The 288,358-nt window shown below is 35.2% G+C and overlaps 13 protein-coding genes and 2 long non-coding RNA genes across 22 annotated transcripts; 7 read left to right on the top strand and 8 right to left on the bottom strand.

Moving 5' to 3' along the window:
• Window positions 1-507: 507 nt before the first annotated feature.
• LOC100372160 (uncharacterized) lies at window positions 508-4,559 on the bottom strand. Its single transcript, XM_002733609.4, has 4 exons — window positions 4,438-4,559; window positions 2,051-2,241; window positions 1,305-1,490; window positions 508-932 (listed from the first exon to the last, which is right to left on the bottom strand). The coding sequence occupies exons 1-4, from the start codon at window positions 4,463-4,465 to the stop codon at window positions 630-632; spliced, it is 708 nt and encodes a 235-aa protein (XP_002733655.4). The 5' UTR covers window positions 4,466-4,559; the 3' UTR covers window positions 508-629.
• Window positions 4,560-9,608: 5,049 nt separating this feature from the next.
• On the bottom strand, window positions 9,609-11,962 carry LOC102804001 (uncharacterized). Its single transcript, XM_006815065.3, has 4 exons — window positions 11,854-11,962; window positions 10,732-11,035; window positions 10,464-10,622; window positions 9,609-10,160 (listed from the first exon to the last, which is right to left on the bottom strand). Exons 2-4 carry the CDS (start codon window positions 10,987-10,989, stop codon window positions 10,032-10,034), a joined length of 546 nt encoding a protein of 181 aa, XP_006815128.1. The 5' UTR covers window positions 10,990-11,035; window positions 11,854-11,962; the 3' UTR covers window positions 9,609-10,031.
• A 668-nt stretch (window positions 11,963-12,630) lies between these two features.
• Window positions 12,631-14,764, bottom strand: LOC100373959 (uncharacterized). Its single transcript, XM_002733620.4, has 4 exons — window positions 14,692-14,764; window positions 13,762-14,057; window positions 13,350-13,511; window positions 12,631-13,211 (listed from the first exon to the last, which is right to left on the bottom strand). The coding sequence occupies exons 1-4, from the start codon at window positions 14,708-14,710 to the stop codon at window positions 13,077-13,079; spliced, it is 612 nt and encodes a 203-aa protein (XP_002733666.1). The 5' UTR covers window positions 14,711-14,764; the 3' UTR covers window positions 12,631-13,076.
• Window positions 14,765-69,849: 55,085 nt separating this feature from the next.
• LOC102805887 (galanin receptor type 1-like) lies at window positions 69,850-91,806 on the top strand. The gene is made up of 4 exons (XM_006815074.3): window positions 69,850-70,250; window positions 88,744-88,867; window positions 90,757-91,143; window positions 91,329-91,806. The coding sequence occupies exons 1-4, from the start codon at window positions 69,850-69,852 to the stop codon at window positions 91,797-91,799; spliced, it is 1,383 nt and encodes a 460-aa protein (XP_006815137.2). The 3' UTR covers window positions 91,800-91,806.
• Window positions 91,807-104,655: 12,849 nt separating this feature from the next.
• On the top strand, window positions 104,656-111,129 carry LOC146738911 (uncharacterized). Its single transcript, XM_085503756.1, has 5 exons — window positions 104,656-104,693; window positions 106,945-107,615; window positions 108,491-108,635; window positions 109,518-109,656; window positions 110,364-111,129. Exons 2-5 carry the CDS (start codon window positions 107,074-107,076, stop codon window positions 110,501-110,503), a joined length of 966 nt encoding a protein of 321 aa, XP_085359882.1. The 5' UTR covers window positions 104,656-104,693; window positions 106,945-107,073; the 3' UTR covers window positions 110,504-111,129.
• A 3,893-nt stretch (window positions 111,130-115,022) lies between these two features.
• LOC144349943 (uncharacterized) lies at window positions 115,023-116,680 on the top strand. The gene is made up of 2 exons (XR_013420096.2): window positions 115,023-115,093; window positions 116,109-116,680. It is a non-coding gene; the product is annotated as an uncharacterized LOC144349943 (long non-coding RNA).
• A 1,354-nt stretch (window positions 116,681-118,034) lies between these two features.
• On the bottom strand, window positions 118,035-125,519 carry LOC100372314 (DNA excision repair protein ERCC-8-like). The gene is made up of 9 exons (XM_002733610.4): window positions 125,199-125,519; window positions 124,201-124,299; window positions 123,243-123,448; window positions 122,973-123,108; window positions 121,748-121,851; window positions 121,137-121,261; window positions 120,314-120,511; window positions 118,847-118,936; window positions 118,035-118,235 (listed from the first exon to the last, which is right to left on the bottom strand). The coding sequence occupies exons 1-9, from the start codon at window positions 125,369-125,371 to the stop codon at window positions 118,176-118,178; spliced, it is 1,191 nt and encodes a 396-aa protein (XP_002733656.1). The 5' UTR covers window positions 125,372-125,519; the 3' UTR covers window positions 118,035-118,175.
• A 66-nt stretch (window positions 125,520-125,585) lies between these two features.
• On the top strand, window positions 125,586-129,571 carry LOC100372463 (NADH dehydrogenase [ubiquinone] 1 alpha subcomplex assembly factor 2-like). Its single transcript, XM_002733611.4, has 4 exons — window positions 125,586-125,781; window positions 126,139-126,225; window positions 127,084-127,199; window positions 129,238-129,571. Exons 1-4 carry the CDS (start codon window positions 125,661-125,663, stop codon window positions 129,403-129,405), a joined length of 492 nt encoding a protein of 163 aa, XP_002733657.1. The 5' UTR covers window positions 125,586-125,660; the 3' UTR covers window positions 129,406-129,571.
• A 482-nt stretch (window positions 129,572-130,053) lies between these two features.
• On the bottom strand, window positions 130,054-130,841 carry LOC146738910 (uncharacterized). Its single transcript, XR_014930373.1, has 2 exons — window positions 130,727-130,841; window positions 130,054-130,234 (listed from the first exon to the last, which is right to left on the bottom strand). It is a non-coding gene; the product is annotated as an uncharacterized LOC146738910 (long non-coding RNA).
• Window positions 130,842-132,565: 1,724 nt separating this feature from the next.
• LOC100372612 (small integral membrane protein 15-like) lies at window positions 132,566-134,566 on the bottom strand. Its single transcript, XM_002733612.3, has 2 exons — window positions 134,436-134,566; window positions 132,566-132,986 (listed from the first exon to the last, which is right to left on the bottom strand). Exon 2 carries the CDS (start codon window positions 132,974-132,976, stop codon window positions 132,719-132,721), a length of 258 nt encoding a protein of 85 aa, XP_002733658.1. The 5' UTR covers window positions 132,977-132,986; window positions 134,436-134,566; the 3' UTR covers window positions 132,566-132,718.
• Window positions 134,567-134,807: 241 nt separating this feature from the next.
• On the top strand, window positions 134,808-156,483 carry LOC102806122 (holocytochrome c-type synthase-like). 2 transcript variants are annotated; one of them, XM_085503219.1, is made up of 5 exons: window positions 134,808-134,890; window positions 136,385-136,667; window positions 136,939-137,210; window positions 146,756-146,839; window positions 156,120-156,483. In XM_085503219.1, the coding sequence occupies exons 2-5, from the start codon at window positions 136,410-136,412 to the stop codon at window positions 156,376-156,378; spliced, it is 873 nt and encodes a 290-aa protein (XP_085359345.1). In that variant the 5' UTR covers window positions 134,808-134,890; window positions 136,385-136,409; the 3' UTR covers window positions 156,379-156,483. The 2 variants fall into 2 exon arrangements, with proteins under 2 accessions (XP_085359345.1, XP_085359344.1); XM_085503218.1 differs by having other exon boundaries at window positions 134,816-134,895.
• Window positions 156,484-167,212: 10,729 nt separating this feature from the next.
• Window positions 167,213-216,653, top strand: LOC100372763 (polypyrimidine tract-binding protein 1-like). 7 transcript variants are annotated; one of them, XM_085503212.1, is made up of 17 exons: window positions 167,213-167,348; window positions 168,264-168,300; window positions 196,271-196,390; window positions 203,992-204,141; window positions 204,588-204,734; window positions 205,031-205,238; window positions 205,533-205,591; window positions 205,824-206,061; window positions 207,047-207,139; window positions 207,799-207,929; window positions 210,191-210,224; window positions 211,245-211,337; window positions 211,554-211,651; window positions 211,794-211,912; window positions 212,362-212,436; window positions 212,910-212,973; window positions 213,356-216,653. In XM_085503212.1, the coding sequence occupies exons 1-17, from the start codon at window positions 167,338-167,340 to the stop codon at window positions 213,422-213,424; spliced, it is 1,746 nt and encodes a 581-aa protein (XP_085359338.1). In that variant the 5' UTR covers window positions 167,213-167,337; the 3' UTR covers window positions 213,425-216,653. The 7 variants fall into 7 exon arrangements, with proteins under 7 accessions (XP_085359338.1, XP_085359341.1, XP_085359339.1 ...); XM_085503215.1 differs by lacking the exon at window positions 196,271-196,390; XM_085503213.1 differs by lacking the exons at window positions 167,213-167,348; window positions 168,264-168,300 and adding an exon at window positions 188,390-188,515.
• A 10,976-nt stretch (window positions 216,654-227,629) lies between these two features.
• On the top strand, window positions 227,630-263,926 carry LOC100374114 (3-oxoacid CoA transferase 1-like). The gene is given in 13 exon segments (NM_001184843.1): window positions 227,630-227,713; window positions 230,418-230,529; window positions 230,880-230,970; window positions 231,416-231,551; window positions 231,781-231,930; window positions 232,243-232,410; window positions 233,705-233,812; window positions 255,019-255,130; window positions 256,112-256,206; window positions 257,021-257,142; window positions 261,114-261,189; window positions 261,488-261,664; window positions 262,844-263,926. Coding segments are annotated over 13 exon segments (1,578 nt in total). The 3' UTR covers window positions 262,991-263,926.
• An 863-nt stretch (window positions 263,927-264,789) lies between these two features.
• LOC102806356 (uncharacterized) lies at window positions 264,790-267,900 on the bottom strand. Its single transcript, XM_006815078.3, has 2 exons — window positions 266,756-267,900; window positions 264,790-265,293 (listed from the first exon to the last, which is right to left on the bottom strand). Exons 1-2 carry the CDS (start codon window positions 267,782-267,784, stop codon window positions 264,904-264,906), a joined length of 1,419 nt encoding a protein of 472 aa, XP_006815141.2. The 5' UTR covers window positions 267,785-267,900; the 3' UTR covers window positions 264,790-264,903.
• Window positions 267,901-273,190: 5,290 nt separating this feature from the next.
• LOC144349944 (uncharacterized) lies at window positions 273,191-275,798 on the bottom strand. Its single transcript, XM_085503755.1, has 4 exons — window positions 275,747-275,798; window positions 274,536-274,797; window positions 274,294-274,369; window positions 273,191-273,282 (listed from the first exon to the last, which is right to left on the bottom strand). The coding sequence occupies exons 2-3, from the start codon at window positions 274,793-274,795 to the stop codon at window positions 274,297-274,299; spliced, it is 333 nt and encodes a 110-aa protein (XP_085359881.1). The 5' UTR covers window positions 274,796-274,797; window positions 275,747-275,798; the 3' UTR covers window positions 273,191-273,282; window positions 274,294-274,296.
• Between the last annotated feature and the right edge of the window lie 12,560 nt (window positions 275,799-288,358).

The raw sequence follows: 288,358 nt of genomic DNA, 5'->3' as shown, positions 1-288,358 counted from the left end.
CGAATTGTCAAGAAAATCACCGAGTGCTGCCGAAGGCGTCCGTAATATGCTAATGCATATTAATCTTCTATCGCGCTAACGGGAAAATGTCCTCCTTGGTTCGTTCGGCAAATAAACTCTATGATCTATGTAAAAACAGCGGCGATCATCCTGGTATATTTGATCTAAGCTTGGCTGTGATTCAACATAGTGAAATATTACATCACCGCGTTGTGCTCGCTATAGGTCCCACGCAACGTATGCAACTCGTGTACAATACCATGCGTTTTTCTCAGCGGCTTCGGCGCTTACTAGATATGTCTACTGGTGCGTAATTCTGCGCGTATCGCCGTCCCAATCTTTGCGTCCTTAATGTCGTCGAGAATCAGCAAGAATTGTTGCGTTGTTGTTCGTCGTGAACGTATATATTACGCGTCTGACACATATAATACGTTGTAATTTAAAATGCAGTGTTTATTATTCAATTCAATAGAAAATATACATATATAATTCATCAAATATCAAAGACAAATGCAGATAACGCCATCAACATGCAAGACTGTTTTGGGTCTAGACAAACTTCGTTCTTGATTATGATTTCCCGCTTACAATGGTTTTGGTTGTTTTATATTGACCAGATCATACCTTAGTCATTTCTCATTCAATTCATTATTATTATCGCTGTTGCTTTTGTGGTTAGTATTATAATCAACCAAATCATTTTCTATGCTATCATTATGATTATGATCGCCACAGTCAGCATTCTCACGGGATTCGGAATTACTTGAGTGCTGCTCATGGTCGCAGTCATCATCCGTACTTGTCCCGTGCTTGACGATGCAAACGGTAGCAATGATGGCAAATATACCAATGCCAATAAAAGACAAGGCTATCGATATTTTGGTGTACTTGGCTGCCTTAAGTCCGTTATTTCCTCGACGATGGCCAATAGCCTGTAATAAAGTATATTGTTCATCACTGAAACAAAGTATATCTTACAAAAACCAACGTTATGCATCTATGCTATACTGTATGTTGAATGCGGACGTTGCCGAATTTATACCTTTACCACCAATATCCACCAATACGAAACATACTTACTAAGAAATATTGGTATGATTTTTGATCTTGTAAGCATAAGTTAAAATCTTCCTTTCACGTACACGAAGTAACATTGGCTTAAAAGAAGTAGTTCCATATATAGATCAAACTGATAATTGTTGTGTGTTGTGTTGTGTTGCTCGTTCGCTCGCCATATATGTACATGCAAATTAATGTCGGTCTGTGTATTGTGTTGTTTATAGTTTAGTAATTTTCAAACTCACCAGACCTGACAGAACAACTGCAGGTAGTCCTAAAGGAAGAAACAGTATTAAAGCCACAATAGATAGCAGCAGGACGCTGATATCACCACAAGTAACACCGGGGGTAGCGCTAACTTTTTTAGACGTTTTTGTCAGATGTACGGTATTGGTCTCAATAATGGTGATGTTTTCTCCTGGAGGAACACTCTGAGAAATAAAAGTCGTTACTGTTGTTAGCTGAGGTCACGATGACAGAGACCAATTCTCTCGTAGACGAGTGCATTTTTTATTATAATAAACGATATTAATAACATTCTATGACAAAAGCAATATGTATGGAACATGAGCGAATTAATTCAAAAACCAATGACGTAATCAATAAAACAAAGTAGTGCGTGTTTTTACATTTCCATGTAAATAAACAACGTTCTGGCTAAAGTGAAAATGACCAAGGAAGTGGACAAGAACATATTTTTTGCATATATAACTTGTTTTCAGTTTAGCCACAATATGTTTGGAGTCATTGCAGGTGATTGGTGGAATTTGTATAAACTTGTAATTCACTTTCAAAATAATATTCGATCAAGCAAAAGAGAAAGAACTAATCCACCCTCATAATATATTTTTATAATTGAGGAGAAAAAATTTGATTTGTTTCACGGATTTTAGATATCGTAAAACTGGCTAGGCGATTAAAAATGGTGATTCAGTACTTCATATTATTGATATATATATTGTTAAAACCGATAGTAAAACTTGTTTCTTACTGTTGGATGGTCGATGTAATTCGGTAAGGCATAAGAAGGCCCTGTTTGAGGAACTTCCACAAACGTGCCAGGTACATTCTTTTCATTTACTGTCAGTTGCTCTTCTATGACAACTGATGGAGTTATGCGTATAAAACTCGTCGGTGTGCCTGGATAGGAAGGCGGTGGACCGCGTTCATCTACAATGAACACTGTTAAGATAATTATACGTTATTAAGTTAATATGACTTTGAACATAATTTTGTGAGCAAGCAACAACAACCACCCCACCCAAGATTAATAATACAACCGCATCTTGCATTTATACATATCCAAAGTCCGCAATGAATACATAAAGCACATTGTGTTGTCATAGGAAACTTGCTCGATTGCGAACAGTTCACCCAAGGAAACAAATTATTCAACTCCAATTCGGTTGTATGGCAAGTATTGTATGGCTTTAAAGGAGTTACATATGGCTGTCCGTCGTCAAATGGGACTCTATTAAATAGCTCTTGAATTACAATCCTAGTGAAAAAAAATCACTAGATCTATAACGTCACATTAAAAGAGCGAATGATGTAAAATTCTTGAATTGTCATTGTCGGTGACTTGTTTAAGCCTGTAAAGGGGCGGGCGTGTAATGATAAATGTGCTGTACCAATATGTCGAATTTTTACGTAAGTGTGCGAACTTTGTACCCGTTCTCATTATGAAAGATTGCCACAAAATCAAATGAATTACGAGAAAATTGTCAATCTGTAGTGCCGTTTAAGACCGGAATGTCGATGAATCAGCGGAAATAACAACTATTCATCAACAACAAAACTAGTATTCCAGACATTTGTAGTGTAAATGGCCTACTAGTATGTGATTGACGTATTGCAGAAGGGGTCCAACTGAAACCGTGGTTCCGATCTTTCAACATCCGGGAACTAACGCCGGTTCGACATGCTGATTCTCAACCGAGTACACCACTGCTAACTCCAACTTAGGAATATCAACCTGGATTCTTTTTAAAGACTCATTCAGATCTGTAGCATACAACTTTCACGTATCAGCTATAGACTTAGTTATTACTTTACATTACAAAAGTCGTGCACAGAAAAGAATAATCTGGCGATGATTGCTACATCAATCGAATCGTCGGTGATTTATTGGTGTAAAATTCTGAGGGACTGAAGCAGTTTTGCAAAAAAAATATAGTGAGATCCGTTCATTTGTTGATTTTGGATTTGCGAATCAAATCAATAGGTTATCACAAAACCAGCATGTGATGATAAACAGACACATAAATCAATACTAATATAATACTATAATTTAGCTGTCCCATATAATACAGCTGTGTTGCATGTCAGCTACCAACTACCTTACTACTCAAAACGTATTTGGTTATTTTTCACATTTTGAGCAAATATTTATTCCGTCTAGAATCTACTTTGCAGTGTTGTGGCCGTAGTTTTGCCAAATACTTCGCCGCTCTTGTTGTTGTTCATAAGACGTAACTTAAAACCGACTGATCCTACCCAAGAAATGCCATTGCAATTGTAGGATTCAGAGTGTTGTCTGTTCACTATGCTTTGCTATGATAGATGTCAGGTTAAGAATATGACAGTTTATAGAAAGTCTGTATAATAAGTTGCTCGTTGGATAATTTACTATATTGCAATAGCTCTTCCGGGAATAACATTTGAAAAATTCCTTGTGGAAATTGGAAAAAAGTGTCAAATGAAACCGCGCCTTGAAACAAAATTCCAGATACTGAACAGCTCACAAATAACTTGTCGAAGTATATCATGTTATTACCGTAACGCCATATGTTACAGCGTGCCACAATTTTGCGGTATTTTACGGGGTATTTTCATCCTACCATATTAGGAAATGCAAAAACATAGAATGATTACGCGCGTAAGCGTCCTCTAATAATATACACAAACATGGCTGCCACCAGAGTTAGACCGGACTCCAAAGAATCTCGCTGATTCTGTTATAAACATTTTGGATTTCGGAATTTCCATTGCGTATCCTTGGAAAGAAAATATGCAAAGTAATAAGGCTATTATGAAAATGCCTCAAAATATTAACTTAGACAGTGCGCCGTGCGCCATATTCCAGCTGTACTGTCTTCGTGCAAACTTTGAGATATTCTCGTAATAACCTCATATTAATAAATAGACATGTTATGAAGCATAAATAAGTAACTGCAGCACATTGTGGTGTTATAATACATCTAAAATATCTACATATGTTGCACTAAATGAATCAAGTCACACTTTGGAATCTAGCCGTGTCGTGTTGTCAGCGCTCAGGCCAGCCAGTTTTAATTACCGATCATTTCACTACTCTAGTTTAAGTTCCGATAAAAATAAGCTTATAAAACAAACAATCGAATTATAACAGGCACCTACTATTATTGTCTGCTCCGCTGCCCGACATATCTGTGTCTCAAACAACGCTGTTTCGTTATATACGTTGTCGCAAGTATCACACTGCTTATAAACTTCTAAACCTTCTTTCTTAGCTAGGTGCGCAGATTAAACTATATACACAGCAACCAGTGTTTGTCCAACAATGACATGACACTGAGTTTGTACGGGATGGACCATTCACAATTTTGGGGCATATCTAAGGTACAGTAGTCAAACGTGCTGTTGCTGAAATGGGTCTAACAGCGTAGTAGTAGATAACAGTAATAAATAACAGTACTTTTTGTTTTAATATATGAAATATAACATCTAAAACTTTCTAATTGCTCCAGTTCACGGTCGCGAGTCACTAACCCTGAATAATTATCAATTGACGTCAACGACGCTTATCATAAATCATATCTAAACTCAGCTATCATCTGTATTGACTGAATGCTATGAACGAGCTTGTGTTTATTGGCCTACATACATGCCTGACCGATATACACAATATATATGTCGAAAAGGACAAACAATTATCCCTCTCCTCAATAATTCTAAACAAATTAACTGTAAATGTGGGAGATTAAACGTACACAGTAAACGCTGAACATGAACAAATGTAAGAATGTTTTTTGTAGACATTTTGCCGTGACGACAATCAATAAATACTCCATCGGGACAATGGATGTGTATGTTTACTATTCAACATTTGTGATATTTATATTTGCGATTCGTGTTAGTAATATAGCTAATGACAGATAGGCAGTTCGACCTAGAGTTATGCTATACATTTATAATTCCTCTTACCTGGGATCAATTTAATCCACTGCGCCACTATAAGTATTATCCGAATATCAGTATATATGCTTAAATAATCCAAATATTTTTTCCACGTGTAACATTAGGTTTGATTCACGTATTAAAGGCTTGGAAAGACGCAACACATCGAAAACGAATAGAATGCAGTGCGTACAATATTTATCAATGACGTTACCGTAAGTACAAGTTCAAAGACCTCCTGCACTGACAGCAGTGTGTTGTCATATTATACTGTAGTACGTAGATATGCTGTTTGCATGTAAATAGTTATTGTATCACGTTATTTCGTACATATGTTCACACTAGTAACCGCGAAGTGCATACTAACATATACTTTAATGAGAACCGACCCATGAATGCCACATCGCATATGTGAATATATTTATATAATGCAATATTTGACCGAGTTTTTTCCTTATGTTAATTGTCATGTATTTTTTCAATTAATTGTATATACACCACTGCAAGTTTTGTTTCTATGCTGCATTGTGGTTTGGTACAAGTGGCCCAAGGTATTTCGTTATAGTGGTTTCAGTTGACATAATTTAAATCAAACAATATATCGTTTTATCTGCATTTTCCCCTCATGTTATTTGTAAATCACAGACTAGTTTGTATGAGTGTAGCTGACAAAGATACAATGAAGTTATAGAGTTATATTCCCTAATTATGTTAAAGACAAATCATTTGTTGTTGATGATGGGGTTGTGATAATGTCTGTCATAGCGCGATTTGACAACGCCGGTTGCTATGGACACGTTTGGATTTAAATGCTGTCCTGGCCCAGTAATTGTCCCTGTGCGAATGCATTGAGATATAACTATTTGAACAACTTTTCACCGGTATTATATGTAATTTTGACATATGAAATTCGGAGTCTGACCTCCCGAGATTGTTATGCCATTTCGACAATTCTGGCTATGTCATTAACATGAGTGTCTATGATTGGTTAAATGTTGCGGAGAATCCGACGTGTCATTACCATGTTATTAGCAAGTGCAATGTTAGAGGGCGCCATTTAGGTCTATGTCCTGTAAAGTTTATATCATATCATAATTGAACGGCTTGAAACTTCCACAGTTCTGCTAGTTTACGAGCTGAACCGATTGAGTTGTGAGTAATTATTGAAATGAACAAGTTTTATTCCGGAGAAGGTACTTAGCGCTAACAAGATGGAGTGCTAACAACGATGCCGAGTGATCTACGTGACAACGAGCACGACATTTAATCGTCACAGTTTATCAACAGTATCACGTGCATATCGTGTGTATATATCTCCAGAGTGTGACATGGTACATGCTAGATAAGAAAGAAAGCATATAACATAGTTATTTGTTGGTTGCATAAGGTTGACGTCACATATACTGTCAAATAAACTGTTTTCATTGTGCATGTTTTAGATTGTCTGAAGCTTGTGTCTTTTATTAACTGCAAACCCAAGTTTAAAATGTTTATATTGGTAAGCTCATGTGCATACTTTTAGAATTATTATACAGTCTAAAAAAGTTCGTTCAAATCCGTGCCACGAACAAGTCTCGTTGGAAAAGTATATTGCGGAATGAAAACATGTCCTATAGAGATTTGGTGCAAACACGGAGGGTGTATTCGGAGAACCAGCAAAAGGGGAGGGGATCAACAGCAACAAGGAAATGCATTGATATACTATATTTACACCTTCTCGAGGGTTGCACTGCTTTGGAATATCCAATGGCTTGCTGCAACGTGGAATGCGACTCTCACTACTAACAGTGAAAATCATTGTGTATTGTCCCCGTTTTTTTGCGCAAAGATCACTGAGAAATAATAAATATCCACCTCTGTCTTACCCGTCTAGATATGGGCCAGTGATTTCATGATATTCGCACAACATATTTCTGAATACAGTGACAAGTTGTATTACTTGGTATTTCTATAATGAAGACAATGACCTCGAAAAGTGTAATACTTAAATATTCTCAAACAATAACATACCAAGTAATAGGAATTAGTTTTATATATTTAGGTCAAAACATATGTTTTTATATCGAGTTATTGAAAGAGCTACTAATTCTACGTTGTTAGTTTGCCATATCACACATTTGAAAGAACCTCGCAAATAAAGATTTGCCTTGAAACAAACATTTCGAATACAATTAGCAGATTTTTAGTTATAATGATAAATAATCTCAAATCCAATAAAACAATACTATGTAAAATTATAATACATACAAATATAACAGAAATAGGTAATTGAAATTGAGCGGTAATGTTTATTTTGACTATGAAACAGAAAATCAGTTCTCGAGGGTTTGGCTTAAATACAACATTTGTTTACAACAACAACTTAGTGCATAACTTGCAGTTGATTCAATTCCGAATGCTAGAATTGCAATGAAACCAGTGGACTCTTGAAATAAGAAACAAACAAACAAACAGCAGAGGGCGCCATCACTCGTTTATTGATTAACTAAGATCAGGTGATATCCAGATTAACCATTTAAACCATACGTATTTGTCTTTTTTTAAATAGGAATAGGCATTACGCCACCTTTTGGGTGAGGGCAAAACCCGTAAGATATCATAGGAGTCATGAGACTCGAGATTGGACGAAATCCACAACGGGTGTGGAACGTAAATATGTATGTGTTTTGACCAACTGTTAATCATCAACATAATTCAACCAGTAACTACTTGGTACATTTGGTGCCAACCTCTCTCGATAAAAAACATGACCTATTCACACTGATATTAAGATAATAACCATAGCAACCTGGATGTATCCGCTGGAGTTAATGATTAACGCAGCCAAGCAGAAGATCCGTTGTATTTTGTGGTTGTTAGTGCAAATATGACGTGGGTTGGTTTTGGTTGCGATTGCTGCATAAGAATTCCAGTCTTAACATATACAAAAACATATCGCGTGACAAACAGTGACGTCATGAAATGAAGAACTTGTTAAGATGTTCATATCAGCTCGCCCAGTGCGTCGGACACTTTGAGACCTGACGTGAAACGATTGTCACGATCCAATACTGCAATCATTCAAACGCGTTGTTTGTGGTTTACCTGTGTTTTTATGATAATTATAATATATAAAAAGCCAGTAACAATTCTGATATATTTGATTGCCTATGACATGTGTAATACTTAGTAACAGCTGTCTTGTTTATTCACTACTATTTCAATGACAGATAGAATAAGATGTGCTTACTTGAAATAGGCATTCTTTTGTCGCTTAGATACTGCGACACGCCGTCTTTATGCGATATTGTGATTACATAGGCTGTAACATGTTTAGCACTTCGACACAGTATTGTTGTCTTCTTCGTGATTCGATGTTGATACACTACATTTACGTTGCACTGTCAGCCTATTGATGTCATTCATGGTGAAAAACCACAGAGTTTCGTTACTGTCTGGTGCCCGAAATAGGAATCACAAAGTATGAGTAGGGAGGACACTTCATGATAGGACCAGTGACGCTACACATTATTAAAGGTTCAAATTTGAACAGTAAAACAAAGGTGTTTACCATCGAATATATATCATACATAGTAAATAAATGAATGAATGGAAAAGACAATTCTCGAATCTGTATAAATATCTGCAGTGCATGTCATTCGATGTCAACAACCAAGTTAGCGCTCTACTTATTGCTGATTGGGTAGAATTGTAGGCATACGATCGCCCGCACTATTTTAAAAATAAAGTGTACGGCTTGAAGGACGGCTTACACTCGAATCAACTTTAATAAGCAAAAACCTATTGTGGGTTCGACACGCAGTTTTAGTAATATCTGCACGTTATATATAATAGAATCGTTATATATAATAGAATACATGTGAAAAAAACTGATTAAAAATTACTAACAACAGATTGTGCTCTATCGTAAATGTAATGTAAGCCATCCCCGAAACCATACTACTCAGTTACAAAATGTTGCGACTTGCTTTTTCACCATTAATTGATTCGGTATGAGAATCGACTTTATTTACTATCCAAGTTATATTTTTGAAAGTAGACTTGTAATTACTTTTAAAATTTGTGCTAGATATTTGGAATCCGCATAAGGATCCGAGTCCGTGAAATAATGACGAAAACAAAACGAATTGTAAATGTGAAAATCCAGATAACAAAATAACACGTACGGCGCCATTTTCAGGCAACGATTGACTTGATAGCATATTTCGTGTAATTCCGGAGTCGGTGTAAGCTCGATTATTCAAGTACAATCACAAGCTGGATAGATAACATCATTTTTAGCAGCATTGTTCGCATTTCTGTTGTCAGTAAACCTCTAAGTCCATGTGTTCGACACATTCAAGACGAGCAATATTATAAACATTACAATTAAAACAATTACATAATAGAACCTCTGTAATTATCTTATATATTCTTCAGTAAATAGTCGAATCGTCAATAGAAGTAACTACAACTTATATCACCGCATTGATCCGCAAAACAATGTTATATCCTACCTAATTATAATGCATATTTAAAAATGCATTACTGTGTGCTGTAACAATTGACATAAATGGTCCTAACTGGCACGTATACTACATGTAAATGTCATACAAGAGTTCCAAAAAAATACATAATCAATCAAGTCGAACTTGCTTATCCTTCAAATCTACCTCCCACACATCCCCGTTATTTTTAAATATAGAAGCTATGACTAGATCACTCAGTTGTTTATTTGTTAATCGGTTAACCCCGAAATTGATGAATAGTAAGGGGCACGTCATGATTTTGTAAGGTATAAATATTTAAAGACTTGTAATTCATGAAAGATTGATTCAAAGAAGAATGATTAGCAAAAATACGATGAGGATAAAGCAAATGATTGCTGCTACTGAAGCGAGAGCTGCTGATACCTTGCAGTACTGGTCTGCAACTCTACCACTGCGGCCACGAGTAGATATAGCCTGCGTAGAAAACACATACATATGCATTTGTTACCAGAACTAATCGAAATCTGAAATAACACTACCCGTTTACAGAATAGATTTTGATGTTTACTCTGATACGTACCGTTTGCCAAATGAACGACTTATTTGCGATTGAAGAAGGCATTTTGTGGATTTCCTCGCCACAGGCGACTGACAATTGTGTTCAGTTGTATGTGCTGAATTCAAGCAACACAAAGAATCATTTTCATGTTACCATGGCTCGAAAAATACTTCTATTTGATCGATCACTTTTTTCAGTAAATGATTAAGTATACTTACAGCAATTGCGAAGGCTATTGCATATATGCCGAGCAAAAAGCAGAAGAAAAAGGACAATATGGCGTAAAATAGTGCACATATATCTCCAGAGTAAGAACCAGTCCCGGTGTCTTCCGTTTGAATAAGAGTGACTTGCTGCGTTACTGGGATATTTGGCAACTGAAACCAAATAAACGTTAGTTTTAAGAATGTACAACACGCTACGTTAATAGTAGTTGGGTAACATATCTTTCGTTGTAAGTATATACATACACATACGAATATTTACCTGAACATTTACACTCTGGTAGCTGTATGCAGGTGGTGCTTGTTCAGAATAGTACAGGCCTTGTGGGTACATGTCTGGTTGTGTCTGGTGGTGTACGTCAGTGCCCAGTGGTTGTTTAACACACTCGCCAGTGTGACTATTGTCGTAGACATGGTCTCCTGCATTTGTATAATGCTGATATAGTGGTGCCTGTCCTTTAGTGGTTTCACCATCGACGACATTTGATGGATGTACTGGATTGGGTGTACTGGTAGCCATGTTGATATTTTCTTTTGGTTTATTCGATAGTGAATATTTTCAATTTCTTAAAAAAATGTATAGTACACATTTTTACAAGAAGCAAAGAATGGAAATAATAGTAGAAATACAGCTGTATATATACATTTTCAGTGAATACTAACTATCACTAACATAACCTGACACAAATGCTCTAGACGCAAATGGCCGCCGAAATCTCATTAAGAGCGAGAGAGTCACGAGATCGATTGACCTCTCAAATAGTGTCCCTTTCTCTTGCGTTATCGTGTCTATTAGTCCACTGAGATACGTAACCAGCAGGGTATTTTTAAAAAAAACGTCGAGTAGCTCTCTCGCACTTGGCGAGATTTTGGCGGCCGTCTGCTTCTAAGTTATATTCCATTTCATAATGTTAATTAACTGAACTTTGGAACAGTACATAACCCCAACTCAAGTGGTCATACTTTTTTGACATATCGAATGGCTCAATGTAAACTATGGAAAACCATTTATCGTTTCCGACTGCAGCCATGTTTATTTACACATGGGTGACACATGCGTGAACGAAAAACTATTATAGTTAAAATACCAGTTGCACCAGCAGTCAATTACATTTTGGAGCTAAATAAAACAATATGTCAGGGTTACAAATGTCTACATTTCGCATTACATCTGATATATATGTCATCCAAAATATACTGCGTATTACAAATCTCATGTGTCATGTGTTCGTGTCAGAGTAAAATATTTCTGTTACATGTTTACAATCGGAACAGACGGGTAGTATAAGTGATAATGACGTGTAGAAAGTTCAGTCTGGGATGCTTAAATAGTCTGTTTTAGTGTGTGTGTTATATTGGGGGAGTTTCCTGAGCACACACTCACCTGTGGTATCACCCGTGTCACTCGTAATATAAAATAAGCAGCACTTCAATGCAGCTACTACTAATAACTAACTAAATGTACTATCATGTACAAAGGTTCCTCATTGTTTGTTGTCCTGCTAAGCGAAGTCACGACCTTGAAAACTTCCCTATGTAAATCACGTCACCGTGCTCGTCTAGGTAAATACGCAGCATTAAATTGTCAACACAATTGACGTCATTCATATTATCTCTTTCCCGTGACTTTTTCATAACTAGGTGATGTCATGTATATAATTGGTACTCGTATGTTCCTTTAACTTGGATGACTGATATTATAAGGTGTAATTCATCGTCATATCCCTTGTTCGCGCACACCCATGTAGGTATGTCCAGACAGCTTTCTGTCTATAATAAACAGTTTGATATTCTTTTTCTCAGGTACTCGCACTAGACTTGACTCACACGTGATTACCTGAGTGGCGTCAATGTGTTCAAGTTTATATGTCTCTACCCACTACATTATTGATTCTCTTTATACTGATTTACGGGTTTAGTATCGTAAATTAATGGTGAAACTTCTAGGACTAGTTTGGATGTTTCACCTGTCCATAATAATAATTATTTTTGTATATTTATATTATAAATAAAATAGATTGGCTGTTCAGAGAAGCATTCAACGCCCCTTTTGGTCATTATACTTCTTGTATAATGAATTACTAACGATTTATAAGTGTATATTCCACTGTAAGTAAATGAATATTAATTGAACAGTAGTAAGTAAATAAACATGCGATAATCATAATTTTAACTTTTATTTTATTTTAAACGTGACACTTATAATTGATACATTTCCCAAAAATCGTAGACTGACGAACCAGGATTCCAAATTCGTATCTCAAAACACATTAATCGTAAATTTCCTAGTAAAAAAAAATTACATTGTGTAACAGAATTAAAAATTATATACCGGTATTAATTCTTCAAGTTTGAATGTAAATGTCACAGTCAACCAAACAATCATAGCTTATAGCAAGACGCATCATATTTGGTTTTAAAAGTTGCACAAATAATTGGAAAAGCTTATTTCATAAAGAGCTCATCACACTTATTACCTTAGTTCAGGGAGATACAAAGGTTTAAATTTACATAAATAATTGAGGAAGTACAGTCATGTTTTTTGAATGATATTAACAAAGTTCGTATGCACGTCTAATTGGGTGCACGCAACATTGACATGTATTATTAATCTTCTACAATGACAAATACCACTAATAGAATAGATCCAATGAAAATAGCTAAAGAAGACAAAATAAGAGAGTATTTCACATATTGATCTGCTCTGTTGTCATAGCCCTGTTTGCCACGGTAGGAAAGTGCCTGTGAAAAGAATAGTGTAATAAGTAAGTGTTGATCTCTATAGCTACCCTGAAAAAAATGAGGCGTCTTGATTACCGACTCCCAGTTTGTAAGTTTTCTTACTTAAAACTGGATACATGTTTGAAGATTTGTTCTTACCATTGCAGAGTAGACAATTGCTGCGATGCCAACTGGCCAGAAGAAGCACAGACAAGCGAAGATTGAAAATATTAAGGCCCCGATATCTCTACCTGAAGTGGGTTTAGTCGTTTGTTCACTCTCTCTGATCATAGTCATATTATGTGGGTATGCTGGCATGGTCTACAAAACATTAATAACAAAAAAAGTGTACACATTATATGTTAGTATTTCAGTTATATTTGCTGGTAATTATTTATTCCGAGGCAGATGTCATCTGGCCATATGTTTATATTGCGTCCGAAAGACTCAAACATCTTTATGCTTATGTATGTCTATCATGCTGCAGTTTATATAAATTGTGTGTCAAGAAATTCAACAAATCTTCCATATTCATCTAGATGTTTTACATTTGCCATCATTTGACGCTTACCGAGTCAGTATTGTCATAAGCCCCGGGAACATACATTGCGTACTGTTGCGTTGGGTCGATGTGAACAGCTACGGGTTGCTGTGGGTACGGCGAGTCATCGGGCAAAGGAGGCTTCTCCGGATTACTGTTTGTAAATTTCTGTATGTCATAGGTGTAATTGCCTGGATCGTAGGCAGGCGGTGGACCGGTTGGCTCGACTACTGGTGCTGCGCATGCTGCTGCTTCTGTTGGAACAACTGTTCCTGTTGATGGATCCATAGCTCCCGTAACTTGCTCATCAGGGGCTTCTATATAAGCTACCAAAAATTCAAAAAAGGCTTTATTCACTGAGAGTGAGAGAACCGCAACACTTGTTTTAACTTTTAAGTAGTGTCATATTCTCTACCGCCGTCACTTGCCCTGTTTCACTGATCTATGTAAGCATGGTATTATAATTAGGAAGCATCGAGTAATCGTGTCAAGCCTAACACATGGCATCATGTAGGTATTGATCAGTGATTCGCTGAAATGAATTCAATCTGTAAATCAACGGTTACCCATCCAGAAATAACTCGGTCGACGCGGACGATCTGATGGGTCATCAGACGGAAACCATGTCTCGTTGATCATGAAACTTTATTAATAATAAACCAACAAACTGTAACCTCAATAAAAGACTTCGAGATCAGATGGTATTGCATTTAGCTGTGCGTCATTATAGTTTATATTTCCAGTTAAAATAACTATTATGTATTGCAAAAGCATTGATAATGATGGTTGGCCTCAATGGTGCGACACGCCTAGCGATGATAAGGTTGTCTCATGGATTCAATGACGTCGACCTAACGCCGTGCCATTGTTGCACAACAGCATCCATACTTTGGCGACAAGTTGTATATGTGTGTATAAAAAGTATCATTACGTGAACTAGCTCTATTTAAATTAACTTACCTTCGTTCGTTGATGCCATTTTGGACTTAAATACGAATTCAACTTTACAGAGAATAAATAAGGTGTTGACTTGATGGTATCTGTACCTCAACTGAACCTCGACCCCATAATGTTAATAATTGATCTGCTAAAGCATAGGAAGAATGTATTTTATGAATTAGTCGGTAATAACAACAAGTTTGTGTACAATGTCTAGGTTTATGCTACTAGTTATGTTATTTATAATGAATTACCATATGTCATTCGCTTATAGGAAAAAAATGTCTATCGTTTTGTACGTAATGTTACAACATATTTACAGTTGGGATAATTATAATAAATTATCGAAATATTAAACTTATTTGTCAGACCTAAGGCTGAGGCCTATCAGGCTGTTAATTAATGTCCACTAATTCATCGGCATATTTCTGTTAAATATGGTTAAGGTGAGCTGTATGTTCAGGTTGTAAAAGTAAAAAAGAAACTAATTTTGAGTTTTATAAATTTAAGTCATACAATTTGAACAATCTGAATATACTAATAATTAATTATCGAAACATTGGATGGTGTCTCATGTACATTATAAACCAATTGTATGTTATGTAGAATGGCGCCCATATAGAATATGCCTAAACACATTTCCATACTGACGAGCTACAATGATTGGCGATAAACCCAATGGAACAACCATTTGAGGGCTTGGTCACTTTGATATGGCAAATGCAAATTCTTAAGAGCTCAAATTATGCAATGAGTGAATATTCGACCAAGGTGATTTTTATGCATGCCATGTAAAATGAATACTCTACCACAACTGGGCTACAGTGAATTATGGCTTTTTAAGAAATACCAATCTCGGTAATATGCCAGTGACTTTAGTGGAATCAAATGTGCATTCGTTAACTGTGAGCAACACATCTGTGATGTAGCAGATATGTTGACTCGTTGGTGAATGACTATCAAGTTGTGTCAGTGCCGCCAGACTGGACAATGCCTCCCATTGGTGGTCTAACATGAGACTATAGGAACCACACTTTGCTTGGTCGGTGTCAAGATGACATTGTTCAATTGAAGAACACACCTGAACACTTATAGTATGCGTGTGTGGAGCTTCAGTAATTTCCTGCAAATTCTTATGAACGATCACTCTTTGATGCATTCACTCATTGTATGACTACCACCCCTCCAGAACCTGAAACATCGGTGATAACCAAAATTGTCGGTTGTTATGACAGCCCATAGACAGTTGGGGTGGTTGATGATTTTCCACAAACAAAACGCATTGTAAAATATTCTGGCAATAGAATGTTCTATTTTGGAATGCTATTGCATTCAGATGTGTTCTCTGAATTGAACTGACTCAGAGGGCCGCAAAGAATACTTGTTTCCTTGGGGATGAGACGAGTAACCCTAGCAATAACATGAGCCGCTAGAGTTTTGTATATTGTTTGTCCTTGAAATGGTTGGATAGCACAAATACTGCTTGGCAGCATTCAGAATATGAAAATATTTGGCCTGCTGCCATATCCGGTTCAATCCCCAAGTGCAGTATGACGATGACAGAGGGGACATTTCTAAATACAGTATAGAGAACCTAGTGCTCTTAAATTTTGCATCTCTAAGAAAATGTCCTGGTTGAGTGGTGGGTGGTTCTCATGCTGGCGCCACCAACCGTCCTTGGACTGATGAATATTGCCCCTCTCAATGCATCGCAGCCAAGAATACCAACACCAGATGGATGGTGGTCATGCCAAACAGGAAGACAACAAATGAACTAGATCGCAAGTAATTGGCAGCTGCTTTTGTGTAAGGAATGTGTGAATATGCAATCTGGAGATCAAGGATCACCAAATAATTTTACTATATTAGAACTACGTCAAAGTTTCCCGGGATAAATATTGTTAAATTGTCTTTGTGTATAAGCAAGTTTAATTTCACTATGTTAAGGATCACGCAAATCAGCTCTTAAATTGCCAAAGTACCAAGACGATAGGAGAGTATCGCCATAATGCTGAACAATCATATGATTGTTAGTGGTAAATGTTTTTATTTAGTATTACCATTGCCAGGCTCAATTAAGAGGACACAGAACCAGCCGGTGATCATTAAGGCAGGCTAGGTTAAAACACCAACATATGTTGATACCCATTGTGGACAGAGTGTATGTATTTGTCAGATACTGAACTTTCCAGCTGTAGTCGACACATTTGCAGTAAATGCGGGACATCGAAATTGAGACTGTGGGAAAATAACTTGCTTGAACAAGGCTACTTATAACTCGCTAGGTAATTGGACTATTACCAGTGAAGTCATTTGTTTGTTTACGCCACCATCATGGATTATAAATGTTGAGGCCAATAAAGACAGACAATCGATGCAGATGTTCCAGGGACTGAACTTACTCCAGAAATTGTCAGTTTTGTTCATGGAAAAATGTCTTCAGTCTCTCCAGTCAGAATCTTTGCCTCCAATTCTGATAGAATCACTGGCAATTTACCAGGTTGACATAAACAGCGGATTGAAAGACTCAGTGTTTTAGTATGTACAATTGATTACTGAACGACAGCGTGAGACATAGCAGGGTTGGTTTTAGCCAATAGACCATTTTCCGTTCACTGCGAGAATCACGCGTTATGCGTGAAATCGAACGTAAAAACAGGACAAACAAAGGTCATAGCGTCGTAGTCGCGTCAAACATCGCGTGGGATTCGACAAACGCGAAAGTATTTCGGGGACATTTCCATGCTTAATAATGTGCTGTCCACATTTGATGATAGGCAATTTCGATTAAGTAAGGGTATTCGGAAGCAATATTCCTCTGTCGAAGATCGGCCGGTCAATGTAAGCTACGAAATAAAGAAATTCTAGTTCAAAATCAAATCGTTTGATTTTTCCGGCAGACGTTCGACGCGCGTCTTTCATGCATCTCGCGAGATCTCGCAATTGTACGGAAAATCACCAATTGAATGCCTTGTACAATCCGCCTGTCGTGAGTGGTTAATGAACCCTTACTGGATTGGGTATTGCTGGCCTTCTAATAAATTGAAGTTGATTGAAATCAGCCCTAGTTGTTTGAAGAATGTTGTCAGCCCTAGTTAGAGCAACACTATCAGCAGTAGATTTCAAATTCACTACATAGGTGAAGACACTTTCGAATAGCACATCGGAACTTAATTTGAAGTCTGAATTCGTTGACATTGCTAGCATTCGGTTGGTTGCAACCCACGGAAACAACAAGGAAAATGAAAAATGTTACCTTGTAACAAGTCATTGAAAATGACACAGTCCCCGTTAAATTTTGAAAAGTTCTCTTTGTGCTCGTCATATTAAAGCAGAGGGGTTGTCGCGAGCCTGTCCTTGAAACTTGAGTTCCAAGTGGCGTATACAACAGATTGTTTATTTACATCAAAACACGTGTTCCGTGTAGTAGTAATATGGCCAAAAATAAAAACAGCCGTTATTCGTCCATCTTTGATCTGATTATGAAACACACTGATATGTATGACGTATGTGCCAATACAAATGAAAATGGTACATAAATTGTGAAAATATAGTAGTAAGGCCAAAAAGTCAGATGGCTGACAATCGGCCATCCTTGACCAGATTTTGAAACAAATTGTCATGGACATGCATCCTAACATGCATAAAGTACATGTATGTGCCAAATTTGAATGAAAACTGACAGAGCATGCATAAAGAGATACCGCATAAAAAAACAAGATGCCTGGCAGTTGACCATCTTTGATCCAATTGCGAAATAAATCGTCATGAACATGTATCTTAACATGTATAATCTATGTACCAAGTTTGAATGACAACTAACAAAGCATGTCCAAAATACAACATTTTCAAAAAACAAGATGGCTGCTAGTCGGCCATTTTGAATCAAATCGCTAAACCACTGCATGTGCATATGTCCCACATAAGGTACTAGGAACATGCAAAGAATGAACGGAATCGGTCCACAGGATTCTGAAATATGACTCTAGACAGAGTGACGTACGGACGGACGGACACACGGACGGACGGACTGACTCAGGAACTCACGGACGGCCGGGGACATGTATCCTAACATGTATGATCTATGTACTAAATTTGAATGAAAACTGACAAATCATGTTCAAAATACGACATTTTCAAAAAACAAGATGGCTGCCAGTCGGCCATCTTTGATCCAATTGTGAAATAAATCGTCATGGATATGTATCCTAACATGTATAATCTATGTACCAAGTTTGAAAGAAAACTGCCAAAGCATGTCCAAAATACACTATTTTCAAAAAACAAGATGGCTTCCAGTCGGCCATTTTGAATCGAATCGCTAAACCACTGCATGTGCATATGTCCCACATAAAGTACTAGGCACATGCAAAGAATGAACGGAATCGGTCAAAGGGATTCTGAGATATGACCCCGGACGGACGCACGGACGCACGGACGGAGCCCGAATTATAAGTCCCCGAACGGGGACTAATAATCAGTACTTGATACAGCATCACAACATCATCACTCCCATGCGACCATCCATGAATATTATTATGTAAAGTGAAACTGCAATCACCATACTAAATTGTAAAAGTCTCTGAGTGATGGGATACGAGACGGTCTGCAGTGGCAGAGGTAGTGTTAAAATGTCCAGACACATGCAGCAAGGTGTAGACATAATCAGCTTTGTTGGAACTTGTGTAGGACATGCTATCAATCGTCATCAGAAAGCCTAAAACAAATACTTATATCCATGGCTGATGAGATGCTTGGAATTCAAATTTTTGATATGTATGGTTTGGCGTTGAAGTTCAACGTAAGGTGAATGAAAACATAGTACACCTTGAGATATTTGCGAACTTGATTCGCAGGTCATACAATAATCAGAGCCTTGGCAGCTTTTTCCACAATTCAAATACAAGCTTTCGAGATCATAATCCAATTAGAATTATCCAACAAATGTTCTATGACAGAAAGTTCTGAAAACGTAACGCCGATTTGGACGTGCCTGAGACACTAATATGGTGAATGTATTTTAAATCAAACCAAAACAGTAACTTAAGAGGTGTTAAACTGCATAAAATGACACTCCATTAATTTAAAGATTAATTGCTTCTGCGTCCATTAATTGCTTCTGTTTGAACATTAATTAATATCCTGAAGGGCCTCATCCTTAATGATATTGGACAGGTACTGTATGGCTGTCTAAATAATGACGTCTAATATTGTAATACTTTGTGCTTACATTCTGTCATTTGAATAAAAAAAACTACATAAATATGATGCATGAATTTGAGTGTACTTAATATAACATAACTAATACAAAAGTAAACGATGATTTTATTTCAATATTTTAATTCAAATTATCATTTAACTATATGGATTAAAATCATATTCGAATTCAAAAAAATAATACAATTAAAAGACATAATGAAATTGACAAAAATATTTACATTCATTGTCATAATACATGGACACAGTTCAGTACATTACCCATCATAACATTGGCCAACACAATTACATTGACCAATATGTGAATAATTATTCATACTAAACGAAAATTGGTAATAATTGTACTATGTTCCAATAGACAATATGTAATTAGTACATACGTTATATTAATATACTTGTTCATTTCAGCTATTCACAGTATATATCAAATCCAAAGGTCGACTAATAATATTCCCATTGGATATCATGGGTTTCTATGATCTTGAACCGTTACTGTGAATAATTATTCAAAAAATGGTATGTTTGAGCGCCAAATTCAATTTCAGGTACCATCTACAAATAGTTCTTTAGTGCCTCCTTTTTTCCACATACAATGTTGCAAACATTGCAGATATGTTGATCAAAGAAACGTCACATTTTGTATGTTTGGTACAAAATTGAAATTGAATTCAGCAAAAATTACAGAAACTGTGAAAAAAATTACCCACATTTAAGTGAGAAAAATGAATATGGTTAATATTTTATTCCCACAATGTGTGGAATAAAGAACAGCCTAAATCGTGTTTATTTGTATAATACACTTGTACTATATCAGCATCCTTGAACTTTTTCGTGTTGATATGTGATATTATTATCCATCTCATAAAACCATTTCATAGTTATAAAGACGTTTCTTTACCGTAAGATACATATCTTATATCTACTTGTTTTCAAGTAGAACAAATTACACATCGTAAAATAATCAATAAAAAAAACACTGCGCGACAAACCAGACTAGCTGACAAAGCAAATAAAATGCAGAGATTGCAATGACAATTATAAACAAGCTATACAAACAATGCTAACGGCAAGTTGAAACTTTTGAAGACATCCTCAATAGTGACTTGTTTGTATGTAAGCCGGAAATTAGTTGTAAATTCAACTACAAAAGATAAAATAGAAACAGAGAAGTGTATCTTTCTTCATCTTCAATAAATCGAGCAAAGTAGCCTGTCTGGTAAAATTAAGCAAAGTACATTTAATAAATAAAAGCTACCGTGCAGCAATAAAATATTAACCACATAGAATCATCTGAAGAAAACCACTAAGTACACTATGCAATCCGAGAGAATGGTTAATAACATATGCACTGGTTACATTAAATACATTACATCTACATTGTAAAAACACAATAGTACTTCAGACAATATTGACATCAATCAACGATTATTCCAGCAGCTTTTGGAACAATGAGTTTAAGAGACATACATACAATATTTAAAAAAACAGAATCGCAACGATTTAAAACACATTTTAGAACAGAATTTAGCAACTAACAAGAGAAACAGGTCGCTATGCAAAACTCGAAAAAACTAATTTATTAGAGAATATGTACATACTACAATAAAAGTAGAAGATGAAATATATCGCTTTATAAACTATACACTGATCAAAGTTGATACAGCATAAAACATTATTGAAACGGCAAATACTAAACACCATAATGCAATTCAAAGTTGAATCACCCATTGCACGTTATATTTTAATTCTTAATGACTGATTGATTAATTGATTGATTGAGATCCCAAAACAGAAATGTAACATTATCTTTACGTTTTCGATAAAGCACTGTTATAATAGTCTATAGTATTCCATTTAAAGCAATAAATATATTTAAAAGACATCCCCAGCATTAGAGATGCAGACATTGTGCTTTCCATTTCTATACTTATAATAATTGTATCCACATTGCATTCCGTTTATTTTCTTTTAAAACAAAATGGTGTCAGTGACGGAGTAGCGACAGAAAGTCATGAGGCCGTGACGAAAAGAATCTAAACTTTGATGTGAGTGTAGCTTGAGCGCCACTCCAACAGTTTAGATTTCTGCAACTGCGTATGGTATGTGTATGTAGTCAATGAAAAGGCATGGTTTACGCCTTTGTCCGTCAGTCTTGTCGCCGTTTTAAGTTTGACAACAACGCATAGCATTGTGGGCTATTACATCATCATTCTTCTTAAAGTTTAAGACTGATATAAAAATTGACAATGTGCATTGTGCAATTGATTGCAAAAATACTATTGTTCTCATATTAACAAATACTGACAACAGAAGCTGAACGTTTTCAATCACATTTCTGTTAAAAACCTATGACATTACATTCTACATACAATCACTATTATATGTATTTGTGAATTTCGTTCAACTGCATTTTCGTACAGAGATGATATTACGGTGCGCGTGGGAGTGACACGAAACAGCGTAATCACGCGCAGAAAATCTTTTTGAAAAACCAGACGTCGAAATGTGTGTTACCATGAATCGTGAAATATCAGAGTTTGAAACATATCTACACATTTAGATATTACATTTATTTGTATACACGTGAATATAGTTTGCACAATATGTAACAATAGAGGGGTATATAGTCTGATAAATATAAATGCTGTGGCAGAGAAAGAGAACTCGTCTTAGCTCTGTTTATTGTGATACCTTCGGCCATTAATCCAGCCATGGAGATGTCGAGGTTCTGCCGTTGTGAGATAAGCGTTGTGTCTTTCCGTGTAATGCTTCGCGGAAAAGTAAATGACTACAATTCCGATAATACCTACGCATACAGTGATGACGGAGATGATAATAGACACGGTAGTCATTCGTGATGCCGATAAGTCGTTTTTGCGCCTACGATAACTCAAAGCCTGTAACACAAAATCATGTTTCATTTAGTTTTGCCTTCAATCTAATACAAATTGAAGTGCAATTGGTTGCTGTTGATAATAGATATGTATAACTGAAATCAATTATTAAAATCATAATACACTTACCACGCACGACATAATAATTGCAACCAGTCCCACGGGCCAGAAACAGAAGAGACAGGTAAACACTGCCAACACCATCGCTAGTACGTCTCTATAATTCGCACCGGATTTGTCTTGGGTTATACTCTCATCATTGTCTTCGACGTGTTCGACGTTTTCAATCTATGATAAAAAAGAAAAAATGTTCGATGATGCAGACCTAATTATGACATGCATAAAGCATTACAACTCTCTAGAACATAACTTTTTTTATTCAAGTTAGATTCGTGTGATTCCGATCATCGCGCGCGTCTGTATTAAATCTGCGTCTCGTCCATTTTCTTTTAAGCATTCTTTTTAAGGTACTGGTAAAATACTACAGTTAGAATGGGGAAATATTTGTTTTAATGTACTTGAAAGCATTAGTCAATGAATGTTGAACGTTGAACATATATCGAAAAACAAAAATTTCCAAAAAATAAATCTCGTCACCGAATTTTTTTTAATTTTTTTCCTAGGAAGGGGCAACACGTTTGTTTGGCTTTTGTTTAGACGGTTCATGATCGTTTAATTTGTCGAGTTAAATTAAAATGAATTGTATAAAATTTAAACAAGTTATAATGTTACGTATTGTTGTAATTGATTAATTTAAATAACTCACGTATACATGTCCATCATCAGTATAGTGCACTGAAGGCTGCCTAACAGCTGTTGTCAGTCGTGCATTGGATGGGAGTGTAGCAGTGTCACTCGGACCAGTCTGCGGATAATAACACTCGTCGTCAGCGATCGCCGAATACGCTGGTGGAAGTTCATTTACCGAATAGGCGGGTGCATCCGCTGTGAAAACAAACAAAAAAGTTCAACAAACTTTACTGTAATGTGAACTTAGGTGGGTCACGGCCGTAAAGATGGCGGTCAGTTATTGAATAACAGAACAGTAATCAAAATTATATAGAATTGTACAAATAAGCTTATTTTCAGTATAATCCAGTGTTAGTTAGTAGTAGTAGTGATATATCAATCAAATGGGTGAATACATGCCCCACTAGATGAAAATAATCATAATGCATAATGGGACGCATCACAGTGAGTCCGTCTGGTCTAGTTACGATGACACACGGCCGGTTATCGACAATTGCCATTATGTACAATTATAAACATCAACGATGAGCAGTTAAGCTGAATCTTATCTGCTGCATTCTATTGAACTCCACACGATGTATATTTCACGAAGAGCAGTCGTACTGCGATGGGTGTGACTGAACTGGCCTGGTCACTATGATTCGACGTTCTAAGTTAAGGTCATGCCACAGCTTCGTTTCATGCGTAACTTTAAGACAATTAACTCCAGCGACTGGCTCGCAACTAGGACAACGACAATGTTATGTGTACTCACTCCTCTCATTCGTGTCCATGGCAACTTCAGTATCAAATTAACTTTTACCATGAGATTACTGGTGCTACGTTTTGGATGTTTGAATCCCTGGCACAGTCGATTAACGGTGTGCTTGTGGGTTAGTCGGAGTTGATTCAATTTCATTAAATATTAACCCACTGAGCTCTACATATGAGTAAACCACACTACACGGACACAATTACAGGCTCTACTGTTTTTATACAGTAATCCATGCAAAAATGAATATGTATTATAATTCCGTCACATTCGTATTTTTTCCATTCTCGTGTGTATGTGTTTGTCATACAAAAAAAATGCTGAAACAAATATAGATATGTACCATCACGTTACAGTAGCCGTATTATCCGACAACATCAGTAATTAATTAATTAATTTATTTATTTATTTATTTATTTATTAGTGACGCATACTACACTGACTGAAACAAGCCGGTGGCTGGTTGGCGATCCGCTCCGTTCAAAAAAAAACTAACATGTTTATAACATCGGTTTATAACTAAAGCCGGTGCCCGAATACGAAGTTCGAAAAGTGCATTCAGTCTTCAAAAGTCACTTCACCATATTACTACTATATTGCTGCTATAATTATCATTTCCGACCATTTTGCGGTTGTATTTTATAGATTATTTGATTAAACGGAATATTGACAGTTTATTCAAAGTTCAAAGATGCGTTGGAACTTTATTTCCGATTTTACCAACCAACTACGTTGACGGTATGACCTGCCTTGCCAAATATGAAAAAAATCGACTCAGCCAAAAAAATCACAGAAGAGTTGAAAAGCCGTTACTTGTGAAAAGTTACCCCAAGTTTGAGGTCAAATTTCTCGGTAATGAAAACATATTTAAAAAAAAAAATATTGACTTGTGCCCACATTCAAGCTGAGTAGAATTAGTGTCTGAGATTTTCACTTAGATACAATTAGCGTAAAGATATTAAAAACTCATTTTTAGTTGTTGCCTTAGCAACGATGGGCCAGGATTTTCTCCAGATTTTACCACGCAACTAAGTGAAGGTGTGACATGCCTGTCAAATTTGAGCGAAATCGGCCCAGCCAAAAAAATCACAGAAAAACTGATATGCGAAGACACTGAAAATCACACGACACAAACACACAAAAGCGATTGTAGGGGAAATCCTAGCGGAGCGATTTGTCGTCAAAAATTATTTTAAGGGCAATTCTGGCGGAGCAAATCGCCAATGAAGTTTGCTTACGCGCGTGAAGTGTCAGGGGTAAAATTCTTTCTCGGGGTTCTCCACACTGTCAGGGGGGAACTCGTCTCGTCTCTATATCTCGTCCCCTTGAGGTACGGAATCGGGAAAGTCACTTATACTTTACAGTCAAATAAGACGCACACAACGAAATACGTTTCAGCTCTCGTCTTAGTCGGTCAATCGAGCACTCTATAAGACACAGCGCCCTGGGGAAAAAATCCCCAAGACTCTCGCAAGGCTGAACCAAGACTCGCCCAAGACTGGACTCCTCAAGGCTCGCCCCTGGACTCTCCAGGACTCTCCTCGACTGCCCAGGACTGCACTCGACTCTCTAGGACTGCGTCTGTCGTGGAGTACTCTTCAAGACCAACTCAAACTCTCTTTATTCATTTTCAAAACTCTGACCAATTACAAAGCAGTAAAAAGACTCTAGGGCGTAACCTTCAATCATAAAGCCAATCACACTAAGTACTGAATACGTCATATCTTTTGATTAATCGTTCACTACATTAATAACTATGAATGTCAGAATAGCGACGGTATCTGGTAATTAGTTCCAAACCACTGAGCCAAGTTCCGTCCAAAACTTCAAATAGACCTAAACGATGACAGACATAACACAGCAATTCAGCTAATAATCAGCTAATTAAGTCGACCAACAGATACGCAAAAACAAATTCATGACAGAAGCAAACATGTATGACACCGCACATGCCGAGTGAAGTGGTTGGGCGTCAGTTAACATTACGACCCGGCTTTAGTCGCAAGTGCAAAATACGAACAAAAATATGACGAAAAAAAATAGAAATTAGAAGTTCACAAATTATCAAGGATCGGTTTGTGATCATTATCACTGTTTAAAAATTAGTGTATATAATATGGCGGTTTTAATGTAATTTGATCAATTCAAGTTGTTACTTTACATAATAGTTGTGATGAAACACTCTCAAGCCATTACTTAAGCGAGTCGCATATAACGTGATTTGATCGGGAAAATTTTAGACCAATATCGATTTAGTAGAGCAGTTAAGCCGAGATGATTCAATACATGGTATACATGCCGATATACGGACATATACCTAATTCTTGAGAGTTAACACATCTAAGAACATAGAGAAAGATTATGGTTGCCTTCAATAACAATTCCTGATCGTGACGAATATCTGTTCTATAAATTGCGCTCTCTAGCGACGTCATTCGTCAATGAACAATACTCTTGTTCAGTGATTCACTTTAATCTCAATGGGAAAAGGTTTGCACAACCCAAAACAGTTATGAACTGCATAGACAGTCGATTGAGGGAGCGGTATAGGAGAATGTATTGAGTGTCCTGAAAGTAACCTTACCTCCCAGCATGATATGCTGCAATTCTCGGACGCATCTACTTCACAGGACGTTCCAGTCGAAGGGTTGGTGAAAACAGCTACAGTCGACACAAACTCAACTATGAGACATTCCTGAACATCCAATTCTATACGCTATCATGCAGGGGCGGATTTAGAGGGGGCCGAAAGGGCCGCGGCCCCCTATTTTTAACACCCCACAAGGGCATCGGCGCTCGCGAACTAGTCCTCCGGCCAACTTATCCCCCCCCCCCATCCCAGAATCCTAGATCCGCCACTGTCATGGCCCAGTCAAACAAAAGCACGGCACCTTAATCAAGGATCCCACAATGTCGCATTCGTTAGTGAATGAATTTCGGACAATAGATTTAGCCTTCCGATTAAGTCTGTGGCACACTTATCTAAGATAGGGGTCTACTTATTTTGGTGATCAACCCGAAGTAGGATTTCAACTTGGGTCTACCCACCATGCTGCAAGTGACCAATAAGAGAATTACTAATTTGCGTAATTCATTCGCCCAGATCTTACACAACAAACAGGTCACAACTGTCACATAAACAGACCATTTAAATTAAATGAAAAACGTGACATAACCATACACAGCAAATTATAGTTTTATTATTTATGTACATATAAATTATACAGTGCATTCGAAAAAAAATGCGTTTTTAAGATGACGACTATTCCGGCATTTTTCAAGAGAAATAGTCCATGGCAGTTGTCTGGTATTACTCTCATACATCGGGGTGATTAATTAAAAGACACAAGGAAATAATAACATTAGTGGTAATGCTCGTTAACAGTATTGTTTGCTGCTATTGTTATTAAATATACATTCACGTGTTCCTGTTAAATTCAACAACTTACGAGCAAAGTTTTCACAGCAAATCGCGAGATAGTGTCTATATAGTAAGTGATATTTGTTATCAAACATTCGGAAGCTAGTTGGCAACTTGTAAACATATGACGTCACATTGCGGCGATCCACAGTTTTGGCGTTTGTGGCAGCAGTCCTTGCAATCTGATTAAAATCTGATGTAGTGTACGGGCTTTAATTATTGTGGCTATAAACTTATTTTGATTTTATTTGTTATTACTTTTGTTATTAATGCCTTTTTATTTTATTATTATTTTACTTTGATTTTGATTTCGTGTTTGATTTTATGCCTATGTAACGAGATTTCAACGAGACCCACTATCGACGATTTTAGTCAACGAATCACAGACCTCCTTCTATAGCGCACATGATGACGTCACCTGGCAGAGTCAGATGGCAAACACACTCAAATAAAATGGCGGATTATACCGACGTTAGCGACCGAGAATAACACGGCTTTTCGGTAAGTTTATCATTGTCAAGTGCAACGAAAGTCATTTTTATGTTAATATTGTGGCTCGAATGGTTCGAGTTTAGATCGTTATTTTGCGTAGTTATTCTGGGAGTGACGATTTTGTTCCCATTGGTTCGACCGAACACCAGTGTCTTTTTCCAGTCGCTTGCCCTGGAGACGGGTGATGTTTTGTTGACGATCGGGCCAAAATCGTCTACGGTATTGAAGCCATAGCTGTAAATATTCATCAAATTGTATCAACATTTTGTACAATATACAATAATTCTTTATTAAAGTAATTGAGTTGATTTGGACTGGAATAAAATATTTTTTATTTGCAATACATCGCAATTGATCAGTAAATATTTTTTTGCTCCAATTTTCTGCGTCGATGCCGTGGGCCGGTGACCGTTATACAATTTAAAATCAGTTTGCATTGTTTTCTATAGCTGTTTACAGTGTTATAATCATTACGATTTACTTATTTTTTTGCTTCCATTCTAGATAATTATGCTCAGTGTTTGATGTAAAATTGGAGCGATGACTGAATGAACGAACCTTGGCTGGCGAAGATGTATCTGGAAGTGTACACATTTGTTGGAAGTGAAAAAAATATTCAATGTAATGACAAAAATTGTAAAATGCTGTGGAATTTCTTTTGTAAATAGAAATATACTAGCAATTTTCTATTAATGGTTTATTCAAGTGGGCAAAATATAATGTACAGAAAGATTGCCCGTATACACTGAAAAGTAAGCAACCGACAGCCTGTATAAAAGGGGGGGCTGTGATTGGCTGTTACTTCCGTGAGATTTGAACGGGACTTACGTAGGCGTCGGATCAGATGTAGGTAGGGCGGAATTGAAAAACAAATCACAAAATCAAAATCAAAGTAAAATAATAAAATAAAAAGGCAATAATAACAAATATAATAAAAAATAAAATTAAAATAAGTTTATAGCCAAAATAATTAAAGCCCGTACACTACATCAGATTTTAATCAGATTGCAGTCCTTGGCGAGATGCGCCCTCTGTCGACGTCGACTTATATGTGTCGTTTGCGATAGAGGGTGCAACTTTCAGTACTTCCTCGGATGGACTGAGTACACAGATTATTAAATGTGACTGTACCTCGAGAGACAAATCAGAAATACAATATCTTGTCATAAAATTTATTTAGTGTTTTGTCTAAGTTTTGACTTTGATGCAAATTGATCACCATATCCTGATGACGCAGTTAAGTTTGATGTCTACCAACGAAGACAGTGTAGAACTGAATTTATCCCTTCATCATGACAACACTTGTTGCGGCGGGTTGCTACACATCACATCCATGTCTCGAATATTTACTTTGGCACACGCAGTTCATTGGGAAACTGATTATTATTATAGATTATTGCCTTTGTATAGTTAAATATGAATATGAAATGAAATACTAATTTATTTTGAAAATGTTTCTCATAATTGGCAATACACATACACATATGATTTTATTAGAATAAAATGTACACGTTTTCTTACTAACAGGAATATGTGCAGATGAAATAATCAAGGATTAAGTATTCCAGCTCTGCGTTTTTGCCGGCGTCTTTAGGCAGACTAACTCAAAAATTGTAAATATATAGATTCACATACAATTTCGAGAACCCATTAAGTGTTACTGGATATGTGTGAGCGGTTACCATGAAAACATCTATTTCGGGAATGATTTTCATTGACAACTCAAAAAGTTTTGGATGGATTATCATGAAATTTGCAGAAGAGGTTTCCCTGATATAAGAACGAATGTATTAAAATTGAGTAGAGATGTAGTTCTGGGTGTCGTGGAAACAACAATTTCGATAATGATTTCTCGTTAATTCTCGGATTCTTGTGAAATTGTCAATAGTAATTGTCCGTTACAAAAGGGCAATCCTAATTACATTTTGGTAGCGGTGTGATTGCTATGAAAAAAAGTTTGGGAATGACTTTTCATTTATAACACAAAAAAAGATTATCGTGACATTTTCATGCGATTACTTTGACAAACAACTTTCAATCGGTAAGAGGTTAGTTAGATTTGTATCTTGATTTTTTTGAAAGAATTGACCCTAAGACATGAACTGAGTGATTAGACTTTAGTAGCAATCTACATCCAGTTACTACGGGGATAGTAAATTGGCGGATTCTTCACCATTGCCTAGTATGGTCATTTTCCAATCCATTGAATATTGAAGCTTATACGAATATTATCAACATGTCAAAAAGGTACATACATAGTGTGGAAAAGTAATTTGCATCTGTGGTGGAGGTTTGCGCTCTTGGAGAGTGATACATGTCCTAAAATGTACAATATTACACAGAATGGTTATTTGTATGACTTTACATACATTTTCAAGTTGTAAGTATACGTTAATTGATTGGATGAATTGCGTATTAGAAACAGGTAAGTATTACGATATTGTTTTATTATTTTATTATTAACAGATTAATGCAGAAAAAACAAACAATATAACCCCACAGAAAGGCCATCTCCCTTTATAATGCGCAATTGTAAATCGCTCTCCATATCCTTGAACTTGGGTTTGACGTTCTCACACCATTTTTCTGAGTTGCACATGTTAAACTGTACTGTGAATAAATAGTTATAAAGTGCAATTGTCAAGGCACAGTATGAAAACAATGACTCCTTTCTGTTTTTATTATTTAGAAATATGTTTATTGTGTTTGATATTACAGCAGGTACAGCGTTAAGAGTGAAATGTATCATACACCTTGTGTTAGTAAAAAAAGGTTTTATTATAACTGGGGTTATACACAAACTCATGGTTGAAAGGCGTTTCATTGAGAGCTACTGTTTGTTGATGACATCTACTTTGCGGAATTCATCAAAAAATTTCCATCACAGAAGAAAATAGTGCAATAGGTTGATTGCAGCACAAAATGTATGTACCCGCTTTGTTTGGAAAAAAATAGTCGGTGAATTAAAAATCTGTTCACTGTCTCTGTACACACACCATTGAATGTATTCAATATGCGTAGTATGTATACATGTGGGTATCTGAGTGGCATGTTTTCCAACGTTTTCAACTAGTAAATAAATTGTATCAGACGGAGGAATAAAACACTTGAAAGGGCACGGCGGCTGTGAAAGACCGAGGTAATGATGACGAGAAAATGTCCTTTTCATGACACTGTGAATTTCAAAATATTCACTAAATTCGTAAAACATGAGAACAATGGATATTATATATTTGAGCAAAAATATCTAGTCGAATGAATAGACACGGCAAAAAAAGTGCGATGCTGTTTTTCAAAATATGAAAATAACAACAGATGAAGTGGACGATTAACAGAGAATGAAATCTGCTTTATAGAAGACTGTTGAGATCGTTATTCGTCTAGAGACTACTCAACCTCAAAATATCATAAATCAAATGTCTTTAAAGCAAGAGCAATATTCCCTTGGCAGTTATTGGCAGTGATTTGGTGGAATAAAAGAGAGAGAACTTGAGGATTGTTAAATCAAAATTACAGGCACATATACGAAAATATAAACATGAAACCCCCGATTCGAACAGGCAACTCGGAAAATGCACCTCGGCACTGTGAGCAGGAAAACTCGGAAACGTTATCCAGACGACGACGAATTTATTATTTGTATGAGTGACTATAATATTAATTACGTAACCTTCTCAATATTATATAAAATAAAGTCGTAAAAACGGTTATTGTTGTGTGTTTCTGTTTTTCTTTTCGTAAGGGGAATCAAGTATTTCAGGCCCTTCAGCCTATACTACATATGATGTTACCCTGCAGGCCATGTTGGCATTCACCTTTTACTTTTGGTGGTTGTTTTTGTTTTGTTTTGTTGTGTATAATGCTTGTTTCGTCTTGTACATTTTTGTAAAGGGCGAGCAAACTAAACATTTTCAGTGTAAATGAAAGTAAGATTTGAGAAGCTCCGGTATAAAACTTGTTTTAATTGCATACGGGGTCGGGGGAAATGTAATCCTGCTTCGGAAAACGCATAGCGACCCTGATATTGGGAATCTGTGGAGGCAGGAATAGGGAATTTATACTATTTTTTCACATGGAACAAACAACAGCGATTATATTTCGTATATAATTAGAAGTGTCTTTAGGCAATGTAGAAACTGAAATGTCAGGTAAATGCGTTGAGTCAAAAGTGTAATTGGAAAATGTGACATTGGTTATGGGTAATCGCTATGCACCAAATCAGGGTATACAGCAAGTTAATTCCATTTATCATTTGGATTTTTTTTTCTGTATTCAAATTGTTCCCATTGGAGCCTAATTATTAGTGGTAATCTAACTACACCACTGAATTTTTTTTGTAATAATTATAGATTTTCTAGTTTAAAATGTTTGCCTCATTAATACTTATGCTCAGTCAACAATACCAATTTTCAGAAAATGGTTGATGTCTTTCACAAACATAATATATAACTTGACATTTGTGTAAAAAGACATACATATACTCTGTACATTCAAATGACCATAATAGAGTGGTTTTAAAATAATAATCACCGTTTAACAATCATCTGGTCTTAGAAGCGGTTTACATATATGTACCGTATTGATTTTCGTGTGTCGGATAAACTTTGTCGGTTGTCTTATGTATAATGGCCCTAGTCAAATTGAAATAAAAAAATTAGAAATACAAAAATGTATTACAACACGTGGACAAAATTCTTTTCACATACTGTACTGACTGAATTTGTCAAACGCTATATTTAAGATTTAGGGGTTGTGACTTCTTATATATAAGCGGTATTGGGCAGTTGTATATAATATCTGTCTGAGTTCCAACGAGATCTACATCTATTGTCTGCTTCATATTTTCTAACTCAATGTAGTAGCTACCAGCATATACATATACAGATTCCCACTAGTATGTTTTATTCAACCCATCATTTTATTTGCATTTTCGTCGATTGTGAACGCGTGACCCTGGTTTTCAGGAAGGTTGGAGAGAGACACGATCGTACCCTTATTAGCTATCCTCATCAGCTGCTAAACATCTATCATTCTATCAAAGTCTATCACTAACATCTAGATATTTTATTTGTCCGACTTACATAAAACTAATCGTATATCTTTAGTACTCACTTACACGTACAACCCGTTCAGTTATTGTCACAGTGTTCGTAATATCGGATTTTGTGAATCTTTACTTTTATGAAAATCAGATGAAACCAAACATTTATGCACGTCACTTCCTATTACGGCTTTTAGACGAGACACCACTATTTGCGATCGTATGGTAAGCACAGTTTTGCAAACGGACATGTATCATTCGAGTTGTACAAGTTTCAGCAAATATTTCGTTCATTGCGTTGCCGAGCTTGAATTGTTTGTTTCATATGCATATGTACTTTAATTGTGATTACAATAAAATTAATAACATAAAACTTCTAATACAATTATTTGTCTAAAATATTACATCAATATCAGTCGTTCTTTTAAGTAGGGTTTTCAGTGACGTCATGATTTTGATCTGAATCAGTGACAGAAATGAACCACGGTCTGGTTTTTCTTTGGTTTTATAAACAATTAACGCTGACATCTGAAAAAAGTGGTCAGAAATGTTGTTGTATATTATATCCTTAAACTGTAAAAATTGCATTCCATTATAAAGAGCCATCAAAGAAATACCCGGTTACAAATTTGAAGATCAATGGAAACTCTCGGCAGTTACTGTTTTATAAATCTTGGCCAGGCACATTGACACATGTTGTCTAAATATAGCTGCAGTTGTCAGCGGCTACTCAGTGGAGATATGGGCCGTATCAATATTTAAATTGACGAAGAATCCCCGGAGTTGTGCTAAAAACAAGATTTTAACTTGATTGTTTTCAATATTCTGAGCAACATTTTCATGATTGTCGTCCATAAACATGAGATACAATAATCATAGTTATTAAATATTGTAATATTTTGATGATATGTCCCTCCGAAGACGTGCGTGGGGACATATTTTCAAGCCGAGGTGCATGCGTCTCACTGCATTCGCGTACTTTTTGTAAAATCTGCTGGCAGCCATTGTCTAGTTTACAACGCATTGTGATTATATTTCAAATGTATCAACTATCACGATCGTTCCGATAATAATACTGCAAAATTTGTGAAATTGGTAAGCTGCTTCTATGTTTTTTTAATAGCTGTTCAAATACAATCATCACTGTGTTTATTCAGTAACTATACATTTTCTTGTTATTGTAGTATGATGGCAGATCAGTAATAACTCAAATAGATATTTATTCCGTCGTCAGACAGACTAAAAATGACAACATGTTCAATGTGAGGCAAGTTGCTGATCATCCCCGAGAATGTTATCCAGCTATCAACTAACTCTACATTATATAACAAAAGAATAAAAAGCTAAACAGTTGACAAATTCAAGAAGAAATAAATAAATTATGTTTGCAGTACATGAATTTAGCAGGTTGTTCTGTTTTTCAATGTAGTACTTTAGTCTCAAATATTTATATTAATAAAGTGGTTTCCATTGATTCAGGCATTTCAGTTTCACACAATGTTCAAATGTATAGTTCGCAATGGTATTCCAGTCGAATTTGGCCTAAGTTACTTGATAAATTCACAAAAATGACAATCAATTATTTTTCGTTGGTGTAATTTATTCATATTAATTTAATATCATATTTATATGACGACACATTAACCGGGTAACAGTTGACTGGTAAGATTCAGTAGATCTTTTTTTCTGACATCATTTGCTGAAAATGTCATGCAATTCGGTTGAGAAAAAGTGAAGTTATACAAGTTTTTGTCATACATTTAGTGTCACTGTAAAAAATAGTGTCTGAAATACTGATCATTAAGTGCTGTAACTTTTCAACAAGACCTCCGAGTTAGATCATGCAAAGTGCATTGTACCGCTCTTGCACTATTTAAGAGTACGTGACCCAGTTACATGGGAGAGACGAGGCTTCGCTTCGGTGATCGCTTAGTTGAAGGATATTAAAATCGTCTAACCAGAAGCACACCACTCTCATATTCCACCTCCTGTTGGTATTAATGATGTAAGCACCACAGGTGTGATTGTTGTTACAGAAAAGTCTGTCATCAGCCAATTCGGTTCTTTGTCTCCAACTTGCATAACATTTCATTTGCCTAGATTGATTTATTTGTGCCCCCTCCCCTGGATATCGAGTATTTTTTTTCATTTAGTTTTTTGTTACATACAAAGGAAACGATCGCTTTTCCTTTTTATCCCTCTGTCTCCCTGCTTGTCGTGTTGTGCTTATTACTCGTGATCGGGCAAATTCTGCACAAGCAGTTTACACTGAAGAAAGCTGTCATATTAAAGAATGATGATTTCACGCAATGATTTCGATATAATCATCGATGGCTTACAAACCAGTAATTACTTGTAATGAACGTGAAATTGAACTTTTGTCCCCAATTCTCAGTTTGTGATATGCCAATATTCCTACACCATATAAGAAATTGTCAACATTTTGATCCTGGCTGTATAATAGAAGACTCATATCCTTCGAGCCACCTTCCCAACCATCACATATAGGCTACCATCGCTTCAAATGTCTTCATCTATTTCAAATCTAGAGAATGAAAAAATAGTAGGAAGTCAAGTAACTCGATATCAAAGCCAATAACTCTCACATCATGGCTCCTCTTGCCACATTCACCGAGTACAATTCTTCTCGGAAATGTATTTAAACGTGTCGCTGCAGACACAATCAGACATCAAGTTTAAAATGTTTTAAATTTCATCTTTACGAGTCAACATTATTAACTACTACGTATTTAATGGGGTGAATGTAAACGAGATTCGAGACCAATTCTATAAACGAATTGTTGATCCAGTTGATTACTCGCTTATTCTCTGACACTGAAATCTCGTTACTAATTCTAATCATAAATATGTAAAAGCTGATATTGTACAAGACGATGTTTTTTTTTACTACAATGTGGATTAGAATATATAATGACATTTATAAACTAGCCCCCTTTATTTGCTATTCGTGTTGCTTGAATCGTAGATTTATTAATTGACGATTCTTGATTACTTTCGGATTGTATATACGTTTATATCATATCACGTGCGGTACAGGCTATGAGTCTTGCCATCGCACTGTATAGTTGTAGGAAGGGACTTTGCTTATGCATTGAATAGCTGATAGATGAATCAAAGTACTATTAGGCAGTAGAAGCCATACTCGGGTTTAAATATTCAGACAGAGTTCGTTTCGTAACATCGCACTGTATAGTCCTAAAAAATAACTTTGCTTGTGCGTTAATTGACTAATAGAAGAATCACAGTACTTTTAAGGAGTAAAAGACATACTCGGGTTTAAAAATTCAGACAGATTTCGTTTCGTAACATCGCACTGTATAGTCCTAAAAAAAGAACTTTGCTTGTGCGTCAATCGACTAATAGACGAATCACAGTACAATTAGGCAGGCGGAGATGTACTCTGAAAGTACAAATACATTACCCGACAGTTGAATAATATTATAATGATGGTACAGATTGAAAAAAAAGTTAATAGCTCATCGCGTGGAGGTTGGCATGCTGATGCTTAAGGACAATTCAATTGTACAAATGTAATCAGCTGAAAAACATGGCATAGAACGTATATCGTATTACGTAAGCATAGTTTGTCGTAGGTACAAGAGAAACCCATGCATACATCGTGCTTTTATATATTCAACGAATCACGCAGTCGCACTGCAAATCAGCATCAGGTCTACGTTGACAATGTAATAAACAGAGCTTTGTGTAATACCTATTTTTTTGAGGTACGAGGTACGATTGCTTTCCCTTTTTATTAATGTGTCTCCCTGCTTCTCAGATTCTGCTTATTATTCATATTCAGACAAATTCTGCGGTTATTTTGTCTAGCTAGCGCTCTTACCGAAGTTATACGTCATTTAAGATGTTTAATAATATTCAGTTCACATGTTATAATTAGTCTTCAATTATTACCTGAGACAGTTGTGGTTGATTTCATATTTGATTATCGTGCCTAATTATTTGATGGAAATGTAAACTTATATTTGTTTAGTATTCAGTACTGAGAAAAGTGAAATACAAGCAAAATTGCAGTATTTATAAACGACAATCAATTCAATACAGGCTGGTCTTTTACCCTCTAATGATACTGTGACGTCACAACGGCGTAGGTGGATGAAAGCAATGTCGTCCGAATAGACGACTCTTTTTAGTTGTATAGTAGTTCGACAATGCAAATATGGTCTAAAAACGGTATTGTATTTAAGGTTGATCACAAACAAATACAATCGACGTTACCAGTGTATCACGGGCGGATTTAATGGAACACACCTGATCAGTTACGCATCCGACTTATTTGATTTATTTTTTTCATTTCTTTCTATTCTGTTTTAGGAGTACAATAGTATTTCCGTGTAAATATATTTACTTCATATTTATGTTAACAAATAGTATGTTTAATGTAATAATCGTAAATTTTCACACAAGCACAAAATAAATAATACTATAAAAACGTGTAAAAACATATACAAATATTGTACACCCCCAAACACCCACCCACCCCCACCCCGAATTCACAGATGACAATTTAGTTTATTGCCACTTTGGTCAGATTTGTCACGTTTTGTCATGGAAATTGTGGAACAATAACGATCAATTGTGTGATTTGTCTTGGCAGGAATTGGAAGGTGTTCACTAATATCAGTAATTAATATATCACTAAGAATATTATTCATGAAAATGTTATCCATCATTATTCTAGATGGTCGACTAATGACTGAATATAAAATGAATATGAATATAACATGAGAATACGTCATATCAACAAAATCTTTGGTTAATTGATTTTTTACTAGTTATCAGAAAATTAATATTGTAGTCTCCTGGCAAATAACATAACTTATTTTCATTAATTGTATGTGATTTTTTAATTTCAAAGTGAAATCAGTAACTGACCTAGCCGGTGGTTTATACATTATACCAGCGACTGTATGTGTTTTTGTTACCCAAGTTAAGTAGTACTAGTCAGGTCTAAATCATTCTAATTATGTAATAAAGTTGATCACACTAAATAAAGCCACTCCACTTTGAGCATTGTTTTTGTGTGTAAGGCTATATCCGGCAAGTTGAAGTTGATTATCAGGATTATTTTTTGAATAGGTATCTGGCAGTTTAGACTTTATATTGTGATAAAACATTGAAAATAATTCATCCGAAGTAAATATTATATTATATTCATTATATATGTATTAATGGCGAGAAAAGTTTCATTTTCAAATCTATGAGAATTAAATCATAAGTGGTCATAATCAATCCCCATTTCCTCATTCAAAGAAGACTCGTTTAACATACCAATTTCTTTAATGAAATCATCATCACAGATATTATTAAAAAATTGATATATCACACATTGAAACCAGTAAAATATTGTGATTCAAAAATCAAATACCTCTGTGAAGTTGGGCCTCAGAATAAATTGTCTTTTATAATACAACTTAATGAATAATATCTCAAATTTCGCGTAATATTTGGTCCATTTTGTTCAAAACTTACTGACTCCTACCTCAAACTAATTTACTTAAACGTTGAATATACGCAAGACACTGTTAACTACTTCCTCATAAACTTTGTGACTACGCTTCTTGAGTGAGAGTTATAGTTTGAAGATAAACAAATAAATGTTATATATCGTAGTGGGCCAATTAAAATCTGACTTCACAGTGGTTATCAGCTTACTTCACAGTGGTCTTTGGTAGTAATATTTGTTCATATTATCTTATTATTGACAAAGCAGTATTAATAAAATAATATGTATATGTAAGCGTTATTGTAAGTCAGTATACACTTCTATTGGTGTATTTATTAAAATATAAAAATAATTTGTTACAAAATTAGTTAATTATGTATTGTAATTGTTACCAATTATGTCATTTCAACTGATGAAAAATAGCATTAGATGTGTGATTCGCCGGCTAACGCACGTTTTTATCCAGACTGCACGACCCATCGTAGTTTCAAATCGGCCGCATTTGGTATATATTCGAACTTATTCATGCTGAAAATGTGAATTTAAATTCACTACATATAATATATTGTTGTCACAAACGGGAATATTTGCTAAAGAAAGCCACAAATAGAAGAGGAGGCTACAAGGTACTCATTCAAGCACTGAAAGAAGAAGACCGCAACCAACTGAGACAGAATTCTAGAAAGTGCAGAGTTTCACGAGAACCTCTATGAGAACACAGCCCAGTCTGTCACAAAGGCAGAGGCTGAGGAAGTACCACCAATACTAAACAGCGAAATAGAACATGCGATGAAGAGCATGAAAAACAAAAAAGGCGCCAGGGGAAGATCAGATCGAGATAGAAATGTTGCAAGCGGTCGGAGAAGTTATTCAGGAAACAATCAAAGAAATATATAACAAAGTACTAGTTTCGGAAGAAGTGCCTTTGGAGTGGAAAAACGCCATCATCACGCTCATATTTAAGAAAGGTGACAAAAAAGATCTAGCAAACTACAGGCCTATTAGTCTGCTATCCCACATCTACAAGCTGTTTATGAAGATCCTGAAAAACAGATTAAACTGCACATTAGAAGAGCATCAGCCAGTGGAACAAGCTGCTTATCGAAGGGGTCATTCCACTATTGATCACCTGCATACAGTCACACAAGTACTTGAGAAAACCAGCGAGTATGGTATTTCTGTCTACATGGCTTTTGTAGATTACGAGAAAGCCTTTGACTCCATACAAGGCCGTTGCTGCCTTAAAACGACATGGCGTCCCACAGAAATACATCAACATATTGAAAGAAACATACAGAGGAGGCACAGCTCAGATACAAAATATAAAAAAAAAACTGAGCAAGAAAATCAACATCATGAAGGGCGTTCGTCGGGGAGATACGCTATCACCTGTTATGTTTACATCAGCAGTAGAAGAAATCTTCAAAAGGGTGAACATCGAGACTGGTATCAATATAAACGGAGAAATGTTAAGCAATTTATGATTTGAAGATGATATCATCCTGTTTGTGGAAAGCCATGAACAACTAGAGACCTTGCTCAGAGATTTAAACTTGAAGGAAAAAGAGACGGAATGAAGATAAGAGGAAAACTAAAATCATGTGCAATGAAGTAGCCAAAAAACAACCTAGGCGAGGAATAACACTTGACAGAGAACAGCTTGAAGAGGTAAATGAGTACAACTAGTTAGGTCGACTGCTGACCTCAGGGAACTAAATAGCAAAAGAGATTGACCAAAGACTAACAGCAGATTGGTGAAGATTTGGACAGTATAAAATAAAAGGAAAATCATGACACTGTCATCCTACCAGCAATAACATACGGAGCGGAGACATGGTCACTCACAAAGCATCAGAAAGAAAGCTAGCCGTAGCCCAAAGAAGCATAGAAAGATCAATGCTGAACATAACATGGAAAGTATGATCAAGAACAAGAGGGATGGATATCATCGAAAAGATCCAGAGCATGAAAGGGCAATGGTGATGATGATGATGATGATGATGATGATGATGATGATGATGATGATGATGATGATGATGATGTTAAAGGGAACTATCAAATTGTTGTTTGAGAAAAACTTTTCACGGCTGTCTGTCAATTGAAGCAAACATGGCTACCCTTTTTCTTGTGTGAATGTAAAACCAAATTACTTAAGCTGTACAACAAATCGCTTTAAACAATTATTTTTATAAATGGTTACCCCAAAACTAAAAGACTAAAAAACGTATTAAACTCACCAAGTCAGACAAAGTTGAAGGCTTATATGTATATAAATTATGTAAACATAATTGCATTCAATTTTCGTGATTTGATCTGAAACTGTTATTCATAAAGATTGTCAAGGCATTATTCATGAGTGACGCCAAGAAAAAAAAAATATTCTCGTGGAATTATATATAATAATCAACAATTGCTATGACGGCTAAATTATTATAAATGTATATGTTATTATAAATGATGACGTCAGTATAGACACAAGCTTACCGCAAATGTCGTGTCATTTCTCGCCTATGGCTCGGATTGATACACATCTCTAGCATAATCACTCTGGTCGGCAAGATCGAATATCGTATGACTAAGTTTAAAGTCAGTATTAAAGTGATTAAAGCAACACATCACAGCAAGGTACAAGTTATAATATACGAGATATACCGTATTCCGACACGTGTAAGTATCTTCACAGGATTAGATTACTAATATATCCAGTCACACGATGTGATATATACTGTCCACACGACGTTCACTCAGTGCATCCAAGTGCGTCTACACCCAAAACGGGTTGAAAACACAAAATAAATTTTAAATAATTTAGAAGGAATGTAAATGTGTCGGGGATATGCGAGGGTATATTATTCAAGGACCAGATTAAAGGTTCAGGTAGTAGGCATGGCGTCATTGACTCATGTGTAACATTGATGACATACAGATGCTAGTGTGTTCCACTATCTTAATATAAGGAATCAAGTGACTATACACTCAGGCAAAATGAAACCATTAGGTCGTATAGGCTCACTAATCAGACAATGATTCTGTCTGCAAATGATGGATAATCCTAAATTATTAGTTAAAAATGAAAAATAATTCCCTGTTTCAAGGACAATCTGTCCTTATATACGGGACAGTTTCACGAGAACTCATTCATACTTTTTAGAGTTGTAAATAACAAGGGATAAGTTGAAGCACGAAACAAAACCATATTTGCAAGAAAATGCACTACAATATATATTTTTACAACATGTATTTTGATTATTTGTTATGATAACAAACATGTCACATAAAATGCCATATGTAGAGCAGGATGTAATCACTCTTTTTGAAACATCTGACATCTCTTTATGTGTATTATTAGGTCATTAAATTTCTGTCTTACTGGCCAGTTGCTGTTGTTTTTTGCTTGTTTTTGTGGATTTTTTTTGTTGATTGTTGCCAGTAGTGTTATGTTATGTTTTCTTGTACTTGAATATTTCCCTATACGACTTTTGTTCACGGATATACGGTTGGGTATGTTGTTTCTACTTTTCGATTTTTTCTGATATTTTCATAAGCTTAACAATTCCTCTAAACTCACATGGTCCTCTCCTATATGCCATCATACAGAACATATGTACGTTGCTATAGTTACATGGTTAATAACTCTGATTAAAAATGGTAATTATTTTTTTTTAAATAATTAAAATATCTGTCCCTCCCGTTTTTTGAAAATCACTTTTTCTTACACCAATTTACGTCATAGAGTTCCTCGCTACTAGAGGGCGCGATTTATAGGTGCGGGTCGTTGACACATTATTATCTGAAATGCCAAGACAGTCAACTTCAATGGCGATTCACTTAAATGTATTACAGCCACTGAAATAATGTTTCATATTTATTGATTTGGAATAATGTCAAATGTCAAATGCGATGTGACCCTTGATTAAATAAAAGCTGGGAAATGGCGCCTGTTCCATTTTGTAACCGAGTGACATAATTTCATTTGGACAGAAATGTAATCGTACGTACGCTTGATTAACTCTGCGTTATATATTGTATGAACACAGGCAGCATGCAGCAGTTTCCCTCAGAGAAGAACGTTTTTCGTTCGACTTATTAGTATGCTACCCCGTAAGACAAGTAGTAATTGTGTTAATGTTCCGAGTATTCAACTCGTGGGAAAATCATTTGTGATAATGTGCAGACAATTCTAGTTAGTTGATTTGATGTAATTTCACAGAGTAGCCCGACATACTGTGTATATTTACGTTTCAATGGCATTTGGCGGAATGATTAAATGGCATGCAGAAAAATGCTGTGCCAGATTTGATGTGACAGTTTTACCTGAGTACAAGCATAGTATAAATTATTCACATCGCACGGAGAACAGCAGTAACCTATGTTTTTTCGTTTAAACATGTGATTTTTTGGGGTCGAATTATTGTAACCACAATTCAAGCATAGATAATCAGGTAAGATTATCTCTTATACATTTGCCGTGCGGTAATGTTCAGAGTTTCGTTCAACCAAAACGAGTAAATTTAACGTCCATAAAAAACGATTATACACATTGTAGTTTATAATTGTACAATATTCGATGCTGAGTTTTTTAATTTAAAATCCTAATTATGGATGTGTCGCACACCGAAATATACAATGTACGTAGAACAATCCACCCGACAATATAAGTATTATAGCGATGTTTATCATCATGTTTTCAACTTCATTTGGTAATTACATCGTGATAAAAAAAATCAAGGAATCTTTGAATAAGCAAATAATAATCAATAATACAATAAATTAAATAGTATTCTAGCATGCGACAATGCACAATATTGATGTCATTTCTGGCGGTGTATTTGATCTTTATCGAATGTTTGGGACTACGTGACAGGACTGTCTTACCATCTTCCCGTCACTATAACAGTGTAAAGCTATTATGATTCGTTATCTTGACATCAACGAAGCACGATCGAACACAAGCACCTGCAGACCTTAACCAAGGGTCCACCCAAAGTTGAAATCGTTAGTGAATGTATCTTGGCCAGTGACTTTATTTCCCACGTTCAACTTTGGTTTGTTGCTCATTGGTTCGGCGTTTCCTCTATTAGTCTAATTTATACGGTGAATTACGACTTACATTAAAATGAAGTGCGTGCAAGACATTTTGTATTACTAAAAAAATGTTTAAGCATTACATCTAACCTTGTGTAATTGAAAAAAAATATTAAAAATATGATTAAATCCGGATTTTGAAAATTGGGTCTAAAATTTATATATATTTACCCATTCTTTCAAAGACTTTATACTCAATGGAAATGAATATATACATACATAAAATGATATGGTTTATTCACTATTGACTCTTTCCAAGGAACTTGTTGATATGTGTATTAATGTAAAACCTACGTGTTCAAATTATTGGGTGAATAGAGTGCGAATATGAATATATACAAATAATAAAAGGATCTGCATGTGTGTCTATTCTAAACAAGCTACGTTGACATTTTACTTTTACTTTACTTTTCCCGCATTCAAGTGAATCTTGACGTCATTGTAGATAAATAAATGTAATTCCACGAGGGCATGATAACTATAGGGTTGTAAACAAGGCTATAGCGATAGATAAAACACTCAAAGAAGACGTGCATTTGAATCAGTTGCATTGGTCAATAATGATGATATACTTATTACAGAGGTTATTTTAAATAAGGGAAAGTCCAATTGATTAAAGCATTGCCGTTTCAAAGCTCAATGCCGTTACCGCGAGGTAATTAACTACTTGGAAGAACACAGTGCAGCGGCCTGCAGTTAAAGTGACCTTTCAAACGTTTCACGCGGACCATAAATTATCGATCAGAACAAAGCGTGTGTGTGTGCTTCACTGCTGCTTGTATGACATTTTTACAGTTTTACTTTGGTTAGAAGCCTTCATATTAAATAACCAGCATGGTGTCCGACGGTGGCAATAAATGTTTTTTACCCGGGCAGATAGATATAATGTTTGCTTTCTGTATGTCAAAGTAGCTATCGCTCAAAATATTGGCTACCACTTTGTTTTTTCTACTTTGACACGTTGTACGTCACGTGCATATATCAATTGTGCTTAATTATTTACAGCTGCGCTAAGTTACTGTTGATTTATTTGTTACAGAGCAATCGAAATGTTATATGAACGAAAGAGGTTGTAGAGTATGTTTCCTTATACGACGTATGAGGCAAACGCAGAACTGAACATGGTGTATACGAGATTTCTAATTTTTAATTTCAATTATATTATAATGAACTTGTCTCGTCCTTTATCTCGTCCATGGCATGTTATCACTTATCATAAATCACCACTATCAGAACTAGAGGTATACATTATAGGTTTACATTGTCACAGGATAATGTATATTGTAACCGGATTACTCGTAGTAGGGTCTAGGGGCGATAATTTGTTCGGCTTCGCCTCATACATGTTCTTGCTACAGACACTTCTCCTCTTCCAATATGGCGCAGTGGAGGCTTCAGTATTAAATATTCTATTATCTAGACCTTTATACCGTCAATCTGCTGTTGTTACTTAATAATGGTTTGTATAGCCCTTTATCCCGTCCATTGGCTGGTATCACTCAAAAAAGATCGTTATATCGTCCATGGGCAGTTAACACTTAATAGATCATCTATCTCATCCCTAGTAGATTATCTCGTCCATTATCTCGTAATTTTTACGTCAGTGATCAACTGGTAGATTGCCACCAAACCAGCAAATTGTCCTAATAGCATTATTTTGATGAATTAAATATAATTTAGTGGAGGCCTCCAATTGGATGATACTCACGAACATGTACATGCGGAATGCAATCTGAATAAATTGACTGTGTGACATTGTGGTGAACCTAGATCCGGGGAAGGTGTCCGTTTTTTTGCTCAGCTACGCGGTTGTGGAGGCATCTCGTACCAGATTACGTCGGGAGTCGACCATGCTAATTGCTACGCCACCAGTCTACGCCTACGTGAATAACGACGGTGAAACTTTTAAAGACTGAAAACACCCAGTAACGTGACTTTGCACACACAAACACCACCTAATATCCCAGTTCGGGGTTGGGGTTTATCGTAACAAATATTATTATTTTGGGAAAACTTTTCTTAATCTATATTGGTTACATTACGTTCTTAGTCTTTGTTTAATGTTATTTTTACGTATGCGTGCATAATAAATGTTGATATAATTTATTTGAATGTGCTCCTCGCTTCTGTCTATGAACTGTGTAACAATCCCTCTTAAATACTCATTTGTACATTGAACTCATTGAATTTATTGATGTGATGTGACGTGCTTGGCTACGCGGTGACCAAAACCCACACAAGAAGGTGCAATGACCGATTACACAGACGATCATTGCGTTTAGAAGTAAATCTGTGATGGTAAATAACATTTCTGTAATACTAAATGAATATTTATTTCAATATCAATATCAAATAGCAAGAGTGTCGCCCGAAATTTATACAGTAGATATTGAACTACCGTGCTTACACGTTTTATTTGTTCACCCATCAGTTGCTCTCCCACATCATCCGTACATAGACGCGTGGCTGCAGCGGTGAGCACACTGGAGGTTGTGTAGTGTCCATTGATTCCTGCATTTTCAAACAATCGTGGAATACGAGCAATCGTCTTTTGAATGATATAAATAACTAAAGTAATAGGAAATACTTTTCTATGACTGATACATATAAGAATATGAGTGTGATTAACCGCACAGAACAGATGTGATCGAAATCAGGTCTTAATCTATATTTCAATTACGAAAGTGCAATTTCATTACGGTATATATTTTTGTTGACTTGTATTTATCTTTGTGGTCGGTATTTTCAAAGGTTTTTGTAATTTCTTTTTCATTATTATTGAAGCTAAGTCACCACGGTTGGGTGTTTAGACATGCTTAGTGTATTCGAGATATTACCGCCCAATGGACATACGGAATTGTTTGCGTATTCGCCTCGGGCCTAAAGTTGTTGTTTTTTTAACTTTAAGCGGGATGTATACTCCGCTAAGTATCGTACTAGGGCTTAGTGGTTCAGTTTTCTTTTCTAACTAACCAACGAAACTCCCACGCAAGCGAGTCACAGCTATCAAACTCAAAATCATCGTTGTCGATCCGTGGTACATCGTGGCCATTCCAGGATGTAAACTCGTTCTTACAAATAAATAAATACAACATTAGTATATTAGGCCCATTTTATATAATATTTCAATCGTGTGCATGCGACGCAAAACTTAATATATTGCCAAATATTTTGATTTTAATTATTTCCATGAGATAGCAAATTTAGTATTTTTTGGCAAATTTTTAATTCATTATCAGTATCAGTGTGTTTAAATTTCCACGAATTAACATTTTGGCATTTTACGTCTGTCAAATAACGGCCAAATAAATACGTGGAATCATTAATTACTAAGGACCTGGCGTAGAATTGGAAATTACTCCAAATAAACAAATGTCCAATTCGGGAACAGGATAATAGTATCTTTGGTTATTATTTGGTTATTAATGAAATAATAGAGTGCCACCAGACGGTCTGGCTTAGCAAGTGCGTTGTGTTTCTCTCATGAAGTTGACGCTGATTGTACACAAAGAAAGCCGCTCATCCCGCCATTGGATGGCGGCACATCGTGTATGTGGTGTATACAAAGGACGTGCAGATGATCCGTGGTTCATCGTGACCAGTAATAAAATGATTGGTTGTCCAACTGTGGGCGTGTCTTTTATTTTTGTGCTAAATGTGCAACACCAAAGTCCCGCCATTTATTTCTCATGGTTGTTCAACCATAGTCGTCTGCACTAGTATCGCGAGTTCTAAGTTTGGTTTACTCAGTGTTCACTATGTTGGTAAAACCGCGCAAATTCATTTTACCGCCACTTTACAGCGGTTTTCACACATACACCAGTTAATTCCGTTACCCAATGGCTGAAGCAATTTCACATCGACCAGACACGCCCCAAAACAGACGACGAGATTTGACAGGATCGGCCAATGCGCACGCGTATAAAACAGCTGGTACTAATATCCTAATATCCTAATAACTTATTTTGCACTCGTACAATGCAAAATACATATTTGATTAGGTTGGTTGGCCACCAAGTACCATCCTATGGCACCCAATTCATATATCACCAATACCATAGTACAGAGTTATGTTAACAGCGAGTCAAAAATAAGACTAATATACTAAATTTGTATTTAATTAATTGTGAAAATGAGATTACATTGTGAAATGGCCACGATGTACCACGGATCGTTGTCGCTTTCCACCCTGAATGTACTTTGCATGACACATGTCCTTCAACTACTGATGTCGAAAATAACTTTTGTACGTGCTTCATACACCCAACGAAACATGAGTTGTACGTCCTTACACCAAGTGCTTTTATCGTATTGTACGTTTGATAATACACACGTATTGTGTATCCGTTCACATATTGAATACGTTCAACTCATGCATTATCATTTGCATAATGAACTACCCCGCTTTTGTGTTGTTATCAAATATTAAACCACACTTGTGATGTCACACAATTGTAGTGCGTGGTTGTTATCTGGTTGATTAACCGCCGAGGAAGGCGAGGTTGTTCAAGAAATTTGTTTTAGAACTTTTTAGTAGAATTCATCTGTACCTTTTCAATGACGAATGTGTGTGCAGCTTCCTGCTCGATTTTAAAATAGTATTTTTAGTTCTTGTTTGGCATGCCCGGGAGGAGATCACTGTTTTATTTAGATCAGCAAAATAGTAGGGTGATCATTCTACCTACTGAGCCTTGTTGGTGATTGATGAAGACATGCAATGGGTTTATCAGGTGTTCCATGCCATTTACATCGGAGCATTGTTGTTCTACTCACCACTATATTGTTACCTGCACAAAACAGTTACATAACACGCATGTGAAATAGTTTTCAAACATAGAGCAGGTGATTCCGGAACCTATCGGTAATGTGTACTTCACAATTATAGGTTCTCCAAATAAAATGGGCTAAATATCAAATGGGTGGCCTATTTTAAGGTCAGAGGTGGTTGTGGTCAGAGAATCCACTCCCACTCGAATTTTCTGAATTGGAATTTCCTCGGCGTCGGAGATTCTCTATTACATAATAGACTGTCTCGTTCTGTATCTTATCCTTGGGCTGTTTTCCATTAATAATGGACTATCTCGTCCTGTGTCTCATCCTTGGGCATCTCATAATAATGGACTGTATCGCCCTGTACCGTTTTAGTGGCCTCAGTGTTTAATAAATATTGAAATCCAACACTCTGCCACTTAGTAAAATGTCTAACTTTGTAATAGTCTATAGTTTTGACGCCAAAAAGAATAATTACTCAAACTTGTTGATATTAGACGATGCCCCGAGGAAGATTATACTGTCTTTGTTTGATAATGTTGGCACTACAAATACCAACAAACATTTACTATTGCCAACACAAGGGGTCGTCTCAAAATAATATGGTTTTAGCGAATCAAACATGTTCATATAGTAAATGTTTTCTATGTCATATTTATTTCGGATGAAGCGTTGTGATGTTTCTTTTTCACAAATTATGTAGTGTTTGATTTCAACATACGTGCACCATAACTCAGCAAGTCATTATCATGGAGTAGCAATGATCCTGGGTAATGTATGTTCAACATATATAGCAATACCAATTACAATGCTAGCGATCTGTGTGTGTGTCCCTGTACCACGCGCTCTCACTCGCTTTCTCTCTTTCATTCTCTCTGTATCTGGTATGTGTGTCCGTAAAGCATATTTACATTCTATGTGGTGATATTGTCAATATATTTAATTGTCGCGCATTCAAGTAATTGAAAAACATTATACAATATCGGTACTTGACCAGACACTTTCTGTGATTAAGTTGAGAGAAACCCTCGGACACTCGTAGGCGACACGAGAAAAATAATTACCTTGCTGACAACATGTCTTATCGTAATGAAACGTTTTATTGTAGCATTAACCACACAGAGCACAGTCGTTATACGTGGAAACACATTTGTGCCTTGTCCCATAAAATGATGTGCCGGGAAAGGGAACACGGGTAATGACGCACGAGATGCCACTAAGTATATTGCCAAGGTTAAAGGTCAAAATCTTGTATACGGCGCTTTTGGATGATTGTTAATATTATGCAGCGGCTAGACTGTTACATCAATCCCGACAACCACAATAAACTATAATTTAAACTAAAGTACTGAGACCCTGGTAAAACCGTACAGTAATTGTGTCCATCTAATACGTACGATATTTATCATCACTAAGCATCACTTTAATATAAGGATTTGTATGCGACATTTGCCACTTCTGTGTTTGTGTCGTAACACATCTACCAAATACGTCGATTCCCGGCAACCGTGAGTAAACGGTTGAGTTGATAGTGCGGCAAGACACCGTTAGTATTCTTGAGTAGTTTGATCTCGGTGAAGGAGCCTACTGACTACTGATAAAGAGAGTACGGAAGGTGGGTATATGTGGATTTTTTGTTTGAACATTTATATTCGTCAGTATTTTTCAGCGAAGATTTAATTGAGATGAAATCCACTCGGATATATTTTTTTATAGAAAAGGGTTGTATATATATACCCCTTGCGGCACAGCAAAATAAGTACACATGCATGAACGCTTACGTGTGCATATGCACCGTGTCGGAAGCCCTGCCTTTATGATCACGGAGCGCTTCGTTTACAGTTGTGCCGTCTCGTGTGCAGTATAGCTGCGAATATTATACGGCAAATTTGGTGATATTCACGCTACACTTCGTCATTTTACACGTTTTCAAATAAATCGTGCTACCGTACTGTTGCCATCACAGCGATGATTATTCACTTTATACACTGAAATTTAGTTTCAAAAGATTGTATAATATTACGTCCATCGTTGAAAACCGTCACGGGGTGCAACTGCGAATAGAATGTGCGTAAATTAGCATATGATCCATCAACGCAGCAATCGGTGGTGAACATAATACGATATCACTCGATTAACACTTTAGTAAAAAGAACAGTTATTCGTAGAGGCGGTTCAATGCTTGTAGCGATGCGTCGATGCTCGGATAATACAGCTTACGGTACGATTTGATACAACACTCTGGGCTAATCTTTCGCACCTGCTAGGATCAAACTAAAAGCAAATTTCACGGGAATATACATAAAAATATATCGCTAGGTTACGACCCGAAAACATGATTTAATTTGCGTAGGTTACGACAGCTTTATCGAGGCAGTTCCACTAAATAAATACCTGTCAGGAAATTAGGCTGATGTATAGTAGATACTAATATTTGGTAATCGTTGTTCTAAGTAACTATTCAAAGTAGCTAGACGTTTGGCTCATTATTAATAACATAGAAGTAAATGTTTAAACGTATAAGTAGAACATAAGAATGTAAGAACACGCACAACAACTAAAAAAAATTGAATCACTAAAATATTTTACAAGAGAATATGTAAACGCGCACCAGTAAAAGAGTTGAAAAGTTTGTTAGTTCCCTGTGGTTCTTTAATCCAAGGCGGAATATAGTTTCCTCCTCAACGCGCTTGAGTTGATTTTCGTTGCCATTGACAACACATACTCCAGAAATGGACATATCTGTAATGTTATGCCACCTAGAATTAAAATGAAGTGGAACCGGATACACACGATTTCCCTGTCTAGTATTTCGTAGATATCGATCTCCTAGGCTCCGCACTGTAGAATCATTGTATAGTTTGTCGCATTTATTACAATGAGGAACATTCCTGGTAATACAATTGAATTCATTATTGACAACAACATCTCACTTGGAATCAAATATACGATTAGAATCTGTAATAAAACATCAAGTATTACACCTGGCTCGATTTTACGGAACGGAACCATATTTCTCGCCCCCCCCCCTCCCCAGTATGAACCAATGGTTTCTTCACGGCACCAGGAACTACTCTCTTCGCTGTTCTGTAAAATGTTTAAACATTATATCTGTAATCTAATAACACTCAATGGAAATTATGCTAATAGTTATTTAAATATTTGTAGTTGAAACTAAAACGAATTTTAACACCAAGAAATCAACGGATGTATGTCTTGTAGAAACTATAATTCAATATTGAAACAAAAATATCATCGGGATATTAATATTAAATAAGTCAAAGATATTTAAGTGTTGCTAGATACCAAATTTAATATCAGATTTTGTAACCTACTGATTTCATTTATTGCTCTAAACATCAATTGTATGATTGTAAAGTATAATTACGCGAATATTTTGTAGCTGCATAGATCTTTTTATTTGTCGTAAATGTTAATTACATTTTTGTATTCACAAGGGTAACTTGGTTTTGAAAACATATCTAGCAAATGAATCAAGTTATGACAGTTGTTGTGTGTATATTTGGCTTCAATACGTTTTATACAATATAACTTGAAATAAAGACGGGTTCATATTTTTTAGAGATAATAAAAACAAGAAAAAAGAAAAAATGAATCAAAATGAACATCATATGTAACTTTATTACATACCGTTGCTGTTGTTATTGTTACATGTAGATTGAATATTAATTGATTTAATTAATAGAAGGAAGTTCAAATAAAATCGCAACATAACATACACGTGATCACGATCGCATGCGACTCAGAAAGAGCATTATTGTCTTGGTTATGGCCATTGGAATTGTTTTTATCGTATTCAATCATATTAAACATATACGCTAATTTGTCACCGCTTTCTATGACAGCAACAGGGGCTAACCTTAAATGACATGGGTAATAAAAAGAATTACGATTAATAACGATACATATACTTTCTTATCCTCGACATATTTATTGCATATTCAAGCTTCACGTGGCGATGATTATGTATGCGATCACCTGACCGACTATAGATTCACACTCTGGGGGTATATTGAGATTACGAACACTTATAAAATGCATCTGGCGCAAACATCAAATGGTAATATTATCATTGTAACAGACGATGGGTAAACGCTGGGAAAAAAATACCCATTTGAAAAAATAAGGGCATACATTTGCAACTGAATGGGATGGATAAAACAGATAGCTAGTATTAAATATTTTAGGTGAATGTCAGTGAGTTGTTTTTTAAACGTAGTATTGAAATACATATATAGTTATACAAGACGTTTCTGTTGCACGTGTTGATGAAAAGATTCCCTCCCCGATTTCAAGTAATCGACCCTTAATTTGTTTCAAGGGAAAATGTTGCTCACAGTTTACGACAAGGGTTCTGAATATGTTACAATACAAAATGATTGTGCCTCTTTTTATCTCCATTACGACGAAAAATAATCAATTTACGTAAACGAGCTGATGCTCTGATATGCGCGGGATTGAACGTGCAAATACCACATGGATATTTAGGTCTAACTGAACTTAACAACCAGTCAATAACAATGAATATTAATGATAAACGATCTGATTAACGGAAAAAGGAAATTGGGCGTTTTGTGAATTAATGTGTATAACACAAGTAATGAGTAATAATCTAAGTGTAAGACATACAGTCTATTGGTATCAGCGTGGTCTTAATTTATCTAATTCTATTCCCTTAAGTGTGGGTAATTCATTGTCTGACATCAAATGCTGAAATCAAATTGAAGGTAAATAGTCAGCGAGCTTAGTCTGCGAATCATCTGGCGTGATCGTGACGTAAGCACCGAGCTAGTGATGATGACGTAAATGACTGTTATTGTGACGCACGCGCTGAGTAAATTTTCGTGATGTAAGCGTAGTGACAGGTTATGGTTACCGCGACGCCAGCAGGGAGCGATTCATGGGGAAACGCTGCTTCTATAAAAGTACACCAAGATCAATACAATATAATTCATCTGCATATTTTTTATGTACTGTCGCCAGCCATTTGAGACACCGTAATGAAGTGCTGGAAATAAAATAACGAATAAGAACACGTAAAATACAACGAGATTTTGGGCAGCTTCACAAGAGGGAAGAAGAGGGAGTATTCCTATTATATCAACTTCATTCATTTTAAAGGTAATTTGAGACACGAGAATAAATTAATAACACCAGCAACCCTGTTCAATAGCAATACAACAGATCTTAAACGATCTGTTACAACCGTGATTAAATTAAATAATCCCAGGGACAGCGATTATAGATACATCGAGCTGTTGCCCAAATTCACATCCGTACTTCGGCGTTGCGAGATTTATTTGTGTTGTTTCACGTCAACGTGACATATCGTCTCAATCGGCATAAATTCAAACAAATAAAAAACGCGCCATGCATCCGCGTGAGTTTAAAAGGTTGAGAGAACATTCGAGTTCCCGAGCCAGCCAATGCAGACGGCAATCATTTTTTTTGCGTCGTTTTCGTTAGCCTGAAAACATCTTTGTTCGTGCATCTCCTTTAGACGTTAAATATCCAACGGTTACAGTGTTCTTCATTAAGCTCAATGGTCGTATCGCAAAATGTTATTTCAGGATTTACAGTGGCATGACGTCTATTTAACCACGTCTTGCATGTTTAATAATGGATTCGTGCAATTGAAATGCTGATATAATATAATACTATACGAGGACACGCAAAGCTTGATATTAAAGAACGACGTAATAATAACTGTTAAATGCGTACAGTGCTGTGTGATAAATTCTTACGTATACGGACTGGGGAGTGATATGTACAAAGTGCAGTCCATCTAATGGTGAAATTACAAAGTAATGATATAATTATCATATCGATTTGATCAGTTATTGACAACGCTTATAGCCAATTGCGTTGCTGCCATAATTTCATTATTGTATTCAACGTATCATGAGAAGAAGTCATAATGCAGTGTCTTCTGTAATTGTTTTGACTCTCTGTAAGTGATGCAATGCACAACGCCAGGTATACTGATACCTGAATAAAGAGTTAGTTTTTTTATGATGCTACTTCGCGGAAGGCACGTGTGTGCAAAGAACCCAGGTGTCTGCCATATACATCCATTGTTAGGATTGTTAATATTAGCATATACTTTGAGATCCGAAGGTCTATGATACTAGCCATGCTATTGATTTCAAATCTATTGCAACCTTTTCAATTCAAACTAAAATGGTAGGCTTGCTCATTTCGTTATACATTGTATAATCCTCATCTTACGGACTTCGGTGTGAGTTAGTTCGGTATTTATAGTATCGTAGCATTGGACTTAATTGAAATGCCAAATTTATTATTTATTTTTGTATCATAGTAAAGCTTTTAGATTTCACTTGTGCATAATTATACACTATTGACAAGTATGTATATATTTACGAGTGTTTTGTTTCAATTATTAACAATAATCAATTCGACTCGTTTATAAATAAAAGGTAATATGCATATGTTTCCACCGTCATATCTCTGTACAAAATAATGTTATTTTGTAACTTTTAAAAACATCAAATGCTAAAACCCCTAAATCAAATGTCGTTTAAAAACGACAGAATTTTGAAACATAAATAAGTGTGCATTAGATAGTATATGATTTGTAATATATGGTTAGCGTCGCAATGTTCGTTTAATGATTGTAAATACAATATTTGCAAAATAAAGCACGCACACACACACACACACACACACACACACACACACACACACACACACACACACACACACACAGAAATACATTTGATTTGGCAAAACAAAACAAATGCTGTCAGAAAACCATCTAATGTTCAATTTCAATTGAAGTATGTGGTTTTCGTATCTATAATCTGATTATTAAATTGATGAGATCACGCAGTCTCAGTCTAGTGGTCGTGTCACGTAATGTATAAAGCACTTAACATAGCACTTAATATACTAATGGTACTTACCACTAACCACTGTATGACTGGTGTAAGGTCACTCCTGGTCACGTAACTTCTGTAAGAGATATCGGGATATTGCTTATCGTAGAATATCAATTTATTTATTCGCTGCATTATGAAGTACAAATTCAACCGTATTTGACAACAGTTGTAAAAAATGTCAGTTCATGAAAATTAAATTAAATTAAAATAAAAACAATGCAAAATAAAAATATATATATACTAATAACTGTCCATGATTTTAAGGGTTAATACTTAACTCGTGCAATGTCAACTGCTGTAATTATCCAGTTAAGTTTCCACCACTACGTAACTACGTAAAGTGTTTTTATTACACTTCAATCAACAAGAGTCACGCCACATTGACCCGTTGTTCGATATTCCTTACGATCGTTACCGAACTTATTACCGTGAAGCGTGCCTGCTCGAGGAAATGCGTACTTATGAGTTTTCACACAGAAAAGCGTTAATTGTTTGAGTATACGGGTCTACTGTGCCGGAATCGTAAAATAGCAATGGGCATGTAATGTTTGGCACATGTGTAGGTTAATTTGATAAAGCAGTGAAGGCAGCCATCGGCGCTGCGCAGAATGAAGAGCGGATATAACCACTCGCACTTGTCAAACATAGTAAAGGTCAAGCATTTTTGATGTATTATAGAACTGTCTGATAGCGATACATAACGCACCATTTGATTTTGTTCTAAATGTCAGTTCTTGGTCGTGACGTAAGTGTATTCGGGTGCTATTGTTTCGCATAGCAGAGAGTCGCGGCTTGTGTACAATTATACACACAACATCGCGTGTGGAATTAACAGCGTGGTTATTAGATCTCCGTTGGCCTCGGATATTGTTAACAATCATTGTATTGGTGTACATGTATTCGTATGTTTGAAAAAGAAAGTATACACACTGCGACCTGGAGGCCGGGGATCAATGTTTCGCGCTATTTTGGATTATAAACCTACTGGAGATAACGTGAGATAGAAGCTTTAACAATTTGTAAGATGTAAAAAGAAAATAGTCACTTAATGTAATAATCCCAAACTGGTTGTTGAACAGTTCATACTCACTAACACTAAAAAAACTAGATTAACGAGACCTACAGAAATGATTTATATTATTTAGTTAACATTCGTATAATAAACAATCTTTGATAATTTATGAGAATTGTCAGCTATAGTGGCGTCTAAACAAAGTTGTCGGCGGATAATTTATTTATTTATATGCAACAATAGAGCGTACAATGTATATGACTTCAAATACGTATAATAATGCATTGAATCTAATAATTGCCACCATTACAACCCCTCTTCTGCCAATTTATATTTCGACATTGTCGACGCGTGTTATAATACTAGTCACCGCCTACGCGTTTTGTGAAAATAACAATGTACGCCTATATTTTGTGATAAACATTCCAAAAACTATGTAATAAACCTTTGACATCATATATTGTTTTCGTTGTGTTTATAATTCATTTCATATTTTTTAACACATTGGCTTTTTAGTTGTTGTAAATCAATACGATTTTTTTTATTTGGGCATGTTTATATCGATTTTTTTCTTAAAGTTACCCCAACACCATAATGTCGCTATAATTTAATTTATTTATAATATAGAATATCTTCGAGGCAACTAGTTGAGTACGTTAACTATGATATACCATGGATACGTTTAAACTAAGTAACATTGAAAAGACGGAAATTACGTGTACACTGTATTGTATTACAAACACTCGTCGATGCCAGTACAAAATGCGTATCCACTATCATAAATACAAAATTATTTGACGGCTATTACAAAGTGTGCAGATGTGTTTGTTTTTGTTGTTTTTTTACGAGAAACATCGGATATTATTCCATCACGCGTATTTTATTATTAAGAGGCACGTCAAAGGTAAATTAACGCAGTATAACTATACTTATCTATAACGATAGGTTTTATTGCTTCTCAATATGTTAATTAAAACATCATCTGCTTTTAGCGTCGATTGGTAGCTGTTTATCGTCAAAGATTTGTTGAGCACAACTATTCATATTCCATGATTAATTTTCTTCGCCCGTTTTAATCCAGTGTCAACTTTTGTATTTTGTATTTGTATGTTTACCAGGCAGGTGCAATTATGTTCAGTCAAAATTGATATTGCCAATAACGATGCAAATGTTTTGTTTGTCTTACACGGGGTTGTCCATTTCATGTTAGTGTTCGAAGTTTAATGGCTATTTTCATGGTGCGGTGCCTGTAATAGTTATTAGTGCGTATTCGATCACATATATTTATTTTGCGTTGATGAGTTTCGTTTAGTACTATTTACCTTAACTGGGAATCAGAAGGAGATTGTATCACCTGAATATGCTGATCTCTGTTAGTGGTTATTTACGGCCACCGCGCCATCTTGTTTCAATAAAGCCGCGATAAAATAGGGTTAGTAATACAGTAGTGCTGCAGTTAACAGATGCAACAATCGGCGCACATCTAGTTCGTATGTTTGACATAAATGAGGCTTGTTTACACAAATAATCGACACCATCGCTTTAATAAGGGTAGTTGTAGTCTCCCAATCGATCATGGGAGTACAAGTACAACAGAACACATGTTATAGTTACTAAAAATAGACACAGAATCACCCACGTCGTAACAATTAAATTCTGTGTAGCGTTAATCGTAAAGTATCCCTCTTCAGAACAGAAAACAAAACATGAATATAACAGAGGTCTCGAGAAAAGCGAAATACCAATGAATACACGGTGTATATTGTTGAGTTCAACTATACTACACATTGTATGTATATGTAAGTGAACGGGACTCACTCTTTCATATCTATTTGTACAAATGCAATACTTACTCTAGGACATCAAGTATCGCACTCATAGATCTGGTTATCTACTTGTTTTATCAAGGCGCTCGTTGACTAATATCATCGGAAATTCGATCAGTTTGTCATACCGAAGAAGAAATGTCATCATTATCAATTGAAATCGAAAAGGATAAACCAGTTACCGAAAATCCAAAGAATAAAATATAACAGATAACAAAATGATCAAATTGTGATGATACATGAACATCGGTGAACCACGAACTGAAGCCAGATGATTCGAAAGTATTAAAATGTACATTTTAATGAAACACGAATAGTTGCGTTAACAGTGCAGCCTAAGCACATGCTAGGATTTGACTACTTCTAGTCGACCGTATAGCGATTATAACTGGTTGCGTGTGTACACGGCTTACTGGCATGTGCCAAGAGAGCACAAAAGGTTGGCATCAGAATCATCATTATTGAAATGCACAGCATCAATCTGCCTTCATGCTTACCATTAACATTAACCAAATAGCGCTCGAATTTTATCATTTAACTATTTTTGTAATCACTATATGGGAGGTCAAATTGGACCATACCTAATCCTTAAACTTTATCGGTGCTAATCATGTTTACAACTCCTGATTGTCATTAAAAAAAGTAGAGTTGGTCATAAACATAATTATTAAGAGTAACATTTATTAAAACTGAATGAACTGAACAAATTACATTGCAATCTAGAACGTGCCTACTACTAGAGAAAAATGGCGACACTTTGAGTTGAGTATATACAATACACTAATTGCAGGGATTCGAAGTGTTACATAGTACTGATAGATAGGTGTTCGAACAGCATATTATTTGTGAAATGTTAAAACAAAACAATGCAAAGGAACAAATATTGTCCAAATGATTGCAAAAACGGGTGTCATTGGTTGATACAATACGCCGTGGAACTTTTAACGTGTTTTTCATGTTTTTCTGGGAGACTAATTACATTTCAGATTCCCAAGGCATGAATTATTTTACACACAAACAGGCGTTCAAATGACACTGCAGTTAATAATAAGACGAAGATTTGTTGGCATTTTTTGACAAAAAGGACTCTTTGTACTTAAATTAATTTATATACTAACCGCAATAAGGTGAAGCCACTGGAAGTTCTTAGTAGCTTAAATAAAAGGATCTCGTACATTGTTTATTCCCAAGCAATCTTGTTATTTTTAATTTGCACAAAGAAATCAAGGTAATGGATATTTATGATGTATTGGAGCAGTTATTAGCGCCCCCATCTTGTTCAATTATCTCTCATTGCAAACAACATGTGGAATATATGAACTACTTGGGGTTAAAGAAAACCATAAACCCTTCTGCCTATATATTCACCCTGAATTTCTAAAATCAGTGTGTACGATGCTGAAATTAGGGTGTTCGATGTCTGAAATCAGGGTGTACGATGCCGAAATCAGGGTGTTCGATGTCTGAAATCAGGGTGTTCGATGTCTGAAATCAGGGTGTTCGATATCTAAAATCAGGGTGTTCGATGTCTAAAATCAGGGTGTTCGATGTCTGAAATCAGGGTGTTCGATGTCTGAAATCAGGGTGTTCGATGTCGAATTTCCGTGTGATTAGTGTCTTAAACCAGAGTGTTTGTTGTCTGGAATCAGTGTTTTGGTGGTTGGAATCAATGTATTTGACATGAGAAATCGGTGTGTTTGATTGTCTGAAATCAGACTTCGATGTCTGACATAGTGTGTTGATTTGTGACTGTACATACACTGGTAAGGTTACGGATGTTGAATAAGTTACCAGGGGGTGTTCATATGTGTTATTTGAGAATGTATTTAATGAAAATAATAACTGTCAATATATACTTACACAAAAAGAGTTAATAACCATAGTTAAATAAATAGTTTAAATTGTTATATATCATTATCACTTAAAACTATTGGCAACAACCTAATACCGTGAAATATTTTACGCTGATAAAGACGTTCAAATTACACATCAGCTTATCGTCATTATATATAAGACCCAGATTCGTTTGAATTGTTGACATTTACCTATTTTATAATGTGAAATTATTTGAAATCATTGGGGTAAGAAATGGCCCGACACGGCGAAGTGTTTTGATACCCTCATTTATACATTTGCATTATTAATTATGTTCGTCAAACTATTTTGACAGAATATTGATTTACTGATTATACTATTATGTGTTCATTGTAATTTTAAAATGCGCAAATGCAAATTTAGTGAAAATAGATCAATTAAGTAAATTGGCATTTTAAATGGCTCAATAAAACGTATCATATCCTCTGGTTAATATACATTCCGGATTACTTGAACAGATTAGCCTGTTATTTTTCATGAAAGAATGTTATCCAATATAGGATCACAGCCTGAACCCGTATCTCAGATTGTTGGTAACCTTGGTTAACAAGAAACGATAATATGGTTAATGAACTTTCAATGCTGATCGTACAAAATAAAAAATAACACGAGTCTAATATAAGATACTTTATTCAGTCTACTGTAGTGCTGATTTCAAAAAATATTAAATTCATCTTCGACTTTTTCGGAAAACAAATAAAAAAAATAATTTCAGATTCATAAAATTCAAATATAGAGCTAACAAATGGTTAAACACAATCATCATCGGGAGTTTTACGCATAAGTCCAAGGAACGTAGATCGCACCATTAATCTCAACACATCATCAGCTTCACAGCGATAATATGATTCATGACACAATAACAGATTATATATGCAAAGGTAATAGGAGTTTCTGTAAATACATTGTTAGACTTGTTGTGTCAATACGAGTCTTAATACAAGTTTACGATAATAATTTTCTTTTATTCCAAGAGAAATGTATTCGGAGCACAGGATATTGTTACAATTTTGTTATTAACTATGATGCTTCAGGCATCGACGTTCTGTGTACTTTGCACCAAAAGCAGTATAAACTTCATTTGCATAATTACTTATATTGAGTAGAAATAATAACATTAAATACAATCATGCTCTGTATCGACAAATTGTGTTTTCAATAATTCTTAATATCTACGATTTACTGATTGCCAGAGGACACAAAAGTTCAATTAAGAACTTAATAGGAGCGTTAGCAATTTCGCGGATATTGCCAACAAAGTCGATAAAATTGCCACAAAAGGGATGTTTGTCTGCTTTTTTGCAACATTGTTGGCATGTAGTTAATGTGGGCCCTACTTTTTAACACGGCTGTTCACCGTTAGTGGCAATAGTTACTAAAATATCGTTCCACATGGCATACTAAGTATGTGAAATGTTACCATCAGTTTTTTCGATATTTTAAAACGCCCGTCATAACGCATACACATTGAATACAGGCTGGCACCTAAATGGTTATCTATTGTTACAAATCGTAGATCAAATATCCATGTGAACATTTCTTTTGATTAAACGTGGTGAAATAATCATAATGTATTCATGGGGCAACTTTTCTCCAATATATATATTCAAATATATCCAAACTGAGTAAAATGACAAAAGTTAGTAACTTATATCTAAATGAATAATTATGTAACACGTCTGAAACCAGAAATGTTCTATTTATTAGGTCAAATGCTAATTATGTTGGTTTCATCGTCGAGTATTCGTCCTATGTGAATGAAATTTATCTGTATAATGTTTGTTCAAAATTCAATGGCATAGAACTATCTTTCAGTACATAAATATAACTCCCCTCCCCCTCGATCTCCTTTATCGCCATGAATAATCAGCGAAATATAAATTTAAATATCGATTTGCTAAGATGCCATTCTTATCTCATCCATGGATATGTATTGTCTGTTCGTTTTACATTGCTCGATCGACAGAGCGAAAATTTAATTATAGCAAGTGAAATATACATCATGCTGTCAAGTGCAATTACAATAAAATATACGAACCATAATTAGTTTCTTTTGAACAGCGCGCACGGCTTTATTGTTCTTGTGATAACTGATTCTTAATATATATATATACGTACATATAATTCGTATATGTAGATGTATATGACGTCATAGCTGCTATGGCCAAAGCAATATGATGTATAATGATTATCTCAAAGCCCCACAAGAAGTATAACTTTTGAAACAATTTTTTTTTGTGAACTTGTTGATTGAATGCATAATAAGTGAAGTATGATTTTTAAGATGCGACCTTATTATGCACTGTTATTATTGGTTTCATATACAAACATGAATATTCGTTTAGGTTATGCGAGAAGTATCTGTATGCATCTTTGCATGGTTCAATTTCAGGACAAATGAACACCGTAGAAAACAATCGTTAAACCCTGAATTTAAAAAACTTAAAATTATTTTGAAAATGTTATTCACATGCAGCTAGCATACGTACACACAATTCGAAACCAATGTCAAATAGGTAACATTGGTTTAATTAAACTTAAAACCCACAATCAGCTTGGAACACGCATAAAATGTTGCCGCAAGTCCGAAATCATACAGACTGTTGCTTAAGTAGCGTTGTGACTGCGGTAATGAATCGAAAATACAAAATTCAAGTTATAGAGCACGTTTCTTATTGTAACAGCGGTTATGTAATGTTGACATTGGTGGTGTATGCGCACGGGGGAACACGCATTCAAATCTGATTCACTGACACTGCTACATAAAAACAGTTAGTTTTAATCGAAATAACTGTAAACTAGCTGTTGTTTGTTCTATGTGAAAAAAATAATATTACTTCTCTATTTCTTTTATAAATTGGTTTTAAATTTTAAAAAGTTAAACGGTTATTTGTTCTATATCTGAAGGCCATATATGTTCATAGCAAATGTTTTAAATGGGCCACATGGTTTAGTAGGGTGAAAGAATAGAAAATAATAATTTGTTTAGGATTCATATTTCTTATCAAACAACGTTATTGCTGGTTTCATGGGAATGAGTAGAGTTACGGCGTTGCTACGGGTAACCATAGTCAGAATTGTCTCAATATATTATGCGTATGGTCATGTGATCCTCCTTAGTCGCAAATACGTACGTGAGAGAGATTTCACATCAATGTTACAAGTGTTCATGTGTGTGCGCGATTTCTGCGCCCATTGCAGTGAACCGGGAAACGATTTCTTTGCAGCGAATCCAAACCGCACAAGTCAATTATTAATCATCACTACCCATCGAGAAATACTTGTACATAAATGCACACATCTTCGTCTGATTTGACAAAGTGGTTGAGTGGACAAAAACACGATCTCAGGTAAGATGAACTGATCGTAATCGACACTGACACACCTGAATGAAAATGTTAAAAGACATTATTCAAACGCACGAATATGACAAAGTGGCTTTTCACCTGCATATATAAAAATTGACAGCGACCTGTTTCACATCGCACAAGAGGTATACTGCTGCGATCATCAGCGACAGATCAACGTAATCGCTATATCAAGTTATTATTTCTTTAACAACTGCTGGCAAAATCGTTTTCTCATTTTCTCATAATTCTTCTAAACTTTCAACTGAAATCGGCGACTGTCACGCGATGACAACATAATTGATCTGTACATTTATCCCAAGTGATATCGGTCCTTTTTTTGTATTCGATATCGGGCTATTTCGGTTAAGAAACGAATTCAATTGAACAATGCCGCTATTGACAGTCGTCAATTACTTGCAGGTCCGAAAATAATTACTTTAATGATGCATATTCTGTCGGTAGTTTGTGAATACGATCTATAAAGCTTGCGAAGTACGAAGCAAGTTAGTGATTACTAATACGTCTAGGCCCACTGCTGAACTAATGTGATATAGCACAACACTGTGACGTCAAATGTTCTGCTAGGTGAGATGTGGGGTTGTGCGCAGTATTGACAGAACAGTTGCAGTTGTAATTCGGTCGCAGTTGTAGCATATTATATTGCAGGTAGTTTTGAACTGGGTATCATTTAGAGAATTATTCGTTGTATGAAGAGTTTCAATCAGCGTATCGGACCGCACATAGCACTGAAACGGCTCTTTTGCGGGTCGCTAACGATGTACTATGCAGTATTGATAATTCTAAGAATTCAGTTGCTCTCGTACTTTTGGATCTTTCAGCCGCTTTTGATACTGTGAATCACAGGATTCTCATCGATAGGTTGAGATCAAATTTTGGTTTAAATGGTCTCATCATCAAATGGTTTGAGTCGTATTTGAGTAACCGCATTCAAAAAGTGAAAATTGGAAATGTATTTTCTGATATGACGTCTATATTAGAAACCGGTGTTCCACAGGGCTCCGTCTTAGGGCCATTATTGTTCTCAATGTACATGCGTCCATTGGGCGAGTTATTGCGACGTCACGGCGTAAAATATCATTTTTACGCCGATGACACACAGATTTATTTATCGGTTTCTGAAGATGATCAAATTCGCGCCCGGGTGATACTTCAGACATGTATTCAAGACGTTAGCGATTGGATGTCTTGTAATTTCCTACTTTTGAATGTGTCGAAAACTGAATTTGTGTGCATGTCGTCTCGGAGATTCTCACAAGACTCGTGTCCTTTGTCTAGTATCGCAATTGGTGAAGAATTGGTTAGTGCTTCGTCAAGTGCTAGAAACTTAGGTGTCTTGTTTGATTCGCAGCTATCTATGGAAACACACATTTCTACTATTTGTAGATCTGGATATTCCCATCTAAGAAATATTAATCGTATTCGTAAATCATTATCCCAATCTGATACTGAAAAGTTGGTACATGCATTCATATCTTCTCGCTTAGACAGCTGTAATTCATTATTGTCTGGTCTCCCTGTAACTAAGATAAAACCTCTTATTCGTGTACAAAATGCAGCAGCCCGCCTTGTCACTCGTGCTCGAAAATATGACCACATTACAGACATTTTTATTAAACTTCATTGGTTACCAGTTGTACAAAGAATCAATTTCAAATTACTTTTACTAGTGTATAAATCTTTGTATGGTTTTGCCCCAAATTATCTATGTGAATTAATCGAATTTTATGTACCTAGTCGTAGTTTAAGATCTGAATCAAAGTTTCTTATTAAAACTCGTCAGGTGTGTAGTAAAAAGTCCAAGGTGTTATACAAAGACCGTGCTTTTGAAAATTTAGGTCCTAAACTTTTTAATGAATTACCTCTGTCTGTTCGTTCTAGTCCTTCAGTAGACATTTTTAAATCCAGACTGAAAACACACTTATTTAAATGTGCTTTTAATATTTGACTGATTGTTTATTGTATCAGCGCCTTTGATCTTCATATGTTGGAATTGTTGCGCTTAATTAAATAAAGTTATTATTATTATTATTATCATAGATTGTGATTAGTGGTTGAACGAATGGCTATAATCCAGAATTAAGGTAATTAATTTGACTTCCATTATCTGCTTCCCAAACTTAAACAATTCTATTATCAGCGGATTTTAGATCTATATATGTTTATATTTTATCGGGACTATTCAGTGCATCTATTAAATCACTAATTATGTCGTATATGGCGTAATTTCGTGTACGACAACTTATTGTCTGAGTGTCTGCCAAACGGCAATGAATCCTACCATGGCAAGTCAACGCGCATCGCAATAAATTTGACGCGATTGAAGACAAAATCACCGTCTGCGGAAACTAGTCGTTGAGTATATACGTTAATTGCTCTATAGTTCAAACGCATAGGCTGCTGCTTTGTGTGGGATTGTACACGTTGTATCATGTAGCGAGGATGTAGCCATGCGCAATTAGTCATTGAATTGATGATATTATATTTCGATCCGTGCTTGATGTGCTAAAGCAAGTAAATACGTTCGCATACGTGGCCTGCGTTCCTAATAACGAGTATAATGTCAGAAGAGTATGAGTAGTAGAAAAACAGAATGGTGGTAGGGGTACCAGTATAAAATAAGTACACATTAAAAAAAGCTAATATTCAAATTATAAATCAACACTTTTCTTAAATGAAAGCTACGCGGTGTCTATAAAGTATTTTTCGAGATACAGATATTTCATAAAGGTTGTTTTTTCCCAAATATTTCCACACATAGTCCCTCTAAACAAATGCATATCTGTGTTTATAATCTTGTATTCTAAGAAAATAATAGAAACGCAAACATAAAGCCATTAACAACATAGTGAAACAATCAGCCAAATGTTTGTATCCTAGCCGTGGGAAATATTTTAAGTAAAAGCAAGTTTTATTACAAATATCAGGTTTATAGACAATTAATGGGTGACCATCTGTTAGGTTAATGTTGAATTGTTATTGAACAAGTATATTGTTCAATCAATCATAAGTGTGCTGCCAGTGTAAGTTCTTACATTGCACATTAAGCACTTGAGTAATAAAACAAACCTTGATAGAAAACAGTGTTCTGATAATTAAGCAATTTGAGTGTGTTATTTACTATTGTTATAATATAAAACCGGATCAGCATAATTATGAAGACATCTATCGATTAATTTCAAACAAAAATTAGTATTGCTCATTCATCGTATTTATCTTTATTTCTAATTTTGAGATTTTGTATTTGATCTCTATGGTTTACTGCATACCGCCTACGATTCGTCGGCGTCTTTATCGGATTCTATCATAATACTCGCGACAGAGTAGAATGTAGCGCAACGAGCGTGGACAGTTTTGTTTTTTCACAATTTCACAAGTAAACTGACAATCAAGATGGACATTTGTGTTCAGATTTCTTTGAATATATTATTATACTGAGATTTTTTTTACTCAGCATATTAATCATGTTGAGTACGTAACCTACTGTGACTATTATGGCGACAGACGAGGTTTCAACTAATGTAATTATCCACGTGTCTTTGTGCGTCACAATTTGTCAATTAGAAGTCCAGTTGTGCTGCTGATGAAACGTTGAAATTAGCCTGCTTTGACAAGTACGTATTCTTCGTTTACTTTCACGACAAATTACCCAAATTAACCTTCGTTATCTACGTTTACTTTAGAATCAGTGTGGCTCCTTTAAAAAAACAGTTTCTATTATCACTGTTATTTGTATACTGTTTTATCCTTTTTTCAATTTGTTCTAAATTAGTTTACATGTTTTGTTTTGGTTTAAAGTCTGTTTCATAATTGTGTGTTTGTCTGTAAAAAAATAAAAATATATTGCGTTATTGTTTGACAACCAAAAATTATCAAGTACTGCGACTCGTTAATGCTTTGTGAAACGCAAACGACGATGACGTCCACTAACTGACGTATGTACGCTAAAAGACACAGACTTCTATCTCAAAACGCAATTTCGAGTAAGCATTAGCACTGTATGTACAGTATAACTTTACCAGAACTGGACACCATTATAATTATCAAAAGTGTAATATATTCCAACTACTCCAGCAACCAGTTTTAATCAAATAGAAATCATCTTGTATCGCCGACTTAGTGACTAGTCGGGACAAATGTATTTTTTCTTTTTTTTCCTCGTCATTTTCGTTACCCAGACACGCTGCAATATCAAATAACATAGCTGGCCAATACGAGGATTAAGTACGTAGAACATATTTTATTAATGTCGGGCTCTATTTGTTCTGTGTGTTGAAATAGAAAAGACACGCCACAATGCATAAATGTACGGGTGGTTTCTCAGAATCATTCACGGCGCCCGCCACACATGTGTCACATTATATTAAAACTCACGTTCCATTGATTTGATGAGTGAAACCGACGCTTTAATGTTATGTTACGGGGATAACGCTGTGTCATATTTCGCTTTTGAGAACACGGATTTACAACGTGAACGTTGCCGGGTGATTGATTATACAACGCAATGTAATTTAATAAGCGCAAACACACACATTCAAAGGATTCAAGATGTATTTAAAGGACAAATGCATCATCATATTTTTGATTCAATGTTGTAATTCGACAAATGCTGATTATTCTTGTGATTGCGGTTAATTATCATTTTATTGTATTACTTTTCATTTTATTGCAACGACACAGTGTGTTAAAGTACAGATTGTGGCTGTGCGAAATATGTATACACGCATAAATATTTAGCCCATGATCAATATAATTATGCAATTTGGTAATTAATAAATGACGTGTCTTGCAACAATTATACAAACTAAAGGATTTTCATTATCTGACCATGATCTGATTCTGATTTGTATTTTACTGCGTTGCACGGATTCTAATACGTTGAATTTATTTAACTATTTCAAAATGTGTGCTTCAAATTAAGGTGAAATGACATAGACTCAGCAGCGCATATTGTAAGCGGGGGTCGACAGTTTCAGTGACAACTGTCATGTTATCATTTGTTGTACGATTATTGAAAACATGGCTACAATTTTGTTTTTCAAAAGGGTTACGTGCATATTGATTGAAACAAGTAATATATAATTTTGGTCAAAAAATGAAAAATCATATAATAATATTTTGTTAAGTATAAGTATCTCACTCTTAAGAAAATACGATTTGGTCACCACATGTAACCGAAGGAATTTTTAATTTGTGTATATCATGATATATTTTCACCGCACTAACCACTGGTAAATAACCAGAAATTCGCCATTTTCATGTATATTTGACTCGTTCTGTGTGCGTGCGAAAAGTGGATTAATGGCAATATATTGTATATCTATGAATAGCATTACATGAAACCGTATTGTAAAAGACGGAATAACAAAATCATTTGTTTTAATGATAAACACAACGTAACCTGTATTTTTGTGAACGTACATTATTTCCAAAAGTCCTTGTAATATGTTAATTATTATATAATATGATATTGTGGATGAATGGTTCTCTGGAAAATGGGGAATAGTTGCGCATTGTTGTTCCCTGCTTGTGTGAATGAATGATCACGCGCCACCATGAGACGTGATTGTATTTTACACAAATGCGAGCTATAAATTTCCTGTACAGGTTGTTTTAATAGGTCAGTGTTTCTAGCTTTGAAATTCGGTCGTATGAATGTGGGCGTGGCACTTGGTGAACCAGTCATATCCTCGGGGCGGACATCCGGGCATTTTCTACCGCCTGGCAACCCTCGCGGTGAAAACAAAGACCAAAAACTCGCAGAAAACGGTACTTTGCGATGGTTGTTGAGAGTCCCCTGAACAGTGTAACAAGATTAGCCCTACGTGTGTAACATATATGAATTTGGTTGTTCGGGATTACTTCAAAGTTGAGTTTGTGTTGTTTTCTCGAGTTTTCACCGGCTCCACCGGCGTTCCACAGCAGCGGGCACAAAGCCCATAGAAATACGTGGTACAGTGGTGCGCGTCTTAGCAACGTAGAACGTCCGTGACGTAGCTCTGCCCCCGAGGATACAGGCAACACCTCTCAGTCAACGTAACCTTCGATGCACTTTTTACTGACGACTTTTAAGAAGACACGTGTTTTTGGTAATCAGGAGTAACCTTCTCATTCTGTGCTTCATTCTTGCAGGTGAAGCGGTCCGGGAGCAGAAAGAGCGATTGTAACGATTCATCTTATGGTTATTCACTTCGTGCTACACACAAACAAGGATTCGTGGTCACGAGCGCCACGATCAATTCAGGCAATCACAGTCAACCTCATCAATCGTTATGTCCTCCGAAATATGGAGCTATATGGATGGCAACTACACATGGAATGACACTGACTCATGGTATGGTTCATATTCACCGCCCGACCCAGCGCCTCTTGAGATTTGGCTGCCTACTGTCATAGTATATACGGTCACCTTTATAGTGGGACTCATCGGCAACATCCTCGTTCTCTTTGCTATCCAGCGATGTCGTCGTCTACGGAACGTCACTAACACTTTCCTGGCTAGCCTGGCAACAGCTGATTTGATCATTATCGTAATAGTTATACCGTTCCAGACACCGACTTATTTCCAGCCAACTTGGGAACTCGGGGAAATGATGTGCAAACTATTATCCTACTTGACTCTACTTTCAAGTTCCTGTTCTGTCTTTATGTTGACCGCTCTGAGCGTTGAAAGGTATGTCCATTCCGAATATATAGTATATATGGAGCGGTTTATACGTAATTGTCCGCGGTGGTATTCACGATTTTGCGCGATGTACATAATTGTGCTTTGTAATATAAAATCAGTGTGGTTTTTTTGTTTTGAAATACTATTGGCACCAGTCTAACCACACATCACAATCACGTAATATTGATGTGTATAAACCTCCCACGCACAATACTGACATGAAAAAATCTTTCAACTCTGTAGAAAAGATACGTTAGTGTATCTGTAACACTTTCAATTCGTGTGTGATCAAATCAATATAAATGTATATGGGGCTCTCAATTAAGGTTAAATCCCAATACTAGTACTTTATTACAATAAAATAATGCCGTTCTTTGAGTATGTTAATGATAATTAAACCCGTGGGTCGGAGTGGTGCAACATATCGTATATTTAACCACATATGCGTTGAGAAAACCTCCTGTTCTCGAAGAATATTATTAATGGAAGTTTAGATTTCGTATATTTTGTAGTTCATATCATATTTCCATAAGTTTTGTTTTGTTGTGGTGCCTAATAGCGGTAGTTGGTGTTTTATTCGTTGCAGTAACACATATATACAATGAGAAAACCACGATCTGTCCCTCTGAAAGGAATGAACTGTATTTGTATGAATATATTTTGTAACAGCATGGTTTCTGTTGATGATAATTATGTTGGGTAATATCGTAATATCGCCTGTAACCATGGGTGCTATTCAAGTCGGAAATAACAGTGTGTGGTGAATGGAAATATGGTCTGAGCACTCATTACCCTCCGTGCGTCAACGTGACAGTTGCGTTGTGTTGTTGGCTGCACTTACTCGCTCACTCACTCCACTGAATATACCGCAGATATTCGTGTTAGAACCACTAATTCCTATGATTCAATGTGTCAGCGATTCTAGAAAGGGAATCACACATGAACAAAATCGAACTAATGGGAGTTTCTAAAATATTTTGAGTATAGTGTTTTGTCATATCCTGTTTTTCAATTGGTATAGAAATATAACCCACATAATGTCAATGTAACGAAAGCTGAATGCATTTCTTAAGGTCATTTTTTGTTTTCAAAAGTGATTATAACATACCCTCGGAAAAAAACGTGTTCGTTAGACAGCGTATTTTCAAGACTGTAGATATAACCAACGACAAGTAAACTCCAATTACCTGGCATTACCTGGAACAGTTGGCAATAGACCCAGGATGAGATCTCGGTTAGATCGAGAGAACCACGTGACTTCCATTTTCTCTCGTCATCTCGTACACTGCTCCAAACACCATAACATGCATTAAAGAACGCTGATGAGAAAATAATTGATGCCGCTTAGTGAAGAAAAAATATACTTATTTTTTCTCCAATAAATTTTCGCCAGAGTATCACTCGGCATAACTGCTGATTTAGATATAAACTTCAGGAGATAAAGTTGAAGAAAAGATATCATCGAGTCATCGGAACCAGATAGCTAACTGGGATTACAATCGGGAAGTGTCGTACGTTCAGTCGTAGGTGTGAATGTGTGCGTACAATTGTGCTGCACTAAGTATTTAATTAAATGTTTATAACATTTCATTAAATCATTGCAAAATAAATAACACACTACCAAGCCGAGTTACATTACGGTGACAAAGACCCATTCTATTACATATGAAGAACCTGTAATTTCACATCAAGGGTGCTGATAACACAAAAAGAACCCATCTTCAATATGGCATCAATTTTATATCTTAATTGGAAATAATAGTATTACATTTATTGATATTAATTGTGACTTACGCTGTTGTTATGTTTTCCTCGTTAGTAGAGATGGTTTCATTCGCCGAATCAGAATCAAATTTGATGTACAATGTAATGTCTAACACGGATTGTGAGTACAATTACGGATCGCGACGTACATTCAAAACCTAGATACAGCGACGTGTTATGTACTATCTATAAGAGTAACATTATGTTTGGGTATTATCGAGTTAACAACAGGGGTAAAACGTGTCAAAAATTGATCTATGGTTCAGACATTCTTTAAATGTTACTAAACATTTCATTATAACAACCTATACAGCATCTGAAAGCCTAGATATAGGTGTATACGGTAGAGCATGTGCCGTACCTGACAGCCGCTATTGTATTTGTTTGTGTGTGTTTTACGATTGAAAACGACGTTATTCCCGACACTTCCAGTCAAGCGAATGACGTACGTGAATTGCACGCAGCGTTTGTAACGGTGTGGGCAAGACGATCGCGTTTTAGTGTTTACTTTACCTGCCTTTAACTGTTTTTAGATACGACTAATAACTATATAATGCTACTTTACACTCATATCTGTTTATTAACTTATTATTATTTGCATTAGTATTTTTTGAAATGTACGTTTGTTATGCAGTTTTCATTAATGATCAAATGACATCACAATGCTTACTGTCCTTTATCTTATAAATAATTGTTATTATATGTATATGTATATGAAATTGACACATCCAATCAAGACAGCACGGTGATTGTTGATATTGAGAAACATATTTGCCGAGATCTCGCTTAGAGCGAGATAGTCACGTGATTCATTTTGCCTCCTCGTCGTCACATACACCGCTCTCCTGATCATTTTAATGTGATTACGTGCGAGAATGCAACAATATTTCAGGAGCTAAATCAAGTCTCGTGGCTCTGTCGCTGGTAACGAGATCTCGAAACCCGTCAATAAGTTATTACACATAAGTCATTGGCAAGAAATCTATTCCTTAGAAGATTATTGATGTGTGTAGGCAATTGCGGTTCGTTGGACTGCATTGTATAGATTGATGAGTCATTGCTGCCGTCTTCAATCAAAGATTCAACTTTATAAATGTTATCTCGAAAATTGTATTCTGAAAAAAGATCATTAGCTAGCGATCTGGCTTGGAATTATATTGGACGAGTAATTGCTAGAACACAAAAAATTGGTAAGGAACAAAAACCGCACTTCGCTCGGTTTGGTTTCCTTGGTATAGTTTACTGAATTGTCTATATAGTAAAGACATCCGGAAGTATTAAAGCTTGACCTCGATATAACATAACCACAGCTGTAGGCATCTCAACGGTTATTCACGATCTCGGTGTGCGGTCCACGTGGCTATGTGGCATAGAGTTGTCTTAATTGAAATAGACATGCGGATCCCACGTTATCTCGTGCTGATACTTTAAGAGGGTTCATAACGGGTATTACGTAATGTCTTTCTACCACTGCTTTTGTATGTATATATACTATACATAATTGAGAGTATGTGTCACAGCATTTAATGCCAATACTGTTAAACTAGAATAGACAGTACATGTCAAGCGACGGGAAACTCATATAATATTCAGACAGCGCAGAATGCAGATCATATAAAACAAAATCACCTCCAGTGATACTGAAGAACAGTAGAACAAACAGATAATTATGGCCTACTTTACTAGAAATCGTTTATTACCTACGCCTGCACAAAGCACTACGCAGATAGAGCATTTATCGCCGTATGTGTGTACACAGTCTCTCTAGATGAATTGTGGTATGTATGTTGTATCTGTATGTGTACACGCAATCTCTCTAGATGAATTGTGGTATATGTGTGTTTTTATATTGTGTAACTCGATCATGATGAACAGGCGCAATCTGCGATTAGAAAATCAGATTATAGAAATATGATAATTTTACCAGCTTTTTAAAATCTTACATGTCTATATAACATATATCTTAAGCTGTCTCATGTTTCAGAACTCCTTATATGAAGTTGGGCATTCGCCTATGCTATTGTCGGCTATTTGTTTCGTGATAAGAATGTTTATAAATAACATATAATTATCGAGAAATCAAACATTTTGTACAATTGTGTGAAACCTGTTTTTTTCCTGTTTGGTGTGGATGAGTGTCAGTATGGCAGTCCACTCTCTATTCAACACGTATGACATGAAATTAATGACAATGCCTTATATGTTTTATATTATGTTTATGCAACGTACATTAACCAACTAATGTAACGCACATTTCAAAAGTTAAGGTCAACAATATATTTTAATTTTAGGAAAAATGAATGACATACTGCTTAATATGCACGCCGGTCATGCTAACAATTAAACATAAAGCAACATATGACCTTTCTTGGTTAAAGGCGGAATTCTGTATGATTACCCATTGGCTAATGCTTTTCTCATCCTTTCTATGGACCTAATGTTCATGCATTGAAAAAACGTTGCAATATAAAGGGCGGCGTACATAAAAGACTAGTTCACTATAGTTTCATGTTGAGGATTGAACTCAGAATCATGTTAGTGGACTAGATAAGATTTAAATGACAAAGCGAAATTTCATTGGTCTACCAAATACGTACCCGGTCAACCATAAACTATGAAATCATAAACCTTACCTGTTCATATTTATTTTAAGTTGAAGAAATCTGGTGGAAGTTGGTTTCTCTATGGAGTGTGTCTAGTTTTAGATTTGCTCTGCTTTCTACGCATTATTTATGTGATCTCGACAGAGTTATATCGCATTCACGCATTCACGTCCATCATGCCTTTTTACTCGGGGTCGGACATTCCGTGTCTAGTTATCACATTCTCTGAATTTTACTTCATACCATGTTTTTATACAAAAGATAAATAAACTAAATACTAAATTAAGAATGATAAAGCATGTTTCAAGCAACGTGTAGTCCCTTGAATCGAGGTGTAAAAATCGCCTGGAAATAAATAAAGAAAGACAGTTGCTCTCAAGTACGTGACTAGCGGCAGTAATCAGTGGAATATGGTCTAGTGCATTCTAAATTGTTTCACATGTACAATTGCGTCTCGTCACGTCAAAAAATTAGTCCTCAATTTTATTTGTTGTTCGTAATTTTCATACTTGGCGAATTAGAATATAACAAATGAAAATATTTTTTTAATATTGTTTCTTACAGTCAGTGTATCTTTAAACATATACAAATTTGATACTAGTAGGTGGCATGTGGTGATGAATTTCTTACAATGTACATGTTCATATCTGTAAACATCAATCAATTGACATTTTAGTGTGTTGTGAATGATGAAATGTTAAATGGTCAGGTTTGTATATTTTCGACAGTTTTTGTGTGCAAATGTATATAAATATATAGCACACTGTGTCCATTTTGTCGTACACCCGAATCTACTTGAACAGTAGCTTATGAATAAGTAATGAGTGTAGGAAGTCAAACACGATGTACGTTTAGAAGTTTAGAACTATTTTGCAAATAGATGAACCACGATCCTTTGAAGTATAAAACTATCGCAATGGACCTAGAAGTGAGTTTGCTGGTTTTGTGTGCGATACACCAGTACATGCAGTGTTGTAATCGCTACTTACAAAAACATTTTTAACCTATTACCCAATGTCGTTGGGTCTTAATATGTAAGTCTATGGTTCAACAAACGTAATGACTTCATTGTTATTCGAGATGCAACGGACAGTAATGATGTATACCTATCACTCTGAATCAATCATGAGGAAAATGCAGATACCAAGGGAATGGAATGTAAGAATGTGATTGAAACGAATAACGCCAAATGTTTTATGTACGAAATTGGTTGCACATATACTGATAAATTGTCGGCACAATGGGTCGCGTAGTGCTACCTGGCTCAAGACCGCTAACAGCATTCATATACATAGGCGACTATGCTTGGTTCGATTTCACTAAATTAGCAGTTTGGTTGAACAAAATAATTGTCGGTTACCCATTTATACATCAACAAATTTGTACACCGTACTGTTTTGATATGAATCAAAGATGGACGCAGTCAAATTGTGGCATGTGAAATGTTTTATTAGACACAGTATTGGCTTGAAAATCAATTTAATCTCTTCCAGATTACATTTATTTCAAGACAAAATATACTTTCAGAGAAAAGTACAGTATCTCATGTCACGAAACTAATTTTGAGGAAATTTAAATCCGTTCTAGTTCTTTCTAGTTCTTTGGAAGCCACCAAAGTGTACATGGATTGCACTCTGCATTCCGTTAATCAGCTGAGATCACTTATAAGTGCTATTATATGAATTCTTAACAAACGCTATTGTCGATATGCGAATGTCGACGACCTTTTTGTGTGGGAAGTAGCTTTATATATCACACTGACAATTTCTCTCAAACCCGAAGTGATCGTCAAATTGGCACCTACATTGGGTTAGCACGCGAATCATGGCCGTGTTAACATGCTCCTACTTGCGCGCATGAAACAACTTTACATCACTATGTGTCCCGCGACAAACGGTAATAACGATAATATATTTCGCCTCGGGTCACTTCACATCAGTCGTATCTTAAATGGAGATGATCTCATTTATTGTGCATGTCTGGATTGTAAAATGGAAAAACTTTGAGTGACAGAACGTTAATATTGCTAGAAATGTTAAAGCCTGGAAAAACGTACGATCGGAGAATAAATTAACACTATAGTGTTAGTTACAAGGAGTCATCTGAATTATTTATACTTTACCACTGTTTGTCTTTCAGCAACTGAAACCTCAGAATGTGCTACAAATGTGGTTTTATTATGCCATTATGCAAATGTCGTATTATTACTGCCCAGCAACCATTCGCCGACCGCTGTAATGAAATATACTTACTGAAGGCATTTACCACATAGTTCATTGTGTACGTAAATAAATAATCTGCGGCGCTGAAGTACTAACGATAATAATACCTAGTTTGAACACGCAATGACAAAATGTGAACTTTAGAACAGTGTCATGTCGAGTATGTGTCCTTTTTAACCCAATTTGTGACTGTAATTGTATATGATTAATGTGACTTTATTAGATCAATGTGACGGCAGTGTAAATATTATTCAGATCGATTAAATAGGACATATAGTGTTGCAGCAGAGGCCACCTCTGAGAGGGGGGAGTAGCACCCAAAGTGCCACATTTGTCCTCATGCATAAATTTGAAGGACAATATGTCTGGAGTATGAAACAGCCTGAGGACATCTTTGGAAATGCTGGCGAACTGAGAAATTGAGGTTCGAATTTGGTAATGTAGAACAGGCAAAACAGACGCTATCAGTAATATAAAATAGGGGTAGGGGAAACATAAATCTTCATATAATTTCATTTAATTACTTTATCTTACAAACCTATATACCATTGTGAAGCTATATTGATAGCCTTTCAGACTATGTAAGTTATATGTTCATAGGTCATAGGCAAAGGTCACCAGAGGTCAAGTGATCAGGTGACCAATGGTATCACACATATTTTCACCGTATAGTATGTTCATGGTTCACTTGAATGATATTGATCAAACTATGCTTAGTAAAATACCATTTTATTTAAATAATTACAGTTTGTGTTTGACCATAGGAGTCATGTTGATAAATCAACATGTTGATAGCAACATTATATTGTGTATCCTTCTCGAAAAGTGTGCAATAGGTTTGCACGCAATTTTCTTTTTCTCTCTAACACACACTTTATCTGGGGGGAAATTGCAATCCAAAACACAGATACAGCTAGTCTATGGTAGAAGCTTCTATGGACAATGTGCCTGAAACAGAGAATATGTACACAAAAATGTTAGCTGCTGCTAAACGAAGAAGTGATCAGACCATGTTGGCACGACTTTATGGTGTTGCAAACGGGGATCTTGTAGCTGTTGAAGCACAGTACCATAGACAAACGGGGTGCTACACGAGCACATAAGTGATAGACACTGAAAATGTGTACTAAACTGCACTGAAGGCCTTTATTGATGAATTCCGACCCGCCATCATAAACGAAAAACAAGTCTTCATCCTTTCAACACTGCGATCTCGCTTTCAAGAGCTTGCAACTGAAGCTGGTGTTGAGAACCCTGAGAAGTACAGGTCATTTCGTTTGAAACAACAACTAATGCAAGAATGCCCTGACATTACATTTGTTCCTCAACATGGCATGTACGACCTTGTATGCTCAAGTGAAATTTCAGTGGGTGATGCTCTGTGTAAATTAAGTGACTTGGTGAAAACACTAAAGGACACATCTGAAGAGATGGAGCAGCTAGATGATACAGAGTTACCTGAGGAGGGAACTGATGAAGCTGTAATTGTACATAAAGCTGTTGGTATCCTACGCCAACCAACGCTTGAGAAAATCAACAGCTCCACCACAGAATTACTTCTCTTTTGATGACATGACAATGGCCTCATTGAAAGACTTTGTATACCCTCTCCTCTACGAGGCTTTAGGGTGCCTAACAAACAAAGACCTGTTTTCCCAGGCAGCGGATAATGCTGATTATGTCCAGATCCAGTGTATGTGATATAACCACTTTGACCACTTCACAAATATCACCAAAGCATTCGGGTTGGCTATCCACCTTCATCATGAATTTGGAAGCAGGAAGCTTGTGGAACACATCTTCTCATTGGGCTACTCAGTATCCTATTCAGAACTGCATTGCTTCCTTACATCAGCAGTGCTTCAGGTCAGCGTAACACAGAAAGCATAGTATGGCTCATTCGTTCAACCCCAAGCGTTGCCCAAGGACAATGGTCATCGGTGTGGGAGATAACTGCGATGGAAAGTTCAACAGGATTTGGCTGGAATACACCTTTGAAGCGACAGAAAACAAAGCTCTAAAGGGCACAGAGGGATCATTGGCCTGACCCTGAAACGCCCAGCACTAGCCCGATGTTTCTTGCCAGACCCACAACTGGAATATATTCCTGTCGTTTCACCCATATGATCAGTCATAATCGAGAGTCTGCACAAGGAGGTCGTACAACCAATGCAGAGATCCAATGCTGGAACACAGATGTCACAGAGATGAAGAGCATGTTTGATGGAATCTTTTCAGACCCATTCAATCTGAGGGAGCCACCTCCTAACCTCATAAATTTTGCAACTGGCTGTGTTGCTTCTGCACAGGTAGAACAATGTTTGACAACAGCACTTCAAAAAGGAGTGGCCTTTGCATCCCGATTTATAAGTGAGAGATTGGTACATGCAGAAGGCCAGGATGCACTTCAAAAGAGCTTGTACGATGCATTACCCAGATCAAACATTAAGACTATGTCTGACATGAACAAGTCTGTCAGGGTTCGTTCAAAGAATGTGTCAATTTCGGGGAAAGTGATGTACCTATGGCTACTGACAGTGAATGCTGTAAAACGAATATCTCTCTAGAGAGTGATGGCTTTTGAGAACGCCTGAGTTCCATTGAGTTTATTCTCAGATGATGGTACACCTTTGTCCTGTGCAAAGTCTGATTTCTTGCACAAACTTGAAGACCTCCTGCCCGGTGATGAGAGCACTGTGGGTCATTGTGATGCCATCATTGCCGGAAATAGACAATAGAATCTGGTCAAGTAGAGATTTCCTGTCTATCCCATTGCAGTGACTATAATTACATGCAAAATTATTCAAGACAACAGATGATGTCATAGACTTTTAAGGTCTATTGTTTAGCCTAATTGAGAGTATATTGTTATGTTAAGTAGTTCACAGCTTGGGGTTGGAAACAATAGTAAGTGAGGTAATCTATTGTTTCCTTTGTTCTGTGTTCACTTGTATTTGTCAGCTGATCATATGAAGCCATGTAATAAATGGTTGTGGTTACCAGAGGACAATATACCCTTAGGTACACTCTTAAGATGGCATTGAAGACAGCCACCCGTTATATACTTAAGGATGCGGTAGAGTTATTTTCGTGAATTTTGTTTTTTTTTGTTATTACTTTTGTAAAGTTATTGGGCTCATAATTTTATCAAAATTAAAACTGAAACACATCTAGTAATTTGCATAATCCCTTCACGACAAGGAAAAACTCAAAACGCAGTTCAGAGGAAGCGAAACTTTACCTATAACAGAAATGCATTGCCGACAGTACAATGGGGTTCACACTTTGAGTATTCAAACCAAGAGGGTAAAATTTCGTCAGCAAACATGATCAATTTCCATCTTCCAAAAAGTCGGGCAGACAAGTTATGCAGGGCCGCCGTGTACAGTAACAACTTCGCTTCTTTTTGGAGGACGAATACGGACCCAAAACTTTATAGTTTTGGATTTTAATACTGCAAGGCTACTAAGTGACTCCATGTTATGTGTTTTGTTGTAAAAATCAGTCCATCTGATGCTTTAAATGTCCAAAATTAGCGCAGCGCAACGTGACAAATGTTTTGTTTTTTGGCGTTTCCAGGCAGAAGAAATCTGACGCCATGGAGGTCATTCAAGTGAGTTGTGCGTCGTCAGAAATTGACCTACTTTCATGAAATTCACACACATTGATAACGTATTGGCGCAGAATAAAACCCTTGAAGCATTTTTTGAGAACTTCTCGCAATAAAAAATAAAAGGCTTTTAAATTCCTTGTTTATGGGTGAAATAACAGGAAAAATGTAAATTGGTGTCATTGTAAACAAATATGCAATCTATGTTCTAACACTCTCGAGGCATTGACGGGGCTGATGCTGTCTTGATTTTTCAGCTTTCTTTTTTTACAGAACCCCTACGGTTTTCATACAAAACTAATTTTTATTCAAAATAACACCTCTATGTTTACTTAGTAATCACGTGACTAATTCGTGGTACATGTCACAGATGTCACAGAGCTTCAAGAAAATATATAATTTGCTACGCTTCAAAACACTTTTCCTCATGAAAACAGTTTTTACTTTTTAGAGCATGATAACTCTACCGCATCCTTAATACAAAAATATGTGGACAGACTAATCTTGTAAATATCATGGTGGAGTTTTGATGGAAACATCTATAACATATCGAAAGCTTGGAACGTCACCTGTCTATTACGAAGCACACAAAAGTGAAAAAATGAAAAATATAAACTCAAAATTAAATTTTGTTTTAATAGATGTTTATGCAATGCATTCTCTATGGCACATCCTGTGATGTTTATTTGACTGGGGAACACTGGCCAGGGCGGAAGTCGGCCATCTTGTCCACTCATTTCTGGCAATGTATCTTCTATGGACATGTCATCATTCAGATGCTTCCTCCATCTGCTACTCCGCCAAATGTCACCTTCAGGGATATTGCAGCTAACGTCATGCAATACATTATTCAGAGGAGCAACAAACATGGGAGCACTTCCATTCACATTGCATTTGACAGATATGATAAGGACAGCATCAAAAACCAGACTAAAGACAAAAGAATGGCATCAACCCAATGGCATGAATATATAAGTTTGGACTTATACCGAAAGTATGGCGTGCATTTCTCAGCAGAGGACAAAACAAAGCTCAGCTTGCCAGGTGTTATACTGACTACATGACTGATCACGCAGGTTATTTTCTTGGGAAGAACCAGGTACTGTATATCAGTGGAAGTCAGATCGATAGGGCTCTGAAAATAGATAGGCAGGAATCCCTGCCTTGTCCATCAATGGCATCACCACAGGAAGAAGCTGACACACGGATTGTGCTTCATGCTGTAGTCGCAGCCAATGAAGGTGCAGAGCAGATTGTTGTCCACAGCCCAGACACAGATGTTCTTGTTCTGCTTGTGCATCATCGGCCAGCTATTCATGCCAGAACAATATTCTTCCTCACTGGTTGTGAAAGAAAACACATCACACTAACTAGATATATCCCTGTGCATACCCTATTTGAACAGCTTATCCAAGAACAGCGCATTATTCTCCTTGCTGTATACTGCCTTACTGGGTGTGACACGGTTAGTGCATTCCATGGACGCGGAAAATGCACAGCCTTCAGAATTTTGATGCAGAAAGCGAATCTGTTCCAGCCACTTACCAATCTTGGGGAAGAATTGCAGATATCCAGACAGCAGAGGGCTGCTTGCACTGCATTCGTAGGTGCTTTGTATAACCAGGACGGATGTGTCTCGCTTGATACTTTGCGATGTAAAAAAGCAGCAAAGCAGATTGCACCTAAGAAACTTCCCCTGACTGAAAACAGCTTCCAACAGCATATTCTACGCACTGCATATCAATTGATGATATGGAGGCAAGCAGATGTCACCATCCCTGATATCCCAGAACCAACAGAGTATGGATACTTTAGGGAAGCTGACAATTCCATACAGCCATGCATGATGGATCAGGAACCAGCAGCACCGGGACTCATGAATGATTTGTTGTGTACATGCAAACATAATTCTTGCCACACAAACTGTACATCGACAACAACCAGCCATGTACAGCGACATGTTTCTGCGAAGCCCAACTTCGTTCAGAGGGCAACGATGGTGAATGCGCAAATCCTCTAACAATAGCAGCATTATATATCAATGACAGTGACACAAATACTGATGAAGATGATTAATTACACACAGAGCATATTTTGATGATTGCCTTATTCCTCTAACGTTTATTTTGAATGGTCCAGGATACTTTACATGATATATTTGTCTGTATCCAAAGATACTTCTCTCACACAAATGATTTAATACCTGGTATGCAGGGCATCATCAACCAAAGAGTTGCAATACTGCTGTAATCATGATAAGAAAACATGTTTAAAATGATATCAAATTAAATTCTTTGATGTAGCACATATCTTACACATTACATTGATCTCTGCACTGAATATTATTTCTGTTTCGTTTATATATTCTTCAAGGAAATGTCTGTTGAAGCTAAACTTTTGAATTAATTTAACGTATGTATGCATACATGTATATATATACTGGGAAACATATAAAAACCATATCATTGAAGAGTGTGTACATATACACATGACCGATTCATAAAGATAGTCAAAGGTATACTATAATACATAGCAAATTATGATCTTTTCAAATGATATTAATTATTTATAAACATATTTCTGGTGATTATCACTACCACTGCAATCATCTAAGCCTAACGTATAACTATATTCTGAACCATGATATGCCTAGCGACAATAAAACCCAATTATCAGTGCACAACCAACAGTATGTTCCTGAAAATGTACTGTAAAATGACTAATTTTCACTGGGTTTAAATTTCGCTGATTTACTATTTCAGGCATATTCAGTGGGTTTTAAATTCATGCTTTTATCATTGAGATAATGTGTTCTATGCTAAATTTTACATAATCACTGGGTTTTAATTTAGCGCATTTTCCAGTCAGCGAAATAAGCAACATTAAAACCCAGTGAATAATGAACCCCTTACAGTATTTGATACATTTGTCATGTGATCTTTTGACCTCCAGTGACCTTGGCCTTTGACCTATGAACAAAAGTCTTACAGGACCTAAACGATCATTGCAATAGCTTTAAAACGGTGTCTAGGTTTTTAAAATAGGGTAACTAGAAGAAACCTATGGGGGTTTATATTTCCCCCACCCCATTTTATAATACCGCTAGCGTCTGTTTTGGCAGTTCTATGTTACCAAATTCAAACCTCAATTTCTCAGCTCGCCAGCATTTTCCAAGATGTCCTCAAGCTGTTTCATACTCTAGACATATTGTCCTTCAAATTTATGCATGAGGACAAATGTGGCACTTTGGGTGCCACCAACTCCCAAAATAATGACCTTTTTGGGCCCTTGCTGCAGCACTAATATTTCAAGGGCGCATCCATCATAGCAATTGAAAGTGTAAGTCAGTTACGTCATTAATGCAAAACTGTACATGTGTTTTACAGTTACAGAAAATCTGATGATATGTTGTGTTTCCATCTGCTGGAAGCTTTTTCCAAGATTGAAAGAAATCAATAGAAATCCATAGAATAATAAGCCACGAAAATTAAGCAATGCATGAAGTACTCCAGATAACCTTCCCATACACTCTCACTAATTATTACATATCATCGAATGGTTGGTTTTATCGCGTATTCGTAGACTTTGAAAAGACTTTGATTCAAAATATAATATTTTTAAACTACTGAAATCTATGTATCAATGTTTATTTTCAATATTTATGTGATGTACGAGAGCGTTATTATGTTTTTTAATTGTTTTCAGTGTTTATTGGTGATCTAGGTGCGAGTTTCAAGGCCGGTGGCTGATAAGTTCCGCGTCATTATTTTTTTTTTTAATCTTAGGGTTAGATTTATTAGATTTATTCAGCTTTTTGTAATCAATAAGATAAACTAATGATTTTGTATTTCTGAATAAATTTAATGTAACGTGTAACACGTAACACGGGATTTTTTCGGATTACATTCCGTTTCATACCAGCCAATCTGTTTGTCATGATGTTTGGATATAGTACTTTCCATGATTTGAGCTGCTGAAAACAAAATTGACATTACATTAGCCGAAGCATTATTAACATCGGTATTGTTACTGTTCAAATAACTGTTCAAAAGAACGACGTTCAAAAACTCTAACAAAGCTTTTACTCTGTTGATCACGCTACGTTGCGTGATTTGCCCGGTATGCCATTTTAGTAACAGGGCACGTGGCTAATGTGGAACATCCACTACCACTATCATACCCGCCGTATGATAAATTACCGTAAGAACTAGACACGTGGTCTTGTGAGACACGGGTAATGTCATACGCTGCGACAGAAGATACATTTTCATTATCTATATAATCTAAGTTATTGAAATAGTCTCGTATAATAATAATCTTACTGAGTTGTTATTCACTCATGCTATCTACTAATTTGTTTCCTTTAAAAACAAATATTGTGTAGACAGAGTAAGGCGCCGCTCCTTCGCGAAGGACGTAGATTGTGTCCAGAATAACCCTGCAATTGTTCTTTGTATTTAATTCAACCCACATCGCAATTTATTTGAATTGCATAAAAGTGTATTAACATTAGAAAATAAATCAGTTTTGTAGAAAACTGATAAACCCACAGATGGTCTACCATAGTGACTCCTTTTCTTGTGAATACGGTTTACACAGTCATACTCGGCATAAGAAAAGATACTCTCTCGTTTCAGTAAAACGAATTCGATTGAAATTCGAGAGATATTTACAAAAATCAGGACTTTCCATTTTAATTTTCAAACGTTTCACATTCCCGCACAACAGTCGAAAATTTTCATTGTTATCATTTATAGAAAAGTTGAGATCAATGTTAAAAAGGCTGATATTTACATTATTAGTAACATTCTTTTGACCACCTTAGCGTAATCAACATCTATGTCAATTTCATGAAAGGATTTGATCAGTTTCATGGTCGTATATATGTTGCATTGTCAATTACGAGCTTGTCGTTCTTCATTTTTGCAGTTTTGCCTTCATTTCGTGGTTTGACGAAAAGAGTGATCAGTTTACGTCTGGCTTCTTTAAACCGTAGACCGGAAATCGTCAGACGAGTAACGCAACATCTTGAGTTCCTTTCAATCACTATATAAGAGCGTTCGATGAAACGTATTTGTGGGTATTCCGTCCTATTATAATAGTACTACAACTCGTCGCTACAAGACTACGCCACCTTGAAACTGTAATCATTAAATTGTGGATTTCATTGTTTGTATTACAGACAGACATACGAACATAACAACACGCAACACAAGATGCAAACTCACGCACATGGCCTAGCGCCATATGATGTATAATATTTTATAACTATAAATACAATACGGCTCATTTGATTGGTTGAATCAATGCCGTATTATCTATGTCAATCGTTCCAACAGGCAAGAATCGTTGATTTGAGTCTGAGAGTTGTTATAACTGTTTTTGAGGGGTCGATGCCCTGAATGTGTTACCACATGTATTAATCGCAAATAAAATACAATATCACTGTCATGTCATCTGACGCGCAATCTAGTTTTTTTTTTTTTTATTTGTACTTGATTCCTGAAATATATCTTTGCATGTCGTTTGCTTTTGTTTACTTAGCACTCACGCTCTAAAAATAAAATGCAGTAGTTAATAAATTAATTTGCCTGCTCAAGTGGCATCATTCAAGCTATCACAGAGTAATATAAAGGCGCCAACTTTCAAATATTGTCCAATCAGATCATGCGTTGTAGATGTTATCATACTTTTGTGTGACATGTATGCGATATAGATTCTAGTTTACATCACGAGTTTATATCATACTGAGTTAAATTACATTAAATCAGTGAGTTTTTGATTGGTGGCATGTAGTGTCTGAATTAACGCTGATTGGCAACGACATTTAACAGTAACTGCAGAACATTTTGTTCACGTCTTTGTCACAAATGCCTTGCACAAATATTATATGTTATTATATGCACTTACTTCTTATGATGTTACTTTATCTTGTACCGAACGTAATGAGAACTATTTAAAATAAGTATAACATTACTTTCATTTCAATTTAGACACTGTGGATATGATACTCATCATTCAACTAGAGCCTAACAAGCAAAAAAAAGATCGAAAGTATATTAGGTATTCAATTCCAGTCGTATCAGAACTGTTTAATACTCTTGGTGAAATGTCAGAAATAACTGCGTGATCAGTCCCCTCGCGGGGGTGGTTAAACAGTGCCATTAATATGACAAATGAACAGTAACACGGCATAAAAAACTTAATCGCCGAAGGCTATGTGTGTGTGTGGCGGTCTTTACCCGCTACGCCGGGGTCGTGTTCAAATCGAACCTGTTAGAGTTTGGATCCTGGGACGCCTACGCATTACAATAATTATCAACGTTGCCATAACTTACATTTCACAGCAATATGAATTTAAGCGTGCCGCTTTATTCTCTGACACGGGCGGTTGTCTATATATTTAGTAAACATCGTCGAAACTCGATTCAATCCAGAGTGGACAGTTCGTGATTTACAGCTTTCTTCGCATCTCTGATGAGACGATGCAGTCAACAGTCAACTTCAGTACATGTGTACGTATACTGCGACGTCACTGTTCTCAATAAAGATAAAAAAATCAATATACAATCACGCGAGTGTCTTTACTGATTCCTTGGAAAGTTTATTACGTCCTGTTATGTTATATCATATAACTGTAAATATGAATAACCGAGGATACAAGTCACCTACGGCAGCTTGTTATTTGGTGAGTGACGTTGTACGTGCAATGGATTTAAAGTACCTACTTGAAATCAAACATGAGCTGTTCGAAATTGTACATTCATCCAATCAGGCAACGACATTAAAGTAACAAAACAGTGGCATTATTTGCAAGTCAATACATTTTTTTAATAGATATGGTGGCCATTTTGGATTGATTTGAGATATACCTACATTTTAATATAGTGGGAAAGATATGTTTCTTTATTCATAACTAGGAAATTTTTTAAGTTGTTTTTAAAAAAATATTAGTTAATTTACCGACTTTTGGTGGGAATAGTTATAACGAACTTTCAAAAATATATATAAGGAAGCAAAAATGCAGTCAGGATTATAAATTTTATATGGTGGTTTACAAAATACTCGTTTAACTTTACGTTCAATTTATTTTAAATTGTTATACTAGTATATCACTATTACTCTTATATATGAGTAACAATACGACTTGTTGTTTATGAGAGACCTTGAAACAGCAATACAACGCATCCTTCCAATATATGAAGTGCATTGGCGTAAAAAAAACGTCATTCACCGCCAAAGTTGTTTTGACAAATGACAGTTTTTTAAAGATTTACTATATACCAATTAACGACCGACTACAACCAACCACGACGTACATTTATTACGCCCATTCACGTCATTGTGACGTTACAGAAACTTCTAGGCTAATGAAAACAAGTTTGATTCGTGTGATCTCAAGATTTTTATTTTGGTAATTTAAGTATTATTGTTGTCGATTATTGTTGTGTTGGGTTTTAATCAGTAGACATTTTGAAAATTTGAAACAAAACTTTAAATAATATTCAATTTATAAATAATAGTACCATACACAAACATAATGTCGTTGTCCATTTATCCAAGCTTTCAATAGAGGCAGTGATTTGATTTTGCTTTTCCGCTGTTGCTACATTTACGATTGCAATAAACGGGTCAGTTGATTGTAGTTAGCATGTTCTTATTGGGTATTACATCACGCGGAACCACGTGCAAAAGCAGCTATATACATTTTGTACCATCCAGGACATTTTGAAACGTTCGACAGCTGAGAAAGCTTCTTTTGGAATCAATTAAAATATCAAAGAACGCGACGTAACACTTAGTTACCATAGCAACGTGACAATAACTGACGTGTTGTCAATAAGTAGTCCCTTGTCAATTTCAAGAGATGTTGATAATTCTAATAAGTAGTTAAATCGGAATGGGGGTATGCAGAAATCCCAACAACCGATCGTGAACAAAAACAAATAAAGTTAAACAGTTGATATTTTTTGTAAAGTCAGTCGAAATCATAATATTTAAAATCGACTCGCAATATATATTACTAATAACAGTGTACTTCACTTTACAATGTATACTTCTAGTTGTTACTAAACGAAGGTATCTTTGAGACTTGTCTGATAAGTGGTATTAGCCTTGCAGACTCTTGTGTATATAAGTGCGGCAGTTTTGTTCATCATCAATATCACGCGATTACGTCAATTGAAATATGTCACGTTGATTGAAAGCTTCTACGTGTGCCCCTTTCTCGTGGAAATTCCTCCACATAATATACTGAGATACACATTAATCAGATACTATTTCTTCTAATTTTCATTTAGATATTTCGTTATTGTGCACCCGCTGCTGGCTAAGTCTGTTATTACCTTGGGTCGAGCACGTCGAATCATCATCTCAGTGTGGGTCTCAGCAGTTATATACAGTTTTCCGCCGTTGTATTATAAGGTGAGAGTAGTTGACGAAAGGGGCTTTGAATGCTTATTTCACTTGTCGGCTTCCATTATATAGGCTACAAAGTGGTATGTTATACACACAATACTATTTGACATACGCTGGGGCCGTGCGCCCGTTAATAGTCACTTACTATTACGCTGATGACGTCAACAAATAAGTAAGTCATTATGGTATATTCCCATGACAAGTAATGTTAAGAGACAATATACAAAACGCCAGTTTGAAAAGGTTATTGACCCCGTAACACAAAATGACAGGAATCACGAACAAGCTGTTCTGACAGATATGAATATTATATCTATAGCATGACTAGGTGTTGGAAAGTGCAGAAAAAGTGGGTTTTATTATCACTCAATTGTCATATTGTATATACAGTGCGTCATCCGTAATCAACAACAACAATCGTGAGTTTGACCTCAGTCATTCTCTTACTGCGTTATTCATCGTAATTGCGGTGGGTCGGCACTAACAAAAAAGAAACTTGAGAACATCCATACATGCATGCCTAAATAACTACTGAAACCACTCAGAATAAAATGAAATATTCCCTCCATATATAATTTTATTAGAACCAGTAACGCAAGCAAGACCACGCGGTGCACACTTTTGCGAGACAGTGCAGCGCCTCAAATAAAATCCCGAAAGTTACGGTGGATATTTTGGCCGATAATTTACTGCTCCATGACTACAGTATTACTCCACATTCAGTAGCGTAATAACGGTTATAATTACAATACATATGAGCGCCATCGACATTGTGATATAAAGGAATTTCTCTCCATTTACACGAAGTTAAGGAAACCGCAATGAGTATGTCGGCGTTATTGAAAAAAATACAACGAGCTAATTTGAATGAATTCCAACAATATTTTATTATTCTGCGGTTTATTATTGAAAACCATCGTGTAATTATTTGGTAGAAATTCTAGCTACATCTCAATCAAACTACAGATCCGTGTTATAAGGTCACCACTATGTAAACACCAAGGTATCAATTGCAATGAAAACCTTAACCCAGAAAAATATTAGTATAATCATTTATCGGCGATGTTTTTCCAGAAAATATTATTTACTAGGCAGATAAAAAAAATGACTGTAGATAGTTTCCTTACTACGATATTCAAACAATATTGTGAAGGAGTCTTCACCGGCACACGCGCGCGAATTGGTCACAACGACGACAACAACGCTCGATAAACACATAAAGGCTCATGGGTAGACGCTTGTTTGTAAACACCGACACGCTGTGGATGTTTGTCGCATGCGCAGGTGACGTCTCCCCCGCTTTAATTTAAAACCACAGAGAAAAATCACAGTACGCTTCAATTGTCTGGGTATTCAAAGCTTCAAATGTGGTGACAGAAAAACGATATACAGAAATACATCAATTGTTGACTTTTTTTATAACACACAATATCCGGCAAATCAGAAGTCACGACTGAAAAGTTATGATCCGGAATAGTCTAAAATTCGCTCAGTTTGAAATCAAAAGACGTTATCGCGGTTGAAATACTCAAAGAATAATCAGATCCAAGATGGAAGTTTAATCGATTTATTCTGAATCCTAAAGCTCTTATTGCGCATGGGCAGAATATGACGTAACTACACACGTTAATTACGTGATGCGCGTCACCTGTTTGCATAATCATCAACGTATTAACACGTGCCTTCACATGGACGAATTGTGATTTACCTTCAGTGCGCGTCTGAGTCGACGGGGCCATCACATATATTGATATATGTTCCAACCATTTCTTGCCTGTATGTTTTGAGGTTCATATATAAAACACAAAATTGGATTCCTTCGCCCTCTTTTTTACAATATAATAAATGTATATTAATTCAAATTTAATTTTATCTAATTAAATTCATTTCAATAGAAAGAAAGAACTTGGAAATTCGACAATTATGATGAATTCCAAACTTGCGTGGTCTACTGGCCAAATGACGCTTGGGCAAAGGCATTCTCTCTTTACCTTCTTCTCGGCATGTATATCATGCCCTTGCTGGTCATGACGTACTGCTACGCCAGAATCATTCACGAACTGTGGATCAGTACGAAGCGAACGCAACAGCTGCAGAACAGATACGGATGCACATTGCCGAGAAGAACTACAAGTAACGTATCTAACGGTGTAACGATGAATGGATTCCACGTGTCACATACATCCATGTCAAGAACTCGTGAATTGGGGGACGAAGAATTGAAGAAATGTAGCAACATGAATGTCAGGCCTAGAGTGGACCCTGAACAGGGGCGGAAACAGGTCAGATAAGTATATGTATTGCACGATAACCAACAGTACAGATACTGAGATAAACATTATGTTGATTAGCAGAAAAATACAACTTTATTCCTACCACTTTATTAGTTATAAAATATAAGGTCAATATTTATAATTGGTATCTAATAATATATTTATGTATATATTATTTATTATCTTCTACACAGGTCATAGTAATGCTCCTGGCTGTGGTATCGTTATTCATGATCTGCTGGGGTCCGCTCATATGTCTAGTGGTGTGCGTGCAGTTCAATTTCATATCATATAGCCCACTGAAAACCTATCTCTCCATCGCGTTCAATCTTCTCTCCTACCTGAACAGCTGTATGAACCCTATATGCTATGCGTTCGTCTCGCGCACATTCCGAGAGTGCTTCATTTGGGCAAGTCGAACTTGTTGTCGAAAAAGCGGAATGCAGAATTTTTACAGTCATCGCTCCACCAGTCTGATAAGCAAGAGCACCTCGTTGTACAGCCGCAACTCTCTGAACCGTAGCTCAAGTACACTTCGAACGTCTGCAACGACACTGTCTTCACGGCAGAGTCCTATTGTTGAGACTCTCCCTTGGAGCATGAACTTTAAAAATGGAAATGCTCACAGAGGAGATATATTCACACCTGGAGAAAGTAACGTTTAATTATAATTAATTCCGCTAAATGCTGTGCTGGAACAGAGCAATTGGATGCTTTACGAACAATTTGTTGAAGGCCGATTTTCTGAATAGCATAATATATATCACAAATACACTACACTACACTACACTACACTGCACTGCACTGCACTGCACTGCACTGCACTGCACTGCACTACACTACACTACACTACACTACACTACACTACACTACACTTCCCTGCGCTACACTACACTACACTACGCTGCGCTGTGCTGCGCTACACCACACTGCACTGCACTGCACTACACTACACTACACTACACTACACTACACTACACTACACTACACTACACTACACTACACTACACTATAATACTCTCTATATTGGATTTACGTCATAATATATGGCAAGTGTGCATGTCACACAAAGTAACCTCATTACAATACCGAATCTACATCTAGATTTAATGACGAGACAAATACGTCACTATATCATATATACGTATTGTTTCTACTTTCCACGAGAGTGTAAATAAGTAAATAGTGTACCAGTATTGTAGTGAAACAAATAATCTTTTTAAATTATTTAATTGTATTTATTTGAATTGTATGGTTGTATTAATTAATGCGAATTTTTGAATTTTATTACTAGATTCATATTAATATTGAAATCACTCAAAATCACACACTATTCTGTATACTTATAAATAATAAATTCTGTAATTAGCGTATTATATATATATATATATAATAGCTTTTACACTTGAACATATCTAGTTCGCAAATACAGGCTACACGATGCTATATCCGTAATGTGCCAGCGTGTCCAAATGACGTACTGTATTATAGTAGTATTGATTTTTTAATATGTCTTACAGAGTGCTTAAATATGGTTCTTCAGTACTTGTTTCAAATGAAAAAAAAATTCACTACTGTCTTTCAATGTAATATACGAGATATGCTCGCCTTTAATATACCTAAACAAGAATTTACATGCTTTATGGTTATAATAGCGCTGTTTATATTATTTATAGTGTTCATGCTTCATTTGTTTACATATTTATTGACCTATTTAACCTAAAAAATGTGTATTTATTGGACATCTCATTGAACAGCATTATCCTTTTATGTAATTTGAGATTGATTTTGTATTTCTTATCGATTGTTTTCTAGTTTAAAAAAAATCCTACTTGTACATCAATTTCTTGAACGTTTTTTTTTCAAGTATTAATACCAAATTCCTAATCGACTTATTTTAAAAATACCCCTATTTGCGGTAGTATCATTCAAAAGTTGTTAGACAGATATAAAAAGCTTGTGGTTAAATATGATGAAACTTTTTACAAAGATGATCTCAGATGCCATCAATGATACTGTTCTGGTCTAGTCTTTAAGAGTTTAACAGAAACCAATTGCTTGTGACTCATAATGATATACAACAGATACCAAGTGTGGAACTGGATTTGCCCACCGAAATCTGACCTCATCGCTCTATGAATGCCATAAGTTTGATATACATTTTTCTCACCGATGTGACTATATACTGGGGTGTACTTGTCAGTTTTTTGTTCTGTTTTTGGAATTCCTTTTGATGACTATAAATTTTGATATCGTTCTGGTTTGTTATTATAAACACTTTGTACATGTATGATATGTGGGGTTTAACAGTGTTCTACAGATGTATGTGACGAGGTTGCAGTATTACAGAGGATCAAATGCTAGACTGAGATGTGGAGGTCATTTTACATATTTCCTAAGGAATTGTCATGCATTACTTTACCTTGCATTAATAAATATATGTATGAAAAGAGTGTTGCTGGGCTTTGCAAGAATATGTTGTATGTGCTGGTGAACGCAATTGATTAAATGTATAAACATCTAAGCCCTGATACCCTGGTCATTTGATTTACTGTCAACAAACATGCTGCACTTCGATTGGTCTGACTGTCAGATGCTAGGATTGGGTAGCCAATCAGGGACACGCTTAAATAAATCCAAAAGAAAATAAACTTTCGGAAAACTTTAAAATGTGACTTTTGATTTTTTTCATTCTGTGCTACTACAGCGACATGTTGGTTGTATACGATTATACCTAATTATTATTTTGTTATACAAATATTCTAAGGCGGAAATGTTAATTTGTTACTGGCAAACTGTTTGTCGATTTTGGAGGATAATAAAGTATAGCCATTTTAATTGGAAAAGATTTACTCCCTCGGTGGCTGATTTAATTCCTTATTCAGAAAAAGTGGAATTTCTGTAGAAAAACCAAAAGAAATGAAGGAGTCAAATTCTTCAATTTCTCATTCAAATGATGTACTTTCCATCAATAATTCTATATTTAAAGATTATATTCCAATGATAAAGATAAATCCAGCCAAATTAGAGATAGATTAAAAAGACTACAGACAAAGCTTACTGAAGTTTAGTGCATTATTCTAAAATCAGCGATATTCGTCTAACTTATACCGACCATATACGTTCACTGTATGCAGATGATATTTTATTGCGGCCACGCACCAAAGATCTGTAGGGCATAATGAAATATTGATATTGTAAACATTACATCACGCAGTTTGACTCTTTCGCCACATCTATAAGAAAAGATTCTCCAATTCAAAAGTTCTTGCCTCGCAGCGCCGTGCTCGTGTTTCCATTTATTTAGTACTTTGTTACGGGAAACCAGAGATAAGGTTGGTATGGATATAATGTGATGACTTATGACGGTAACAAATGAAAATTTGAAAACATTCCCATGTGCCTTGAATGTAATGCTGTAAAACATATTTATAAAAAATAAATGACAGTGACATTACGAAAAAAAGCAAGATCGAATAACCAAACCTGTGGGCTATATTTAGAACAAGTAGTATTCTTACTTAGTATTCCGTGCACGTAACTGCAATATAAAGTGCAGTCGCAATTTCTGACATAATACCTGTATTCCGTCTGAATGCACAGTGTCTGTAAAATACTAATTCCACAGTAGAATCACGTCGTCTTTTCTGGTTATATCTTCTCCTCCTCACTGGGACAAAGAGTCAGACAATTATGCAATAGTGTCAATGGTTCTGCAAATATAATAACAACATGACAGTTATTAGCAGTGTAAAGTAGTGTATACTGGGGTGCGTAGATGCATTGTCCCTCGGTGCGCACTCGGCATGTAATTCTAATTAAATCACCAAATAATTATGACAGAACCTCCGAGAAACAACTTTACTGTCCAAAGATGGTCTGGCAATAATTCAACAGGTGACACGTTCTATTCAATTAAATAAGAGACAGTTTTATTCTAGACCACTCAGTTTAGCAATGATTCTTACATTAGCATAGTCCTGGAGTGTTCACTTTCTGATCGCTTACATAACACACGTGCGTAGTAATGATCGCGTAAGACAATATGTAAATGAGTATCGATTATTTCAATAAAAAGATCATACATAGATATGATCCCATAAAGAGCCCATGCTCGAAACGTCTATTTTTTTAATATATATTTAATACAAAGATTACCAAATATTATCTACTATATGTCACTATCTTTTGAAAAGCGGGTAGGCAATGATTGGTTATACTAGGCTGTATTTGTGACGTCGCAGATTCGAACTGCGCATGTCCAACAGGTAATTGTAAAAGCGCATTCACTACACATCTATCTTTGTAGGCAATGCGACGTGGCGTAGCGGTGAGCGCGTCTTCTTAAAGTGGCGAGGTGCATTTACAGAGTTGTGTGTTAAGATTTTCATGTTCGTATATGTGACTGTGATTTCGATTATTGATACCGAGGGCGCCTTAGTGAGGTTATGTCAGAGAATCACCACTGTCCCCGGTGATTTTAAGCCTGAAACACGGTGGCGACGATTATCCATAAAATACATGTTTCATATTAGTTTACCTTAGCTTTAGCATTGGATAATGTGCGAGTAAAATGTCAGTGTACAAGGAAATCACCCATGCACTGTGGAAAAACAGTAATAAAAAAATAACTTAAAAGGCCAAGATATGATGAATCCTGCAATGCTGAAAAGCGCCAAACAATTTGTACAAAAACATTGTTACAACATTGATTAGAACCATGAAAAGACGTTTTTAAAAAATGGTGATAAATCAGTCAGAGAAAATTGATGGCACAACTTATGAGTATTGGTCAATACTACAACAGCTTCGCTGTTCTAATTACAATTACATCAGGTTATAAGTAATAACATCTGGAAAACTTATTTACAGAATATATATAATAAAAATACAAAAGGAAGCAAACTTGAATATAAAATACAAAAAATCAGCTGCAGGAGATGATATTGCTAATGAAATGTTAGTTGAAATTTTGACAAAATTATTCAAGTGTATATCTGGAAATCAACGTTATTGGATCCATTAATAAAGAAGAGATAATTTAGACCCCAATAATTATCGAGATTGTCATCTTATCTTGAAAGCCATAATTTTTACAATTTGGTTTAAGAAAACAAAAGCAAGAAACTAAAACAGTATTAGATAAAGCATTGTATAGTACAAACATAATCAGAACGTCTGTGAAAATGTTTTGTGGATTTTATGAAAGAATTTGATAATGTGTTTTAACATGTTTGACCAATTATCTCACCTATTTTAATGTATAGGTCTGAAATTTGGAAATATGAATTATAAACAAGACATAATAGTTTAGAGCAAGTATGTAATCAAGTAACACTAACACGTGATATTAGAGTAGAATTGGGTAGTATTCCTATTAAACTTAAAGTATCAGTTATGCAAATTGTAATCGATGGGAAATAATTCTAAATAGATTCAAAATATTAAACAAAACTGGTGTCAAAAGTACTTTAGCTATATAGAAATATGTTATAACAAAATTATAATTGTAAGAGTAGGTTCAAATTGGTTGAAAGTTAAGAATAGGTATCATACGTATAGACTGACATGGCAACATAACTGAATATAATAATCTTTACATTTTTTACCAAATGAATTACTAGTAATTCGTTGAAGATACAATTTATCAATGAAAGTAACTTATGCATCAATTTATTAAATGGTTGCGATGTCATACGTTACCCATAGTTCCTTGCTTAAAATCAAAGCGGTGGACATATCAAACTTGCTAAAAATATGTATAAATTGAAAAATGTGTTAATTGTATCCATCAAGCTAGACTTACGCGTCTAAGTCTTCAAAAATATAATCAATGTAGTTAGAAAGTGGCATTGTTTGTATTTACAGACACTGATCTGAAGATTGTCAACGACAATATAGTCGATTATTATTATAAGCAACCTTCCCTAAATCGAACACTCTATTTAAATGTGTGTGTACTTGAACTTGGGATTTGAATTCATACAGTTTATTTGACTTGACAATCAGTGAAAATCTGTTACATCTACCGAGAGTCCAACACTTGGGTTCACGGCTACAGTGGTCCATACATGTAAGTATTCAGACGTAGGATTATATAAACGTGAACCGGTTACCCGTACCTCCAAGTTTCACTGGAGTGGTTTTTAAGGGGGTCTACCTACAACCTGGAACTACCTGTGCCTGTTGGATGTCGTGCGACGGCTGTGAAACTGATTACATCTGTGTTGTGTAAGCAAAGAAACCCGCCGCTGTATAATAATGCCTTGCTTAAATGGATACACACGGAACACCTTTGGTCAGCTTTAGTCTCACTGCCTGGTCATATAATTCAGCTAAGGTATTATTGTTTTCTTTTACGTTAATCGCGATTTTATCTTTAATTAGAGCGTATTAGTATTTTAAAGTATATATCTTTATGTTGTGTGAATCATTCAGCTGATAGTCGATTCACATTAATGGTTCAATCCAGGTTAATGAATCCTAATACTATTTGGCCTTATTAGACCTCGGCCGTTACACATGATTGACGTTGATTACTCTAAATGTGAAAGGTCCCGTTAGTCGTCGGCGCACGTTTGACGACAGATGTTGATACCATTTTATATCGGTTGTTACTTTGATAACCTTTGAAGTATCCAGTAAATCACCAAACAAAACAAGCATAGCGAGTATTCTGCTCATGTTGAACTTTCGAGCTAAACCGATATTCGCTATATGTGAGCGTTATACTTGTACCATTGTGCTTACGACATTTTAACTAAACGCTGGGGATTCTTGTCGGCCATTGGCACATTTTAAGGTTACTCTTCATGCTCTTTAGCGTGTCTACTGAACACGGTGTCCATTTCATCAAAAAATTCAATTGTTGTCATGGATCGGATTTTTATCTGGCGCAAGCTGGCATGTAATAACAATCATGGTTGATGTTTTATTTCATTTTGTCCACCACAAATAATTCGTCTTCATGGTATTCAATAAGCTCGCTTAAACCATGTGCATTTTTTTCAACTATTTTGTTCAAAATGATTCTGCTTGTTTTAGCACTTTACACAGCGTACGGTCTGATTTTTTTTTCTGTTATTTACCGTGAAGACAATGTATCATTTTCGACAATTTGATTTTCTATCCGTGGCCTCTGGGTCTGTATTTGTGTTCGTAAATAATTGAGCGTATTGATTCAGTCATGTACGAGACATGACGAATCATCCTCAATAAAATACACACACAAATATTAACTGTAATATGTAATTGAATAAAATCAACTATGCGATCTGTCCGTCAATGTTTCGTCCCGAGAATTTCGTGCATTTATAATTAACTCAGCAATATTGGTCTTACGTTGCATCATGCCATATATTATGAGCTCCTGGTGGGGTGACCATGTCGTACACGCTGCCTGGGGGTTTTCCAGAGTTTCTTGGTTATTATTAGTTATTTTTCGGTCTCTCCAAACAATTGGCTGAAATTAAAACAAAATTAGAGCAAATAACACGAAGGAGCAGAAATGTCAAAAAGCTTGCGCCCGGCTTTTGCGTAGAATAAAACACCGTTGCGTGAGCAAAATGGACACACGCATGCAGAGAGTGCAATTTTAATACAAAGACCGTATAGGAAATGTAAAATCCATTTCAGAAAACTATTACCAAAGTTGAAAATTTCTGATCAATTACCTTGCAATTGAACTAGGCAGGAGAACAAGACTAATTACACCAGCAGACAAAATCAATAGTCGAAATTACATGTAATTATTACATAATTATTATATAATTCAGTGTTCTAAATATAATACCGAGTATTATATTATTTGATGCTAAGAAGCGCAATGTAAACTTTGGAAAACTCAGTGACATTGACATATTTGCATTTTTTTTAATTAGATAACAAATGGCCTTTAATTAATTTTATAGATAATGTATTTGCTCTACCGCATATTCCATTGTATGATGTTATGGAATAAATATGAATGATATATTTGCATTCGGTATTATTCCAGCAATAGTTCAAGTTTCAACACTACACCGTCTCCGCCGTGGAAATATGTATTGTATAAATATATGTATGTCTATGCCATTATCAATTATTTGGTCACTATTTCATCTTTTGCTCCTTAATGTATATTTTTTATATTATTGCTGCATCATTATTTGACCATAATCAACATGTCACACCATTACAACAATATTTGATTTTTATTGTGTTATTATTTGACCGTGTTTAAAATATTTACAGATTATATTTTAATTTTTTACTTCGTTTCAAAATGTAACATTATTTAATCAGTTTTACGCTGTTTTAGCTTTGTAGTGTTATTATCTGATAATGTTTACGTTGTTCCAGCATTATTTGATTATGTTTACATTATTGTTCTATCATTATTATATTATTGTATAGTGATGGTTTCAGCATTGTTTTATCGTTAATGCAAGATGTCTTAATGTCTCCCGACCACAATGAGAATTATCAGATAAACATAAATATGTCCAAAGACAGAATAATGAACAAACTATGATAATATAATGAGCATGAACAGATACTTATATCATTTGGGTTGTTTGCACTAACCGCATCACATATGTCTCACATATACATCTTCGCCAGCCAGGGTTCCTTTATCTGGCCGTCGTCACATCGTCACACCTTGTCAGAATACCCACTGTAACCCTGCATTCACTGCCAAACACAGCGGTGCGTGCTCCGTTGGTTTCCAAGTGGAAGACAAATTTTTTGACGCGTTTGCATTGAAATCGAACGCGAAGTCAGGTGAGCTAAGACGTGACAGAAGAGGGCAAAATATATTGGTTTAAATTCGAAATTGAGACAAGTTGTTGTTACAGGATCGCTGATTGATTGGTCATGTTCTTTTTCGCGCTCAATTAAATCATTCAATTTAACTGAGGTCAAATGCAGGCTTTTCCTAATACGATCACGCACAAGTTTGTAGGGACGGCCATGAAAAATCGGCTTCAGCGAAACCGTGTGAATCAAACGATTTATGCATGTCACGTTGCTCTATGGCTCTATGGCGGTTATTTTGGATATAAAATTTGATAAATATGCCAGTTTCTCGGGACCGGGGGATGGAATACCAAGATACATATCATGTACCAAAACTTACTTTTGTTATTTGATTAAAAATGAAGGGGGTGGTCATTTCTTTGAAATACACTTTGTCAAATTGTCAGTTCACACATGTGCATCAAGTGTTTTAGTGATTCAATTATTTGATAATGCCATTTGCCCCCCCCCCCTCTCTCTCTCTCTGGTTTTACTTTTTTTATAATTGTCATATTATCTACTTGTCTATTATTACAACCTTTGTTTGTGTTTTTGTTTTCAAAATAAAAGATATAAATATTCATTTCATATGAAACTACCTCATATGAAAATCAGTTTTGGCGAAATATAACGTATAATGAAAAGCAATGGCTTTCAAAATAAATTATTTGTACATGGGCGCCACCAGCGGCAAACTCAGTCAATGTTTTAATGAATGCAAACTAATATGTTGGTTTCATACCCATGTAGCTACATGTTGATTGCGCAATCATTGTTGCATGCAGGTATATTTTGAAAAAAAAATGCAAATATACAGATTCAAGATTACCCTCATCAGCTGTGATGTGACCTACACATTTTGGCGTATCGTTCACAATACGTTTTTAATTCACCATATCGTTGCATCCATGTATTATATAAAGGTTAGGACACGAATGAAGTGGTTACCATGGATACCATGAGGTAGATAGAAAGGGGCGAAACTATTATTCAACATGTTTTAGTTTACAAAAGATGTCGCAATTGCAGGCTATTATTATAAAGTGCGAGATAATAGTGATTCCTTAAGGTGGGAATTATAGGGAAACATTTAAATTACCTTGAATTCTTATTGTCTCTAGCATTCTTGATTTCGTGTCTACTGTCTATTCAAAAAGACCGAATCAATTGTGTAGAGGCGTGATTGCTCCTCTTCCCACAGGGGGAAGACTAAGCAAAGAACGCGATCACTTGAAATAACAACGTAGTTTCCGCTCAAGTAATCGACCTCCTCTTTTTAGACATAGAAAGAACACGTTTTTTTTATTGTGCAATTTTCACCAAACCATCCATAATATTCCAGAATGCATATCTGAATAGTGTACTTCGCGCAAAGCTTAGTTCAGTGCGTCTCTGCGAATACTCTAAACTATTCCATAACAAAAGCGGTTTTACGTTTTACCTAGTCATTTCCTTATATTGGCATGATATATTCAAAACTAGTACATACAAATTTCTAATTATAGTGGATGCAAACAAATCTATATTGGTCGCATTTGGATAATTGTTTTCGATAATATTTAAAGCGGGGGGGTCGTCACCTGCGCACGCGCGGGAATTGAGTCCCAAGCGACGATAACAAAAAACGCTAAAAACGCAAAGGTTCATGGGTAGACGCTTGATTGTAAACAATGACATCCTATGGCCATCTGACGCATGCGCATGTGACGACTCTCCCGCTTTAAGATTCGCTGTCACAATCTGAGTGGTTTATTACATGAGCGGCATTAAGATTTAAATACTTTTTTTTTATTATTCCAAAAAGTGCGGCTTGGGAAAATTGGCTCTTTTCCGTGGGATATGAAGGCGAGCGTGATGGGGTGCACGCTCTAACATAGGCACGTACGTTGACATAATAGGGTGACTTGATCTTATGCTTTAAAACCTCTAGTATCTAATTTAGTAGAGGTCCTGAGAGTGCTGCATGTGTCATCCCTTTGGAAGCATACATTGATTATGGCTTTGAACAATGTCAAACCCAGTACTCTGTGTATTGTTGAAGCATGCCGCCATCAGACGTATGAACAATACTAACACATGAGGGCAAATCTTATAATATGTGTTTGTACGTCTGTCCAACATTGCATTTACGCATGAAATTAAAACCATATTCACTCACTTCTTCTTAAAACACTTACAGTGGGAATATATGTGAACAGAAGGTAGTCATGTGATATAGTACAATAACCCTCTGCTGCCTAGCCTCGAATTGACAATCTTCTAGTGTAGACCGGGTGCACCAGTCTTATAGACGTATGTCATATATAATTCATAAGTCTCATAAATATATTACTGTCCTGAAGAATAAGGCTCCTGCCATTACGTCAAAAAATGCATAGGCAAACCAGATTAAACGTATTCAGAAAATCAACATTTTAAGCACTAATTATCAATACCATCATAGTTAGTGAAAGTTAAAAATAGCTTAAAAAGTATATATATATATATATATCCTATCAAATATTGTTTTCGCGATCAAATATTAATATCAAAATATTAGAACCAGTTTAAAACAAATCCAGTACAGGCGCTAATCAATATTTAGTCACTGGTGTGTGTATGGCCGCTTGTGTTGAGGCAGGTACACCAGCAATCGTGTATAGACGCAAGACGCATACACGCAGATATCCTGATGAGAGATTCACCTGACTTTTTTGCCTTTCAAAGAGTGTTCCAGTCTCTCCAGCCATCGCGTTCATTGTTTTAAATTCCATGGTTACATAAATGGGCGGAACAGCAGACGCGCTGAAGGGCGATAATAGAATTGGAAAATTAATATTAAAGCCGATTTCATCTTGAAAAAATAAGTGTCTTGACATTACGTTTAGGATTTACGTTTATTTACACTTTATATTAAACTTACATTAATTTGAGTTGAATTTCATTGGACTTTAGTTATTTTTACTAGATATTAGATTGCAATTTGATTGAGTTTAATTAAATTTCACAATACAAGCGAAAGAATATCACAATGTCGAAAATGGAATCTCGTTATCGTAGTGTTGTTGCTAGATTCATCACGTTCTAATAATAATATTCGCAACTGATGTGTCTATGATTGGCGTCATATGTTTTTGCTGGGAGTTGAATACAGAGAACAGTTTTCGTTGGTTGGTTTCCGTTTTCTCTGATCGTAGGCGACATTCGAATGAACTCATTGCACTGTGTGTAGTTATTCGAATGAATGCTCCCAAAATAAATTCCAGGAGTGGAATTAATGAAGAATTCGTCCCCGAGTACCTAGGTGATGAAACGAAATAAACGAACAGGTGATCAGAACATGAAACATAAGTGCACAATTTAGACGATAGGAAATGGCAAAACGGGAGACTTCTTGATACACCGAGCGGTAGCGAATATTTAACTTCACGTGGTCATTTAATTTGTGATTTATGAGTGTTTTCTAGATAATTATCGAAACATTTGACAATATCAAAATATTGATTGCTGCAAAACATCGCACGCCCCACTGCAACGCGCTGTGAACTTTTCAAGTTGAAATACGACACTCCCATTTATATCTAGTGATATTTTATACACTATTATATCCACAAGTTGGATTGTTTTCTTAATTACAATTTTGCTGTCATGTTTAACTAGTTTCACGAATGTTACTGGGCTAGTATCAGTATTTGCTATTCATTTTTTTGTCTGAATGAGAATGCCATATGTATCGTATATCAACAATACATGCTCATGAGTTAAAGGTTGTGTTAGCCAATCACCAAGATCTATTCTGATATTGACACCTGTATAATGGTAAATAAACTTTATTTTGATATACAAAACTTGTTTACTTGATTTTGAAAATTAAAGAACCAAATATGTATTTTTACTTGCATTGCATTTATGGACTACATTTTATCCGTGAATGAACTTTGTACACACATGTATAGATCAAAAGATCACTAAGGCGTATTGACAGTTTATCATTAACCACACCTCCCGTTGAGGGCGGGCATTGTCAAAGCATGAGATACGTCCAACAGCACGATATATATGCTAGACAGTCTGTTGAACAAATTGTCGAAGATGGCAATAGTGTTAAAAAAATACGAAATAATGGCATGTGTTCAGCTGACCTCCCTTTCGTTCCCCTCATTCATTCAATGTTCGACACCTTCTGTCATGAGTGTTTATTTTGTCGAACACAAATTTACGAAATGGACGGATTGACGACTGATGGATGGGTAGATGAGTGTGCGAAGCCGGGTGCGTAGTTTAATCTAATCTATACGAGTTTTATTCTTTTTTTAATATGTGGCAGCATGTCGACAATTCAGCAACATAATTTAATTAAATTCGGGAACTGGGCGTGCATACAATGATTATGTACGATTACGTTTGAAGGCCATAATCATCATACCAACATTAATATATAATCAAAACAAACGAGACAGATGGCAATTTTTTGATGTTTTTATGCGTTTACGGGGTAACATATGACGTCACACGAATGAAAGTAGTTGGAATTAATTGATTTATTTGTTTTCACTTCAATAAAATAGTTGCTATGATACTGTGAATATTAGCTGCTTGGCTTTCTAACTGCGACTACTAACATGTTGTTTTTTTTTATATTTACAGGCTATGCTGCTAATGTCGAATGATATGTAATCATTCCGCGACAATATATTACTAAATATTCTCAACATGTATATGAACCTGCTGTTTCATTATCATGTCCCATGCCAGCTGTGGTGTGTGGGATGTAGATTACAGTGCCATGTTATCTTTAAACAGTATGTACACTTTACGCATGTATTAACTATGGGAACGCTGAACACTACAGTCTCTCGTCTCCTTGTGTCTTTACTGTTCGTCTCTACTGTGTTTTATTGTGCCATATATATCGCTGGGTTCGACAGCTTGAGGGTGAATTATAATTCATTGTATGCGGCATCTACCATCCATAATACACCACCACAGGAACTTGGTGAATCGGAGTTAACTACTGTCACAGTTCATGGTGGGATTAGTGTTGGATATATACCTAAACACAAGAACAGTACTAAAGATGTTAGCAGTGAGGCGACTGTGTTCAACGCAAGCTTGGCCCGTGTCGTACATAACATTGTAAGCTACTCGTGTTAATCTCATTTTTTTAACTGTAGGATTTCTAAAATCTGGGTTGAGAGGATATTTCTGGGTCAACGATCCACAATGAGGATCACCGACCAAATTGTTTCGCTACAGCTGTTACACACTCTGCGTGACAAAACTGGAATATCTCGGCAAGGAGCACTCAAGAACATACTTTACATTAATTTAACTAGTTCCCGCAGTTATATTTTACATAGATTTAAAGGTCTTTGCTAATACTTAGATTAGAGTAGACAAGACATGTGGTCAGTGAAGTGTACTCGCAAATTAGGAACGGCGTCCTTTAACAATGCAAATCTGTTGCTTGAAATGCACGTCTGATTATGATCACGTGGTACTGTGATATTAGATGATATTGAGTTTCTCGCCACTGTATATCTTCAAAATATGAATATATTGATGACTTTGCATTGTTCATGACACTTTGTTTACATTGTCCGCCATGTTGACTAGGTGTATTGCGCAGATCTCTTGCGCATAATAGAGGGCGACGTTTTCTTCCCGTGTCAAATACGTTGTTTTTTTCTTCAAAATTCGAACTCGCCCCTGCTTGAGGACTAAGAAAGAATAACAGTTCATTAGAGAATAAAAGACGGCGCGCTGGTCATTAATGGGTATTATCAGGACAATATTGGGCAATATGTCAACAGTCCATCTATTGACTTTTTCGGAACCACTGAACATATGGTCTAGCATTGGCGGATTTAGATGGGGGCCGAGGGGGCCGCCCCCTATTTTTAACAACCAACAGAGCTTCGCGCCATCGGCGCTCGCGAACTTGGCCTTAGGCCAACTTATCGGCCCCCTTTTCCAGAATCCTAGATCCGCCCCTGTATAGAGAGACTGTGTAAGGTCCATCTCAGTTTTTGTTGAGGTTTTTTTTTGTTTCCTCCGCTGTTTTTTCTCGTTACAACATCTTGAGAAAACCGCTGAACGGAATGGTCTGAAATGTTCTATGATGATAGACTAATGTGACTTGGTTTACCTGACTTTTCGCATTTTGATTGGTCAATTAGTTCGATAGTGGCGATTTTGAACCCATTTCGGGGGGGGGGGGTCTAGGCATTTTGATTATTATGTTGTAGCTTATTAGGATATTGGCAACATATTTCAAAAATAAATACTTCACAGGTCACGTGACTTGTTCAGAACCGTATTAACGTAAAGGTGTTTTTAGCATCTATGTGTAAAAAAACACGGTGGTCACGTAGTTTAGCCGCCATATTGGATTTCTTCTAAACAGGAAGTAGTTTTTTGCTGATTATCTTTCAACTGTAAGATTTGATCCTTACGTTGAACGATAATTTTGTTTTCAAATATTCCTGGTAATGTTCCAGGTTCTTCGTGTAACGAGGTATTAGTATGCAATAGATTTTTCCACGGAAAAGAATTCAGCCGAATTTTGTTAGCAGTTAGTTTAATCATGTTACTCCAATGGATGGTTTGGCCGTGGCAATTTGTTATTTTTATCCTGATTTGTGGAAATCTGAAAAAAAAACACTTTCTTTTCATTTTGTTTCAAGTCGTATTCAAGATGGCTGCCCCCTTGTACCAAATATCGGCAAATAAATCGAATTTATTATCACGTGCACGCCAGCTGACTGTACGTGGGGTGTTCACGATTACTACATACAAAACACGCTCATTGATAATTTTCCAGATTAAAATGACCAAGATTTCTTCAAGCGATTCGTACAAATGTGAGGAATCATTGGACATTGCTGAGTCACACAATCGTTTTCATATGTCTGTGCAGTGACTACAAACACGACTCATGTATAGTCTGATAACGTGGCGTGTCAACAACGTTCAGCTTACCGTGTTATAATTAATTATATTGTGTTATGCGTCAGCCGTACATAATTAACTGTATTCTGTTTTATTTACAAGACTACAATCAGTTACCATAGAAACGAACAGATCGTGGACCATTTACATAGAAGCCAGGCGAAAAAGAAGTATATCTTACCCATTCATCACTTTGGAAGTGGTCCCAATTTCAATTACCTGCATTTCAGAATGACTCTCCTATTTGCCTTGTACACAAACCGGACCGCGGTTGAAAGTTGGTTCTATATCCACTTCAGTCAAAAACGTTCACTGGGTTGGAAATTTTTAAATGAAACATTTGATATTGACAAGATAAGGAATTTAATTGACGTGGCGTACATAGATGAATTCAAACGTGAATGTAACAGCACCGTAGATATGGTTATTATGTGGCCTTCGGATAGGGGTGACCGAGTATTCTGGTTTAATAAATATCGGGAACTATTCCAGAAGCTGCACCAGATCTACTTACCAGTATTGACTGACGCCATTGTCACATCTGACATCAGCGAGATGTTGAGACGTATTAGAAACGTTCGCTGTGTTGCTATGTACAAACCCTTGGAATTTTCAAAGTTAACTTTTCCGCAAAAAGACGAGCTACTACGGAACATTGACGTCCATCTTGATCGGCCTATTCAAGTGCAACACCTGGCTGACTTGCTCAGTCAAACTGTCTGTGGCGATCGTCCATATTTGGCATTGCACTTCAGGACCAAGGAGGAGGAGTGGTAAGTCTGCTTAATAATAAGTCATCGAACCCATATAAAACATGACTGTTCACATCACGTACAATAATATAACATTACAATCACATATACAATGATACTTGTTCAACATTTTAAATACGCGTCTATGACGTTTGTTCTAGACAATTACGTATTTAGACCAAAGATTTGTTTATACAATTCTGGTCCGCAATCTGCTCCAGTCTGAAATATTATCATCTAAATATTATAGCATTAAGTCTTTTACTCTCAAGTCGATCTCCTTGTGGTGATGCTGGTATGTTGATCTTAGAATTTACCGAATTATTGTCTTGTCTGTACTTATGTATGCAGCGAATTAATTATTTTAATTACATTAATTAATAGTATTTACATAGGCGACAATGTTTGGTTCGATGTCACTTATATCCCAACCTTTAGTTGAGCTTAATGATTGTCGGTTAGCTTTGAAAACAAATGATCAATCAATTTCGAGGGTTATAGAATGTAACTTGGTACTGTGTCTGATTACATGTAATTTATATTACCAAACACCAGCGAACAGTTGACATTTTATTATCAATGTCAATTTTTCAGTTCAGGAAAAAAAATGTTGAGGAAAGCGAAAACGTCTGTGGCCTCATTCCATTAGTCACATTTAACCGAACTTTCGCCAAACCAAAATCCGACAACGGGATGCAAACAACACTTACTACGTAAACGCCGTGGATCCGGAGTTACTCACCAGGGGAAAATCGGCACAATCAAGTTTTACCGTTTGAAGTCGATTACTGTGCAGTTCTCCTAGTTGAATTCAAAATGTATTCACCGTAACACCGAATTGGCCATTAATTAATTAATATATAGACCTATTTATCTTTCCTATTTTAATTAATTAGGTGTAAATATAAAATAGAGAAGTGTAATCCACAGAAAGTTTTAGCCACTAACGAATCAGCTGAAAGAATCGCAGAAGATATTGTGAAGTTGATGGCAATACGAAATATACCATGCATGTATATTGCACTGCCGTCTTACGCTAAAGTAAGTATCTGCAGTAATGCAGTGTTGATGATTGGCTGCAGAAACGTCATCACAAAAGTTATCTCGTAAATGAGAGTTGAGCCTCACAAATAAGTATAAGCAATAACGTTAAAACAGATTTATTAATTCGATATAATTGTTCCCTCAGTTTTATGAATAGATACTTTGATACATTCAACCTTAGAAATTAGGTATGATATGACTATGCACTCAACAGTCTCAATATTGGTTACAAACTCTACGAGTTATTTTGGAAGACATGGATATTTTTTTACTAATAATGCTATATTCGCCACATTCAGTTATGTTGCATATGACCGTTCATCGGTGATGTCTTCAATTCCAGTGTAATATTAATATATGTTTATGTCATTAATTCAAATCTTTGGCTGGGCTGTTGTCGGCAACCTATAGCCCAGCTGTTCCATCAACCAGTGATCCATTAAATTTTCAAGAGGTCGACAGCACTAAACTGCCGCATGGCAGCCCAAGGCATTGACCGTGGTATTGTTTAGGTGAAATAAAAAATGACCACCACAGCTAAATTGCCTAGACAGGTTACAGTTCATATCACAAACATCGGCGACTTACAAATCGTTTGATATTTTGTTATAAAAAAGAATGTTAAATATATTCATGCCAAGAAAAGTAGAAGACTTTGAAAAAAATCATGTCCAATTTACGTGAACTATTTACAGGACATTAAAAACCAGAAGTTGCTCAATGGCCTCGTCCTAAAAAACATATGAATTGCTATTTACCGAATGTCACGCGTTTCATGCTGTTTTGAAGCTTCTTGGTGACGTTAATGTTGTTTGTGTGCTAAGAAGTAGAACTTCATAATGTCAAACTGAAATGGTGTTTTTTTTTATTTTCACTTAGAATTATAAACATATTTTTGAAAAGAAAATGTCCAACGTTTACACCAGAAGAGATATAATGCAGAGTAATTCGTCTTTGTTGGCGGATATCGCACGTGACAGTTATATAATGTCACTATTGGAACAAGAATTGTGCATACGTAAGCTTTTTATATATTTGCTTGTTTATTATATGGCACGCCCTCTAAAGACAATGTGCGTATGTGGATGCAAATGACTCTATTAACGTCGTTTATACTGATTTGATGTGTGGTCGTCCGTTACTAAAAAAAGATTACGTTTCAAAAGATTGTCTAAATTCTGGATGACGAACGGCTACACAAGTTGACAAAGTCTATCGGAATGACATTTCTTACGTCACTGTGTCGTCAAGGTAGTTCTTCGTCGCTAGAGGGCGCTTACTGTATACTGTACACGCGCTAGTATATTTTAACTACTGTCGAAGACTTTATTTTAGCTGGAATTAATTTTCGCTGAAAAGGCTTTTTGTGTGTTTTGTATGGAATGTATTTCCACTGATTTTTGATGAGTTGAATGTGAAATATAGGAAAAAAGTATATTCGCTGGATTTTATTTTCACTGAATCATTCCTTCACCGAAAATAATAAAGTATTCTACAGTATGTGAAGTAGAAAACTGACAAGAAGACACCATACCATACAAGGTAAAATCGATGTCTGCTACAAGAACAACGTTTAATCATCATCCATTGTTTCTATCAAATACTATATCTAACTAAATTATTTAAGATCTTCAAAAACAATCAAAGTAATTTACGGCTTCTCTTTAATTGCAATATGTATCCCACATTGTAGGAGTATAACGACATTCTTTATATGTTCTACAGGTTCCAAGCTATTTGTCGCATGGGTATTTTCATATTGGTCCCAAATGGTTGTTATGAAAAGAGAGATAATTTCAGCAGAATCGATCAACATAAAGGAACTAGCAGGCTGGGACACAGAACATTTACATTTAGTGAAATGAAAAGAAACAAATTACATCAATATCAGTTATTTGAAGAGTTCACAGTGACTTTATTTACCAACGTTTTTCGGGGTTGTCCTAGAATTCTTACTTTGAACTTGAAATGGACACCCCCGTGTTATGTTGTATCAAAAGATGTAACGCATCGATCGTTTCAAGAACGGACATCCCAGGCTTTGGTCTGTTAGCTGGAAACATAATCACAGCACTTCCTATGATCGGATATCCATGATATTACTAGTATGTCGCATAAATGATTAAAATTGACACTTGGAAGTGGGTAAAATTCGCCGTCCTGTTGATTTGGGGGAAGTTTATCAGGTGGTTTGCTTTTGCTGGACAATCTGCCACAGTTTCCACTATATTAAAACATGTTCAGTGATGACGATTCTCACTGTGTTTATGAATATTACAAGACTGTGAACACAAATATAGTATCGTCAAGAGTTGTTCGATATGCCTAAGTACACGTCCACTCAGACGCACGTGCTACATTGAGAATATAAATACATGTACATCCATGTTATAGTAAAGTAAATTACAATTTCGGAATTTAATGTGCACTGTATTGTAATAATAATTTTGTATTGCCTGGAAATAATAAACATACATTTTTAATATAATAACACTTTTTCGAATATAAATGTACAGTTCTAGAATTTAATTTAATTTTTGAAATACATGTATTTCCGTATTTTCGGTGAATATTCAACACCCGACCTGTCATAGTATATACGGGCAATTAATTGTCAATGCAAATTTGTATTTCCAATGCGACAGTCTATTATAAGGCATTCATTGGTCTACATCACGACTGGCTAACACATACATGTCTGGGTTGAGACTCAATAAATGAATCCTGTAATTATATAATTCGGGCACGTCTGGATCTAAATGAAACCCCTTCCCCCACGCGCGACCCGGGCTATATTTCTAACTGATCTTTTTTTATTCGATCAATGTTTGTAGGACCTTATTTTCTGGTTGACTGTCAATTTGCTTTCAAATTTATCACTATATCCACATCGTTACATTAATAATTGGGCGTTACTACAGTTATTTTAATGATTTATTACAAATTTTATGAATTTTATTAAGGTTAATATTTTATTAACAGAGCACACAATAATATGATTCATAATGGTGCGTATACTGAAATTCAAATGCAAGTGACTTTGGTATTCTTTGAATATATAGTCGAACACAAGCATTTCTGCACACACGCCTTCTACGGCCATAGAAGGCCGGTCGTAAGTGTTACATATGCTGGACTCTGATGACAGACGCAGGAATTATATCTCTGTCAATTTTTAACAGAATATAAGTTTCCCATTTATTTTGGCGATATTATAATTTCGCTATATTTAATGCTCGAATTAAAATTCATATCGATTGATACATTGTAATAGAAAACTGACGAAAGTATTTACTTCTGAGCATCTACATTACACACTATTACAGTACTCCCAGCATATGAAATATGCGTATGTCAGCTGCGGCATACATAATTCAGTTTTTGATAATCTCTTATTAATCTTTGGACAGTATGTACACGTTAATCATTGCGTATATTAACTATGGGAACGTTGAACGCTACCGTCTCGCATCTCCTAGTGTCTTTACTATGCGTCTCTACTGTACTGTATTGTGCCATCTATTTGGGACTTGATCGAATAAATTCCGACCATATAGAAGGCTTCGTCATCAAGAACGTAACAACGTATGAACTTGACGAAGTAGAGTTAACTACTGCCCCAGTTCGCGGAGTGACTGGCTTTGGGTATTCGCGTATTCGCAACAGCAGTGACACGACCAGTGACACACCTATGTTAATTTCAAGCACGATTACTGTCAACCATAGCTCGGTAAGGTACTTGCTCATAATGTGTAAATAAAAACAAAAACGCTACTCGCCAGAGCTTTGAATTACTGTCGTATATCTACTATATATACTAATTTTCTTCTACTTTATTTCAAAGATTACTGTCAGCTACCATCGAAACAAGCATGATATGAATCATGTACATATTAATCAAATGAAAAAGAAGTATATCTTACCCATTCATCACTTTGTAAGTGGTCCCAATTTCCACTACCTGCATTTCAGAATGGCTCTCCTATTTGCCTTGTACACAAACAGGACCGTGGTTGAAAGTTGGTTCCTTATTCATTTCAGTCAAAAAAAATCGCTGGGTTGGAGGTTTTTAAATGAAACATTTGATATTGACAGTCTGAGGAATTTACTTGACGTGGCGTACATAGATGAATTCAAACGTGAATGCAACAACACTGTAGATATGGTTATTATGTGGCCCTCAGATCGGCCTAACCTTGAGTTGAATTATAATAAATATGAACAACTTTTCGCGGATTTGCATCAAATAAACCTGCCAGTGCTGTCTAAAGCAGTTATCTCATCGAACATCAGTCATATAATGACACGTCTAAAAAATGTACACTGTGCCGCAATGTATTACCCATGGGACTTTGCAAAGTTTACATTTCCACAAAAGGATAATCTGCTTCGGAAAATTGACATTCACCTTTCACGAACTATTTCAATGCAACACATGGCTGACTTGGTTACTAAAATAATCTGTGACGGTCGTCCGTATTTGGCATTGCACTTCAGGGCGAAGGCAGAGGAATGGTAAGAATGGATTTACTTTATATATATTACAGTACGCCCCCTCCCCGCCCCGTGTAATGCACATGTGCTTTGAACACATGCATCTGATGAATCGACATTAACTTATCAATATATCGGATCTCGATCTTAAATGTAAATATTATATATATAATATAATGATTTCAATAAAAAGTAAGCTCAAGTTCAAAATGGTGACCTCGTGTGCAGGTGGTAATGTGGCCTAGTTTTTTTACTGGTGATCCATACCCAAAACTAAAACAGTTTTATTCTGTACAGTCAACGCGAGTGTTCCCATTCATCCCCATTGTGCCATGAGAATTGGTTAATCTCTGAGACATGAATATGTGTAATGTGATGTAATGTAATGTAATGTAATGTAATGTAATGTAATGTAATGTAATGTTATGTAATGTTATGTTATGTTATGTCATGTTATACTGCATTCATTTTGTATTACTTGAATACAGTTGTTCATTTTTTAAATATTGTTTTGGCCTATACCTTTTTCACTGATATGCTCGTGAATATATATGTATAAAACATCCCATTTAACTTCTTAGTTGGGTACAATGTGTTCATATATCTTGATGATTGATTTGACCATAAATACAGTTTTGTATTAAACACAATTCAAGTATCTCTTCAAATTTGAAACCATACGGACCATTCATGTTATCTTTAGTAAAAATGAATGACCGCTACGCGCACTAGCGAAAGGTTACACGTTCTGTACAAATCACAACTCGGGGAGAAAAAGGTTTAGTCATACCCAGTGGTATTGGATTATGCTAATGGGAAGGCTAAACAAACCCAATTGATGTTTAATGTTTCAAATTATCTATTTATTAGAACGGGTGCAAGCCGAAATATGGTATTCTCGAGAGCAAATATCCGGGCATTTTCACCACTTGGTGACCACAACCGGTAAAAACAACAGTCGAAAACTCTTAAAAACAGTATAACAAGAATACGCCTACTTGTGCAACATATATAAATTTGGTTCGGGATTGTCACATAGTTGAGTCTGTGCTGTTTTCACCGGCTCTTCGACCGGCGTTTCACAGCAGCTTACACAGAGCCCATAAAATAGTAGTGTGGTGCACGTCTTGGCAACATAGAACGGTCTGTGACGTATCTCCACGCGGGGAATAGATTTATTTTCATCAAGTTGCGCAAGCGCGCACAGTGCATATTTGTCAGTATACTTCCAAAATTCAGCCAATGGAGAGGCTATAAACATTCCATATGATGAATCTTCCTAATCATGATTACACGTGATGTCGGCTTCCACTATGAAAGAAAGGGACATCGTTGATGCTGACAAAACATAAAGGGAGTTCCGTACAAAAATTGTATTGTATTGACGAAATTTTTGATTGATTATTCGGACTCATTGAATATCGTATGTCAGGTGATAATAATGAAATTATTACTTTTTAATTTCTAATTAGGTGTAAGTATAATATGGTAGAGTGCGATCCGGAGAAAATTATGGGAACTGAAGAATCTGCTGAACGTGTATCAGAAGATATTGTGAACTTGATGGAGACACGGAACATATCGTGCATGTATATCGCACTTCCACCATTTGCAAGAGTAAGTGAATTAATATATGCATTATTAAATATACAGCCTAATAACAAATAGTTTACATTAATACTTCCATCATATATTTGCATTATGCAATTATATGCATTGGTTATTGGGATTTGAATCACTAACTAATTTGTTAATATTCTTCGGTTTTGTGTGACATTTCTCCAGAGATATGCATTATTTATTTATTATTTTTTCTTTTCAGAAATATAAATATGTGTTTCAAAAGCGCATTCCTAACATTTTCACACGGGAAGATGTAAGGAAAAATAGTCCATTGCTGGTCACAGATGCCATGCGTGACAACTACAATATATCACTCTTAGAACAGGAATTATGTATACGTAAGCTTTTTCTCTTTTATCTATGTGCGTGTGTTAAAATGTTTGCTATGTTATGCGATGGTAGATCATAATCTGTACATCCCTGGTTAACATCAACTGTGAGTGTACTATTCATCATAATGTTCTGGGTTTAATTAAACATAGATGAATTGGTATTCGTTATTATAATGCATTCTGACAAACAAAGTGATTCAAACGCTATATTCAAACGTTTATTCAAAAAAGACATCAAACAGGAATATTATTTACAACAGTTAACTGATAGTCAAGCAGTTCTAACAATGAGCAAATTTAGAAATAGCTGCCATCAACTGTACATAGAAGTGGGTAGACGCACAAAACCAAAAATTCAAAACAGGAAATGTGACAAATGTAACATGATTGAGGATGAAATCCATTTCATCACTGAGTGTGATCTCTATACAGAAAATAGACAAGAATTATATAGTCTATTCTCCAATCCACATTTCAAAAATTACAACAACAAAGATCAATTTATACACATTTTATGTCTACTCGGGTTATTAAATTACATACAGAAAGCTTACAAAACAAGAAAAGAAAAGGTGATAATTAATTAATGTATTGTTGTGCTATATTTTCAGTGTGATTTAGTTGTTGTTTATTTGAAGTCTATTATTGTATTGTATGTGTGGTTTAATTGTAGCTTATTTTAAAAAGCTTTAATACAGCAATTACCAAAACTGAAATGTCAGATTTCATTAAGAATGTAATAAAGCATTATTCTATTTTATTCTATTCTATAGACCAAATCATGACAATTGCGAATAACCAAGTATTTTGGGGAGCCACTAAGCTCAACCTACTTGTTGCATGACGGATATCTACTGTGACAATATTTATAATTTATGAACAATACGATATAAATACGCCTTCCCCATGAAAGACTTGAATATAATTAGAGAGTACAAAGATATCAGTGCAGACATACTGCATCACTAATGTAGTAGAATGAAGATGTCTAACGGATTTCCTTATATGTTCTGCTAAACAGGTTCCAAGTTTTTCATCTCTTGGGTTTATTCATACTGGTCGCAAATGGTTGTTATGAAAAGGGACGTCATCTCAGCAGAATCGATCAACATAAAGCAACTCCCTGGCTGGGATACAAAGCATTTACATTTAGTCAAATGAAAAATAAGGAGGTCACAGTCGATATAATACAAATAATACAACACACAAATAGGTTAATTGAAACCAAAAACAAAGAGAATCAGTCATCAGTTTTCTTCAAACGAGTATTTTCTCGTAATTCTACCAGTTACCGTACACGAGCAGAACAGATCTGTTGGCGAGTGTAACTGTGATGAGTGTGATGGAATACACAAAGACTACTCCATGGAAATATCAACTATATTGTGTTTAGTTTACCCAAAGCGTCTGGTTAATTAGTAACCATTTTATGCATATTATTTTCTTGTCCTAGCAGCTTTTAATTTTTTACTTAAATTACTGTACTTTCTGTGCCAAAAATGATCCAAATGAGTATTTGTTTTTCATATTAAATTACTAATATTTTATGGGGATGATTTGAAACAATAAATAATTGATATAATTTAATCGTAATTTCAAAGCTTCAAGCCAAATACTTGAATTTCCCGAATGATAATTTGAAATTTTACATAGTGAAATTTTACCAATATACAATGTTGAGCATTGGATAAACTCAATTGTACTAATCGTTGTAATAAGAGTTTCAGCTGCAGTTAGAAAAAATAGCACTCAGGTGTCAATAAAATCGGTTTTCTGTGGGAAGAGGAAAGTTCTACGATCATGCTAGAGAGACGGGTTGCCTGGCAGGCCCAGTGTACTAGCTTTGCTACTAACAATGACGAAAAAATCATGGTCGTGCCGGCCAATATGGCAGGACTGTTGTTATCTGCCACTCAATTTTATGATCGAGTGTCTTGTCGACCACACTATTCCTCACCCCAGCCATAATTATCTTCTTGCTGCACCAGAGCAACTGGGCAGGGCAGCTTCTCCACCAGTTGGCTTAACGTAAGGGATTGTTTTGTAATGCAAGCCAATACTAGAGATGAGTTGTCACATTAGACTAGAACCTTATTCTTTTGTACCTAATCCAGTAAGCGAGCTGGCACTCTCTTAATGGCCATCATCTCAAGAATTAAACATTGAAGTCTTATGTCCAGCAGCCACTTGATACATTATTTTGGTAAATTCATTTGCCAAGTGCCTATTACACTGCCACAAGTGTTTCATTCATTGAAAGACTATTGCAGATTATATTCTACATATGTGGAAAAAAGCTGGTTGTAGTTAGTTCAAGAAATGATGAACTTTGTTTTAAAAAAATCTTGAACTATCTGTATGAAGAACGCAAAATGCAAACCTATGAGATAAATAATATATCCACCCAAGTTAATTTCATCTAGCCATGAAGTGTTTCTGTGATGTTAAATGATTGACAGAAAGACTACTCATTTCAATATCTTTATTGCTACCGTACTGATGAACAGATGGATTCTGGATTCCCACATTTTTTTCTACTAGATGTTTATCTCCATCAGAAATATCAAAATAAGTTTGACGATATTTGAAAAAAAATATACTAAGTTATTTAGAACTCATTTTTATAGAAAAGTACAGGTGCTTTGAGGAAAATTGACATCAAATTGGAAACTGTTTCTTTCCAAAAAATACAAGTCATGATTAAATTCACTTGAAAAAGATACTCAAAATCAATTTATTTTTGAAATGGAAATTACACAAGAGTTCAAGTTGATTGCAATCAATTAACATAAAAGACACTGTAAATATACAACGAACACAAACTAATAGAGAAGGCAACACTTTTATAATCATAAATAAGTATTGTATGCACGTACAAACTTTTTTATTTGGATTTACTTTTTGGGCTTATGATTGCATAATATAGTCGAAAAATATCTCTGTATTGTTCCAATAGTGTACATGCAGCAAGTTTTGTACATTTTGTTTTCAAGATACAATTTGAAAACCATGTACTTATAAAATATCTGTATGTATATAAATATAACTTAATGTAGTTTATTGAGCTGTGTTCAATCAAACAGTCTGTCTAGTCTTCATCACTCCATGTATCTTGAACTGCATTTCCAACGGTTGAACTTGATTGCTTCTGTAAATAAAAACATGACTATTAAACAAAATACATAAACAGAAGAACTACCTAAAACACAAGTATTTTTTGAAGTGGAGATATAAAATGGTGAATACACTAATAGTTTGAATTCCAAGATTTCCAAAAATAATTAATTAATAAATAATTTTATGTTTGAAATTCCTGTAAAAGTAGCTAATGTGCATGAATGTTATGAACAGAACTTCTTTCTTATAGCTGTCTATGTCAAAATTAGAATAACAGCATAGCTATTGGTTACTAGGTTGAATCATGTGATATATTTACTTGTAACCATTAAAAAAGGAATTTGTTACACTGAGATGAAGATTACCACAGTAACAATTATTTATATTAAAGTTATACTAAAATGTTTAAAATTGCAAAAAAAAAGTGATTCTCTATAAAAGATGTATGCTTGGCTACTCAGATTACAAAATGGACACAGTACTGTTAGTCAGATGAAGAGTAGTCGCTGATTATTTTACAATGATCTTACAGCATTTGCAGTAACATCTTACAAATGTGACACAGAATACGTCTTGAAAGATAATTTTCTGTATTAAGTGTACAAGATCAGACTTGACTTTGGCGAAAATAATTAATCTTACATTGTCTTTCTTCTCAGCCACATCTGTTTTTTGTCCCAGTTCTGGTTCCCATATTAATATATTGCTATCATTACCAGCACTGTACAGCTCCTGCGAACACAGATAAATCTGAATGACTTTTCGTGTTTACACTCAAAGTAATGTATTCAAGTGAAAAAAAAAACACGAAATTATGTCAATCAGTTAGTACACTACAATATTTCAAGTTTGTAAATATTCTCCATTAACTTGCGACAAAGTAAGTCCGGAAAGTACTGAACACATTATAATGCACTTTAAAATTATCATATAACCTTCAGTTGAACCCATTGAGTGCTAAAAGTCGATTATTGTTGCCTTTCACATACTAAAACCCCCATTTTTGTCATATTTTTCCAAAACTTTGTTAAAGCGAAAGGGTCGTCACCTGTGCACGTGCGGGAATTGGGTCCCAAGCGACGATAAAAACACACGCCTAAAACGCAAAGGCTCATGGGTAGACACTTGTTTGTAAACAATGATATGCTATGGCCATCTGACGCATGCGCAGGTGACAACTCCCTCGCTTTAAGGTCTATAGAAATAGTAAATAATGGCTACTTGGGCCAAAATTATCAAAACAACTAGAAAAAAATACATAAAAATATGAAATATGCATTGTCGGGAAAGTTTACGACACTCAAAATGTTAATCAAAATATTACACTCGCTTTATGGCATATCCCATAGGCTACTATGGTTAGGATCCTGTATAAAATCACAGTACAATAAACTCCTGTATAGTGGAATGATTTAGCCGTCCACTTACGTTTGACATACACATACGCCTGCCAAAACATCATTCTGACTAAAAGCACTACAACAGACAGGTTTTTGAACACAAACTCCATCAAAACAACATCTGAAATATGTTGCCAACCTCAAGTACTGTAAATCATGTTGAAAAAGCCACATACTATTTTAACGAATTGTGGTAAAATGACGTAATAGCAAACTGTTGATTTAGCAAATCTCTCTTCTCTTTGTTGGTTTCCTATTTTTACAATAGTTGTTTGTCGCCGGCCAAAACAAATGCGCAGTTATCATCTCCATAAAAACAAAGAAAAACTGTCAAGTGTAATAAGAAAGCACTCCAGATTATGACGTTTTCTGTGTTGTTTACAAAGTGTGTGTGTGGAGAAAAAGACGTTGTTTGACCGCCATTTTGAATTTAAAATTAAGTCATTAGTGACATCTTAAATTATCGAACTAGTTCTCTCGCTAAATTCGCGAAAAAAAAGACATGTTTTACAGTATATAATATGCTAGTACTCCACAGCATAGGTTCATATACATTTATCAATTTGAACAAATGAAAAATGCTATAAAGAATGTATTTGAAATTAAATGTTTCATTCATGGAAACTTATTAAGTTTTATTAAGACATGGCTAGGTATGTGTGTTAATCTCTTTAACAAGACAAGAGAATTTAGAGATGCATATAGATACCTGGTATAAAGGATGGAATGTACAGCAATTGACGTTATTATAGTGGCCGATTAGAGTAGCAACGTACTCTCCAGTGTAGATATCAAATACAGCAATGTTACTGCCCATAGGCACAAACGCCACGTCAGGTGACCCTCCGTAAGATACTGTGAACTTTGAACCTTTACGACTGACATTGTCAACTTTCCCATAGTTTACCTATATAGTGGAAATAATGTATGCAAAATTTATGTTAATATTAGTCCTAAATAATTATTTACACTCATGTGACAGACATGATACAAAGTAGAGCAAGTTTATTTGTGCGATTCCTTCCTTTATTCTGCCCATGGCATTCAAAATGCATTTTTTGTGCAAAAATGATGATCAGTCATCTTCAATCAGATTTTGAAACAGATGCATGTGCGAATGTGTTACATGATGTAAGTGTAAAGTTTGAACATGTTCAGATCAGCCATGTTAGCAATAATATGGCTCCTAAAACAGCATTTGTTAAAATCATCAGTCAGCCATTTTGAATAGAATCTAAGAAAAAAACATGCACCAGGGACCCATTATGTTTAATGGGCATACCAAGTTTGAATGAAATATTGTCTATGCACAACCAAGATCCAGTTCCGGAATAGCAGAAATGCTAGATTTAGATGAATTTTCAGCACTAAAATGGCCGCCATGTGGCCATCTTCAATTGGATCATGAAACAAATGCATGTATGAAATGACGTGTGATGTATGTGTAAAGTTAGCATTATGCATTATGTTTGTCATTGTTTTAACCACAGAATTAACCTTCCAGAAGCAGTAAGACAGTAAGTTTGACTAACCAGTGTGTTTTTCCCAGACATCGTATCCCAAAGTCTCAGCCGGTCATCTGTGCCAAAACTTACTAGATACAGGCCATCACTTGTGAAGGAAAGTCCATTCACATGACCATTATGAGCTGTGTTCACTATGAGTAAAAAATACATGTACAATGAACTGAGGTATGGTATGGCGGTTGGAGAACACACTGGTTGGTAAGAACTAGTCGTTTGCAGGAGATGGGAAAAGAATGACATTGTCTTTTTGACATAATAACTGTTAATAAAACAACATACATTATCACAGTAGATCATAAGATAGTTCTGATCCACGCTCAACAAACATTGTCAGACATGCTCATGTTGGTCAGCAAAAATATAAATATATTATGTCATGGTAACATAAACACAAATAAATAACATACTGCAAAGCATACATGTAAAAAACAAAAACTATAACACAGATGCATATTTTTTTTTTAAATGTGCTTTTTTACTTGCTATCCTACCTTATCCATATTTGGATAGGTATATAATACTACATGACCACATCCACAATGCATAGGTGCTATAGACAGTGATTAACATAAACTAATGCATGAATATCACAATTAATCAAATAAATTAATTAATACCTGCTTCTGTTGATCCTTTTCCTTTTTCTCCATTATGTTGGTCCAGAATTGACAAGCAGCTCTTAGCTCTCCGTACGTCCCATAGCATTATTTTACTGTCTCGACTGTGTGTGAAAGACAAATATAATTTATACAAGAACTAGACCTTAGCATATAAAGTACCAGAAAGAAGAATGGTCAGCTTATATAAGGAGAGATACTGTCTGTTGGCAGATAACGTATTCATATTGCTGCAGCATGAATTATTCCCTGTTTTTATGCTATGAACACACCTCAATTTGTGAGCATTACAGCAATGTGCATTTCACAAGTAGTATGGCACCTAATATCAAACACACATGACATGGCAGTACTGCATTAAGATTAGTAACTTCTAAGAAAACATTGTCTGTTTTGCAAACAATATGTGAACTATTTATTCAATACCTTTTAACCTAAATTTCCAGACATTTTCTTTTCATGGTTATTTATATATAATTTCTTTTGATACATTTTGTGGCTTGTATTTGACTGTACATAATTTTTCAAATAAAATCACTTTTAAATGAAAAATGAGATTATTTATGGTTCATATACTGTAAAAAACTTTATTTTCGCTTGGAATTTATTTTCGCTTCATGGATGATTCTGTGAATATAAAAACCCAGCGAATATTTCTTTGTTCCTATATTTTACATTCAAAACATTAGTGAAAACAAATTCCATACAAAACATGAAAAACAATTTTTCAGCGAAAATGAATTCTAGCTAAAATAAAGTATTTCACAGTATTACTATATCACAAGACACTTGTATGAAGTTGAATGACAACATTTTCTCATTTTTTCTCCATAAAAGAAACCGGAGTTTCAATATTTCAATTACCGATACTATTAAAAAAAAATATATTTTTAATTTCACAGACTACACAGTGGATTAGTCACTGAAACATAACTGTAATAAATTATTCAGATGATAGATAGACTAGATCATACATTAGCAATATTATAATCCATAAAAGTGTATTTACATATTTTAAAGGTTTTTAAAAAGTTAAACAAAAAATTAATGAAATCGAAACTTTGTACATGATGGGCAAGATGTTTAAGTAATCAATTTAGGCCAGCTCACAAAAAACATGATTTATGACATGGACATGGAAGTCCCCTACAACCACACATACATGCATGTACATGCCAATGTTCCCTGTGCAATGTCCTCTATACTAGTAAGCAATATATTTTACCTTCCACTTGCTAGCAAGAATTCATCTCTTGGTGACCATTTTACTGAGAGTACAGACGCTTTATGTCCCCGAAGAACATGAGTTGACGATCCTGATTTGAGATCACAAAGAACAACCTGAGAATGGATGGTACCAACTGTAAATAAAAAAAAAAATAATATGACCAACCATAATACTAATTTGTTTTCTTTTATTTTCTGTGTTGCATTTGGATAAACATTTATTTTCCTAAATTCTTTTTTAAAAATAAACAAATGCATATTTAATCACCTGCTATAAGACAATGTTTTGTTGCCACGGATGACATATTATGATCATAAACTATGGTTTCAAACCGGAACACATCAGCTGGTTTCAACGCATTGGTATCCCACACTTTTAAAGTTTTATCCATGGAGCTTGAAGTGAATAGACCAGTGTCATGTGAATACCATTGCACTGTGTCTACACTGTATTTGTGAACATGACGAGAAGATCTAAAAAAAATAAAAGGATTATGAAGTTGGCTACAATACTGGCACAAGAAATTCCATGGCATAGGTAATCAAGCCTTGCTATCGGTACTTAGAGCAAAGCCCTTCCCTCTTGCTTCTCCAGGAGAAGTTAAAAAATGATACATGATGCAGTTTTAATTTATTTTTGTTGTATTAGGATTATTTAATACTACAAGTAGAAGATATATTTTCAACCTTGAGCATTTAATACATAATGCTTTCGAATACATGCATTAAAGGTTGATTATGATGACAAAAACATGCTCCAAAACAGAAAACAAACTTTTCCCCATTCTACACACTTTACACTGACATGTATGCAAAATTGCCAAAAAAACTGACGTGCAAGATGACACGAAACCTAACCCAAAGTATCCTAAACACGGGTCCTACTATTTAACGCCCGGACACGCGAGGGAGTGTCCGGGCACGCGTGGAGGCGAACAGGAGGGAATACCTAACGCGCGGGGCAGCGGCAGCAATCCTTGTACTGTATAATATTCGTTTATGCTCAAAATTTGAACCAGAGTGGCGAATTCGAGCAGCTATCCACACTTTTTATGATCGGCGCCCGGGCATTCCGGCGAGTCGAGTCCGCCATGTTGTTTACTAATTTTGGTTAATTTCATTTGAAGCAATCAGTTGGAAGTGATCCAAAATTGGAATCAAAGGTTGAAGACAGTAACTTGAGTAAAGCAATGTATGAATACGCATGATATCTGGTCTATACTTACCGTCCAATAGTGCAGACTGATGGACAGGTGTAATTTTCCTGTGGTCTACATTCTAAATCGCATATAACAATCACACCCTCAGTTCCACCAGATAATAAGCTATCAAAAAAAGTAGGATTATATATGTCAATGTAAATATGAAACTAGCCTTCTAATGATCATTTTATATAGTTTAATTTTATCATTACAACATTTTTTATTTGGAGTATATTTTTACACTGATTCTTTATGAGTTGAATGTCACATTCCCTGTTGTCTAGAGTAATCTTCCCAAGTATGTCCTGAATATTTTAAGAAAGCAACGTCGGCTTATAGCCAGCTTGGACTGTAATGTACGTCAAACCAGCTTGGGCCTATCCAAACACCAATTTAAGAATTTTACTATAAATATTATAAAAATCAGTAAAATGGGTGACCATTTGTTTACACACAGGACCGCACCATCCTGACACAGAACAACCTTTGTGTTCATGAAATTAAGGTAATTTACACCTCAAACAATGGTCATTTCTAGACTAGCCTACAGAGAGATTATCCATATTATGCGTCTTATAGTTGTTCAAAGACAAAAAAAATAGATTAGAATTGCTTGAGATTGTTCAGTCATTAGATCATAACTGAAACTGTCTAATTTGTTTTGCAAGATGATCATAAAGCATATAGGGTATAATCAGATATACATGTAGTATATTCTTAACCACGAGTTCAGGACTGTTTTGTGGCTTCTTCGTACTAACAGGGAATGTGTTCTTGTCTTGATAATTATTGACAATTTAAATTTTAGTTCAATTGAAATTGGTTGTTGTTCAATAACGTAGCCGAGGACTTGAACAACAAGTTCGGTGTGCCTGCACGGTCTTTCTCAGCCTAATACATTCAACTACGGCGAGTAAAAAAGACCGCGATTCGCACGGTGTGGACACTGTAAAGAACTGTCCCAAATAAATACTATAATCGAATTCCCATACTTAAATGTTCGTTGACATGAGCAAACTTACTATCTTCCCTCAACTGGGTCGATATCCAGTGTGTTGACTCCACTATCGTGAATTCGTTGCACATCTCTGTCTTTACTCAGTTCCAAACTGAAGATCCTCCGAGTCGCTTCAGCTCTTGACAAAGCACTCGGCCGATGAGTCCCGTTTTCTCGCGCGGAGAGAAAGCTTAGCATTCCCACACATAATCTGTGAGAAATACTTTATGAAAAGTATGATATTTAACAATCAACAATTCACAATTTTTTTGCTGACACAGGGATTTCGAGATATTACTTCCGCACACAATCCTCAAATATCGTCTTTGTCAGCCATTATCCAGTGACCCTCGACCTGCCTGACGCCGACCAATCACATTCGCTTCTTCGGTCAACCGGAAGTATTGAAATATCAGCTGGAGTGAAGTGGTTCACAGTTCTGGTACCGGGGTTGTTTATCATTCAGTGGATATTATTTTAGGCAACAATGAATTTTCTGCGGTCATTATTTGGTTCAGGTCGGGCAGCAAAATACGTAAAACAATTCGTAGGTTCAGATCACCTAGGAAATAAATATTATGAGATTCAATCAAGAACAACTGCATTTGGTGAGTATGTAATCTGAATTTAGAAACACGGTGTGCTGCCACCTATAGGGTTTTGTGAAAAAAGAAAACTGGATTTGTCGAGGGTTAGAGTAAAATAAAAATTGCACAATGGTGAATAAACAAATGGGCGAATGCAAATAAAAACAAAAATAATAACCATCATAATAGAATTCCCCACAAAAAATTTTGCAATCCAAACAAGAGAAATCAACATTTCTCTTGTTTAAATGAGATTAGTGATTACGGTATGGTGTGGTAAGTATGATAAGTATTATTTTTATTTATTTATATGTAGGCTCATGTGGAGTAGGCTAAACGCAGTGATCATGATTCTGGGTCTTTCTTTTCCTTTATTAGGTGGACAGAGAAAAGCACGAAGATTAGTAGAACTATCAACAAAATTCCATGAATACGAGCCAGATTCAATTCCGATAGAGTGGGATTGTGAGTACATGTCTATACAATAAATGTTCTTGCACTGCTGAATAATGTCACATAGAGGATTTGTTAGGTCAAGAAAAAATAATCAGAAACTTGAATATTTAATTTCTGTAGCCAGAAGTAGTTGGCGATCTCCAACTATTGATGACAGTAGCTTCAAATAACATGAACGACTGGGTTGAGCGTGATGCAAAGTTCATGTGTTAGTCACTAAAAATTCCTTTACAATATCTTCGACCTGAAAAATCTGGATAAACGAGATTTACAGAAAGTGTAATTAGATGGCATGTTTAAACATAATGAAAACAACAATAAACTGATTTTCAAATAAATTTCACCATTCTCAGTAATGTGTGTGTTACTTTATGATACTCGCGTGTACATGTAGAGATGCATCAATATAATTTTAATATTGTAAAATACTTTGTTTTCGTTAGAGGAATGATTCAGTGAAAATAAAATCCAGCGAATATACCTTTTTTCCTATACTTTATATTCAACTCGTCACAAATCAGTGAAAATTCATTCCATACAAAACACCCAAAAAGTCTTTTCAGCGAAAATTAATTCCAGCTAAAATAAGGTATTTTACAGTAGTACATTAATGAAAATGGCCGCCAAAATCTCTTGAAGCCACAAGACTTGTTTTTGAACCCCAACCACTGTTCAATTCTCTACAATGATTATGTCCACTCTTCCAAATACCAAGGTTTCCATGGTGATGGGAACAGTGGACGCAATGTCAGTAGAGAATGCAACACTATCTGGGAGACAAAAGTCACTTGACTCCATGAGATCTCGGCAGCCATTTACAAATAATGTGTATTCTGTAATAATCAGGATTATTTCATTACAACATAGCATGGATCAGGAGAAAAAGAGACAACCCACCGACAATGGAAGAGGTTTTTGGTAGAGAGAAGAACACAGAAATCAGAAAAACTCGAGCCATGGAAGTCGACCAGCGAGACAAAGAGGTATAATACACCTACGCATGAAGTCATGCCCTCAAGTGACGAAACAATTCAATGACATGAAAATGATTTTGATAGGTGAAAGCATTGTCCTTCAAAATGACAACTCTAGCAGTGAGGCATCCATCATTTACAATATATAGCAATTCTTGATAAAACGTTATTTTTTACATTAAATCATTGTGGTTAGAGATTTTCATGACATCATCCCAAAGTATATTCGTTTCTAAATTTGTTTAATTCTGATGATGATTTATAGCAACAATAATGAAACGCCAACAGTGTCATATTGGATTTGGAGAGGGATCCAGACATCACAATGTGTTCAGCGTCGCCTAACACAATACCTTGCCATGGACCCTTCTCCTTATCCAACTATGGGGGATTCATTAAAGTTTAAATAAAGGGCAACAACAGATCAATACAGATAAGGTGAACAGTGTCCATTACACCCATTTACATCATGGATGCACTTTGTCACTATAGGGCACGACTACTGGTAAAATAAGAGATATATTATTACTTTATAATGAAATACAACAAATCCTGACTTTGCTGGCCATCAACATTCACCTCACTACTATGGCAGATACTGTTCAGCCAGTGTGTGTTTTAAAGTCTGCCCTCTCTGGCAAGCTGCTGCTCTCCTAAATGATGACCAATTTTTTTCTATTTGCAATGTCTACCATTCTTTTACGTCATACTATTATTATTATTGTGCATCATCTTAGTTTTTTAGCTTTATAAGTTTCCACCAAATTCTTCAGGCCACTCTTCATGGAGTTTTCAAAGGAAGATCTCTTACTGGAACTTATGTATTTAAATTTCAGTGGGCTCAATCTTAGAAAATAGGGACATGTAACTTCTACAGAGACAAAATAAAATCCAGTTTTCTGTGTGCAATGTGGATTATAATCTCCTGTAATAGATAATCTCATTAATGCATATACCTAGTAGATTTACACATCTGAAAACAGTTGTTAGATTTTTATATGTTTGATAAGTTATGTTGTGCCATTATTCACATTTGTCACTGTATAACAGGTAGTCTAAGTTATATCGTTTTTAAATATGATGACAAATCTACTTGCTATAATGACACTAATTTTGACAGATTATTGTTTACTATTGGGCAGTTTTGTTTCTCGTAGAGAAAATTGACTCATTTTGTTTCTCTTTCCTGTTTTCATAGTGGAATAAAAACTGTTAACTTTGCAATTTTTAAGTTTCACTTGTATCAATAGACTTGGCTATTCAGTTTTGATCCAATGTAATTTTTCAGATTATATTCTAACCACAAAATTGGTTCATGTTTTGTAGCTACACCCTGGCAGCCATGTTTGGCTTATGGAATAGGAAAGAATGCAACAGTAGACTGGTATTGTGACATAGCTTTGTCAGTTCCTCTAAAAAGATTACATTAAGGTTAACTAAGGTTACATGAAAGGGATACCCACAGTTGCATGTCCCTGTTCTCCAAGGTCTATAGCTGAAATCGATAACCAATTCCGCCTGAGTCAAACAGCGCCCTCAACCACAAACTATGGTACCGTATTTGTTTTAACCAAGGCATTTTCATGGTGAGCAGGATTTAGAAGATAAGAAATTAAAATTAGTTTAGTAACCAGGGCTGTGATAGGTTGATTCTAATGAGCATTTAGTAACCAGGGCTGTGATAGGTTGATTCTAATGAGCATTTTGATTAATTTAGTTGAAAATGTTAGTTTAGTACACATGGTTTGTTTGAAATTGTCATTTGTGTAGGGGCTAGTAAAAATTAATCAAACTTAATTCTGAATCTTAATTTTTCATGAATTATAATAGAGAAATAGTTTGATTTAATTTGAGATTAGATGAAAACAACTGTATGAGTTGACACAAGTAATTTACTCTCAGTTTATATAATATTTACTAAAATTTATTTTTGTTGAACGTGGGGATAATAAACCAATATTCTGCAGTATTCAAAAAGTGAATATAGGAGTGGATATTAGTGGTGCAAGGTTCTCTATAATTTATATCTCTGTTACACCTTGCACAGCTACAACAGAAGGCACGTGAAGAGGGCTTGATAGCTGACTCGGCTCACACCATACCAAAAGGACATGCATCTGCCAAAGTCTATCAAAACATTGATAAGTCATCTGATGCTACCACAACGGGAAGCGAGTTTCAGCCAGGTGCATGGGAGCCACCAGGAAAGAAATAACTGTGCATCTATTATGACCAATGTTCAATGTATTCAGGGATACCAGCAAAGAGACTTGATTATTAAAATCAATTGTTTTGGACACATGGGTACCATTACATGCAATTTACTACATAGGATGGATGCTACAAAGAAAGTTTTGACACTACATTTTTTGTATTCTTTAAGACTTTTCAAATGATATTTTAAAAGTTGAATGGGGAACTTTTTGTATGTAGAACCTTTCAATCTAATCTAAAGTGAGTTTAACAAATTACGGGGAAATTTTGATATGACTAAAATACATTTATATAGCAAAGTTGAACTGGTTCACTACAAATAATGTTGAATTACCGCAATCTGATTAAAATCTGATGTAGTGTACGGGCTTTAATTATTTTGGCTATAAACTTATTTTATTTTTTTTTATTTTTTTTATTAATGCCCTTTTATTTTATTATTTTACTTTGATTTTGATTTTTTTTTTAATTCCGCCCTACCTACATCTGATCCTACGCCTATGTAAGTCCCGTTCAAATCTCGCGTAAGTAACAGCCAATCACAGCCCTCCTTTTATACAGGCTGTCGGTTGCTTACTTTTCAGTGTAGCGACACTCTACGGGCAATCTTTTTGTACATTATATTTTGCCCACTTGAATAAACCATTAATAGAAAATTGCTAGTATATTTTTATTTGCAAAAGAAATTCCACAGCATTTTACAATTTTTGTCATTACATTGAATATTTTTTTCACTTCCAACAAATGTGTACACTTCCAGATACATCTTCGCCAGCCAAGGTTCGTTCATTCAGTCATCGCTTCAATTTTACATCACTGAGCATAATTATCTAGAATGGAAGCAAAAAAATAAGTATATCGTAATGATTAGAACACTGTAAACAGCTATAGTAAACAATGCAAACTGATTTTAAATTGTATAACGGTCACCGGCCCACGGCATCGACGCAAAAAATTGGAGCAAAAAATATTTCCTGATCAATTGCGTTGTGTTCCAATAAAAAATATTTTATTCCAGTCCAAATCAGCTCAATTACTTTAATAAAGAGTTATTGTATAATGTACAAAATGTTGATACAATTTGATGAATATTTACAGCTCTGCTTCAATGCCGTAGACGATGTTGGCCCAATCGTCAACAAAACATCACCCGTCTCCAGGGCAGGCGACTGGAAAAAGACACTGGTGTTCGGTCGAAACGGTGGAAACAAAATCGTCACTCCCAGAATAACTATGCAAAATAACGATCTAAAGTCGAACCATTCGAGCCACAATTTTAACATAAAAATGACTTTCGTTGCATTTGACAATGATAAACGTACCGAAAAGCCGTGTTATTCTCGGTCGCTAACGTCAGTATAATCCGCCATTTTATTTGACTGTGTTTGCCACCCGACTCCGCCCGGTGACGTCATCATGTGCGCTATAGAAGGAGGTCTGTGATTCGTTGACTAAAATCGTCGATAGTGGGTCTCATTGAAATCTTGTTACATAGGCGTCGGATCAGATGTAGGTAGGGCGGAATTAAAAAAAAATCACAAAATCAAAATCAAAGTAAAATAATAAAATAAAAGGGCATTAATAACAAAAGTAATAAAAAATATAATTAAAATAAGTTTATAGCCAAAATAATTAAAGCCCGTAAACTACATCAGATTTTAATCAGATTGGAATTACCGGTACATCTGTTATGTTATACTACAAATTACTTTGTAAGTATATCTTAAATATGAGCTGGTCACAGTAGTAAAACTGCTTATTGTTGTGAATAATTGACAGTAGTCATTTTGTAACATAATTATTACTGTACAATAAATATTTGAATTTGCTACACTTTTCCGTTGCATCATTCGTATCCCTTTTCCTTTACAATCCATAGCCGACGTGTTGTACTGCATTGACAAGATTGTCAAACCCAGTCATACACAAGCAAAGGTGCTTGCCTTGAATTAGTGGTGTACATTGCCAGACAATGTAGAAGTGGTTAACATTATCATCCAAACTCTTCGAATGACGAAATTTAGTCATGACCCACAAAAGGAAACTACCACCAGTCTTAAACTCCTATACAGAGTTCTATTGCTTGATCTGATGCTTGTCGCTGATTGGTTGATGCATCACAGTGGTACTATGTTCATGAAAACACTCCCATGCGGATGCTTGATTTTCAACCTGACAAAACTGTAAGTGACGTTTGTAGATTCAGGCAGTTTTCAAAGTGAGAAGCTCATTTTTTACTTTCTATAGAACAAACCGAGTTAGCTTGTCAATACTATGACATGTTTTCACTTGTTTATATTTCTGCACCTGGCAATCGGCAGAATGGTCAGTTTGAAAAACTGAGTAACACCTTAGTAAGCGATATTCCATGATAAAATTATTTTCTTTTGTAAATTATTATTATATGTAATTATTATTTCCCCTCTTGCGTTAAAAAAAAATTAATTATTAGCTATCGATAACATATTTTAACACTTGGCTGTGTGTGGTGGCACAGATACCATAGATGTCCTAACTGTAAGGAACTCCGGGAAGGAGAAGGAGAATGAGGTCTGCATAGTGCAAGGCTTGTTGTGAAAATTGGAGTATCGTTAAAGGAATAAATATTTTACGAAATAGTGTCAAAATGCTGGCATGTATGAAACTGCACACCCCTATTATACTTTTATGACAGTATCAGTAATATTTAAAAAAAATCCTTTCCATATTTCCAATTTTCATCCTGGATTAGTTGACAAGTAATTTGTGATTCATTGATTTGTGAATTATACTTTGTTCAGATGGGAAACTCAATGACATGGCAGTGGATCCTCTAACACATTGACCATGATCACAGTGGATCCTCTAACACATTGACCATGATCACAGTGGATCCTCTAACACATTGACCATGATCACAGTGGATCCTCTAACACATTGACCATGATCACAGTGGATCCTCTAACACATTGACCATGATCACAGTGGATCCTCTAACACATTGACCATGATCACAGTGGATCCTCTAACACATTGACCATGATCACAGTGGATCCTCTAACACATTGACCATGATCACAGTGGATCCCCTAACACATTGACCATGATCACAGTGGATCCTCTAACACATTGACCATGATCACAGTGGATCCTCTAACACATTGACCATGATCACAGTGGAGTTGTCTTAAAGTTACCCTTTAATTCTTTTTTACTTTTTTTTTTTAATCAGAATTCTAAATATTAATAAATCATACAAAATAGTCTTCAGTTAAAAAGTTAACCTTGGGAGAGGCCACTGCAAACAAACATCTCTGTCAATCAAAGAACAGCAGTCAGTTATCTTTTTTTTCTTTTTCTGGTTTTCCTCGTGCTTTCCTTATATTTGCTTCCCTTTTTGCTTTCCTTTTCTTGTCCTTTTCTTTCTTCTCAATATCTTTTGCCAGGAAGTATGCCAGTATGCCACTCAGGATAAAAAATGGTGTGAGACAAAGCAGGACTGTATAGATGAACCCTCCTGGATCTTTGGCAGCCCATATTATAATGTTCTTCTCCAACCATTCTTTCCATGTGTCTGCTGGTTCCCAACCCATACTGAGAAGTCTAAAGAAAATAAATAAAATGTATTTATCAAATCTTATTTATACAGAATATTTTTTTAAATTGTAGATTTTATTACATCCCCTCTGATCTGGAATTAGGTGCCAAGTGTTTGTTTTGAGAGTGGAAGCTGATTAATCATAAGTAAAGCCATCTTGAAACTCATCTCGTGCCTGAAGAGTAAATACAAATTACAAACATGTGACTTTAAGAATTGAATGGAAGCATACATGTAGTTCTAACTACACCCCCCTTATGTTCCACAAATACAATAGTATATGCAGCGTTTCACACAATGCCAGAATCCCTTATTTCTTTCATAGTGTTTCTTCTTTAATTATTTTCTCGGGTAGGTAGAGATGTTACAAGGAAATATTCCCAAGCTAAAAAAAATGAACTCGGCACCAAAATGTATAAAAAAAAAATAACTATTTGTAGCCTAACAATATTTAGTTCAGAGCAGAGTATATTAAGGTTTTTGAACATCTTAATGTCCCGTCAATTCTTAGTTGACTGTCACGGCTGTACTCAAGTAATAAAAATAAAACTTATATTGCCTATCCCAATATAGCTTGCAGCACGTTACACGTATAAAGGATGTTTACAATAATTGTCTCCTTCCCCATTACAATTGACATGCTATGAAAATTGAGTTGACTTAGTCCTCCAGGGACTATGACTTATTAAGTTCAGTCTCAGACTACTAATATTAATATAATATAATATTATACTAATATATATAATATTCCTAAAGAAATTAACAGTGATTACCAAAACTTAAACAAAAACGAACAATTTAATCTTGTACTACAGTCACCAAATACAAATCATCTTATCACTCTCTGCAAATATTTAGTTAAATATAAACAAAACTAATTCTTTTATTTTGTCATGTTCTTTTATATTTTATACATATTCTGTGCTGCATACAGATATACTTACATATCACGGTATTTTAATATTTCTTATATTATTAATAATTGTCTGTAGTATTTTTGTCGTTCATCAATTTTGAGTTCTTTTTTAAATCATTTTTTACATTTCATGTACTTTTATTATTTACTTTATTAATCTGAAAACCTAAAAAGAAATGTTAAATCTTTCTTTACGGTATCAATAAAGCATTATTCTATTGATGGGGGTAATGGAGAGATTTTACCTCCTCAACTCCCATGTTCTATTCTGTTCTGAGGTTCAGTTGCACAATTAACAGTGAGGTCGTCTAAGGTTAGTGTCACATTCCCGGAAGATTAGATCAAGTAAGGTCAATTACGTCGAATGCAACACTGCTCAATATGACATTAAAGTTCATGTGGTGTAAGCATAGTTATACATCTATAGACGGTAGACCGCTGTTTTTACCATTGAAGGAACTAATTTGAGTCAAGGTTTGAAAAAAATGTAACAACCATTACAGAACAAAACAAGCTGGTATGTGTAACCACCACTTACCCTGCTTGAACAGTCGTCGAGTGTACAAAGAGCAGCAATGTCAAAGAAGCCAGAAATCCCTCATGTATCTCGTATACCAATGCTAAAATTCCAACAAACAAGTCGACGCTAAAAGACTATGGAGGCTGCCATTTTGACAAAAGGATTATGGGAAGCAGGAAAAGCCGAATAAAAAAGTGGGTGAAATGAAAAAAAATTATACAAGTTAAAAACGTATAAGCCAGTTAAGAATTGTCTTATGAACAAAATAATTCATAAGTCTATATTTAGTCATAGTTAAATTTAAAAATGAGCTTTATTTTTGTTTTATTTTAATATTTGCATGAATGCTACTAATTGTATGACTATTTGAGCCTCCTCTACTGAAATGGACTTGTCTGTTTGTTCTCGATTGCGCATGTGCCAACTAACATGCTGTCTGCAGTGGTTATTATTATGTTTGAGAAAGAAGCAAAGTAAGGTAATCTTTATAATTGTACATCTTGTATAGTTAGTATTTGACAGAGAATGGACTAAAAAAGAATAGAATATTTAATTTCACATGTACTTCAAAATTAAAAATGAAGCAGTGTCACTGCGATCCGATTAAAACATAAACGGTATGTGCATATGAATGTAACAGTGGCAGTACGTTATAAAGGGTACAGATCCTTGCTTTGGTCGCTTGAGCAACATTTATATTACACGGGTTATTATTTCCCGTTTCTCTGGACTACCCAAATGTATACTCTGCAGGTACTTTCAGTTTTCCTGAAGTTTGACTTGTAAAATGCTAGTGATTATGGGAATCTCTTGACCCAACGGTGATTGTTGATTAAATCAACTTTCTAACTTCTTGTATTATTTATAGAGAAGAAAGAATGAAACTCAGACATTTCTTAAACTCTCACTTACTTTTTTTTTAATTTAGTTTGGTTCTCATTTTCGTTTGAAGTATTTCTCTATTACTTTTGTGCCCAAGTTGAAATTTTTTCATTATGGTTTATTATGAGGTTATTACGAGAATACCTCAAAGTATGGACGAAGACAGTACAGCGGGAGTATCGACCGACGCGCAGCGGAGGTCGATGCGACAGCGTACTGTCTGAGTGCATACTTTGAGGTATCTTGCTAATAACCTTATTATTATACATCTTTTCCTACCAAGGATACATCATGGGAATGCCGGAATCTAAAAAGTTTAGAACAGAATAAGCGAACTTCTTTGTGTGGAGTCCGGTCAAACTCTGATGGCATCCATGTTTGTTTTTATAATTAGAGAACGTTCCTAATATGGTAGGATGAAATTATCCCATAAAATACAGCAAAATTACAGCATGCTGTAACTTATGGTGTTATGCTGAGAGATGTATAATATTAAAGATTATTGTTAATTTAGACAAGTTTATGACATCATACAAATGTTTGCCTCAACAGTGGAGGACATACAATTTTAGTGACCTGAAGAGCTCATTATTACTATAACCTTATCATCGCTATTGGGGTGAACTTTTGTTTTATTATACCGAATAAATCATAAAACAAAAATTGTAGAACTGAATGCGTGTATATGTATGCACACAAATCTATCACTTGAAAGAGTTCATCTTTTATAAGCACCACCTGGTACCACTGTGCGCTTCCCCAGGGTGTAGTTGTACTCTGAACAATGTTAACACTAAGTTGAGCTGTACATTTGTCTTATTTCAACCAGCACATTCTCTTTCAACAAATATACTGTACCTTATATTTGGATATTCTGTCAAATCACACAAACTGTCTTGGCATAGATAGACTGATTGAAGTTCACTAAACCAAAATTAAGCCACAACTATCTTATAAGCTGTATCTGACATGATGGGTTATCAGTTGGAGTTGCAACTACATTTGGTAAAGCAGCCTGATTAGATAATACTAGATCAATTATCCATCATAATTATCATAATTCTCCTTTTTTTCATTCCACAAAGGGAAATATATTCATGATTATCAGCCATGGGAGCATCCGGCTCATCTCAGCAAGCAGCACCTGTGGTGCCAGAACAACCAGTTGAAATGAATAAACCATCAGAACCGGAGCCGATCTTGAAAAGAGATCCAAATAGACTAAAAGAAGCTGCTAAGAGTATTAAGTTAGATGACATGTACACAAGTGATTGCCCAATGAGTCAGTCAGAAGGTGCTAAAAAGCCACCCAGTGGATGTCCAATGCATGCTGGGAAAGGTGATGATGAACTTGACCCAGACAATCTGGTTAGTATGCCATTATTCTATTCTTAAGCCAAATGAAAGAAATGTCTGTGTTTCCGGTAACCCTACCTACCCATTTGTTAATAAGCTCAAAATTATTTATTCATATGTATTTTTCAATTCCATGTAGTTCTTTCATATCGTAAATAAGTTGTATGAAAGGACTATATCTTGAATGTATCATAAAAACTAACTTAGCTATAGTAAAACCTGAACGTAACAAATTAATGAACTAACAAAACAACTGTCGCACTAATATTTTTATCAATTCCAGATGCCACCACCAAATCAGCGACCAGCTCCAGATCAACCATTCTTGCTTTCCACAGACAGACAAGTGTCCGGCATTCCAAAGGCTGGAGATAAGAGTGAAAAATGGGTATACCCATCCCCACAGATGTTTTGGAATGCAATGTTACGCAAAGGGTGGCGGTGGAAGGAAGATCAGCTGACTCCTGAGGATATGAATTTTATAATCAAGATACACAATGTAAATAATGAACAAGCATGGAATGAAGTGTTGAAATGGGAAGCGTTACATGCAAGGTGAGTCATGTGTGCAGATATAGGGCGCTGTATTGGATTATGTAAATAATGAACAAGCATGGAATGAAGTGTTGAAATGGGAAGCGTTACATGCAAGGTGAGTCATGTGTGCAGATATAGGGCGCTGTATTGGATTATGTAAATAATGAACAAGCATGGAATGAAGTGTTGAAATGGGAAGCGTTACATGCAAGGTGAGTCATGTGTGCAGATAGAGGGCGCTGTATTGGATTATGTAAATAATGAACAAGCATGGAATGAAGTGTTGAAATGGGAAGCGTTACATGCAAGGTGGGTCATGTGTGTAGATAGAGGGCGCTGTATTGGATTATGTGAATAATGAACAAGCATGGAATGAAGTGTTGAAATGGGAAGCGTTACATGCAAGGTGAGTCATGTGTGCAGATAGAGGGCGCTGTATTGGATTATGTAAATAATGAACAAGCATGGAATGAAGTGTTGAAATGGGAAGCGTTACATGCAAGGTGAGTCATTGTGCAGATAGAGGGCGCTGTATTGGATTATGTAAATAATGAACAAGCATGGAATGAAGTGTTGAAATGGGAAGCGTTACATGCAAGGTGAGTCATGTGTGCAGATAGAGGGCGCTGTATTGGATTATGTGAATAATGAACAAGCATGGAATGAAGTGTTGAAATGGGAAGCGTTACATGCAAGGTGAGTCATGTGTGCAGATAGAGGGCGCTGTATTGGATTATGTAAATAATGATCAAGCATGGAATGAAGTGTTAAAATGGGAAGCGTTACATGCAAGGTAAGTCATGTGTGCAGATAGAGGGCGCTGTATTGGATTATGTAAATAATGAACAAGCATGGAATGAAGTGTTGAAATGTAAAGCATTACATGCAAGGTGAGTCATGTGTGCAGATAGAGGGCGCTGTATTGGATTATGTAAATAATGAACAAGCATGGAATGAAGTGTTAAAATGGGAAGCATTACATGGAAGGTGAGTCATGTGTGCAGATAGAGGGCGCTGTATTGGCTTATGTAAATAATGAACAAGCATGGAATGAAGTGTTGAAATGGGAAGCATTACATGCAAGGTAAGTCATGTGTGCAGATAGAGGGCGCTGTATTGGATTATGTAAATAATGAACAAGCATGGAATGAAGTGTTGAAATGGGAAGCATTACATGCAAGGTGAGTCATGTGTGCAGATAGAGGGCGCTGTATTGGATTATGTAAATAATGAACAAGCATGGAATGAAGTGTTGAAATGGGAAGCGTTACATGCAAGGTGAGTCATGTGTGCAGATAGAGGGCGCTGTATTGGATTATGTGAATAATGAACAAGCATGGAATGAAGTGTTGAAATGGGAAGCGTTACATGCAAGGTGAGTCATGTGTGCAGATAGAGGGCGCTGTATTGGATTATGTAAATAATGAACAAGCATGGAATGAAGTGTTGAAATGGGAAGCGTTACATGCAAGGTAAGTCTATAATGATAGAGGGCACCAATGGTCGCGTTTACGTGTTTTATATTGGTGTGAATATTGAATAAGTGCAAAATGAAATGTTGAATTGGGAAGCGTTACATGCAACGTAGGTCAAGTAATGATAGAGGGCACCAATGGTCACGTTTACGCAAAAACATGCGTATATTACGCATCAATATTACATTGTATGCAAAAAAATAAACACAGTACGTACTATGTACGCAAAAATACAACAATTTAATTTACTCTCACTAACCCCCTGATAGTGATCATTCGCTGACGCCGTACTAAAACGGGGCCATTCCAACACCGATTAACAAACACGTTGAATGTACAAATTCAGTAACACATGTACGTGACTAACACACATTCCACTCTCACAAGGCCACTGAGAAATTGACAACTTTTTTTTTCTCTGAACTATAAATTTAAGCCAATTGGTAACGCCAAAAATCGTGTCATCCACCCGTCATTTTGACGCGATGGCTGATAACCATGCGCGAATAGAGCACATGGTAGTGACAACATGGAGAAGCCTATTTTTTCATATTTTTCAAGTTTTGTCACCACGAAAAGAGCAAGATCAACATTCTCAGCAGATGATCACAAAAACAAAAGTGACTCCGATGTTGCTGAATTACCGCCAATGCCCAAGCCTTCGACAGACTCTGGACACACGCACCCCGATGTCACGGATATTACAGAAAAGGGTGTTCTTTGCAGCAAGAAAGCCAAGTTTGTTCGTCAGAAAACGTATCAGTTAGCCTGGGAAGCAGAGTATAAATGGCTACGTCCGGAAAAAACGGGAATGCGAAGATAAAACTGTCATGTTCTGCCGACTGTGTGAGAAACGAGGAGAAAATAATGCCTTCACAAAAGAATGCAGAGATTTACAGAAATCGCCATTGAAACGACATATGGACAGTCCCGGACACAGGAAAGCTGTAATGAATGACAATAGTAGTCAAATACTTGGAGCTGCAGTTGAAGCTAATAAAATCCAGTCCGACACAACGCGGAAAGCTGTTTTTTGCACGGTGTATTTTTTATCCAAACAAGAATTACCGAATGATGTTTATGGAGGGCTTATCGACTTACAGCGTGTGAACGGCTGCCAAGCTTTTAATTCTAAAGATACTGCAATCCCAATACACCATTCGAATGTGACAGAAATGCAGGAAACTATTGCCGAGACAATAAGAGAGGAGGATGTAAAAGAAAAATTGCAGAAAGTTCCTTCATTGGAATACTTGTGGACGAAATTGTTAATGTGACAATTTATAAGAAATTAATTGTATTTTTCCGAGTGTTGAATGAGGACGGGAGAGCTGAAACTATTTTTGGTGGTAACTATACTGTTCAAAGTGGTGATGCTGAAACAATTTTTAATAAAATGCAAGAAGTAATAGATGAAAAGGGAGACAACCTGTTCAGCAAATTGGTCGGACTTGGGTCTGACGGCGCCAGTGTCATGATGGGAAGACACAGCGGTGTTGTTGTACGTTTAAAAGAGACCTTGCCATTCTGCATTCATGTACATTGTGTTGCGCACCGTATAGCCCTGGCATCGTCAAATGCTGCAAAGAAAACCGCCAAAGTCAAAGAATTTAGAGACACCGCCAATTGTATATTCCATTTTTTTCAACATTCCGCTGCCCGGTATGGCAGACTACGTGATGAAGACTTTTCAAGTCTCAAGGAGTCCTGCAGTGTACGATGGCTTTCATTGTCACGATCTGTTGCTAGTTTGGACAAAAACTGGGTGGTTTTATATCTTGAGCTTGGAGAGGAAGCAGCAAGAAATAATCCCAAAGCAGAAGGACTATTGCAAGCGATAAAATCATTTTCTTTCGTTGCCACGATGAAAATGCTTCGTGACGTACTACCAATTGTTGACAGACTAAACCTAATTTTTCAGCGAGACAATGTTAAATTGGAAACTATTCGTCCGATGGTTGAATCCACAGTTCGGGAACTTGAAAGACTCTGTGACACCGATTTTTGTGGTGATAGTGAAAATGAATTCATAACTAATTTTAATTGGGAAACATCGGAGTACAAGGGAAACAGTCTTGTCTACAGTGCTGATGTAAATATTAACGCACATAATGACAAGCGTGCACAATTCATTCGGCATTTAATAGACAATTTACACAGAAAGAGAAAGACCTGTCACTGTTAGCAAGTCTGGACACAGTGCTCAATGCAAGCAAGTATCCAAGAGATGACAGATTTATTGGTGAACATGGAAATGAAGCGTTAAATGTGCTTGCTGATTTTTTTGCCCGCAATGCAGAGGATGGTTTGATCGACGCCGCTACATTTCGCCGTTACATCCACCAAATGAAATTGACATTACGAGGACATGGTCACCCAAACTTTGCAGGTTATTAATCAAAGACTACAGTGAAATATACCCAGCATTTGCTTCACTAGCAGCAATTTGTAATTCCAGTAACAAGCGTACCATGTGAGCGTGGTTTTTCCACGCAAAATCGAATAAAATGTGCTAGACGATCTCGTGAAGTGAATGTTGACAATCTCATGGTGATTTTGATGCATGACCCATACTTTAATACTAACTGTGGCTTGAAATACTTATTTTGCAACATTGTATAAAAAACGTACTAAAACTAAACATGCGTCGTGTGTAAGTGGGTGTACGCGTTGATGATCTGTAGAAACACATTTGTTTGTGACTGCCACGTTCGATATACGCAACTTGTAGAAATCTAGCGCGATCACTGGGGCACTGTATTTGATTTTTGTGAATAATGAACTAGAATGGAATTAAGTGTTGAAATGGGAAGTATTACATTCGAGGTAAGCAGTGTGTGATGATAGAGGGCACTGTATTGGACTATTGTGAATAATGAAAACAAATGGAGTGTTGAAGTTGTTTTTTCATTGACTTTTAGGAGGTCACTACCCGGTACATATACCGATATTGGATATATTCTTCAACCGCTTCAATTTAACAGATTTTCATGAAATTTACAAAATTTTGCATGAAAGCAGTGGAAATTAAGCAGTTATTAAAGCAATTGATGCCATTATTCTGAATATAAATTGTGTATGCATCAATGAAATGCCATATAGAGTAACCAGAAATACAAGCTGGTACACATGAAGGCTGATTGGTGATTCGCTACATGGAAAAAAAAAACATATTTTTGGCTGTTGTCATGGTAGGACATGAAGATGAAGCTAACGTTGGTTTATAACTGAAACAAGGCCCCATTCATGCTTCAGCAGTTACTTCACTTTATTACTAGTGTCTTTTGCTGTCATCATTATTACCGGTATATTCATGCAAGTTGATCTTTTAACCCAGATTTTGATGACGAACCTTTTATTTCCGACCGTTTTTTAAGGTTGTATTTTCTAGATTCTTTGATTGAATGCAGCATTTAAAGTTCATTCAAAGTTCAAAGTTCAAAGAGGACTTAAATTGATACAGTGTAACAATGTAAGCCAAAATAAAAAGCATGATCATTTGAACACTGCTATTACAAGACTGGTAGGAGGTGATATATTTGACACAAAGCTATTCAAAAAAATGTTTTTTTTTTTGCTATTGCCATGGCTCGGTGGGCCAGGAATTTTTTCCCGATTTTACTACCCAACTAGAGTAACAGTATGACCTGCCTACAAAGTTTGAGCGAAATTGGCCCAGCCAAAAAATCACAGAAGAATTAATATGTGAAGAAGACACAGAAAATCACACGCACAGACACACACACACACACACACACACACACACACATACAGGTGTCCCATGAATTGTGGAGCCACCATTGAATTAACTTTTAATATAGTTGAATTAACTTTTAATATAGTTGCGATATGAACTCGATTAAAACGCGTTCCTATATAGGGTTGCGTTTTAATTGGAGTTTAATTAAACTCAATTACAATACAATACAATGGAGAATTGCACTTTAATTAAGTTTAATTAAACTAGAGTTGAATATCCCGTGACTGAACATAGAAATGTTTGCGAAGCTTAGGTTTAGTATCGGGGTAAGGTATGGTATAATTATATTAATATTAATATAACGTGAACCATACCTTCCCCGATACTAAACCTAAGCTTCGCAAACCTGACTTAAATTGGATTAAATATTAATATAAATTATGAAACATTGTGGAGCCACCAATTTGGGGCTCCACTTGTACAAAGGGCTCCACTTTGTTTGTGTATGTCTGGTCTACAGGCTCCACTTCTACGTCTACACCAACACACACACACACACACACACACACACACACACACACACACACACACACAAAAGTGATTTTAAGGGCAATCCTAGTGGAGCAGATCGCCAACAAAAGTGATTTTAAAGGCAATCCTCGCATAGCGGATCGCCAACACCAACAATACTCATCAGAGATTAACAAGTAATGAAATATGCGAATGTTTTGTTAAAACATATGTTTTTCCTAACGTGACAAATATTTTGTCAATCAAAAATTCTAGCATACAAATAAGTATTGTCTTCAGTGCAGAAATGTTTTACACAAGTCTTGGTCATGGTAGAATCTATATTATAAGTATTAATATTTAAAATGATATTCCAGGAATTTATCTCAAGCATTTAACATAAAATCGCACATAACGTATGGTACATTGCTATTCAAGTACCATCAAAGATGTCAATTTATTTATTCATTCAGTCTGAAAACCTGCATGATAAGTGAGTTTTGGAAAATCATGTACATAACTTAAAATTTAACAATGTGCTCTACTATATCCCTCTGAGTGCCAGATATATTACAACTCAAAATTCAGTGCAAGTAATCTCACATTTTGTAATATCATCTCAGATATTGCTTTCAAAAGAATTTTCAGTTGTTATCAACTTTCAATGTGGGGACTGTACAAAATAATTTTGTAAATGGTGCCAAAAGTTGACAATAACACTCAAGTTAAAATTAACAGGCAAGTAGGTCAGATCTGTTAAATCTACATTTGAATGTTAGTAAATCTGATAATTATATGACAAACAAACAAGAAAACTAATGTGTTAATAATATTTGCTCTCTTATATGAAATATTACCCATTTCCTGTATACATCATAATGTAATTTTTACTAATCCATTTTGAGATATTTAGTAAATTTTGAAGGAAAAAAAATGTTAATTTACCACCGTTAATGATTAAAAAGAGCAAAGCTTTTGAAATCATATCTGGGTCATCAGAATGTATTAAAACTACTATATCATCACATTGATCTATTAGTATTACTGATCTTGTCAAACTCTGAAAGATTTACGTCATCTTTAATTGATTACAGGTTGAAGTAATCCAGATGGATCTAATTTAAATCCAAACTAAGCTGCCGCTGGACATTGTTTATGATATCTTTTTTGGTACTCCCTGTCAAATACATACCAAGATTGTGTTTCTGGATTCCATGTTTGTGTGGATATAAAATAATGCACCTACGGCCTATATCATACATAAAAAAAATGAACACAGTCCTCAAAAAATAACAACTTTATTGACATAATTCTTTCTATAGAAGATATGCATACTAGTAGTCAAATAAAATAGAAAAGTGAAATTTCCTTTTCATTAAAAGGAGGAACCAATTTTACAACTCTACTAATATCAAAACTATTTGAGTTTTCTTGTTCTTTTTGTCTGTCTAACTCCTTCTCTCTTAACTTTATCTCAGCCAATTCTTTCTCACTCTGAGCCTTTAACTGTGCTAATGCTAACTCTTTTTTCATCTGTGATTCCATCTGAAAACGTTTCAGGTCTATATTACCAGAAATATCTAAAGCAGGATACGATTCTAAAGCTGTCCCAGGCAATTTATCATCGTCAACCAATTGCTCAAATATTACACTCTTCTAACATTTCAATGGAGGGTTTCTCAATAAAGGCTTTTGTATCTATGGTGTTAACTCACTGTCATTCACTGTCTTATGTGGTTTAACAATATAATTTGGATATACAACTTAAATTTCAAATTAATTTTGGTTTAGTTTGACTCCCGGACGAGCCCCCAACTGTTATGTCCCCGGACAAGGTCTAATTGTTGATTAAGACCAAGCCTCTTAAACTAATGTATGGTACGAGTCCCCACTTACGATAATGGAAGAATAACACAATAAAATGCTACAAAACTAGATTTATTGCACTAGTCCAATCAATGACAGTAATAACAGTGAGCATAGGCCAGGATTAATGAATATTAACATTACCAATTATATCTAGTTTAATATGACAGGTGGAAGTTTCATATAATAGTAACTACAAAAATATATTCAACTGTGAGCAGGGTTTACTGGAGTGTCATGTCAAACAAGGTCTCTATGCCAGTGCCAGTTCTCTGGGTTAATAGTTGGGTGAGAGTCTGTGGTCTTGGCGAGGTGTACTGTACTTGCAGTTTATTAAACGACGTTTTCATTGACGAGGAATAAATCTCTTCCGAATTCTTGAATTCGCTGGTCAGCCAGTTCGCTTGTAAAACTTCACAAAAAAGGGCAACACAGCCACGTTATCAGCAGCAAACTCCGAACCAGCGCACAGCAAGAGCAGCAACCACGTGCGAGACAACTCTTTTCATACTCTGCAACTCCGCCACATAGCCAAATCGGACCCCTTAGGCCGATCACGGTTCTGATACTCACACAACGTATCTACTCCCTAGCTTGTAGGTAATTTACATGTCATACGTAACAGTTCCCAACTTATAACTTTGCAGCTATTCAAAACCTGCACAATATATATACTCATGGAAGGTACTAACTAACCAAATTTCAATATACCGGTATTTTAATTAAATATTTTCATACTCAATTCACAAAACACACAAAAACAGCATATCACTATGCCCTCATGTAACCTTCTGTCCACAAGCCATAATAATTCAGTATAAACACTATGAAATCAATCTTCTCTATATATCTCATGAAAATTACAAGTACGTAACAATAATTAATTTTAAAATAACATAAAAGTAAGTAAACAAAATTAAAATAACAATTTAGTTAAAGAGCAATTGACAAGCTGGTACTAAATTACTGAATATTACAGAATCAGGTAGTTTACTATTATTAGTTAATACACACCTGTTTGCATTATAAACACACCAAGATTAATGTGGCAGTTTGTCATAATGTAAATAAATTTATCAGAATGATTCAATGAGGTAAAATTAGGATTATCGTTTTGTGAATCTATGACAAGTTTCTGTCTCATTTCATTGTGCTGTGGACAGTCCATAATGTAATGGTTCTCATCCTCAACTAAGTTTTTATCACATCTTGTACAAATTCTGTGTTCAAGTTTTGTTTTCGACCAAGTAAATCTCCCTTTTTTCAATCATAAGTTGATGGTCACTAATTCTTAATTTACAAATATATTTCCTATAATTTGAATTATTCGCATCCATCAAATAGTTTTCTATTGTAAAGTTTGTTTTAAATTTTTTGTAGGTGCAAAGTTTATTAATCTCCCCTGAATTTGATTTGTCTAAAAGTAATTGATTCCATATGTTGGAAGATTGGTCTATTGGTTATATTGGCCATTTCCCTGGGTATGCCTAAGTAATGAAGCATGTCATCATTTCTTCTTGGAATCTGTTATAAAAATATGAATAGTGGTGATGTGTATGCCATTCTCACAGTCGGAGCTACGTCACGATCCCCCAAACGTTGCCAGGACCAATCACAAACAGGAAAAGACAATGAATTTTCGGATTAACACCTCTGTTTTCCCCCACGCTAACCAAATTTCCCCCTCGCTAACGAAAACATCTTTTGTTTTCCACTGACTTCCTGTTCTGGTCTGTCTGTAAGAATCTGTTTAGACACGGTTACTTTTTTAGTAACCATGGTTTAGAGTTCGCGGTTTGTTGTATAAAAACCACAAAAAGCTATTCTATAGTTTATGATTGCTATCATAAGATTTCAAAAAGGTTTCTGAATCTAATGTATTTGTATGTGTCTGATAGAATTGCACATAAACCAAAAATATGATTTGCCTTGCCAATTGATACTGGATTATTAAAATAAAGCCTATTTTGAGCACAGTTTCCATAATTACAATGTATATATTCTACTTACAGAGAATGTGGCAATCCAAAATTAAAGAAATTTGGTGGAAAATACAAAGACTTATCACCGAGAGCAAGATTTCGCTGCTGGCTAGGGTAAGTAAACTTGTTTTTAAGTTTGTAATGTTGGGATTTCAGAGATTCTATTGTCCATGTGCATTTTGTACATCTTTCCTGTATGACATACTTCTGTTATATACCATTTATAGCATCAATATCTAGACATCTGTAAAATAAAAATAAAAAAAAAATTCTATTATGGGTTAAATAAAAAGACTACGTAAACTGAGTTGAAGATATGATCAACTTTGCTTTCATCCATCTACATCATTTTTATGTCAAAATTACATACCCTTATCACTGGTCAAATACAATTAAGGAATACTAGTGATAATGGTTTGTTATACATTGATGTAGGGTTGTCAGTTGAAGTCCTGGCTTTATCCGGGAAGGAGGGTTGGCGTTGGTATTTAATTCTTGCTGTCTTTCCCTAACCCAGATGAAAATATAAGAACCTGGTTTTGAATGTTTAGCACTAAACCCAAGTGAACATTAGCCAAAGTGTGACTTCATTAATTTTGGTTCCGTTCATCCAGACATGGTTCAACCTATTACATTCAAACACACAGACCATGTAGGACTTAATACATATGCATATCAATTGCCATTGCTATTTGAGTATGGCTGAATGACAGCCATTTTGCTCTTTCTACATACTGGATTTTGGTTGCACGATAAATTTTTTAGTGATTCTAACCAAATGTGCTCAGGCCATTACAGTACATTGCCAGCAATGACTGATTGCATAAGATCACTATAGAGCCAAATGTATACCCACACTACTGGATCTCTGCTAATGATGCAATTTGGCATTAAATGATGAATGGGGACTGAGCAATGCTTCTCACAACATTTCTTATTGGTTAAAATTCTAAGTATATATAAACTCAAACATTAATATTATTTGTTCTCATGCACTCACTACTGATACAATCTGATACAATGGTCACACAGCCCAGTTGTCGTAATGTGCAATATTGTGTCTGTGGCAAAAAGCATGCAATAACACATATTTTCTGAAGTAACAACCAAAAATTTGTCATCTGCACAATTTTTTTTTTTTTTATAAAAAAAGTGTAGGTAAATCTACAATATTACACTGGTATAATATTTCATTGTAAAATAAATCATGTATTCTCTGGGACTTATTATAGATTGGATCATTACCGGTAGCATCCATTGTATCAGGACTGCGTAGATCAACTCGCTGTACAAGAAAGCCATATGTATTCATAGCATTATGACCTGGTATTAATTTGACATTAGCAGTAATTCTCATTTTAGATTAAAAACACGTATTTGATGGTTTCCCCTGAGCCAATGAAATGATGACAAAATGTAGTGGTATACCGATGTCACCAATGTTGTTTTGTAATATTGATCAAAGACACATAGTGACCATTTTGTTATGTCTCGCACCAGAAATTTAATAACACTGCGTTGAGCGTTTATTTCAGCAATGATCACTATGTAGATCAGCTTGTTAGTATTGTGCATGTAGTGTGAATAAATGAATCAAGTCATAGGATGCTTAGTAAACTGAGAACTCCTGCTGGCTTCAACAAGTTTCTAACATATTGCACATTTCAACTCCAGGGGGCCTCAGTCACCAGTCTAGTATCATACCAATAATGTATCACATTGTGACAGAGACAGTATCAGTTTGAAACATTCCTTACCTTCTAATAGTATTGTTGTCCTATATCTAAATGTATAGCCTATAATCTATGCACCTATAACCTATAATCTATGCCCTATAACCTATAATCTATGTACCTATAACCTATAATCTATGCACCTATAACCTATAATCTATGCCCTATAGCCTATAATCTATGCCCTAAAACCTATAATCTATGCCCTATAATCTATGCCCTATAACCTATAATCTATGTACCTATAACCTATAATCTATGTACCTATAGCCTATAATCTATGCCCTATAGCCTATAATCTATGTACCTATAGCCTATAATCTATGCCCTATAGCCTATAATCTATGCACCCATAGCCTATAATATATGCCCTATAGTCTATAATATATGTACCTATAACCTATAATCTATGCCCTATAACCTATAATCTATGTACCTATAGCCTATAATCTATGCACCCATAGCCTATAATATATGCCCTATAGTCTATAATATATGTACCTATAACCTATAATCTATGCCCTATAACCTATAATATATGCACCTATAACCTATAATCTATGCCCTATAGCCTATAATCTATGCACCTATAGCCTATAATATATGCCCTATAACCTATAATATATGCACCTATAACCTATAATCTATGCCCTATAGCCTAGAATGTTACACCTATAGCCTATAATCTATGCACCTATAGCCTATAATATATGCCCTATAGCCTATAATCTATGCCCTATAGCCTAGAATGTTACACCTATAGCCAATAATCTATGCACCTATAGCCTATAATATATGCACCTATAGCCTATAATATATGCCCTATAGCCTATAATCTATGCACCTATAGCCTATAATATATGCCCTATAGCCAATAATCTATGCACCTATAGCCTATAATATATGCCCTATAGCCTATAATCTATGCACCTATAGCCTATAATATATGCCCTATAGCCTATAATCTATGCCCTATAGCCTAGAATGTTACACCTATAGCCAATAATCTATGCACCTATAGCCTATAATATATGCACCTATAGCCTATAATATATGCCCTATAGCCTATAATATATGCACCTATAGCCTATAATATATGCCCTATAGCCAATAATCTATGCACCTATAGCCTATAATATATGCCCTATAGCCTATAATCTATGCACCTATAGCCTATAATATATGCCCTATAGCCTATAATCTATGTCCTATAGCCTAGAATGTTACACCTATAGCCAATAATCTATGCACCTATAGCCTATAATATATGTACCCATAGCCTATAATATATGTACCCATAGCCTATAATCTATGCACCTATAGCCTATAATATATGCCCTATAGCCTATAATCTATGTCCTATAGCCTAGAATGTTACACCTATAGCCAATAATCTATGCACCTATAGCCTATAATATATGTACCCATAGCCTATAATATATGCCCTATAGCCTATAATCTATGCACCTATAGCCAATAATTTATGCCCTATAGCCTATAATCTATGCACCTATAGCCTATAATATATGTACCCATAGCCTATAATATATGCCATATAGCCTATAATCTATGCACCCATAGCCTATAATATATGCCCTATAGCCTATAATCTATGCACCTATAGCCAATAATTTATGCCCTATAGCCTTAAACTATGCCTTATAGCCTATAATCTATGCACCTATAGCCTATAATCTATGCCCTATAACCTATAATCTATGCACCTATAACCTATAATCTATGCCCTATAACCTATAATCTATGCCCTATAACCTATAATCTATGTACCTATAGCCTATAATTTATGCCCTATAGCCTATAATCTATGCCCTTTAGCCTATAATCTATGCACCCATAGCCTATAATCTATGCCCTATAGCCTATAATATATGCCCTATAGCCTATAATCTATGCACCCATAGCCTATAATCTATGCCCTTTAGCCTATAATCTATGCACCCATAGCCTATAATATATGCACCTATAGCCTATAATCTATGCCCTATAGCCTATAATATATGCACCTATAGCCTATACTATATGCCCTATAGCCTTTAATCTATGCGCCTATAGCCTATAATATATGCCCTATAGCCTATAATCTACCCTTTAGCCTATAATCTATGCACCCATAGCCTATAATATATGCCCTATAGCCTATAATCTATGTACCTATAATGAATGAATGATGAATGTGGTGGTGTCAGACCAGTGTGGTGATAAAACAAAGCATTGTGGCAGTACCACCATGCTGTTTTGTATTCTTGTGAGAACACTGATTGTGTCTATTTTTATCACCATCCCCTAACCCTCCCTATACAACATTAGATTACCCCTATCGGTGATTAAATACATATGGTAACATGGTTTTATGGTTTAGAGTTACACATGATGGGAAAGATGTTACAGAAAATGTCTGTAATTATCATCATTCATGGTGTATCAAGCCGACTCACAGAAAACATAATTTATGTCTGTTTGAAAAAAATTGCTTGCCATGTTTCATTCTATGTCCTTGTAAGCAAATTTGAATTCAATTTCTCCAGGGCAGTTAAATCTAATATTAATTTGACAAAAAAATATACGAGTTATGCAAATGAAAACATTTTACACCGCAGCTTAATGACCGCACACATAAGCAAGTTACATGCAAATAAGGTTTGCTGTGTGTATATATATATATATATATATTTAATTTACTGTTACCTCTTAATGTATTTTCTGGTTTCCCTACAACTGTAGCTATATCCCGCCCACTGTATCTATACTTACTGCAAGGCGCCGTTAAGATAATTGAATGTATTTCCTTTACAGTGTCCTCCCTACCTTGTCTTATCATCACATTACTTCCTGTGTGGATAAATAAGATAAATTTTGTGTATATTTATCTTTGTATTCATTTTCCATTACTTGTCTATCAAAATCTGCAACCCTTTTAGTGGAACATACATTGTCACCAGAACTGCACATGTGGGTATTCCACTTCTCTATCCCCGGTATTAGTTTTCTTCTGTATTCTGGTCTTTACCAATATTTTATACACTGAATGTGGTTCATTCAGATGCAATATAGCTATAAAGTGCTAAACATAGCTGATGGTATCATCAGAATCCCTGAACTATTGACCAAGCCCAACAAGTAATTTAATTTTATTAATTTTTCGTGTTTACTAGCTTGCCTGTAGGTGCATTAAGCCTTTTAATAACGATCTGAAAACTAGTTACGGTATAAACATTCTTGTTTCTTTCTATACCTGGAGGATATATCTGTGATAAATGAAATACAATATGATGAGAAAAGTGATAAAATATCACTTTGAGAATTTTATTTTATAATATTTTCATCTCTGGGGGATGTCATGTGTTAGTAAATTATTATTATTATTATGCTTTGATATGCTGGAGATCAAGCCAGATATAACTGCTGGCCTTCCAATATAACAAACAAACCATAGGCAGCAGATTTCAATCTGTGGTTTCCTGTCAGTTTCCTAAGTCTTCTCAGTCTTTTTTACTTGACTGCTTTGTGCGAGAAATTCTCATCATTAATCTATTAAAATATTTCTGTTTACATATAACGATTATTTTTAAGGTATTGGTAGACTTCACCAACAAATTAGGCACTTTGAGGGGGTACTTTCAGATAATAAAAAAATAAATAAAAACAGATCAAAATAACAGCTGATTTATGATCATGTTAAAAGTATCACAAACTCAAAAACAACATCAGTTTAGAAACTTGTTTCTTTATATCTGGGTCAGTATTATGAGTAAAGATAATAAGGGTGACACAGTGCTCTATTAAAAGCACATCCCAAATACTGTGGAATACTTTATTTTCGCTGGAATTAATTTTCGCTGAAAAGTCTTTTTGGGCGTTTTGTATGGAATTTATTTTCACTGATTTCTGATGAGTTTAATGTGAAATATAGGAAAAAAAGTATATTCACTGGATTTTATTTTCACGGAATCATCCCTTTAGCGAAAATAACGAAAATAAATTCCAAGCGAAAATAAAGTATTCTACAGTAGGTGTGAAAATAGACCAATAAATGTATACTGGATTATCAAAATGACTTATGACTTACTGTAAAATCTGTATTAGAAGCCGCGACTTCTATTGAAATGGTACAATGCAACAGAGGGGATGCGGCTTCTATTAGAGCATCTACACATATGAGAAATGATGAATTTTTGGTTCTCAATTGTTCAAAAAGAATGGGTGCGACTTCTATTAGAGATACGGCTTCTAATACAGATTTTACGGTATTTGGGCCATAGACATGCCTGTTATTTACGTAAGCATATACGGTACTCGTACATGGAATCAAAGACATTGGAAAAAGATCTTTTCTATTGTCTTTGATGGAATCTAGTCATTTAGTGATACATAGTTTGGGCTAAGATTAAAGCTACTCCTATATGTTTGCATATCAGCTAGACCCTGCTCCATTCATGTGTAGAAATGACCTGCATGGAACATGGGCTACGCGATGATCAAACATACTAAGAATATACAAACCTCTAGTCTGTTTAACTTTGATTTCACAGTAATCAGGGAGTTATACATTTTAGCTCCATGATTATAAAACTATAACAGTGCAAATGCCGAAAGTACAAGTTGCAGAATAGGAGGAAGTATTTAGTAGTACAGTCTCATTATCAGTTCATTTGTCGAATGGAGCTTATCATATGAGTGATTGCATGTCGTCCTTTGTTGTTTGTGCCAACTTTTTACTTCTTCAACTTCTTCTTGAAAACTACAAGCCTGATTGCTTTGATACTTGGTCTATATGTGCCTTGGGTAGGCTTCTCTTAGATTTGTTCATTTCGTGATATCTTTAATTCAATATTTTTGTAATTTTGGTAAAAAGTGATATTTTTGACTTCTTGTTGAAAACCGCAAGTCAGATTGCTTTGATATTATACATATAGGTATCACAGGTAGACCTCTCTGAGATTTGTTAATTTCGTGATGATATCTTCAATCTTTTTTTGATGAATATGTTTAATTGAAGTGTGCATTGCTAACAGCGGAGCTATCTCAGCTAGGAGGCTGCTTGTTTTTTCTTCAGAACAAAGTTTCTTGATTCTCTCATGTTGCTTGTCATGTTGGAAATGACATATCAGAATGAATAATCATGAATATAAAAGTAAACCTTTCAAATAGACAACTACTGTAGAATACTTTATTTTCGCTTGGAATTTATTTTCGCTGAAGGGATGATTCCGTGAAAGTAAAATCCAGCGAATATACTTTTTTCCCATATTTTACATTAAACTCATCAAAAATCAGTAAAAATAAATTCCATACATAATGCCCAAAACGTCTTTTCAGCGAAAATTAATTCCAGCGATAATAAAGTATTCCACAGTATACTCGTATTTTGTTGTCATATTGTCAACCCACAGGGTACTCAATTCAGGCTAACTGTTTGTGCACACATTGTTAGCCTAAATATTAAAGTTGTAGACTGGTTCACATTCAGATTCATCATACTAGGTGTTCCTTAGACCATACATGTACCTAGTGTTCTTATGCCTGTTTCTAAGTATGAGCTATCGTGTGCCCACTGAGTCTGTGCTGAGAAGATGCATGTGCACAAATGCATAGTTTATCTCAGTCAGGTTTCTATCCTAAACATAGAAACACAGTCCCTCAACACCATTGTTGAAGGACTGTGTTGAGAGACTGTGATAGGAATATGTTTCCTGGTAGCTTTTTTCACATACAAACCGGTGTAACCATCACCATGGTGACATGATATTAATGATATCTTGTTGTTCGGAAGCAGTTGTCACCTTGTGTGTCTTTCAGAATACTGGTAGTATCAAATTGCAACCACGAGGCTGCAGTTTCAAGTAGATTAGGGTGATTGAGTTATCTTTATTATGCCCACATTGCAATCTTGATATTAAATTATATTTTTGAATAATTTTTATATTGAATACTATAATATTCACTGTGTTTAATTTTAGCAGATTCAATGTTGCAGGGATCTTCACTAGATTTTAAATTCACTGGTTAAATTAAATGTATACAAAAGTAAAGTTAATTTTAATTTAGTGAATTTAGCCAACAGCAAAATAAGCAATTATTAATACCAGAAATAATTAATCCATGTATTGTAAGTGAAATATTAGTTTATGTTCATCCAAAATGGTATGGTCATTCAGGGATTTTGGTAATATCTTGTGAGCGTACAATTCTATAATCCTTCATTGATATAGCACAAAGTCATCATTTCGGGGGGGGGGGTTGTAATTTATTTGTGGTCTGTCTGTCCAATCGTCTGGAGCCATTTCTGAGACATACTTGGACTGATCACATTCATACTTACATATGTTACCAGCAATGACTGATCACTTCACAGCACAATGTATGTCCACACACCTGGATTGCTGCTAGTGAAGAAGGACTTTGGCATTAAATAAAGAACATGACTGTGCGTTATCAATATTTGCAATACTTGTTCTGTTTTAATTTCAGTTTTATGATGTAAATTTTTTTTTTTTATTAATTTCTTAAGATGAAATTTGAAGGATTTGTGTTTTGGGTTCCATTTGTCTATGCTTGCGTCCATCCGTGCTTGTGTCTGTCCGTCTGTCTGTCCATCATTTTTGGACATGACTAAATCAACATGTCATAATTATGTACATATGCATGTCAATTCGTTCCATAAACCTTTGACCGACTAACTACCTTTTTTTTTTTTTATCAAGACACATCTAAAAACAACATTTGAACATGCTGTGAATCATTTCTTGGGTATGCCTTAAGCAATTTCAAACTCAAACTTGATATTAACATCACTCATGGTGGGTTTCTGATGGATGACATTTTGTTTCGTGATTTTATTGAAAATACGTGACTGGTGAACATTTTGTTTTTCTTTTGCGTCATAACCATTTCTTGTGTGTCATACCCATTTCTTGTGCATGGTGGGCGATTTGATTCATAATGTGCAACTGGTGGCCCTGTTGGTTTTATTTAGGTGTGTCTTTATGACAATTTTATTTTGAAGCTGTTACAAAGACAATACACTATTTTGTGCATTTTCAACCGTATACATTATATTTTGTTTACGTGTTTTTGTTTACAAAAATTTTAGAATAAAAATTAAAAAGCTGTATTGATTTTAGAAAACAATTTTTTGTTGCAGCCTTACAAATTTACTTGCTCCTGATATATTGCATATGGCAATATTTGTCATTGTTTCAGTGTAAAAATAGCATCGCTGTCAAAAAGGTGACCTCGTTGAGAAAATATTTAAACCGTTGTACCAAAGTCAAATTGATGACCTCAAAAAGGAATTATTTTTATTGCAGCTGGTAAAACCATTAGATGAATTTATATTTAGAATACGGGTAAAATAAAACGCGTTTTCATCTTCCATGATGACCTATTTTTATGATTTTAGTTACGGTAGTTAATAATAAAATAAAACCTTTTTAGAAATCTCATTATATTCAATTTGTCATCATCTAAATGTTTAAAAGAAAGAAAAGGAATGTATTTTATTATATAAAGTGCTTGTGTAGAAATACAATATGTGAAGGAGTGTACACTGAATGGATCTATAGAGTCGCTATACACAGGCGTGTGAATAAAAACAGACTGTTATTCTACTAACGTCTTTGTTTATCTCGTGTTCTATTTAGGTATGAAAGACCATTTGACAGACACGATTGGATCGTTGATCGGTGTGGAAAGAGCGTTCGTTATGTGATTGATTACTACGATGGAGGTTCTATTGACACAAACACGGGAGAATTCACCATCCTGGATGTCAGACCTGCCTTAGATTCGCCAACTGCATTGTGGGATAGGATGAAAGTTGCTTACTGGAGGTGGAGGTTTGCAGACAAACAGACTGACCAGGTGGTGGAGCATACTGCCTCGCCTGACTCTGCTAGATAGTATGCAAGAATGTTTAAAATCATGATCATTTTGGGTGATTTAGAATAACATGTTTTCCATTCAAGAAGAATAAACTTGACATTTATTAGTGAATCAATGTGAAAATTAGTATTTTTTTCTTTGTGCTGTGTACCGTAAAAACTTTTCGATCACTCTTTAATAATTAACTAGTTTAGAAATACAAAAAATACAATTTTGTACTGATTGAGTACAGAAACATTAGATGACATCAGAAGTACATTACTTGGGGTTTGCAACTACGGTGACATGATAAAATGCAAATGTGCATGCCCGAGGTAACTAGGATACTGGGATGTCCAGGTGGATCAAAATAGCTGCTCATGATATGACGGATTACGATAATTATATTTTCTGTACATTTTCGATGTATTACATTTTTTCATTATGAATGTGGTAATACATGTTTTATTGTTTTATTACAAACCGCCTATGTCATGTCAGAAGGTCGTAGCATCAGTCTCGCTATCTACGAGATGAGACTTGAATGGGATCTTGACATGTCACCATACAGTACTATGCGCGTTGCAATCCCTAAGTTCCTCTGATGGTATACATTGTGCATCATTTGTTGTCAGAAAGCAACCAGTTCATTAAAACACAAACAATTATTTTTCAGTATCATGAAAGCTGTTAAAACTCGTTCAGTGCTCTTTTTACCTTTTAAAAAAGTGCTCATCGCTACTATAAGAAATCTTGCAGCGAAATCAATGGCAATGGATCATGCTACAACAATAACAAACTACGGTAACTGTCAGTAGTAAAGTGCAGTATTTTAATTGGTTAATGGCATTCTCGACCTATCAGGGAAAGGACGCCGTGGAATGGTCAATTTGTATTCAAGAAAAATGTCCGATTTTAGCATTTGTACGGAATTGATTGAGTGTTTGAAATAACATTCTCTCACAATATAACAAACTTGTATATTTAAATCAATTTTCAGAGTAGGTGAAATTCTATGGTTTTAACAGCATTTTATCCCATTGTTAATACCAGTATAATCTGCTCTATTTTAAGGTTTTCTAATTATAGTCTAGAGAGGGCGCACTTTATTCAGTGATGTTCTGACTCATTGAAGTATGTAACTTTAATGACATTGAAATAAACATGCGTGATGCGTCCGTCAATTGTCATTTTTCAGACATGCCTGGATTTAGATCAAAGTTCACACAAAGGCAAGTCATATCATTATTTGAACACGTTACTAATCATTTCTCAGGCATGCCTGAACAGATTTCATTCAAACTTGGTATAACCTGTAAGACCTATACATAATGGAAAATTATGTACAATTTAGAGCAATTTGGAGCAAAATGCATAACAATAAGCAAGACATTTTGGTGAGAAAATTATGTCACTGCATTTGCTGAGTTTTGGTTCTTGAAAAACATCTTGTAGTTATGGAATTTATTTGGTAAAATGAAATTTATACTTTATTATGAACAAAAATAACTATAAATGCAATGTAGTCACAAGCCATGTCATTTGTTTGTGTCTTTAGTGACCTATACAGTCACAAGTTTATTTGTTTCATGAAGAAATCTCCATAGCAGTGAGCAAGCTGACTCAACTTGATTATGGTCGATTTCATTTTGACTTGGGATTCCTACAAATTCAGACCTGTTTAGAGGGCACACTGCATTCTGTGTTTGAATCGCTTTGCATTTCAAATGAAAAAGCATCAGATAACTATCCCGTAATGTACCACTGGATACAATACTACAAACACAGGTAGGGAATTTAGCATATTGGTCATTTTAACGTGACGGTGAAATTGTATATCCGTGTGTTAACATAAAACATGTCATGGTTAAACCAAGTAAGGAATTCGGCATTAATATCTGTTCGTTAATATGATAGTGAAATTGTAAAAAGAATCTGGCATATCGGAAATATCCAAATTAATATAATCCCTAATAATACAATCATTTTGTGTAAAACCACCAATATTCTAAGATATTGGAGTATGTTGTGATTCTTTGCCATGATGTCAAAAGTTCAATCTGCTTGCATCGACCAATCAGATTACTGGGATTTTTATTTCATAGTATAGGGATTTCGAAAATTACTACACTGAACTGCCATGATATATGGGATAAAACTCATCATTTTATTTAAAACAAATGCGTTGAAGAAAATTAAAAAACAAATGCATGTAGACATTAGATCTGCCGGGAATGGTGAGGATGTGTTGTATAAACAAAATTGAATTTTACATTCATTGATTATGTGTCAACGACCCATGTTACTTGGGACGAACACTGTCTTTTATCTCATCAACGTGTTGCAGTCGATGTTACAATCAGTCTTAAAATAGTTGACACTAATTCATGATAAAATGAAAGCTTTACAATGTGAAAATAATAATGATGTAATAACATGCATTCTATACGATGACAGTATTAGGTACAATAACTATAAACAACAGCTGCTTGTAACACTGCAATACTGTGAAAGGGTTAATTATTCACTGGGTTTTAATTTTGCTTATTTCGCTGACTGTAAAATGCGCTAAATTCAAACCCAGTGAATATGTAAAATTTAGCATTGAACACATTATCTAAATGATAACACTGTGAATTTAAAACCCAAAGAATAAACCTGAAATGGTAAATCATCGAAATTTAAACACAGTGAAAATTAGTCATTTTACAGTAGTCTATATTTTCTCCTCGCTGTGATGGCTTTCAGTCTATTGAAAAAATAATTTTGCTTTGTGTTTATTATTATAGACCCACTGTATAAATGTCATGAAAGTGTTGACCTTTCAATACCCCCCACCAAAATTTTGATGCAAAATTTTTGATGTTTTTGAGTAATTCTTTTTTAAATGTCTTTGTTAATTTTAGACCTAAAATTAATTGCTATAGCTTTTAATTATAATTTTTTGATAAAAATATTACGCAGGTTAATACTGTCAATTTGATTAAATTGAGGTGTGTATTGATTACACTGACGTCAACAAAGCCATGTATATTATAAATTACTAGATATTATCAACATAAATGGCAGTCGCTCATTGTATGCATTCATGGTGTGATGTCACAGTAGATCCAAGATGGGAAAGTAACAATCGACCAACCACAAATCATCATAGGATGTCTATTGATGTACAAGCACTTTGCATAATGGAGGGAGAATCCTGCCTAGCTAATCCAATCCAATCATTTTATTTGGATTTCAAGAAATAATTATTGGATGCAGAAGTATTTATGAGTATAAACTTGAGTTAATTGACTCTAGTGTATATTAGTGAAACGCATGTAATTATTATTGTTTAGGTTATAAGTCTATGGTGAAAGGTTCAGTTTACACAGATGACAAGTGTTAATGGTGTTCAGTTTACACAGATGACTTAAGTGTTCATGGTGTTCAGTTTACACAAGTGACTAGTGTTTATGGTGTTCAGTTTACACAGGTGACTAGTGTTTATGGTGTTCAGTTTACACAGATGACTTAAGTGTTCATGGTGTTCAGTTTACATAGGTGACTAGTGTTTATGGTGTTCAGTTTACACAGATGACTTTAGTGTTCATGGTGTTCAGTTTACACAAGTGACTAGTGTTTATGGTGTTCAGTTTACACAGGTGACTAGTGTTTATGGTGTTCAGTTTACACAGATGACTTAAGTGTTCATGGTGTTCAGTTTACACAAGTGACTAGTGTTTATGGTGTTCAGTTTACACAGGTGACTAGTAGTGTTTATGGTGTTTGGTTTACTGTATCAGGAAATTAAATACAAGTCTTACAACCTCACTCTAAGATAAGTGTTCCAGATTCAGATATGTACCGAACATTTTTTTTTAGTTTCTGATGTAGGCATTTAGGTTACCCTTGTAAGTTAATGTAATTTTTGTGAAATATGAGAAAAAAATAATTTTTCTTCATGCACACTGATGATGCAGGGAGAAATAAGGTAAACAGTTGATTAGAAGTTTATTGTCATTCAAAAATGAGATGTAAATGTTGGTGCACCAGCTGCCTCGTTATTGACAAACTATGCTAGTTATGTCATCAATGAAAATTACCTGGCAGTGCAGGAATTTGTGAGAAAAAAATGTTAATGATGTAGATCAAGTAATGAAAATTGTTGGGGGTTGACCACTAGAAATTTTGGGGTTGGGTTTTGAGAAAAATATTTGTGCACACAGAAAATCGCTATCTCACAAAAAAAAAAATCAACATGTGAAATAAAAAAATAAAAAAAAAAATAAACAGGACAAAAATAACTTTCACTGTAGCTCTACCATCTTTCATCTGAGAGGTTATAATAATAACATCAAATACAAAATTAGTTATCTTGCAAATGTAATGAGCCCTCTTCTAAAATTCAACATCCCGCCATAACATTTTATGACTGCTAAGTTGCCGCAAGCAAGACAATTCTGATTGCATTAACCGAGGTCAAATACACGTATTTATATCAGCGAAACACTTGAACTGAACGCTGAAAAATTAACATTAGAAATAACAAAAAATCTCTTTGTGCAATATCTTACACTCAGATCTAAGGTTGATTGTAACTTACACAACCATAACTGAATTACTGATATCAATCAGATGTTAGGAACATATGGCACATCTGTTAATGAAGGAAAAGTGATAAAAATTGTATGATACTTTTGATATTAAACTAAATAATGACATTTGTTACATTATTCTGTTTTCATTGATGGAGTGCACTTACTGATATATCTACAGGAATCCGTAAGAATCATTAAATGAGATAATTATATATGTACACTAAGGTATGTATGTTATAAATTATATACAAATTCAAATGACAGCTTGTGCAGTGACGTAAGCTGTTCTACTCTACTGTAAATGCAGTAATTATTCACTGCGTTTTAATTTCGCTATTTTCCTTGATATGTAAAATCTGAAAATTAAATCGACATGAAAATGTAAAATAACAATAAAACTCATTGTTTCCTTGACAAATTCATGAAATTAAAACGCAGTGAATATATACACAAAACATCAAAATAGTGAAATTAAATGTCAGTGAAAATAAAATGTTTTTACAGTATCTGTGTTAACTTCATGGGATGGAGTGAGGTGTCTGCCATCCATCCATGTGACTGAAAAACCATTTGGTGTACATTTGTTAAAAGATAAAAAAAAAAAAGTGTTTTGCTTAGCTTGTCCTAGGGGAAAATGATTTTTTGTATTAGGATTATTCAATATCACAACAAGAAAATATACATTTACCATTTATTAATTATTGCTTTCAAATACTGTGAAATACTTTATTTTAGCTGGAATTAATTTTCGCTGAAAAGGCATTTTGGGTGTTTTGTATGGAATTTATTTTCACTGATTTTTGATGAATTGATTGTGAAATATAGGAAAAAAAGTATATTCACTGGATTTTATTTTCACGTAATCATCCCTTCAGCGAAAATAGCGAAAATAAATTCCAAGCGAAAATAAAGTATTCTACAGTATGTGCATTAAAAGTATATTTGAATTGACAAAACAACCTCTCTAATAGAAAACAAACACCCCCCCCTCCCCATTCTAGTTTATTCTAGCGAATGTGGGACAGCAAAAAGCACAGGATTCAAACTGAAACACATGATGAGTGAAGCAAAACTTTGTCTATGTGTACTTAATAATAAAAATAAACATGCCTTTGCTGACTTCAGTGTAATTCACCCTGGCCCAATTAAGTATTAAATATATTAGGATGTGGTTCTATAAGCATGCATAATATAACAAAACATTACCCATGTGAAACATATAGCATATCGCGCTATAATTAGAAAAATATTAAGGGGAAGGAACAGGTCAATTAAGGAAGGAAGTGACTATAACTCTTAGTAGTAAAAAGGCAGAAAATTTAAAAGCACTATAAATTCCCAATGTTTTGCTAAAACGAAAGGTCTATCAAATAAATGACAGATGAGGGTATCTTAAAACTTGTTACCATGGAAACACTGAGTTTGTGATTTTCCCTAATGTTAAAGTCTAACTCTGATAGCCATTTTGAATTGAAAATTATTTTAAATGTTTATGTACCCCAAACTTTTTATTCAAACTTTCAAATAACCAGTCAGAAGAAATAAACTTCTGATGTAATGTCAGCAAATTCCAGTGTCAAAAGTGTGTTCACCGGTGTGACGTGGCTTTAAAAAATAATAGATGTCAAAAGTTGACCTTCTTATGTACCCACTGTGTCACATCACCCTCTCCACTCTGTTTTAAATGTTTTAACTGCCTTGAAGAAACAAACAAACTGTTGCCTCACAATTAAACACTGCTTAATCATGAAACAGGAGGTATGTTTCAATTCTGACAGCTCGTTGCTACACAATGCTGCCTTCAATGGATGCAAACATGTAATAACAGAAATTATTCATGAAAGATTTCTACTTCATTAATGTTTACTTTAGGCACAGGTGTTTGTTCGGCCAACTGGTAAAATTCCACACTGAAAGGCGAACAACTTGTACCCATTGTTTGCTTCACTCAATCAGGTGGTTTTATTTGTGACTTTTGGAAAATAAGTGGAAAACATTACAGGAGTCCTTCGCGTTACTTAAAAATAAGCAATATTCAATGGTTATATGGAAGCGCTTTGGTAATGCCTATCATCCCTGAGTGATCTTTCTGATTATTCTATTAAATTTATGAAAAGCCCTTAAAATTGATCATTAACAGACATTTTAAATAGTATCATCATTACAGTTTATTGACAATGAATGTTTAAATTGTAAAACATTAAATTTCAGGTAGCAGAGATGTTGTCGTGAGTTACAGGACACACAGACCGTTGTTGCATTCTGTATGTGTTATATTGAGGAGGAAGAGAAGGAGGACGAGGATTGAATTTCATGTATTTCACATGCCTTGTACACGTCGCTATGAGTCACATATCAAACAGGACACAGCGCATCGCCCTTCAAAGCATTAGGAATTTTCTGATGAATGTATGAGAAATAAAAAAATTGGATTTTTCAAACAATAAGTGTGCATATTTTACCCTGCTTACCATGATAATACATGGCGAAAAACTTTGTGCTTTCAGTAAAAACTTTTTTTGATTGAAACTCCCTAGATAACAAACAATCAGATTGATATGATATAGAAATGTATGCGACTTATTTTATTATTTTTTTAACAGCAGGCGCAAACAAGATTTGTATGGGTAACTTGCAACTTCTTTGGGAAAGTCCTTATCAATGTTCCAATAACCCCATCAACTTCCCCAAAATGATTGAAGCGATTGCAAATGAGATTCGTGCGGGTAATTTACAAATTTCTCTTTGTATAGTCACAACATAGTTGCAATATGAAAACAGACAACAACTTAGCCATAGTACCTCGACAAAAATTAATTAGTCGAAAATAAAGTAACACCAGGGAAAGTAAAAATGATACCGTATGTTTTCATAACATTTGATAGCGCCAATACATACATAAAGCCCCTTGCTATATTACAGTGTTCATGGGGACTTTCCTAGGGAGTTGGCTAACTTCCTGTACGAATCTTATTGTACTCACTGTAAACATGTAGTTATAGACCTATTGTTTCATTTAATAGTTTGTCGTAAATTTTAATATACAGGAAATAGAAGATATTAAACTTATAAAACATGAACAGAGATTGGAAACTTACTTATGCAAGTAAAAATAAATAAAACATATTTCCACTTCTCTGAAACCGTAAGCCAGTATGTCTCACATTCACTTGTACCAAGGACTTTACTTCTATGCTTTACAATATTAATTATGTACAATATGCAAAGTATGACAAACATTTAACCAATGAGAAAGAATGTACATTTGAGTATTGTCTGTCGTCATCAGTCATTGGTCGACTTACTGCCATGTACATGAAAGATAATTCCATACGGGTGTGCTAATGCCACTGTGCTTGGTCAAATTGTTTTCACACATTTGAAATTTTAAAGACATTTATAAAAACTTTGCATAAAAACGATATTTATGCCTTTATGAAACAGAATGTAGTATGAGGAGGGGGGGCAAGGGTTATTTTCGTTCAACGTAATTGCAATATTTTTTTGTTCGTACAACGTAAATTGAAAAAAAAAATTCCATAATTCTGTAATCACAGGCTAGACGTACAACGTAATCAATCAAATATTTTTTTCGTACGTTGTAAAAATGTGTTATTTTTTTCGGTATGTACAAGAATTTTCTAGGTTTTCTTTTTTAATTTTCTGTAAAATGTAAAATAGCCTTTATTTTCTCTGTAAACATTCAATTTTCACTGTAAACTGTAAAACCGTCTTTTTTTTTCCCTTGTAAATTGTAAAAAGCCCTTTTTAGTTCTCGTAAAACTGTACCAGCCACCCCCCTTGCCCCCCCTCTAGTATAAAATGAAATAATGAACTATTTTAAGTGCATGAGTGAGCTAACAAAAAATTTAAAATACAGAGTGTAAAAAAAAGGACAGGAACATAAAGAGTTAATGAACAAGTTTTCCACTAATTATTAATTAAAGAATTGATAAAAATTTGTTAATTTCTTTTTCTGGCTGATAGCATTACTGATTGATTGATTGAAGGATGAATTTAATATGTGAAGTTGGATTCTTCAAACAAAATTTTAATTACTAGATTTTTCTTTAATTGATTGAGCAGTCCTGCTACAAGTGTAAATTTATTTGTTGTGGACCTCTCGTGCACAATGTATATACATTTTTGTATTCAGGGTTAGTTTGCCATCTATAATGTGATTTTTTGTTTGTTTTATTTTTTAAAACCACAAATGCTGTGGATGATAATTCATGTGGCTGCATTGCTTCCACAATCCATGCTAAAATATATTTTACTGTGATCGCAAGAAAGAATGGCACGGCAATGTTGCATTATGACACTGTTATTATTGCTAACAAAATAGTGACATTGCACACTGCGTTGCCACAGGAAGCTAAGGCTAAAACATAGCTATAAGATTAGCAAAACAGTGTCTTGTACTGTAATATTGCTGTTCTATTATTTCTTGTAGCCACAGTAATAAAGTTTGTTGTTTAAAAAAATATGAAATTGTAATGATGGGGTAAATTAATTTTTTATTTTTTTTTAATTCATAATTTTTTTAATCATATATTGCATTAAAAAAATAAACTCTAGCGACTTCTCATTTTTCGTCTTTGTAATTTAATTAACAAATTAATACTACGAAAGACAAATAAAATAATGTAGTACCCACATATAAGATTGTATTATAGACTGAACTCCCACTTCAAATTAAAAAATGTGTCTGTGTAACATTAAAAGTTATTTCTTTTAATTTGCTTTCAATCAGTCGTTGTTGATTTTGAATCAAAGTTATCAGTATTGGTTCTGTGATATGTTCATCAGCATATTAAAATGGCTGTTTATCGTGAGCTAGGAAGGTACCCCATTGACTGTTTTATCAAGAAACAACGACTTAAGTATTTCAACCGGGTAACAAACTCTGATAACACATTACTAAGAGAAGCCTACTTAGTAAATAAGAATGTAAAAAGTAAATGGTTTACTAGTGCAGAAACCCTCATGCAAGATATTGATGTTGTCATCATTGTAAACTCAAGTGAAAAAATAAATAAGAAAAATTTAGACTTTATTCATAAAAAAATAAAAAAATCATTTGAGAACCAATGGATCTTAGACATGCATAATGATAATAGAAAACAAACCTTGGCTAAAAACAAACTAAGAACATACAGACTTTTCAAACAAGATTTAAAAATTGAAAATTATCTAATTAATATGCAGAACCATGGTCTTAGAAGGTTAATTGCAAAATTCAGGACAAGCAACCATGACCTTAAAATTGAAAAAGGCAGACATAATAATGTGCTGCTGGATAAAAGAACAAGTGATATGTGCAGCCAAAATATAATTGAGGATGAGCAACATTTTGTAATGAAATGTCCAGCTTACAGTCACCATAGGGACAAATTATTCCTGACTGCACAAAATAAAGTTTAAAATTTTGATAAAGAAAATAGTCAGAATAAATTCATTTTGATTATGGCAAACCATACTCTAGCACCAGCCTTAGCTGTCTTCTTAAAAAACAGCTATGGAACAAAACAGCAACAACTATCAGTGTATTAGGTTACATTTTGTGTTCATTCTTTATTCTGTATTCACCTTTGGCTGCAAATTGTCTTTATTGTTTTTGATTTTTTTGATTTTTTTAGAAAAGTTTTTATTTTTTGTTTTCTTTTTTAGATTGTAGTTTTTTAATTTCTTTCTGTAAGACCCTTTTTATCCTTTCCTAAGGATTTTATGCGTCTAATAAAAAAATAAAAAAATAAATATTAAATGTGATGGTATTATCTTTATAGTCGTACAATGTAGTTGTCTTACTCTGCTGAGAAAGTTGTTCATCCTGGGTTTCTGCATTTGAAACCTCAAGGCAGGGCTGAAAGAATTTGTGAAAACACAAAATTTCATGTTTGAAGAGAAAAAAAAATCCCTCCATAAGGTGGCAATGGCAAGTAAGTAAGTACCATTAATTAACTTTGTGAATATGTATTGTATATTATTATGTATTAAAAATTTTTTTTTTACAGTATTTTTTATTTAGTCTTCAAAGCCCTGGCTATTAAAATTACACTATTGCAGGGAACCACAACATCACAGATTTTGAATAAAATTTTTGTTGTACCATCTGGCTTCGAGTTTCTTAACAAATGTGTGTATGTATTCGCTTTACCAGGAATAAACTGGCGTAATTATCGAGTTTAGACATGTCATTTTGTAATCGACACGCCCTTTCACGTTCGCCAACCCCCGGCTGTCACCCATTGCTAAACTTGTCAACTTTCCCTTTTCATACTTGGCGCAAATTACCCAGAATGCAGCGTGTTGACCTCGTGTCTGCAATTTACCGCCATCTTGTTTTTAGTTTTCCTACCTGCTCTTCGTACGTCTTTTCCTGTCTGGTTTTTCCTCTGCCCAGGTTGCTTTTTTCACCATGATGGACGGGTGAGTACTTGTTATTATCAGTAGCTATAACGATCACAGATAGTACATCAACTTTCAGGGTCGACTGTGCAGTTTGGACCGAGTTTCTGGGACGCTTATCGCTGGGCGTCTTTTAGTTGTCAACGACCCAAGCGATCGCTCACTTGACGCACCAACTCCTAAGGCAACTTGGCTCGTTCCCGCGCTGAACTGAAAATTCATTGGTACTATCACAGTATTTTTTTCACAAGTGATACATTGTAGTTTTAATTTATTTTTCAGTCTTGACAATTCAAAAAACACAAAACTGCGCTTGTACTTGTCAACTGAAGTCCTACAGGTTTTTCCCAACATAGCACTGACCGTAATTTGTCGGTGTCCAATGTTTTGCTTTTCGTAATGGACGAGTTTAGCACTACTTCCTGCTAGTGAGTCATAATAAATAAGATAGAAAAAGCAGCGGAATTGAGAAATATTTTGATATTCGTCATTCCTCTTTATTTCGCACAGTTCTTTTATAGTATATGAGGCATTGAACATTACAGTTTTTCATTGCCGTATGTTGCAACATATTCAAGCGTTTTAATAGGTTCATTTGTAAACCTATGTCGTTTGTTGACATATCAAATCTTTGTCTCTCGCAAAATATGGCTTCCCCTTATGTTATTAATTATTTTTTATGCGGTGTGAAAAAAACGCTACCTCCTTCTCTACGTTGTAAAACTTGTGAATCGTTTTATAGTTTAGCTGCTGTGCATAGACCTGTTGCACGGCCATGATCACAGTGCATAGTTGATGGCGTTTTGCTCTGATTCTTGGCCGTTTTATTACTTTAGGGCTCTTTGTGTTAGAAATACGACTGGGTGATTAAAAAAGAATGGCTGTTTTATGAAGTCAACGCTCTCACTCAGCCATATGTTCTATGCTTCTTTTCAGAATTAGTGCTGTGGACATATCAGCAGCGGGCACAAAGGTGAGTTCTTATGTTAATGTTGATGCAAATACGCTGTTATTGTGCTGTGGGAATTGTGATGGTAGTTTGTATTGTTTGCTCCGATGTTGTTAAAACCACAAATTCTGAAATGCGTGCAGGGTCATAAAGAAGTGAAAGTGTGAGAACAGAAGGGAATGCAACTCTCACTGAGAGTGACTAATGTTCTTCTTTATTTCGTCTCTACAACCTGTTTGCTTCCAGTATCCAGGCAACCAGTTTTTCCCTTTCAGAAATGATCTATTGAGAGCTGAGCCAGAAATGCTTGCATATAACTGTTCAAATAGTATCCATTGAATTGTGTGAATTCTTAAGAAAATGTTCTGTGTGTATAAATTGACAGCCTTTCCATTTTGTCATCCAGTGCCCCTGATTTTTTCAATGCATTTTCTAAAAGGACTATATGAACATGTTGGTTTTTTTTTTAAGATAACTGTTCTGATGAGTTTGAAATTAAGTGTTTTTTCTACTATGAATGCATTTCATAATCGACACACTGTCATTGAAATTCCCACATGCAGAGGACAAACTTTGGACTAATTATTAGGTGACAGGACTTAGTGAGAAGGAATGCAAAGGTTACTTAACTCTTGTTGGGTAAGCTGACAGACACACAAAATAAGTTGAGAAATAAATATGCCAGCCATTATGTTTGATGAATAGAGGTAGAACTATGGCATTCTCTATTTCTGCTTTTTCTTTGTTTTCCGCTTGACTGGATAAAAGTGGAGTGTCTTGTTGCAACTTGAGTAGGCAGTGGCTTTTGAAGCTAGGTAAAGTTTCACCCAATTTCAATAGTCTTTTCGTAGGCTTTCAGAGTTGAGCGAAACTTGAAGCACATTCATTTTGAAAACTCAGCTTAGTATGGCAAATTGCACGGGCTACTAAACTTGCTATGCAAGGGAGAGTGTAGAATGTTTTGTTATTTAATATTAAATGCTTTCCAGTTAGCGTAGTTTTACAATGTCTTGACAATAAGCATTTAGTGAAAGAAAGCAGCTATGTTGGAGAGCGTTCATGGTCGTGACCACCCATCTTAGTGAGCCAGATTCCTTTCCCAGTGTTTGAATTCCAAACTTATTTAGTTGCATACTGTGATTACTTTCCGCATCATGCTTTCAGTTCAGTTAATAGCAATGCCAGAAGATGTTTAATATAACATGACTGTGTTTCATCTGATTTATGAAATGTAGACTAAGTGATAATCTGACTAGGTCATTTCCTGTACTGTTAGTTTAGTTGAAGGAGTATCTGCTAGTAATGATACCTGAATGCTGTGAAAATAGGATTCTCATGGAAAATATGTGCGTTTATCATGTGATCTACAGTGTTTTCTTTTATCTCTCGTGGATAAATAAGCATTTTCACCTTCTCTGTAAAAACCGTACTATTAATAAAAAATTGTAATTTTTTCTCTCAGCCATAAAGTATGGTAATTTTCTTGATGGAATGACCAATGTCATGTCAACCCCATGTTTCAGTACTGCCATGCCCCTTTCGCAAAGTGAATACATCCCATTCAGCTTTCATCTTGAAAGCCTGGCCATCCCTCTTAATTATCATTCTAATTTGATGCTATTTTTATCGAAAAAATGAATAATTCTTTTCCCAATTTGCGTGTTGTCACTTAAGTTCACTGCAATGAATGCAGTATTTTCTTTTAAGTTTCAAAAGTTTTGATAACACATTCCATCAGTTTGTGATGCTTTGTAACAGCATCCCCTCAAGGGGCTCAAACAAAATTTCCCTCCTTAGCATTGAAATCGTCCGCACAATGCTACCTATTGTATTCAATTCAACACACCTCAGCGGATCATTTTAAAGTACAAATTAGCAATCTTGAATATTTACTTTTCGAAGTGATTTTTTTTTCTTGAAAATGTATTCTTAAGGAAATACTTATTGTCATTTTGTAACCATTTTACTTGTTTCTATATATTTGAATTGAGTTATCCCTGCACAAAGAGGGGTAATTTAATGGAATTTAATAGTTCTTACTGGCATGACATTCAATACTTTGTGATCTACTTCACTTCTCCATAGTACACTACCAGCAAAATGCTCTTGCTTTTATTAAGCTTGAAGGTGTCTGATATATCAATATCATTCTCTCTGCTTAACATCCATTGTTGACCTCCCTGCAAATGTACCCTTGGAGTGTTTTTATAATTTACTCGATGGTATGAAACCCAACAACAAAAATTGTTCCTGAAAAAAGAAGAATTTATAATCATTACTCAATTAACACCTGTTTATGATGTTATTACCATAAGCAAGCCCTTAATACGCTAGTGTTATTTTTTTGATATGCCTCTCACTGTTAGTCTTGTGAACCAGCATGTCCCTCTTACCTATGCTGGTGATGCTCTGTATTACACTAATTGAAAAATATAAAACAATATTACATAATTAGAAGTATTAATTAGTGTTAATTGTGCTACTATTGTTTCTCCTAATAGCTCTCGACAATAGAAAAAAAATATAATTTTGTTTTAATTTCAACCAAACTGGACTGCACTGCTGCTACCATTACCGGTAGTGATTGTTTTAATTTGTGACCACAAAAAGAAATCCTAGCGATATTACTCATTAAAGAAATTTGTTGCTCTATCGATGAGCTGACCAGCTGATTTCAATACAGATGTTTGAATTATGCTGCTGTTTTATTTTTTGCAAATGCTGTCAATGAGTTCATTTGCAATTATTACTTAAAATAAAATATTTAAAGTGAATAAAAAAAAAAATTTTTGTTATGTCTTCCTAGATCTTTAATACCCATCTACTCGATCTGTCACAAAATGCCATTTCTCGGGTATATCACAATCCATAATTAAAATCTACTTTCATGGGTGTTAAACATCAAAGGAGTCCATCACATTGTTGAAAGGAGAATAACACAAGAGTTTTATATTTTAAAATTAATGTCATTTAAATGGCGACATAAAAATTGTGGTTCAAGGTTGGCCGTTTAGAAAATCCATATGATTGAGTCCATAATAAAAACAGTTGGGAAAAAATTTACTCCACTGTATTTGCTCTATTAAAAGCGTATCACATTAGTTGTATCCTGAATCAATAAAATATTAATTATTATGATAATAGAAACACCTCTTTAATTGACATAAACACATGCGCTACTAATAGAGCAAATACTGTATTTAATTAATTTTGTCTCTATTGCAGTCATGACCATGTAAGCAAATGGCTTTTTGCTGTTGTCTGATCGCTTTTTACACATCTACAATTTGTCAACCAAATACTTATTAGTCAATCAAATGATTTAATACAAAGTGTATAAACATGAAAAAAATATTGCATAAAAAAATACTTGTACACCTATTATAGGACTAAAAATAGACCATTTTCCGTTCACTGCGAGAATCGCGCGTTATGCGTCAAATTGAACGTAAAAACAGGACAAACAAAGGTCATAGCATTGTAGTGGCGTCAAACATCGCGTGGGATTCCACAAACGCGAAGTATTTTGGGGGACATTTCCATGCTTAATAATGTGCTGTCCACATTTGATGATAGGTAATTTTGATTAAGTAAGGGTATTCGGACGCAATATTACTCTGTCGAAGATCGGCCGGTCGATGTGAGTTACGAAATAAAGAAATTCTAGTTCAAAATCAAATCGTTCGATTTTTGCGGCAGACGTTCGACGCGCGTTTTTCATACATCTCGCGAGATCTCGCAATTGTACGGAAAATCCCCTATTAATTCATGGAGGTGAATGTTTAGCTGTCTCACCTGAATGCATTCATGCCTTTAAAAAATGTTCCTTGTCAGTTCAAGGCACTTTTTTTTACAAGACATCACTGAGGTCTTGGGATACCATTTTATTCACCCCTATTGGTTTCTATGATACAATAATTTATTTAAATGGCGAAAATGAAATTCCACAAAAGTTACTATTTCAAAGATTTTAATGAAATGTTCACTGCTTCAAATTTAGTGATTTTTTCCCAAACTTTAAAGGGTCTTAAAGGCCCAGGTATACTATAAATACGCTCCTAAACAATAGGGATTATTTCCTTGCTTGTCACGCTGTAGTAAACAGCTCCAGCCAAGCTCCAGTAAAAACGCGTTTTCTTGAACTTACACGTCTATTATGTCGTGCCAAAGTGGATGCATGTGACTATGAATATCACAGCAGTGACTGTGTGTAGTATTTATGACAATAAATAGTGTACGAGCTGAGATTTTGGCGGATAAAAGTAAAAAACATGAACCGGGGAAAGGGATGCGCGACTAATCTTGAATAATTACTACTGTCAATCAAAGTCACGTGATGTTGGACCGCTGAAACAGGATGCGCCATGGGCTATGCAAGTGATTAATACCATGCATTAGAATAGCCACACCTCCAATTCACACTTGCCCAGGGCAAGTGAATTGGGCCTTTAGGTGTATTTGCCCTGTTCACAGCATGATTACTATGAGATTATAATTAGCTAATTGAGCATAGGAATTCTACTTTGGTGGGATTAATTTAATTATTAAATCAACACTTGACGTTCTTTATACAAAAGCTGTTTTGTTTTTTGACTTCTTAAAATTCTTGAAGTTATAACTCTTTCCTTGAATTTGTCAGTTTTACAATACCTTATCGTCTATATCATTTGATATGCTAACTAGATCTATGGTCACCATTTGTATTGATATGTAAATCAGGACACCATATTTTTTCTGGAAATGAGTCAGCTGGGGGCGATTGCATCATCATATTTCTCGAGCTCTCGTTTATGTTAAGAGCATCTGTCTGCGCTTAACTCTGCAGTGATAGTGGTATTGTCGTCACTGGCGTACATGTGAATCAGGACGAAAGGATATGCTAATGAAAAAGCTTTGTTGTGATGCTTGATTTACTGGCAGTTCAGATATTATTTCTTCTGTACGTTTTAAATTCAACACTCCGTAGTTATTGTCAAAAATAGTATTGGATGGCAATGTATTCTAAATCAAAATTGCATGTAATAAATTGTGAATGTTTGAGGTACTAGATTTTATTGCTGTGAATAGGTTGTCATGACAACTAATAGTATCGTACCTAGCATGAGACTGGTTTGAGAAAACGCAGATATGTCTGGTTTAGGTAACTACTGTTACAAATGCTGTGATAAAAGCCAGAGCCAGTATTGTACTAGATTCAAGTTTTGACCTTTGTGCTGCTAAAGCTACTTATCCTAAATTGAAATAATTATTTGTATAAATTAATGGTACATTGTAACATAGAAATTTGGATTCAGATTTTACTGGGGCAAAACCTTACAGTACTTGATTTATTTATTAGAAACACATCAGTAAGAAATAACTGTTTTGACCATAGATACACTAAAGCTTACTAATAGTACAAATCCAGTAATACATAGTTGAAGAATGGTCAATTGCGACAACGCATCTTGCTTTTATGAAGTTGTTAAAATGAATGTTTTTTTGTTAACTCCCAACAGCAACAAAATTAATTGATCTGATCAATGGAGTGCATGTTCAGAAGATTGCTTCAAATCAGGCATGATTCCCAAAGTTTTTGTTCTTGAAAGGTTTCGGTAATGACCCATGTCCAAAGAAGGTTAACATCCAGCAGTGATTATTTAGTAGAGATGTGTATAATAATGTCAGCTATAAGCGCCCCCCCCCCCCAACATGTCATAATCAAGTTTAAAATCACAGGAAATATGGCTGGTAAAAGAGAATTGGGAAGCTGTTAATCATTTAGCCAAAAGGAAAATGTTGTAATTGTCTAAAATTGGATTTTTTCCACTCGATTACGCTGTAACACAATTGGGAAATAATAGTTTAAATTATCCAGGGACCTTTGTAACCAGAATGGTTTCCTTTTTAAATGTATATCCTTGTTACATTAGACTTGCTTGTCTGCTTTGGATAACTCACTTTGATGCCACAATGTAACTGCAATGTTATCGTGTACATGTAGTTATCTCTAGAGTCTCTGAGAGGAATTCTTCATTTGTATATCTTCAATTAGCACACTCTTGAATTGAAAATTCTTTCTCTGTATTTTGGTGAGAAACTTAACCTGCAATAAGAAAGGGTTAGTCAATGTAATGTTTTGAAACCAGGAAACGGTGTTAGGTTACACGCCCTCTGAACCTTTAGCAGGCAAAACAAGAATGTATTAATCTTTAAACCATAATTCATGCCTTCATTTGGGTAACTTGACTAGATTTTATGATTGGTCATATTATGATAACATGCTTTATACAAGAACACTTCATTCATAGGTCAATTGCCTAAAGTAGATACTCGGATGAGACTGCCTTGTACGATGATGTGTTGATTGTTGCCTTCCAGATTAGTTATGAACCATCTCTGCTTTCAAACAGTGTTAACCTATCAAAAAAATGATATTTGGATTACTTTATTTATATACAATATTGATATTTTAATATTTGGAAACTGTGGAATACTTTATTTTAGCTGGAATTAATTTTTGCTGAAAAGGCTTTTTGGGCGTTTTGTATGGTATTTATTTTCACTGATTTTTGATGAGTTTAATGTGAAATATGGGGGAAAAAGTATATTCGTTGGATTTTATTTTCACGGAATCATCCCTTAAGCGAAAATAGCGAAAATAAATTCCAAGCGAAAATAAAGTATTCTACAGTACGTTAAAAAAAATAGGTCAGTTGTCAACTTGCTCGTAGCTGTGCTATGAAATAAAATCGGCCAGCTGTCACTGTAGATGCATCATCACTGCTTGTTGTAATTTTATGCAGGCCATCATCCTTCCATGCTGGTTCACTACTGAACGGTAGAAACTGTATCGGTATTTCATCTGTTACAAGCACTTACATAAACATAAAACTAAATTTATTGTATACTGAATCATAATATGAAATATATATTTGTGTGAATACGGTATATTTTATTATATATAGTGGTTACTCACAATAAAGGTAAAGGTACTATCAGTTAGCAACTTACTACACTCGCGCACCTAGTCTTTCTTTCCATTCATCATCAATATTCTTCTTTGGTGTATCAGTACTGTCTACCCAGTAATTATGATAAACAATAGAGCACAATCACAATAACAATGAATGCAATTTAGTAACACTGCATCATGCGCCATCCTGTTCTTCTAGCCAGCACTTTAAGTGGTTTGAACTAGTGTTTCATTCTTGTAGTTGCAATTGACTGTAAACTGGATCCCCTATGGAATGACTTCAATTACTATTAGCCTTGTCACCCTTGAGATGTATGAACCAGTCTCACCAATTCCATGCTAATTGATATACAATTTATTAGAGGTCTAACAAAGTGGTATAAAGTAACTATCCATCATACAAGTGTTGGACATGTTTGCCTTTTTTTCTTCTCTACAAGCCATTTCTGAATAAACAAAACCTGGTAATTTGATGCAGGCTTTTACCTATTTAATTGGCAATGGTTAACAATCAGCTGGTGTTAATTGCTTGGTTTTCGTGAAAGTTCACGCCAGGGTTAAGTTGTTTTTAATAAAGTAACAGAGGCCAGTGTGATACATTTGACTTCTCTGCTGCCTGTCATGTCCTCATCAAAGGTTGAGGCTATGGCAGGATGAAGATAATTTGTATTTACACTAGGGGGATGGTGGCAGTGCGTTTCAATATTATTGTGATTTGGGGTAAATGAATATGCTGTCCAAGGCTTGAATATTTGCGGATTGTGTTTGCACCCACTTTCGAGGCATAATATGTTGAAAATATATGGCCACCAAGGCATGCAGGCAGGAGCATCAAGACAACTTTAATTTCAAGCCCTGCTTCATTACATTTTTGTTTTTAAAAATTAAACGCTCCTGTCATTGTGAAGTGAACACTACTACAAACACTGGTCCTGGCATCCCATCAACTTTTAAAATATGTGCATTATTTTTGATCGAGCCCTGACATATTCTTGTTGCTAAGCATCTACTTCACTAATTGTTAAGATTTTGCTTCCCCATAGGTTCGTGTTGGAACCTTTGTTTTTGGGGAATTTTTTAAGTGGTCATGCAGGTGTGTAGAGATCATTGACCTTCAGCATAGTTAGTGTGTTACTTGTTTTAGAAGCTATACAGATGACAGTAAATTATTCTCAATAAATATAAACCCTTACATTTTGCCAATATCACTTTCAATTTTGATGAAGTTTGATGTTTTCCGTAACAACCTAAACAATCCCGGGTATATTTTATCTATTATTTTTTTCATTTAATTTTCCCAATGATTTGTACTCTACAAATGTGAAAATTGACATCTAAAGTTAGCTTTCAGAGTACATTTCCCTAATACAAATAAGTGCTAGTCGTTCACTGCACAAAAGGAAATACATGAAATCCAAAAATAAAACATTGGTAGAATAACCATACCTAATTTGCATATGATTAAATAATTTGGAGAACATTTGCATAAAATAAACTGGTAGAAAGGGTCTCTGGAAACACCAAATTTATTTTATTTTATTTTGTCATAGAATTGTGCTATTAGAAGTGTATAGAAGCACTCATTCACCACCAATTTTGACCACACCTCTGTCAATTATGTAAACACAAGCACTACTCATAGTCCAAATACATACACCCCAAAAAAAAATTTGTGTTTATTGAATCCCACAAGATATTGTGGTGTCACTACAACGTTATGACCTTTGTTTGTCCTGTTTTGATGTTTGATTTCTCACATAATGTACGATGTTGCAGTGAATGGAAATATTCTATTTGCTACATAGGAAGTGAGTGAGATAAAAAAAACATTAGCGGAATAACCCTAGCAAATTTGCATATAAATAAATTTGTTGATTTCCCTTTGGAAAAAAATTGTAGGTAAGTATCTATGTATGTAGGGTTGCCTGATACACAGAATTTAGCCTTGTGTAAATGATATAGATGTATTAAATGGTTAAAGTAAGTCGTATTTCAATAATCCAGCATGCAATACAGCATGCACTTCTCTTGAAGGTGTTCTTCTCATGGAACAGAAACTTGTTGCATGTCAAGGTAGTTGCTATGGTACCTCTGTGATGTTCAAACACTTGAAGAATGTGTTTGCTGTGACCAAATTTTAGAAAAGTCACTGATGGATTATCTCTAGAGAATTTAAAAGTATCTACTGCTCTGACCAATTTTAAAATACAGTTGTCAGGAGGATACTGCATGGTTCTGCCTTTTATACATGTCTGTTTCAGGTATAATATGATAAAGAGGTTAATCAGCTGGTCGTAATCCTAATCAATAAAATATTTCAATTATTACATTTTATTTGCATAATGAAGTGAATCTTCTGTATTTAGCTGTGGTTCCTGTTGTAAAAAATAAAAAATGTGCCTTTATTTAAAAAGAACGAAAAAAAAAAAACAGGAAATTTTTCTGTCATAGACACCACTGTTTACTTTGCAGTCATGTCAGTCATTTTGTAGTTATTGATTTCATCAGCTTTTCAAAGAGATGATATGTGACAGTTATATTAAAACCATCTGAGAAGTTTCAATATTCTACAAATTGCCGGTTTTAATAAACTATTTAAAGGTTACTGCATAACAAAGGTGACATTTGGATTTCTTCTTTACATTTATTCATTTGAATGTTCAATTCATTTCCCAACCAATTAGCTTGATTGCTTCTGGAAAGCAATTTTATGGCCTGTCACTTCTATTTACTGTCTTTAAACACCTTATTGTATTTTGTATCGCCTACCTGAATTTGACAATAAACTTGTGAAAATGAACCTTTTGGTATATATTCCATCGTGTAAGGCCTTTTTCATGGCTACAAAATGAGCCATCCACCATCAGATGTTCCCTTTGTATGCGAATACATTATAATATTATTATGTAAATTTCGTCCAATATGACGACTCCTTTCCTACTCTACAGATGCATTAATAATTTGGGCCACCTGTACTAAAGTTGCATTCTGGGAAGATTATAGGGGTCTTGGGACTATTATGTAAAATATTGCAGAAATACAAAAAAAAAGATCCACCAGGTTCTGCAATGTCTTGAATCGCTGCGGAGATTCAAAACAGAAGTGAATCTTTGTAAATCCACACATGTTCAAAAGAAAAATAACACATTTAAATGATAAGCAGAAAACTAGCTTTGGGATGCACTGAAAAAAATGTGAATGTTTATTATACTTTTCCTGCTAGTTTGATAATTTCGGACCATTTAAATATTGCACCTACCGTAATAGTTCCATTAAACCTGTATGAAAGATCTTCAAGTGCAACTTTAAGGCAGAAGGCCTGCTCAAAATAAAACCATTTTGCAATAAATTGTGCTAATAAAAAAGGTGGTCAACCAATCTATCTTTCTAGATGAATGAATGGCAGCCATTTTGCCATTCACCCCTCCCTTCACCCTCGAACTCCAAACACGTACACACTCGTATTTTGTACAAGGCAGTTAGCAAACAATGATTCCAAATTCTTACAAGGTGTACAAATAAAATGTAATGTTTTCTGCTATTCTTTGAGGTTATCCTCTTACAATGTCTTAACAAGAAACACTGCCGGCATTGTTCCCCCTAAAAAAATAACTTCACATAGCAACTTATTTGCATGTCAAGGCGAAGTGGTAATTATTGTGGAACACTTTATTGTTGATTATAGGTGACTATTCTAAACATTGGTAACTAATGGGTTTAGAAAATACCAACTCGGTGATTCATACTTTTGTATTTACGATGTATTTATTTTTTAGTTGTTTATGCCTGGTTTATTTCTGTACATGTGTCTGCTAGTATTTGTTCCCAAGTACTTGAAGTGTTTTATAACCAGGTATGCATGCGCCAACAAAGCACAATGGAGTTATTCAGTTCAATATGCCGAGCTTCGAATCGAACTATTTAACTCTTCACATAATTCTAATAATCATAACCTGAAGGTGCTTTAGAGTAAAGGGAGATTATATTGCAAATTTGACCTCTTTTAATATTTGACACTTGGGCCTAATAGGTTATGTCCTCTGTGGCTTATCCTCCCCGGCCTTTGTCCTCCATCACAGTGACAATGCCATCCTGTGTATATTTGTATAGGAAACTGAGAGTGCTTTAAACTTTAAATACATCAGCATGCTAGGACACGTCAGTAAAGTTGTTGTCAGTCATTTCACCATGGTTAAGGTAAACACGCCTCTTTCTTTGATGTAGCCACTTTCTTTAGCCCAGAAGGTTATGTGCAGACATGCATGCAATACTGATTTTTCCCACACTTACAAGTCTGCGTGGCACGTAGAGTAGCCATTGAAACCTTAGTGAATTATATAGCTGTATGTAAATTGTTCTGCAACTATCGGTCACCAGTGCATAGCTATGTCAGTTTTACAACCACACCAACATCTGCCAGTATGTTGGCCAAATAACTTCCAGATTTCCAGAGTTGCCCATCGTGCAGTGAAATCATCAGCCAGCATTGAAGACTATTACTGGCTTGAAAATGTAAGGTCATAGCGAACATTTCCCTTTACTTGAGTGCCCTTCAACTAGAGTGTGATATTTTTTTTCCCCAAAAACCAGGCTCTGTGAGAGTACATTTAACAATTTTAAAAGCAGGAGAATTCAGTTTCCAGTATTTTAGACCTCTAATTCATCTTGGTCATGTTTCTATTACTGCTGACATTTGTTTCACGTTGGGTGTGGTGTTTGCTTCTGTCAGTGCTCTTGTTCAAAACCAAACATTTCTGTTATATAAAGTGGGTGTGGTTTTTCTATTCCCATGGCCTGGTTTGAATTCCCTATAGATCGTACCAATACAGACACTGAGACAGATGGGAAGGTATATTTTTAGCATCTCTTTGTGTTTGTCTTTTAATAACGCCCACTGTTTTAGTCTCTTTGGTACTGATGTAGTAACTGACCTGAGTGGTCTGAGAACGTTGGAGGGGGGACAAGAAAAACAATTTTCCAGTCTAGTAATTGTTCTGTAGATATCTACTTTCATTCAGAATGACTGGCCTGCAGTCTTTTTGTGCAGTACAGTGTGCAGGATTTCAATTTGGAGTTATTCATTAAATGAATGCCTTGCTACCATTATACATTGAGATGTATACGTGAGAATCCTAACTAACTCTGAGCTTTAACAAACTTAGTATTTACCACGTTGTGTAAAAACTCTCTGTAATTGGATTATTTTGTGGATCTTTGTTGGGTTTCGTCAACATGTTCCCATTGCGAGTCTTGATAAGAAAGTGCTGGCAATTTGTTGTGTGTAACTTTATCATTAACGTGTTTGCTCTAATATTAGTGCACACAATCTGGAAATTGTTTTTATTAAAAGCTTAATCTTTAAAACATAGTAGTTTGACTATGGTCACACCTGTCATTTATGTAAGTGATTGTACAAACTGCAAAAGCATTAATTATTCGCAGGTTTTTAATTTTGCTATTTTCAGTTGATAAGTAAAATTCACTAAATTAAATTCATGTGAACTTGTGGAAGAAGAAGTTTGTGAACTTGAAACCCATTGTAATTACGCAAAACATCAGAATAGTGAAATTAAATGCCAGTGAAAATAAATGGTTTTACAGTAGTAATATTGAATGAAAACAGTAATGGGATTTCTTGGTCTCCCAACATGAGGATTGGGGGTCAACTTAATCTCTGCCTTGAGACGGTTACTTATTCTAGAATAGGCAACATTAACATTTCTGGCTACACCAGATGTCTGACCTTAGAACTCTTGCAGTTATAAAAATAAACACATCCCTGTGTGCATGTTCTGTAAATGAAACCCAGTGTTCTCAGCAGGTAAATGAGTGAATTTGCATAATAGTAATCAATATTCATATGCATTTTGTATTAGTAAAAATAATTAATCTAAAGCATGACATTTTAGTGGCCAAGCATGGTAAAAACCACTTTGCTTAAAAGATGTGGGAGAGAACAATGGATTTCAGAAGCTCAGCATCATGAAACAGCCAAACCTTAAACATTAATAAAAATTACTTTCCAATATTTGTTTCCATTGTGCCAATCTCCCACAATCCATATGGACGAGAATTTAAGCTGGTAGTCACAGTCAAAATGTTGAAGTAAAACACTATTTATAAATGTACCGTTATAAATATACTCCCATCTGTTAAGGATATCTGTTGCATTGTGCCTCACTATACCATTTGGGTTGTACAAACCTATTGTGAGTCAATGCGCCCAAGGTTGACACACCTGAATACCATTAAAGAAATGAGGGCATACCTGTATTTTTTGTGACCAGTGTTTAATTAAAGGTGCTTCGCCTTTCAAAAACAATTTATATTCTGCTCACGTGTGGTACTACTTATGAATGCAGTGTAAATGAGGCTTGCCCTTTTTGTCATTAACACAAATTAAGTTTTTCGATATAGTGAGCGATTTGAGCTTTTAATGTGTATTCAAGAAAAAAATGTATTTTTTGAAAAACGGTAATACCTTCATTAGTGGCTGCCAATCATTCTGCTAGAATATGATCTGAATTTAATACTTTGTTTTTGTAGTGAATGCATTGTGGCAGGTGTAAAGAATGAGTTTTAAATGTGTGTCTACACTCCCTTTGACATTCTTATTCGTTTTTATTTTTCTAGCTATTACCTAGTAGTGTGTCTTTCTTGTTGCGCACACTTTGATGATATATAAGAAACACTTAAATTGTAAAAGGATTTTGTCTAAAAACTCATCAGATAAAAAATTTTCTGGTATTATAATCAGAGGGAAAAAAAGTCTCATTAGTTTTAATGAATTTTCCATAAATGCACGAGTATAACTTTGTAACCAGATGGGTTGCTACATGTAATAGTAGGTTTTTTCTGAACAGGGAGGGGCGCAGCGCCCTCTTACTAAATTGAGTCATAGAGTCATAAATATATTTGAGTCGCACACTTCTGTGCTGCTGCTGTACAGATATATTTTTCTCCGTGAAAACTTTCCAGCAACACCAGCTGACAATGTGTCTGGTTACCAAATACACTAAAATTACTCCAAAAATATTTCAATGGCGATTGATACACCAGGTTGTTCGTCTGTGTGTGCTCCCTCTTGTTTATTTTTAACTAGAAAAACTTGATGTGTTATGTGGCAGTGCATGTGAAGTCACATGGACCGGGCATTCTTAGCAAAGAAATCTAAAATTCAATTCTATAAGCGATTGAGCAGTTTTGACCCATGCAAAAAATGCTGTACAGGTTTTTGTATCGCATTTGAAAAACAGGATTTCCAGTTACCATAAATTATGGTGACATTTTTATATGGCTCCATAAATACAAAATTCTTAGTGCATGAATTAATAATTAATTTGTTCAAGCTTTGATGTCGATAAATACTTGTGTAGCTATATTATTAATTGTCCTCCATTTGTCAGCATCTTCAACATCTTTTAAAAATCGACTGCATTTGGTTTCATACTCACTCAAGATTTCTTCATTTTGTGGTAATAACTTCACTTCAATTCAATTTTATTGAATATTTTTGTAATTTCTAAAAAAAAAAATGCTCCTTTGACTTTTGGATTTATATGTATGTATGTATCTAGATATCTGGTCTTTGTGTAATAAAAAAATACACATTTGTTTTGTTGATTTTAGTATATGGATTATCAGTTATATTTGAATATAAATATAATATTGTATCACTGTTATCTATTCCATAAATGCAATAATTCCAATTCTCTTGTTGGGAGTGAATTCCTAAGAGACTTGTACATGTATGCACAGATGGTTTGTTTCCATGCAGGTGGATGAAGTCTTTAAAAGTATGGGTCATGGGAAAAACCAAACTTTAATGTAGATGTTTCTTCTACTGGGAGTGCAGCTGTTGGTGCCTTTGTAGTATTCCACAAATCATTTAGATCACTCTCTGATCAGCAGTCATTAACTGTTTCACGTCAGTTGATTTATTTCTCGGTTTGAACTGAAGTTTGTTGCTGAGCTTACAAGTTACATTCATTCACTATGTTCACATGGCAGCATTCTATCGGAGCCGAACTACTGCTCCTCCCACGGGTTAACAGGAGATTGCGGTTGAGGCTGAACGAGAGCTGAGATCTACCAGAGTTTGATCAGATCAGAACGGAACAGTGCCCTCAAATAATTAGTGCAAAAAAAAACATGGCGGAAAAAACGATTTTGGTGTTGTGCTTGTGTTGTTTCTTTCTTTACATGGCAAGATGCTGGGAGCAAAAAAGGAAACAGTCACAAGTCTGCGCACGGAGGTAGAAAAGACAATGCACTGGTGTTATGATTTAGGTACTAGTATCTCGAATAAACAGCCTATTCGCTTAAGTTATAGTCGTGCACATATTGTCAAGCCGGAAATTGCATGAAAATACAAACGATGTTGTCTCTGCCATAACTAAAATGAGCGGTTACTTGAAGAAGACGATTGAGGGCGTGTTTTCGGCTCCGATAGTTGGGCCCCAATGCGTATACACGCAGTGTTCTCCACAAGGGGTTTTAGGTGGGCGGCCCGCCCATCAAGTTTTACGGCCGCCTAGTAACTCTCAACACCTGCCCACCAACGCACATCCAGCTGAAATTATTTGTAAAAAGCTTGCATTGTTCTTCCCAAGCCTAAACAAAGGAGTAGTTGCCCAACCCTTTATTTTGCTATTGTTTCAAGAGTCCAAACATAAACAATGACCACTGGAAGTCTGTAAGCAGTTATCAAATGTATTCATGGCAATGTGTCAATCGCCTGAATTCATCGTCCCCCGACATTGTTGCCACTTATTGCTCACGATACGCAACTACAGTGGTTTAAATTTACAGCTGTATTTTTAATAATCGTCTCTCGATCACGAAAGAAAGAAGTAAATACGAACGAAATGTATATGCACAGTAAATAAACAAACATATTAGCAGATTGCATGTAAACTCGAACAAAAATTAAAATTCTAGCCATATTTACAACGTTCGCTCGATTTTCACCGTAAAAACAGCATGGAGTAGGCAAACTGGGGACCTTTTGGCCTACCCCTTTCAACGACCGTCGGCCACCCACCGTTGTTGGCGCTGTAACGATTTAATATCTAAGTTGCATAGGGGAACAGCGCATTCTGGGTGTTCGTGTACTAAATTCGGAAAGCAGTAATAAACATCAAACATGGCTGCCGGATTAGTTTACCGTGAGTATTTGTAATTGAATAATATTTTAGTTATCTTTTCCATGATTTTTTTTCAATTTATCCATTTTTTATGTCTAATCTTTCGAGAACATAGCAGATTCTTTTCTTTTGCCGATTGCTAGCATTTTTTCTTGAATTCCAAAACAACGTGTGAAAACGCAACGTATCGTGGCCGTACATGCGTAAATGCATCTTACCGTCCGTCGGCACGGGTGAGTACTGATGCCACAAATAAAAAAATTTTATGAGTTTTATTTTGACAAATCGTCCGTTTTGGCGTCGGGGACAAATCATCTCGTATATTTTCTACATTATAACTCTTGTACTTGCTCTTGGTTACTCGAATTGCATTTCATGAACGTAGAATAATTTGCGAACGTGTAAATCACCGATTTCAAACTTTTTGCATTTCGTAAATAATAATAGTGACCAATCTGTTTGTATTTCAAAAAATTGTAACATGTTTCAATTAAATTAAAAAGAGAATAGTAAATAACTTAGTGTGTATTGCAGTTCATGACATAAATGCTAGAATGCTGTATGTAAATGACATGCAAATTAATATGCAAATTTATGCTAATTAGGCCGCCCACCAGCTATTTTGGATTGTGGAGAACACTGACACGGTTGGTCCTTGCCGGGGCTCAGCCCTATTTGAGTTCAATCCCAAGAGTTTTTTGGAGCCGAACTTCGCTTGAACCGAACGTGTATACATGGCCATTTTTGCAGGCTCAAGCCGTTGGGCTTCGATAAAATGCGGTCTGAACGTAGCAATTGTATAATGGGAGCTGAATTCACACTTTTTTTTCTCATTAAAATCATACTTTTTTGGTTGTCATGTTATCAAAATCCCAATGAGAATACAAGTTCTATAAAGATTATTATATATTGTTCATCACAACACAAGGAATTCAATAACTATCTTGGTTTGCACGCATGCTTCTATTGCCCCCCCCCCCACTCTTCTATATGCACATCTAATAGAGCTAATACGGTATCTGTTTTTTTCATCTTCATTAATTTTATAAAGTTTATGAAAAGAATATTTTGCCATAAATATTTTACAATAAAATTGTATAAACTTGCAATGCAAGATGCTAGCTTCAGTGTAAGATGGTACATCATATGTGGGCTCCATGAAAGGTTAATTATAATCTATTGCATTCAAGCTAGTATCGAGTACTTAAGATAATGACACCTGGTTGCCATGGTGATCAGTGTCAACACTCCGACATTGAACAAAATGACTGCATCATATTGAAATTTCAGACCTTTTCATCATTTCGATTGACACAGTAAGATTGCTTGATATTTGTCGGATACAGATCTAACAGAAAATCTTTTTTTTTTTCCCCTGGTCAATTGGTAATGCAAGGGTACGTAATCATCATTATGAAGATGATCAGTGCAAGCCATGCATGTTTTTTCGGACTGACAATAGCAGTCTCTGTATACAATGTATGTACACCATTTTTCATCTGAATTGACAGGCCCCATCATGAATTACAGGTCCTGTAATATGGTACATACTCTTATTGAATGTAAAATTATTTCTCCTTAGTTAAAAAAAAAAATACTCAATAGGAGAAATATGTATGCTGTGTTGCTAAATTAACAATCAGCATGAAAATTCCTACAGCACTGTATGTCAATAGTCACTCAGAAGCAATTATTTTAATAGTCCAAATTGAAATGGCTGTGCGTTTCCAGTGGTTCTGGTTTTGTTTCATACCTTCTCCTGGGTATAAGGTTACTATGTTTATTTTTAGACAAAGTTAAAAATATCTTTGGAACCTGGCTAATTTCTGACCTTAATTTAAGTGCTATTATGTCGACTGTCGCATAATGATATGAGGGGCGTTGTCCCATGGGAAAAACACAAAACACAGCCATCTTGTTTTTTGGAAAGCTTCCTCTTTGTGCATCTTAACTATTCACTTATCTTTAATTTAGTCATAGTTACTAAAACTAAGGTACACAGTTTAATTGTCTATCATCCATTGGGACAATATTTAGGTTTTTGTGTCAAATGGTTACTATGTACAGCAAAATTTTAGCAGTTCTCCAGACTCGTAAATTTTGTCAGCGTGTTATTTCCAGTAAAAGCGGTTGCCTGGATGGTGGTAAATGCAATTGTTTCGTATGACTGCCTTTGCTTTTATGTAAATGGGTACTTTGTGTAGTGTTTATACACCCATTTCATGGCAATATTTTTACTGAATTGCTGTAGAAGTCAGAACATTATCTTCCTTGTTGCAATAGACCCTAGAAGCAAATAGCCGCCAAGATCTTGCTGAAAACAAGAATGCCACAAAACTTGTTTTTTTCCTCAAATAGTTATTCTTTTCTGCCATCACTTCCACTGTTCCTTGTACATTTCCTTTTAAAAGTCGTAATAATCCCTCAGGTGTATTTGATGATCAAATTAACAGCTTAATAATTGAGACCGGTCACTACAAAACGATCAATCAATGAGCCGTTATAATGACTCCCTAGGGAGAGCTAACAAAACGGACATTAATAATGCACTTTCCCTGGAAACAACATGAACATTATGAACAGTAACACGCTGCAGATAAGGGCACAAAGGCTACTAGCTGTTTATCGATCAAAACATCTAAAAATTGAAAAGAATTTTTAATTTCTCTTAATTGAGCCAATAATGAATTGTTACCTGCTTAACTGTAAAATTAATTTTATTTTATCAAAATGCTTGCTGGGGTCAGAAATTGCTTGAGTAAGGTAATAAAAAATTGACTCTTCCTGAGACCCTGCCGCCCAAAAGTTCATAGTTTAGTTTAACACTTTACCTGTGTGTAATAAATGTATTAACTTCCTTATTTATGTGACACTCATTGGCATTCAGTCAAGTTTGATGAATTGCTGTTTTCTAGAATGAATGAAAAGATGTGGTGTCCTTTTAAAATAACAAACTACAGATATCATATTTTTATATATACCTTTTTTCCTATATTTCACATTCAATTCGTCAAAAATCAGTGAAAATAAATTCATACAAAACATTCCTTTCAGCAAAAATTAATTCCAGCTAAGTTTTTTACAATGTTTTGATTATTCTACCTCTTCGCCACCAGTTCCCTCTTTCCATCACAAATTCACAAATAGTCTTGTTATAGTCTACACTTTCCTTCTGAAGATTGGGACAAATCGCAAAATTTACTCAAATTTTGCCTGGTTAGCTCCACAATTAGGGCTCATTTCCAGAATTATTTAAGAATATAAAAAAAAAAGTGCAAAAAAATTTGGGTGAGAAAGTCTGATGGTGAAAAGGTTAACATGCATTTATTAAACTTTGTGAATCCCACTTACCAACAAAAATATCAAAATTAAAACCCATCGAATAATTAATGGTTTTACAGTATTCTGGTGTTGCAGAGTCTGAACGTAACGATAAAAGGCAGAAGTTAAAATAACAAGCTTATTAAATTATTCTGTTCAAGTACTTTTGTTTAGAGCTCTTCAAATACATCTCCTTTGTGACGTAACAATTACGTCAGTGGATGGAAACAAATGAGAGTTAAAAAAAACTTTGTTCTTCTTGGTTGTGTAGACATTTATTATTTAATAAAGTAGCAAATGTCTGAAAATGACTTTATATTTTATTGCTGCGCGACCACAGGTTATAATTTCACTAACCAGCATTTTTACCTGGAGGCACAAGTTATTGGAATGGTAGATTTGTTTGACTTGCAAATATTAGCACGAGCTGTCCCAAAAACTGAATGATAATTAAATTCTCTTAAAATATTGTTCGAAAGTGTATCCCACTTGTTGTGAAGCACTCAAAGCTCCACAGGGGGTTTGTTCATGCATGACATCCAAGCAGTTTACACCCCATCAATGTCAGCACAGAACCCACCTGTGCATCCATTCAACATGCAACATTTTGTAATTATGAGAAGCAAACATGCATATCAAATTAGTTCAATAACGAGACAAGCTCAGCATCGTTTTGTGCCGTTATTATCTGTTTGTCCCTCGGTTGTTGGTATACATTAGCCTTCTGTTGCTAAGTCCTCTGCAAATTGAAAGCTGTTCTGTTTTCACTTCTTGTTCTCGTACAATGAGTCATTTTTCTCCAGTGGATTTGGATTTGGTGAGTATGTGCTGTCGTTTTATCCTTTCCTACTTGTGGCCATCTCAATATTTTCAATTTTCATTAAATTAAATATTCACTTTTAGATAAATATCCTGGAAACAAAGCCAGAGTTTAATATTAGCAAATGTACTACTGATACCAAATAAATTTCAGTAGAAAATAACAATATTGTATCATGTTGAAATTTACAATTGCCAACATCCTGAGTAATTTAAACACCCAAGCAAACTTTCATACTTTTCTCGAAATACTGTCAAAGAATTGTTTTCATATTTTGTCAAAAAAATACTTGTAATCAACTGGTCATTTTGTCTATTTGGTGGAAAATTAACTAATTATAAAAAATAAATGTTGCAACAACAAAAAATAACTGTGATAAAATGAACTTCCTGAATATCCTAGTCCCCAGAGAGCACTCGTTTCAGAGCAGTTTTTAAATATATCTTATATAGTTTTCATCAAATATTAATAAACATTCGCAGTCAACCGTTGTCAATTGTGCTAATGGAAAACTACTTTGTTATGCTTTGTAATTTTAATGACAAATTATTATTTTCAATAGCTTAATGAGTTACTCAGGAATTTGACTCCTTGGTCACAAGTTGATTCTAAAATATTTTGGGCTGGAATGTGACACATGTATAGTGAAGTCAAATTAATATAAAATTGAAAGGTAATACGAACTTGCAGTTGGGTTCCATCAAGAACTTGTATTTCAAATGTTCATTTGAATAGTCGGAATCTTGTCCGCTGTAAGCCTACATGGATAGCCGAAATAAAAAAGAAAAAACGGTATCATTATGCAATGTCTTCTCAAAGCCTGCCCTCATTGGTCAGTGTTAAAGACTGGAGAGCATTTACTCTTGTAAATGTGCTTCTTATAGAGGAAATACTTTTTCACAGATCTTCATAGTAAGCTTCATAGTAACCCATTAAAAAAAGTATGTTATAAAAGATAAATTTCTAAATTTGACTATTATTGAAAAATCAATAAAAACCATTAGAAAATAGTTGAGTCTGTCATAATAAGATTCATTTTAGAATATGGATATGGATTTTTTTGAGACATTTTAAAGAAGGCATCCTTTGATATGTCTGTCACAATGTGTTAATACATTCCTATATGTTATTGGTTTAGTTTGATGTTATTGTACTCTGTTTAAAACAAATATCATATCTATTCTGTACTGTACTGTCTTCAATTTTGTTTTTAAAAAACAAATTAAGTATTTTTTTGCTCTGTGATTCAGTAACATGGATTTGGTCTCATGGATTCAGTAACAATTCATGTTTAATTAAAAATAAATACAGAAATATCATTTAATTTAATGTACAAGGTTGCTTGCCATTCGGTAGTTGCATGTAAAATTCTTCAAGTATACGTAATTAAATTTTATATGTGGAATAGATACCTCATAATGAGAGGATTTTGAATCCAAATGTTTTCTTTCTTTTATTAAAGAATCCCTTACATATATGTAGGTGGGTGGGTATCCTACGATGTAGTAATTGTGGTGTGGAACCGCTTTACAGTACTGCATGCATGTGTTTGCACCATTCGCTTGTGGACATTTTGTCATCCTTGTCTATCAAGCAAATACTTGTTTGTACACGCATTAAGTTGAATCATCATCAGTCATGGCCAACCTCTGCCACCCCACATCATTATTAATCACATAAAGGTCACACTAGTGACATCATCACTTGTGATGTTGAATATCAGGTTTTGGTCTCAGCTGTTTGGTTGCCATAGTAGCTGCATCACATTTCCCCAGTTCTATTGTGTAGTTTCTTTTGTTGTAGGGGTGTTTTTTCGCAGGTATAATTACAAGTAGAGCAGCATTTAAAAAGAGGAGCAAGATTGTATTTTGCCATAAAAGCCTACCTTGATAACATCACTGTCAATTTCCATGACAACAGATGATGATGGGATAAAGCCATTGATTTAATTTTTTATCTGGTCAAATATTTGTGTAATTTAGTACATTTATGCTTCTTCATTGCAATATTAAATTCTTGTCTTTTTCCCCCAAATTTGTGCTTACTGTATGAATCACTTCTTCCTGTTTCATTATAGTTATATGAGAAACTATAAAGACTTCATTTCTATCTCTAGACATAGTCATAATAACACTTGTATTTGTCCTGTCTGAAAATAATATAAAAGGAGTCTTAATTCATATATGATTTGATGTTTGTGAGGCATTCTGGCTCGTACCATTTTACAAGTAAACTGATGATGAGGTTTGATCAAATAAGAGACGGAGAATAAAATAACAAGCTTATAAACAAAAATGTATTATTGTCTGAAAAGCAGAAGTTTTTTTCAATAGCTGATTTTAGTTCTGGGGCTATTTCAGACTTCCTGTCGACAGTAGTGTCCCTTTGAAAGCATCCTTCCACCCCTTGATTAGAAAATGGTTGTTTCCAAGGTTATGTGGTTTTTCTGAGAGGTTCTGTTTATCTTCCATGGAAGCTGTTGCTGTGAACAATGATTTCCACAGCCATTTCACAATTCTTTCACCACCAGGCAGGGCTTATAACATCTAGGAAGCGTAATCGGGTAAGACAGTTCCTCCCTACAGCATGCCGGATATTGCCATTCTTTATACCATGGATGCAAACACTGAACCACCTTACAGATTGCATTGACCTTAAGATTGACAGCTGTTTACCTCCATAAATAACAAATGGTGTTGCTCTAACTGCTTTTATGAAGCACTAAAATGTCATAATATTTGTACCAGATGTGATATATGTCTTACACTTAGTCTGACTAATATTGTGGCTCCTAGTAACTGAATTATATTATTACTAACTAAATGTGATTATGTCTTTACAAGACTGGTGCTCATATTCACTGCATTATAAATGTATTGTGTAAAATGCAAATTGAGCTAATTGTATCAATTAAAGTGAAATCATAAAAGATTTTAGTTTTGTATAATTAAAATGGATATGTAGGATCATGTACGTGCAGTAGTTAATAAAAAAGGAATTGAAACATGAATTAGTTGTTCTAAGATGAATAGATTTTTTTCTGCAGTAGAACAGTTTTCATTTCAAAACAGTCTGTTATTCATTTGCTTCACATAAACTATGAATGTGATTCTAAAAAGTTGTTAATGTAGTGTGGATGTTATGCAGTTACATGCACACTCAAGACATGTGTATCGGGGGGGGGGGGGTTTAATTAATGGTGCCAGGTTCGATAGGATATTATGATGAAACCTGACTATGATGGGTCATGCCATGTGGTGATACTGTCTGGTCGTGTACAGTCTCAGGTCAGTCCTTAAACTATTGCCTGTATTAGGTGAAGACAGTGTGAAGAGTGTGACAAATGAGTTAATTGTGCTAACTGAAGTATTGCAAGAGAAAGGATGGTGAAACCTGGTTTGATATAGCTTTCAATGTGATAGTCTTAAGTGCCTGTGGTGGATACATATACTGATTGGGTAAAGCCTTGTGCGCCTATGATGGAGGATTGTGGGATCAAGCTTTTGGCATCTGATAGGCTTATCTCATGGGAGGTCAAGCCTTAGGTATTGCAGTGGTTAGATCCGAGCCTTTGGTACTGCAGTGCTTGGAGCTGAGTCTTAGGTGTTGCAGTGGTTAGATCCGAGTCTTAGGTGTTGCAGTGCTTGGAGCTGAGTCTTAGGTGTTGCAGTGGTTACATCCGAGCCTTAGGTACTGCAGTGCTTGGAGCTGAGTCTTAGGTGTTGCAGTGCTTGGAGCTGAGTCTTAGGTGTTGCAGTGGTTAGATCCGAGTCTTAGGTGTTGCAGTGCTTGGAGCTGAGTCTTAGGTGTTGCAGTGGTTACATCCGAGCCTTAGGTACTGCAGTGCTTGGAGCTGAGTCTTAGGTGTTGCAGTGCTTGGAGCTGAGTCTTAGGTGTTGCAGTGGTTAGATCCGAGTCTTAGGTGTTGCAGTGCTTGGAGCTGAGTCTTAGGTGTTGCAGTGGTTACATCCGAGCCTTAGGTACTGTAGTACTTGGAGCTGAGTCTTAGGTGTTGCCGTGGTTGGATCCGAGCCTTAGGTACTGCAGTGCTTGGAGCTGAGTCTTAGGTGTTGCCGTGGTTGGATCCGAGCCTTGGGTACTGCAGTGCTTGGAGCTGAGTCTTAGGTGTTGCCGTGGTTGGATCCGAGCCTTAGGTACTGCAGTGCTTGGAGCTGAGTCTTAGGTGTTGCAGTGGTTGGATCCGAGCCTTAGGTACTGTAGTACTTGGAGCTGAGTCTTAGGTGTTGCCGTGGTTGGATCCGAGCCTTAGGTACTGCAGTGCTTGGAGCTGAGTCTTAGGTGTTGCAGTGGTTACATCCGAGCCTTAGGTACTGCAGTGCTTGGAGCTGAGTTTTAGGTGTTGCAGTGGTTAGATCCGAGCCTTAGGTACTGCAGTGCTTGGAGCTGAGTCTTAGGTGTTGCAGTGGTTGGATCCGAGCCTTGGGTACTGCAGTGCTTGGAGCTGAGTCTTAGGTGTTGCAGTGGTTAGATCAGAGTCTTAGGTGTTGCAGTGCTTGGAGCTGAGTCTTAGGTACTGCAGTGGTTAAATCCGAGTCTTAGGTGTTGCCGTGGTTAGATCTAAAGTCTTCGGCACCACATGGTTGGAGCAAAGCCTTAGGCTCATAGTGGTTGAAGCCTCGGCGGAAAGTAGATGAACATTGTGTTCATTACTGATAAGGACTCCTGTCATCTATTTCCTTGCATGGCTTAGAAATATGTTTGCATGATGTTATTATCAAAAGAACATCCTTTTTCCTTGCTGGTTATCTATATTTGCAGTCTTGTCACGTTTTGTAAATCTGTAATACTGTCACTGCTATATTAGTCATGTTCGTCTGAAATTTTATCTTCATTCGATTGTCTTTTTGTCTGTCCATGTCACTTTGTACATGTATCTCAAACACAGACATGACATGTAATTGCTGATTTCCATAAATTTGGTTGAAACTACAGATAAACCATCATATAATGACATTTTGTTTCCTGACTGGTGGTAATTTTTTTTTTAAGTTTTTAAAAGTATTATTTATAGACCAATTATTATTTAAAGCAAGACTTAGTAGCTTTAGAAAGAATCAGTACCGCAGTTAAAAAAAAAGAAGATAAAGAGTGTCTGTTCATTCATGAAAATATAACTGCAGGATAGTCTTATCAATCATAAAAATATCTTGCATAGTCTGTAAACATCCGGGCCTGGCAGTGGGATTTCTGTCATATGCATAATATTGACCTTTCAATACTTGGGGTTGTACTTCATGCAAAGCCTATTAAACATTTATCGTGGTGCGAAAATATGGATATTTCCAACATTATGCCCAAAATTCAATCCCTACAACATCACAACGTTTTTGTCTTTCTTGATATTTAGAACGCCAACGAGCTCCACTAGAACTAAACTATTCCCTGGAGTATTGGTTGTAGGAAAGGCAATTACTCACAGATTAAGTTCCACTCTCTTTAAATATATTTTAAAATGGTTCTTAGAATAGAAATAGAGTATCGCATGTGTTGAAACGCTGCATAAAAACTGTACCATTATAAGTAGTGCACTGTTATATATGGTGGAGACGCTTTAATATGCTTTACACACAAGGAAATGACTATTGCTCGGAAGTCATTTGTTGTTACCATGGTTACAGTTAAACTGCAGGTGGATGGATGGATGGGATGCATGTAAAAGAGGGAAAGCAATCTGTGCTTGCTATTTGCTGTGTTTTGTTTGTGTTAAATTTGCTACAAAAAACTTATAATGGATTGTGGAATTTAATTGAATTGACTAGTAGAGCTTGACGGACTATGCTGTTTTAATTAGTAATCTGATATCACCTGGATGGTAACTGATGTGTTAAAGTTTCACTTGTTACCTGTTGCAAACACACGCATTTAAGCTTCAAGGTACACGCAATCTTTGCTACATGTGAAAGGTTAGTGGGGGTTTAGGTGAGTTCTATGTGAAATATTTCATCTGAATTTGTGAGAATTTAGCTCAAGCTTTCAGTGAATCTCATCGTGTTGGGCTTCATTTGAATTGTGATCAGCTGTTGATTCTTGTATTGCTGCATTTATCATTCAATTACTGTTGGAGAGCTTGACCTTCACAGTTGGGGGGGGGGGGGGGTTCAATCAATTGATAAAATTGCCCTTGCATAGGAGAATAGTACAAGGAATATTGAAGGACACCAAGGCAAACTAATTGAGCATCAAGGCATTGGCATTTGATGTCTCCATTGAGTCCTGGCCCTGCATTTCTGTCACACCTCTCAGTCCGAAATATTTCGTATTTGCTGACGTTGCTTTGTTAGTAAACAAGCAATATGATTGTAATCGTCTATGTTCCCATGCGTTGATCACAAGCTCATATTCTGATAGGAGACATGAATATTCACCTAATTTATGCCTCAGACACGTTTTTTTTCCTCATTTCTTTATACACGTATACAACATGTATGATATGTGTTTTGTAGAAACCATGTTGTGAGTCCTAACGTGTATTATTGAACTTCTGGTGCATAACCATTCTGAAAATGCTGGGTATGCTGGCTATGTTATTTAGTGTAATATGTCCATATTCTTCTGTTAACTATAAATTCTTATCAACTGGTTGTGCTCTTTGCTATACATCTATTAGCAATGTCAAGGAGTCCTGAGGCCAGTCACCCACCCATGAACTTGTGCCACCCACCTACAGTACCTTGCAATAACAAACAAACCATTTTGTGGAAACCATACTGTGAATCCTAACCAAAACAAATGAAGCATTTTTTTATCTTAATGCATACAAGTTGGCAGTCTGTGATTTTTGAAATTAAATATTGGTTAAACACTGAAAGCTCGAAGAATGTTAAACCAGACACCTTTTCCAATTGAGAAAACAATAACCTGCTTTTTGTGAATTGATGGGTAAATAAAGAAAGTCAAGGTGACATAACCCAAGTTTATGTTCAAATCTTAAGTGGGGGAACCATGCGTGAATACTTACATGCATGGCTCCTGTAATTTGAATGACTGCATTTTCATCACAAGTTCGAGTTTAGAGTCAACCTGTTGAAGTGATATAATATCTCGAATTCTTACGTGGAGGGTGTTTTTGACAGTTACAGAAGAAATCAATATGCAATTAGAGCATAAGGAGGTTGTGTATCCGGTTTGATATGCTATAGTCTTAACATATTTGTACTGTAACATATGCCAATCAAAGTATTCAACAACACTGGTTATTTCATGACCCAATTTTAAACATGAATCCAGTTTCATTCTTATCTACTCGCTCGTGAGGTGATTTGATCTGGTTGCTGAAAAGAGTTACCGTGATTGTTAATTGAATTAATTTCTTGAGTACCATCTCAGTGGTTGGTCTTCTCAAAATAATGTACAGATGCTTGGCATTGGAATGAACTGGTATGACACAGTGTTTACATGATGTAGCTATGTCCTGTATGTATGTTTTCACATACTTGTGTGTAGTACACATACTTGTGTGATAGTATCCATGTCATCTATCTATCTACAGACACCGCAATGTTTCCTGCATGATGTGACACTGCTCCCGAGATTGATTTGTATCGTTTAAAGATTAATGCTGTTCATTCCATCCTTTCCCCTTAATTTCTTGCGAATTTCTAATGTCTATGCATGCGCAGAATTATGTTATGAATTGACCATTCTCTTAACCTCTGACCACTTTACAGTGCTGCTTGTTCATATAACTAACTTCACAATCTGTTTCTGTCTCTCTTCTTCTTTCCACCACAGAGAGGTTCTGACGAACTGTTACCCCAAAGCACCGGACAGAATGGAGCCACAGCAATTGCCAATGCAGTGGCAGCAAATCCAGGATCCTTATCACCTACCAATTCAAATGATGCAAAAAAGGTGAGTGGCAATCCATCATTGGTGCTTGCATGCATCTCATCAGTCCCACTGCAGCTTACACACATGATCGCATGCAACATCTTTTATAGTTTAATGCCTATGTGATTGTTAATCCCTTGTAAAACACCAGCCATTCTTTTCTTCCCTTGTGTATTCTTCACTCATCTCCTTCAGTATTCTTTCTACATAGAATGTACTTTCTGCAATATACTTGTACTCGGTCTTCTTTAGTCCAATAAAGTGTTGTTGTTTTTAACATCAAAAACAAAAATATAGAGTATGTTGGTATAACTTGTTTTTTCATATTTTTTTTTATTTAGTTAATCGTTCAATTATTATAGCAACATAATTAATGTTTGTGTATATTGTTAATGTCTGGAGCATATTTCCATAATTCATGACTGTGTACATGTCCCGGCTGATACTTTCCTGTGAAGAATTTGTTATGCAGCTAGAACTAGGAAGTTAGCATCCTCATTTCCAGTTGAGCCATAAAAATATGGAGGGTTGGGATGCAAAAACTAGGTCAGGTTGGGTTATTGGAAATGCACTATTTACTTATACTCCCCGATACACCTTGTCCTTCTCTCCATTGCTCTTCATTTTCCTTATATACTCTTTAGGGATTGAAATTAAAAATTAAAGTTACCTGTCAATGGTTAAATGATGCACCTGTCCCTAGAAAAATAAATTATAACATATTTTTAGCTCCGCTGTCGACTTTGTCGAGCGGAGCTTATCATATGAGTGATTGTCCGTCGTCGTCGTCGTCCGTGTCAATGTTTTACTTTTTCGACTTCTTCTTGAAAACTACAAGCCTGAATGCTTTGATACTTGGTGTATATGTACCTTGGGTAGACCTCTCTCAGATTTGTTCATTTCATGATGATATCTTCAATTCTCTAATTTTGGTGAATATTTTTGTCATTTTTAGTAAAAAGTGATATTTTCGACTTCTTGTTGAAAACCGCAAGTGCAATTGCTTTGATATTACATATATAGGTACTACATGTGGACCTCTCTCAGATTTGTTCATTTTGTAATGATATCTTTAATTCTCTAATTTTGGTGAATATTTTTGTAATTTTTGGTAAAAAGTGATATTTTCGACTTCTTGTTGAAAACCGCAAGTCCAATTGCTTTGATATTTACATATATAGGTACTATATGTCGACCTCTCTCAGATTTGTTCATTTTGTAATGATATCTTCAATTCTCTAATTTTGGTGAATATTTTTGTAATTTTTGGTAAAAAGTGATATTTTCGACTTCTTGTTGAAAACCGCAAGTTCAATTGCTTTGATATATTATACATATAGGTACTACATGTGGACCTCTCTCAGATTTGTTCATTTTCTAATGATATCTTCTGTTCTTTAATTGCCATGTGCATTGCTAACAGCGGAGCTATCTCAGCCGACAGGCTGCTTGTTAAAATAAAATGTTAATTCTTGGCTGGTCGTCATTTCATAACACATTTTTTTCAGACAACTTGGGACTATCCCATTTAGTCAGCCAGTAAAAATTTGATATCTGTATTCACCTGACCTCGGAGAGAGGCAATTTTTATATTTACCTGTCTGCCTGTGTGAAACCACCACCACCTCCAACACTATCCATCTCCTCTAAGATACACTACATTTCCCAATACATTCTCCTTGTCACACACTGCAGTACATTCTCTATCTTCTCAATTCACTCTATCTTCCAATATACACTACATTTCCCAATATACAATTTACACTACATCTTAATATACACTACACATTTTCTTAATATACACTACACATTTTCTTAATATACACTACACATTTTCTTAATATATATACACTACATCTTAATATACACTACACATTTTCTTAATATACACTACACATTTTCTTAATATACACTAAACATTTTCTTAATATATATACACTACATTTCCTTTACTCTCAATGCACTTTCCACAACACACACTGTAATACGTTTACATCTCCAAATATACTCTCCAAAACACTCCCCACCTCTCCCAATATACTGTTTCACCTTACCCCTAATACAGCATTCCTTTATAATACACCTTCTTACCTTTCTCCTGCCTCCAACATATGTTCATCTATTGCATCATAATAAACCCTCCCTCCATCCCTCCCTCCCTCCCTCCCTCCCTCTCTTCCAATCTGCCTACTTGCCAAGAGAGCCATATTTTGTTGACCACATAGTTATTCCAAGCTGTGTTTGAGAACCCATACTAAAACTGAAAACAGTTTCTTGCTATTAACATCATGATATTTTCAGTTGGCAGCATGCCCAATAGAATTACATCAGTGGTGTATAATTCACCTTTATAATACAAATAATTATTGCCTCCATTTACATCTATGAATAAGCGGACTGTTTGTAAACGTTGTTCTATTTAATGTGTTGGTATATGTGCTTAGTACAATGTTTATACAGTCTTATGTTTTATAGAATAGATCAACATCAATTCTATTAGACTTACCTTTTATTAAAGGCGACCCTGCCGTCAAGCCATATTTGTGACGTTTGTAATTCTCTATTGAAATTGCATTTTAGTGAAATAAAAGTAAAAGGCGTTTGTGTTCTTTATAGGAGTATCGATTCCAACATATTAAATTATTGTGGAAAGCTTTTAAAATGCAAATATTGATTATATGTCAGTGGTGCTCAAATAATGGCCTCGTTATAAAACTCGAGTTTAGAATTATAGCACTCGGTATTTGGTTCTGTATTGAGTATAAAATTTAGCAAACAAAAGAAGAAAAGTAATTGAACAGCCTCCAATTACTCCAATATATATGAAGCATGTTTTGACTTCCCAAAACTTGATTGTAAACCCTGTTTCCCTGCATACAGTATATTGACAATATATTGTTATACAACTGGAAGCGAGAACCACATTTTTCTCCTCGTATGGATACGTTGCTCAAATGTGTTTGAACATCTTATTTATCTTGTATCTTCTTATTTGAAAAGTGTGTCATTTATCTGTCATTCAAACATTTTCATTTGACATCAGACGCAGCAACAATATAGCATGCATGTACTGTGTGAAATGAGTAGAATCCCTTCACTGAATGATATCTCAGTAAATTATACCTACAAGCAGACAAAGATGTAGTAGTATTACACTCAGCAGTTACACGATCACATCTGCCTACACTGTACACGTCAGTCAATAATGATTATATTACTGCTTTGGTGTATACCTAACTGTATTCTCGCAATCACCTTGTTTTATCAGCGACTTCACATTTTGTGGCAAGCAACTCTCTTGAAAGTTAACTAACACTAAGCAGCATTTGGTGTCATTTTAGATTACCATCATATTCGTTAACAGGAAACAAAATACACAAGTTGCCACAATTATTTCCATAGCAACAGTATTTTGTTTTGCCTTGAAAACACAATTACAAGTTCAAAATTTAAATGTTTATTGGACATGTTTCTATTATGCCAAGACGAGGTAACCTGTGAAATATTTCAAATTGTTATATTTGTGCCAACTTATCAGAGAACCATCAGTGTCAATTCAGTTACTTGGAAATTGTTGGCTACCCCTTCAGGCGATGTGTAAATTAAAATTCACTACTTTGAGATTGGAATTATTAATAGTTTTGAGTGTCTGATTACCATTTCTATAGTTTTATGGTGATCAATATGAGTCTGGAAATACAATACTTGAAATGCGTCTATAACTGAGGTCAGGCTGTCTCTGTGATCCCTTTTACCATTTATTGTTTCTCCATTGACTTTCATGATCCCCAGGTGAAAATATTTCAGGTGGTTTCTGTGTCAAAGATCGAGGAGGTCTTTGAACAAAGTATTTTGTTTGCGATTGTAGGAAGGCGATTGTAAATGTATTTTGAATGTTTTTTTTAAACAGTTATGAATATTCATAAGTCATTGTTAGCTTTTGATGGTATTCTCATACAAGAAATATACCTGTATAATATTTATCGAGGTCTGCTTTTGGGGAAATATAATTTACCAGTATCAGTTTTCCCTAGTGCCATACTCTGCGTATGACTTGTAGTAAGCTGTAAAACTTCAGATTTGAAGTGAAAAATATATTCCATGTGATTTGTTTCATCATTTAGTGCCCCCCCCCCCCCCCCAGAAATATTATGAATATCATAATTTTTTTGAGAAGAAAAAAGAGTTTGTTTTGATTCACTACCAAAAAATGACTACACATTAACATTGTTAGATAATATTGAGCGAAATTTATATGAATTTTTTTACCTGATCCTTGCCTTGTTTAAGAGAGATCTCACAAATCGATCATGTTTTTTTATCCCCACATGGATGAGTGAAAATAGTATCTAATATGCCGTCAGTATTCTAAATATCTGCCAATTCCACTTGCCAAACTACTGTAACACTAATGTTCAATGGTTTCTAATTTCATATTGGTGAAATTGAAGCCACGTGAATAATTAATACATTTACTGTAGATGGAAGTATTTGTAATAAGTCAAATAGTTATCGATAACAGAAGCCTGCATAAACCTCGAACTTTTTTTTAATAATCCAGCGTAGCTAGTATCATAATTATTTCATTTATGTCGTGAGTTACCCATCAATGTAAATTACAAATTGATAACAATTTAGTGACATTTAAAAATAGTTGTATTTGATCGTAAAAGCACATACCTGGGCCGTTAAAATCCAACTATCCTCTAGGCATGGAAATATAGGAATGCTTAAAAGTACTCTCATTTATCAAAATATTCAGTCAAATAACGAGGCTGTGCTAAAATAATCCTAACATGTATATATTTATATAGTCTGATACTAATAGAATAAAAACAAAATATTTTTTATAAAATATTTATGGATATTTATGTGATTTTAAAATTGTATCATTCTCAGATTGTGATCTGTGTTAAATTTATATTTACAGAGAAAGGGTGAAAGGTCTCACAGTTGGACTTATTTTGTGGTCAGGCACCTGGTTAAAACCCCTACCAGCAACTCCTCCATACTCACATGTCACCCTTTAAAATTAACCTGCCTATTTATTTGTAAAATATGGCTTCCCCTATGCAACGTGAATATATTCTGCATGCTTTTAGGACAATGGAACAGTCCTTTTATACATAATAATTTCAATACTGCATTAACAATATTTTTTCCATTCAATATTAAGCCCTTATTACCATAGTGGCATTATAAAGCTGCTTTGCATAAAATTCTATCATTGTTAAATTTGACTTTCCCAGGGGGCCCTTAAATCCTTTAGTCATTTACATAAGGAGTCCAAATGATGATGTTGGAAGACGGTGCTGCCAGTTTTACTGAGGTAAAAAAAATTGACATTTTTTTGCAATATTTGACCTTGTTGGAAATTGTCATGTAATTTTAGACGCGTATTTTTCTTTCACTGTATGTGAATGATCACATGATGTTTGAATGCTAACTTAGTGGTTGTTTCATCAAGTAAAAACAATGCCCTAAAAGCTGTTGAGAGACTGCAACACCTGTTGAGGCCTGCCTTCCCTGATCCATAGTACAAGCGAGAGTGAAACACTCCATATGGTGGACTCGCCCAGCTACATTTTTTTTTGTAACTGCAACTATCGTCATCACGTGCGAAGACTAGAAACTGAAAGTATAATAATTATTTTGAAAAATCGGCTTTTGCTATAATTTATAGGTGTGTGTTTTGTTATCACCCAGTTTACTAGCTCTGTATACTATATCGATATTGTTGGGAGTGTTGCCATGGAAGCAGTCCTATTAGAATTTTCTACTATTTTACTAAATGTTATGGTTTAATTAAGAATTTATAAAAAAAAAAGTTATATTTTTCCCCCCACATTAATTCTGTAGGAAAATATATTAATGTTTGAACATCTGTTTTATTAAATTTATTTCAGTCGTCAATTTTGTTTCAAACGTAGATATTGGAATGACACTTGTTAAATATTTGAACTTTGCCTTTGCTCAGCAGTAGTGCATATTGTCAGATTTTTGTTGGTTTATATTTTGATGTGAAATCATGTCATTTTATTCATTGTGAAAGCTCTTGCTCATTTAAGTACAAAATAGAAGTATTAAAACATGAGGCTGAATTATTTAATTGGCTTATTCCACGTCATTAGTTTGCAATGTAGTTTTTTTAACATACTGCCGATGACACGTGTCCCACACCTGATGAAGTGGTCGTATTTAATTCAGGGTATGTTTACTAATGCTTTCTCTTATTCAGTGGTATAATTAATTTCATTGTCAACTGCTAAATATAAAGGGAGGTGGTTCTAACAGGTAAAATTCCATCATGAATGAATATGCATTTCCTATACAAAAAAAACATGAAATATCTACAGAATGACAGCTTGTTCTCCCTGCCTTGCTTGTTTGCTTGCTATCTCCATTTGCATAATGCTCCACTGCTAATTCCCATAGCTGTTGTGTGCACAAAGGGAAAACCATATTTTTTTTTTTTTCTTTTCATGATTGATTGACGTGTAGATTGGTTTATAAATGTTGTTGTTTGTGATGTGATATATTGGCTCTTTCACGTCTGTTGCCAGGACATCTGTTCTACTTGTGGGCGCGATTGAATCTCATTATGACATAATGAATGATGGTGCATAGTTTACGCATCTGTAATACTTGTATTTTCAAGAACTGTAGGATTGTAGTTGATTTCATCAAGCTTGTTCGTATTTTTGTTCAGCGTATTACTATGTGGATCAACTTTGCTCTTCATTCTGCTTGGTTGACCTTCAAAAAATGTACTGTCCTGCAATTTATAAAATTATCAATTTATTAAAAAAGAAATTTTATAAATAGGGGTGAATGTTATTTATAGTTATCTGTGTAATCTGCTGATTATAGCTTGCCTTTTAAATAAAAAATCGTTTTTTGGATTGTGAATTACTTTTACAGTAAAACAGTATTTACATTTCAAAATTGAAGGAACGAATTTCACATTTCAGTAAGAAATATTTGAATTACCCTGAAATATAATAAAATTGATTGCATAGAAGCAATAGGCTACAACTTCAAATGATTCGTGTGTTTCAAGCAGTTAAAACGACTTGTTGATTTGAATAGGCTCACCTGTTGAAAGGGTTGGTACTTGACATTACTTTAAAGGAGGGATAATCTTTTTCAACAGACATTAACCAATATTAAATGAAATTTGTAAATGTAATGATTATTATAGTTGTTTGGATTCATTGATTATTTACAATTTTTATCTCATCGCTGGTTTTCTTCAACCATCCAACACCAAAGTACCCATTTCCGGTTTACAAATTTATTACAAATTTATAATAATACTGTAATACTTCTATTCTTTGAACTTTGTTATTGTGTGGGCTCCTCCCAACTTCAAGGCTAAAACTTCTGTATTTCAGTATTTCTGGTTATTTTTTAATGACTCCAAGGCAGGTACAAATATCGATGGACTTTGATGAAGTGTGTTGTTTGATATATGTTCGATGTGATGTGACGAGTGTTCAGGCAGCAAATCTCGGCACTCGTCCCGATTGTTCACATGCACGACACGTACCGACTCTCGGCCACGAATGAGATTAACGATGAGCTCTTCTTGTCTCTAAATTTCTCTTGCTTATTTTTTTTAGGTAAAGCTGGACACTAAAAGTAATGGGAAGGCCTCCCGAGTAGTACACATACGTAATGTAGTTGCAGATGCTACTGAATCAGAAATCATAGCCCTCGGTGTGCCTTTTGGTCGCGTTACCAACATTTTGTTGTTGAAAGGTAAAAGCCAGGTAAGTTTACCATCATGTAGATTTATTTCAACTCATTGCAACTTGTGTTTTGTCTAGAGTGTGCTCTTCATTACCTGTTCAAGGGTCCTCACATTTCAGCTTTATTGTATTTAATAGGTGGGATACATTAGGACAAGTATTTGGGAAGGAGGGTGATATGTTGTTCTACTGTTGTAGTGCATGTTTTAGTGATGTATGAAATATTTGCCCACTTTTTAACCCTTTGAGCGCCAAATTTTTTCCCTGTAAAATTTTGCAGTTTTTATGTATTTTTCTCAATTTTCTAATAAATTCTGATCCAAATGGACATCATTCCCTATTGGCTGCTCGTCTAAATCAAAATTGTGGAAAAATTCAGAAAAAATTTGTTCATAGTGACAAAACTTTGGCACTCAAAGAGTTTATGGTAGTAATTAAATGCTTGTATTATCATTGACACATTCCAGGCTTTCTTGGAGATGGAAAATGAGACTGCTGCGACGACAATGGTGAATTACTATTCGCATGTTACAGCCAACATCAGAGGAAGACCGGTCTATGTACAGTTTTCAAATCATAAAGAATTAAAAACAGAAAATGCACCAGCGCAACAGGTAATGTTTTATCTATTACATGTGTGTGGGTGTGTGGAAAGAAAAACAGTATTAATTCATTGTTTATTAAAGTCATTGACATAGATCTCAAATTTATCTTTACTGGTTATCTAATTTCATATTGTTATCTTACTCCTTTGAGCTTGCGTTAGAATAATTTACTGCCTTATGGCGAAATTGGTAGGTATTGAATGATTAGGAAATAATGCTGAGAAATCGAGCATGTTTGTGTTACTAGGCTAGGTATCAGTCATTTATAAATATCCATTGATAAAATGTTTTGTCTTTTTATACAGACTGCAGCAGCACAAGCAGCGTTAGCAGCAGCACAGTCCCTAATGCCACAGACACTGGGTGTACATCCAGGAGACACGCTAGGAGGACAGAACACTGTGTTGAGAGTCATTGTAGAAAATATGCTTTATCCAGTCACTGTAGATATTTTGCATCAGATTTTTTCCAAATTTGGTGCAGTGTTGAAAATTATCACATTCAATAAAAACAGTAAGTATAGTGTTATACTTTCAATCAGTTAATTGAATAGTTTTCATTTTGCTTGGGAGTTATAATTATATTAATTTTCATGCATATTTTAAAAGGAGGATCTTTGTCTTCAATGCTTGTGGTTGATATGGTCCATGTTGCATCAAGTGTCCTCATAAACAACGCAGGAAATTGTGTATCAGTGAAAACAGTTCACCATAATCTGTGATATTTGCATAATAATTCACTAATCTGTGTTGCTCTTCACTCTGCGACAAACACATTTGTTGATTCATTGTTCTTGCTATTTTCCAGACACCTTTCAGGCCTTGATTCAGTTCGCAGATGCGGTCTCTGCCCAGGCTTCAAAACTGGTGAGTGTGCAGTTGTCAACTCCTGGGGGTACTCTAGATACATTCAAATAAATTGATTGGATGAATAGGAGAACACCGTATTCCCTCCTGAAAAATCAGCATAAAAATTCAAAATAAAACCAATCGTTTTTTGTGCAGATGCACTCAATATATGAGATCTCACAGTGAAAGGAAAATCTTATTCTATCCATGCATCAAGTTTATCTGCATTTTCATGTGTTCATCTCCACAGTCGCTTGATGGGCAAAACATTTATAACGCATGCTGCACACTCAGAATTGATTATTCCAAACTGACTACCCTGAATGTGAAATACAACAATGACAAAAGCCGAGATTACACACGACCAGATCTCCCATCAGGTGATGGCCAGCCTCCACTTGACCCAGCAATGGCGTTTGGTAGGTCTATTTATATCATGCTAGATCCGAATGAAACTGGTTTGAACTGGCATTATCCAGATACACCTGGTAGATAATATATTCATTATTAAATCGCATAATACTCTTCTCTTCTATTCTCTTTCTCTGTATCTACACCAACATCACACTTTTTCCATATTATTATTTTTCTATAAATAAATAAATAGTTGGGTGATTATTTTTTTTTTTATATTTTAGCCGATATGTGACTAATTCAATAATTCGGGTGTTAAGGTTATTTTTTTGCTAGATGAGTGTTCAAAATGCCAGGTGGCGGGACCACAGCCAACCCAATAAAAGTTCTGTGCTTTTCCTTCCACCTAGTAACGTAATATATATGTATCACAGCACTTGTTCTGTCTGTCAGTCTTTCTTAACAGTTATGCACACACATAATTTAATTACCATGGAAACGTACAGAAACTAACATCGAATTTCTCTTTCAGCATAGTATAGTCACTTCAGGATGTACGTTTCCGAAAATATAAAAAAATTTGAGAACATTTTAGTAATTCTAAAGACTCCATTTACAAATATTTGTTTGTGAATCTGAATTTAATTTCAGTTGAAAAACAAAATGTCTGAAGCATTGGCAATAATAGTGCCTAAAACGCATTAGGTTTGACCCTGTTATGTTAATAACCTGTGACGAGTGTCAGCAGATTTGAGCAAGTTGTATTATTTGCATATTAAAAGACTCTCAAAGAGAGGGAGAAAAAAGTATTCAGTCACACTTACATCCTTGAGTGATTAATCTTTTAACAAACTTTTTAGACCCTTGAAGTTAGTTGTTTCTTTTTCAGACAGACCTGTTATCAAAAAATGTATATATATATATATATATATATCAAATTTATGAATCTTTTACATTGTATATATGTTGTCATGTCAAAGCACTTCATTCTCACTGCATACCCACCGATCAATTCTCTCATGTAGATGTATTTGTTTAGATTTATCCATTTCCTTGCCTCCTCCTCCAGTATATAAATGATATGGCTAACTGAACCCCTCACCCTGTATGTATTTGCAGGGAATGCAGCTCCAGGTATGCTGCCAACCCCAAACGCTGCTGCCATGGGTGCTGCTTTTGCTAACCCAGCATTGGCGGGATATGGTGCTACAGGTATACATCGTTTTCATAATAACCACTGTCAAAAAAAAAATGTGCTGTTACTACTACCTTCCCTGTTTCTCTTTCACTTTCTCTCATAGCTCAAGATAAAGATTTTTCTTTCTCTATAGGCAAGTCAGGACGAAGCCCTTCTTTTCATCTGTACTCATTTAATGTCTTATCTCTTCACTCTGTTGTATGTGTTCATTAGTTGCATGCTGTAGCTGCTTGTGTGGAACTCATTGCAGGTGCTGTTTATTCACCAGAATGTGTTAGTAGGTTTCATTTGATCTGATCTGGTTGCGACCGGTTCTCACCTGGTAGTCAGGCTGGTTTGAGCCTACTGTGAGATACAGATATTGGTGAATTATTTTTTTCATGATTTGTTGCAACTAGTTTAAACCAGTTCAGACCGGTGTGATGAAGAACATTTGTCTATTTCGAACTGGTTTCTTCCACTTCTGTCTAGTTTGAGTAAATTAAAAAAAAAAAAATCTTTATTTTTGTCAAACATTGTATATTATAAATGATGATGTTCGTGTATAATTTTACAAATTGTGAAAAAATATATGTACGGGGAAAGAAGATTGTAATTAAATTGCCTTAAATGGTGGACAGTTGTTTATTTCAATGGCTAATTTATCTTTTTGTGCATTCTCATATTTCCGTAGTGCCTGGTCTGCCCGGGATGTACTCTATGCCAACCCACGTTTCTGCAGCAGCTGCGGCGGCAGGACTTCGTTATGCCGGACAGATGCAGCAGCAAGGATGTGTACTATTGGTCAGCAACCTGAACGCTGAGGTATGTCATGTCAGCAGATCACTCCAACTCCAACACGATGGTGATGCAATAGTTTTGTGGTAATATCGGTGGTGATTGTCTCTTAAAGAGTGATGGGTTAAACAATAATGCCTGTTTATATTTAGATATTACACCAAAAATAATTATGAAATTCCGACTAACTGGCACCGAACTGGGAAACAAAAGAGAGTGCATACTATCATATTTCTGACTTTTCGGTTTTAAATACGGGTCTTTATAGTGCTATCTATATTCTATATCATAGATTATCATGTTAACATAGCAATAATTCATTAAGCTTGAATGTGCCTATACTACTTTACAATGCCCGTTGTTTTGTAGTCCTCATATTTCATCAATATAATTTTTTCTGCCTTTTTATGTCACTTTATTCCATAACTCTAGCTCCTTTATATTTAGTATCGTAAATATGACCTCATATGTATTGTTGCCTGTATATATATTTATATTAATTGCTATTTCTCAATCATTTTCCCCATGCATTTATTTTTCTCTTTCTTCCAGTTAGCAATTTCATGTAAAAACTTATTCAAGATTTTCTTTTGTGCCTTATTATTTGTATTCCCCAAAACTTTTTCCCCCCATTTCCTGTAATTTTACAAAATTGTCTACATTAACAATGTCTTCCTGCATGATATGTGTACTCAAGAGTTTTCACCTCGCATCTGTAGATCGGCTCTCATCACCCGAGAAGCTGCCAGCAATCCCATAATGCTCTGTGATAACACATGATTCCATGCTTCATCACAGCCATGCAATATATTCTTAGTACGGCTCGTTGCTACGAGTCGTATTTATGTTTCTTTTTTCATGAATATGAACTAATCATTGTGGATGTTAACATTCTATCATATAATTATGCATGCGTGCTTTTAACAGCAGGGGAGGTGGCTTGCCTGTCATAGCACCTTATATCACTGTTCACATGTTATTTTTATTATTTTCCCTCATATTATAGATCTGACCTCCCAAAGCATGAACACCTAACTCTTACATTCAAATGCATATCACAAGAAAATCTGTCATGTTTTATACCCCAGATTGTTTTTGTTTTCTCTCTCACTTTTTCTCTCAAATGATGTTTGCATGCTGCCCCCTTTTACATACATTCAATAACATGTAATACATTTGTGACTTTACAGTTTCTCTTTCTCAGCCGGATATCATCAGTATTGCTCCTCGTTGGCATGTCTCTTTAATCCCGCACACCGTTATTATATTATTTTGATTTCCTCTTAGTACTCTCTTTCTCTAGGTTACAGTATGTTGCCAAGCTGCCTGCTTTGCCCACCACACCACCCTGCTCTCAACTATGATCAATGCTTCATATTACACCTGAATTCATTGATAAATTAACAGCTTTTTATTATTATTTAATATACATGTACATGTATATGGAAAGTGTCAGAGTTCATACTGCTATAATTTGTCTTTGTCATTAAGTGACCATTTCGCTCGTAATTCAAAGGTAAAAACCTTCCTTTCATTTTTCCATATAAACTTAATTGGGCATATCATTCTGGTTCATTATCTATTTTCTGACAAATTAACGCTAGCTGCAGTTATATACTAGTAGCGACGAATTCATTGTGTTTGTTACGTGGGAGGAGGCTTGGGTCGTTGCACTTTCCTCAGACATGCTAGTTATCATTTTTAATAGTTTTTTTATATATAAATATATATAACTATCATATTTATAATACATAAGTTATAATCGGAGACGTAAGCAGCTGTGTGTACCATCTGTTTCACATTTATGTAGCCACCACTAACTAGCATGTCTGATGCGTCTGCTGTCTTGGAGATAACGTTTCGTAAATGCTTTAACAGTCCTCCAACTTTTTCTCGCTACTTCAAATTTATAATTTATCAAGATGTTCTTCCTTGCCCATCTAGCCTCCCACATAACACTCATCATTATAGCACTGTCAACTCTGGCATTCTTCATATCAAAAGCGTTACACAACATCAACTTACAACCAATTTATATATATTTTTTTCTATAATTTGTATATATCAACAACCTTTTTATCCTTTTTTTTTCCCCCTCCCCAAATGCTAATAATAAGTCCATATTTTTCACATGGAATGGCTTTGTATGAGCTGACACTGACCATCTCGATATTCATCTTTCCATTTCTCCTCTATGCCCTCTACTACTGTGTCCTGTGTTATATTATTGTATTGCCTTACCCATCTATATGCCTTCTACCTGTGTTGTGTCGTACGTACGTACGTAGCTGGTCACGCCTGAAGTTCTCTTTACTCTCTTTGGTATGCACCCTTTTTACGTTATTTTTCTTGAGTCATTAATTTAACATAGTAGCTGTGTAGTAGTGATCTTAGCTTTTAGTTGATGTGTTTTAATCAATGAACTATTTATCTTGACTCTGCATGCTTAAGTTTGGACTAGCTGTGACTAGTTACTTGTCTATATTTGAAAATGATGAAGAAGAAAAAAAAAAAAAAGAGCAAAATATCTTGCATGCCCTCCAACTGCATGTTTGTTGTTTATTTTCTGAGTGAGGCTAAGTATTTTTAAGCTGCACTGTTTCTCATTTTTTGTTTGTGTACTATATTTGCACTGTTTCCTGAACAGAAAACAGACAAAGTAGACGAAACAGAATTCAAACTTTGCATGATAACTATAAAAAAAAAAAGGAAATACTAAAACTTCACAAATTCTATTTTGTTTTCATTCTGATTAACATAACAAAACAGCTGTGTAATATAATTAAACAAAACTGTCTAAATCAAGCTAATTTCTTGCACCATGAAAATGAGCTGTATCACTTGTGTATATATATACATATATAATGCCTGCATGTTATAATTATACTTAGTCGTCAATATTTTCTCTAACTTTTCCGACAACAACAATTAACCATTTCTTATTATCTCGGTGTTATTTTATTTTATTATTTTATTTTTTGTTTTGTTGGCCTTGCTGTTTATTGCGTCTCAACTTTTGTCTTGAACAATGTTTTCTGTTTGTAAGCTGTTATATATACCAAATTATCTATCTATTCCTTAAAAAAAAAGAAAAAAGATCAAATTTGCACTTGAGATTCAAATTCCAAAAAACCTTTTCTCAATTACTCTTCATTCCCTTTGTTTTTATTGTTTTTTTCAACTATTTATTTTATTTATTTATTTCGGATTCATATGGTCAGTCTAGCTTATGGAATATTCAGAGGGAATTTAGCCTGTAATGTTCTTGTTTTGCTTTTTGCCTCTCAGCGTTGTTAATGCTAGCAAAGCTATATTGAAATGGTGTGATTTTCTTTTCTATAGGAGTGTATGGCGATGTACACAGAGTAAAAATAATATTTGCTAAGAAAGACACTGCTTTGGTGCAGTTAGCAGAACCACATCAAGCACAAACGGGTAAGGCATCGTCTGTTCATTGAGCGGGGTGTTTATTGCTACCATGTATATTCCATATGGTTCCATACTTGATGCATCAACGTATAAACATGCTGATAAAATGTGTTATATATAATTTCAATTTTAACATACAGTTGGTATGATGATCTCTCTTTAATAAAGGAGTTTGCGCTTACATTGCACATGTTTATAAAAATACGTTGTTTTCTTTTGCAGCTATGACTCACCTCAATGGCATCAAGATGTTTGGGAAGCCCCTCAGGATTACGCTGTCCAAACACCAACTGGTACAGCTGCCGAAAGAAGGACAGCCGGTGAGTTTGATCTAATCAGTCTTCACTGTCTGTCATCAACCAATGTCTGTACAGTTTTTGTTGTAATCCCACTTTCACACAGATCTATAAATCTGTGATATGTATGTCGTGACTAATGTTAGGCGTTTTATTGATTCCACAGGACGCAGGGTTAACGAAGGACTTTCAGAGTTCACCGTTGCATCGTTTCAAGAAACCAGGGTCAAAGAACTTCATGAACATTTACCCGCCCTCAGCGACCTTGCATCTTTCAAACATTCCGTAAGTGTTCAATAATATCACCTACTCTTAAATACGAGGACAAAAAGCATCTCAAAAGTCAAACCCTCTCCTATAAGTCGGGCTAAGCACTTATTTAAGCTATTAGGTGTCAATGACATGTATAAATACTTATGTATAATGTCCAAAAAATTTTTTTTTCACCTTAACCTGTATCTTCAAAAATCCTTGTTTTATGTCCAACATGTAGGTCTTCAAAATCAGTTGAGAAATGAATCTAGCGAGTCGGTCATTCCTTTATTAATGAATACATTAACAACTTTAAAACAATGATTGAGATGGGATTTAGACGATTTGGCAGATGTGATTTAGTTTGAAAGTATATTTGGATGCTTTGTCACATGTGAAATCTGTCTCGTTCTCATTAATGAGCATCAATGGTACATTTCAACTCACCAGCAGTGTTGTAATTTTCATTTTTTTTTTTACAGTCCCAATGTAACAGAGCAAGATATCACAAGTGCCTTCACCAGACATGGATCAGTCAGTGCTTTTAAATTTTTCCAGTAAGTTTTTCTTTCAAGTATATTACTTTGCATATTTTTTAATGTCTGTGAAAAGTCAGCTGAAACATGTTTTTGATTAAAGTTGCTCTCTGAAATTATTCATATAGCTGTATTGAGGTCTTAGGACTGTTACGTGAAATAATTGGAATTGCTGTGAATACATGAATGTTTCAATCATTTCCAGTGCAATTGTATCATTTTACCATTTAATTGTGTTCAAATTTCAATTGCTAACAATTTTAAATTGTTTTCCCATTCATATTGATTCATGAAGATGCAGCCACCATTAATGTGGGATAAAGGGAAATTCAGATGAACCATTAAATACTTCCCAAAATTTCACAAAATAGTCTCAATAAACTTATAATAAAAATTGAATTGCAAAGCTTGGGGAAACCAAAACAGTTCTACTTTAGATTAAATTATTTGTGTGATTTACCCTAATGTGTCATTCCATCAATTTCTTATTACAGGAAAGACCGCAAAATGGCCTTAATCCAGATGGATTCAATAGAAGAGGCTGTCACAGCGCTTGTGGTGAGTATCGAATGCGATTGGTCGCTTTCCTCTTAATCTGATTGTCACCATTGTTTTGTGGGGAAATTATGTTATTAAACCCTCTCGGCTGACAGATCACTTGGCAAAATATACTACAGTACATTTTATCCAGAACATCAAACACGCATACTGGGGTTCTGAGCGTGTCCTTATTGCAATGAGAAGGTAAATTTTACGCAGGATAACTAATGCAGCCTCATCTAGTTAGAATTAATGCTTGATCAATAAAAAATGTAGTTATTTTAACCGTCAACACACTTTTGTCATTTTATACATGTCTATTATTCAGAGATCCAATATTATATTATTTCCCAGTAGGTCATGATTGTGATCTTACAATGTTTTTTGATTTCCTCTGCAGGCAATGCACAACTACCAACTGAGCAACTCAAGCCACTTACGAGTGTCGTTTTCTAAGGCCACTATCTAGTAAGAAAACTCCTCACCCAACCATCCAAGAAAAAACAAAACACAGGAGAGAGGCTGAAGATATCGATGTCATACAAGTCGATGATGACCAAACACAGAGACCAAAGCGTTGACGCAATCAACATTTTGCTGTTTGTACATATATTTTGGTGGATCTAGGGTATTTTAATTATTGTTGTAGTTACACATGTTGCACATGTTAAACCCAAAGCAATAACAAACGGGATATACTTTTTATTGCGGAATAAATTTCTATATAAGATTAGCATGGTAATTTGATTTTAAAGGGTGGATTGAAGCAATATTTTGGAAATTTCTCACAAACTTATAGAATTGGTAGACTCAGCAAAATGTTGATTGACCTGTAGGTACCACATTCCAGAAGACAATCCAGGATGACTTGAACTAATTTTATTTGAGTAATCTTGATTGTAGACAGAGGGTAAATTAGGTGGATAATTGTATATGTTTGACCCCCACCCCTTACCACCTGGTCTGTAATTTGCAAGGAAGACCAATTCATTCATCAGAAAAGATGTTTTTTTTTTGAATGTTTTTACCAGCCCCCTAAAAGTAAAGGGCAAAGTTTTTTTTTTGACAATATAAAATAGTTTTCCATGATTTAATTAGTTGTATAGAATTTTATATTTGGAAGAATCATATTTTGTTGTTTGTATGTTTGTTTGTTTATTTGTTGACACTGGATCCTTGCTCCCCTCATGACCCACATCAGTCTGGGTCTGAATACACTCGTATATAGAACTTGTCGCAGTACGAGGTGGTGTATAATCTGCGTGGGATTAGACAGCTATGGCAGCACTCAATTAAGAAGAAAAAAATTAAATTTATTTTTTTAAATCTGAAAACATTTTTTTTTTACTAAAGTGAAGGCTGATTAGTAAAGTACTACAAGTTTTAGTTAAATAAACCATCAGTAGCTACCAGCTTGGACATTTACAATGTACATAATTGCCAGTGTTTTTTGTTTTTTTGGAGGGGGAGAGGGTGAAGTAGACTGTGAATGTATGGAGGTGAAGTAACCTCATAAAGAAGTGGCTCTTTGTATCTTTATTGCTGTAAATATTTCATCCAATCATGTAATACTATTGGATTGTTCAGAAATATCAAGGGGTTTTGAGTCGTTTAACATTTCGTTCCCCTCCACATACTCACATTGGAGATATTGCTCTGATAAAACATCCCCCCTCTCAATCCTGCCTCTCTCTCCATTTATGAATGGGACAACCCCATTGGCATGAACCAATTGAAGGTGAGAAGCCAAAGATTCACTGGTTTCCAAAACTATTCAAGAGACCTACAATTCTGTGACTTTATAACAGTTCTGTCTCTCTCCGGCTTTAGAGCTTCTGCCATAGCTGTTTAGTGTTATCCTCTTGTGTTGGCATCTCAACGAATGCCATTACTACAATTAAAAACTGCATCATAAGGGTACATCATATGCAGATTTTTTTTTCCAGTTTAAATCTAAAAAGGAGACCAAGTCTTGACTATATATTTTGGTATTGTTATGGGAATATATTATTTATATATATCACGAGAAACTTAGTTATTAAAGGTTAACGTGTATCTGTCCACAAATTTCTCCCCTCTTTGTATGATTCTTTTGATTTTTCATCTCTCTTACTGACTTGTATAATAACAAAAATCAATCTAGTGCCTTTCAGAATGATGAAGCTGCTTTGCAGGTTTGCTTATCTCATTGTAAATTTTACAAGTTATATTTCATGTAAGTTTACTGCTGTCTTCTTTACCCCCTTCTGGTCCTACAACAACAGAGACCTAAGGATTTTGCTTGTGACAAAAACAAATTTGATCATGGATGTACATTTTTTTTTCTCATCAATGTATTTCTGGTTAGGTGGTTTGCAGGAGAAGCTTTTCACTTTGTCATGAGGAGTTTAAAAAAATTATTTTGTGGTCAAGTGGAATAAACACCATTGACGAAAAGCCACACATTAAAATTTGTGCTTTCCACACCACCCTCAGCTCATTCTTGTGTAAGCTGCTCCTACTTATCTCTATTCTTGGCAATATGGACTAGTCTTGACATTGTAATTTTGATTAGAAAACTTTAATTTTGCACAAGTGAAGAGGGAAGATGTCAAAACTATTTGTATATGGAAATTGGTTTTCATGTTCAAAGTTGTGGAAATCAGCATTGTAATCTTATTGGGGGCCTTTAATTTAGACATTTTAAAATGGTTGGCTAACTTTTACTAGCTATAACAATTGACTTTTTCTCGTAACTTTTTTCTTATTTTTTCTAGATTTTATGTTAGAACTCTCTTTCTTGCGTGTTTCTTACTATCTCTTTATCTAACTTGTATTATCGTTTAACTGATAATTTTAGCGTTTATCCACAAGTTGATTTGTAGTGACTTAATAATTTGTGATGCTGTAGATATTGTGTATGTGACACATTTTTTTGTTTTATAATTGTTAGCTTAAAACTACGATTGTTGCTAAGTTTATTATCTGCCTATTTTGTAAGGGTATTTTGACGATCATTAAATCATTACTGATACTTCAACCGCTTTCTCTTTTCATTCTTTAATTGTTGACTTTCCAACTTCTTCTTCTCTCTTTTCCTCTTCTCGATCTCCCCGAAACCTTCAGTCAAATGGCCAGTCACGATAATACATGTAATATTAATAATTACTTTAAATTTTGACGCAAATAACAAAATAACAAAAATGGAATTACAGAAATCCTGTACTTTTTAGTTTGACTGATGGTCTACAGAGGATCAAATCCACTAATTTTTTTATTTTATTTTTTTTTTTGAACGAGTACATATCATCATACAAGGTAAAGCTTATTGGGTATAAAACTGAGGCTTTTGTCAAATATGTTTCTTTTGCTTTGTTTTTAGTTAGTGATCTATAATCTAACAGAAGATTCAGATTCTTGTGTATTTATTCATTAAGAGATGCAAAAAGGAGAAAATAATGAATGAATTCTATTATGTACAAAGGAGGGTGTTTTTTTAAAAAAATACTTATGAAAGAACCCAGCAATGTTTTATAAGAAGCATTATAGTTTGGTGAAATGCCTGAGGCTGTAAAAATCAAAAACAAATTCTGTTTTGTGAAACGAAAAGCTAGTCTATCTCAATCTATGCGAATCTGGTCTGTAGTTATTGCTTGAGAGCTGATGGAATGAAGGCAAAGAATAAGAAATAAATATGGTTATTTGATTTCTTTTGTAAACTTTTGTTGTCAATGTTTGGTTTATTTAAGATCGGTGACCCTTGTATTGTGTGAGTTTGCCACTGTGCTGTGTGAAATCTAGTTATGGGTCCATAGCTCTTGTGTCGGTATTTAGTCTTTGTGATGTTATTTTAGTCATTTCTGATATATTTTGTGTCATTAAATTTGTTATTTTTAGATATTAGGATTTTTATAGACACAGAAGAGCTATGATTCCTCCCATAGTCTTGCGTAACACAAACGTGCGACTCCAAATGGCATCGCAATTAAAAGTCGACAAAAGCAGAATATTTTCTCGCATCACACCATTGTAGCCATCGCCAATCCATGATGTTTATTAAAATCTCATGAACACCAAAACTGACAAAAACCATTAGTTTGATGTTCTTTTTCCCTCTGGGATTTAGTGCTCCAGACCACATATAACTCTGGTGGCAAGTTGAACGAGGAAAATAAAGTAAGTCCGGGCATTTTAGCTATTCCACTTCCCATGGGAAGTTCTAATACTGTGACGTCATTTAGCAAAGTAATTTTATCCCTTTTCAACCTCGAGAAAATTGCTGTGACTACATATTTATGTACAGTTTTGTCACACTTTCCGCGCTGGTGAGTGAATAAACATTCTATCGATTGGTGATAATAGTACTCATCTATTGGTTCAGCCGCGTGTCTCTGTTGCGTGCCTTATGAAAATGGTGTACATTTATCAACTCTTATTTGCGATGGTAGTTGGCGTCGCACATTTGTGTTATGCAAATCTATGGGAGGAAGCATATCTCTTCTGTGTTGATAAAAATCCTAATATCTGAAAATAACATGTTTAATAACACAAAATGCATCAGAAAGACTATAGACTGATATAGGAAGAGCTATGTACATCAGTCATTGCAGCACATCTTGATGTGGCAAGAATGTTGATAACTTTGAATGAAACAATCTTTATAAGAGAAAGACTTGCTAAGAAAACCTTATCTAATGCTATGGATTTAACACATTGTCTGTATTTCCTTCCTCTTTAATAAAGGAAATGGAAGTTTAATCTAGTTGGGAAGTGAAAGCTGATAATTATTCGTATTGCACGTCTACTTTCATAACAAGATTCTACTCCTCTTCCTGCATTGTAGACTCAAAACTTTGTTTCATCTAGAGTTATGGCAACCAGAACTAGAAATTGGTGAAGTTCATTGAAAGCATAGACTATTTAAATACCTGTTAATTGTTTTTAATGGAAGGAAGGATTGTCAGTGGTTGTGAATGGGTGGTGATGCCAGGCTTTGGTAGTGAGGGGATCCTCTCACTAAGTGGAAGTGTGTGTAGATGTAGATCCATAGACTTGGCCAAAATTTATCAATGTCAACAACACTGGGAATGTGACTTTCAATTTACAGCGGGTATGTGACATTACCCTTCCAGATCAATGAACACTTTGTACCAACTATACCACAGCTCTGTCATGTTTTGGAATACGCAAGAATGACCTGAAGCGTTGGCACTGACACAATATGCAGATAACTTAATGAGGTTATGATGAAGACATATCTCGTGAATATTATTTTAAGGTGCAATTAGTAATAGAAAGCATTTATCATGAAACTGCAAGCACTTATTTTAAGCCCTGACCTCCACATGTCTATTATAGTAGATTTTACATGCTTTTCGCCATACTAAACTGATCACCAAATTCAACAAGTGTCGCTGCTTCTTATACTATTAGTCAAACTCCCTCTAGTGGTGGGTCTTGACAGCTATCATAAAAATTTGTAATATTCAGATTAGTCTCTTGTAACAGGAGTACGAGTGTTGAACTTGTAGCTTTCATTAATATGAGCACAGATCAGCGGTAAAGACAGTAGGTGAGCAACTTGGAATCCTTGTCGTGAAGAGTGAGCAAAATGTCACTGGAATAGATTAAAGGGCGGTAGTCGTCGCGCCACGCATGTACGAGATATATGGATCTTATATAAACAAAGATGGCGACATTGACTGTTGCGTAGTTCAACGAGTACAAACTAGAGATGTTCCCAGGCTTTAATTGGAAGGAATCACCGGCGGTAATTAGTGCACGTTGCGCACAGATGATACTTGTGATTTCCATTAGAAGAGCGCATTGGATTGTGGGAAAACCAATGTTTATCAACACACATGCGCACACATTTAAGGGTTCACCATTTGAATATTGAGGTCGCGTCCACGTCCATTGTTTACACTTTCTTTGTTTTTCAAACATAGTGCATAGATTCCTGTACCAAGTTCAATAACTTTTAAATGTAAATATTAAATCGCAGCTGACTTTTCCACCCACCCACATTTAGTTTATAGGCCCTATATGTAGGCCCTATACGCGGGGAGTTTGCTCGTAATTTACGACTGATTCCTCATGTGATCCGTTGAACCAATTTTGCTAACTTGCAACATTTTGCAAACCCTAATTTTGATCACCTACCCCCTAGTAAGGTGAAAGATATGCAGCTGTTTACATTGATACGAGTGAGAAAATAAAGCACACACTGCAGATCAGAATTCTATCTGACCGTAGCAACAGTGTAATGAACAGGTTATAAAACTGTACCGGTAACAGATACAAAAAAGATTGATTGATCCCTATGATCAAGTGGCCAAACTCGAATTTTGTCCCCAAAAAAATACGTGCATGTGTTAGGTTTGCTTCAAGAGTGAGAAACAAACGAGGTGAAATACTTTATTTTAGCTGGCATTGATTTTCGCTGAAAAAGCATTTACGTTGTTTTGTATGAAATTGATTTTTTTTTTTATTTTTGATGAATTGAATATGAAATATAGGGAAAATATGTATATTCAATGGATTTTATTTTCACTGATTTATCACTTCCGCATAAGTAAATTCCAAGTGAAAATAAAGTATTTTACAATAGATGATTGTTTATATAGTTTGCTTTTCTTTGAATATCGATTCACACCTGCCCAGGTTTCTGCTTTAATAGTAGTAGATATATTAATCCCAGAAGTGGGCTTATTGGCTAATTTAACTAAAATTACATACACCCAATATAAATTAAAATGCGTTGCAACAATTGTCACGAAGAACAACTTTGTGAAACATGTAATTTACCCAAACAAAACCATTTTTTTATATAGACCTGTGAGGGCGTCAACAGGCATTATCTTACACTTCGGCCTCGGAAGTGCGCCCTCACAACACCATGTTTGTACTTTTGTACGTATGAAGCTTAGCCGAAGATGGTTTAACATACTAGTACTCAACTACGTGATCCTTTCAGAAATTGCCATCACGGGTCAACCCCGCAATCTCAAATCTCCAAACTCAACAGAAATTCAATCTTATTGCTTTGACTTTCAAAAGGGTGAAATCGAGAAACAAGCGAGGCTTCAGTGAGAAAATTACGACACGTTGATTAATTTGTATTAATTTATCACGAATTTGGCTTTTACTGTCAGACATTTGATATGGAGGATAGGTGTAAGTGTTTACTTGTTTGGCATTTTCTGACTAAACTTCTCAAATAAACATCTCGCGTGTCAGTATATTGCGTTCATGCATGTCTATTGCTAGTATGAGGTTAGAATGTTACCTAAGGCGTAAACAGATAGAACTAAAAAAAAACGCATGCAAAAATACCTTTATAAGACTATTAGTCAAAAATATTGTTTATTGGATCAAACTATTTACATCACTACAAATGCGGTTTTGGCAAATCTTATAAACTTTGTTTAATCAATGCCTGGCGTGACATGGTCGGCGTTAGTTATTGTGCTCTTTCCGACGGATCCTCTCGGACGCAAACTCCTCAACTGCTGGCGCGCGAGTTGAGAGGAGAGTGTACACAACTATCGCCAACCATGTCCATTCACACTGTGTCGGAATCTGTGAAGTTTTACTGTTGTATCTTTCGAATTTGATTCCCATAAACTGGATGATGCCCTCGTGCGTTCAACGTGTGACATGCAGTTAGTTTTACAACACGACCCAGTCGCAGTCCTTATGGGGGGCATCGACTGGTATCTAGTGTAAGAAATAAATACCAGCCGATACCCCCCCCTCCCCCCCCCCGTTCATAGGAGCTGCATACAGTTGGTTACAGTTCCTGGGCCCAGTGTCTTACCTGGTAAAGTGGTAGAGGCGTGCCGACCGCACCTCTATTTTTTTTAAATACTAAAAAAAATTCCTGCAAGAACGAAGGTGGTTTTTATATCTAGAATGATTTTTGAGTTGTATTTATAAAGTCACTAATGAAATTGTAGACCCCACTCCACCTTTGCTCAAAAAGGGACCCATTCAAGCGACATATATATCAATAGAGATTTTTTACTTCAAAAAACTATTTAACCCGCATAAATCTTATAACAAAATAAATGATATAGGGAATGAACAAAATAGAGAACAAAATATAGGGAATAAAAGATGAACTAGATGGTCCTATCCTTAAAAATGAAATAAAGCTAGCAATTACACTTATGAAAACAGGAAAAGCTTCGACTGAAGATAAAAGGTGCAACGGAATATTTATATATGGTCAATGTTATTTATTAAATGCTATACATAAAATATTCAATATTGTATACTCATCAAATAGTTTCCCAAAATCATGGAATTAGAGCTTAATCGTTCCGATCCATGAATCGGGATCAAATCCTTCAAATTATTAAAAAACTCGGAAAACTTGGCACAAAAATACTTGGAAAACTCTTCACAAAAATACTAAGCACAAAATTGATAAATTACCTAGATAAAAATAACACAATTTCAATTCATCAATTTGCATTCAGTAAAGGTCTTCGAACTACTGGCAATCTCTTAATTTTAAAGTCAACTATCAATAAATATTTACACCATAACAATGGAAGTTCTGACAACTCAACCTGAGGCAAACAAACTACATGTATACGCCGCATGCCTCGATCGTTGATTTGAGAAAAGCGTTTGACACTGTTTGGCCAAATACTTGGGTTTGGAATAATGCTTTATATCTAAAATTACTTGAGTATGGTGTGAAACATGTATAGCGACGTCTCGTATTAGATAACAACTAATTGGGAGCTTATAACCTAATTTTTATCAAACTCCGGGTGAAGCAGGTGTGTAATCTAAAGCCAAACACTATCCAATATTTTTATTAATAATCTTCCAGGTGTTTGAGGTCAAAGTGCATGTAAACCATGAACTCTGTCTAACACTCCAGTTAGCTGTCTTCTCTATGCAGAAGATATCATGATGCTTTCTTAAACAAAACTGTAGAAGGCTTGCAGATGTCTTGATAAACTATTAGAATACACGAATATATGGAAATTGACTGTAAACGCAGAAAAAAACAAAATTATGGTGTTCAATAAATCAAATAGATTTTTAAACAATAACATATTTTTTGAAGGAAACAAAATTAATCAAACTATTTTTTTTTAATTACCTTGGGGCTGTACTCAGAAACGGAAAATCTAAAGAATGAAGAGACCAAAAGACCATGTTATAGAGAGTTAAATATAAACAAAAGGTAAAAATAACTACATTTTTATCACTATTCGATATACCGATCCGACCAATATTAGTTTATGGCAGTGATATCCGTGAAGATGAAAGTAATTACAAATCTGCCATCGAGGATGTACACCTAAGCTACTGGCGGTTTTTACTTGGCCGCTGGCGTCTCAAAAAATACTCCCAAAATGAGCATCAACGGAGACAAATGATAAAATAATACACAATGAATACAAATATTACCCTTCTTAAAGAAGCTGCATATTTAAATTAACAGTAAATTGTACAACGAAGTGGAAACCCAACTTGCTAATATCAATCAATCAATCAGGATTTATTAACACTGAAAAAGTAATAACAAACCCCAGTCGAAAATTTTGGACAAACACATTATAACATCTTTTGAATTAGTTTGAAAAACGATATCAATGATGACATTAAGAATAACGTCAAAGAAAAAAAAACCCCAGAGAATATACAGATCTTTCAAAAAGATAGTCAGACTGGAAAAATAAATTGGCAGACATACAAAACCTAAAACTTCAATTGAATGTGCGACTTATGTACTGCCATGGGAATTGCAGACGAAACACGCTTCGTAATGTCATGTAAAACATACGAACAACAAAGAAATGTTTGACAACGCAGCAAAAGTAATTAAAAATGTCACTGTTTTGACGAAAACCAACAAATTCTCCGTAATCATGAGTTCAGATATAACATTTCTTAATATCGTGTTAGCAAAGTACATAGACAAATGTTTATGTACTAAGACAGCTGTTTCCAGACCGAACACAATAAGCCCTGTCTATATAAAATTAAAAACAAATTTCCGTTATGCCATTTTCTCCTGAAATACTTAACCTTTAACCTCAGTTTCTTTTTTTTGTGTAGCTTTATAGTTCCTAGTCGTCTTGTATTTTGTATGTCTTATTTTTAGTTTAAAGACCGTACTACTGCACCTTTCTGTGTCATTCTGGTCTCTCAAACACGCCACCAACGACAGAAAGCAGTCGAGGCTTAGAGAATGTATTCTTCGATCTGGGGGGCTACTTCCATAGAAGTGCAATACGGGTATGTGCCGCCCGACTGGGGTGTCATTTCACGTTATTTTGTTTAGAAGTGGGTAGCCATTTATCAATGGTTTGGTTTAGAAATGTGTAGCATTTATTTACTTTTTTTACAGATCCTTATATTCAAAGCCAAATACCGGAAAAGGCTGAATAAAATGCATTGCCCGGATGCGCTCACTTATGGGGTGAGATCACCGCCAAAATAGAATTATTTCAATATCTTTCAATTATCTCACCATTATTTCATCATTATTTCAATATCTTTCAATTATTTCACCATTATTTCACCATTATTTTAATATCTTTCAATTATTTCACCATTATTTCATCATTATTTCAATATCTTTCAATTATTTTACCATTATTTCAATATCTTTCAATTATTTCACCATTATTTCAATATCTTTCAATTATTTCACCATTATTTCATCATTATGTTAATATCTTTTAATTATTTCACAATTATTTCAATATCTTTCAACTATTTCACCATTATTTCAAGTTTTTTTCAACATTTTTCAAATATCTCACCATTATTTGAATATCTTTCAATTATTTCAATATCTTTCAATTATCTCACCATTATTTTTATTTAAATTTCTTTCCACTCATGTTACGGGGCACATTCCCGGCATGCACTATTTTGGATATTGTGCTTTGTGAAGATCATTGTCCTGGGTAATATCCTTCGAGTTAGGAGATTCCTCTCATTTATTGTAGAAAAAAAGGCTATTATACATCGATTCAATCCAGAATTCAAGTGTCTATGGACAAAAGTTGTTGGGTCCTAGGTAGCCTAGCCCCCATTGTGCTTTGCGCACCAAAGATGAAACACGATGGCGGAAAGGGGGCGGAAAGGATACACGGGGAAGAAGTGTGCGCGTAGTGGAAGATTAGTTGAACCAACAAGATCATCATCCCTTCTCGTTCCTGTCACGTCAAGTCATCAGAAACACATCGAGCGTAGACGACAGTGTCGCTGGTCATCGTGACCGTGATCGTAGTCTATCGCTGACATCAAGTCCTGCCATCGCGCAGCAATTCAGGCAAACATTCAACAACGGTTTAGCTACCAGGACAAGACACTGTAATCGTCGTTGTGGTGCAAAAAACACCTAGATCCAATTTCCAATTTCCACCTGTTGAACATAAATTGACTTTTATTAATTGCTATAACATATTTGTAATCAACACTTTCATTATACACATTGTGATTACAATAATACGTACGAATGTACTCGAGTGATTACATGTAGTTAGTTTAACAAAACAGAAAATTGAGACGTTATATTTTCATCGACATTCTTCCTCCCATTAACTGCGGATTAATGGTAGTAATCATTTCACAGTTTTAAGTGTGCAATTAGTTTGTTTTTGGTAATATTAGTTACGGATTCATCACTCGCGTAACGTTGAAGAAGAAGAAAAAATACAAAGTATTTTATCATCGGTTTACGGTGCATCTTACGACAAGTTTGCCGATGCACATAATGCCTTTCACATTGCTGTCGGCCAAGTCGTGGAAATATGAAGCTAATATTGAGGAGTGTATAAATAATAACCGTATGTGGGGGTCACATCAAATCTAAAGGGTAATGTTCCGAACGTTGTTAGATATGGCGACAGGAAAACGTCTACCCCACTTGATATTCAGATTTAATGATTTTTTTGTCTCTGTTTTCACTCACGAAGATGATACAGATTATTGCTATGAATTTAATCGCGTCTCAGAAAATTATCTTAGTAGTATTACTAATTATTTAGAAGACATTAAAACATCTCAATAGTTTAGTTCCTAACAGGGCTATTGGACCAGACGGGGTATCATTTGTACTACTTGAAAACTGTGCAATAAATAAATAAATAAACTATCTGTCCCGCTAAGTTTTATTTTCCAGAAATCTATTAATACTTGGAGAAAGTTGTTGTTTTTTTCAAGCAAGCTAATGTAGTATCAGTGTGGTACTCTAAACACCTTTATTTTGTTAAAACAAAATTCCCCGGACTATTTCACACACACGAATGCTTTTCACAATAATGATGACTGTTTACGCTCAACACGTGTTCAGAGAAACTTCCATTTCCTGAACTCAAATGAGTGCCAGACAGGGTTGCCAGATCGCGAAATATTGGTGTTAGCGCGAAATCACTTCAGTTACAGGGGATTTCGCGCTAACACCTCCATTTCACGATTTTTTTTATTTTAATTAAACTACAAAAACAAATTAATCGCCCCGACTGCGCCAGTCTAAGTTTGTTGTTACAGTGTTTTTAAAAGTAGTGTTTCGATTTCTTAGTTAGATGCATGAATGAATCATTATTCGATAGCCAAACATTGAGACAAATCAGGTTGCACTCTTTATAATTTTAACCAAAATGTGATCACATTGTAACACTTCGTTTACTTGGTGTCTTTACTACAAACTACGTGGACAAGAAAGCCCGATCGTGCCCGCCGTCCGTGTCAGTGTTTCAGATTCCGATGTTATGGCAAACTATAATTGTCACAACAGACCCTACCAAAAGGAAACGTCACTCAGCGATGATTTATCTCAAATAATTGAAAGATATTGAAATAATGGTGAGATAATTGAAAGATATTGAAATAATGGTGAGATATTTGAAAGATATTGAATTAATGGTGAAATAATTTTAAGATATTGAAATAATGGTAAATAATTGAAAGATATTGAAATAATGGTAAAATAATTGAAAGATATTGAAATAATGATAAAATAATAGGTGAAATAATGATGAAATAATGGTGAAATAATTGAAAGATATTGAAATAATGGTGAGATATTTGAAAGATATTGAATTAATGGTGAAATAATTTTAAGATATTGAAATAATGGTAAATAATTGAAAGATATTGAAATAATGGTAAAATAATTGAAAGATATTGAAATAATGATAAAATAATAGGTGAAATAATGATGAAATAATGGTGAAATAATTGAAAGATATTGAAATAATGATAAAATAATAGGTGAAATAATGATGAAATAATGGTAAAATAATTGAAAGATATTCAAAGTTGAAATAATGATGAAATAATGGTGAAATAATTGAAAGATAATGAAATAATGATAAAATAATGGTGAAATAATTGAAAGATATTGAAATAATGGTAAAATAATTGAAAGATATTGAAATAATGATAAAATAATAGGTGAAATAATTGAAAGATGTTGAAATAATGGTAAAATAATTGAAAGATATTGAAATAATGATGAAATAATGATGAAATAATGGTGAAATAATTGAAAGATATTGAAATAATGGTAAAATAATTGAAAGATATTCAAAGTTGAAATAATGATGAAATAATGGTGAAATAATTGAAAGATAATGAAATAATGATAAAATAATGGTGAAATAATTGAAAGATATTGAAATAATGGTAAAATAATTGAAAGATATTGAAATAATGATGAAATAATAGTGAAATAATTGAAAGATAATGAAATAATGATAAAATAATGGTGAAATAATTGAAAGATATTGAAATAATGGTAAAATAATTGAAAGATATTGAAATAATGATAAAATGATAGGTGAAATAATTGAAAGATGTTGAAATAATGGTAAAATAATTGAAAGATATTGAAATAATGATGAAATAATGGTGAAATAATTGAAATATATTGAAATAATGGTAAAATAATTGAAAGATATTCAAAGTTGAAATAATGATGAAATAATGGTGAAATAATTGAAAGATATTGAAATAATGGTGAAATAATTGAAAGATATTGAAATAATCGTGAGATAATTGAAAGATATTGAAATAATTCTATTTTGGCGGTGATCTCACCCCATACTCACTGGTTGCGAAAGTTGTGAGCTGGGTGGTTTTTTTTCGCTGAAAACACTTGTGTTTAGAAATGTGGGTATAAAATAGAAAAAAATAATGGTTTAGAAGTGAGTATGGTTTTCGACTGAGAGGTGGGCTTCAAACCCTTACCCACTTAATGTGGAAGTAGCCCCCCCCCCCCCCCCAGCTAGCGCGTTTTCCATTCGTACTATTTCAGGAATAATGAAAGTTTTCACTGTGCACCTTCATGTACATCTGACATAATCTCTTATTTCGATAATATTCATATGCACTAATTAAAAACCTAGAGAATATCGGTGCCGCAGCAACATAAAATTCGGTATAAAATTAACCCCCGGACTTCTGTAATAGTAACAGTACAGAATGATATACATTGATGAGCCAACAACACATGACAATAAAAGTAATTAATTACATTCCCAAATTACATTATACACTGGAATTGATGATATTTCTCTGGGACCCCCCCCCCACTATCCTATAAATAGCATCGCTCGTTTCCGTAAATGCGTACGCATGACAAGTGTGCCACTGAACTAAAGTTCACGAGATCGAGAAACCTATGCGCATAAATGCTGCGCAGTCATTCAACAACATGGCGACTATTGGTGCTTTGACCTCGATTCTTGGTAGATCCAAAAGTTTTTCTCTTCTACGCCGAAATGGATTAAATTTAAAGGTATGCAACAGATATTCGTTTTATTCCAGTGCCATCACGGTGCAGTTCGTAATATCGGATGCATTCATATATTTTCTGTCGTAAAAACGTAATGTTTCTGGTCACGAAACTGGTTCACCGCACAGATGCTTGGCACATGTGTCTTTATGTAATTCAAAGATCAGCCTTGGGTCACGTATATTTTGACGGTATGTATGGTTAGCGACAGATGGGCGTCCGTAATAACTCTTATCCTGCCAGCCCCGTGTACTCTTGCATTGACGTGACCAGATAAGAGTTAATGCCTGGAAGATGGATTTACCTCGACTCTAGCTAGTAGCTCCACGGTTTAGTAACCGTGATTAAAACAGTCTGGCGTCGAGCGACTTAGCCCTGCGTACAGTGCTGTGTGTACAGGGACGCGTTCAGTTGATAGATGTGGTGGGGACATCTACCAACCGAACGCGTCCCCGTACACACAGCACTGTACGCAGGGCTACGAGCGACTGTGCTCTAGTACCTTACCTCAGACAGGTAACGCGACATTTGTTTTCGTCTAATGCGTGCTACGTTTATTTATGTCACATATTGTGATTTAACAAAACCATAGCACCTTCTCCAGTGTTCACAAGACAACTGAACGCAATAATCATGACATGTTACAAGGAGCCCAGAAACTATGATAAAACTACGCCTAACCTATTTTTGGGGGTGGGGCCTGATCCCACATTTTTTTTAAAACTTGAAATAGACAAAAGAAATATTTATATAAAAAAAAAATCAGTTTGGTGAATATTCTTTCAAATTTCAAATGTCTACCCTTAACCAATATTATTAGTAAAATAAATCAAGAGAATTAAAGAGAATGACTTCATTTATGAATTCTGAGCAGTGTGCACGGTTTAACAGTACAGTTGGAGGCCTGGCCTATTTAAAATTTGTTATGCACCAATCACAAAACTGGTTATAAACCATAGCAGTCGTAAATCAGTTTGCCTCACTTTATGTGCTACATGGTTATTATAGTAAAAATTATGCCTGCTGTATTTGCTTAATTAAAAGCACTTATGTAAATGACAAGATGTTTCGATGGTCAAAATTAGTCATATTTTAATGATCCAATATACTGTAAAGTGGTTAATTATTCACTGGGTTTTAATTTTGCTTATTTCGCTCACTGGAAAATGCGCTAAATTAAAATCCAGTGAATATGTAAAATTTAGCATAGAACACATTATCTAAATGATAAAACCGTGAATTTAAAACCCATTGAATATGCCTGAAATGGTAAATCAGCGAAATTTAAACCCAGTGAAAATTAGTCATTTCACAGTACAATGATTGCATATTGGAAGATGTGCTTCTAATAGAGAAATTGAGAAATTATATTATTGAGTGACGGTGAGTTGAGACGTCAGTACGTCATATTTACATGATGCATGATGAATAATAAAACAATTGTTATACTCTGAAAACTATATTCCAGTCAAAACATACCTAAAACTATTTGATAGTATGGTTAAATTTATCCCGATCTATTGCAGTGAAATTTGGACGAGCGACTTCATACTACTAATAAAAGATATGTTTGATAGTGGGTTACCTATGGAAAAATTTCATAAGAAATTTTGCAAATACATTTTACAGGTAAACTGTAAAGCCACTAATTTGGCATGTATTTTAGAATTAAGTAGACACCGTATTTTACTTACTGTATAAAACAAATGTTAAAATATTGGCTAAAAATAAAAACAAAGAATGAAAACACACTAGTCCATGAAGCATACAGACTTGGCATAGAGATGGATGATAAAGGTATACTTAATTGGGTATCTGGTATCAAAAATATTTTGCACTATCTAGAAATGTACAAGTCATGGGAAAATAATGATCCAAATTATAACACCAATCTAATCAACACAATTTGCATTAAACTCAAAAAAGTATTCAAAAACAAGAACAAATGCATGATGATAATAAAAACAAACACCAAAAGAATAAGCTGCGTACATATAGACTGCTAAAGAAAAATTGCCAGTATGAAAATTATCAAATTATCTAACAGTAACAAATACAAAAAATAGAGCAGCATTAACAAAATTGAGAATTAGCGCCCATAATTTAGAAATAGAGAAAGGACGATGCAAAATAATTGCTTGCAGTGGTAGAAAGTGCACTGCTTGCGACCAAAATGAGATTGAAGACGAAATGCATTTCTTACTTGAATGCAAGCTGTATGAAAATGAGAGAACTGAAATGTTGAAGGAAATAAATTGAATACATTGCAACAACATAAATACCAATAAATTGATTACAATGCTAACAAGCAATAACAGCAAAAAAATAACAAAACTAGCAAGCTACATCTATAATTGTTTCTGTGCCAGAGAAAATCATTTCAAAAAAACTACCAGAATAGGTGGATATATGAATGGATTTCATAGAAAACCTGGTTTTGGTACAAATGCTTTGATTGGCCAAATTAATTCCCTGTAAGTGCAAGGAGAGTACTGATTGGTTCAAAGTTTAGGTTATTATGAAAATACTGAAGAAAAAAAAAAATTGACCATTGAGCAATATATACCACAGGTTGATGCAAGTACAATCGAGTGTCTGGGTTCTTACTTTGAGGTATTCTCGTGATGACCAGATATACATGTACTGGGACCATCAGGATATCTTGTGAGCTTATGTGTAACACTTGACTGTTCTGTGCTTTGTCTAGGCCACATGCTGTGCATATTTCTCTACGTCATCGAGCCAGAATGTCAAATTTTATGATAATGCATTTGACGCTGTCAAAGATATTCCTGATAATTCTACGCTGCTTGTCGGAGGTAATGTGAAAATATAACAAAGTGTATGTGAATGCAGTAGCTCAAATGATAAATAGTTAAAATCGTAATTATAGTATTTTCGCTGTATTTTGCCGCAAATCCCTCCCTCCAAAACAAATATTCTGGTTTTCAGTTATCATAAAGCACATCAGCTAAGAATGTTTTTTTATAAAAAAACTAAAGAAAAAGAAAATTGTCATTAAACCAAAATTTGTATAACAGTTTAAAAATAAATAAAAAAGTGCATGACACATCGATTTTAGAAAACAAATTGACCTAAAACTTTAAACATTTTAATCTTTTCACGCTTTCAGATTTTGAATAATAGTTTTCTGTATTTATTTTCTCAGGATTTGGTCTGTGTGGGATTCCTGAAAATCTAATCCATGCATTATTAGACACTGGAGTGAAGGGGATCACTGCTGTCAGTAACAATGCAGGGTGAGTGTATCTGTTGTGTGGTAGTGATGATGTCATCCATCATGTTGTGCAGTATTCATGATGTCATCTGTTTGGACTGTGAAGTATTGATGATGTCATCAATTTGCAAAGTGTGCAGTATTGATGTCATTGGTTTGTGTTGTGCAGTATTGATGATGTCATCAGTTTGCATGGTTCAGTATAAAACTATTGATGATGTCATCATTTTGCATGGTTCAGTATTGATGATGTCATCAGTTTGCATAGTGTGCAGTATTGATGTCATTGGTTTGTGTTGTGCAGTATTGATGATGTCATCAGTTTGCATGGTTCAGTATTGATGATGTCATCAGTTTGCATAGTGTGCAGTATTGATGTCATTGGTTTGTGTTGTGCTGTATTGATGATGTCATTGGCTTGTGTTGTGCAATATTGATTAATCATTGATTTCTCTAACATCTTATAGTGTTGATGACTTTGGTCTTGGTCTTCTGCTACAGAAAAAACAAATTAAACGCATGATCTCTTCCTATGTTGGTGAAAATGCTGAGTTTGAACGACAGTATCTGTCAGGAGAATTGGAAGTTGAACTAACACCTCAGGTAATTACATGCATGGCTTTTTCCTCCACTGGAGTCTACTTTGTGGAAATTTACTGTTAGTATAAAACAAACAAAAAATACATTCATTGGCTCATGTCTTGTGCAGGGGGTTGAAAGGATCTTTGTGTTTGATGAACATGTGTCTAGACAAGAATTGACATATTACAAATGTCCTACTGGTTTTTCTGAACTCTGACATTTTAATAACTCTGATTTCTCCTTCATTTAGGGTACCTTAGCTGAGAGGATTCGGTCTGGTGGACATGGTATCCCAGCCTTCTTTACACCCACTGCTTTTGGAACTTTAATCCATGAAGGGGGTGCACCCATAAAGTATAACAGCGATGGTAGTATTGACATAAGTAGTGAGCCAAGGGAGGTAAGCTATTTAAAATTTAGGGGGTGCACCCATCAAATATAATAGCAATGGTAGTATTTATATTAGTATTAAACTCAGAAAGGTAAGATATTTTAAAAGTAGGGGGGGTGAACCCATCAAATATAACAGCGATGGTAGCACTGATACAAGTAATGAGCCAAGGGCGGTAAGCTATTCCAAAAATAAGGGGTGCACCTCTCAAATAAAACAGTGATGGTGTAATTGATATTGTCATGTGACTTTTACGATTTCAGTTTAGATTGACATTAATATCTTAACTTTCACTTTATTTGATCAAATACTTTTCTCCAGAGTCGTAAATTTAATGGACGTGATTACATAATGGAGCCTGCCATCACAGGCGACTTTGCTTTAGTGAAAGCGTGGAAAGCCGATAGAGCTGGCAATCTGATATTCAGAAAGACAGCCAGAAATTTCAACCCTCCTATGTGTAAAGCAGCCAAGATAACTATTGCAGAGGTGAGTAATACATACATTGGGGTGATATTCCCTCTTAGCACCTTTAAAAAACAACAACATCATTTTCATTTAAATAATTGAGACATGACAAAATTGGAGAAATTAAATGAAAATGTTCATGCCGCATCAAAAACATGAAATTAAAAATATTTGTCTTTTCAGTACATTGTCAGCATTTTACCTTATCAGGACATGATAATTCTAAGATGGCAACGTGTTAACACATTACCTACTAAAACCTCAACAAAAATAAATGAAAAAAAAAACAGCGTCAGTAGATTTTTTAATACACTAAACTAAGTGTATTGCAAAAATGTTCCATTGTGGGGAAATACTCAAGAATAATAGATGTGTTCTAGTGAACAAAGTTACTGCTCGTCACTGAGAGAGCCTCAATATACAGTGTTCTGTTTTTATCAGTATGTATACTGTAAAAAGATTAATTATTCACTGGGTTTTAATTTTGCTTATTTCGCTGACTGGAAAATGTGCTAAATTAAAACCCAGTGAATATGTAAAATTTAGCATAGAACACATCATCTAAATGATAAAACCGTGAATTTAAAACCCACTGAATATGCCTGAAATGATAAATTGGCGAAATTTAAACCCAGTGAAAATTAGTCATTTCACAGTACAATGATTGCATATTGGTCATTTTACAGTATGTCGCCCTCGTCTATGCAGTCCATTCAAATGCAATTTGACAGCAAGTGTTGACATTGTCATCAATGTAACCAACTATGCCAAGATATATTTTGTTTTGTAATCAGAACCTGAATTATACAGCCATATATACATATATAATTATTGACCAGCATCATCAAGTAGGCACAATGTACTGTAAAATACTTTATTTCTGCTTGGAATTTATTTTCGCTGAAGGGCTGATTCAGTGAAAATAAAATCCAGCAAATATACGTTTTTTGATATTTTACATTCAACTCATCAAAAATCAGGTAAAATATATTCCATACAAAACACTCAAAACGCCTTTTCAGCGAAAATTAAGTATTTTACAGTATAAAACGGGTTTGATAAATGCAAAATGTGACTGCTTGATAGTTTCATCACAAATACTGTAAAGACATTAATTATTCAATCTTTTTTAATTTTGCTATTTTGGCTGATATTTAAAATCCACTAAATTAAATCTCACATGACATATGAAATAACAATAGAACTCAGTTTTCTTGACAAATTCGTGAAATTTAAACAGTGAATATGCTTATAATATAAAAATAAATGGTTTTACAATACATTATATTTACATGTACTTTTATTGTCTTCTCAGGTGGAGGAAATTGTTGATGTTGGTGAAATAGATCCAGAGAATGTACATATTCCAAGTATATTTGTACACAGAATTATCAAAGGGGAAAGCTATCAGAAGAGGATAGAGGTGAGGCTAATTAATTATTCATGATATTCATGAATGTTAATGATTCATTTACTAAATAACATCGATCATCAATCAAACTTAAGTAAAAAAAATAATATGCAAAAAAAAACTATAACAGTTAGAATATGGGAATATATTCTTGACACTTCAATTATCATGATTAACTTATTCATGAGTATATTATGCATATTCATGAGGATATTATGCACATTCATGAGGATATTATGCACATTCATGAGGATATTATGCATATTCATGAGGATATTATGCATATTCATGAGGATATTATGCACATTCATGAGAATATTATGCATATTCATGAGGATATGCACATTCATGAGGATATTATGCATATTCATGAGGATATTATGCACATTCATGAGGGTATTATGCATATTCATGAGGATATTATGCACATTCATGAGGATATTATGCACATTCATGAGGATATTATGCATATTCATGAGGATACTATGCACATTCATGAGGATATTACGCACATTCATGAGGATATTATGCACATTCATGAGGATATTATGCATATTCATGAGGATACTATGCACATTCATCAGGATATTATGCATATTCATGAGGATATTATGCATATTCATGAGGATATTATGCACATTCATGAGGATACTATGCACATTCATGAGGGTATTATGCATATTCATGAGGATACTATGCACATTCATGAGGATACTATGCACATTCATGAGGATATTATGCACATTCATGAGGATACTATGCACATTCATGAGGATACTATGCACATTCATGAGGGTATTATGCACATTCATGAGGGTATTATGCATATTCATGAGGATATTATGCACATTCATGAGGATACTACGCACATTCATGAGGATATTATGCACATTCATGAGGATATTATGCACATTCATGAGGATACTATGCACATTCATGAGGATATTATGCACATTCATGAGGATATTATGCACATTCATGAGGATATTATGCACATTCATGAGGATATAATGCACATTCATGAGGATACTATGCACATTCATGAGGATATTATGCACATTCATGAGGATACTATGCACATTCATGAGGATATTATGCACATTCATGAGGATATTATGCACATTCATGAGGATACTATGCACATTCATGAGGATATTATGCATATTCATGAGGATATTATGCACATTCATGAGGATATTATGCACATTCATGAGGATATTATGCACATTCATGACTGAGGATATTATGCACATTCATGAGGATATTATGCACATTCATGAGGATATTATGCACATTCATGAGGATATTATGCACATTCATGAGGATATTATGCACATTCATGAGGATATTATGCACATTCATGAGGATATTATGCACATTCATGGGGATATTATGCACATTCATGAGGATATTACGCACATTCATGAGGATATTATGCACAATCATGAGGATATTATGCATATTTATGAGGATATTATGCATATTTATGAGGATATTATGCACATTCATGAGGATACTATGCACATTCATGAGGATATTATGCACAATCATGAGGATATTATGCACAATCATGAGGATATTAGGCATACTTATGAGGATATTATGCATATTCATGAGGATACTATGCACATTCATGAGGGTATTATGCATATTCATGAGGATATTATGCACATTCATGAGGATATTATGCACATTCATGAGGATACTATGCACATTCATGAGGATATTATGCATATTCATGAGGATATTATGCACATTCATGAGGATATTATGCACATTCATGAGGATATTATGCACATTCATGAGGATATTATGCACATTCATGAGGATATTATGCATATTCATGAGGATATTATGCACATTCATGAGGATATTATGCACATTCATGACTGAGGATATTATGCACATTCATGAGGATATTATGCACATTCATGAGGATATTATGCACATTCATGAGGATATTATGCACATTCATGAGGATATTATGCACATTCATGAGGATATTATGCACATTCATGGGGATATTATGCACATTCATGAGGATATTACGCACATTCATGAGGATATTATGCACATTCATGAGGATATTATGCACATTCATGAGGATATTATGCACAATCATGAGGATATTATGCACAATCATGAGGATATTAGGCATACTTATGAGGATATTATGCATATTCATGAGGATACTATGCACATTCATGAGGGTATTATGCATATTCATGAGGATATTATGCACATTCATGAGGATATTATGCACATTCATGAGGATACTATGCACATTCATGAGGATATTATGCATATTCATGAGGATATTATGCACATTCATGAGGATATTATGCACATTCATGAGGATATTATGCACATTCATGAGGATATTATGCACATTCATGAGGATATTATGCATATTCATGAGGATATTATGCACATTCATGAGGATATTATGCACATTCATGACTGAGGATATTATGCACATTCATGAGGATATTATGCACATTCATGAGGATATTATGCACATTCATGAGGATATTATGCACATTCATGAGGATATTATGCACATTCATGAGGATATTATGCACATTCATGGGGATATTATGCACATTCATGAGGATATTACGCACATTCATGAGGATATTATGCACATTCATGAGGATATTATGCACATTCATGAGGATATTATGCACATTCATGAGGATATTATGCACATTCATGAGGATATTATGCACATTCATGAGGATATTATGCACATTCATGAGGATATTATGCACATTCATGAGGATATTATGCACATTCATGAGGATATTATGCACATTCATGAGGATATTATGCACATTCATGAAGATATTATGCACATTCATGAAGATATTATGCACATTCATGAAGATATTATGCACATTCATGAAGATATTATGCACATTCATGAAGATATTATGCACATTCATGAGGATATTATGCACATTCATGAGGATACTATGCACATTCATGAGGATACTATGCACATTCATGAGGATACTATGCACATTCATGAGGATATTATGCACATTCATGAGGATATTATGCACATTCATGAGGATATTATGCATATTCATGAGGATACTATGCACATTCATGAGGATACTATGCACATTCATGAGGATACTATGCACATTCATGAGGATACTATGCACATTCATGAGGATACTATGCACATTCATGAGGATACTATGCACATTCATGAGGATATTATGCACATTCATGAGGATATTATGCACATTCATGAGGATATTATGCACATTCATGAGGATATTATGCACATTCATGAGAATATTATGCACATTCATGAGGATATTATGCACATTCATGAGGATATTATGCACATTCATGAGGATACTATGAACATTCATGAGGATATTATGCACAATCATGAGGATATTATGCACAATCATGAGGATATTATGCACAATCATGAGGATATTATGCATATTTATGAGGATATTATGCATATTTATGAGGATATTATGCACATTCATGAGGATACTATGCACATTCATGAGGATACTATGCACATTCATGAGGATATTATGCACAATCATGAGGATATTATGCACAATCATGAGGATATTATGCATATTTATGAGGATATTATGCACATTCATGATACTATGCACATTCATGAGGATACTATGCACATTCATGAGGATATTATGCACATTCATGAGGATATTATGCACATTCATGAGGATATTATGCACATTCATGAGGATATTATGCACAATCATGAGGATATTATGCACAATCATGAGGATATTATGCACAATCATGAGGATATTATGCACATTCATGAGGATATTATGCACATTCATGATACTATGCACATTCATGATACTATGCACATTCATGAGGATATTATGCACATTCATGAGGATATTATGCATATTTATGAGGATATTATGCATATTTATGAGGATATTATGCATATTTATGAGGATATTATGCACATTCATGAGGATATTATGCACATTCATGAGGATATTATGCACAATCATGAGGATATTATGCACATTCATGATACTATGCACATTCATGAGGATATTATGCATATTTATGAGGATATTATGCATATTCATGAGGATACTATGCACATTCATGAGGATATTATGCACATTCATGAGGATATTATGCACATTCATGAGGATATTATGCACATTCATGAGGATATTATGCACCATCATGAGGATATTATGCACAATCATGAGGATATTATGCACAATCATGAGGATATTATGCATATTTATGAGGATATTATGCATATTTATGAGGATATTATGCACATTCATGAGGATACTATGCACATTCATGAGGATATTATGCACAATCATGAGGATATTATGCACATTCATGAGGATATTATGCACAATCATGAGGATATTATGCACATTCATGAGGATATTATGCACAATCATGAGGATATTATGCACATTCATGAGGATACTATGCACATTCATGAGGGTATTATGCACATTCATGAGGATATTATGCACATTCATGAGGATATTATGCACATTCATGAGGATATTATGCACATTCATGATACTATGCACATTCATGAGGGTATTATGCACAATCATGAGGATATTATGCACATTCATGAGGGTATTATGCACAATCATGAGGGTATTATGCATATTTATGAGGATATTATGCATATTCATGAGGATATTATTATGCACATTCATGAGGATATTATGCACATTCATGATACTATGCACATTCATGAGGGTATTATGCATATTCATGAGGATATTATGCACATTCATGAGCATATTATGCATATTCATGAGTATATTATGCATATTCATGAGGATACTATGCACATTCATGAGGATACTATGCACATTCATGAGGATATTATGCACATTCATGAGCATATTATGCATATTCATGAGTATATTATGCATATTCATGAGGATACTATGCACATTCATGAGGATACTATGCACATTCATGAGTATATTATGCACATTCATGATACTATGCACATTCATGAGGGTATTATGCATATTCATGAGGATATTATGCACATTCATGAGCATATTATGCATATTCATGAGTATATTATGCATATTCATGAGGATACTATGCACATTCATGAGGATATTATGCACATTCATGAGGATATTATGCACATTCATGAGGATATTATGCACAATCATGAGGATATTATGCACAATCATGAGGATATTATGCACAATCATGAGGATATTATGCACAATCATGAGGATATTATGCACAATCATGAGGATATTATGCACAATCATGAGGATATTATGCACATTCATGAGGATACTATGCACATTCATGAGGATATTATGCACAATCATGAGGATATTATGCACAATCATGAGGATATTATGCACAATCATGAGGATATTATGCATATTTATGAGGATATTATGCACATTCATGATACTATGCACATTCATGAGGATACTATGCACATTCATGAGGATATTATGCACATTCATGAGGATATTATGCACATTCATGAGGATATTATGCACATTCATGAGGATATTATGCACAATCATGAGGATATTATGCACAATCATGAGGATATTATGCACAATCATGAGGATATTATGCACAATCATGAGGATATTATGCACATTCATGATACTATGCACATTCATGAGGATATTATGCACATTCATGAGGATATTATGCACATTCATGAGGATATTATGCACAATCATGAGGATATTATGCACAATCATGAGGATATTATGCATATTTATGAGGATATTATGCACATTCATGATACTATGCACATTCATGAGGATATTATGCATATTCATGAGGATATTATGCATATTCATGAGGATATTATGCACATTCATGAGAATATTATGCATATTCATGAGGTTATTATGCACATTCATGAGGATATTATGCATATTCATGAGGATATTATGCACATTCATGAGGATATGCATATTCATGAGGATATTATGCACATTCATGAGGATATTATGCACACTCATGAGGATATTATGCACATTCATGAGGATATTATGCACATTCATGAGAATATTACGCACATTCATGAGGATATTATGCACATTCATGAGGATATTATGCATATTCATGAGGATACTATGCACATTCATGAGGATACTATGCACATTCATGAGGGTATTATGCATATTCATGAGGATATTATGCACATTCATGAGGATATTATGCATATTCATGAGGGTAATATGCACATTCATGAGGATACTATGCACATTCATGAGGGTATTATGCACATTCATGAGAATATTACGCACATTCATGAGGATATTATGCACATTCATGAGGATATTATGCATATTCATGAGGATACTATGCACATTCATGAGGATACTATGCACATTCATGAGGGTATTATGCATATTCATGAGAATATTACGCACATTCATGAGGATATTATGCACATTCATGAGGATACTATGCACTTTCATGAGGATATTATGCACATTCATGAGGATATTATGCACATTCATAAGGATATTATGCACATTCATGAGGATATTATGCACATTCATGAGGATATTATGCACATTCATGAGGATATTATGCACATTCATGAGGATATTATGCACATTCATGAGGATATTATGCACATTCATGAGGATATTATGCATATTCATGAGGATATTATGCACATTCATGAGGATATTATGCACATTCATGAGGATATTATGCACATTCATGAGGATATTATGCACATTCATGAGGATATTATGCACATTCATGAGGATATTATGCACATTCATGAGGATATTATGCACATTCATGAGGATATTATGCACATTCATAAGGATATTATGCACATTCATGACTGAGGATATTATGCACATTCATGACTGACGATATTATGCACATTCATGAGGATATTATGCACATTCATGAGGATATTACGCACATTCATGAGAATATTACGCACATTCATGAGGATATTATGCACATTCATGAGGATACTATGCACTTTCATGAGGATATTATGCACATTCATGAGGATATTATGCACATTCATGAGGATATTATGCACATTCATGAGGATATTATGCACATTCATGAGGATATTATGCACATTCATGAGGATATTATGCACATTCATGAGGATATTATGCACATTCATGAGGATATTATGCATATTCATGAGGATATTATGCACATTCATGAGGATATTATGCACATTCATGAGGATATTATGCACATTCATGAGGATATTATGCACATTCATGAGGATATTATGCACATTCATGAGGATATTATGCATATTCATGAGGATATTATGCACATTCATGAGGATATTATGCACATTCATAAGGATATTATGCACATTCATGACTGAGGATATTATGCACATTCATGACTGAGGATATTATGCATATTCATGAGGATATTATGCACATTCATGAGGATATTATGCACATTCATGAGGATATTATGCACATTCATGAGGATACTATGCACTTTCATGAGGATATTATGCACATTCATGAGGATATTATGCACATTCATGAGGATATTATGCACATTCATGAGGATATTATGCACATTCATGAGGATATTATGCACATTCATGAGGATATTATGCACATTCATGAGGATATTATGCACATTCATGAGGATATTATGCACAATCATGAGGATATTATGCATATTCATGAGGATATTATGCACATTCATGAGGATATTATGCACATTCATGAGGATATTATGCACATTCATGAGGATATTATGCACATTCATGAGGATATTATGCACATTCATGAGGATATTATGCACATTCATGAGGATATTATGCATATTCATGAGGATATTATGCACATTCATAAGGATATTATGCACATTCATGACTGAGGATATTATGCACATTCATGACTGAGGATATTATGCACATTCATGAGGATATTATGCACATTCATGAGGATATTATGCACATTCATGAGGATATTATGCACATTCATGAGGATATTATGCACATTCATGAGGATATTATGCACATTCATGAGGATACTATGCACATTCATGAGGATATTATGCACATTCATGAGGATATTATGCACATTCATGAGGATATTATGCACATTCATGAGGATATTATGCACATTCATGAGGATATTATGCACATTCATGAGGATACTATGCACATTCATGAGGGTATTATGCACATTCATGAGTATATTATGCACATTCATGAGGATATTATGCACATTCATGAGGATACTATGCACATTCATGAGGATATTATGCACATTCATGAGGATATTATGCATATTCATGAGGATACTATGCACATTCATGAGGATACTATGCACATTCATGAGGATATTATGCACATTCATGAGGATACTATGCACATTCATGAGGATATTATGCACATTCATGTGGATACTATGCACATTCATGAGGATATTATGCACATTCATGAGGATATTATGCACATTCATGAGGATATTATGCACATTCATGAGGATATTATGCACATTCATGAGGATATTATGCACATTCATGAGGATATTATGCACATTCATGAGGATGTTATGCACATTCATGAGGATATTATGCACATTCATGAGGATATTATGCACATTCATGAGGATATTATGCACATTCATGAGGATATTACGCACATTCATGAGAATATTACGCACATTCATGAGGATATTATGCATATTCATGAGGATATTATGCACATTCATGAGGATATTATGCACATTCATGAGGATATTATGCACATTCATGAGGATATTATGCACATTCATGAGGATATTATGCACATTCATGAGGATATTATGCACATTCATGAGGATATTATGCACATTCATGAGGATATTATGCACATTCATGAGGATATTATGCACATTCATGAGGATATTATGCACATTCATGAGGATATTATGCACATTCATGAGGATATTATGCACATTCATGAGGATATTATGCACATTCATGAGGATATTATGCACATTCATGAGGATACTATGCACATTCATGAGGATATTATGCACATTCATGAGGATATTATGCACATTCATGAGGATATTACGCACATTCATGAGAATATTATGCACATTCATGAGGATATTATGCACATTCATGAGGATATTATGCACATTCATGAGGATATTATGCACATTCATGAGGATATTATGCACATTCATGAGGATATTATGCACATTCATGAGGATATTATGCACATTCATGAGGATATTATGCACATTCATGAGGATATTATGCACATTCATGAGGATATTACGCACATTCATGAGAATATTACGCACATTCATGAGGATATTATGCACATTCATGAGGGTATTATGCACATTCATGAGGATATTATGCACATTCATGAGGATATTATGCACATTCATGAGATATTATGCATATTCATGAGGATATTATGCACATTCATGAGGATATTATGCACATTCATGAGAATATTACGCACATTCATGAGGATATTACGCATATTCATGAGGATATTATGCACATTCATGAGGATATTATGCACATTCATGAGGATATTATGCACATTCATGAGGATATTATGCACATTCATGAGGATATTATGCACATTCATGAGATATTATGCATATTCATGAGGATATTATGCACATTCATGAGGATATTATGCACATTCATGAGGATATTACGCACATTCATGAGGATACTATGCACTTTCATGAGGATACTATGCACATTCATGAGGATATTATGCACATTCATGAGGATATTATGCACATTCATGAGGATATTATGCACATTCATGAGGATATTATGCACATTCATGAGGATATTATGCACATTCATGAGGATATTATGCACATTCATGAGGATATTATGCACATTCATGAGGATATTATGCACATTCATGAGGATATTATGCACATTCATGAGATATTATGCATATTCATGAGGATATTATGCACATTCATGAGGATATTATGCACATTCATGAGGATATTATGCACATTCATGAGGATATTATGCACATTCATGAGGATATTATGCATATTCATGAGGATATTATGCACATTCATAAGGATATTATGCACATTCATGACTGAGGATATTATGCACATTCATGACTGAGGATATTATGCATATTCATGAGGATATTATGCACATTCATGAGGATATTATGCACATTCATGAGAATATTACGCACATTCATGAGGATATTATGCACATTCATGAGGATACTATGCACTTTCATGAGGATATTATGCACATTCATGAGGATATTATGCACATTCATGAGGATATTATGCACATTCATGAGGATATTATGCACATTCATGAGGATATTATGCACATTCATGAGGATATTATGCACATTCATGAGGATATTATGCACATTCATGAGGATATTATGCACATTCATGAGGATATTATGCACAATCATGAGGATATTATGCATATTCATGAGGATATTATGCACATTCATGAGGATATTATGCACATTCATGAGGATATTATGCACATTCATGAGGATATTATGCACATTCATGAGGATATTATGCACATTCATGAGGATATTATGCACATTCATGAGGATATTATGCATATTCATGAGGATATTATGCACATTCATGACTGAGGATATTATGCACATTCATGACTGAGGATATTATGCACATTCATGAGGATATTATGCACATTCATGAGGATATTATGCACATTCATGAGGATATTATGCACATTCATGAGGATATTATGCACATTCATGAGGATATTATGCACATTCATGAGGATACTATGCACATTCATGAGGATATTATGCACATTCATGAGGATATTATGCACATTCATGAGGATATTATGCACATTCATGAGGATATTATGCACATTCATGAGGATATTATGCACATTCATGAGGATACTATGCACATTCATGAGGGTATTATGCACATTCATGAGTATATTATGCACATTCATGAGGATATTATGCACATTCATGAGGATACTATGCACATTCATGAGGATACTATGCACATTCATGAGGATATTATGCATATTCATGAGGATACTATGCACATTCATGAGGATACTATGCACATTCATGAGGATATTATGCACATTCATGAGGATACTATGCACATTCATGAGGATATTATGCACATTCATGTGGATACTATGCACATTCATGAGGATATTATGCACATTCATGAGGATATTATGCACATTCATGAGGATATTATGCACATTCATGAGGATATTATGCACATTCATGAGGATATTATGCACATTCATGAGGATGTTATGCACATTCATGAGGATATTATGCACATTCATGAGGATATTATGCACATTCATGAGGATATTATGCACATTCATGAGGATATTACGCACATTCATGAGAATATTACGCACATTCATGAGGATATTATGCATATTCATGAGGATATTATGCACATTCATGAGGATATTATGCACATTCATGAGGATATTATGCACATTCATGAGGATATTATGCACATTCATGAGGATATTATGCACATTCATGAGGATATTATGCACATTCATGAGGATATTATGCACATTCATGAGGATATTATGCACATTCATGAGGATATTATGCACATTCATGAGGATATTATGCACATTCATGAGGATATTATGCACATTCATGAGGATATTATGCACATTCATGAGGATATTATGCACATTCATGAGGATATTATGCACATTCATGAGGATATTATGCACATTCATGAGGATACTATGCACATTCATGAGGATATTATGCACATTCATGAGGATATTACGCACATTCATGAGAATATTATGCACATTCATGAGGATATTATGCACATTCATGAGGATATTATGCACATTCATGAGGATATTATGCACATTCATGAGGATATTATGCACATTCATGAGGATATTATGCACATTCATGAGGATATTATGCACATTCATGAGGATATTATGCACATTCATGAGGATATTATGCACATTCATGAGGATATTATGCACATTCATGAGGATATTACGCACATTCATGAGGATATTACGCACATTCATGAGGATATTATGCACATTCATGAGGGTATTATGCACATTCATGAGGATATTATGCATATTCATGAGGATACTATGCACATTCATGAGGATACTATGCACATTCATGAGGATACTATGCACATTCATGAGGATACTATGCACATTCATGAGGATACTATGCACATTCATGAGGATATTATGCACATTCATGAGGATATTATGCACATTCATGAGGATATTATGTACATTCATGAGGATATTATGTACATTCATGAGGATATTATGCACATTCATGAGGATATTATGCACATTCATGAGGATATTATGCACATTCATGAGGATATTATGCACATTCATGAGGATACTATGCACATTCATGAGGATACTATGCACATTCATGAGGATATTATGCACAATCATGAGGATATTATGCACAATCATGAGGATATTATGCACAATCATGAGGATATTATGCATATTTATGAGGATATTATGCATATTTATGAGGATATTATGCATATTTATGAGGATATTATGCACATTCATGAGGATACTATGCACATTCATGAGGATATTATGCACAATCATGAGGATATTATGCACATTCATGACGATATTATGCACATTCATGAGGATACTATGCACATTCATGAGGATACTATGCACATTCATGAGGATATTATGCACAATCATGAGGATATTATGCACAATCATGAGGATATTATGCATATTTATGAGGATATTATGCATATTTATGAGGATATTATGCATATTTATTAGGATATTATGCACATTCATGAGGATACTATGCACATTCATGAGGATATTATGCACAATCATGAGGATATTATGCATATTTATGAGGATATTATGCACATTCATGATACTATGCACATTCATGAGGATACTATGCACATTCATGAGGATACTATGCACATTCATGAGGATATTATGCACATTCATGAGGATATTATGCACAATCATGAGGATATTAGGCATATTTATGAGGATATTATGCACATTCATGAGGATACTATGCACATTCATGAGGATATTATGCACAATCATGAGGATATTAGGCATATTTATGAGGATATTATGCACATTCATGAGGATACTATGCACATTCATGAGGATATTATGCACATTCATGAGGATATTATGCACAATCATGAGGATATTATGCATACTTATGAGGATATTATGCACATTCATGAGGATACTATGCACATTCATGAGGATATTATGCACATTCATGAGGATATTATGCACCATCATGAGGATATTATGCACATTCATGAGGATATTATGCACATTCATGAGGATATTATGCACATTCATGAGGATATTATGCACATTCATGAGGATATTATGCACATTCATGAGGATATTATGCACATTCATGAGGATATTATGCACATTCATGAGGATATTATTCACATTCATGAGGATATTATGCACATTCATGATACTATGCACATTCATGAGGATACTATGCACATTCATGAGGGTATTATGCACATTCATGAGGATATTATGCACATTCATGAGGATACTATGCACATTCATGAGGGTATTATGCATATTCATGAGGATGCTATGCACATTCATGAGGGTATTATGCATATTCATGAGGATATTATGCATATTCATGAGGATATTATGCATATTCATGAGGATATTACGCACATTCATGAGGATATTATGCACATTCATGAGGATATAATGCACATTCATGAGGATATTATGCATATTCATGAGGATACTATGCACATTCATGAGGGTATTATGCATATTCATGAGGATATTATGCATATTCATGAGATATTATGCATATTCATGAGGATATTATGCACATTCATGAGGATATTACGCACATTCATGAGGATACTACGCACATTCATGAGGGTATTATGCATATTCATGAGGATATTATGCATATTCATGAGGATATTATGCACATTCATGAGGATATTATGCACATTCATGAGGATATTATGCACATTCATGAGGATACTATGCACATTCATGAGGATATTATGCACATTCATGAGGATATTATGCACATTCATGAGGATATTATGCACATTCATGAGGATATTATGCACATTCATGAGGATATTATGCACATTCATGAGGATATTATGCATATTCATGAGGATACTATGCACATTCATGAGGGTATTATGCACATTCATGAGGATATTATGCACATTCATGAGGATATTATGCACATTCATGAGGATATTACGCACATTCATGAGAATATTATGCACATTCATGAGGATACTATGCACATTCATGAGGGTATTATGCGCATTCATGAGGATATTATGCATATTCATGAGGATACTATGCACATTCATGAGGATACTATGCACATTCATGAGGATATTATGCACATTCATGAGGATACTATGCACATTCATGAGGATACTATGCACATTCATGAGGGTATTATGCACATTCATGAGGGTAATATGCACATTCATGAGGATATTATGCACATTCATGAGGATATTATGCACATTCATGAGGATATTATGCACATTCATGAGGATATTACGCACATTCATGAGAATATTATGCACATTCATGAGGATATTATGCATATTCATGAGGATACTATGCACATTCATGAGGGTATTATGCATATTCATGAGGATATTATGCACATTCATGAGCATATTATGCACATTCATGAGGATATTATGCACATTCATGATACTATGCACATTCATGAGGATACTATGCACATTCATGAGGATATTATGCACATTCATGAGGATATTATGCACATTCATGAGGATATTACGCACATTCATGAGAATATTATGCACATTCATGAGGATATTATGCATATTCATGAGGATACTATGCACATTCATGAGGGTATTATGCATATTCATGAGGATATTATGCACATTCATGAGGGTATTATGCACATTCATGAGGATATTATGCATATTCATGAAGATACTATGCACATTCATGAGGATACTATGCACATTCATGAGGATATTATGGACATTCATGAGGATATTATGCACATTCATGAGGATATTATGCATATTCATGAGGATACTATGCACATTCATGAGGATACTATGCACATTCATGAGGGTATTATGCACATTCATGAGGGTATTATGCACATTCATGAGGATATTATGCACATTCATGAGGATATTATGCACATTCATGAGGGTATTATGCACATTCATGAGGATATTATGCACATTCATGAGGATATTATGCACATTCATGAGGGTATTATGCACATTCATGAGGATATTATGCATATTCATGAGGATACTATGCACATTCATGAGGATACTATGCACATTCATGAGGATACTATGCACATTCATGAGGATACTATGCACATTCATGAGGATACTATGCACATTCATGAGGATATTATGCACATTCATGAGGGTATTATGCATATTCATGAGGATATTATGCACATTCATGAGGATATTATGCATATTCATGAGGATATTATGCACATTCATGAGGATATTATGCACATTCATGAGGGTATTATGCACATTCATGAGGATATTATGCATATTCATGAGGATACTATGCACATTCATGAGGATACTATGCACATTCATGAGGATACTATGCACATTCATGAGGATACTATGCACATTCATGAGGATACTATGCACATTCATGAGGATATTATGCACATTCATGAGGATATTATGCACATTCATGAGGATATTATGCACATTCATGAGGATATTATGCACATTCATGAGGATATTATGCACATTCATGAGGATATTATGCACATTCATGAGGATATTATGCACATTCATGAGGATACTATGCACATTCATGAGGATACTATGCACATTCATGAGGATACTATGCACATTCATGAGTATATTATGCATATTCATGAGTATATTATGCACATTCATGAGGATATTATGCATATTCTTGAGAATATTATGCACATTCATGAGGATACTATGCACATTCATGAGGATATTATGCACATTCATGAGGATATTATGCACATTCATGAGTATATTATGCACATTCATGAGGATATTATGCATATTCATGAGAATATTATGCATATTCATGAGAATATTATGCACATTCATGAGGATACTATGCACATTCATGAGGATATTATGCACATTCATGAGGATATTATGCACATTCATGAGGATATTATGCATATTCATGAGGATATTATGCACATTCATGAGGATACTATGCACATTCATGAGGATACTATGCACATTCATGAGGATATTATGCACATTCATGAGAATATTATGCACATTCATGAGGATACTATGCAAATTCATGAGGATATTATGCACATTCATGAGAATATTATGCACATTCATGAGGATATTATGCACATTCATGAGGATATTATGCACATTCATGACGATATTATGCACATTCATGACGATATTATGCATATTCATGAGGATATTATGCATATTCATGAGTATATTATGCACATTCATGAGGATATAATGCACATTCATGAGGATACTATGCACAATCATGAGGATATTATGCACATTCATGATACTATGCACATTCATGAGGATACTATGCACATTCATGAGGATATTATGCACATTCATGAGGATACTATGCACATTCATGAGGGTATTATGCATATTCATGAGGATATTATGCATATTCATGAGGATATTATGCACATTCATGAGGGTATTATGCATATTCATGAGGATATTATGCATATTCATGAGGATATTATGCATATTCATGAGGATATTATGCACATTCATGAGGATATTATGCACATTCATGAGGATATAATGCACATTCATGAGGATATTATGCATATTCATGAGGATACTATGCATATTCATGAGGGTATTATGCATATTCATGAGATATTATGCATATTCATGAGATATTATGCATATTCATGAGATATTATGCATATTCATGAGGATATTATGCACATTCATGAGGATATTACGCACATTCATGAGGATATTATGCATATTCATGAGGATACTATGCATATTCATGAGGGTATTATGCATATTCATGAGATATTATGCATATTCATGAGATATTATGCATATTCATGAGGGTATTATGCACATTCATGAGGGTATTATGCACATTCATGAGGATACTATGCACATTCATGAGGATATTATGCTTATTCATGAGGATATTATGCACATTCATGAGGATATTATGCACAATCATGAGGATATTAGGCACATTTATGAGGATATTATGCACATTCATGAGGATACTATGCACATTCATGAGGATATTATGCACAATCATGAGGATATTAGGCATATTTATGAGGATATTATGCACATTCATGAGGATACTATGCACATTCATGAGGATATTATGCACATTCATGAGGATATTATGCACAATCATGAGGATATTATGCATACTTATGAGGATATTATGCACATTCATGAGGATACTATGCACATTCATGAGGATATTATGCACATTCATGAGGATATTATGCACCATCATGAGGATATTATGCACATTCATGAGGATATTATGCACATTCATGAGGATATTATGCACATTCATGAGGATATTATGCACATTCATGAGGATATTATGCACATTCATGAGGATATTATGCACATTCATGAGGATATTATGCACATTCATGAGGATATTATGCACATTCATGAGGATATTATGCACATTCATGAGGATATTATGCACATTCATGAGGATATTATGCACAATCATGAGGATACTATGCACATTCATGAGGGTATTATGCACATTCATGAGGGTATTATGCACATTCATGAGGATATTATGCATATTCATGAGGATACTATGCACATTCATGAGGATACTATGCACATTCATGAGGATACTATGCACATTCATGAGGATACTATGCACATTCATGAGGGTATTATGCACATTCATGAGGGTAATATGCACATTCATGAGGATATTATGCACATTCATGAGGATATTATGCACATTCATGAGGATATTATGCACATTCATGAGGATATTACGCACATTCATGAGAATATTATGCACATTCATGAGGATATTATGCATATTCATGAGGATACTATGCACATTCATGAGGGTATTATGCATATTCATGAGGATATTATGCATATTCATGAGGATATTATGCACATTCATGAGGGTATTATGCACATTCATGAGGATATTATGCATATTCATGAGGATACTATGCACATTCATGAGGATACTATGCACATTCATGAGGATACTATGCACATTCATGAGGATACTATGCACATTCATGAGGATACTATGCACATTCATGAGGATACTATGCACATTCATGAGGATATTATGCACATTCATGAGGATATTATGCACATTCATGAGGATATTATGCACATTCATGAGGATATTATGCACATTCATGAGGATATTATGCACATTCATGAGGATATTATGCACATTCATGAGGATATTATGCACATTCATGAGGATACTATGCACATTCATGAGGATACTATGCACATTCATGAGGATACTATGCACATTCATGAGGATACTATGCACATTCATGAGTATATTATGCACATTCATGAGGATATTATGCATATTCATGAGTATATTATGCACATTCATGAGGATATTATGCATATTCTTGAGAATATTATGCACATTCATGAGGATACTATGCACATTCATGAGGATATTATGCACATTCATGAGTATATTATGCACATTCATGAGGATATTATGCACATTCATGAGAATATTATGCACATTCATGAGGATACTATGCACATTCATGAGGATATTATGCACATTCATGAGGATATTATGCACATTCATGAGGATATTATGCATATTCATGAGGATATTATGCACATTCATGAGGATATTATGCATATTCATGAGGATACTATGCACATTCATGAGGATGTAATGCACATTCATGAGGATGTAATGCACATTCATGAGGATGTAATGCACATTCATGAGGATATTATGCACATTCATGAGAATATTATGCACATTCATGAGGATATTATGCACATTCATGACGATATTATGCACATTCATGAGGATATTATGCATATTCATGAGGATATTATGCATATTCATGAGTATATTATGCACATTCATGAGGATATAATGCACATTCATGAGGATACTATGCACAATCATGAGGATATTATGCACATTCATGATACTATGCACATTCATGATACTATGCACATTCATGAGGATATTATGCACATTCATGAGGATACTATGCACATTCATGAGGGTATTATGCATATTCATGAGGATATTATGCACATTCATGAGGATACTATGCACATTCATGAGGGTATTATGCATATTCATGAGGATACTATGCACATTCATGAGGATATTATGCATATTCATGAGGATGCTATGCACATTCATGAGGGTATTATGCATATTCATGAGGATATTATGCATATTCATGAGGATGTTATGCATATTCATGAGGATATTACGCACATTCATGAGGATATTATGCACATTCATGAGGATATAATGCACATTCATGAGGATATTATGCATATTCATGAGGATACTATGCATATTCATGAGGGTATTATGCATATTCATGAGATATTATGCATATTCATGAGATATTATGCATATTCATGAGGATATTATGCACATTCATGAGGATATTACGCACATTCATGAGGATACTACGCACATTCATGAGGGTATTATGCATATTCATGAGGATATTATGCATATTCATGAGGATATTATGCATATTCATGAGGATATTATGCATATTCATGAGGATATTATGCATATTCATGAGGATATTATGCACATTCATGAGGATATTATGCACATTCATGAGGATATTATGCATATTCATGAGTATATTATGCATATTCATGAGGATACTATGTGCATTCATGAGGATATTATGCGCATTCATGAGGATATTATGCACATTCATGAGGATATTATGCATATTCACGAGTATATCATGCACATTCATGAGGATACTATGCACATTCATGAGGATATTATGCACATTCATGAGGATATAATGCACATTCATGAGCATATTATGCACATTCATGAGCATATTATGCATATTCATGAGTATATTATGCATATTCATGAGGATACTATGCACATTCATGAGGATATTATGCACATTCATGAGGATATTATGCACATTCATGAGGATATTATGCACATTCATGAGGATATTATGCACAATCATGAGGATATTATGCACAATCATGAGGATATTATGCATATTTATGAGGATATTATGCACATGCATGATACTATGCACATTCATGAGGATACTATGCACATTCATGAGGATACTATGCACATTCATGAGGGTATTATGCATATTCATGAGGATATTATGCACATTCATGAGGATACTATGCACATTCATGAGGATTTTATGCACATTCATGAGGATATAATGCACATTCATGAGTATTTTATGCACATTCATGAGGATATTATGCATATTCATGAGTATATTATGCACATTCATGAGGATATTATGCATATTCTTGAGAATATTATGCACATTCATGAGGATACTATGCACATTCATGAGGATATTATGCACATTCATGAGTATATTATGCACATTCATGAGGATATTATGCATATTCATGAGAATATTATGCACATTCATGAGGATACTATGCACATTCATGAGGATATTATGCACATTCATGAGGATATTATGCACATTCATGAGGATATTATGCACATTCATGAGGATATTATGCACATTCATGAGGATATTATGCACATTCATGAGAATATTATGCATATTCATGAGTATATTATGCACATTCATGAGGATATAATGCACATTCATGAGGATACTATGCACATTCATGAGGATATTATGCACATTCATGAGGATATTATGCACATTCATGACGATATTATGCACATTCATGAGGATATTATGCATATTCATGAGGATATTATGCATATTCATGAGTATATTATGCACATTCATGAGGATATTATGCACATTCATGAGGATACTATGCATATTCATGAGGATACTATGCATATTCATGAGGATACTATGCATATTCATGAGGATATTATGCATATTCATGAAAATGTTATTCCTAATGTATGATTCTGATTATCTTCTTTTTTAGAGGTTGACGCTAACAAAGGAAAAGACAAGAGATGCTGATTTGAGCCCTGCTGCTCTTATGAGACAACGAATTATCAAAAGAGCTGCATTAGAATTTGAAGATGAAATGTACGGTATCCTTCAATGATGTAGGCAGTCAAAGTTATCTTTGCACGGAGAGTATGTGGGGAGTAGGGGGTCGGGTCGTTTTTATGATATTTTATATCGTAATGGTCATTTACATTTTGGACTAATACTGTACTTGTTTTTAGTTCCATGACTAATTTCATTTCAGTCTTTGTGTTCATCCATGTGTCTGACTGCACATGTATCTTGGACATGCCTTGACCGATCATGTTCAAGCTTACAGCAGATATCTTGAGATATATATGCAAATGCATACGTTTTGTGATCTCACTCAAAGTGGCTGAATAGCGGCCATTTTAGTGCTAAAAATTCAACTGAATCAAATATTTCTGTCATTCTAGAGCCCGATATCAGTCGTGTGTGAACAAATTTCGTTCAGTCTTAGCACATACATTGTACATTGTGGGATGTCGCTTTGATTTGCAGATTGGATTCAAAAGTGCCATCTGATGAAGCAACCCCTACTGCAAAATTGCAATATACATGTAGCTCACTGTTAGCTAAATTGCAATACTGCTGGTTCACAGTAATGAATACTGTTATGGAGCTATATCTTGGACATGCCGGGAAGATTATGCTCAAACATCTAACGTACGTCTTACTGCTTGGGGTATCGGTAATAGATGACCCAGTAATAGCCATTTTAGTGCATCAAAATCAAGTGTTTCTTTGATTCTGACACCGGATCTCAGTCAAGCATGGCACACACATGATGTACCTTGATTTTTCTAATTGTTTCATAATGGCCAAATTTTGTCCCAGAGTTGTATCTTTTACAGTCATGTTCCAACTCCACAAATACGTCATGTTATGCATGCGCATTTATTTCATGATTCGATTCAAGATGGCTAAATGAAATCCATGTTAAGGCTTACTTGCGTGTGTGACAGATAATGTGTCCATCTCAACTTGTGTGAGAAAGAACACTACAGCATCCTGGTTTACATGTACCTTGACTTTGAACTCAGCTAATCTTGGTATTGGCATGCCTATGTTAGCTAGCAATTACATCCGTAAGGGTATTACGGTGCATTTACAAAGTGAAAATGGTGTCTTAGGACTGGTAAGTATTAGTGGAACTGTTTGTTTGGGACTACCAGCATTCAGTGTAGCAATTAGTGTACAATTATTTATTTTCACTGACATTTAATTTCACTACAGTATTTGCTCTATTACAAGTGCATCTCCAATAGAAACACATATAGGCCATCAGTTCCATAAATAGAATACTAGATTATCAAAAAGTGACTTGATATTTTGAGCATATTCACTGGATTTTAATTTCTCAAATTTGTATTGTTAGTTTCCATGTTCACATGGATTTAACTTTGTGAATTTTACTTATCAGCCAAAAATTTTAATTAAATCCCAGCAAATATGTCATGTTTTCCCAGTATCACAAATATAGTTTGTCATTTTTGGACGTGGTCATGTGACATTTGATCATCTGGCTTTCACACATTTGGTACTAAACCGTCCTGTTTTGCTTAAAAATACTGATATGCAGGATTCGTAAGATAAAGGTATGCAACTCTGATGTATGTCCAGTAATATACATTGAAGATTTAACATTAATTTTTTCTGACCAATAGCTTGGAAAGTTTTGTTTGTCTGAACAGAAATTATGGAGACTATAGAAGTATTTAATAACCCTAATTCACGATAAACATGATATTATTCCGGGTGTAAATTTCAGTTTCTCACTTCAGAACCTTGTCAATGTCCTTGGCTGAGAAGTCAGAGGTATACAAAGTAATCATTATAATCATTAGCCAGTATATCTTAGATACCAGTAAGTAATTATTGTGTGACAATATTAAACATATAAAATACATAAAATGGCTGCAGGTTTTAGGTTCTTTGTTCTTTTTTGCCAGGGACCCTTTCCAAGAGAAGGAGAACAGGATCCTGATTTGATCAATGCCGGTAAAGAGACAGTAACCATCATTCCTGGATCGTCTTTCTTCTCAAGTGATGAATCTTTTGGTATGATTAGAGGGTAAGAAATAAAGAGTTATGTACTAGCTGCGTCAACTCTAAAAATTGTCTTGCTGAGTGAAATGCATGTGAGGTTTGTTTTGACTTGTCTAACAGTATTGATGATGTGCAGGTAATGGCGGCCATTTTCGGTGTCGGTAGATTATGACAAATCGTTTTACCTAAAAACCCTCAAATAAGAGCCACTTTGTAACACTTTCATTTCTGGGTGGTGCTTATTTGAGGTAAAATTTTGACAACTTTGTAGCCAGTGGCTCTTAAGCCAGGGTCATCAAACTTTTTCATTGTGAGATAGGGAAGGGGATAGACAAACACACACACAACCAAAACAGACAAGTAATTATTAATGATGTATCATTGCAATTAATTTATTCTGTAAAAAACACTGTTATTGGAATAACAAATGTCAAATAAATAAGAGAAAAAATATGCCAGTTAAAAATGTTTGTAAACAACTGACACAGGAAAATACTGACATTGAAATGAAAATATAAAAAATGAAATGGATATTAAATAGCTTGTAAATTATTTACATGAAAAAATATGAAGTTTGATAATAAAGTAACCAAAAAATTCAGTGTCAGTAAAAATGTTTGTAAACAACTGACACAGGAAAATACTGACATTGAAATGAAAATATAAAAAATGAAATGGATATTAAATAGCTTGTAAATTATTTACATGAAAAAATATGAAGTTTGATAATAAAGTAACCAAAAATTTCAGTGCCAGTAAAAATGTTTGTAAACAACTGACACAGGAAAATACTGACATTGAAATGAAAATATAAAAAATGAAATGGATATTAAATAGCTTGTAAATTATTTACATGAAAAAATATGAAGTTTGATAATAAAGTAACCAAAAATTTCAGTGCCAGTAAAAATGTTTGTAAACAACTGACACAGGAAAATACTGACATTGAAATGAAAAAATAAAAAATACTGGTACAGATGTGCAGTGTCAGAAAAAATATTGTTAGCTATGAAATTGTTCAGTGAAATTAATCAATCGAACCCGTCAAAGTCGCTACCACTGTCATCCGAATTGAAATAACGTTGAAGAATTTCTTCATTGCTGAGTTCTGGTTCATCGTCTTCAGAATCTGTCGCTACTGACTTCATTGTCCGGTGAGCTGTCGTCGTCTGCGTCCAAATTTACGTTCAACTGAGCGGCTGCCGTTGATTCAATTTCATGCTGTATCGAAGCGGAGCGGTAGTCTGGGTCGTCGGATCCGTCAAGTGCACTACTTATGCCGGTACAGACGAATGACAACTTCACCATGTCAGGTCTGTCTTGAAGTTTGTCCCACGCTCGTGAAACCCAGTTGACGATGTCTTGTTTCGAAGCTGTCTTGGGACGTTCACCTGGACCGATGACCTTTAGCTGACTGTCGATAAACTCACACCATTCCTTTCGTAGATATTCTTTAAAAGGCTTGTTGATCGACACGTCAAGTGGTTGGAGTTTGGACGTACATTCGCCTGGAATTACAGCTCGGTACGTCTGGTTTGATTGAAGTTGGTTGGTTACTGAATCTTCGAGATGTCCGCGGAAGGAGTAGAATATGATGAGTGATTGACGGCCTTTTGTATACGGGAGCCAAATACGTCTGTGCCAAATCTTCATTAATTCGGTATCACACCATCCTTTCTTCTGTACTTCGGCGACCATGCCCTTTGGTACATTCAAGTTCAACTTTCTTACACCTTTGAAAATAATCATTGGCGGTAGAACCGTACCATTTGCAAGAACCATCAAAATTACTGTCAGGTGACTTTTCTCTGCACCAGTGCTGCAAATACTGACCGTCTTTGTCCCTTGCTGAGCGATGGATGTATTCGGCAACAAAGCAAAATATGCCGGGGTCTCGTCCATATTTCCGATGAGCTCAAGTGGAAAATTGTAAGTCCGTCTTTGCTCAACAATGAAGTCATGGAATGCAGTTATTTTGTCTTCGAGTTCGGTTGGCAGTCGTTGGGCCATCGATGTGCGACGTCGCATCGACAGAGAATGTCTACTTAAAAATTGACGCGCACATCCCGCTGAACTCTTGAACATTGGATTGTGCGGATGGATTAGTTCTTTGGCTTTCTGGCGAAGCATATTTGTTGACACTGGAACTTGATTGTCCCGGAGTTCTAGAATCCATTTTACCAGCTTGTCATCAATTTCTTTGGGGTAAGACAGTTTGCCTCCACTTCCGGGAATGTTGTCATACCGTGAGACGCGTTGAATATTCAACTTCCCGGTCGCTTCATCTCTCATCCACCTGGTGACATTACTGTGGTGTACTGAGTATCGTCTTGCGGCTGCTCGCTGACCGTGCTGCTGAGCGTACATGACGATTCAACGTTTCACCGACAATGTGTAGCGATGCCTGAAGTCGAATTTAGTAGCACTCTCACTCTCAACTCGAATCACTTGTACTTCCGTTGTACAATTGTTTACCAAGTTTGGTACGGCAAACTCCAACTTTTTTCTTGAAAACTGGGAATAACTTGCGTGGCTGTGGCTTGCGTGGTGGTTGATTTGGTGACGATATGAAATAGTTTCGGACCAGCAGCGACAGGAGAAGACATATTTGCAAAGCAAGCATGGAACGAATGAAAAAATGATGCCCCATCACTTGTATTTATGGCAAAAACAATAAAGAAAAACACGTTTTTCTATAGATTTTTACAGCTTGGGTGCTTGGGCATTGTTTTAATTGCGCTAGTCTCTAGACGTCTGACAGTACAGCTTTGGTTTATATATTTCCTGTTTTATAATCAAGCCAGCTTATAATAATATGCTAATGATATTCATGTACTTCACAGTCCACCCAAACAGGGTCCATGGCCCTACCCCCTATACATTCAAATACGAAACGATACGAGAAAGTAACAATTACGTGTATAACAAATTATTTCCTGTGACCAATCGGAGAGACGAAATCATTTACGAAAGCCCAGGCCTGTTACAAGGCATTTTCTGATTGGTACAAGTCCAGATTATTTTCAATTCTCACAAATAGCTAATTTAAATATTTGGGTCAGGTGGGTCACGTCAACTTTGCTTTGCTGTCTCTCTTTACCTCCATGCTGTAAGACGAGTTGATCACGCAAGTTTGTGGAACTAATCCATTCGACTTCAATTTTGATTATTAGTGCCAGTTATTTTGTCACTTCCCTGAACATTTTGTCTCGAAACACCTTAAAACGAACGTCTCAATTGAAATGCAAAAAATAACCCCAAACCACGATCAGCGAGAGTGGGCTGCGTAATCATTACATTTATTTTTCAACACCTCCGATTTTCCAACAAAGGCGTTCTAAAATCGTGACGTGCTTTATTTGGTTATAAAGACAACATTGGCAATGAATATCTCAACGTGTCCTTTGGTGTTTTGTCAAAAAACAGTTACTACTAAATAGTTTGTGAATTGTTCGATCGTGTATCAGAAATTTAAAAGACAAGTTGACAGTCACATTCATGCTCTCAGTGCATTTCTTTCGTCTATCATTCTTCCATTCTCAATTACACAGGACGTCAGGCAAGCTACGGGGATAAACTTTATTTGTCTCACACCTTCTGTGGGACAATAAACAATGAAGGGTGGAAGTGAGGCACGACAAGCTTGTGTCTGCCTGATTGTAAACGGCTGGCGCTTATTTCAGGATTCTTATTGACAAAACCACTCAACTCTTGGTGGCTCTTAATGGAGGGTCAAATGTAACGAATTTTCACTGAGTGGCTCTTAATTGAGAGTGGTGCTTATTTGCGGGTTTTTACGGTAGTTATGTCAGTGAAAGCTGATTAAATAATATGATTGTCGTCTGTCTGTCTGTGTCTGCCTGCATATTCTGTGAAAAATAAATGCCCAAGACAAATATATATAAAGTAATTATTACAGTAAAGTAAAGTATACAGTAAAAATAAATTCATACTTTTGTGTTATTCGTTTGACTGCTACTATATCTTCTTTCACAGTGGCCATGTTGATCTGACCATATTAGGTGCCATGCAAGTATCTCAGTTTGGAGACCTCGCGAATTGGATGATACCAGTGAGTAACAAATTATTGCCATGTATGTGTTATTGTATGAGGTGTAGTGTGCCCTCTATATTGCCAAGCTTGCTGGATTACAGAGTGCTCTTTGTTACCAAGCTTGCTGGATTAGTATGCCTTTCGTGTTGCCAAGCTCGCTGAGGTATGGTGTGCCCTCTATGTTGCCAAGTTTGCTTGGGTATAGTGTGCCCTCTATGTTGCCAATCTCACTGTGGTATAGTGCGCCCTCTAAGATTGATATATGGTGTAGTACAATTTTCTTCACATAACTGATATAATATTATTTTTGACCAAGGGTAAGCTAGTAAAAGGAATGGGTGGAGCCATGGATTTAGTGGCTAGTGCCAGTGGAGGAACCAGAGTTGTAGTTACAATGGAACATGTAGCTAAAGGAGGAAAACACAAGATCTTACCGGAATGCTCATTACCACTAACTGGGGTTAAATGTGTGAATAGAATTATCACGGAAAAGGTAAGTAACTTCCTTACCTTCTATAATATATCTGGGCCATGTTGTAGAATGTCAAGTAATTTCACACCTAATTACAGCAAGTATTTCCTGTCTGTTCATTCAGTGGTCTGTGTACAGTGTGTGGCACAAATCTGTATCTTAGTTTTATAAAAACATTAATGAATATTAGTAAGCACTGGCCTTCAGCTTTTATCCAAATTAAAATATAGGTGTAGATAATCACTACTACATATTGTGTGTGCATGTCTTCAATAATATGTGGAAGTGTGGTGGTGTCTATGAACATCCACTTATTCAAATTAAAGTGTTTGCTGATTGAATGAAGTTGAACTAACTCATCAGCTTTATTTTTATACTCACTGTGATGTCTCAACACCATTGCCAGACTGATCCAACAGTCATTTTGATTTTCTATATTTATAAATAATTTATGACAGCGACAGGTTGCTGCTCACATTGTATCATTCCCGTTTTTTAGCTCTGCTGTCGACAAAGTCGAGCGGAGCTTATAGTATTACTGATTGTCCGACGGCGTCCGGTGTCAGTCGGCGTCGCCACTTTACATTTACATTTTCGACTTCTTCTTAAAAACCACAAACTGTATAGCTGTGAAACTTTCTAGGAAGGTACCTTGGGTGGTTCTCTCTCAGATTTGTTCATTTCGTGTGGATATGTTCAATTGTCTTATTTATAGCGAATATTTTTGTCATTTTTGGTCAAAAATGCTATTTTCGACTTCTTGTTAAAAATTGCTTTGATACTACATTTCTAGGTACTACATGTGGTCCTCTCTCAGATTTGTTCATTTTGTGATGATATCTTTAATTCTCATGAATATTTTTGTCATTTTTGGTAAAAAGGGATATTTTCGACTTCTTGTTAAAAAACGCAAGTCTAATTGCTTTGATATTATATATACTACATAGGCATACAGGTAGACCTCTCTCAGATTTGTTCATTTCGTGATTATTTTGTTCTTCAATTATCTAATTTTAATGAATATTTTTGATAAAAAGTTATAAAAAGTCTGAGTGCTTTAATACTATACATATTGTTCATTTTCGAATGATATCTTCTGTTCTTTAATTGCAATGTGCCTAGATAACAGCAGCGCTATCTCAGCCGACAGGCTGCTAGTCATGATGTATGACCCATGTGTGTCGGTTATTTCATCTACAGTGCGTCTTTGACATTGATAGTGAGAGTGGTCTTCACTTGGTGGAGATAGCTGATGGCGTTACTGTCGAAGACATCATTGACTCTACCGGATGCACATTCACTGTAGCAGAAAACCTGAAACCAATGGCTCAAGTCGAAGATTCGTAACTGATTCCATTTCAACGAAGAAGACGATATACAATTTTGATGGTGTGCTTCCATGAATTTTATTAAATATATTCTAAATATATATTTGAAATGACTAGGGAGGGTGAAGGAACTAAACGAGACATTGCATTTTCAATAATTTGTTGACTAAATTTCTCTTTTTTTTCCATGCCTTGACTTTCAATGTCTAAAAAAAAAATAGTAATGACTGTACATTGTTGTTTGGATTTACTGACCGACTTATTTCAATGATTATTACAGCAACCATGTTATGAAAATACATCTCGACTAGAAGTTATGATATCACACAAGGAAAAAATATTGCGCTTCTAACTTCAATGACCTACTTGGGTGCAAATCAGAGTTGCAAACTCTTACTGAATTTCAAGAGATTTAAATCAAGATTATTGCAATATTGTATTTATGTACATGTATGTAAGGTGTGGCGAGTGGTCGTTACACAAAAACTGTATTTTACACATGTTATATACATCACTGTGGGACCCATATCAAACCTGATGCGAGGCGATAACCACTGCCCTTTAAAGTCCCAAGGTTAGGTATGTTGCACAGTGCAGAATGTGATCCATATATAATCCAACGTGATTTGTGTTATCGGACACTAGTTTGTGAAACTGTGGCAAACATCACCAGTATGCAGTGTTTCATGGATTTATTACATATATTCTGATTATTCCAAGTCACAATCATAGTTTTAATGGTAATAATGATGATAAACTGACAATTTACAAAATTGTTACACATTTTTATGCCAAATTTGGATATCAGTTTTTGAAAGATGAAATCAGGCTTTAAATTGCAGATATGGTCAGGATATCTTACTTTGATGCAGAGATGATGCTTAGGTGAGAGTTATCTTTGTGTTGTCATGGAATTTTAAGATTATATCAAAGTAATAAATTTGTGTGAAATTGACTCGTGTTGTCTTGTTTGGTTTATGTTTGTTGTTTTCATAACTGCTGAGCTGCAGTGCTCTGCTCATTAATGACCTCCACAAACATTATTTAATGGTAGACATTGTCAATGCACATATGCAGAGCCTTTATTTCTATTGACAATGTACACTGGTACAAGCTGCACTGCACTGCACTGCACTGCGCCAAGATTATTGGTAAGGAGAACGATCCATTATACAGGAGGGGTAGATAAGAAACTATATTTTGTAATATTTTTGGATAATATATTTTTCCTACTCCCTGTTCTAATTGCAGGGTTCTTAAAATATGGTACTTACAAGGCAACCATGATCCAACTTTATTTATTACAATTTTCAGGGTAAATATAAATAAATAAATCACCTTTTATAATAATTTAAAATTAATAATAGTACTTTGAATAATTATACATTGCTTAGTTCTAAGTCTTTGTGATAACATGCATGCTAAATATGTATATAACATAACCTAAGTATGCAAATTTCAATCTGCTCTAATTTAAGCAATACACCAAGTGATAAAGCAATACAATGTACCGATATTACCTGATTAGGATTCAAATTCAACCATTTTGAATTCTCAAATGTTCATTATAAAGACACTCGTATGATCTAAATTTGAGAAATTCAAATTTGGTTTCCAAATTAAAAATGTTATTCCCAGAGATAACATCCACAAAGAATGCGCTAAAGAAGTTATCGAGCAGAGCTTGTTCCCGCTGCAATTGTATTGTGTAAACAATGCACGTCCTATGGGACCCATACCGACCATGACAATATGGGATGATTTTGTCATCTTAATAACTATCCTTTATACAAACATGTAGTTAATACTTGGTGCATAAGGGTCATTGAAATTCTTTTGACCAATCAGAATGATTGTTGTTATTTCTTTGGCACATGCTGATGGTTAACAGGATTCTGTGTGCAATATCGTGATTTATCTAATTTGCATAATTTATAACTCTGTGGTTTTGTTTTGTTGAAGAACTGTATCAATAAACCTAATACAAATTTTGTGAAGGGTTTGACCGTTTTGTCCAAAAAGCATTGCAAGACTAAAGTGGGAGCTGCCTTTTATTACGTGATATTCACATTGATAACCATGATTCTGTAATTTCATCACAAATTCTCTTGCATCTTTATCAAGCCCAAAATCCCACTCGGCATTTGTGATGAGAAATCGTGGCATATCATTTAGGGAGTATTTAATGTATGTAACTGGTGAAGCAATTGTCCAACAGCTTGGTTTGGATTCAAAGGTGGGGGTGAGATACAATTCTTGTAAACATCGACTTCCTTCTGCAAGGCTATGCAGATTGTATATTCCAGATATTGATATCACCCCCTGTTAAAATATAAAAAAAAAAATGTTAAGTTTAAAGCAAAGCTTACACAAACTAATTCTTGTGGCTTTTTTTTTTCTTTTTTTTAAATTGTTTTATTATGTTTAAATTAATGTAATAAACTTTGATGCAAACATTAGAGATGTATAATAAAAGTTGTACTTTGTACGACTTCAAAACAATTATTTTATCGGTAGTTGTAAATACTATCAAATTTTATGCGTGTAAAATAAAATACTGTAAGATACATTATTTTTGCTTGGAATTATTTTTTTTCTTCTATATTTTACATGAACTCGTCAAAAATTTTAAAATAAATTCCACACAAAACGCCCACAAAGTCTTTTCAGCAAAAATTAATTCCAGCTAAAATAAAGTATTTTACATTAACAATTTTACAGATGGGCAAACAAGATTCATACAGGGAGTTAGCACACTCACTAGAAAGTTCCTATGAATATTGCAATATAATAGGCGTTATCTAATTTTATGAGAACGATTTACTACATTTTGTGACAATAACTCTTTTCCCTGGTTGAACTATGTCTAGGTTGTCTGTTTTCAAAAACTATAAAAAGGCAGTTGTAAAATATCTGTAGGAATCATAGTTACCGGTAAAAGGACTGAATATTTCTATATTTTTAACTTGTTTGGGCGTTCCTTTTGCTGTGCTAATCCCAGTTTCCTCTCAGCATGAACACAATGAGATTAGCTTAAATATTAACTAACCAATACTTGGCTTAGCCTGAATATGCTATTATTACACGTAGTATATGACCTCTGTTACTTTATTCTTACTGTAGTAACAGAGGCCATTTACTATGTGTGATAAACGATTCAAATTTGCATAAAGTCAAGAGTTGTAAATCTATAATCAGAACGACAACTACTTGTAAACTGTTGATAACAGCCTTAGAGTTGGGGGCGGAAGAAAAGATAATAATCCCTGTGGGTGGACCAATCAAAACTGTGCAAAATATTTTTTCTTCACCCAGTTTTGTGCTATTATTTTTTGCCATGATGAGTCGCATTAATTTTTGTTATTACAACTGTGTGTAAGATTTTAAACCTAAAAAATAGGCATACAGAATTTTGTTTTCCATGCAGGATTTTTTTTCCAGAATTTTTTCTTGTGCATTTTTTTTTATAATTCTGCCACCACGAGTTTCTAATGGTCAACCCCCTTAGCAATATATGTTGGTCACTGATAATGATAAAACAGAACTTATTGACTTTTCTCAGCCCTCACTCCCACTTCTTCTTATTGCTCTTGTCTTAGAAGTTTGCCATTAGTTATTTGGGTAACTGTGGTGGTGATTTTTGAGAAAAAAATTGAAAAAACAATCCTACATAGGAAATACAAAATTCTTGCTCAAAAGAAAGTGGACAAAAGTAATAATGATTAGCACTATTTTTGTAACATTTCCTGTCCCAGAATCTACCCATTATCAATCGCTTGCTTACCTTGATATCGCAGAGATCGAGGCCGACTTCTTGTAGGTAAACATCAGAATTTAGCGTTAGAAACGATACCATATGACCACCTGCCGAGTAGCCACAGAGGAATAATTTACGAATGTTAAAGAGTTTGGTTATTATTCCATATTTACGAACCCACCGTATGCTCTGCGCGATGGATCTTATCTGTGATGGGTGTTTCAGTGTGGGGACATCGGCAAAATAGACCGTAAGCAGAATCACCTGGGACAAGAATACCAACAACACTGACGACAGAGATATAGAATGTTCGATGCTCAATAAGTCGTATTTCGTGCACAGGTACCCACAGAGACCGGCGAATACGGTGATTAAGGCAACTGAGTGTGGTCGCAAGGAAGGGTAGTTCTTTCTGTGAAGGCACAGTGCGATTATCCATACCACGATCTGAGACAACCCCACATAAATACACAATGTTGACAATACAGGGGTTGACATTGCGCCATGAAACACTGCAAATTGTACAAAATATTGAACGCCAAAATTACCGGTTGTAATAAAAAGCAACAATTGAGCAAGACAAACTGCCAGCGTTAACAAAATCCCAACTGACGCGATGGACATAACAAAAGACAAAAACATCTCTACAAGGACAAATGAAAGTTGAAGTCGGCTTAATGGGTACGATATCACGGCGCAAGCGATACCGCGTTTTGCGAAAGTCTCGCCGACATTGGAATATGTCCCGTAATATCGCTGTAAAAAGTACATGAGTAAATTAGTATCGTAGGAGGACATAAAATGATTCCAAGATTGTCTGTCTCCACGTCGCCAGCCCCCGCCATGTACAAAAACTACGACTGGAGGAGAAGCCACTCCTGTATATGTTTGACCTCCATTCAGGGACACGTATGGAAGTGGACGTGTCGGCAGATACAAGTCAAGACAATGTTTATCCATTCCATTTTTACGTCGAATTGATTTCTTGTGCCGTCTTTCAATATTTTTATCTGGTTGTACGAGATAGTTTACATCGTAGATAACCCTGAAATCCATAAGATATTATCAATTTAGTGTTACGTAGGAATGTATCAAGTGATTTGTCAGGTGATCACTCACGTGACCCTCCGTAGACTTCTGTTTCACCAGGGGTCAACCCACAGTCAGCTGGCGCACATCTGATATAATAAAACAACGTTGTGTCGTCACCGGAAGCGCTGTCCCAGCACAAACCTGTGTTGGCTGGTTCCCGCCTCAAGTGTCATGGCGTACCAAGCCACAAGAGGCCGGTAACTCGTCGTGTCGTCACCGGAAGCGCTGTCCCAGCACAAACCTGTGTCATATGACGCCTTACTAGCCGATTTTGGCTAAAATTCCGCTCCGCCGCCTCTTTACAACAGTATTTATACGCGGAACTTGATATTGCTTTTTACAATTTGGGTTGCCTTTGAATCACATATTTTTAGTGAAATATTGTTTATAGAGTGAAATATTATTGTCACACATAATTCAATCTTTGAAACAACAGAAACTAACACATAATAACGATAATCAAATTTGTGTTTGAAGTTCGAAAGTAGTTGCGTTATTTCCGGTTTCAACTAGTTCGAAAATAGAACGTCCTTGAGCGCAATAAAATCACGCTTAGAACTCCGTCCGAACCAGACTCTAGCAGCGTAAACTTATTGCAATTTGGGCCCAGTTTGTTCTTACAAGTTTTCTAAGTTTCATTTATCATTATTTAGTAAACAGGTCTCTAGAACGATTAAATATATCCGTAAAATACGTGCCAATCGACGATTGACTTCGAAACGTTCGAAATTTCGAACAAACTCCCGGCACACCTTGCGCGATATGCGTCAGATCGGTGTAGAAGACGCCGAACTGCAGCGTCAATGAATAAAATAAATACGATATTTACTATATGGGGGCCGCCATCTTGAATGACGCATAAAACTAAATAAGAGACAAGTTGTGAAACGCGTTTTTCAGATTCTTACAAATCAGGACCTTCAGCGTCAATGGCCTCTCCGTGTAAAGAATGATCTAGTGAATCTCTAGCAACTACAGGGTGGGGATGAGAAAAATGGGGAAATCGTTTCATTTGCATAAATAAACACATGAGCATTCACCCTTTTCGTGTAAGGTAAGAATGACCTGGCGAATCTCTACGCAACAACTGGGAGGGGATGAAAAAGGGGGAAAATCATCTTATATTTGTTTTTCAAAATGTATCAAAAATATTTCTGATAACCAACATGGCAGTTCTAAATTGACTGATTCTGTCATTACGAGCTAAAAAAAAAATCGAAAAAATGAAGTAAATATATCTTCGACTCCCGTGTGCGAAGCGGTTGTTCAGAGTTCAACCAGTATCTCATATATGTATATATGATCAGAGGTACATTACTTAGGGTTTGCAACTCGCATAGTACTGTATGGTGACATCATGTCAAGATCCCATTCAAGTCTCTTCTTGTAAATAGCGAGACTGAGGCTACGACCTTCTGACATGACGCATATCAATGTTCAAGGTTTGTATTAAATGAAAAAAATAAACTTTTCTTGACACTATCATAGTGAAAAATGTAATACATCGAAAATGTACAGAAAATATAGTTCTCGTAATCCGTCATATCGTGGGCAGCTATTTTGATCCACCTGGACATCCCAGTATCCTAGTTACCTCGGGCATGCGCATTCGCATTTTTTCTGAGTTGGAACGTTTATGCGAGAGCGAGATTGTGACAGGATCTTGGTATCATGTCACCGTAGTTACAAACCCCAAGTAATGTACCTCTGATATGATATATAGCCAGGATTACTTCATAGCTGAGTTTGTGCTGTTTCCTCGACTTTAGCCTTTTTCAGAGACCATAGCCCATACATAATACAGTGGTACGCACCTCAGCAACATAAAACATTCTGTGACGTAGCTCCGCCCGAGGATATCTAATGCTTAATCCTACACATCCTCTTACAGTTTTGAAAGAAGTTCTAAGACTAGTGTCGTCTCTGTATTAGTGAGTATCTTACTATTATTCATGAATCCACGTTTGTTAGTACCCGTTCGGACGCAGTCCGAAAACGGGGACTTGTATGTTTTGACCTCCGTGTGTCCGGGCGTGCGTCCGTGCGTGCGTCCGGACCTGTATCTTAGAAATGCCTGGACCAATCACAATCAAACTTCACACATACATCATACATGATATTATACATATGGACGTCAATTTGTTTCACGATCTGATTCAAGATGGTCGAATAGCGGCCATTTTGTTCTAACAAATCCTAAAAATCAAGCATTTCTTGGATTTTGTTCAAACTTGGTATACATTAGACATTAAGGGACCTTGATGCAAATAATTTTGTTTTTCAGATAAGATTCAAAATGGCCGACTGGCGGCCATTTAGTTTTAATGAATGTGGTTCTCGTGCCATATCTCTTACTTGCTTTCACTGATTTTGTTCAAATTTTAAATATTCATTATAAATCATGTCATAGATAGACAGATATTGGTTTGACAATCATATTCAAAATGGCCAAATGGTGGCCATTTTTGTGCTAAAAAATCATCAAATATCAAGCATTTCTGGCATTTATGGATGGATTTCGTTCAAACTTGGTACACACATTAGACATTACGGGTTCCTGATGCACGTCATTTTATTTTTCAGATTGGATTCAAAATGGCTGTCTAGCGGCCATTTTGTTTTAATGATTGGGCTTCTAGACCCATATCTCCGACTTGTTTTGACTGATTATGTTAAAATTTTAAATATTCATTATACATCATGCCATAGATAAACAGATATATTGGTTTGACGATCCTATTCAGAATGGCGGAATGGTGGTCATTTTTGTGCTAAAAAATCATCAAATATCAAGCATTTCTGGCATTTATGGATGGATTTTGTTCAAACTTGGTACACACATTAGACATTACATTACGTCATTTTATTTTTCTGATTGGATTCAAAATGGCTGACTGGCGGCCATTTTGTTTTAATGATTGGGCTTTTAGAGCCATATCTCTTAAATGCTTTGACTGATTATATTCAAATTGTATATAATTATTATACATCATGTTATATATATATATATATATATATATATATATATATATATATATATATATATATATATATATATATATATATACATGTATTCAAAATGATTTTGAATGCTATTCCAGAGCAATATCTCTCAATATGGACAAGTACTTGTTTTCCCTGAATTCAACATCAGTAAAGTTGAACAAACTGTAAATATTAGAGTTAGCTAACACTTAATATAACATCATAGTTTCTCAGAATTGAACTAACTACTAAACTATTTATCTGTCCATTTCTGTGAATGACTATGAATCTAAACGTTCTGGTATTCTAATGATTTTTTCAGATTGAGTCGTTCTTTGTTGAATCAAGTGTACATTTATCTGCATATAACTGTGGTTTAACTAACTGAGATCCTTTACTTTATAAATCAGTGCTTTCCTGTATCGTCTTACAGTGCCTTTTTAAGTTGCTTTTTTAAACTTGGAAGTACTGGCAATTGTGGCGGGGGGTGTAGTATGTGAGGTGACATTCCTGTAAATCCCGTAGTGTTAAGAAGTGGCATTAGAAGTGTATGATCTGTTTCTGGTGTGAAGTACATTCCGAGTACATAATCAGTGAATTTTTCACATGCCAAAATTGCTGCAGGTACTTCTTTTTCTACGACCGCATATCGTTTATCTGTATCGCCGAGAGATCGCGAAGCGTAGCAAATAGGGCATCGTTTTCCATTATCTTGTATTTTCATTAATACTGCACCGTTGCCTGTAGTGGATGCATCAGCTGCGATGATAGTTGGACGATTTGGATCAACTGTATTGTATGCTTAGAGAAGTGTCAGTCCAGCTGCACATGTGTGTGCATGCGCAGTTGATGAGTCAAACTGATTTGACCCCCCCCCCCATGAAACAACCCAACTGAATGGTCGTGGGGTGGACATGGTCAGGGGCAGAGCCCTGCACTAGGTGACAATGACTGAGTTTGTCGGTGGTGTAGATTCATTGATATGCATGGCAATGTGTGCCCAACTTTTTGTGGCCTCATACGTTATTACTTTTTACGAAAACTGGATAAGACAACTACATAGTCGAGCACAGCTACAAGATCCAATTTGCCAGTCAACCCCTATTGACAACAACACTGGTGTCAATAAACCTAAACGCTTAAACAGTACGTTTCATTTCACAAGAACCATGGTAAATATGCAATAGACGCGATAGCAAGGTGAGTGAATCGAGACGTGCATGGATTCCACCATTCCCAATGATTCAAGTTGTACTCGCAACAACAAATGTCACAATTGAGAGCGGATATTGCGAATATGCCAGCGAAAATGTGGTTTCCACAACTACTACATGATACTGTTAGCAACAAAGTCTGTCAGATAATAATCACTTTTGAGGCAGGACCATTGGGAGCTCCCAGTGAATCCTGCACTGTTCCAATCATGCACTCGCCACCATCTGGATCTACGAGTGCAGATGGAGATGAACAATGTTCGATAGGCCACAGAGAACGATCGTGCATATTCCTATATGACTCATATTCACCAGGTCAGGGGATTGGTTAACACTGGTATTACTTTCAATCAGATGCGTCGATTAATCATTTTCTAGTTACAAGGTGTTAATTATCTATTATTTATCAGACTAAGCTCATGAAGCAAAGGCTTTAAACAAAATGTTTCCACTGGTCAATAGCCAGCAAATCTGCAGGTGGTATGCATATGAAACATTGCGCGAATAAGTAAAAATATACCTCTGGCGGTACTTTCCAGTTCTTTTGATTTTTGTTGAGTTGAGAGTTTCTGTTCATAGTTCCATCAAGTCCTATATGGGTTTTAGAATATATATCTTTAGATTTATCAGTTTTCACTACTTTCCCTTATTCCTTCTTAATCAACAGATGACCAGACCAGTATTACAAGTGAGTAGATTTCATTTTGTCTTTTTGTTAACTGTTAAAGTTATATTATTTGTGGTTACACTACCTATTTCCTACTTTCGGAATTAGTAACTCTTGCAGATCACCCATTTCTTGCTTTTACACTCTGGTCATTGAGTTCATTCGATAATCTAATATGAAATCTTGGTAAGATAAGTTTGACTGAGCTTGGTAAAATACACACATAGTTAATTTGAAATTTTACACAGTGAAGTCGTACTTACTATACTCCACTCACTTTTCATCACTACAATCTCCCGTAGACTCTACCATAGCAAATTTAGAACTGCTGCCTTGGAGTGTTGTTGATTTTATACAATTCGATACTCTAAATCAAATCTTGGTAAGGTAAGTATGACTTCGCTATGGAAAATTTTAAATTGTTCTTTGTTCAATTTGATCAAGACTAATACGAAATTATGTCCATTTAGACTAAAATAATCACAGAATATCACAATCACAATATTAGGTATGATTTACTATTTATTTACTACCAATACACTAACACATGTAGATTGGACACTATTTTCTCTATCTGCCCGTTATCCAACCACTTCCTGAAAAGAAAGAAAACGATTATCAGACCATGGGAAATTCAACTCAACAAAACAAAATTGCATTACATATTTTGAACATTTGCATATTGTGGACATTTTCAATACGTCCAATGAACTGCAATATGCTGCATGGCAAAACGGAGAACAATTAAAAATTAACGGTGCGAGAAAAAATACACAATGGTAATAAAACATTTAACCATCAATGCTATCTATCTACGGATTTTAAAACATTTAAACAGAACTGACGCAAATGTGCTATTAATTTAGAAATAGCATTTTCATTCTTCGCAAAATTTCGACAGTGCATATTTAGATTGGTGAACAAATAAATAAAATGAGAACAGATACAGCATTTGCAAATAATACAAGGATAATGTGATCAGTGTGAATAATTGGTGAACAGATGCCGGAGATGAAATGTACGATTGCTGAAAATACACAAGATGCAAATAATGTACATGTTGAAGGTGCAGATTGCATGTAAGCAGAAAAGTTGTAATCCTGTATGAAACGTGTGTATTCTCCACACGTTTTGTACGTCTGTTATCAGTCAGCTCAAGAGCAATATAAACAGCCTATATCAATAGAGTAGCCAAAGTGTATTCTACACAGGTATGTCTATAACGCATGATTTTTGGTTCATTCAGTGTGCTTACAGCCCTCAAAACCTAATATCACATGTAATAACGTAAATAAGCCATCAAGTTTTCAGTTTTCTTGTAAATGCGAAAAATATTTGCTGTTGTACTTAACAAAGGAGCTCAACACAAAACACAAACGAAACTTTATAGGCTTGAAGTATAAATTATATCATGTTATAATCCAGCCCATCTTGAAGGAGTTGTAAGCATGATTTTCCATATGTGAAATCAATGTGCAATTGTTGAAAATAATGTGCATGTAAAAAATAATTTACAAGGTGAGAATAAACATGCACATTAAGAATAATGTTTGAGTTGACAAACATCCAAATCTGTACAGTAACATACTCATTACTAGATGACCTACCGTTTAGCCAGCACATAAACACTTTTGAGGATAATTACATGAAGTATCGTCTAATTTCCACTCACCGTTGTACCACCTTTAAATAAAAATATACTTTAGCAATTTAGTAGCGCAACAGTCAAGTTCATGATTTGAATAAAAGAGAATTATTTTGCAAAAGAGCCTAATTGAGGTTTCTGATCTCCCTGAAAACAACAACAACAACAACAACAACAACAATAAGAAGTATATATTGCACTCACCACAATATGAGACAAGAACCATCACCGTCGGGTTCATTTGGTTGAAACAGTGCCGGATCAACTGAGATTTTGGAACCGTCACTGTAGGTAATTATATTGTCTGAAATCCTGCCATCAACCCAGAAATTTATATTTACTCCATTTGTTGCAATTACAACCTGAGCACGTTCCAAACTGGCTTGATCAGTAATTTGGTGAAGAGATCCAGATTCACACTGAGCATTTCCTGGAAGTGATGGGACTGCACTAATCACAGGCATTGCTGTGTGATATAACATTAACATAAATAATACTTTTATTGACTTATCATTAAACCATCTCTAAACTCGGCTTCAGCTCCAAGCTTGTATACTAATATCTGAGCCAATTGATTTTTATACCAATAACCAGTAATATAAATAACAAAATAAATATATTTATATATATTAATACACAAAAACACAATATATGCTAATAAACCATATAACATCAACTTATTATCAATTGCATAGTAACGATTTGGAATAAACTAATAACAATAATAACAAACATTGACACTGTCACCGTTTGGTATTGCCAGTAGTTAAGTACTACGTTCAGAACAAGTCACGAAGGGCTCAATACTCAATGGCAGTACATGCAACAAGTAGTGAAACACAGACAGAGACACCAGCATGGATACTAAACAAAAAAATATGGTCCCTGGTCGTTCTTTTGTGTCGGAATTTCGAAAAAAAATCATGATGTGCATGAATTTGCAACCAAGTTTGTTGGTTATACTTTGAATGAAATCACCCTGTTTACTCTCCGAAATGAGAAACATTTTTTTGAAAAAATCTATGCCATTTCACTACCCTTTGGTTTCAATCTGAGTATAGTAAACGTGTGCATACATGTAAGTTGATCACGTGAAACATCAGCAAGGAATCTGCATGGAGATGATTAGATTAAAACCACAATATGTATGATCATGATACATAGTTCGAATGAAATCGACCGACTCATACACTGTAACGGTCACGTTCAAGTATCACAATTCATCAAATTTAGAGACCTAAATGGTCGCCAGTCAGCCATATTTTATCAAATACTGTTTGATTGAAATGTGAAAGAAAAATGAAAATGGAAATGGATCCGACGGGACGAATGCACAGACGGAACCCAAATAAAATCAATATTATGTACCTAATTATTTCCAAAGATATTAAAATATAATTCAAATTACACTTTACCCGAACATATGTACTTTTGCTGCTTGTTGCATGATGTATCCAGTTACTCAACCACCTTTAAACATAAGAACATACAGTATATTAAAAAAAACACAAAAACTAATACTATACACATATTATTAGTATAATATTACAAATATTCACAGTATTTTGATCTTACCGCAAATGAAGACAAGAGCCACTTCCGTCGGGTTCATTATCGTGAAATAATGATGGGTCAGCCGTCATTCTTAAGCCATCACTGAATGTAATTAAGCTACCTTCAATAGTACCATCAATCCAGTAATTGTTAGTATCTCCATTTGCGAGTAATGCAGACCTTGCCCAATTCAAACTAGCCTCGCTATTAACTTTGTACGGGAATTCACACTGAGTATTGGTCGGAAGTGTTGATTCGGTACTGACTTTAACTCCTGCTTTACAGTGCAATGTGAAAAACACAATAAAAACACAGTGTAAATTAATTGAATCTTGATCCTGTTATTCGAAAAAAACGAACAATATACGAAATTCGAAATCGAATAAATGGTCAATAATCCGTCAAACGCATAGCTACTTTTCTGGACCTCTTTTCTGGCATACTTTTATTATGAAGAATCTCGTTAACTCATTAACTACTAGTTCAGGTATTTTCTTTCATTAGCAACCATGACTTTTAGAGATACACCTGCCTGTGCAATTATACATTATATTAGCCAACAGAATATCAGCGGTACTGAGTTTCTCACGTGAGCCCATTTTATCTTGGTCAGCTGGGTTATTTGCTGTCATTGTATAAGAGCCATTCAAGCTAAAATACTGAATTCATTTATTGGTTAGTCAACATTACAACAATAAATGCATACTAATGTCAATTTAATAATTTAATATATTCCCCTTGTGACAATCAATGTGTCCGTTTTTAATTGTGTTAAACGTCAAAGTTTCAATTCAAACGAGGATTGACAAATATATTCTTACTTTGGCCCCAAAATGCATCACTGATCCAATGTCGTATGGCACGTTGTATGTGTTGAGTAATTGCTTATCAGTTACATCGAAGTTGTGCTTTTCACCGGGTATAACATTTTCATAGTGAACTGTAATATAATTGATTCTATCCCATCGAGTTTGTTCATGCCAAAATCCTATTGCATGACCAATTTCATGAGCTATAGTTCTTTTCTATTAATAACAAAATAAAGAACTAGTCACGATCTGAGAACATATATTTCCTACTAAAATGTTGGTGTTGATGTATAATTTTACACAACTGTATTTCTTTGTTAATTTTAGAACTAGTGGGCATAATTACATTGATACAGGTCAAAAAAGAAGACAAAACCTAAAGTGGGCACCACATTAATGCTACGTTTAGCAAATATATTCAAATATAACGGGTAAAATTTAGACATCTAGAATTTTTTGTCACAACTTGTCAAGAACATGATTGAATAGATTTCATGGGTTAAATTTAATTTAACGCAGTATTGGTTAGTATGTTTAAAACATAACGTGTATTTGGTCCGAGTCGATTTATATATTTCTGCAGATAATATTGTCAGGTGGCTCCACATTAAACTCGTATAAAATTCTGGAAATCATAAATTCTATATAAATATAACTTACAGTTGCACAGCTAAATCCTATTGAAACCTGTTGCCGGAGTAGACCAGTGTAACCAACGTGAGACCAACACCTACAAATGTTCAGTGTAATGTAGCAGTGCAATAATTTTCTATATATACTATATACTATATATAATAAAATCCCAGCAATCTGATTAATGATTGACATCATGACTATCGCGAGTATCGCCAATATTTCAAAGTTTAATTATAGTAATTCAACGTTATTTCAGATGTCGACTGAAAACGCATATTGGCGGGGGGGGGGTCTTTGAGTAAAAGGCAAACTCCATCCGAAGTTAGAGAAAAACTATGAATATATGTATGTCTATGAACGTTGCCCGTTCAGTATATATCCATTCATAGTTATTAATACAACGACCAGCTGTTTGCTGAATGCGTGGGCGGGTGATTCAGAGACTTGTCTGTTTATATGCATCACGTTTTGTGATCTTAGCTCTCTCATCTTGGTTCTAAAAAACACTTGCTGCTATCGGACATATGTTGTAATACTTTGCTTGTTCTTGTATATATCAACACGGCAGGTTATTTATGGAGTTCAAAGGCCTTAAATTTACATTTGTTATTCGAAATTACCATGTCAATCAAGATGCAGCATTTGTTAATGTAATCCTTGGTTGCCTGGATAGGACATTAAGGGTTCCTAGATTTGTTGAATATGGCCAGTGTATACACTGTGTATACACTTATGTATTCCTTACTGTTCAATTTCAGCAGTTTCAGCAGCTCCGGTTGGCCTGTGTTGGGCAATGTTACGACGAAGAAGCTGCCTAAGTTCCATATTCTTTCAGGATAATCTTTATAATTAAATGCGCCCTGTCAGAAGTGGTATTGCCGTTTTCATCTTTAACATGAAGTCTCCTGACTCATTCACAACATACTGCAAGACATTTTCTACCCCAGTATTTGAAGACTTCGGTTTGGGGGGTAATCTTGAATGTTTGAGCATATTGTCTGTATTTTAGCACAAAAACCATGGTTATTATTGTTTCTCTTGGTATGTCCATATTGATTACGGGGGGGGGGGCTTTAACTGCTGATGTAGGCCTTCCAGTGGTCACCTTTCAAAATGACTGGCCAACTGGCACAGTACACTTAAAGCGATGGAAATTGGACTTCTCAAAACCAAAAACAAGCTAGTCAGGATTAACCCTATAACAGTAACCAAGCTTACAATAAGGCTGAGGGAAGGGTCGTAGTAGACCCCAATAACATGTTTAATGTTCATCTCTCTCAGTCTGTACATACTCATTTAGATGGTAGAACTCAGTCCTAGGACCAACTTAAGGGAAGACCCAAGCAAATTCGACTCGTTTGAGGAAGCGGATCGCTCATGCTGTTTGTTGTGCGACAACAGGGTGTTATGTGTATGTCAAGGATAACATCTCAGCAACATACACCAAAGTCTTTCTTTTTCTTCATGTGTACTATCAGGTTTGCTGGACATTTGAGATGCAGACACTGTTACAGGGTCAGGCTTTGGAAGCTTTTGATAACAATGACGAATGATCATATGAATAAATTTGTGATGAATGTGATTTTGATGTGTATTTCTGTGTGAAATTTTACACTAATCATGAGTTAGGGAAAGCATACATTTACTACACCCAGGGTATAGGCCAGTAATGGGGAGTGGCGTTCAATGCTGTAATTCACAAAGAAAACATTGAACACCACACTGAATGTGTCGTTCCTTAGACAGGATGGTAATCCTACTTGGAACACATTTTCCTCTGGCCACTTCACACAGTCAGGAGTGGAACATCTAAATGACAGCATTTGGGCTTATGGCTGGGCCATATTAGGAGCCATAGACGAGAACGTGGCACTGACACCACCTTTGAAGCATGAAAGCAGTTCTGTGTCAATGTGAAAATTCACCAGATGGCATGCTACATCAATGAAATCATCATTTCTACTGCTGAAGAACAAACCTTGATACACCTTATGAAAACGTCTGTGTTTTGCAAGTTAAAATCCCTCTCATGGGCGATTGTGGAAATTTACACTTTATTGAGTGCACTTCACAACACCGACCCATATCCAATAAAAAGCATGTACGATACACATCGGCAAATTCTATTCAAAATTAACTTCTCCATAATTACGAAGAAATAAATACGAACAGAACATGTGCTCTTTGTCAGTTTTGAAATGCTCCGGACTCATACTGGACTGAACATGGAAGTTCTGCTTCGGTACCTGATAACTTCTCTATTTGTTGAGGCTACCTCCAGGTGGGTGGCTCGCTTATCTTTAAGGCTACCTGCACCTCCTTCAGCCAGTGCCATCAAATTTAGTCTGTTCTGCTTAATATGTCATCTAATTTACTCTGGTAGATTGTTGGTGAGTTTGCCAAGGATGGCTTTGTCTGAGGCTGATGCCAGAATAGGCTTTAAACAGAGTTGGCCGCTACATATAAGTACTGGCAGAACCACTACCAAGATGCGTTTTTGTTTTTGTATTTTTAATGTGCCAGGCGACAGTTCTAGAACATTGAAGAATGTGTCACCCACACATGTTAAATCACGCAAATTCAGTCTTATACAGGTTTTTGACACTAGCCTAGAATTTAGCCAGGAAGTTGATTAGAAAAGTAGTATGCACTGTTGTTGAGCTTTTGCGAGTGATCGATTGTTTGAATTGCATTTTTTGGTTGACAAGCTCATGTATCCGACGTGAGTTATTTTGACATGTATTGTTGTAAAATTGGATTTCTGTGTGGCTGCAAATTTTTATTGAAATATTGAATATTAACATCATCATGATTGTCCATTTTTTATAAATATTCTCCAAGCAAACGAATGTAGTTCCGGGAATTTCTTTGATCATAGAACCTCGAGTTCGTTGTTTTGTCACAGGAAGCGCTAATCCAGTACAGACCTATGTCATCAATCTCCTTCCCAGAGGCCTTTGCGCTTTACGCAATAGTGTCTCTGCCACAGGCAGCCTTCAATTTTGTGGTCAATCACCTCACTACGCACGGCCATTTTTCCGCGGTTGTTTCATTTGAAACCGAACTACAAAAAGTGGAAAAAAACGTATGTGACATCCGAACTATTCATTAATGTCAAACTTCAGTAAAAACGTAAATACGAACCATTTTATCGCGGAATATGTTTTGCAAGGTAATGTTATAGTAGTGAAATGGCGCACGTGATACACTAAAACTTGGAGGAAAAAACGTTCTGTTATCGAATATACTGTAAAATGACTAATTTTCACTGGGTTTAAATTTCACTGATTTACCATTTCAGGCATATTCAGTGGGTTTTAAATTTACGGTTTCGTCATTTAGATAATGTGTTCTATGCTTAATTTTCCATATTCACTGTGTTTTAATTTAGCGCACTTTTCCAGACAGCGAAATAAGCTAAATTAAAACCCAGTGAATAATTACCCCCTTTACAGTAGTTGGGAAAGAAACATTAAGGACTATTTTCACTGAAAGGGGTTTCCTAACATTTCCGTTCATCTTGTATTCTGGTGAATATTTCCGTTGAGTGGAAACCCCGGAAAACACTAAACCTGTCGAAAAACACTAAACCTGACAATAAAAACACTAAACCCGAGGTAAAGGGTGTATTATGGGTGTACCATAATCGTCCAGTGAATATTTGATTAAAAGAAAGCGAAAACATGAAACAGAACCCTAACCCTAACCCTAACCCTAACCCTATCCATAATTCGCCCTTTACGAAGGGTTTAGTGTTTTTTCAACAGGTTTAGTCTTTTTCAACAGGTTTAGTCTTTTTCAACTGGTTTAGTGTTTTCCGGGGTTTCCACTCAACGGAATATTTCAATACTATTTCTGGCTTGAACGGGTTCGATTTTCCGCGTCTAACTGCCATAGAACACAAAGGTTCTTGTAAATTTATAAAGTTAGTCATTTATTGTACAATCTAATGCTTTCTCATCTGGGAAAGGATTGCACTTTTCTAACGCAATTCATGTATATTTTAATCCAATTAAAGGAACATTTATTCGGAGCCATGGCGTGAAACGTCCTATTAATGTGATTGAAGTAACGAGTGACTCACGCATAACTTTGTTAACCGACAGGGACTTGCAGTTTGAACATATTCGATTATGCAAATGAGTTCTATGCAAAGCTGCTTTGTGCAGTGTTGATGATAAGTAACGCGCATCGAACTGTGCGGAGTTCGATATGACGCCTTACTAGCCGATTTTGGCTAAAAAAGCGCTCCGTCGCCTCTTAACACTAGTGTTTATACACGGAACTTGATAATATTTTTTCCAATTTAAGTTGCTTTTTAATCACGTATTTTAGTGAAATATTGTTCAATGAGCGAAATATTAATGTCATTAATAATCCAATCTTCGAAACAACATAAACTAACACATCGTTGTGTCGTCACCGGAAGCGCTGTCCCAGCACAAACTTGGCTGGTTCCCGCCTCAAGTGTCATGGCGTACCAAGCCACAAGACTACCATTCGCAAAGGACGCCGGGAACCAGCGAAAGCACAAACCTGTGTCATATGACGCCTTACTAGCCGATTTTGGCTAAAATTCCGCTCCGCCGCCTCTTTACAACAGTGTTTACACGCGGAACTTGATATTGCTTTTTACAATTTGGGTTGCCTTTGAATCACATATTTTAGTGAAACATTGTTTATAGAGTGAAATATTATTGTCATACATAATTTAATCTTTGAAACAACAGAACACACCTTGCGCGATATGCGTCAGATCGGTGTAGAAGACGCCGACCTTCAGCGTCAATGCTAACACATAATAACGATGTACTTGCGTAATTTCCGGTTTCAACTAATTCGAAAATAGAACATCCTTTAACGCGATACAATCACGCATGGAACGCCTTCCGAACCAGACACTAGTATCGTAAACTTATTGCAAATTTGCGCAATTTTGGCCCAGTTTGTTCTTACAAGTTTTCTGAGTTTCATTTATCATTATTTAGTAAACAGGCCCATGGCACGATTTAATAATTTTGTAAAATACGTGCCAACCGACGACTGACTTCGAAACGTTCGAAATTCCGAACAAACTCCCGGCACACCTTGCGTCACATCGGTGTAGATATATAGAAGATAATATTTGGTAATCGTAGTCCTAAATAACTATTAAAAATAGCTAAAGAAGAATATACATATTATTATTCGGTGTAGAAGACGCCGACCTGCAGCGTCAATAACCTCGAGTTGCTATTGCCGACGGTCCGTTCATGGCTCACTGGACCACAAAAATCCCCGGATGTTCCTATTCTAAAGTGTGTTTGATTGGCGGGGGGATGAAGGCATGTAATAAAGAAGAACAACACTTGCACCTACAGCGTATCCAATACTGTTATCGGCACAACAAAATTATTTTGAAAAAAAAGTTGAATATTAGCTAAAGTAACGACTCTATTTCAGTGTCCTTACCCTGTTAGTTTTAGAAATTCTATTCTATGTTCAATATGGTTGTTCACATTATGTAGCGGGAATCTAATACAGGTGTTGCTTTCCCAATATATACGTGTTTGTCGTATTACAGTAGCGTCATTTGCACCTGTAATGATAACATTTGTTGTACATATCGGTAAACATTGAATGCAAATAAACACAGACAATTGCTGTATAGAAGAAATGTACATCATACTTACTTACTTGAAGGCATTATCATATATGGCACTTTTGCATTTGACCAACGCTTTGTAAGAGAAGCGTGAGCTTTTCTATCTTCCACGCCACTTGTCTTCGAAACTACAATTTCTTTCCTAGCTTCCTCTTGTTTATCTGTTAACTTTATATCAGACTTCAAAGTACCGGGACTGGGTTGCTCTTCGGGAGGTTCTGGGCGTGTCTAAATAAAATAATATATATATATAATTAAATATGTTAGTTTTGATTTTGAAGCTGTGATATGTTTTTACGCTCAGATGTTTGACAGTTACAACTTACCGCATATGTGTCAAACACAAACATTGTCATTACTAATAATATGTATATTGCTTGAATCCTTGCCATCTTGACCAGATGTCCTATCAGTAAATGTTTCTGTAGACAAACATCAATAGAATGTGTCAGAGTATGTTGTCAATGTTACGCAGGATTTTATTTCATATAATTTGATGTTACACTCTCTTGGGCGAACTTTGGATATGGATTCTGGTTATACGTTAAAATCGTGTTGACATCTCTCATTATTTACTGCCATCAAATCCCACACCCTCCCCGAAATATGCCTAATCCAGGAACTCCAACAGGTTATGGGTCCAGTAGAGAGTTACCTGGAAAATACATTAGACTGGTATTTGATGGGGATGAAACTAAATAGAACAATGGAAGTTAACATTCCTCGGATACATGACTGCAGTAATTGAAAGAAACCCTGCTGTTGAATGATGAACCGGATGATAAAAAGAATGAAGACGCCTTTGCTGATCGTATCCAGTTCCTAGATGATAAAAGTCTTTTTTGATAATGAGAGATGCGATAGATGATAGCAGGAAAGCATTGAAATACTGCGAGCTCACTGTGCTGGTAGAAGTAAACCCAGAGTAATTTCTTTGTATACACACTGACTTCGCAGGTGAAGTCATCAAATAAAACAGTAACTGATTACATTATTAGGTTAATCCTTGTATGTATGTGAAACGTGTTGATGACATGTTGATAGTAATATTTGTCTGGGTAAATGATATGATTATAGAAGCAAGTAATGATGAGTTAATGTATGATATTAAAGAGGGGTATAACTGTAAATTTCACATGAAATATCCAGATATATTATCATCTTGCGAGGCTGAAGAAATCGACGTGATGTGAGTAAAATCCTGCGACAATGGCTGAGGACAATCAAGAAACTATTGCATTATCCAGAAATCCTGTCCACCGACATAGATTAAAGCATCTTGATATTCGTTGCCAATTCTTTCGTACTGAATTGAACAATGATAAAATAGTCATTATATATTGTCCCACTAAACCAGCTACAAAATTCGAGCTGAAAAGTTCAAAGTTATTTTGATATTACTGTGTTGAATTGTATTTACATTATATCACGAGTTCAATAAGGTTGTTACAGTGTGATCTCAATAATACACAAGATCTTATTTCATGGAATTCGATGTTATAGCGCCCTGTCGAGGGAACGTTTGATAGAAGTGCCCGGACCTCTCATGCCTTGTGGTTATGTACGTTAATATCATGTTGACATCTCTGTTTATTTACTGTCGTCAAATCTCACATAATTGCGTTCCAAATATGTCCAATCCAGCGCCTCCAACAGTATATCTCATTTAAAACGAGTTCAATTGAAACACACCTTAAAACCTTATTTTTGCCGCGGACACTTTAGACAAGTTCAAATCTCTGATTATTTTCGTTATGCCTTGTTTTCTTTAATTATGAGAAGACATTAATCGTCGTTGATTCTCGTTTGAGAATTTAAAAAATTAGTGTGCAGAGGTGTGAGGTAATATTCCTGCTTCTCGTATAAAATAATACATACAATGCTAACAAACAGAAATGAAATATATATATAGATGATTTTCATTTCACTGTCGCACTATTTTTTTCTTGAGTTCAGAGGATTTTTAGGGTTTCTGGGAGGTCCCAGCAATACAGCAAGGCAAATGACCTGTGAGATAACTCGAATCTTCATGGTAGAAATCATTTGGCTTGAAATCATCGCCAGCTCAATAGCGTTGTGTGGTATCGATAGAATACTAATCATGCAGTTAAATTCAAATTGACAATTATATGTGTGGTGTTGTTATGAAAATGCTCACAAAACAAGAGTAACATTATGACATTGACAAAGCCAGTCATCACCGTCAGTGCTCTGGGCAATCTGATTAAAATCTGATGTAGGTATAATTATTAATTTAAATTTAAAAATAGAAGAATGGAGCCCACACCGTACATCGGATTTTAATCAGACTGTGTCCTGGGAAACCTAGGTATCGGCGTATCACACTTTTCATTTTTTATTTTTATTTGGTGTTTTGTCAATAAAATGAAATATTATGTAAGTGCATGAATGACGACAGCTGGGTTATCGAGAAAGCCAGGTTTTGTTTCATAGTAACCCGGTTTTCGCCATTTACTATTTCGCCATGATTTCACCATAACGCTAACGCAAGCCATACATCACGTCATTTCATCACCCGAGATGCGAGTGCCAATGGTAATATTTGATTTACTTAAACTCTGGATGTGTCTGTCGCACAAAGTTTGAGAAACATTGACATTGATCCGCAAGCTGAGCACAGTGTCACAGTTTATGGTAGAACTGTTTACTACCTATATTTAGAGTACTAACAAATTTTCACTCATGGTCCGGTTAGACTTAAAATACACCACGAATATTAACTTTTGAGATATAATTGTTGGTATGTGTTGGTTCTTGGATATTTTATCTTCGTCGTCCTGTACTCCGTTTAGTAATTCGAACTTCCCAGTTTCCGTAAAAAAAGTTAGTTTCGCGATTTCGACATCGAAAATGCATTTGCTTCACTATTTACCAAGGGACGGCCGCTTAGGTATATGCTCTGTAACTTGTAACAAATGAACCTAAAAACGTTAGGTAATCAAACAAAAATGACGTTGTACTAAAGTCCAAAAAGTACGTTCAAGGTCTGATTTTTTTCGTAGCATAAAAACGATTTACTCCCTTGCTTATTGTGACACCCTCAAACCAACTGATTTCCATTCCCCTCAAAAGTCAAAATGGTATGTGCCTCCATTTTACGCCACGACTCTTGCTTGACGTGTTCATTTGCCTTCAATTACGTTTAAGTGGCTGTCACATTTGTATTCTTGCTGATAACATTTTAGTTCAAATTCACGTAGATATCGCCGAGAAAATTCAAGAAATCTTTCATTTCTTTTTCAAGTAACATGCTGGGAATCAAATTAGCATAACAATGCGTTTGAAGGGTGTCGCCATTTTATTCGACAGCTTTCCACACCAGTGTCACACCACAGACAACTAAAACATTAAAACCTTTGTTGGGAAATGTGCATTAAATTGCGTTTTAGAGTCCCTCAAGTTTTTTTCCAAAGACTGTAATCGCACCAGAGATAACCAGAACATTGATTTGTTTCAAAATCGTTCGTCGTTAAATTCACCTTTAAAAACGTTTTTGACCTTTGTCACCTATTCCCCCACCAGCGTGAATTACAGCACTAATATTTGTTCCCCGGGAATCTATAATCAACTAATACAAATGCAATATATTTGGTGTAACTTTACATTTATAAAACATTTAAGTATGTCCCATAAGAAAGTTTCCCAATTTTCTGCCTAAACATGTTTTCAACGAAAGAATTCAATTAGTAGGTACTTAAAAATTACAACATATTTCACTACTATAAGTTTATAAAATCTCCTGGGCTCGACAACTAACAAAGACGGGAAATAAAATGTTTATTTATTTTTTACTATTCTCTCACCAAAGAGAATTACAACACGAAAGTTTGTTCCCCGATTGTCTGTAATAAAACTGAATTCACGTCCTAAATTCATAAAGGTGAGTGTCATTTGAGGCCTCACTGATCACTGCGTGTCCCGGGATCTATTAGGTCGCTATCGACGAGGTAAAAAGTCCTTCCCTCGCTTGGTTATTATCACCATTTTCGTCGCCAGAGGGATTCACTTCCCAAATTTTGGTTCCCGGTCACCTCTAATAAACATCCCATCTAACACCTTGGTTGAATTGATGATAAGCAAACAATCATGGTAGATTGGCCCGACCTTCACTCGATCGGAGATGCAAGGGAGATAAGACTCGATTTTCATAGACGCAGGTCGTTTAGATCGGACGGTTACTTTTGTTTCAGGTTCGTTGTTGTTTTGGGTGAATTTAGAATAGAGGGTCGGCAAGGGATATTTTCGTAAGCTGTAATCAATTGTTTTTATTTTCGTAATAATGTAATTTAAATAAATAAAAAACGTAAATCCGTAGACATGGGCAAGGTGTAAAATGTAATCAGCTATTTTAATCGTCCGTAAATTGTACAAAGATCTTATTTTTTGTAAGCGTAAAAAGCATTTTCAACTTTAAATGTCGTAATTCGTACGCAATTTCCAATTTTGATTCTTGAACGCAAATTATCAAGTATGTTAAAAAAATGTAAAATGTAATTAGGAATTTGCTTTATCCATAAAGTGTAAAAAAACTATTTTTTACTGTAATTGGAACTTTCCTTTTTATTTCCTGTAAAAACGTAATGCTGTGGGCGGCGAAGGCTGACAGATTGTTTTTGGTTATGTGGCCGGCTCTCATGGCACGGACAACTGACATTTGCTGATTTTTTTTACTACTCTGACGTGGACTGGGCTGTATATAACAGGTAGACACTGACAAGTAAGTAAGTAAGTACTAGTAAACAGTCCGGGACATAGTCAATATAGAAGTCTGAATCAGTTAGGCCCTGCATCATTGCGCAGTAGTCCATTAATGAACGAAGTTCACATAACAATCTTATGCTAACAAATCATCCCATAATTATTGACAAGTTGTTACTAACTTATACTAAAACAATCCGGTAGGCTGGTCGGCGATCCGCTCCGCTCAAAAAACAAGCAACATGTTTTCGGCTTTTGCCATGGTAGGACATGAACGTAAAGGTAACTTCGGTTTATAACTAAAACCGGGCACCGTATACGAAGTTCGCAAAAAAAAAAACAAAAAAAAAAAACACTTCCTTGTCAAGTATGAACAAAATCGGCCAAGCCAAAAAAATCACAGAAGAATTAATACGTGAAAACTAAGCAAATCACACACACACAAAACTGTAATTTTAAGGGCAATCCTAGCGGAGCGGATCACCAATATGTTATTTAGAGTACTAACAAATTCCTACTTCCGGTCCGATTAGAATTAAAATACACCACGAATATTCACTTTTGAGATTCTTGGTATGTGTTCGTTCTTGGATATTTCAGCTTCGCTTGTACTTCATTTAGTAATTCGAACTTCCCAACTTGTGTAAAAACAGAGAGTTTCCTGA

Source organism: Saccoglossus kowalevskii, chromosome 9 (assembly GCF_978046115.1).
Source record: "Saccoglossus kowalevskii chromosome 9, keSacKowa6.1, whole genome shotgun sequence".
NCBI classification, from domain to species: Eukaryota; Metazoa; Hemichordata; class Enteropneusta; family Harrimaniidae; genus Saccoglossus; species Saccoglossus kowalevskii.
This window is presented reverse-complemented; position numbering and strand designations above follow the sequence as displayed.

Excerpts from the sequence above, each read along its gene's own strand:
- LOC100372612 (XM_002733612.3), bottom strand. The coding sequence starts at position 132,976 with ATGGGTTGGGAACCAGCAGACACATGGAAAGAATGGTTGGAGAAGAAC.
- LOC144349944 (XM_085503755.1), bottom strand. The coding sequence starts at position 274,795 with ATGCCTGTGATTAGTGCAGTCCCATCACTTCCAGGAAATGCTCAGTGT. Across the intron at positions 274,370-274,535 it reads GGTTCTTGTCTCATATTGTG|GTGGTACAACGGTGAGTGGA; the intron begins GTGAGTGCAATA and ends TTTTATTTAAAG.
- LOC102804001 (XM_006815065.3), bottom strand. The coding sequence starts at position 10,989 with ATGGCTACCAGTACACCCAATCCAGTACATCCATCAAATGTCGTCGAT. Across the intron at positions 10,623-10,731 it reads ACCAGAGTGTAAATGTTCAG|TTGCCAAATATCCCAGTAAC; the intron begins GTAAATATTCGT and ends ATTTGGTTTCAG. Across the intron at positions 10,161-10,463 it reads CAATAGCCTTCGCAATTGCT|GCTATATCTACTCGTGGCCG; the intron begins GTAAGTATACTT and ends TTTTCTACGCAG.
- LOC102805887 (XM_006815074.3), top strand. The coding sequence starts at position 69,850 with ATGTCCTCCGAAATATGGAGCTATATGGATGGCAACTACACATGGAAT. Across the intron at positions 70,251-88,743 it reads ACCGCTCTGAGCGTTGAAAG|ATATTTCGTTATTGTGCACC; the intron begins GTATGTCCATTC and ends ATTTTCATTTAG. Across the intron at positions 88,868-90,756 it reads TTCCGCCGTTGTATTATAAG|AAAGAAAGAACTTGGAAATT; the intron begins GTGAGAGTAGTT and ends TCATTTCAATAG.
- LOC102806356 (XM_006815078.3), bottom strand. The coding sequence starts at position 267,784 with ATGGATTTCAGGGTTATCTACGATGTAAACTATCTCGTACAACCAGAT. Across the intron at positions 265,294-266,755 it reads TCGATCTCTGCGATATCAAG|GGGGTGATATCAATATCTGG; the intron begins GTAAGCAAGCGA and ends ATATTTTAACAG.
- LOC100372160 (XM_002733609.4), bottom strand. The coding sequence starts at position 4,465 with ATGTCGGGCAGCGGAGCAGACAATAATA. Across the intron at positions 2,242-4,437 it reads CAGCGGAGCAGACAATAATA|TGTTCATTGTAGATGAACGC; the intron begins GTAGGTGCCTGT and ends TTATCTTAACAG. Across the intron at positions 1,491-2,050 it reads ATTACATCGACCATCCAACA|AGTGTTCCTCCAGGAGAAAA; the intron begins GTAAGAAACAAG and ends TTTATTTCTCAG.
- LOC102806122 (XM_085503219.1), top strand. The coding sequence starts at position 136,410 with ATGGGAGCATCCGGCTCATCTCAGCAAGCAGCACCTGTGGTGCCAGAA. Across the intron at positions 136,668-136,938 it reads AACTTGACCCAGACAATCTG|ATGCCACCACCAAATCAGCG; the intron begins GTTAGTATGCCA and ends TATCAATTCCAG. Across the intron at positions 137,211-146,755 it reads TGGGAAGCGTTACATGCAAG|AGAATGTGGCAATCCAAAAT; the intron begins GTGAGTCATGTG and ends TTCTACTTACAG.
- LOC100372463 (XM_002733611.4), top strand. The coding sequence starts at position 125,661 with ATGAATTTTCTGCGGTCATTATTTGGTTCAGGTCGGGCAGCAAAATAC. Across the intron at positions 126,226-127,083 it reads AATTCCGATAGAGTGGGATT|CATGGATCAGGAGAAAAAGA; the intron begins GTGAGTACATGT and ends ATTACAACATAG. Across the intron at positions 127,200-129,237 it reads TCGACCAGCGAGACAAAGAG|CTACAACAGAAGGCACGTGA; the intron begins GTATAATACACC and ends CACCTTGCACAG.
- LOC146738911 (XM_085503756.1), top strand. The coding sequence starts at position 107,074 with ATGACTCTCCTATTTGCCTTGTACACAAACCGGACCGCGGTTGAAAGT. Across the intron at positions 108,636-109,517 it reads CACTGCCGTCTTACGCTAAA|AATTATAAACATATTTTTGA; the intron begins GTAAGTATCTGC and ends ATTTTCACTTAG. Across the intron at positions 109,657-110,363 it reads GGAACAAGAATTGTGCATAC|GTTCCAAGCTATTTGTCGCA; the intron begins GTAAGCTTTTTA and ends TATGTTCTACAG.
- LOC100372763 (XM_085503211.1), top strand. The coding sequence starts at position 191,010 with ATGATTTCCACAGCCATTTCACAATTCTTTCACCACCAGGCAGGGCTT. Across the intron at positions 191,082-196,270 it reads CATCTAGGAAGCGTAATCGG|AGAGGTTCTGACGAACTGTT; the intron begins GTAAGACAGTTC and ends TTTCCACCACAG. Across the intron at positions 211,338-211,553 it reads ACCACATCAAGCACAAACGG|CTATGACTCACCTCAATGGC; the intron begins GTAAGGCATCGT and ends TTTCTTTTGCAG.
- LOC100372314 (XM_002733610.4), bottom strand. The coding sequence starts at position 125,371 with ATGCTAAGCTTTCTCTCCGCGCGAGAAAACGGGACTCATCGGCCGAGT. Across the intron at positions 123,449-124,200 it reads TCAGTCTGCACTATTGGACG|ATCTTCTCGTCATGTTCACA; the intron begins GTAAGTATAGAC and ends TATTTTTTTTAG. Across the intron at positions 121,852-122,972 it reads TTCTTGCTAGCAAGTGGAAG|TCGAGACAGTAAAATAATGC; the intron begins GTAAAATATATT and ends TTTCACACACAG.
- LOC100373959 (XM_002733620.4), bottom strand. Across the intron at positions 13,512-13,761 it reads CTTATGACAATACTGACTCG|ACCATGCCAGCATACCCACA; the intron begins GTAAGCGTCAAA and ends AATGTTTTGTAG. Across the intron at positions 13,212-13,349 it reads CAATTGTCTACTCTGCAATG|GCACTTTCCTACCGTGGCAA; the intron begins GTAAGAACAAAT and ends TTCTTTTCACAG.